The 202650-nt window shown below is 39.8% G+C and overlaps 9 protein-coding genes across 14 annotated transcripts; 6 read left to right on the top strand and 3 right to left on the bottom strand.

The window, feature by feature from the left end:
* Window positions 1–2270: 2270 nt before the first annotated feature.
* On the top strand, window positions 2271–7556 carry LOC119744560. The gene is made up of 5 exons (XM_038220536.1): window positions 2271–2359; window positions 2857–3078; window positions 4035–4401; window positions 5042–5110; window positions 5375–7556. Exons 2-5 carry the CDS (start codon window positions 2913–2915, stop codon window positions 5709–5711), a joined length of 939 nt encoding a protein of 312 aa, XP_038076464.1. The 5' UTR covers window positions 2271–2359; window positions 2857–2912; the 3' UTR covers window positions 5712–7556.
* A 1445-nt stretch (window positions 7557–9001) lies between these two features.
* On the top strand, window positions 9002–12548 carry LOC119744558. Its single transcript, XM_038220533.1, has 3 exons — window positions 9002–9466; window positions 11802–11879; window positions 12126–12548. The coding sequence occupies exons 1-3, from the start codon at window positions 9138–9140 to the stop codon at window positions 12427–12429; spliced, it is 711 nt and encodes a 236-aa protein (XP_038076461.1). The 5' UTR covers window positions 9002–9137; the 3' UTR covers window positions 12430–12548.
* A 7047-nt stretch (window positions 12549–19595) lies between these two features.
* On the top strand, window positions 19596–23304 carry LOC119746407. Its single transcript, XM_038223327.1, has 4 exons — window positions 19596–20172; window positions 21077–21152; window positions 21501–21590; window positions 22024–23304. The coding sequence occupies exons 1-4, from the start codon at window positions 20037–20039 to the stop codon at window positions 22502–22504; spliced, it is 783 nt and encodes a 260-aa protein (XP_038079255.1). The 5' UTR covers window positions 19596–20036; the 3' UTR covers window positions 22505–23304.
* A 6580-nt stretch (window positions 23305–29884) lies between these two features.
* Window positions 29885–48294, bottom strand: LOC119745697 (cyclin-T-like). Of its 2 annotated transcripts, XM_038222235.1 has the most exons (10): window positions 48108–48294; window positions 46121–46202; window positions 45223–45351; window positions 44028–44088; window positions 42435–42497; window positions 40122–40167; window positions 38223–38313; window positions 37462–37534; window positions 35916–35995; window positions 29885–35466 (listed from the first exon to the last, which is right to left on the bottom strand). In XM_038222235.1, exons 1-10 carry the CDS (start codon window positions 48263–48265, stop codon window positions 31795–31797), a joined length of 4455 nt encoding a protein of 1484 aa, XP_038078163.1. In that variant the 5' UTR covers window positions 48266–48294; the 3' UTR covers window positions 29885–31794. The 2 variants fall into 2 exon arrangements, with proteins under 2 accessions (XP_038078163.1, XP_038078164.1); XM_038222236.1 differs by lacking the exons at window positions 40122–40167; window positions 44028–44088; window positions 45223–45351; window positions 46121–46202; window positions 48108–48294.
* A 74-nt stretch (window positions 48295–48368) lies between these two features.
* On the top strand, window positions 48369–55847 carry LOC119745698 (KAT8 regulatory NSL complex subunit 2-like). The gene is made up of 9 exons (XM_038222237.1): window positions 48369–48458; window positions 50029–50255; window positions 50939–51120; window positions 51353–51467; window positions 52207–52370; window positions 52983–53234; window positions 53806–53978; window positions 54608–54805; window positions 55267–55847. Exons 2-9 carry the CDS (start codon window positions 50032–50034, stop codon window positions 55303–55305), a joined length of 1347 nt encoding a protein of 448 aa, XP_038078165.1. The 5' UTR covers window positions 48369–48458; window positions 50029–50031; the 3' UTR covers window positions 55306–55847.
* A 2414-nt stretch (window positions 55848–58261) lies between these two features.
* On the bottom strand, window positions 58262–82694 carry LOC119745354 (V-type proton ATPase 116 kDa subunit a1-like). 2 transcript variants are annotated; one of them, XM_038221650.1, is made up of 21 exons: window positions 82528–82694; window positions 77658–77783; window positions 77245–77323; window positions 76896–76993; window positions 76390–76518; window positions 75975–76084; window positions 75568–75694; window positions 74664–74746; window positions 73979–74072; window positions 72938–73150; window positions 72285–72435; window positions 71281–71420; window positions 70592–70740; window positions 69690–69777; window positions 68730–68848; window positions 68141–68351; window positions 67729–67842; window positions 61764–61940; window positions 61011–61128; window positions 60112–60292; window positions 58262–58953 (listed from the first exon to the last, which is right to left on the bottom strand). In XM_038221650.1, exons 2-21 carry the CDS (start codon window positions 77772–77774, stop codon window positions 58863–58865), a joined length of 2589 nt encoding a protein of 862 aa, XP_038077578.1. In that variant the 5' UTR covers window positions 77775–77783; window positions 82528–82694; the 3' UTR covers window positions 58262–58862. The 2 variants fall into 2 exon arrangements, with proteins under 2 accessions (XP_038077578.1, XP_038077579.1); XM_038221651.1 differs by having other exon boundaries at window positions 61764–61907; window positions 82528–82693.
* A 1589-nt stretch (window positions 82695–84283) lies between these two features.
* LOC119744576 (V-type proton ATPase 116 kDa subunit a1-like) lies at window positions 84284–111542 on the top strand. 4 transcript variants are annotated; one of them, XM_038220570.1, is made up of 21 exons: window positions 84284–84375; window positions 88388–88567; window positions 88902–88980; window positions 89218–89315; window positions 90248–90376; window positions 94532–94596; window positions 95500–95626; window positions 96192–96274; window positions 96682–96775; window positions 97408–97620; window positions 98255–98405; window positions 98577–98716; window positions 100370–100518; window positions 101412–101499; window positions 101819–101937; window positions 104021–104249; window positions 104910–105017; window positions 106121–106258; window positions 106799–106916; window positions 107947–108118; window positions 108560–111542. In XM_038220570.1, exons 2-21 carry the CDS (start codon window positions 88451–88453, stop codon window positions 108648–108650), a joined length of 2508 nt encoding a protein of 835 aa, XP_038076498.1. In that variant the 5' UTR covers window positions 84284–84375; window positions 88388–88450; the 3' UTR covers window positions 108651–111542. The 4 variants fall into 4 exon arrangements, with proteins under 4 accessions (XP_038076498.1, XP_038076497.1, XP_038076496.1 ...); XM_038220569.1 differs by having other exon boundaries at window positions 94514–94596; XM_038220568.1 differs by having other exon boundaries at window positions 94493–94596.
* Window positions 111543–112898: 1356 nt separating this feature from the next.
* On the bottom strand, window positions 112899–154702 carry LOC119718742 (neurexin-4-like). The gene is made up of 23 exons (XM_038188139.1): window positions 154571–154702; window positions 137978–138094; window positions 136308–136501; window positions 134625–134766; window positions 133693–133896; window positions 131317–131501; window positions 130338–130621; window positions 129385–129542; window positions 128671–128820; window positions 127921–128086; window positions 127249–127355; window positions 126271–126369; window positions 125179–125382; window positions 124210–124292; window positions 123474–123675; window positions 122939–123165; window positions 122307–122472; window positions 121518–121751; window positions 120392–120577; window positions 119754–119881; window positions 119442–119529; window positions 118388–118657; window positions 112899–117597 (listed from the first exon to the last, which is right to left on the bottom strand). The coding sequence occupies exons 1-23, from the start codon at window positions 154632–154634 to the stop codon at window positions 117404–117406; spliced, it is 3852 nt and encodes a 1283-aa protein (XP_038044067.1). The 5' UTR covers window positions 154635–154702; the 3' UTR covers window positions 112899–117403.
* Window positions 154703–157311: 2609 nt separating this feature from the next.
* On the top strand, window positions 157312–191066 carry LOC119746156. Its single transcript, XM_038222965.1, has 4 exons — window positions 157312–157716; window positions 185535–185848; window positions 186413–186561; window positions 190920–191066. The coding sequence occupies exons 1-4, from the start codon at window positions 157478–157480 to the stop codon at window positions 191004–191006; spliced, it is 789 nt and encodes a 262-aa protein (XP_038078893.1). The 5' UTR covers window positions 157312–157477; the 3' UTR covers window positions 191007–191066.
* Window positions 191067–202650: the final 11584 nt, after the last annotated feature.

Genomic DNA, 202650 nt, shown 5'->3' with positions numbered 1-202650 from the left:
ATATTCCCGTGGCTATAGTGTTTTAGCTCGCTTTACATTTCCACACTCGCCATGTGCTTTTCTAGTTCCAGTGATAACTATTCTGGTTTCAAAATATGGTACGAAAAATGAGCGGAAAATCATGATTGTACGTGACTTGTGAGCAGCTGAGGACCGGTGCGTTTGAAAGGTGGTAACTGCATGGGCGCTTTCTCTCAGTGTAAGTAATATAAAAGATGCGTAGTAGGCCTAAGTCATTAAATGTTCAGACCTAAAGTTGTCGTCTTGTCAAACTGTTAGGACTGTATGTAAGTTGGGGAAAAAAAGATTGGCATATTCATCTATATTGATTTACAAGCTGATTTGCCCGATCATAGATTGGGTAGGGCGTAGTGTTGGGGATGAAAATGTGGGGAGTTAAATGTAAATGGGGGATATAGTTGAGGAGACATGCAGTTATAGAAAGCAATTTCTGTGGTGTGATCTGGGGCAATTTCTGACCACTAAAACCAATTTCAGCAAAAAATCATCTTTTAAAGTTTTGAGTTTGGAGTAATCAGCTACATGTATTCTGAGCAATAAAATCATTAAAGTAGGCTACAATTTTTATTCGGGGAAGAAAAAGTGTGGGGGGACCAAACAATGTCCCCTGCTTTAAAATGGGGGGGGGTCCCCCTGTCCACCGTCGACTTACGCACATGATAATTGTGCACCATGGCAACTGTCTGTAAATGCTCCCATCTGTCTGTTAAATGGCACAGTCGAAGGCTGATTATACAGTTTTGACAATTACAATAAAATCATAATGCAGTAAAACGTGAAGGCGGACGTGGAGCGATTTTGGCGCCGCGGGAGACCGCGGTCTCGGATCCTTTCAGGAGCAAACATCATCTCGGAGGCCGAGTAAAACGAAACATTAAAGCATGTAGTGAATGATATACATGTAGGGGTAATTATGTTCTATTCTTTGTAGGTAGTTTTGACAGTGAAAAAAATGTGTGTTAGGAAAAAAGCAGTGCTGAGGTCTGCAGAGATAGGCCTGATGGGTGTTTTGACACTGTTGCCGTTTAACAAATGTATCATCTTCCAGTACAATATAGACTATCGTGGCTCCAGTTGGACAACCCGCCCAGATCAAATGTCAGAGTGTACCGTATGTACAAGCACTTTACTGCAACCTCGTTCCCAGTGAGTCGAGCAGTATGCTTTCACCACTTCCTTGGATCGTCTGCATATCCAAAATAATTTGGATACGTATGCAAATTAAGCTCCCTGTGGGCGATGTGTTCTGGGCGCACATAATAGTTTGGTGGTAATACTAAAATCCATAATTCGTCATATTTACAGCATAGTCCCTTTGGTACTAGATTTCAAAATGTGATTGGAAAATCCATGCATTGCAAGTTTATGTCATACAGACATGTACGTGAGTCGATTTTTTTATAGGTTTTTTTACTAGTGTTACAGGGACCCAATTATACGTGACGACGTTATTAAACTATTGAGATCGTATCTGCATACTCATGAGTTAGTATCCTATTAATAATATTAAAGAGACAGGGACCCATTTGTTGAATATGGATGGTTTGCATTGTTAATAAATATCAATACTATGAAACATATACATGTACATGTGTATTGGAGTATCACTGTCCAATCAGAGGAAGATATGTAAGGCGTTCCCATCCCAGGATTTACTCTTGCAAGCAAGGTTAGAAAGAAAGTAAGCACTGGGGACGAGGTTAACCGCGGTCTTAAACGGCTGCAGCTATATGCCTTTATATAGGTCATGATAAGTTACCCAGAATGCCATGCGTACTTCCTTCACAAGATTATGTGAAGCTCATCAGCCCTTCCCAGCACCCTGTTTGCAGGGCGGTTGGTACTGGCTTTCTTCCAGGCCAGAGGGCACATTATAATCAGATAAGTAGAGTGTATTTTAAGTATGTGCACCCTGAACTGTGGTTTGCATTGTGTATTGTGCAAACATGTTTACGAAATGTAATGATAAAACCAGGCTGACAGTTGACCAAAGCACATACAAGCAAGCAAATCAGTCGTGAAATCAGACGGTAGGCTGCAACGGGTCGTAATGGTATCAAGCACGGGCGATATGTCAGTACAAAGTGCCAATTAATACATTTAGTTTGAACTGTTGCCCATACGGCAATCTAAACATGGGCCGCGCCTATACAGCAGTATATTATTAGTGTGTATATAATACCATAGGCCTATGACAATTTCAACATTTGTTTTGCGTGTTTCCAGATGTGTTTATAGCTACAGTACATTCTCCGCATCGAGCTTGCGTGTCAAGTCCTGACTGACGGCGGTTTTCATGTGAGTGCACACGTGAAACTAGGGACTGCCACTGAAAATGGTGCGGGTACTTACGGGATATGCATGCGGCTCAGAAAAAAAACTGGCTGTTTTTAACACCATTTTGTGTGGGAACTTCACCAAACCCACAAAAATTACATCTCAATACACAGAAAACACAAAGTGAGTAATTTGACTCAATATCGTAAAAATTGAGTCATTTTGTCCGTGTAGTGAGACACTTTGAGCCAATGTGTGTCACTATACGGACAAAATGACTCATTTTTTACAATAATGAGTCGAATTACTCACTTTGTGTTTTCTGTGTATTTTGATGTGAAATGCAGATTGCACATAGTGCCCGATGAAATAACCAGGCAAAACTGTGATTAAGCAAGCAACTTTGTCCAAGCCGCATTATGTATCCCGCATATAATTATTATGGTCCCTTGGAGGAGACACGGGTGGGACAAAAACAGAGACAGGTGTGAGTTAAACGGAATGCATGCGCCACGGTATCTGTGTCGTCTAATAAACAACGCACGCTCCTCTTTTCAGAATCCATCAACATTCTTCTAGGAACGCCCGGAGAAGACGAAAAGACCAGGAGAGTTATGGCTGGAAATACTTCGTGCGTTAAGGTGCCAGAGGTGCGTGAGGATTCTTGTGCATGCCGAAACTACAACCTCACAACTACTGAACCATTAGTCGATTTGCCACCCAAGCTACCAGATATTACCAAGTTCGACTTCACGAAATGCATGCCGGGGTGGACCTGTGGTATGTATGTAAAACAGAGAAACTAATCTATGCAGTCCCCTCTCTGCTCTGACTGTCTAAGGTTGAACCCTTTTTGACACCCTCTGTCTGGGTGTCTGGTGGGTTGGTGTTGCATGTCTGTGCATGTGTGAAGAAAGAGTGATATGTGGATACATAGGCCTAATGGATAGACCAAAATGGTCCTAAATTCCTTGTGGTTATCTGTGCTCACTTAATAAACTTTGCGATACCTGCACTTGAGTAACTTTTTGATGTATATAGAGTCTGTAACTTGTAGTAAAAAGTCTGTATTTGTAGTAAAAGCGATTATAGTTGCGTTCCTCGTGCTCTTAACAAATTCAATTTCTTTTCTGTTAATGAAAGTTCAGTTTTTATGTTTTATTCCAACCAAACTTTTATATTTTTATATTTTTGGGTCTGCAACCATTTCAAACACGGTTTTAGTTTTACAAACACATCCGTCTCCGCGAGCAGACTGGCCCCCGATCCATACATTATCAATACTGGTTGTTTGGCGGGAACTAGTCTTGGTCCAAGATTTGATTCCCCCCCCCCCCCCCAGCCCCCCCCCCCCCCCCCCCCCCCCCCCCCATTTTGAAGCCATTACCGTGACAAACGCGGTTAAGTTGCCGTTGCGGTGGGGGGTCTCTATCAGCTAAATGAATCCAATTCATTCGTGGCAATATTGACAGCGCAACCCGGGAAATTCCGAGCATACCCCCACGTGCCTGCATTAGCTTGAATACAGCGCGCGTAAGGTCTGCTAGGAATCTCCTGGGTAGCGCTGCCAATATTGCTAAGACTGGACTTGATTCATCGTGTTGGTAGCGACCGCTTGTCACGGACCGGCTGTATAAGTGGAATAAAAGCCAAATCCAGTCTTGGACGACGACTAGAACCATCCTATATAACTAATGATTATAAGTACTTCTGTGTACGATGTATCTTCATATCAGACCCGGTGATTCCGCATTGCGCACCATGCCCTCCGAATGAAACCACTACCGGAGCGCCACTGACTACTATTGGAACGCAACAGACCGCTACTAGAACGCCACATATTGCTACTGGAACACCACAGACCGCAACTAGAACTCCACATATTGCTACTGGAACACCACAGATTGCTACTGGAACACCACAGACCGCTACTAGAACTCCACATATTGCTACTGGAACGCCACAGATTGCTACTGGATCGACACAGACACCTGTCACCGTAAATGTGACCATCCAGCCACGCTGCACCACAGCGGGCTGTCCTTGGTTATTGCTTCTGCCTCTGTTGCTGATCTTCCTGATCGCAGCCATCGTGTACCGAATGTAAGTATGGAGAAAGTTGTCGGAGTCTTAAAAGGCCTTGGCTGGGAGAAAAGGGAACCTCGGAAGGCAGCCAATTGCCAATGATTTTGCCGCTATAAAATGCTATTTCTTTAGGGAAAGTTGGGGTACACTCAAGATTAACATTAGTTGACTCGTGGTTTTTCTGATAAACCGAACTTAGAGATGGAGGACAATGTCCTGATAATATATCCAGTCAATTCAGCCCAGCTCCAACCCATTCGCCATCCCTGAAATAAATCAAGTAGTCAACTTATTCGTTGATCAATCAATTGATCTAACATCAATTAATTAATTGATCAAATAATCAATAACAAAAGGAACAAATGACAGATAATAATATCTATAATCAAATAATTGAATAGACCTTTTAATAAATGTTTGATGGTTTTCCGCGAAAAGTGTTATTTCTATAAAAGCATGTCTTTAATTTTGGTGTTTTACCTTGTGTATGTGTGACGCTTGTTATTACATATTTGGTGAATATTTTCTGTTTAATATAAAACCTAACAAACAGTGCCACTCCACTGAACAAATAATTCTTCATGTTGTCAGTCCTACTATTTACGACACCACGCATTTAACCGGGTCATATTTTGTGTCTCATATCTGTCAATGTCAGTTGGCAACTTTACCACCACAAGGAAAACAGCATTGCCGAATCTTCCAACGACCCGCCAACTTCACCAATGTGAGTATTGAATTTTATTTGATCTTTTATGAATTCAACTGTGTCTGATTTACGGTGCTAAAAATGCGTTGCTTAATTACAATCATAACGATTGCAACCATTAAGCGCTACTTCGATACATCAATGGCAAGCATTAATCGAACATTTTTTGGCAGTGTATAACCCCCTCAAGTTTAGAGAACTATTTTTGTGACGTCTTGTAACTAAGATTGTGTCTTGATGAAATTCTTGGACTACATCTTTGGTTTATTTACTTTTTGCTAGATGTAATTACAAAATCCGTTTCGATGAAAAGGCCAGTGAACCACACAAAGATCCAGCCGAATTACCTGCACTCGCCCATAATAACCCAGTATACGAAAATGTGAACGAGGCTGAGCTGGCTGATCCTATGGAGGAAGTGCTCCCGACTAGTCGTGAGGGAGTCGGCGCAACCACCAAAGATGAATCTATATGGACTTGGAGCGCGACCAAAGAGGCCTTCAAACTCGAGTTCGAGGTTGACCAAAACGATGAGCCACCTGAGGAAAAGACTAAAGATAAGAGTAGTAAAAGACGCCGTAAAAAGGTCACTAGCACGAAGGGGGATGCTGCAAAATAGGCGGAACCATATTTTTAAAAAGTGACCTTTAAAAAGATACAATGTGAGTTAATCGACTAGGTTCTCATTTACTATTCGTTCAATTAATGTTTGTATACTGTTTGTTTTCCGTTTTTTCTAAACAAAAAATTAATGCATTTGGACCGTTGGAAAGACAACGTCAAAATCGGTTTATTTTAATTTCTTCTTTCACCACAAAAAAAGTTGCCTTTAAAAAGATAACAATATGAGTTAATAATCGATTGTGTTCTCATTTACTGATCCATCCATTATATATACGTCATCATTTACTAATCCTTCAATTATTTACTTTCCATAGGTTTACAGAAAACTTCTGCAGACTACATTTTTGCACTTTAGTGTTGGTACATGTAGGTTTTGATAACACAAATGTTGAAATTATGAAAAACTGGAGGCCGTTTTATGTGGTTTGAGCGATACAATTTCACATTGTCGAAAAGGAGGTGAAAATAAATGTGCAGTAGTGCTATCCTACAAGACACATTTTTATTTTAATTTAACAATAATGTCGCTTACCTTGAGTAAAATTGTACCAACGTTTTGGAGGACTTTGCCCAACGGTGAAGCCATTGATATTTACACCTAAGAAGGGCGAAACCATTAATGAATACTTGTTCATTTTGTAGAAAGTTAGACGAGGTCATAGCCATTCTGTTTCCGGCTCAATAAGCTGCACCTTTCTTGGTATATAAGATCCTTAAAACTGACGAGATTCATATCAATTTATTATGCGTCATTGTATATAGCATGCATGGGGACGCCCATTAATTTCATTTTTTTCAAGTATTTTTCACTTTAATTCTCATTCAATTCGCCAAACCTCTCATGTGCTTTATGCCGCGTGTTCAAACAATCCGAAACTTGGATTTTACTTTATCCTTACGTAGACACTTAACCCATTTAAAGGTAATATTTTAAACCAATCCAATTAGTATTTCAGCTCTTCATGTATACTTTGCTATTTCTTTTCATACACTGTGCTTGACTATATGTTTTTCCATTTTGCATCCGTATTGGTTTTTACAATCATGTAATTCGTTTATTATTCTTTTATAATAAACATAGGCCTACACCCTTACTTGTGTTTTAGCTCTGATCTCCTTCAATCCGGAAAGAGGCTAAAATTGCCCCTTTTCGACCAGATCATTGCTAAATGAATAAATGTTGATTATATTATCTTTAAGAGATTAAAAGTATTGTGCACGTTTTTTTTTTTCTCGGCCAATCTACTTAGCTGAAACTTAAACAGGTTACTTGTTATTCAATCTTCTTATACGCTTTTGAGCAATATTGTTGCTTCAACTCATAACGAGCGTAAGTTTGCACACCACAAGTCGGCAAAAACTGAGATTTAGAACCACCTGTATACAATAAGGAAAGCTGGCTTTCATAAAATTCATTCCTTTGCCGTGTTTGGACCAGAGTTTCTGAGTAACTTGCTTTCTAATTGGCTGTAATTGGCCTTGTGTGACGCGTTATTGCCAGTTAACCTAAAGAAAAGCCCCCCCTACAAACCATTATGCCACAAGCCTACTGCACAAATTTAAGCTTTACATAATGTATTTGCGCACTGCGTCATAGTTTCACATCTCGCTACTTACTGCAATTTTATCCAGGATAGGAGTGGTATCGCGTTCTGCGGAAGTGTAAGAAACAATATGTGTGTATCTTTAATGTTTGTATTATGTACCACACAGACAACGTGTACGCTGCATCGAGTAGACACGACTTGAAATACGTATGTATGGTATTTTTTGTTGGGTCAGTTATTTTCTTATTTCTATGCGTAAAATAAAATCGTGCACTTTTGTTATGAACAAAATAGGTGCATTATCAATGCGAGTGGTTTTATCAAAAGAATACCCTTTAACCTGCTGGTTTTTTTTATGTACCGTTCCACATGGCTGCATTTTACACGTACATACATCCCACAGCTTAACTCTAGCATGATGACGACAGTCGCCTAGTATTTGCCAGCAGACGATCGCGCAGTTTTGTTGGGTATATTGTTGAAGCCTTTTTCAAAGCTTTACGGGGCATCAACACGGAAATAAAAAACTATTCCGTTCGTCAAATCAATCGCTGCTGGTTGTTGTAGGCTGTGGTAGGAGAAGGAAAAGGGTAAATATGACAAAATTTTCTTAATTTTAAAGAAGAAATCGATTCGGCATGTTACTTGGATGTGCTTTAAGCCCTCTATGAAAAAGTGTTGTTCCTTTTATGCCGGTTGTTTGGGGGGTTTTCGGATTAAAGGATAGATTTGTCAGTCTCGTAATTTCTGTGCAGCTTGTCATACTGTACTTCCCTCTTGCACAGCATGACAAATCAAAATGAGGCTGAAACAGCAACTCATGGACTTCCGTGTTGTTAGTTAATTGATATAGCTCTGGAGTAAAGTGCCCGATGCTTGCAATAGCCTCTCTTTAAACCTGCTGTGTCGACGGCATGTCTTTCAGTGTTACATTTCGTACTTGCATGTATACGCTCTAATATGAATTCAAATTACAAATGTTCCATATCCACATTCCAGATCCGCAATGCTTCCCGTATTTTGTTGTCCTGAGGTGGGATTTCCTGAGTTGAATGCGTGCAGGAATATTTCCGGAGGTTTTTGCAACATTCCTCCGCCTCTATTCACCTCTCCTCGACCATGGTTTTGCGCATGTCCATGTACGTATTTATTTACGACTTCGAAATGCTATTAATTTTAGAAGTTAATGCCAACTCATAATAAAATATGTTGGCAGGTCGTCGATGAATATCCTCGTTTTGGTCCGTGTTGATTGCATGAACGAAACTTCTCATTTTCATTAATACTGCCAGAATTCGGACATAAATACACGGAATGAAATGTGGTGAATTTCGAGTGTTCAATTAATTTTGTAGATTTTTGTTAATATCGAGTTGGTGGTTATGAAGCCCCATGTTGCACCCGCCAGTTAAGCAAGCAGAACGTACCACAGAATTGTGTTCATCTATACTTGTGCTCAATGTTTGCTTGCCGTGTCTGGGGATTAGTAAAGTAAACGGTGTGCTTTAATAAGCTTCAAGAAATGAGCCAAATGACCCAATGTCATGGACTCCTTAATTGTCGGTGAAAATCGGTGGGAAATTTGTAGGTTAGTCTGGGAAACCGTTAGCCCATTATATTATCTGCTACATGGGTATATGGATTCCATTACTAATTTAATTTAAATTATTACCGGTACTAATTTTAACCCCCCCCCCCAAAAAAAAACCCCCAAAAAAAGATTCAATTGATGTTACACAGCGTGTTTTTGCTTCTTGTGTTGGTTTTTTGTGTGTAAAAGATAAATAACGGAATGTATTTGGCATATTTTGTTTAAGCTTGGAACTTTGGACATTTCCACTACAAACTTCAAAATTGATACACATGATTTTCTCATGATTCTGTGTGCAGGTAGTCTTCCAACAACCACTTCCGAAACAGCTACCGATACCCCGACAAACGTTTTTACATCCGAATACTCTTCTTTTAACCCATCCACAAATGTCGATACTACACCTCTCCCCACAACCAACCCACTACCTACAACGGCTTTTACAGGGGTCGGTACCGCAACCGTCGCTGGAACTACCACAGACACAACAGCGCTATATACCACAACCGACGCTGTTACTACCACAATTTGTCCTTTATTTCCTGTTATCATTCCTTGCATCACGTTGGTCGTCTTCCTGATACTCGTATGCATCATAAATATCTGCAGAACGTAAGTACTGCAACCTTAAATCATTAATAGCCGGGAAATTACGCTTGTGTTGCCAAGTGGACTGTATAAAAAATGATACATTTTTGTTGCAAATTGAAACACCCATAGTTAGTACATCTTCAAAACTGGTTCGACAATTGGACATAATTGTAATTATCTATGTGTAGAACCGAGAAAGACCATTCCCCCCCCCCTTCCTGTCATCTTTTCACAATTAGATATTCGACCTGAGGCTCGGACTCAAAGACTATTTGTCAATGCTGCTTTAAAAAAAAGGTGAACCATGAACCATTGGACTTGAAATTGCTTCCATCACAACCCGCAGGCTAGCTATTTGTTTTGTTTGTTTTTGTTTGTTTGGAGAACAACAGACAGAGGTCGCGTAGGGAAAAACAGGGGAGTCCCCCATCCATAGATATAGTGACAAGCATCACCGATATCGAGAGGTTTTATTGATTGAACGAAAAATGGAGGTCACTTGAAAGGACAGCGTGTACAAGTGTATTGCGCACGCGTTGGGGACTTCTGATATGTTTAATTCGTTATTCCAGCTCTGCATGCACTAAATAGTATAATTGGGTGATCGGTTACGGCCCGGTCACCATTTTGAAGTCTTTAAATTTGTCTCCTGTTTTATAACCTGGACAGTAAGAATCCGCGGGTTTTATCCTAAACGGCTAATGCTATAAACTTGTAACTATAAACATATATCGACCCTGAGTAACTTTAAACATTTCGACTCTGGTCTTGAGTTCTGCATATTACTCTGACGTCATGATGACGTCATCAGGTTTCGAAATGCAAGCGACTTTTTGTACAAAATCCATCAGCTGTCATTTTAACTCATGAACAAAAGTTCATTTTGTTCATACTTTCTGGTCTGATAGAAAATTGCTTAATAAATATTTCTGATTAGAGCAGGCTTCTGGTCAAAGCCGTCTGAACTTCCTTTCCAGGACCGGACCGCAATTAGGTCAAAGTTAGGCTAATTCAAAATATAGAAATGAGCTCCAAATCAACACAAACCAAGATGTCTTCCAAACGGTTGACGTGGTGATCATAAAACCTGGTACGAACATGTCCCTCGGTCCGAAGATGCTATACATATTTGAACATTTCGACCCTGGTCTTGAGTTCTGCATATTACTTTGACGTCATGATGACGTCATCAGGTTTCGAAATGCAAGCGATTTTTTTTGTACAAAATCCATCAGCTGTCATTTTAAACTCATGACCAAAAGTTCATTTTGTTCATACTTTGTGGTCTGATAGAAAATTGCTTAATAAATATTTCTGATTAGAGCAGGCTTCAGGTCCAAGCCGTCTGAACTTCCTTTCCGGGACCGGACCGTAAGGTCAAAGTTAGGCTAATTCAAAATATAAAAAGGAGCCCAAAATCAACACAAACCAAGATGTTTTCCAAACGGTTGACGTGGTGATCATAAAACCTGGTACGAACATGTCCCTCGGTCCGAAGATGCTATACATTTTGTGACGTCGTTATGACGTCATCAGGTATGAAATTACAAGCGGTTTAAGGGCAAAATTTGACTAAATATTTCGAACTATATCTTTTGAATTAAAATCGGGCGCGTCGCCAAGGGGGGGGGGGGGAGGGGGGGACTGGTGGGGCCGGGCTCCCCTTGGCGAGCCATTGCCCCCCCCCCCCCCCCACGGCAAAAGCCGTATATATGTATTTTTGTAATTTTATTTATGGTAGTGGACCCCCCTAGTTGATACAATAGCCCCTCCTGATGTTCAGGGCTGGCGACGGCGCTGATTAAAAGGAATATCCTGTTCATTTTTCGTGAGGTGGTATATGGTGGTTTAGGCAACATTTCGTATTTCTGGGCACAAAACTGCTTGACCTTCACTCCCGGTGAGAATATAACTTGAAAACGGAAGCAATTTACTACAGACAAATAAATTATTGAAATGCTTAGTTAGGAATGCCAACCACAAAAAACAGCATAATGACGTCATCACTCAAAAGAACGCCCTCTAGCGGCACACCAAAGACAGTCAGACATTTTAATTCAGAAACCATTTGTCACATTTCAAATCGCCCTTATATATTATTTAAAAAACGCAAATGACTTTGCAAGGTTTCAGCATCATGATGTATTCAGAAGTTATCGTAGAGTTCAGGAGAATTCGAATTTCTCCCCTCCCCCCACCACCACAACAAAAATGTGTAACTTTAATGCAATGTAAATATTACTGTGCATGCCTGCAGCGTCATTCACACAATACTAATGACTGCCAATACGCTATTTGGGCCAGTGTCCGCCTGAACATTCAACCATTTTTCTGTCATTTTCCCTTTCCTGAAAAGGCGTCGAAAGCCCAACCCCCAGACAAAGAAGGGCGACGTCGAGTTTCTTCTTTATCCGCCACGTCATTCAACTAAAAAGTAAGAAACTGCAGTAATATAACGGCATAATTTATTTACAGTATATTACCTATAGGAAATAGTTCTTCTGACAATACAGTTATTAATGACAACCTTTTTTCTTCTTTTTTAAACCAACTTGTATCAAAATTTATCGTCATTGACCGCATTGGATTCAATATTTGTGTTTACTTAAACTATCTAATCCTAAAATTTCGTCTGTAATTAGTGGGTTTTTTTCTATATTCATATATTTATTGTCTACAGCCGTTACAAGCTTCGTTTCAACAAGAAAACAGGACCACCGTACAGGGCTCCCGCAGACGACAGACTGCCCGCCCATATCAACCCAGCCTTTGAGAATGAGTACGGGGGTGATCCGGCTGATCCCGTGGGGGAGTCACCCCCAGTATGTCTGGGCGGCATCCTTATCATTAGCGGGGATGAAACCAGGGAGTCAGGGAGCGCGACAGGAGAGGCCAGCCCCAAGGATCAGGAAGCGACCCACGTCATCAAAGGGCAATCGGTTGGAAAGGGTGATGATGCGCGAGAAAAGGATTCTCGAAAATAAGTTTAGTCTGAACGCAAAAAAGCTAAGCCAAATGTGAGCGTGCGAGAGAATATATTAGCAAAGGGTGTTCGTGAGGTCAAAAAAAGACATGACAGTTGGCAAGTTGGTATATATGTGCTTTTAGAAAAGGCAGATCCAGGGGGGCCAAAGGGGGCCATGCCCCCCCCCCCCAAAAAAAAGAAACCAATTTTTTTTTTTTCATGTGACATCGCAATAAAGGCAGGCAATGAGTACACCACCATCTTTTCCTCAAAAAAACATTGGTTAAAGTGGTCACAAATTGCCTCAGATCGCACCACAGAGCATCTAGAATCCAAAAAATTTGGCTTTTAGGGTGTGGCATCTTGAAAATAGATTTTCATTTTGAAGTGATAATTTTCTGGAATTAGTCATGAGCTTACCAATCGACATCGAACACAACAATCGGCCCACTACAAGTTATCAATTAATTACAACTATTGAATTAAGAGCGAGACGCTCCTAATAGGACCTAGTTTGCGCATGCGCTTTTGCGACAGTGTAGTTCATGAATAATAACTTTATAAGCTGGAGCTGTGCAGACTAACTGTACATAATTTGCATGTACGTGCAGTACATGTGCCTACACGGTAAAAGTACCGTAAAACAAGACTTAAAACCACGGGTTTGCGATCCAGTGAGAGGAAAAGACGCAAAAATAGCAGAGATTCTGATAAAACATAGGGTTTAAGCCAGGCCGGCCTGGCACGTAAATAGCCGAGCAGTGTCGCGAACTTGCCAGGCGATCATCGCGTAGCTATATGATCGGTGGACCAGGCGAGTACAAAAACACGTGATTCAAAATTAACATACATAATTTATGACTGAACGTCACTATATAGATATAATATTTAAAGCAGTTCGTTCAAAGCTTTCTGAACTGGAGCGCCCCATTTCAAAACCACTTTTTATATTTGTATAAGGGCCTTTAAAAACAAACAAGCAAATTTATTTGTTACAGGACATTATATTCCTTTAAATTTCGTTTAGAAAAGAATTTTTTTAAGCAAATATATACAACTTATTAAGCAAAGAGAAATGTGATAAGCAAAATTAGGATACCAGCCAAATGCAAAAGGGTGGTGCCTGTAACTGATTCGCTGCTGATATTTGCTAAGCACGTACATTTACTAGGAGCACTATTTTTCTGCTAAGCAGATCATCGACATTTTTTTTCTACCTTCCATTTGTCAATAATGCCTTTTATTGCTTGGGCCAAGACTAAAAGGAGCTATATATAGATTTCAAAAGGAAAACGACCCATAGCTAAGTATAGATTAAAAAAAAATTATTAGGAGCTAAACGACAATAGATACCTTTCTTGATTTGTATTGTTAATATAAAGTTAGAAATAAGTGATATGAGACGTTTTATATCTTGATCACACTAATTTTTAGCAGTGAAAAGACTGCGTAATCTATATTTTCATAAAAAAGCGAGAACTCAGATCTGTATATATATTTTATGCTATAACATTAACAAAAACAAAATATTTCAAACATTCGTACATTCCACAAAACATAGTAAAGGACGGTTAATAGTGGATAAATGTTATGAAATATCGTTTTAGGGGATGTTAAATGGATTGTAGATATTTAGGGGATATTAAATGGATTGTAGATAAAGTTTCTTTGTTGATTTGAGTTACATGAGAGAAAATATTTTGTCATTCAGTAACCCAGATTTTGTTAGCATTTTTCCTTTGATCGTGTCACCGCGATACCAGTAGTAATAGAACTGGGTCATTCCATGTCAGACCAACGCACTTTTTTACCTCATGTCTTCCGATTTTAATAAAAATTACTGTACTTGTAGGTCCTGATGAGCAATGAATACACACCAATTTTTAGCCCGATCCGACCTACCATGTGGTCAGGGCAGAAGCCACAAAAAAATGGCATTTTTAGCGTAAAATACCACCCTTTTGGTATAAATATGTCAAAACTATGGCAATTTTCATCGAATATATGTGAATTTGGTATTAAAATAATGAGGATTGCATGCTTAAAGCACTTCTTTTGTCAAAATTAAATTTTGTGAAAAGTAGGTCACGTGACCTTTAATATGCTATCGTGACCTTTGACCCATTTTTTGTAATAATGTATCATTTCGAAAATCAACGAAATAAAAATAACTTGCTAGAGCATGTCTTCCTCTATCAGAATCTACTAAAAATCAGTTGGGGTCTTCAAAATTTACAACTTTATGACTACTTTTGTACAGTTGGTAGGTTACAAATGAGTCAATTTATAGACTTTACATAAGAAATACACTAACACAACTTACTATTCTGTTTCTTAAGTTACTAAAATTAATCTAGATTTTTATGTATAAAGTACAAAGCCAGGAAAAACAAAATTCTACCTTCTGATTCCAAAGAAACTGTCTAATCAGAATATCTGGACTCAGAAGTGTGCTAACCACTAACAGTAACCAGGCCTTCACCCAGTACAGCGGACTCACGCCCAGGTGAAATTCATCTCAAAGGAACAAAATGCCAAGTCTGTGAGAGTCATTAAAGTTCAAGAAGCACAGTGATGAATGAGTAAGGTAACTTTGATTGCGATATTGAGTATTATCTTCAAGCAAACTTGAATCCTAGACCCTGATTAGTCCATCTATAGCAACAACTGTGTGATTTTATATAATATTGCACAGCTATATTGCACCCCAGATATTAAAAATGTACGTGTACATATGTTGTGTTATTTCCTGCAGAACGGACCAATACACTACATGTATGCACGTACATCTTCACCGCGTGTACGCATTTGATATCAAGTTTGCTTGAAGATAAATTGGTTATAAATCCCACTTGCGCTCGTGGAACACGGAATTATGTAGTGCATTGAGTGGCATATGGGTCACAGCAGCATTGAATTATTTCATATTCCAAGCGCGCTCGTGGGATAACTAATTATCAGTGGCACCAAGGAGGGGGGGGGGAGGGGGGCTTGAACCCACCCCCAACATTGTCAATTTGTTTGTTTGATTTTAGGCTAGTTTTTGTTGGTCCAATCTTTTACAGAAATTTGAACAAAAAACGATTTATGACCCCCCCCCCCCCCCCCCACCAAAAGCCAAATCCTGGGTGCGCCACTGCTGATAATTTACACTATGAGTCTGGTTAGACCTCATCAGCCCTCAGAATGAAAAATTCACAAACCAAGATATATTTTAGTAACTTTAGAAACAGAATAGTAAGTTGTGTTGGTGTATTTCTTATGTAAAGTCTATAAATTGACTCATTTGTAACCTACCAACTGTACAAAAATAGTCATAAAGTTGTAAATTTTGAAGACCCCAACTGATTTTTAGTAGATTCTGATAGAGGAAGACATGCTCTAGCAAGTTATTTTTATTTCGTTGATTTTCGAAATGATACATTATTACAAAAAATGGGTCAAAGGTCACGATAGCATATTAAAGGTCACGTGACCTACTTTTCACAAAATTTAATTTTGACAAAAGAAGTGCTTTAAGCATGCAATCCTCATTATTTTAACAACAAATTCACATATATTCGATGAAAATTGCCATAGTTTTGACATATTTATACCAAAAGGGTGGTATTTTACTCTAAAAATGCCATTTTTTTGTGGATTCTGCCCTGACCACATAATAGGTCGGATCGGGCTAAAAATTGGTGTGTATTCATTGCTCATTAGGACCTACAAGCACAGCAATTTTTATCAAAATCGGAAGACATGAGGTAAAAAAGTGCGTTGGTCTGACATGGAATGACCCAACTGTGTAAAGATCAACTTGCATGCATGGGCTGAATTAAAATTAAAATTTCGGACTTCTCGTTCCATTTCTGTATCAGATCAATCTTTGTGTTTAAAATGGAGAAAACGTTTAATTTTAGTGTTCTGATTGAAATCTCTTGCGCTTAACTAACTCGAGCCTGTTAGCTCATCTTTTCAGTCATTTTGACTGATAATATCTTGGCGTAGTCGCGTTGTTTTTTGGGTTTTTTTTTAAACTTATTAATTACCACCTGCTTATATTATTTAAGTTATAACATAATTTATTCCAAAACTGGTATAGCTAGGCTACGTTTGACGGCAAACATCACGGTCGGTAATTTCCCTCACAACTTTTCAAACTTATTTTGTGACCCTGCAATAGACGCCTCGTGATGTTCAGATTTGTTTCTACGTAATGAAAACAAAGTGAAATCTGCGATGCGCTGCGAGGGAAACAAGTGCGAGTGCACAACTAATTCTGGCCGTATTGCAAGAGGTCTTGCATGAAATCAATCAAAACAATCCCTGCCAGAGCTTAAAAATGCGACGCCAAAAATTGCGACGCTGATGGCAAATGAAGGAACACCATACTTATGGTCAATTTTCGGGATCGAAAGACAGACCGACCGTTCTGACCATACCACCCTTGTGGGGTGATGTTCCTTTCAGGACACATCACCCCACTTTTTTTCACAATAGAAAAACATCACCCCAGAAGGGAATCTTTAGAAAAAGGGATAATGGGAACACAATGCTATCACCCCACAATTCCGTCTGGCTGGAAAGTCCGACCGACCGACCAAGTGACATGTTGAGGCTCCTGCCAGAGCTTAAACATAGGAAGTTGTTAGAAAAACCCCTGAAATCTCCAGTTGAGAAACACCCCCCCCCCAGGCGAATGAAAAATAGGCATCACGAGACCCTTTAGGAAGATAGATCAGAAATAGTTATCAGGAACCCCTAAGATGGTAGAAATAGGTAGTGGCAATTGATACTCCCTAGGAGGATAGAAAAAGTGTGAGTTTACAATAAGGTCAAGGCGTGTTGCAAGAAGTCTTTCATGACAGTCTTGCATGAAATCAATCAAAATGATCCCTGCCAGAATGCGACGCCGATGACAGCAGCATGAATTCGTTCTTTTGCAAGAGACATACCCCTTAGAATTCAACGAAAATCGTGCCTATTGCGAAGGACTGTATTTTTGAGTTTTTAATTTCTGGGTTATTTCTAATGAAACACAAAAATAAAATTTTATTAAAAAAAGGGAAATCTTTGTGATTATACGGCCCAACCACTACAGAAAATACCATGTGACTATAACAACGCTGCATATATCTTGCCTTCGTTTACAAATGAACAACTTTACGAATTGCTGCAAACATTTTTAGAGTGCATTTACGGCATGGCATTTGCTCAAGTTTTGTAAAATATTTTTGGTCAATTTTTTGGCAACCGACCAACCGATGCTAAAGTGACTTGACTTTTGTAGAAGCTCCTACCAGAGCTTAACAATAATAACCAATCAAATTTCACAAAGAGTTCTCATCTGTGATTGGTCCAAAGTAAACAAGCACGTACCCGATTGGCCGTGCAGCATTGGTCAATCTGATTGGTTTATCTGTGACCTCAACCAAGTTCGACCCAGATCACCTGCCGCGCATATGCAACGCGAAAAACCGTAGTACAGTAGTACGAACAATTACAATGAGATTGGTCGGAGCCTCCGAAGAATGCACGAGATAGTCGGCCATGATTGAGAGTGAAGTAAAACTTTATCTTCATTTGTGGAACTTGTGTAGAGAAAGGAAAGCAATGAAGTTACAAATTAATACCAGTATGCTCTCGATCTTTCTGTACAATCGTCTTGGAGGCTTTCCTGTAAGTCATAATTTTTTGTTACACTCTAACTTTTTGGGGGCAGCATTGTAAGAAGGCTGCTCGTCGGAAGTAGCATTAAATTAAATTTAAGATTAAATTTAGATTAGTAAAACTTAATATTATGGTATTAAGCCATTTTGGCGTATTGTATAACCTTGAGGCTTAACTTTACAGAATCGACATTAAGCTGGGAAAACTGTAACAATGGCTAAAGAAAACGTTGCTGAGTGACGGTATCTAATTACACTGAGGGCGTAAAGCGTTAAACCCGTACACGCCATGAAAAAAATATATATTGTTAGGCCAAATAAAAAAATACACCATGTTAAGCGTCCTGCCTTTTTTTAAAAAGGAAGGAGGAGGCCTTTTTTTCCCCAAAATGACAGCCCGACCCGGCTGTTTTTTGAGATGGCAGCCAGTTTTTTTTTAAATGGCCGCCACTTGAACTCAGGAAATGACATACTTACAAGCTTTATATGGGCTAGATGCAACAGACAAAGAGGCCAAAATAATGTCAATATTTAAAATTTATCATTTTGGTTTTTTTTTTTTGGGGGGGGGAGGTTTGCAATAAAAAAAAAGGCGGCCTCGAAAAAGGAAGCAGGGGGAGACGCTAAACAGGTGGTTTTTTGTTTTTTTGGCCTTATAGGCCTAAATAAGCTGCATGTAAGTCTGTGTGAATTTATTGGACTATGACAGTTGTCACCGTACGTCAGATGCTTTTAGTAGGGACAATCTTTGGCATCGCTGAGTTTCATTTAGTTTTCAGATTTTGCTTAGTTTTAATCTTGTAATGTGGAGCAATGATTTAGGCAGAGTAAAAAAGAGAAACAGTTTCTCATCGGTTTTGTCTTATAATATAAGGAGGCAGGCCATCTTCTCTTCTCCTTTTTTCCACAAGGTGGCAGATTTTCCAAGATAGTGGATGGTTTCTACCATTTTCTCGACTCTTTTGGTGATACAAAATTGTGTCCAGAGGAACCAGAACTGTCATCCATTGCTAACATGTTAGAAACAAATATAAAGACAAAAGTGCAAATGTATTGCAAATAGTATTAATTTAAAAAGGAGGAAGCGGTAAAAAAAAAAGGGAAGCGGGCGGGGATGAGAAACTGGTTAATTTTTTTACTTGGCCTATTAAAGAACAGAGCTTTGTTCTTGATAAAAAGCAGAGTCAAGACAGTTTCAACAGCTTTTCCACAAAATGAATTTCCATAAAACCCCCGTTTTCAACTTTACACTCTATGCCACCGCAAAGTGCTGCATTGATGTCCTCTATTTTTGTCACAATTTTGTATGCAGGTAATTTTTAATACTAAACAAATGTATTTCATCTGATAAAACTCACACAAATACACCCGAAATGTGTACCTTTTAGAAAGATTTGGAAAAGGAAGTAAAAGCTATTATAATCAATGCAGCTTCAGATTTGAATCAAATTCAACCCCAGCCCACCTTCAAACTATAGATGTGAATCCAAAACCTCTTCAATTTGTTATTTACGCACATGAAAACCCAGACATGTTTGTATGTAAGGATACACAATACTCTTTTCATAGCAGTGACCAGGAACTTACATTTTGAATAATAAAAGAGCATAGTATGCAGGCGGTAATAAAGCCCTGTGTATAGCTAACCATGGAACAGGTCACAAACATGTACTTGAGTGTACACGGAAATAACACTGCAATTAATGTGCGCACCATGTATAGTGCAGTTCATTCTCGAATTTGCGCTCACTGTTGTCAAATCATTCCACCTCCACATCCGCAATTCAAGACTCTCTGGGACTACACTTCTTTCTCCAATTTAATAAGTGATTCTCGCTGTGATTGTCAGTCATTATAACTTTAACTGTGACGATCGGCAGGTATAAAGTTGGCTGCAGGTGAAATTGCTGAGCCTACTTTAATATTTGGACACCGTTTGTTGGCAGCATAGTGCCAAATTCCAATATCCGGGATGTCGGATGACTGCAGCATTTTACCGATGAGAGACTACTGCCTCATGAACCAAGGAGAGTCGGCAAGGGTGGTATGCAAGGACATTGCCTGTCCACCACCTGAACTGCCAGGGCCACCACCAGAATGTTCCCCATGTAAGTGCAAATTAGTTTATGCTTTGGTATACTGTGATTGTTGGTTCGTTTGTAAGGTAATATACAACTTTTGCAAACATCAAAAAACAAAACGAACACATTTTTATGAAATACCTTCCTTGACTGGAAGTGAATAATAGGTCACAAGCATCTGGTGAAATCATGGACAGTCATTAATTAACAGAAACTGTAATTGACAGCAAGCACAAACACTGCTTAAAACACCAGTCTTTATTGTTGATATCCAATGTATCAATAAGGGAATAAATGTGTGCTCCGGAGGTTTTTATCACTCGTTTAATACCGCTTAGAGTCTGGGTGCTGATAATTACCCGAGCCGGAGGCGAGGGTAATTATCAGCACCCAGACTCTAAGCGGTATTAAACGAGTGATAAATACCGACCGAGCACATATTTATTCCCATTCATAAATACCTTATCCGTAAAAAAATTTCAAATAATTCGTTCAAAAAATCCCGATTTTGTTCAACAAGTTCACTTCATGCTTTTTGAAACACCCCTCTAGCAAAATAATGGAGTGTTCGGCCTGCGAGTAAGATGTAAACAACCCTTTTATGGAGATTGACGCGCGCGTAACATGTTCTGCGCGATGTCACGCAGAACGCACCTGGGGCGTTGCGTTTTGAATTTAGAACTATAAAATTCTGACTCGCTTGTAGTGTTGCGCATGCCTACGTGAGGATTGTGAACGTTCAACCAATGAAACGGTAAGAGGCACTGGATTTTTAGGAGTCCACATTTTATTGTGACACTGGAAAAGTGTTTAAGACCAGCTAGCCATGTCTTTATCATCCGTTTAATACCGGCCACGTGACGGGCTCTCGACCAATAGGAATAGCTAAACTGTCTGAGGTATTTATGAATGTGATTTTAAATATTTCCAGATATATATCCTGACTACTCGCTGTTATTTCTTCTCGGGCTGTTGGGTCCCCTTGTGGTTTGCGTGATTTACAAACTGTAAGTAAACATTTAACAGTGTTATTGCATGGTTTGGATGTGACGTTTACACGTACGTTTTTCGTTTACAAATTTTATGTACTACCAGTAAACAACATTAAATTGCTTTAGCAGATTATCCAGATGAGTCAGAGAGGTCACACATCCCCACCCCCGCCCGGATATTAGAAATAAAAATGAATATTTGGCCACATGGCTTATGGTTGATTAGTTGAACGACCGAGCTACCTTGTTCATCCACTCAAAAGTCATGTCCTCATTGGTCAGTGTGCACTGTTTGATGGATGGACAGGAAGGTTCCATTGGAACCCCCCAGCAAATGACATTGAATCAATGTTTTATTTTCAGTTATTATAGGAGTCGCAAGAGAGGAGCCCCTAAAAATGCTGATATTGACTTGGACAAGGCACACTATCCCCCAACAGTTTCTTCTTCCAGGTGTGAATCTGTCCATAAGTTTAAGGTTGATGATGTCCCCTATTGATACTGATACCATATAATTGCATGGTTTATTGGGTGGTGGAAAAAGGGATCCGCATGTTCAATTATTGATATCGCATCCGGGTAACGGCTTTTAATTGCTGTATATGAATGAATGTATCATCAATTTAATTCTTCTTGTCTTAGAGGGAAGTAACAAATAAATACATTTTAAAATGTAAGTGCTGATAAGGTTCAAATTTCAGGCACCGGTTGTATGAACATAAGGTTTTGATACAATTACATGTAATTATAAACTCATTAATCTGTTTTCAGATTTTGGAATGTGTATAAAAAAGATTAGATTTCAGTGCTGCTTGAATTTGCAGTGAGGTTGATGTGGAGTCCATTTTACAATTATTTAAAAAAAAAAGTTTCTTTTTTTTGTAAGGCATGGGTACAGCTTCGACTTTCAGACAAAATTCAAAAAGTCCAAGGAGATCCCAGAAGAGGAGCTTTCAAAGAAAGCCTCGAGCAACAAGGGCCCGGCCGGGCAAAATCAGAATGATGCCCCAAAGAAGGAAGCAGCAGCTGGTCCAAAGTGTACAAGCACCACAGAGGACGAGAGGAGTGGGTTTGAGAGGCCCAGCGGGGCAGGGAAGGTAGGTCCCAAGAATGAGGCTGGAGTCAGACCACGAAGCATTGCCAATAATGGCAGTGGACCAGAGAAAGAGGCAAAAGTCAGACCTCAAAGCATTGCCAATAATGCCAGAGTCAAGCCACACCCTCGAGAACCAAGTAAGAAAGACAACAGGGGGAGCACTGTCAAAGAGGACAACATGTATACTGAACCCTCAAAGAAAATATCGAACAAAGACAGGCAAAAAACTGACTCTGGCCGAAAGACCCCTACAGATCTAGAAAAGAAATAGAAGAAAAAGGATACAAGTGGGTTTCCCAGTTACATTCAGAGGCTGACTCTTAAATATACGGAGCTGTATCAAATGGTACAGTGTCCAAACTTGGGCAGAAATAGGAGCTGGGAATAAGGGGAGTGGGGTTTCCAGGGATTGCAGACAAAAATTTTAAAAAAAGATTTTACTGACAAGTTTGTCAGTATCTCCAGAATAGGCTGACAGATCTGGACTAAGATTATAGGGGTAAGCTAGACGGGTGCAGCGATATAAGGCCACAAAAATTGGGGGGCACAAAATGTTGTAAATAATGGCTTCAAGAAACTTTAGAAAACGTTGGTAAATTTGCAAAATTTCAACAAGATTTTGGTTTTGGGTTTTGGTGTAAATAAGGCTAGCCTTATTTTGGCTGAGAATATGGGGGAACAATAATGGGTATGTAAGACACACAAAATTATTTTAGGTGAAATTGTATTGATTTTCTTAGAAATCTGGAGTAAGCATCCTTGGACAAGTTACAGAATGAAATCGTGTGTACAAAAGTTGTAAGTGAGTTTAATTTTGTCTGCAGCTTTTTGTTACATATATACAATGTATTTTCTCTTGCTCTGATTTCAAGTGTTATTTTTTAAAGACTTTCCAATATTCAAGATGAGGTAGCTTGATGCATTTTGAAAGGAAAGAGTATTTTTATTTCAAATATAAAGTGTTAAACAACATTTATCATAACGGAGGATGACTTTTTAAAAACGCTTTCTAAATTGTAGAGTTGGATTACATTCTTCTTTTATCGTTAGCTCCAAGCAGTTGAAAAGGATTAAGTAATCAATTATGTATTCAGACAATTATTTAATCAAAAGACATCCATTTTAAACTATGGAGTAAAAAAGAAGAAGAAATAATTCAAAACCAGATTAAGCCCAATTCATAAGGATTATTGTTGTAAATTTGCTTGTAGTAAAATTGCATTGAGATTGCTGGGCGTGTATTACGGTACCTTTAAAATATGCATATTGTAAGACACAGTTACACAGAAGAAGCATAACATTTAAAGAAATATTTTTGTGAGACTTCAATTGTCAATTCACAAGGGGAGCAAATTTATACTGTTCATAAGCTTGACTGGGCTATTTTACCTTTGACTTATTGCCATGTTCATGTAGCTACATGTATGTGTAGTATTTTTTCAAGGACAAATGTTTTTCGCCTTTTAAATATTCAGTATCTTATATCTTAAATGTACATTGTATATATGCATCATGCTTTATATCTCTATATATTATAAAGGGTGAGTAAAAAAAAGCAGAACCCAAAACCCAAAAATAGATTTCATATGTAAAAGAATATGTAGCACCAAACATAATAATGACTGGGAAGCCAATTTCATAACCTACTTTTAGATGAAAAAAATTACTGAAATTTGTCAATCCGTTCAAAGAATATCACCATTTAAACGCAACGACCCTAAAACCTGTCTCGTCCAAAAAAAAATGTTTTGTGTGTTTTGAATGTTAGGAACAACAAAGAAAATGACACAGAATAATTGTTTCAACAACTGTCACCAACTGTAGTACACAATATCTTGATTAACAACCCTGGTTAGGCAAACAATCTACTTTTTTTTTTTTAAAGATGGGCTTTAAAAAGGACTTTGTTGCATATTGTCAATGTTTAAACTGAGAGTTTATCACTGGTGATGCTTGAAGACAACTGTGACGACGATTCTTGAAATCGCACTTTTTTGGACAAGACAGGTTTTAGGGTCATTGTGTTTAAATGGTGATATTCTTTGAACAGATTGAGCATTTACAGTCATTTTTTCATCTAAAAGTAGCTTATGAAATTGGCTTTCTAGTCATTATTATTGTTGGTGCTACATATGTTTTTTAAATATGAAAAATAATTTTGGGCGTTGGGTTCCGCTTTTTTTGACTCACCCTGTACAACTGAAATCTTTTATATGTCTTTCAAGTAAGCTGTAAGCTAAGAAAAATGTACATTTTGGAGCAATGTACATAGTGTTATAAAATGTCTGTCAGTTGATTGGGACTTGCAGAACAATTGTTATTTTTGTGAGAAAGAAAAAGAAAACGTTGAAAGGACAACAAAAGCAATACAACATATAATTGTGGGTTGCTAGGGGTATTCCTAGCCCAGCCTGAGTAATGTTGTGTGTGGGTGATGTAGAGGTTGAGAGTTCATATCACGCTAGCTGAGCTAGCTAGGACAACAGTAGGGCAACATGCATCATGTAGGGAAAAGAAATCATGCTTGTAATGGGTTAAAAAACAAGGTATTCGGTCTCCAATGCCGCAGCGAGATATTCGAACTGTATATTAATTATTGTAAAATGGACATGCATTTGAATAATGAATGATGATATTTAAGAAAGTCTTCTCTTTTTTTTGCTAGCACTTGTATGTTACGCAGAATAATATCCGACACAGGCTGTGTACAATAGGCGTTCATGGCTATTGTGATATTGAACTTCATGCGCAGCATATTATTAACCTTTGTAAATGTTGCTGGTTGGACTTTGTGTGTATTTATAGCATAATAAAGGCGCAGCTGTCGTGCTGTGATTACTAATGCTGGAAATATGCACGCTACTCATGTAAGCAGTCGTGATGAATGTGTTTATTTGTTATGCTAATTTTGTTTCACTGTCATCATAACAAATTTAACCCACCAAAATGGAATCAGGAAACAGTCTTACCAAAAAATAAAGATATTCAGCCCTATATAAGGTATGCAAAATGCAAGCAGTCTTTCCATTATACAATGTACAGTCGACTCTCGTTATAACAAACTCGTTCGGACCTAGCCAAATTGTTTGTTATATCAGAATTTTGTATTAAGAGGAACATCAGTCCCATTCATTGTGCAGATAAATGCACAGTCAGGACCAAGGCTTTATGTTTGTTATAACCAGAATTTTGTATTAACAGAGTTTGTACTAAAGAGAGTCGACTGTAGTACTGAATGGATCAACATGCACCAAATTTGTTGTTTTGTCCAATTTGGGGAAGTCGGGGTTAAAGCACTTAACAAAAAATCCCATAGTATTCCACTATGATTTCTGTTATTGTTTTTTTCGTTTTGCGTAAGAAAAAAAGACTTCAAATGAACTTTTTTTCTTTATTGTAAAAAAATATAGATATTACCTTTACAATGCTGATTGAAATTTTGGAAATGAACTCCCCTTGGCACAATTACACCCATTAAAAGTTTGTGTATCACATAGGTGAAAACAGTCTGTCCAAGTGATTTCGTCCTGTTTCTTGAACTGATAAACCTCTACAAATTGACAAAAAAAGTATGCTCTGAATCTTAAAAAGTATTTTTGAGACATCAAAAGAAACATTATGTCATGGGCTACAAAGTGCGTTTTAAACGAAATGATGTTAATTGGAAAGAACAATAAGTAAACATTGGATATAAACATCCACATAACTATTCTTTACCCAAAAAAATGGATGTTTTTGTGTTATCCTTGCGAGAACCATGCGAAAACAAATTTCGAGGGTAACCATTTTTACTCTCAAAAATTGAGGTGAGTGCTACTTGTGAATCCTGCCACACGCGCACTGTGCTTCGCATTCTGCGGACATGCGCGAAACAACATGTCACACACGTGTGCGGTACATTGAATTGACACGGCTGGAAATGCGTATGTCACAAAATGCATAGCTGCCAACATTTCAAAATCCCAATTAGTAATCAACCCGCGCGGTCATTTTCATCTTCTCGTTTTATCAAAACCTTTACCAACATCGAGTACAGGTACATGGTTTACATGTACACATACATGTGCATACCCTTCTTGTTGTGAATAATAATGTACTGTAGGCCAAAAGATAATTTAAAAAAAAAAAAAAAAAAAAAAAAAAAAAAACTTTTTTTTTTTTTTTAATTAATTTTGTTTTAATTTTTAATGTGTGTATTTGTTTGTTGAAGTCAAATAAATAATAACATCAATAACATGTGCGCATATTTTTTGGAGATGCATGCTATCGATGTTGAGTTTCGAGTTCGTATCATGTTTTTACACACAATGATCTATGGCCACCGTATGCAATAGAAATATCCCGCCAACATACCTTGCAAACGCATGCTGATTTATCTTTTCTGTCCGTTGTGACAAACTCAAACTCTATTACCAATTATTCCAACCATACTCTTATTAAATTCTCGCACTGATGGGTCTCATCCCGGCAATAAGCGACTAAATGTGCTCACGATCGTCACTGAAAAGTACTCACATACAGTACACACAACCACACATCCACGAGATGCACACAAATGACACACCATTGAAAATATTTTTAGTCTGGTCCTCAAGTACTCCACTGCGCACACTGCATTGATGTCTATCAGGTGCTTGACTGCATTCTTATTAGACTTGTCACCAGTCCATCCATTATCGCGACATTTCGCCAGAAGTTTTCGGTCAAAAACGATACTTTTTTTTTTCGTTAGGTAGAAAATGGGAAATTCGTAATGTTTTAGTGGCAAATCGTATTTTCGTAATTTAACAAACAATTCGTAATAATTACGAAAAAATCGTACTAGTTGGCAGCTATGAAAATGTCCGCCGCGTCTGATGTAAACAACTGGTTTTTTTTTTTTTCATAGGACATTAGGGATGAAAACCAGACCTTTGAAATAGGATAAGTAAACAATCCAAAACATGATTTTTAGGGATTTCAGCCTGGAATGCAACTTTGAGGATCACAAATTTGAAAAAAAGACTAATGACAAACTTTTTGGTCCTATCTTCATGTCAAGCCCAACCAAAAAGCATCTGTTGTTTTCAGAACAGATCACAAGTGCAAATGCAAACTTCTAAACGTAACACAATCTGACAACTTCTACATTCAGTTTTTCTTATTAAATTTTATTGAATTTTCTTTCCAACAGAAAAAAAAAATCAGTAAAAAGTAAATAAAAGTTACATGCACTTATTTTTCCTTTTTTTTCTCCATCCATGATTAGGGAACCCAAATTAACATTTATTCTCACACAAAACGTGTCTGTCCAGCATTTACTATAGTGACAAGTGACGAGTGAAAAACAAATAGGACAAACACAGAAGACAATTTTTAAGTGTGGTGTGATGACTTGTCATTGGAAATACATGTACACACCAGGCATGGTTACTGACACAGCCCAAGTGTTTGGAGCCACTTAACAGTAAACTGTGCTGAGCATAATACTACTTGTAACCAAGCAAAAACCTTTGATGAGTACCAGTAACCAATTGTATGCTTAACACCCAAAATTTCGGATGTAGTAAACTGTTTCAGCATAGCAAAACGTTGCTGTGTTAACATTTTTGACAGCTCCGTGTAATTGAGCAAGTGTCAGTTCACATGCAAATGTTCAGTTTTATAAAAAAAAAAATTACTTCAATACGTCATGGGGACTAGTGAAGGGTTAAAACCTAGACAAATACCGCCAAACTCTGTTGGTTTGTACTCCACCTGTGCAAGTTCAAATTTCGAACGAAAAAAAAAAATCATAAGTTAGTTAAAGCACCCTGGCTGAATTGGTCAGGCTGCTTTCGCTCAACAAACCCGTATGCGTGGAAGAAAATATTGATTCTCAAATGTTGAGAAACATTTTCCCACGCTTGACAAATTTGTGTGCTTAGCAGCCCTTGAGCAATCAATGTAAAACTAAGAACACCCAATGTAAATCAACATGTGGAAATTACATGACACAGCAGGATATTGGATAAAATACTACATGTAGATACTATTCAGAGGTTATTTGTTAAACTCCGCATTACAATTATTGCCGTTTAAGGACCTGCAAATTGGTAATCTGCATATTTGAATCTTTCTTTTTTTTTCCCAGCAAATAAACCAGACATAGAAACTGACTTTGTGCATAAATAATCATAACATTGAACAAAGACATTGACACATTGGCAAAACGCCAACCTTGGGCGAGATATAGGTCAGTTGGTACAGCTCTCGTAGGTCGCACGTTCAAACCCAGTTTCAGTCAATATCTTTATTCATTTATATAACTAAATCTCATGAGCGGAGCCAAAGTCCAACTGAAAGAAATAAAACTTGATATTTTCTGTACATACTTCATTTGACTGCAGACATCTGTACACATAAACAACTGCTCAAACATTTTTAAGTATACAAAATTTTCCTTCAATAGTACATGAACATTTTATGCTATATCATTTTAATACACATATGGAATCAGGCCATCTGGTAAGCTTGGATAAATGGATAGTCGGTAAGCCATGCAATGGACTTGTTAATATACATCCATTATTTCTTGATATTTGTCAACAAGGAAAATGTCACAGAGTTTTTCACTGAACCCGACTCAAAGCCGTTTCTGACTCGCAACGACTGAGAGGTGGGAGTCAATGTATTTTTAGCACGGAAAATTCCATGACCTCTGAACTGAAACTCTCTGGTGATTTCTTGTGGTGGGATTGTATACAACATCAAACCAGAGCGGTACTGCTTTATCGTGCTTCATCCTGACATGGTGAAAATTTTGTTCCTACATTTTACATTACTTGAACATTTTTTTTCTCGTTTTTTAAGAATTGAAAAATAAACTTAAAAAGAAAAAAAAAATGTAATGGATAAATTGCTTTTAAGACAACACTTGTAAAACTTTTGTTTTTGGCATTCTTGCACTGTATATCTAGCAAAAATACGAAATATTTTGGGGGAAATTAAATTCAAGTACTACATTTTGACAGTTCTTAAAAGAAATGTTAAGAAAATGGTTTTAACTTTTCAAACTGGTTGAAGTCTTGAGGGTAGGTATCTCATAAAAAAAAAGCATTGGATTTACACTAATCCGCTCATTAAGCAAACACAAGTTCGCATATGAATGGTAAAACAAAAAGGTAACTGTTACAACAAAACTTAGAAGTAATGAATGGTAGGTTTGCTGTGACACTATGCAAATATCTCTGTTGAGTTGTGTGGTTCTGAGAAGAAACTTCACATTATTCACATGGTGTTACCGCAAACCTCCCATTCACTGTTCATTTCCACCACGCAAACCCTTTAAAGCCCGGTTCATACTCGGCGCGAAAGCGGAAGCGAACACGAATTTGTGACGTGATGGCAAGTATTCGTGCTGCGAATTTGTAAAAGTTGAACATATTTCAACTGGGCGAATTTCGCAGCGAATCTTTCATGATGTCAAATTCGCTTCGCATTCGCATGGAGTATGAACTGGGCTTTAGTCTCAATTAACTTGATACCAATAGCAGCAACATAAATATGTAAACAACCTTCAAGGGAAGCGTCTGCATAATGTAATGTCTGCTTTACAGTAAGATTTGAGAGTGCAACAACAGGTAACATTCATTATTAAAAAAAAAAAAAAGACTTGTGCAAGTTGAACCAATTAGAAAAACTTGAGTACAACTGTTATTTTATACAAAGTTTGTCAACATTACTCGGAATAAATTATTTCTCAAAACATCCATTTAATTACCTTAATCTCAACGTCCTTCCATTTATAAGTCCATGCTATCACACACTCAGCCAGTAGGAGACCGTACACGTTTAATTCCATTCAATTTTTTTGTTTTGTTTTTATGTCTATACTTATTTACAGTCAACATAATTACTGAGAAATGTACAAAAAATGTTACCACTTCTATTTGGTTTTACACTGAATCTACCAAATTCACCAACGAAAGAGTTTTACTACATGTATATCTATCAATAATACTTTTTTTTCTTCCTTTATATCAAGATTCAAGAACATAGATAATGATCATTGGATACAAAACTAAGGAACTGTACACATGTTCAAACTACACAGGTATGTATTTAAATTTTAGTAACTTGGTAACTGATGGTAACATTACAATAAATTTTCATCAACTGTCATTTCTCAACTTCAAGCACATACCAAAAAAAAGGCAAATACATAAATGCTTATCAATAGGACTTTAAATTGACAGCTACTTATTTGCTACACTCCAGCAAGCGTCATCAACTATTAAAATCCACACATGTATATTCTGCCTCGATCACTAAACGCGTATATTCCAAGAACTCCTTGAAGCTCAATTGTAGATTGACAGTACAAAAAGTTAAATGGCCAACAGAAGTCTGACCAAGAAAAACATTTGATCCTTCAAACACATCAAAGCAAATGCGCAATGGCTTTGGCAAAACTTAAAGAGTTATTATCCCATATCAGTTTTAACTGCTGAAGGCCTTTCAACAACTACTGAAACTGACCAGTATACAATTTCTTTTGCATTTGAAATCACCATCAATACTGGTCACACAGCTTACCACATGAACCAATTTCCTTGTTTAAAAAAATCCTTCCCAGGAGCCAAATGCATGAAACGCTTTTTAGAAATCATTACAGGAAATACAAATAACAGGGAGTATTCACTGCAGAATAACTTCAGTTATGGTTAACTTCTTGAGTTATGGTTAGCCACTGGAGAAGTGCAGTTTAACCCATTTAACTAGCTTGCGGGGTTTACTTTAAACCCAATTAAAATAATTCTTCATGGCACTGGTTGCAGTAAAGTGCAATTTTTTTATACGGGACTTAAGCCTGATGTACTTTGTAAATTGTAATCAAATTAGACAGCTGGAATTGGAATGTTTGAAGGTAGGATAATTTGTGTAAATTTCACTAAGACCAAACACATCTCATTTGAGTTATCAGGCAAACATGTTACACTCTTTCTCAGCACACTAGTTTTCAAGTAAAAACTTAATAAAAAAAAAATAATTAAAAATTCACCTCTGTTGTATCAAAGTTTCAAATCTACCCAACATGGCATGGAGCGTTTAGCAGCTGAGAAAAGAAGCTGCAATTTTATTTTGTGGAGATACAATGGGTGTTTTTCAAAAAGAATTATGAAAATTATGACATTGAAAAAAAAGGCAAATTAACATGGAAATCTATCATGCTGAAAAAAAAAACGAAAGAAACTTACTTTTTTTTGTACTTCAACCACTTTCCCCTGTATATTAAAAGTCCTTTACAATTTGTGGTGGACACTGTTTTAATGTCCCAATATATGTAAATAATAAGTAAAAAAGTGCTTTGTAAAAGAGACAATGGAAAAAGAAAAAGCCAAAATGCTGTTTCTGCAAAGTACACATAATGAAAGAAGGCCACTCTCATGAAATGTAAAAAAAAAGCGTCGAACAAAAGACTGCACAAAATATGTCAGATTACATGGAAATGTTCATATATTCAGGATCACTTCTTTGTTTCTTTGTTTTGTTTTTTTTACACAAAGAGTGTGAAAATATTAAAATAAGCCAAGAACATTCTCACATGGGAGGAGGTGGCGGCGGTGGTAGGTCCTCCCTCGGAGGGGGTGGAGGAGGGGGAGCATGGCCATCAGATGATTGGTTGTAAGGGTAATACTCAAACCCATCAGACGATGGCAATGCTGTCACAGTTGTCAGGGGTGCGTGATGAGAGAAGTCACGCATGCCATAGGAAAACTGGCCTGTGGAAGCAGAACTGTGAGTGTCATAGCCTGTGTATGCAGATGAAGGATCCGCTGGTGGCATCGGCAGATTCAGTAAGGACTGTTCACTCGGGAGAATAGATTTGGGATGTGAGTGACTTGCCCTACTGTGTGTCCTCTTCTTTGCTGGTGAGGACATAGCCGGGGAAGCATCCCTCCCTCCTGAGGACACAGAGTCAGATCGGCTGTGAGACCTTTTCCTTTTGTGAGACTCTCGGCCGTCATCACCGTGATGGTGACTTTCCGATCTGTGGTGCTTGTGGTGGCCATGCTTATGGCGGTGGTGGTGGCGGTGGCGTCGGTGATGGCCACTGGACTTCTCTGACCCTGCTGATGATTCGGGTTGGTGGTCAGAATTAGTATGGGATGCCTGCATCTTGGACAGGTTGAGCTTCATCACCAACCCTGGCGAGCTAGTCTGCCGGCTGGGCTCAGGTGATGGCTCATGTTTGCCACTCCCGCTGTTCATCGAGTTGGACAGACCTTTTATCTTTAACCTGATGCCACTTGATGTGGTCAGGATGGATGAATGGGGCTGGCTGTCATCAATCCCCTCAGAGGCATTGGCTTGCTTTTCGGCAGAGCTGGGTTGGCCTTCCGCATCTACTCGAGACCCCTTCCTGTGGTCAGACGAATGGCGATGCTTGTGAGGTGATCCCCTAGACTTGTGACCCTCACTTCGCTTCTTTCTGTGGTGGCTTTCTTTTTCCCTGTAACTCTTTGGGAGATTACTTTCATCTCTTTCACGCTTCTGCTCCCTGGATTCAGTGGTATTGGGCAGAGGCAAAGTCGGTTTCAGATCCAAGATTGGAGGAACTTCAAGACCCTGCTTTATAGATTGCTCTGCCATATGTGCATTAATCAGTTTATCAATGTCCGCATCTACTGACTCACTATCAGCCACCTCATCAGATACCGCAGGTTTTAGTACTTCAAGAGGCTTTGCAGGTTCCCAAACAACTTTTGACACTGAGGCTCCACCTGTGTCAGCCTTTGGTAATTTGGGTGTTTCGACTTTCCTTGACGGTTTGGGCACTTGCTCTGCCGCTGCACCAGGTGACACCCGAGACCTAGGTGTAGTAGATCTCTGTGGTTTTGGAGTTGGTGGCTTTGATTGTGTGTCTGTCTTTTGAAGAATTACTGTTTCTGACCTCTGAGACGGGGCTTTGTCAGGATTGCCAGAGGTAGACATCTCTGGTTGCTTCGATTTATTCGCAACAAGTTTCTGAGATGAAACTGTGACGGGTTTTTCTGGCGTGGGGGCTTCTTGTTTTGAAGTAGGGGGAGTCAGGGGTTTCTTACGTGTTGCCAGTTTTGATGGCACAGATACGTCTGGTACTTCTGACTTAATACTGGTTTTTTGTACAACTGGAGTTTGCAACTTCTGGGATTTGTTGGTCAACAACTTTGTTGTAGTTATACCACTGTCCTTTTCCAACAACTTGCCAGGAATAGCCTGAGGAGGTTGTGACTTTGGTGGTGGCGCTTTTTGTGGTTGTCCCTGCTCTTGTTTTACTCTCTGCTTTTTTGGTGTTTCTGGTCTATGGGGTTGAGACTGCACCACCTTCTGTGTTTTTGAAACGTCCAACTTTTCTGTCCTTGTTTGTACTGTTGGATTCCCTGGTTGCTGTGGCTCAGCCTTCACTACCTTTAGCTGCTGAGGCTTCTGTGTCTGAGGTACTTCTGGCTCCTTCCTTCTTGCCATGTCAGTGGTTTGTGGTTTAGGAATCTCCACTCGTTGTGTGTTATGAGTTTCTGCTCGCGGTAATCTTGACTCCTCAGTTTTATGAGGTTTTGATAGCACATCAGATTTAAGCGATTTTGTAGCTTCTGGGTCTTTTTCTTTGGATACCCCAGCGCTCTTCGTACTTGGCACTTCTGTTTTGCTCAATATCACAGTGTCAGATCTATGCAAAACCTGGTCCTCTGTTTTTCGCACCTTTAATGAATCATGTTTATTTGGTGTTTGTGTGACTCTTCTGTCAACCTTTAGAGTCTGTGGCTGTTGTAGTAACACCCGTTCAGGTCTTTGAGGTCTGGGAAGCTCCTGGTAAATTGGTTGTGGCGGCTCTACCCTCTGAGTCTCAACAGTTGGTGCTGATCGTTGTTCTCTTTTGGTATCAACTGCAGGAACAAGTGGTGGAATAGCTGGCTGTGTCCTCTCTTTCTCAGTTGAGGTCCCTTTAGGAATCTCGGATCTGTGTGGCTTAAGTGACTGGGACTTTTGAAGTTTTACTGTCTCTGATGAGGGTGTTCTGTGCTTCTCAGACTTTAAGTTTCCCTGATGCTCCGGCCGATGAGATCTGTACATTTCAGATTTTGATGGTCTTAGTGTCTCTGGATGTGGCTTTCCATGTAATTCTGATGTCGGCATTTTTTCAGAACTGTGTGCGTTTAGAGTTTCTGTATGAGGCCTTTGGGATGCAGTTGCATGTGGTTTGGTTGGTGGAGCTGAACTAAGTAACCTTTGATGAGCTTCTGGCAGTCTGAGGTTAGCACTATGCTCTCTGTTCTCAAAGCCATTTCTCTTGTGCTCCTTTCCTTGCTCACCTGGACCCAAATGTTGCTTCCTGTCTGAGCTGTGTGGAACGGAGTCACGGCTGTGTTTATGATACTGATCCAGGCTTTTGGAGTACCTGGAGTCTGTGACACTAGCTTGGCTTGGCTGACTCCCAGAATCATGAGGTCTATGCTGAGAAAGTGGTCTTTGGTCTCTGGTTGGTCTGAGGTCTGTTGGTCTTCCAGAACTCTTGGACTGAGGGTGGCTACCTGACTGCTCTTGGCGAACCCCAGAAGCCTTTTCTGCTCTTCTGTGTTCTACAGGCAAATGTCTGTCTTCTGGCCTGTGTTTCTGGCCTCCTTGACTGTGGTACCCTTCCCTGTGCCGCTGGTCAGTATGGGATGCATCCACATTCACTTTAGGAGTGTGGAGATTCTGATTTGACACAGCACCTGGCCTTGAGGCAGTGTGACTAGGTCTGGGAGGTGCTTTCTCCCTGCTCTGAGCATTTTTCATCCTTTCGCGTTCCTTCTGCTCCCGATATTCCTTCAGAGACTTCTTGACTGGATGGCCCTGCTGGTCCATCGGCTTCCCTTGATCTGCATCAGACTGTGTGCTAGGTGGACCGTGCTTGATTTCTGCGCCAGGGTTGAAACTCACACCACTCATGTATTCAGACTCTAGGGGAAACATTGAGGCTTCCATCATGGGCAAGCCCATGTTGATCTCATGCAAACCTAGCTTATCTCCCTCTGTGTGGGAGTTGTCCTGAGACAATGAGAGGCTGTCACCCTGACTTGAGGTTGTGGCGATTAGCTCCTGGGTGTTGACCGAGCTTTCCGAGTTTCCACTTCCAGGCAGCCCGCTGTCGACGGAGGAGACAGAGGCAGAGGAGGATGGGACAGACTTGGCAGTGCTGGCTGAGTGAGATTCGGAGAAGCTTTCCTTGGGGCGTTTCCTAGACTGAGACTGCATGGTGAGTGGAAGAAAGACAATATTGCCAAACTTGAAGAATGTATATTTGAATTCAGTGTTATAAAGGGTGGGTCTACATCACAAACAAAAGCATGGTGAACTTCATTGAGCTTAACTTCTTCGGTGTCTTTTCTAGGAATCTTTCTGTCCCCAAAAAGGCACCTCTGTCCATAGTGCATAAAATCACTCATAGAATTTTGTACTTCAATGTCGAAGGTTCATCAAGAGTAGTAAAAATGATAGAGCAGCTGGACTTTACCGTCCTAAATCCATAATCCGAAACATTTCTGAAGATGTTAAAGGATACAAATATAATCTACTGAACCAAAACAAAGAGCAAAACTTTACCAACTTTTTCAACCCTTGCTGCTTGCAATAATTAATATCCGCATTGATTTTGTGCTTACCAAAACAAGAGAAATCTTGAGAGAGTGAGAACTTACCGTTATCTTTTCGTTTGAGATTCTCCTCTTGAGTCGACTGGGGCAGGCATCAAAGATTCTCAGAAACTCCTTTGTAAGCTCTGTGAGCATCAAGAAAAATTGAAAAGAGTGAAAGTTAATTAAAAAAAACTTGCAATCCAACAATTTAGGATTCCTTGCAAGACCAACAGTATGAAGCTAACTAGATAAGTACTATACCAGCTTTCAAGCAGACCTAGGTGAAAAAAAGTAGAACAATATGATCAAAATGTTCAACAACAAAAACGGACGAAAGTAGGACTTGCGAGGACAAAATCAGGATAAAAGTAGGACTTTTGTGGGCTTTCAGAGTAGTTTTCGTTGATACTCACTTACGTCCACAGCATCATAAGCCTCATTTGGCATGTTCTGTATTCACAACACTTGTGCTCCATCCTCAACTAAGCTCTTGGAAGTACAGTTGCAGTACTCCTGCACCCAAGCCCTTCATTGTGTGATTTACATATATGACAGTGTGTAACACTGTTATGAAAAATATTCAATGAGATTTCATTTTTTAGAGTTGTGGGACAAAAGGTCATAAAAAGTAGGCATATCACAAAAAAAAGAGTAGAAAAAAGTAGGAATTTCAAGGAAAAAAGTGGGAAAAGTAGGAGAAAGGTACAAAAACTAGGAAAGAGTAGGAAAAGTAGATATACTTGAAAGCATACACTATAGTGACAAGATGGAGGGATTCATACATAACACACCGGCAGTGCACCACCAAGAATCTGCCTCAAAAAGGCCACTTTCAAAACATCAGGTTCAACTTCCTGCATATGTTGTGCTCAATCCAAATTAGTTCATTTCAAGATACAGTCCATCATTTGTAATTTGTGCATTTTGTTCGTTTGAAGCAACAAAAGTGCTCAAAATCTAAAGAAGGGTACTGAACAACTAACCTGATGAAGTTTCAGCTCAGCTTCAGCTGTATATTCTGAGAAAAACAGCATTCTAGGATCTCAATTTCAAATCAAAAGCTGCTGAATCATGTTTTGAATTGCGCCTGAATTCAGCGTCTGAGACACGTTCTCGCTGAGCCGATTGCAGCTACGCGATGTCGCGCACTGATCCGACGAATTATAGCAACCGGGAGTGCATGTGCGTCGTGCCACTGCTTGTGCACGCTTCGCCGAATAACAAAACGAACTACTAATTTAAATTTTCCTATGGTGCGTCTTAAGAAGCATCATTGGAAAGGCCTTCTTTCGTTGATTACTTCCAAAATGACAGCTTGCCAGAAAGAATAATTACACAGGGAGTTTAGTCCCCTTACTATCTTTCAACCAAGTATGCTTTTCAACAATAATACGCCAGTTACTTTTCGGATAGCTGCAAATGATGGACTATAGCTTTAATCCATTTAATTCTCAATCCAAAGCCTCATACATGTATATGGATATACATGTATGTTGACTTATTTCAAATATGGATTGTGGAGTTAGCGTGATAGCACCTCCAATAACAGCTTTTTGTGTATGTTGTGAATCCCTCCGAAGTGACCTAAACGTGAATCCAGAAGACTCACCATCCAGCAATTCCTTGGTGACAGTCGGGTCGACATATTCCCACCAATCTTTGCCATCGCTGGACTTCATGATCTGAAAAGTCAAAGAATGGCAAGAATCAGACCCCTGAAGTGGAATAACGGTTGGCACTGAAAATACCTTATCCACGTACATTCAGTTCCGAACTGTTCAGCAGATAAAGCTGGTTCGTATTATCAGCTAATTATCAACCAATGTCCTTATGAAAATTTGGCAAATTTCAATTTTTTTAAGTAAGCAATCACTTCTAAGATGATTGCTTCTTCCCATTTGCGTGATTCCTGTGGACTTTTTTAATTTATGGAATGCATGCATACCTGCATGTTAGCAATGTCATTCATCGATATCATATGTTTTCACTGAACCAACAATGTCAACAATCACCCCTTTTTGATGGTCTTCAAAACCACTGTCTTAAAAGTCAAAATAAGGGCCCAGTACTTCACTATCAATAAAGGAACTACAGCAAAAAATATTGTCAAGATTTAGGACAATTCAGCTTATTGAAACCTTCAAAAATCAGTTCTTCAGTATCACTATCACTATCAGTACGTCACTATCAATAAAGGAACTACGGCAAAAAATATTGTCAAGATTTAGGACAATTCAGGTTATTGAAACCTTCAATAATCATTGTCAGATTAACAGTTTTGTTGCAAATGCATATCCCTTCATATTTTCAGTTAGAGGACGTCAGGTATTCTGTGGATCTCTTCAGGAAGTCTGTCTAAGGAACACCTACCTCCCACTGTGACCATTTGGCCACCAGGTAGATGCAGACGCATGCCACGACGGTCGGTCGGTACTGCAGACAGAACGTGGTCAGGTGTAAACTGCAATACAAACACAGCAGATGGGAAAAACTGTTCAAGTAGCTGTCTGTTTACTCACGACACAAAACTTGGATCAACTGGTATACAGGACTGATTTGCAAAAAAAAAAAAAACTGGCTCAAATTCATCAGTGGTGAAATAGAGAGTGGAGTAAGATCAGTCTGAAGCTAAAAACAAATTGGAGACAGACGTTTTGTTCTGGTGGTCTCCACAGTTCTTTTGACACATTTCAACTGGACATTCTGTGATTTTTTTAATGTAATTCACAGCTCAGGCCTCTAAGACAATTTGAGAACACTCAATGCTTTTTACATAATCCAGTTAGCACTGACAAATTTGTACCAGTTTGTGAATAACTTCGTGCAAATAAAGGTGTGATTTCTATTCAAAATATTTTCAATTTCTTACCTATCTGTACACTTTTACACATTTGTTCATAAATATTAAAATTTTAAAAATATTGTTACCCACAACCTTTCTTTGAAAGATTTTTTAATTTCTTAACCTATCTGTACACTTCTGAACATAAGATTAACATTTTACAAATATTGTTACCCACAAACTTACCTTGATTAAGTGTTAAAGTCATATTAAGTTATTTTAATTGTCAAAACTTAAAGACAAGTCAAAGCGAAAACAGGAACACCTGAATTTCTTCCTGTTTCTTGACTTAAAACTATCCTGCAAAAACTTTTTTCTTAAATGTAAAACATTAAGTATACAACTTCCTTTGTTTTGGATTCTAGAATCATTCTTCCGCTGAAACTTAAATGCTAACCCCTTGATAGGTTTTTGTTAAAAGATTTTGTTTAAATAGTAAAATTTTGCTCAGTGCTATTAGTTGTAATAAAATTCATTCCTTTTTCCACCAAGGTACAAAAGCTGATAGGACTTTCTATTCAAAGATAATCACATGCTTCAATGTATGGCGTACATTTACAAAAGGGCATGCCTGTTGGCTTTGAACAAAAAAAATTGGTTAGTTGCTGATGATTTTTCTCGAAGCTTCCAATGTTGATTTTACGTTTAGCACTCGATCATTATCTGGTGAAAAAAGGAATCTCTTTTTCTGATTAGAAATTAACTGGTACAATGAGAAACAATGGTTTTTGGTTTTGCAGCTAAATCGCTTTTATTATTTTGTCACTCGAGCAACCGATCTTCAAGGGGTACAAAGGTTAAAGAAAAGCAGGGCGTAAAATGGGATTTACGTGAAATTTAATGCCGAAGGCATAAGAATAATTCCACTGAAGTACCGTCTACATCTGACCATGCAAACTCGTCAAATTCAATACATATGAACTAATCTGAAGCGATATTTACCTGTTTATAGGCCAGGTTGAGTCCTTGTTCTCGTTTACAAATGAACCTGAAGCCCTTTGTCCATCTAACTGTATTACATTTGTACATGTTGCTCCCCGTATAAATGTGGGAGTGTGTACGTAATGCATATCAACTTCAGTGAGTGTGACACTCGCATCAGTGGACAATCTCCCCAGGGGGCGCTTTACAAGTATTCCGTCAGTGCATGATAAGGCTGGCTCTGAAATCAGCTTATTTTTTTGTCTGTGGCTACAGATATGAACTGTTGCATTTCAATGCCAAAAACAAAGGCCGTGGATGCCTAACAGCCAATTTTGGACAAGACTAACAATCACATGGCTTACGATCAGCCCGGTAAACATTGCACAATTCACTGATCGGAATGTCAGTAAGATGCCCGCTAAGGAGATCTGGCCCACGACACGGGACAGACATTTAAAAACAACACTTTGTTTAAAAAGAGATAGGCAATGGGGGCAGCCAACCTGTTGGTCGCCATGAAATAGGAGGTCTGTGCCAGGTCCTTGCTGGCTGCTCCCCCAGGGGTCGGGGAAACCCAAATCCGAATAGGTGACACAGGCAGGCCGCAGCACAATCCCGACACGGATGGCAGGACATGGGGGGCCAAAACATACGGCAGGCGATGATGAGGGGTGTGAGGAATGGGGGGCAAAAGTGGGGAAACTCATTAGCATGGTTTGCCTGGAAGTGCAAAAAGTCTGTAAACCAACTGAATCCGAGGCTGATGCATTCATTGCAAGCCAACTTCATCTTTGCCACCTTCGACGTCATCTTTCTTCCCCTTAAAATTTCTCATGTCAAATGTTTTCCAGTGGTATACAAACACAGTGTAGGCCACAATTAATGCATCAGCCCGAGATTGGTTTTTAGTGAAAAATGGCTACATAATACAACTAAGATCACTTAAACATATCTCATAACTTGTACAAATTAAATTATTTCAAAAGATGTCAGGTTTCTTCATTAGGGTTAGCACTTGCCACGTCATTTGAAAGCCAATCACTGAAACAGAAATCTTCCTGCAACGTTTGGCGTTAGAAAAATGGATCAAGCGATTCCCGTGAGAAATAATATCTCAAACAGTTTCAACCTAACCCTTTTAGTATCTTTCATTGGAATTATCCAAATTTGAAGGCTTTTAAGTTAACATAGTATCATAAGAAACGTGATTGACACACGCACACACACACACAAAAACAAAATCTCCTTTAAAAAAAAAAAGTATGAGTGAAATAAACTACAAAATAGGTGAGTTCTATAGAAACTTGTACATTTCAGTGATAGGAAAAGCACTGTGGCAAGAAAAGGACCCAAATTCACAAAACTGCACAAGGTGCCCTGTCCAGGGTAAAAACAAACATGTATTTCAACTCACGTGAGCCAAAGGCATTCTTGAATCGACCTGAAATGCATTAACAGAAATAAATTCAGCTTTTTCAAATCATAGCTATGGCTAAATACTCATGATTTTTTTTAAAGCTTTGTTCAGAATAAGAGCGCAATAGATTTTGGGGAGGATGAGTTGTTTTGAATGCTGCAAAACCTAGGAACATGTAGATGCGGGGAGAAGGGATCGTTGGTCAAAATTTGTTGGAAATGTTTTGCTGTCCCCTTAATAATAGCCCAAAAACCCAGATAATTGCAGTGCAACCAGAAAATCAACTCAGAATTAGAAAAAGAGACAAGCAAAAAAAAGCTATTTAATTTGACAAACTAAGTACATGTGATGTGCATTCAATCTAGTAATTTTGGTGTAAACATGGTACATTAACACAGTGTACATGCACAAATGCATGGGATGATATACAACAGACGGTCTAGCATACACATGATTTTTTTGTGTCCTCCAATCTAGAATCAAACTCAAATGTCTAATCTATAACAACAAACAAGCACACACAATTCTTTAAGTTTACTTTAGTGTGACTTTTGTCTGGACCAAGAAAATATACAAGTTTATGCCGAACAAATTGAGAAAATAGGAAATACCCTTATCCAGAGCGAAAAAAAACAAGAGAAACTTGGAAGTGGTTTTTAATTTTAAAAAAAATCCCAGTTTGAACATCCCAGCTTGATCACAAAAAGCAAATGGAAACACTCAGGTCATCTTCAACTAATTTTTAGTGGCAATCATTCAATCACTCAAAAACACTCAAAGCTTTGTTACGTTTATATCCCCTGGACAGAGCATAAAATGGGCAGTTTTGTCAAAAATTGGTCCAAATTTTTTTAACACGTGCCAACTAAATGGGAATCCTATATTTTCTGTCAATACCTCAACACATACATTAATTGAAAACTGATCTATAGGAAGTACATGTAAGCTTGCCTCAGGATTTGTCACAATTATGAGGAATTCTCTAGGACAACTGAAAAGCTTTCTAACAACTTTAATACTTTTGATCAGTTTCAACTTCTAGGATGTCGTTGAGGTTTTGACAAAATGTACTAAATAAGACAGAAATTACATTGTAGGGTTTTCACGCCTGAACGCAATCAGAAACACATTTTCCTGTCATCCAAATGTTTTACTGTGTCAGGAATATTTTGAATTAGTTTTAAAGAATACATGCCCATGATTCATGGAAAGTATTCATGATCACAAGTGGCTCCTCCCAACAGGCGAAAAAAGTGGTTCTGATTGGTTCATGAGCCATGAATTATTCACAACATTTACGCATAATTAAAGGGACTCCTGTACTGGATCTGCAAACAAGAAGCAGAGGGGGTAGTTAATTTGAAAATAATTAAGTATTTGTAAATTGAAGAGCACTCACCTCTAATCATCTGTGTACATTTGACTACGTGGGTGTGTGGGTGGTCTACTGCAACTTCAAATCCTTGAAAATGACACAGAAATGAAAGGCAATGAATTCCATTGAAAATACAATGAAAATAACACAGAAATGAAAGGCAATGAATCTCATAAAAAAATACAGTGGGTACATCTATAATTTCTTTGAAACAATCAAAAGTACAATTCCATAGCTGCCAACCTTTCAAAATCCCAATTAGTAATCAACCCGCGCGGTCATTATCAACTGGTCGTATTATCAAAAGTGTATGTACCAGCTTTACCAACACCGAGTAGAGGTACATGGTTTACATGTACACATACATGTGCATACCCTGCTTGTTGTGGATAATAATGTACTGTGGGCAAAAAGATAATAAAAAAAATTTAAAAAAAAATTAATTAAAAAAATTTAATAATTTTTTTTAAAGTTCATTTTGTTTTACTGTCTGTATTTGTTTGTTGAATTCAAATGAATAATAACAATAATAACGTGCGCACAATTTTTTTTTTGGAGATGCATGCTATCGATGTTGAGTTTCGAGTTCGTATCATGTTTTTACACACAATGAATAGGGCCACCGTATGCAATAGAAATATCCCGCCAACATACCTTGCAAACGCATGCAGATTTATCTTTTCTGGACGTTGTGATAAACTCAAACTACCAATTCTTCCAACCATACTCTTATTAAATTTCATGATTAAAAACTCGCACTGATGGGTCTCATCCCAGCAATAAGCGACCAAATGTGCTCACGATCGTCATTGAAAAGTACTCACATACAGTACACACAACCACACATCCACGAGATGCACACAAATGACACACCATTGAAAAATAGTTTTAGTCTGGTCCTCAAGTACTCCACTGCGCACACTGCATTGATGTCTATCAGGTGCTTGACCGCATTGCTTATTAGACTTGTCACCAGTCCATCCATTATCGCAACATTTCGCCAGAAGTTTTCGGTCAAAAACGATACTTTACAAGTATTTTTTTTTTCGTTAGGTAGAAAATGGAAAATTCGTAATGTTTTAGTGGCAAATCGTATTTTCGTAATTTAACAAACAATTCGTAATAATTACGAACAATTCGTAATAGTTGGCAGCTATGCAATTCTGTGAATTTACAAACAAGTGAATGATTGCCGCATCATGATATCAATCTCAATTACATATTTTTAATATGTCAATTTGGCCCTCGAGCAAGAGGCAATGAGTCTTGCACATGCGGAGTGCAGTGGAGCTTGGCCACGCAAAAGCCTGTGAAAAGATATGAAAGGACCAGCACACTAAACAGTGGACTGCTTTGAAGGATTTTGCTGTGTGTGTGCCAACTCCATGGGCAAATATGTCAGGGCAAATGTGTCGGGGCAAAACTCGAAGGGCTTTGGAGTGTTAAAACAAGTAAGGTTAGAGTGCATACATGTAGCTCCATTCAGTGGCTTATGCTAATTCAGCCGTTACATGTAACCTTCGTCTGAATTCACAACCAATTTTTAACAAAAGCATCGCTCTTAAAACGTACATTCTTTTTTTTATGCCACTGAAAATCACAATCATAAGGACTCACCTAATGTTTGTAAAAGAATGCTCTCATTTATGACTAACTCTTGTGCTTGTTGTAGATAAGCCTGTCACAAGAAAAAAAACAGAATCTGATTCAGATTACTATTGTTATTATTTTTTTCATTATCTTTTTCTGGGAACGAAACCAATGATTCCTCAAAAGCGCACCAGGCACTGTAGCTTGCAAGCCTGAAGAAACCTGTAGAAAGGAGTCAATTGAGAAGAAATTATAGTTGTAGAGGTGGGAGCAAAACCCCAAAAGAGTATTCTGGGGAAAAACCCACGGAATCAGGTAGGGACCGAAAACCCAATCCACATGTTGGCCCAGGGGGATTCGAACCTGGGTTGAGTTGTTTTCGATACTTATCTGTGTATAACTTGACAAAAATGTGCAGCTTCGGCAAAACACTGTAATTTTTTTTTTCAATCACGCTTTCACGCTTTAGAAATTAAAGTTTCCGTTACAACACTGAATACTGTACGATGCACAAAAGGAGAGGAAACGATTCCCAAACATTGTTTACGTTTTCATGCACACCCTGCCGATGTTTGCTGTATAGTGAGGTAATAGTGGAAGTGACATTGTCTGCAAGGCGTTTTACAGCGTGGTCGCAGTAGTTTTACAGCATGGACTAATCAGCGTCCCTGTTAACCCCCTCAACAATCCCCATCCAGTCAAAGTCCATCACCAGGGTTTGTTGGAATCTGTTACAGTGAGTACTGCACTAGTAAACAGTCTATGCTTTACATGGGGTTAGGCATACATTATCACCAATAATCAGAGTCCAACAGTTTTTGTGTGTACAGTTTACCAAATGGTGTTGGAATTTGCCTGCGTGAGAAAGGTTCCTAGTAAATCAATCTAGGGGTTTACTGTTAACCTAAGCAGAAATCGTCCACGACCACTTTCGGCCAGAAAGTTTCACATCAAGGTCGCAGTAAGTTGACAAGGACAGTTGTCCCCTGGCTGTCCCCACTGGACTTAACTTGTAATTCCACAGGAAGTCATGAGTACCTTTACCAAAAAAATCCAATGGGATCACAGCAATTGGTAGGTCCTTCACACACTTGCTTTCATGTGTAGATTCAAAAGCCCTACATGTATCTAATGTTCATGCACAGAGTCCATAGTCATGCGTTCACTTGATTACAGACATAGAAACACACATGAAACTTGTAGCACACGTCATGTCACTCACATCACTCTTCGTGTCCAGGACAGGACTTCCGCGATGCAGGCAGGCATGATGGACTTTGATGACATACTCTAGCTTGTGGGGTTGCTCTTCTACTTTGGCCGCAAGGAACAGTGCCGCTGCTGCTATACTCTGTCAACATTTTTCAAAATATAAAAAAGTTTAATCTAGAATGTAGAATGCCATGGTCCAGTGAGTACGGTGTTTGACTCATGTACCGTACAACGGTGCGTTGGTTCGAACTCTGCCAGAAATTATGTGTTTGTAACCTTGGGCAAGACACTTAACTACAATTGCTTCTCTCCACCCAGGAGTATGAGTGGGTACCTGTGAGGGTAGAGAACCAAATGTGCGCTGATATCGGCTGCCGCGTGGTCTCGTAGCCTGATGAACGGGGGAATAATTGTAAAGCACTTTGAGATTGTCGATACGATGGAAAGTGTTACATATTTTTATTTTGATTTTGGATCTTGGCAATAATTTTCCCGCCCAATAGCCAAAGGCAAAACATGGAGTCCATGAGTCCATTTAACCAACTGTTTAGAATCTGCTGTACATGTAACCGGATTTAGACAATGATGAACACCAATTGTAATGTACAGTGGATATCTTTTCATCGATCAGAAACAGTTCTTTTCCTTTAACCCTCCCCCGATCCACCAATATCTAACACACAGTATTACACCTGGTTTTACATGAATATTCTGGGTTTATTTTAACAGACTGTGGTGCGCAGCCAAACCACTGTTACTTCCTTTGTGGATCGATATATCGCAACTGTCTTCAGGTACAAAGTAGCATTGTGATGGATTCTGGTGAATTCAATTTGGCTCTCAGTGACAACGCGAAAGCGTTGTATTTAAATGGTTATGTAATTCCATGTAGGAGGTCAAAAACTCACATTTCGAGGAAACCGCGAGAAGGAGTGAAACACATAGAATCTGTGCATATATACAATGGCGGTGTTAATGCACAATTGATTTCTGGGTGAAGGGTCAAGTTAAGGTACAATCACATCAATGTCAATCATCTGAAGTTTAATTTGCCTTCAAAGACTAGCATTGAAAACTACAAAGCATGAACATGCAGGCATTCTACTACTTCGTACTATAGAGGAAAGAATTAGAATAGTCAAGAGAAAACATTTGATTAGAAATACCTTTGATAATCACATCAGTGATACAATATGACTATTTAAAGAGATAAAAATATGAATTTAAAACACAAATACATTAACACAAGATAAAACGCTTGACAAAACAGTGATATACTCAGAACAAATAACAAGAGTACGAAGGATTAAAGACCTAGGAGTCTAGGAGTCAGGCATAAATGTAGAACAGGGAAACCCTGAAACTCCGCCAATGGACTGTACTGTGTATGCAGAATGTACAATGTACTACTGACGCGACGGATAATGGATGTCCTAGTCAGCATAAATAATTGAGGGGAATCTGATTGTCTGATCTGCACAAGCACACAATAAACACAACACAGCCATGACAGTACAGCGGCACTGGATGGTTTTTCTAAAGAAGCAACCGAAATCATCAATATTTTTCATATTTTAGTAACTTTGGTTCTGTTTCAAGTCGATTATTACTATAGCTTCGTGAATCACTGAGTGCATGGTATGACGTATGTTTAAGGGATAATTAAGGGAAAAAGGACCATTTTTGTCATGTTTGTGGAGTCCGTTTCTATAGGGACTCTTACAATCTCACATCTACCGTACAACAAAGTTTTGTCTCCAGCATTACATGTAGAATTCCTGATGAGCATGTCAGCTGGAGTTTAAAGCTAATTATAACAATGGGGGTCAGACAAGTCGACCGTTGAGACAACTCGACTCGGGACAAGTCGACCGTTGAGACAAGTCGACCGTTGAGACAACTCGACCGTATGTGCGATAAATGGAAAGACAAGTCGACCGTTGAGACAAGTCGCCTCGCATGTTTTTGGGCCTAGTTTTGGGGATAGTACCGGGGATTTTTGACGGCGGCTGATCGCCGTTTGGGAGTGATGACACATGAGGTTTTTTTGTTGCATATAACAGAGCCGATATAGCGCAGCGTGATTTTTTTTACGGGGCCTGTGCGCCCACTTGCCGCGCCGGTTGACATGCCCGCGTGCCGGGCCGGGTCCGATCCTCGCGGGCAGGGCGCGCCGGCCCAACGCGACGGCCACCGGATCGGATCGCCCTCTGTGCATCGAGTATGCCCGCGCCGCGCCCGGGACCGGTCCTGCCACAGATTTTTGCAACTTTTTCCGCTCCACGTGTATACATTTCCATTAAGTCGAGCTGTCTCAACGGTCGAGTTGTCCCGAGTCGAGTTGTCTCAACGGTCGACTTGTCTCAACGGTCGAGTTGTCTCAACGGTCGACTTGTCCCGAGTCGAGTTGTCTCAACGGTCGACTTGTCTGACATTCATAACAATATAAGCAAGCACTAGCATGACTAGCAAATGTTATTAAAACGTGCAACATCACAATCATTATGCATCATTTCCACAATGTCATGACACAGACATCATTCATTCATGTCATTGTTTCATTGTTCATGACATTACAATGTCAGTTCTTTGGACTTTTGGTGCATGGTGAGACAATACAAAGGCTGAATGGATTCTTAATCACTTTACATGGCTATCATCGAAATCCATTAAAACAGTCAAGACTTTAAGACATATCGATATTTCACAAATAACACACATCTATGAGGAAAAACAATCTTTCAATGTATTCTCTAAATTAAATAAGTGGGGGTTTTAAACATTTAAAAGCCAAATCAATGCCGGTTCCGGCGGCAAACCGACAACGTGATAAGCCATGCTGCCGGTGCCGGACTTGCGATGCCGATGGCCGACAAACTTTGAAAAAAAGGATACACTTGAAGACGCTGTCCCATGTCCTGGATAAGGTTTGCGGCCTGTTGTCGGTAGGACAGTTCCTTCTCTGGCTCTATCTGACATTTTCGAGAAGGACTGTTCATCAGAACATCGCGAGTAAAATACCACCGCCGCTCGCGATCGGGAATAGCCGCCATGGAACCCGTACCGACGACCAGACAGAGGATCTGCGCCTGCGCAGAAGCGATTTTCTCGCGAATTCACGCTGGATCTCGCGTAAAATCCCACACTCTGGTGCATCATGGGATTGAAAAGCTGGATTTTCCACGGATGTCGTCAGACGAATTTCAATGAAACTTCTCTCTACTTTGGTGGTTTGGCCGAATTTCGGTAGGTATTTTTATAATATTATTGTCATACGTAACTAGTAGATATCTTGAGTCGTTGAAAAATTGCATTTTAGAGTCATTGGAAGGGAAAATTTAGTCAACGTATTTTATCGCTGTTAACCGCAAATGAAAAAGGTGGGATCAAGATGGCGTCGGTTTTTTCAAGAATCATGAATATTCATGATTTACAGCTGTGACGTGCGCACGTGAAGGGCTCAACATTGTGCATTTATTAAAAAATTGATGTTTCCTACTCATACTATTACTTACTATTTTTTTTATTTTGTAGTTATTCCAAATTCTAAAATAGTAAAGAATGTCCTGACGCCACTTCTTTCATCTTTGGTTGTGTACAAAGTTATGGAGAGTTGAGTGCATTTTCAGGTATTTTCTAACAAAATTGGAAATGTTTCTCAGTCCTAGACCTAGATGTCTTTTCAACATTTTTTGCAATGACTGACCTTCATTATTGAGAAAATATATGATGAAAAAGTGATGTCAGGATGCAACATTTTTTCCCTAAATTACAGAAAAATGTGTTTATATCAATGGTATTTGATTTAACTTGTTCAAGTATTTTATTTTCATTATACGCCTAACCAAAAAACATATGAGTGTTGCATTGAATAATATTTCAAAAATGATAGCATTTTTTTGCAGTGACTTTCATTTTTATTAAATTTAAAGAACTTCAAGAGAATGGCTCAATTTACTATGAAAGCTTTAATATTTTTTCCTTTTTCAGTGGCTTTCATACACATATTTGTGGAATCAGTTAAATTAATACTCAAGATTTATACCTACTTGACTGAATATATCAAAGAGACCTGGGGAATTTTATTAGTCTGCGCAAATTCCATCGTTTAACAAGATTTAACGCAGTCGCAATGTTGGATTTGGGCTAAGTCAGGAAAATTTCCACTAAAAATAAAGGGGTCATTATTATTCAAAGTAACCCATAAGGTTTTAAAGTACGATAACACTTTACAATAATGTCGTGCAAGATGGCATCTTAAAGGGAAAATACAACATTTGCAAACATCAAAAAATAAAACTACCAAATCATTTTGAAATACCTTGCTGGACTGTTAGTGAATGACAGTGTAAAGCATCCTGTAAAATCATGGCACCTGGTATACTGTCGTTTTCAAGAAAAGTGCTATTTTTGTATCAATCTCCAACGCTGATCGGCCGATCAGCGTTGGAAAAAAACTGGCTTTTTTTCAAATACTGGCCCCAATTGACCATCGCACTTGTTTGCAATCGATTACACACCTATGAACGGGTACAAGCCAGCTAGACTGGTCCCTGACCTTACAATTCCCCAATGTATGTGTAAACTGCTCTGTTTCTTCTTATGTGGCGTCAGGGAACCAGACTAAAGGAAAATGATTGTTTTTCTTGGTTTTATAGCATTTTCGAACCCAAAACCTCAAAAAAGTCAGTGAAACTATATTTGCTATATATTTCCAACCCCCCAATTCCATCCATTTCCGAAAATTACAGCAAAAGCAAATGATGTATATTCCCTTTAACATGTGGAACGTTGTGTAATTTTTTTCTTTGGCAAGGATATGCATAAGTCAAAAACAGGCCACAGCCGGCGTCATCGCTCTGACGGATTGTTCTGCAACTATGCCCACCGTATCTGCATGCAGGATCGTCTGGACGGCTATGAGTACTGCCTCAACCACATCCTAGAGGACAAGAATGCACCGTACAAACACTGCACCTTTGTCTCCAACAAGGGAGGGCGAAGATGCATGCAGCCCGCCCACAAAGCTGACAAGCGAGATGGGTAAGGACAGTACACTTGCTGGATGAATACTTAAACAAAAAATTGTTTCAACAATATGGTAAATGGCTGGTAAGTGTCCGATCCTTACTTCACAATCTGTATCCTGGCTTACGAGCAATTACATAGGTGATATGCTGATGTGCATGTTGCATACATTTAAAACTTAAGCAGTGCACATTTTTGGCATTCCTAATTAACCCTCATGCTGTTTGATCAGTCGCAGGCAGTCAGAAATTCAATCCACTTTCCCTCCAATAACTTACACACAGGCTAGTCACCAACAGTCACATAATATTTGTTGTCATAACTAATAATATGAATAATGGCTTATCAATCTGCAACGGTCAAAGCTTAGCTGTATCAAGTTATGTACATAAACAGTCACAGGTAGTGGATCCTGCTTTACAAGGTAGGGAGCACTCAACAATTAAAACAGTCACTCAGTGGATTCTGACAGCTGGGATGGCATTGGTGAATTTGCCAGCGGGGGGGGGGGGGGGGGGGGGGGGGGGGGGTGCAATTAATGGGCAAATGAGGTTGCATTTACAAGCATGTTACCAAGTAAGTAATGGCTACAAGATTTGCCTTCTTGCAGTTTCATTTACCTCAAACATGTGTGGTACTATTTCTATTTGACAAACGCAACAAGTGTGCATTAAACAATTGAATGATATCTATTACAGGTACTGCCGTGAGCATGCCCAGAAGGTGGCCGTGCTGCGACACAAAGCCAGCCTGAAGCCCTTCCCACGCAACTCGCCCCGTGAGATCTTGGAGAGTTTGGATCGCTACCAGCAGGACACGGATAAAATGGCGCCTGAGGCCCAAGTGGAGGCCCAGCCGTCCATAGCTGCCAAAATCCTAGGTACAGTCTCAGAAGTTCTGGGGAGGGGGATATTTATTTTTTAAATGGCAAAGGTAAAACCCAGCTAATGTCAATTTACATGGGGTTTGATGTCCCCTGAAAGTCTCAGTGTATTTCTTTCCTGAAGATTTTGAAGGGTTCAGAAAGGGTCCGAGCAAAACTGCATTGATGTTAGAATCACAAGGAATTTGTTTGTATGATACGTTTTTCCCTTTGCGTTTATTATGCCCAGATTGCGCCAGTGAAAGCGAGAGTGATGAGGATCCCATGCAAGTTGACCAGGCGTGGCGGGGAACCACAGACAGTGATGCCGAGAGTGTGGACAGCGAACAGGAAGATCTTCTCAAGTATAACTTGCTCCCACTTCCAAATCTAAAAACGCTCCCAGCAACTATTTCACCTTCCCATATGACCCATTGCTTGTGACCACCAAAAGATTATCTGATCATTTAAATGGTTATGGACAGAACCTGAAGATGATGAAGTAATATTCTGTTATAAAAAATAGGTAGGATGTGGACCCCAAAATGATGTCCAAATGAAATTGGCAAAATAAGGCCGGGACTGAAAACCACATATCAACCCAGGTTGCAGAAGTTGAAGGCAAGGAAAATATCGCTCAATCCTGTTGACTGGCTTTCCATTATGTTTGCAGAAATGTGGTGTTATTTACATGGTATTGACCCTAACCCTGTTAGATCCAACACAGTGCAACAGGTGTAAAAGTTTGTGGACCTTGCTGTATTGAGCCATCAACACCAGTGTATAAACTGCCAATTTTGTGACAGTGGGAGTTGGTCCCATGCCACAGTGGTATCCCGCTACAGTTGGCAACCACAGACTCTGAGGCAGTTGGCCTCAAGATTTTGACCTGTTGGATCTTGTTACACCGGATAGGCATCTCATTTTGACAAGTTTTGCACGTTGTTGCGTTTATTAAGGTTCCTCGAGAAAGTACCCAGGAGGGTCGGGGTAAGCTTACCCGTCACACCCTCAACTCAATTTATCAACAGATCCGCCAAGGTTCCAAGATGACAAAGGTTGGCATCTCTGCCCTTTTTTTTCCTTTTTTGTTTTTCGGAACAGGCACGCAGGAGTCTACACCCCAGAGGAGGTTGCCCTCATTACCAGGGAGAAGCTGATTCGTCTGCAGTCTCTCTACATCAACCAGTTCAAGCGTCTCCAGCATCTGATGAAGGAGAAGCGCCGGCAGTTCCTGGTGGCCTCTAAGCAGGAGAAGGAAACCATTGGTGGGTAGCTTGTGGGTTGTGTCCCCACTGGTACTGGTTTCTGACCAGAATCTTTAGTAGGAAAACGCAAGGGATTGTGAGCAAGCACAGGTGAACAGACAAGCATGTACAAAACTCAGCAGTTACCCTTTGCATATGATGAGTTGATAATATCAGGTCAAAAAGGCATATGCCAATCTCCAAACTCAAGAATTATTTACCTTTTTGCAGCGTATCCTGTTGAGGTGCCATCATATCAGTTGGTTGGAGAATTGGTTACTGGATAATAGCACCATGCGATGTTATTGTTTAAAAAATAATAATAATGATAGTATCACAGCTTTCAGTGTTCAAACTTATTACTGAAGTTTGGAGAGAAATTAGGGTGAAGGAATTTTTTTCAATCTCACATCTTATGCCTGGACAAAAGTACGATCAAAGCCTGTTTATTTCACTCAAAATTCTTCTTTGTGGTTCCTGCCTGTTGTACAACTGGGCAAAAAGCACATATTCCATGAAAGAAAGGAACAAGCAGGTTAGCAATCAACAAGCTGCTCGGAGCTGTTAAATAGGAGACAGGCTCAAAGTAAACTTCGCTCAGTAGTCCTACTTGGTTTCTTTCACTCTGTCTAGGTTCGGGTCTAGGCAGCTTCACCACCCCCAAGGAGAAGCGCAAGATCCTGAGGCTGCAGGCCATGCGGTCCTACCATCACCGGCACGGCCGGGAGGCCCTGCTCCACAAGCGCTCCAAGCACCGCCGCATCAAGGCCACGCCAAACTACATGGGGCCTCAGAGGGTCAGCCTCCCCGCCCAGTGCAAGCACAGCAGTGGGGAAAAACAGTGCGGAAACCCCGCCCTGCCCATCACTGGCTTCTGCATGGAACGTATCTTTTTTCAAACTCGTGAGCCCAGGCTCCAAAGAACTGAGGCTCCAAGTTGTGCTTGAAATATCCACTGGACCTCTGGGCTCCAAAAGTGGTCGAAGGCTTTCTAGTAATAAAACTACTTTTTGGTCTAGTTCTCTTTCAATTCCCATTCCCTACTTAGGCCGCGTCCAACTTACTTGGCTATGGCAGGTGTGTTACTGTTGCCAGTAGCCTGGGCCCAATTTCATAGAGCTGCTTAAGCAGAAAATTTGCTTCAGCACGAAAAAACATTGCTTAGTAAAATTAGGTTACCGGCCAAAACTCCATGTAATGTTCATTGCTTGTGTCTGGTATTTAGCTGTTGTTTACTTAGCATAACAATCGCAGGGAGTTTTGGCCGGTAACCTGATTTTATTAAGCAAGACGTTTTTGTGCTTAAGTAAATTTTGTGCTTAAGCAGCTCTGTGAAATTGGCCCATTAAGACGTAGCCTATCACTGCTAATTTTATGGTCAGAGAAGTGGGATCACATAAGCGCTTATGAGGGATGAAGCAGTTACAAAAGGGTTCAACCTTAACGAACCCATCAGATGTGCTGGAGGACACACACCAGGTACTGTACATACCCTGCACCAGGGGTCGCGAGGCCTGCGCCTACGCAGCAGATCCCTTGTCCCTGGAGAGCACCTGCCCACTGCACACGCCCGTTGCTCCCGAGTGCTACCGATTGGCCAATCAGCAACTAGAAGAGGAATACGAGCAGGTTGGTTGCTCATGTGTCTGTAAATTGTGATTCATAGTACATGTATGTGGTACTGACCAGACAGAGGATGGGAGAGAAACGCGTTAATAGGTTTTCTGTATTGGAAATTAAGTGACTGGATTTTGTTTGAAATTGCCTCTGAATTTACAGATATATATATTTTTTATGAAAGGGTTATTTTGATCCCGTACTACGTAAAAATTTGACATAGTACTGTAGACAGACTGTTAAGTCAGAAATGCAATGCGGTAGAGATGAGCACAGATTTACTCCCTGATTTTGAAGAAAAATTGGCAGCTGTCAAGTATCTAAACAGTCCCTAAAGCAGATAACGAATCTGATATTGGAATTTGGGGTCTGTAACAGGCCAAAGAGTAGTGCATTCGTGTAATATTGACTACTTGGCCATTTTTGTCTTTGAACATTCCTGAACCCTCCACAATCCCACACGTGCAGTGTTGGAACCCTGAGGCACATTTACGCTCTCATTTTTATGAGGCATCATACCTTAAATCCTCAGAGCCTCCTGGTGAATTTTGACTGATGTGGGAGATCCCCCTACCCCCCTTTTATCCCCCACTCCCCATCCCAACCCCTAAATTATCTGATATTGTTTTCCATTTCCAAAGGAGAAAAACGCGACAGCAGCCATGGCAGACCACGACTACCTACAGAAGCCCACAGAGGCCACTGAGGTCACCGAGGACGACATCGATGTACTGGGCTTATCAGGTGACCAGATGCACTTACTGGGGACTGAATCAGTTGCACAAGATGCACAAGAGACTTGCGCACCGCCACAGACCAGCACTGCACAGACTCAACAGGTATGTACTTATTTCTTGACAAAACCTTATCTAAACCCTAATCTTGTAACCAAAACCTCCAACTCCTAACTAAGACCTTTGCTGAAACCTTCAAAATCCCCCACTTTGCAGGAAATTATTGGCACCTTCTTTGCACTCAAACTGTCCAAGGGCATCAAGCCACAGTTAAATTAATAATGTCTGGGCTTAATACCTTCCCACATCGTTATTCTCCAAACCCTCTCAGCATAATTTGAAGTTGGGAAAGAAAGCTTATTTGTTGGAGATCTTTTACTCGCCCTTGATTCTGCATTTCTTGTAAATTGGCATAGTATCTAGACAAACATCTACTGGTTTCTGTGGAGTTGTGGTTTGGAAATTAAAATACATATTTAGTCAATTGTTGAGCGGTTACTTTCTTAGCATGGAATTGAGAATCCTAAATCATTCATATAAGTTTGGTGTGTCCTCTTTTATTTCAGGTACCAGAAGAGACACCAGTTTCGTATGCCGGGACGTGATGGCACTTGGTTATCTACTTCTTACATTACGATTATGCGTGTTTAATGTTGCGAGCTCACCAGTGTTTTTTTTTTTATCAATTATCTTGCGTGCCCCGCTGTTTACGCCTTAAACTGTTCCCAACTGCCCTACAGTTTTAACACTACACAGTATGATAAAGCTAAACAAGAATCATTTCTATGGGGGGGATTCTTGACAACTTTGTTTGAAATTCATATATGTTTTAGTGCCGACAGGTTTAAGCTCTGCAGCTTTTTGCCGATGTCCATAAAAACTGCAACTGTTCAGCAAGTTTGGAGCCCACATTTGGTGTCCGAATATGCTTCAAGTTGAATGAAAACATTTCAAATTCGTCTGCTCACAGTGTTTGTCACCTGAGCTAATTGTAAGTGGGTTTAATCAACATTATTATACATGTACATGTACTTTTTATTACCTTCCCAGCATAAAAATTGGCATTTGATTTTTATGTATTCGATGCAACTTGCTAAACATTGTCGTGAGTGTACTTAACATTAAAAGAATACGTTCAAAAAAAAAATGTCAATGTCATCAGTTTCATTATTGCATATTTGTATTGTGTCAATGGTTTCTTTCGTTTCAATAATACAAAGGGAGGGAGTTTTGGTTCTACAACATTGTTTTGGTGTTTCTGAAGGTTTAGGGTTTGAGGATTTCTATTTATACTTGTGATACAATGACTGCAGTACACTATTATCAGTACATGTATTCTTGTCATTGTTCTGAGCACAAGAAAATTCAATGGCACATTAAATTGAAGGGAATTGATAAAAAAAAATGCATACAATGGCCACGAGTTTCGTTATTCTTAAACCAATTTTAATTGCTTGATGCCTTCATCAAAGGAAAAATTACAAAAATACTGGGAAAATAAAGGGAAATAAAACATTGTCAGTCTCTCCAAAACTACCGAAAGACAGGATTTGGTATTAAACCGGGTTGAAGATTTCAAATGATTTCAACAATAAAATTCAAATACTAAAGTGATTAAGGTAAACTCTGACAAATTTCAAAATCAGATCAAAGAAATGAAAATAAATTGAAGCGATTCAATATATTAAAATAAGGCACTTGGAAGAAAAATCAGGAAACAAATTTGAACATAAACATATTTAACTACATGTATTTAATTATTTTAAGACTACACACTTAATGCCAGTGTGTATTGCGGATTTTAAAGACAAACATCTAGAGCTGAAATAAATTCGTCTGTAGAAATGAGAATAAGTTCAAATCCTGACTCCCGAACTAATCGCCTTTTACTCTCAAAATATTCCTACCACACATAAGCGATGGTATCAAGTTTGCAAGTGCGCCATGTGAAAGCAGGTTCCCACAGAAAGCTTAAAATGAAATTCCGTAACTTTTCCAGGACAAAATTTGGGCTTTCCACGACCAAATCCTATGCTATTTTGACATCTTAGGAGCGTATTTCAATATACAAATAGCGAGTCGTCACACTGAGGCAAGGGACACCACTCCCTTTCAGCCTTCCAGTTTGACACGAGACCACTGAGCACCACAAAGGCAGCACAATCATGCATTCAACATGCCACAAGTATACAGTATAATAAGAGGAAGTATCGTGAGTAAACTAGAATGCAAACTGGAAGACTGCCACAGCCAAATATTATGCATCATCACATATTGGTTGTGCAGGATTCCGTGATTTTTCCATGACTTTATCTAGGGATATAAATTTCCCATTTTTTTTTTGTAAAAAAAAGGAAATTCCCTGACTTTTTTATTACTTTCCATGAATTCTTGAAATTCCAGGATTTTTCCATGACTGTGGCAGCCCTTTGAAAGGATTGTTTTTTAGTTTGTGTGGTTCAAGTAGAAACCCAACATTTTTTTGAACAGTATGCTCAGCCTGTTGTCAGGAGACTGGAGGGGACACTGTTCTTATGATCATATCACAGTCTTTTTGTTGTCTTTCACTAAACTCGCCCATTTTGTACTTTCCAATACTATGCAAAAGGGATGTTTATATAAAAAGATTGGCAAATTTTAACAAGTCACATCTGCAAACCACACAATTTCCAATAAATTCCTTGCATTGATTCAAATATTAAAATTACTTTAAACTGACCTCTCTTTTTTGTTTGTTAGCACAGTCTTCAATACAAATTGGAATGTTACATACTGTATTCTTATTCTGATAAGATTTTCAAAATAAACATAATTATTCAAAGTTTAAAGCTTTTCACATCAAAACGAATATATATATTTTGATAGCCGTGATACATATATGTAGCATGAAGCAGAGCAAACAAGTCCTGTTTTGACTTAATCAGAATTTTAATTCATTATCTGCGAAAAAAATTATCTGCTCTCTCGGCACGCATTTTATAACTATTTTAATTTTGGTGCTACAAAGTTTTTAAACTAACAATTTTGAAGTACTGTTATGTTTTGTTTTTTTTTGGTTTTAATTTGGCCCCTTATTTGAAAAAAGTTATAAATCCCGAATGGATAATCTTATACATCTATCAATATTAGACTTTTTTCCTAGAAGTATTCTACGCAATGTTCAATATGCAAAAGCAGACAAGGTGTGCACAAAACCACCCATAAATTAAGATAAAACAGTTCTTGGTGCAATTTCATGGCTCGGCTAACCCCACAATTCCCTGCCGCCAATCGCCATTCTGTGCCGACAAAAAAGTCGGCTTTAAGGCCAAAAAAAAAAAATAAGTCGGTCTCTGGTCAGCGCGCGCGTCGATTTTAATCATGCGCATCAATCTTTTTTTTCCCCCTAAATGTTCCGCGGTAGCTCCAACAGCGGCCTCTATTGCCGCACCTCCTCAATTTTTTTTACCAAAGAGCACCAAGGAATGGGAAATTGCACCACGGCAAATGATCGAGAGCACCAAAGCAAATTATGAAGGACACCAATGTACATGAGGACACCCAAAAAGCAAAATAGTACCCCACCTTGTCTGTACAATCCAAGCTTGAAAAAAAAAAAAAAAGCTGTGTCGCCGCGTCAATTCCGGAACTTTGGTCTGACCAGAGACCAAATTTTTTTTTGGCCTAACTATGAACGCTGAATCCTTAGAGGTGTAAACATACACACCAGCAAACATCTGCTTTACCTAGCTAGTGAAAGTTCTTCATTTACAGTAAGTAGAACCATGAAATTGCAATGTGACCCTTCAGCACAAAACCAGTCACTTGGACCAATTTTCAAAAATCTGGGATTCTGGCCTCATTGGAAAGGACATTGAATAAGCTTTCCAATGATGTATAGAATATGGGAATCAGACAAAATCAGACAGAGTTATAGGTATTTTAGTTGGAAATTTTCGTTCCTAGGAAAAATTTTAAAAATCAAGAAGTTTGTCATTAAGGTTTCCCAAATGAACTCCTTAGCAAATTTACAAATTAAATTAATTGAAAGTAAGGTATATCCATCGTTATCGTTATCCATCATCAATATTTATAAGGAAAATTTGGTTTTATAATTGGTCCTCTGTCTGCATTTGGGCTTAGACTTCAGGTGAAGCTGTGTGCAACCACGGATGAGGACAAACTATTCCTCTTCAGCTTCGAGAATCTTGGCGAAGGAGAACGGGACAAAGAGGTAGCCCTCTCCTTTGTAGAACTTGTTCTGGAACTCCACCCTGTTAGAGACAACAACAAAAATAGATTTGAGGATGGACAAAATATACCAGAACCCAACAGTGAATGTTTCATATTGGACTCTTCCCTTCATCAATGTAAATTTTTATGCTCAAGAAATAAAATCACCACCTTGCTCGGCTGGGACTTCCAACCCATGAAATCCTCCTGAATTGTATGTGGACTCCCTGCGCACATTTTTGTGAGCCCCAGTGAGAGAGATACACTAGGTGCATATACTGGTTTGCACATATGGTGCAAAGTACGCTACAGCCTCGACTCCCTGGTCTGCGTGCGCGTTCCTTCACTAACCCCTAGCTGTGCGTAAACTACGCTGATTGACAATTCAGAACGTGATGTGCACATATCTCGAAGGTTGCACGCCCTATACGCGCTCGTGTTATCCACGGCAGGTGACGTAATGCCACGTTCAAACACTTTTTTCAAGACTGTGCGATGCCTCTAGGGTACAGAAAGTCTGGAAGCCTTGTTTTTTCGCCAAAAAAAAAAAAAAACTGAATCTTGTGTTGTAAAAGGTATGCCAGAGGTACGCACATATATTCTAGTAGCTCGACCCTGAAATCTCATCTTTTAAACAACTACATGTAATTCTAAAATTTTGATTCTTCAAAATTGAAAGCACCGTGTCTCGCGTCACATCAAAATAAGGCCGAATTAAAAAAAAAAACATGTTTCTCGTCCAGGTTTTCGAAAAAAAGGAGGCAGCGGGGCTTTTTATTTTTTATTTTTTATTTGTTTCAAGATGGCCGCCATTTAAAAATTTCCTGCAATTGTTGATGTTTCCACTGTTCAAAGACACTTTTAAAATGAAAGATAAGTTGGACAAGAGAACTGAACATATTTACAGTGTCATTTAGACTTGTATTGTCTACAATTTATTTTCCGATGAATTTGTGGACTTTTTCGGTGTTATTTTACTGCATTTTTCAAAAATAAAAAAATAATAAAAAAATCCAGGCGGCCTCCAAAAAAGAAGTGGGCGGGGACAAGAAACATGTTTTTTTTTTAATTTGCCTAATAACTTTAAATTATAAAAAATACCGCAGTGAAAACTGCGCAGGGCATGGTGGGAACCACCGTGACGCAGCAAGATTGTGATGGAATATTCGTCCACAAATGCTGTAATACAGGCCGCTCACCAGTGGAGTCGGAGAGCGTGGAGGAACGCCGACAGGCCCTCCATGAGCAGCAGGATTGCAGCCGTCATATCGGCGAAGGCCACAAAGACAGGGACGAGGGCGACCCAGCCGAAGGATACCGGTAGTAAAGTCAAAGCCAGGCCGTTGTGCATAACCATGGTCCATAGAACCTCTGATAGCTCTACGATTTTGGGGAAAAGATTTTAAAAAACCAAAAAAACATGTTACAATATCAGAGAAGTGTGAAAGAATATAATCAGTCATTTTATAACTTCCCTTTGCTCCTGTGTTAGTCTAACGAACCTAAACAAGCAACAAATCCAACCAGCAGTATGTATGACTTTATCAAACTATGCCATGCATTGATGTAAAAAAGGAATACTCTCAACTCTAAGTCAAGTACAGTTCGTGCGTACAAGCAGAAGTATGTAAGGCAACATAAAGAACCACAACACACATGCTGATCTTTATACTCAAGTTCAACCAAAGCTAGTTCTTCAATACGAGTATCAAAACGACTGTTTTCCTCATCACTGGATTTTGCATTTGGGCCTTCCAATCTCTGAAATCTGTCAAATCTGTTCAGGGCGAATCTAGCTTAAGGAAAGGGGGGAGTGTTGTGAAGGGCTGGGGATGTTGAGTGAAGGCGTACGGATTTTACTAGCGGCTAAACATTAGTCAGCAGGTGAACGGGGGGAGGGAGGGAGGTGGGGGTTGCAACAACCCCCCACCCCCTTAGATCCACTCCTGCCTATCAGGTTAACCTTACAACCACATAATACATTCACTCAATGGCAAAAACAGGATACCAGCCATACAAAACATACTACTTGGGACTGATTCTTGGCTGATTTTCGCTTTAGCACAATCGTTTGTAATGGTTTTATTCTGGTACATACCTGCGTGTGCCAGGCTGAGCGCCCACAGACGTAGATAGGAGGCAGTGTTGGAGACGCAGCCGAGGCAAAACTCAATGGTGTGGATGGCCTGGCGAATCATCAGTTCACCGAAATCAAACTGGAGACAAGAACAATGAGCAGCACAAACGTCAATGTTGATGTCACCTATAGTGCTATGCTCATTTACACAGATCAACCGGTCAAAACGTTCTTCACCCCAACAATTAAGCAAAATTCCTTGGTGTTTTATTAAATGTTTGTCATTTTTGCCAGCATTAACACCTGCACCCCACCAGGTCTAACACCCGCAGCCCACCAGGTCTAGAACCCACAGCCCACCGGGTCTAGTACCTACATCCCAACAAGTCTAATACCCACAGCCCACTACGTCTTGTACCCACAGCCCACATCTAGTGCCCCACGCAGATCACAGTACGCAGAGCCCAGCAGGTCTAGTACCCGCAACCCACCTGGGTCTAGTACCCGAAGCCCACCAGGTCTAGTGTTCACAGCCTATCAGGGTTCACAGCCTATCAGGGTTCACAGCCTATCAGGGTTAGCACCCACAGCCCATCAGGTCTAGTACCCGGAGACCCACCAAATCTTATACCAGCATCCCTTTAAGTCTAGTACCCTCAATCCACAAAGTCTGGTACCAGCAAACCACAAGGTCTGATACCCACATACCAACCAGGTCGCGTACCTGCAACCAACCAGGTCTAGTACCTGTGAATATCCAGTTCTGGTACTCACCTCCTCCTTAGTCCTAGTGCCCACTCCATCTTCCTCCAAGCTGCCCTCCAGACTGTTACCCTGGCTGGAGCTCTCTGTCTGAAACTGCTCGTCAAGCGAGTCGTTGATCGCGATGCCCATCGAGTCCTCCTGTCTGTTCAGGCGCTGCATTAGAAGCGTCGAGAACCGCATTTTGGGCTGATGAGTAGGAGTTCGGGTGGGGTTGTGTGGTGATGGGTGGTTGGTGGGTTTTGAGGGCAGGAGGGGGGATGATGAAGTGCGCGGGCCCAGGCAGGGGAACCAGGTGCCGGTTGCAAAAACACAGCAGGATGAAGAGAACAGAACAGGAAAAACAAAATGCCAACTTGCAATGCTAGGTTTCTGTTTTTAGCGATACAATTAAGACATGCAGAACTTCAGAAATACCGCGTCCAATTGCTTCCCCCGTGCTTACTCATTCAAGCGCGACTGCATTCAATTTGCATGTAACTAGTGACTTCCTGCGCGTACTCGAGCCTAGCCCAACTAACCAACCTGCTGAGCCGGTTACTTGGGTTAGTATCCCACAATAAAATGCAAAAACATGGCAGCTAAGTCTAATGCTGCGGCAGCGGAGGATTAAACTGCCAGTAAACCGCAGGGCGCTGAAATTTGGTAATTTGTTTCAGCACTTACAGCTCAAAACCAAACATACCCATCATCATGGCTCGCTTTTGACGGCTCAAATCCACTTTGTAAAGGGGATCTAATCCCCACATGACCTCTGACCTGGTCCAGTTGCCATGGCTCGACCTCAAGTAACCCAAGATCGTTCGATTATTGCTACAGATTGCGCAAGAGCATTTATACCCGAGACGAAAGTACAAGTAAGCGCAAGGGAAGTAATCGAACGCACTGAAAGATTGACAGCTTGTTGTCATAGCAACCTGCACCAAGAAGCATCATGGAATGGTCTGCCTGGGCGGGAAATGGCAAGAACTGACAGACTTGAGCTGTTCAAAGTCTGCAAGCTGCAGTGCGAATTACAAAGGGGCTGTATAATGCAAACCAGTGAGTTTGCATACGGTAAATTCTTTCCAATGTTCTTGTCAATGATCAGTTTGATTTGGTTTCTGTATTATGAGATTCGTTTTGTTAAAATGTGTCAAGATGACGCAAACTGTCATTGTGTTATTATCAAACAGACTCCAGGGGATGATTAATTTTATGTGAAAGGGTTATTTGCCTTCTCACCCAGATTGAACAGTTTTCACGTTGAACATGCCCAGAAGTTTCACAACGAATATGTCTTCTTTTTCAATCAGTCAAAAAAGTAAAGTCTGTCACGAGCCAATGTGGCCCATCAGGCCAGTGTTTATCTCCGATTTCAGTAGCATGAAACGACTGAGAATATTTCGACTCCCCCTGGATGGGATGCTCGTCCATCGCAGGTTACTCCCCAGCTAGTGCCAGTACCCATTTAAACTTAAAGTGGAGAGAGGCAAGTGTGGGTGAAATGGCTTGCCCAAGGACACAACATATGGTCAGCAGCTGGATTCGAACCCCTGACACTCTGATCAGGAGTCACGAACCCTAACCACTAAGCCACACTCCCCACCTTTTTTAAGTTCTTTGTACTAAATAAAATAGTTTACTCGCAATATGAATAAAGTATATCGCAATCGTGTTTCGATATATGAGCATGTTGGTGTGAAAATACATGTATGTGAATGTATCTGATTTCGTCTGATGTATGAAAACAAACGCTGAATGTACATGTGAACAAGACTAATATGAGAAGTTTTTGGCAGGAACATCCGTTCAGGTGAAACGCATTTACATGTAAACCCCAAAATTCCTAAATCCTTCAAAATCTGACGGAAAGGTTGGGATTCTAATTGCTGGTCCATGAGTGATTGTCACTTATGATGTAGACTTGTGAAGAAAGCCGGGCAGTACTATCGTATAGGAGAGTTCATTTTTCCCAGTGCATTGTGGGACAAATTCGCAGCACGGGACATTTGAAATTGTTCGTTTTTTCCAGTCAGTAGTTTTGTAAGCGTATGATTAGAGTATATGTTTGCCCTTTTATATTCTTTGTATCAATATGGTGATTTTTGTAAGGTGGCAGAACGCTATGCCCCTATCTATAACATAATAGCTCAAGTTGTCTACTGACACTCATTCAAATGGGCCATATTTTGTCGACCGTAAACTTCAAAAGTTGACTCTCCATGGCAAACTCTTGGTGGCGCACTGCATTGTGAATCGCCTGAATTGAATAGAATGTTGTGTGCTCTGGGACCAGCTTTACTAGACTTGCCTAGTCTTGTTTTGTCAGAAACAAGGAAAGTACCTCCACAGCGAGGGATTTTGAAGAATTCGGGAAAGATCCTGGCAAATAGATGTCAGTATGACTTTCTAGTGTATAAAGGAACATATAATATGGGCGTACACCAAATACACCCCGAGGACCGACAGACAAACAGAGAACAACAGATTCTTGGTTGACCTCGATCATTCATCTTTCATTGAAAAAGGTCCTCGATCACGCGTTTATAAGTGCTTAGTCTTTGGGAGAGCGTTATATTACAGGGATATTAAGGTAAAAGACAACGGCTTGTCCTCGGGAGTTATGGACAAAATGGACAATATGTTTGGATTTGGAGCTTCTTGTGCACGCTGCTATGACAACCATTTTAAAAGACACTCTGAGCAAAGAAAAGGAGCTACAGTTTTAATACGTAACATTAAAAGTTTAACTCACCAGCACTGCAGTTACAACTTGCCCAAAAAAAATGACTTAAATACAGTGGACAATCAGCTTGTTTAGTAAAAACAAAAATGCAATTGAGTATTACTCTGAACCTCTACGGGCAGCAGCAGCTAACTAAAAGCAAACTACTTTTCTTTTTTCTTTTTTTTAAGACCTTGGATAAAAACGAGAACGCAAAACAAATACGCTTGTGAATAAAAAAAAATCCAGCAAACAAAATATGCCTTATGTACAGTTAAAAGAAATGCAACAATAATATGTCAAGTTAACGTAACCGATGACAAAATTAATCATGGAGAAAACAAAACAAAACAAAGGACAGATAGAGTCGGCTCGTGACAAATGAACTCTTGGTCAAACGAAAAACTACGTAATCACCAACATGCACTCCTACTACTTTGCACATAGCACATGCACCCTCACGACCTGTGAAAGCTTTTTGAAGACAAATGTATCAGTTCATGGCAAATGTGACCTGTTCCCATAAAACATGACAGTTGGACGTTTTCGGAACCATTTACCATATGAGAAGTGCTCATTCAAAACCCTAACTGATATTTTTATATTTTTTTGGGGGGTGGAGATTTTCAAATTCGGTGCCAATCAAGACCTTTAAAAAAAAGTACTCCAAAATCATTTTTCTTTTGGCAGACTCAACTCACACATGACATGTACAATTTACATGCATGAGAATTCCACATATTTTTATACTTTTTTTTTTAATTTGCATTTTTTAAATTATTTTTTTTTTACTAATTTTATGGTGGATGATTGATAGTTAAATAAAATGAATATGATATCATCACTGACTGAAGAAACGTTAACATTTTTTCCCTGGTTTTGTGGGGACAGGTCAATGCCACAAGACACACCGAAATCTTGAAAGAGTTGAAGAGGGACAACACAATGTGTATCAGGCACAGTTTTCACCGGGTCCAGGTGAGGGTGGGGGTGAGGGTGGGGGTGGGGATGGGGGTGACACGACCCCCGACGATTTCCCTCATAAATCCAACATTTCATTGCCAAGACGACTTCACTCAGTCAACTTCAAATTCTCAACAACAACACAAAAATGTTGACTTCAGTTTCAATAATAAAACAAACAAGAAATTTGGTTGAATATACATGTACAAACTAAATGTTATTAAAAACATATTCGCACATGGTGTTTCCGCAAACCTTTCATTATTTAAACTTAATGTGGATTTCGTCAATTTTAAGTTGGCATCAAAAAATGAGTTGCTAAAAATCACCCGCACCAATTCAAATTTGTTACTTGTGATTGTATGTGAGGTAATTCCTGCAGTTTTGGTGCCAGAAGTACAAAAAAAGGAAAAAAACTAGCAAAAATATCATGAAAATGTTCAATGCTGAATGGACAACCTGTGGTGTCTTGGTTCTGTTGAGAGAAAAAACTCAGAAGACAGTCCTTCTAATGAAACCATGATGGCGTTAGATGATCAAGCTCTACTCTGCATGAACCTTATTGTCAAAAACCCATGAACCCAAGGGATGTACAGTAAATTCGCTTGTTAGTTCCTCCAACCAGCAGCAAAATGAAAATCCCTACAATTGTTCCTACCTTGTGAAATGAAACAATCCCTACATCTGTTTTATCTCGTCAATGACAGGCACAATAACTTTCTTCATACCGTAGGGCTGTGTCATTTTTCAAATAATTTAGTGTTCGATTGTTCCGACTTGGACTTGATCAAATATTTCAGTGTTTCATTTTTAAAACACACTGATCAAGTTAAACATGCGCCGACCTAAACCGGCCGCTGATTGGGTTTTGCATGCGCCTGCACTTGTTGAAAATTGATAAGAGCGCTTTAATAAACAGAACAGGTAGCAGAATGGCTGATATTTGACAGCTTGTAAAGAAGAAACTTGAGCTAATATTACCCATGGAAGCTCTCAAATCATGCGTGATAATGGCTTTCATCAAAAGTGTGGCATCTGACAAACAATAAAACCATTCTATTTGGATATTCAGTTGATATTCGAATATTCGAATATGTGTTATATTCGGCACAGCCCTATCAATTCAGCCAACTTTTTTTTCTATTATTACCAAAAAATGAGTATCTAGAATTTCCAACGTATTCTCCTTTTTTGTGGTTCCCTGCTCCTTATCTATAAAGACGTCTTCTCAATTTCTTACACAAGAAGTATTTTGGGGATCTCACACTTTTAGCCCGACTGTTTTGCCTTTGATACCTTATGACATTTTATAATATGTTTCTTTTACAACAATACAGAGCAAATCAAATTCCATCAACGACTGTGGGATGATTCTGTGACTTACCTTTTTTGTGTGCCAAGATTAAAGGTACCGGTGGAATGGACCATTTACCATTTGTTAATTTTTTTCGTTTGAAGCAAAGAAAGTGCTCAAAATCTTAAGAGGGACGCTTAACAACTAACCTGACAAACTTTAAGCTCTGTGAATGCTGTATATTTTGAGAAAACACATTATTCTGGATCTTGATATCAGTTCAAAAGTTGCCAAGTCACATTTTGAACTGCGCCCTCTTGTGACACAATCCCAAAATCAGAGATTGGGACGTGGTTCTCGTTCAGCCGATTGCACCCATTCATGGATTTGCCCAATTACAGTCCAACTACAAACGGAAATTTTCCAAAAATGTGTCACTTGACACATCTTTGGAAAACTTTTTTTTTTTACTGTTATCTTAAAAAAATGACAGCATACCAGAAGGAATAATTTCACAGGGAGTTTAGTGTCATTTCTATCTTTAAACCAGGTAAGTTTTTAACAATAATTTGGTTGGTTACTTTTTGGATAGCTGCAAGTGGTCCACTCTACCTCTAAAACACAAACATCTCTAGTCATCGCTAAACCTTGTAGTCCTGGCTCCCTGCTGTACATTGCTATACAGGCGGCTATTGGTAACCAGCTAAGTGACCAATGTCAGCAAGCTAGTCCCAACTAGCTGACTTGACTAGTCCAACCGACATCAGGGATGATATTGCCAATTTTTTAAAAAGTCGTCAAATTTGATGAAAGGTCCTAAAGATGCATTTCTTTCTGCACTGATGTCTTTCTCTCAGATTACAAAACCTCTGATTTCAGACTAAATTCTGAAAAAAATATGTCTGCATCACTGACTAGACTATGTTTGATGACGGTTAATCAAACCAATGGAAGGTTACTGTGCTCCTAAATGAGTTTGGTAAGTTGTTGGTTTGGGGGTTTTTTTGGCCTACCTGGAAGGTGTTCTTCTTCAGGCTGTGTTTGATGAGCAGGTAGATGGGGTTGCCAAAGAGCATGATGGGAACGCACAGCACCGCAACGACAAGCAAAACCACCTGAACGTAGAACTGTGTATGGAGACAAACAGAGGTCAGGGTTACACATTCATTTGACACCTTCACAAAAACGGGTATCTCTCGGCCCACAGAGTAGGTCCCCACAACGTCACAGGTAGTCCGTCTCTTATTTTGACAATGCAAAACTTTGCAAATATCCGAGGCAAGTCCTCACAATTCATCCAGTCACAAGTCAAGTAAACAGCTATTCAAGTTCCCTCTGACAAGGGTAATCCCTGTAGGCCTTTCCGCACTATCAAGTCGGAAGGGGAAGGGATACAAAAAAGAAAGGGGGAGTTCAACTGCTCACCTGGCCGGAATACATGTACAGCTCGGGTTTGTTGGAGACCATGAACATGAAGATGAATATGTTGATGATGCTTGGCGCAGACTTGGATGTGCTGGCGTCGTAGGCCAACCACTTGAAGAAGATCAGAGAGACCAGGTAGCCGAAGATCAGCCCCAGGAACAGGACCTGCGGAATGAATTCCAGGAAGATGCGGCTATACTCACGACGGCTCCTGTTAAGAGAAGATAAAACAAATTTAATACAAATCCAGATTTGAGTCTCTCATTGACATAATTTTTTTTACCCTGATGAGGATGTCTTTGATCTTCAGATTTTTTACAAGATGCTACTAAATAATTTGGGACGGGGGTGTAATCTGATGGTGCTTGAAGTATTAATAACAGCGTACTGCTGGGTACGAAGCTGATTAATCATGTTATGCTGGCTAACACGTTGCATTCAATACAATTTCCCCCTCAACAAATGACTGACAAAAACTGTATTATTGTTTGATCAATCATGGACAGTCCAAAATCTCGTCCACTTTCCTTGCCATGCATCCAAAACAAATGCCGCCCATCCCAGGACCAGTAAATCACCCAAAACGTACATGTAATTGAAGAAGCTGAGGAAGATGCCAAACATCATGTGGGTCACGCCAAAGATGATGGAGATCCTCATCTTGAAGGGGTTCAGGAAATTCAGCTTGTTCTCCGACAACTGCCATATCTGTTGTGGAAAGGTGAAATTTTTCATTATTTTATAAATGCATTTAAAAAAAAATCATAATACATGTACCAAGGCACATAGGATCATTTGATTTTTGTACATTTTTTTTGGTTTTGTTTCAAGCAATACAATTGCTCAAAATCATAACAACCTGTTAAATTTTTAGTTCAGTGGTTATCATACATTTTGAGAAAACAGAGAAAACTTTTGCACAATTTTGGGGTCTCATAACTGGATTCCGTTGCTAACGCATGTACAAAAAAAAATGAGCCTCCTGGCAACCAATTTTGAAAGCACCAGTAACATTTTCTTCCAAACGATACCACTTCAGGCCGAGTAATTTCACAGGGTATTTGATACCAGTCCTATCTTCACTTTGAGCAAGAATTCCGTCGTTACTTTGAGCAAGAATTCCGTCGTTAAATAATTAGGTACTTTCCAGGCACATTGTAATTGCAAATGTAATTGCAATTATAATCCAGGTTATCAAATGTAATGTTTTATTCAAACATTACTTACGTCAAAGTACATTTTTTTATTCAGTCTTCAATTTGTTATTGAGGCTTGTAATGTTTTTGTCAATTTACATGCAAGTGGGTCTTTTAATACACCATCATTAAATGTGGTAAATAAAAAATGTCTGATGTCCAAATTGGAAAAAAAATCTTGAGCTAAGAGTATATCGTTTCATTACATTTGTTTTTCAAATCTAGCATACACAATTGCATAAGAACACTACAGGAAATCTAAAGAAAATAATTGGCCTTGAAGCGAATTAAATTACCCTTTTGCCTGCCAAATCTAAAAAGCAGAGGGCACTTAGTCAACACTCAATACTCACAGGATCAAAACCGTAGGGATAAGGATCTCCAGAGTACGTTTGAACTGGGTCTAGCTGCAGTTTGATGTTCTGATCCAACAGATCCTCACTAAAAGATACGCAACATCAAAATCCAGTTAATATATGGCAGGCAGGATAGTCAAGCTTTGTCAAAAAATGTACCAAGGTTTTCCCAAATCTGGCTTTTGCCGATAGCTTAGGCTATACATGTTTTTAAGCCCCACTTTGGGGACGCAAGCTAGTTAAGGAGCATCAAGTTCTGTAAAACGTATTGGCCAGTGGCCTTGGGTAGGCTAATTCCAATTGAAAATGAAAAGGATTATAGATGACTTTGGAGCCAGGGATGATGCTGAATCTGGAGACGGCCCGGGATTTGAAAAAAGTGCCGAGTATAGATGTTAACTTCTTGGATATGAATTGTGGTCACCTGTCAAATGAATTCACATGGAAGACTGCTCAGGTGACAGAATTGTTTCACATTATGCACCATGGAGGGAATGGACTCCGTGCACAAGTACCCCCTCAACGGTTACAAACGGAGAGTTGGAAGAGACCGCTGGGAGAGACATTTGAACACATTGACGATGACGTCCGACACTCACGAAAAGACGCTATGGCTTTGAACACATTCAGAACACATTAGTTGTATGAACCAGTACGCGCAAGCAGTGTGTCTAATGGACTCGCATATGTGGTAAAAATATTCCATCTTCTGTCGTGCCCTTAGTCCATCGGTGTGGGTTTTTTCTATGGACTCCGTAACATAGGTTACCTCAATAGTTACAAAGAGAAAGTTGGGAGGGACACAAAGTACAATCTTCTCTTCATGCACATATTCCATATTAGATGGGGCACTGGGCTCAATCCACTTCTGAACACCAAACTGTTGCTTCAATACGTACGTGAAGTTGACCATTCCGGATACGTTCCAGCTGGACCCAAAGACGTTAACCGACTTGGAGAAGAAGTCGTTGTACAGGAATCCGGTGTAGATGGAGAACAGACCCATGAAGAAGATGATGTAGCGCCCGCCGAAGATCACGGTCCACATCTGACAGAGTAGAAAGAGAAATACTATGGTATTCTTGATGGCATGATCAGCTGTTCAGAGTTCCTTAGCTCTTCTTAAAAAAAAATCTAACTGACTACCTTCGTGAAATCCTAGGGCCTTCTTGCGGCTCAAAGTATGCAAGAGTATGATTTCATCTGTGAAAAATGATACCAATGACTGATGACAATATTGACAGGCAAGGCTCTACAGCATTATTACCTGCTCATAGGGCAAATAAAACATTCACAGACCATTTTGGCTCTCTGGAAGGTATACAGCTCCATGATGCATTTTCTGCCACCAACAGGTGATTCAAAAACAGTAACATTTCCTACCCATAACTAGTGCTCATTCTTAACCTATGAAATAAGACAAAGTATCTTGCCTAAGGACACACTCACTGCTACTCCATAGGTTGGACTTGAACACACAACCTGCAGAATTACCCTATACATCCTTAGAGTGCTACACTCCAGGCCTTGAGGCCGGGGCACTCCAATAATAACAGAACTTTGCCAATGCCTTGTTGGTTTTTTTTACCTCGTTGGTGGACTTGGCAGCAATCAGCTTAGCCTCCTTGAGGATCATCCAGAGGCCAAATAAGGCCATGAGGGTGCCGTGGCCGGCATCGCCAAACATCACCGCGAACAAGAACGGGAAAGTGATGATAGTATACGGCGCTGTTACAAGGGGGAACAAAAAAAACATTTGAAATTTACTAAAGGTTTAATACATTAGTTGCTGTTCCGTCCCTAACCACCCTTTATGTTACTCCCTGTAATGCTCGAAACTGCCCCAGCTCTCTATTTGGTTTTAAGGATTCATCAAGAAATACATACAATTTTATACAATGTAGTTTGGATCCACATGGGTTAAAGGGAAAATACAACATTTGCAAACATCAAAAAATAAAACTACTAAATCATTTTGAAATACCTTGCTGGACTGTTAGTGAATGACAGTTAGTGTAAAAGCATCCTGTAAAATCATGGCACCTGGTATACTGTCATTTTCAAGAAAAGTGCTATTTTTGTATCAATTTCCAACGCTGGTCGGCCGACCAGCGTTGGAAAAAAACTGGCTTTTTTCAAATACTGGCCCCAATTAACCATCGCACTTGTTTGCAATCGATTACACACCTATGAACGGGTACAAGCCAGCTAGACTGGTTCCCTGACCTTACAATTCCCCAATGTATGTAAACTGCTCTGTTTCTTCTTAAATGGAGTCAGGGAACCAGACTACAGGAAAATGATTGTTTTTCTTGGTTTTTATAGCATTTTCGAACACAAAACCTCAAAAAAAGTCAGTGTAACTATATTTGCTATATATTTCCAACCCCCCAATTCCATCCATTTCTGAAAATTACAGCAAAAGCAAATGATGTATATTCCCTTTAAACTACACAAACCCACAGTGTTGCCTCCAATAACAAACTTGGATTAACTTTCTATAATCTGACCTCCCGAGCTAACCAGCACTCTCTAACCAGCACTCTCTAACCAACACTTACTAAGGTAATAAATCCGAGTTAGTTCACTAACCTGGATTGATCTCCCGGTAGTTAGCCACCCCGTAGGCATCCACGATGGCCTGGAAGGCACTGGTGAACTTGTTGGTGTTGTTGTACGTTGGCGGGTCTTCGTTTGTCGTCACAATATTCAGAATGGATGGCACAGTTGACCCGCTTCTCTCCTATAAAGAAGAAAAATTATGTTGCTATAAAGTTGCTAACATTATGACTTTGGACGTGATCCCTGGCCCCATGGCATATGCGGGTTTATGGCCTTCAACTAGCACCCCTTGAACAAGGACACTGAACATGGGGAACTGCTAACATAGGGCTTGATAGTTAGTTGTCACAGCGCTTGAATGGTAATCCGGAGGTTGCAGGTTCAAACCCCGCTCTAGTCTATTTCTTTGTTCAACTTTTAAGTTATACCGTAGTTGACTTGCTGATACTTAAAACAGGCACACGTAATTAAACTAACATCACAGACTTTTTCTCAACTTCTCATAACCACTTACTATTTTCAAATATTCAATTCAGAAAAATGCTCTTCGGATATTTTGTGGGTGATCGAATATTCATATATATTCAGAATACTTGGCAGAGCTCCAACAAGAAGCTCTCAAAAGTCAAAAGGGTCACAATGCACCATCATCTACTGTTCATGCACGGAGTGCACAGACTCACGTTTCCATGCTGCAGGGCCAGGCGTATGCGCCCCAGCTCGTTCTCGGGGCACCAGCACTCAGCGATCAGACACTTGTGGGTGACGTCCACGTTGCAGAGGTTCAGGGTGTGGTAGATGGCCTTCAGCTTGCGCACCTTGACAAACCAGACCCAGAGGTTGCTGGCCGCCGAGGCCAGGACGCGCTGCCGGTGGTCCTCAGTCTGGACCAGGACCTAGAGGAAAAGAAAAGGGAAGAAAATAATTTAGTGGTTGGGTTTAATGTGTCCAGAATGGTATGGAATTAGTGCGAATGTAACCTCCCACCCATTCCCCCCCCCCCACCCCCATGGTGCAAAAGAGAGTTCGAATGACAATTGAACACCACTGCCGCCATACAACCATTTAGGATTAAGACCTCAACAAGTAACATTTGTAGATCCAATAATATTCTTTAAGATGGCATTCTACAGTATGATTAACACTTTTTAACTAGGTCACTATACCACCCAAAACTGCCCTGCCTCACTTTATGGTTTTACTGATTCTTCGGTGAATAACCACAGTGTAATACAATGTAGTACATTTGTAGTTATCACTGCAAACTCACAAACCAAATAAAAAGTCGGGCGAGAAGTAACAGAGAGATGAACTCTGACAAGGGAACGCCTTTGTCACAGTCTTGTCCACTGAGTTGAGAGTAGACTACTTGAGATGATACTTTAACAATTGTGCCAAAGTCACTTCCGAGTCAATCAACCACACTGACATCACATTTTGCCCCATACACATACAATTTTTCAACAAAATGAAAGACACACTTTTTGTCATTGCAGTGTCAGATCCTAGGCCTCACACTGTGGAACTCTCTGCCACAATCATGCTTCCAACCATCCTACAGCCTCCAGTCTTTCAAGAGCTTCATCATCAAGCTGGATCTCACATCACTCCCCTAGTTTACCTCATTTCTCAGGAGACCTTTTGGACTATATCTGCTTTCTGTCTTTTCTCTGTATAATCTACTACAAAAAAATGTCTCATTTTTATTATAAAAACAATCTTACTCGTTTCAGGTCTTCCAGTCTCTTGGCAACCCCTGTGCACATCTCGCTTCTCTCCATGGCGTTCTCCGGGCACGGATACAGAGTTGCGTGAAATCTATCGAGAGACAGAAGAAAACATGACAATTTTTTACTTCAACACTCTACATCCTTCAAAATTATCCAAGAAGTTTGGAAGAATTGTTTCACAGGTTTAAGAAAGGTATACAGCCCAAATAGGTTTTACTTTAAATGCCGTTACTAAACACCCCGTGAAGTTGTTCCATCTGGCTTGCTGTCATTGAGAAATGAAGGTGATTTCCCACGGTCAATCGATTGAATGATCATTCGAAATGAAGGTTGTGCATGCTTTTTCACTGTTTTCTCGAAAAAGTGTAATATCCACCGAGCTGAAACTTCCACAGGTTAGGTTTCGAACTTTCTCTTCTGGATTTTGAGTAGTGCTATTATTGGAAATAAACAAAATCACGAAAAGCAAAATGATCCTATATGCCTTTAAAGTAAAAAGAATGTTCTTTTGTTTAGCAGCACAGTGGATATCACAACTTGGGACAATCTGTAAAATTCCTCACAAATGCGCCTCGAGTGTAACAGAAAAAACAAATGGTGGTCCGCTTATAAGCGATTGCTTTGTTAACTGTTGATCGTCAACAATGACTCACAAAATGAAGTGGAAACTTTTGCCTACCCTTCACAGACTTTCTTAACGCGGCCTCCCAGCTGGTCTCCTTGGAAGAAAGCAATGAAGACATGTTTGAAGACTTCATCTCCCTGTAGGGGAAACAAAAACCTTTTTTATCTTCTTGCTGAATTTGAATTTCCTTCAAGGAGTCACTTCTTATCTACTTTCATATTTATGGATACACAATACAAAAAAATAGCTTTCTTTTTTTAATTTCAAATGCTTGGCGCCAACAAACCAAAAAAATTCTCTTTTCTTTTCATTTCTCAACAAGACAAAAACAGAGAGATCGGAAAAACACCAAGAGTGCCATTTTTGTTCTGTCACTGAGTCCACACATTGTTATGACTCTTTCTTTTAACCCCAACATTCTCCATCCAGTCAAAATCCAACCTGTTAGAATCTGTTAGAGTAAGTACTTGCACTAGTAAACCGATTATGCTTTACATGGGGTTAGGCATACCACCAATAAACAAAGTCCAGCAATTTTTGTGTACAGTTTACCATATGGTGCTGGAATTTGCAAGAATGGGGAAGGTTCCTAGTAGATCATTCTAGGGGGTTAGGGTTAATATGCTTCCTAGTCATAATGAAGTGTCTCAATTCATATCCAAGAATAATATCTGGTATGAGTGCAGGGTTCTCAATAACTTCCCTGCAATCTTCCCGCAATGAAGTTATCAGTATTGGTGAGTCAAGCAGTTGCTAACGAAAATGTTCTCGGAAGATGCCGGGGACAAATGCAGAGCTTCTTCCAGACAAAGTGAATGATTCTACCCGCAACTTGTCCGGAATTCGTCCTGTATATCAATGGAGACGGGCCCTAAGCTTCGTTATATCAAATACTGATGTCCACGATGGAGAGTTGGTTGTCTGCCACCATTTTGTAAACTGAACCTTGTTTACGTACCGTGCTGGGGTCCTCAAGCTGTTCATCGATGCTCATGTGTCGCAGGAAGACGTTCCCGCGGCAGACGCGCCACAGAGTCTGCTCAAACGACGGCACGCGCTCCCGACCGATCACTCCAGCAACAAAGCTACGAAACAAGGTAAAAAATTAATAAATAAATAAAATGAAATTACTTTCAAATTTATGACTTTGGGTCGTTCACTTTATCAAACCAATTAAATAGACTAATCCAGTAACTTCTATTAGAAGCCATAACAGACTTCCTTCATACAACTCAAAAATCTACTGCAATAAATAAGGCATGGACTTGGATTGTGGGGGGAAACAATGCAGTAAAATATGTTGCTGAGGGACATATAATGCAACAATAATTTTAGGGTAAACTGAATCCATGGAAGAGAACTCACCCGAATTTGATCTGGGAGCGCACCTGACGAACGCCCTCCTCCACGTCAAAGCGGCTGTATCCGGACGCGCGGGCTTCTTCCACCTCCCGATCCTGATGGAACAACTCTGCCTACGAAAGGGGGAAGGAGCAGACATTCCCCTTAATTTATATAGAATCACAGGAAGGTCAATCAATTTAAAACTAAAAAGCAGACACTGGGGTTCTGTCACAAGTCAAATCACAAGTCCAGTCACAAGTAACAGGGGATGGATGGATGGACGACAACAAAGACATGGGACGGACGACAACAAAGAGAAACCCCCATCACAGGTCACTGGAATAGCTCGTCACTCCACTAGAGACTGGGAGGCTTGTGATTGACTTGTGGTGACATGTGACTGACTTGATTACAACTCTTGAATCAGCCGCTTTACCTCGGCAAAGAACTCAGTGGTGTTCCTCAGGACGTGCCGATGTTCCGTCAGCTCCAGGTAGTTGCGCTGCAACGTCTCGTGATTGCTGTTGACTTCCTTCATGTCCACCTCTATCTTCTCAAAGTTGGCCTGGATGGAAGAGACGATGGAATAAAAATAATCGACGAGATCAAGAAAGTAGCAGAGCTATGATTGAGTCTTGCTATCATAAAATTGGCAACGTTCAAAATATGACTACAAGAACAGAATTTGTTGGGGGGGGGGGGTTTCCAGCATCCATGAACACAAAACTTTAACCAGGTCAGTGTACCAATATTAGCTATAAAATACTAAATCCATCCATTTCTGAAAATTACAGAAAAAACAAATGTTGTATATCTCCTTTAAGTATGGCTATGCCTATTGTCTCCACATACATGTAGTTGAATTTATCAAAGACCTCCTCGATAACACTATCCAAGAGATTCAGACCTAGCTCCCGAGGGCCTACAAGACCATTATCTTACCTCCAGATCAATCATCTCCCTTGGGTGCGGGGCTGGGACCTCCGTGTCAGAGTCGTTGACGGTGAGCTTTGCCCCTTTCACCTCTTTCTCCACATAACCTGGGACATAGAAAGATGATTGCTGAGATTTGATTTTAAAGATTTGTATTATCTTCCTAAGTTCCAAGTTCCTTGATGCTGATTCTGTCAAAACCTTTATCATTTCATAAACAAAAGATTCCCTCTCCTCCGCAAAACAAGTCACATCTCATGCTTTTGGGAGGGGATTTTTTGTACTTTGATTAAAAGATAACGGAGTACATGTACGTTACAGGAAATTCTTTTAAACTGCATCTTCCTCAAATACTTACGCAATTTTCTCTCCATTTCATCACAGCGTCGTACCTCATTGACGTACTTTCGTTGAAAAGCATTCAGATGTGGACTCAACTGTAACAGAACAAGGTATTGAGTTAAGCGACGCTCAAATTTCCAGAAAGCTTTGAGGTTTCCAACTAAGAAGTAATTTTGGAAAGATTTCCATATACGAAGTTCACTCAACACCCTGTGTACAAACCCTATGAGATTGAACTGAAAAATTCTAAGTGTTTTCTAAGAAAATGCATGTATTTTCTCACTGCCCAAATTGACTTTGATGACATGAAATTGCTATCTGGGGGCTTGTTAGTCAATACAGAGGAAAATTAGTGAACTTCTTATGTGGAAATCTTTCCGTAATTTGTTTTTATCTTCAATGATTTGTTTATCTTCCTATTTGACTCACATCAATGAACTGGACCAGCCCAAGTTCCCCCAGCTCAGCCACACAGTTGTAGGCAGCCTCGGACTGAAGGAACACCTGGCTAAGGACCATTCTCTCGCTGCGGAAAAGTTGCCCCATCCTGACGCTCTGAAGAACACCAAAAAAATTGTAATCTGATGAACAATCTCAAGTTATATTGTATGATTTGTATGAAATATTATATGAAATATAAAAATGAGTTTGCAGATGGCACTTATTCATTATTTTCATTTAATTTGGGTTAAATTATATGTCATGCAGTGAAAACATCAGCCATACGTATTAATAAAAGTGGCATTAGTGGCCCCAGAACGAGAATAAACATTTTTGGCCAACTGCACTCACTTTTTGTGAATGATCATATGGAGGCATCTGCATGTAGTCAAGGGTAAAAAGGTAAAAATTATGGCTTTGGGGTTTTTTCTCTTTTCCTGTTTCACTTTTCCTGTTTCTATCACAGCCAAATGTTTAGGTATTTGTGGCCTAAGTCCCAAAACATAGAAAAGTATTTTCAATCTCTAAATGTTGGAACGGGGTAAACACGATTACCAATTAGAACTTCTCATACACATAAACATTAGGCATTAGGCCAGACTGGGACCGTGAGTGCATAAAAACGTGCAAAATTACTACTGACGTTTTTTTTACTCACCATTCAGCTAATTAATGCCCACACAACACATACATCAAAATGCTTAAGTTGCAAGCATGTCACCTGCAAAATTTGAGACCTTAAATCCAATTTTAAAGCAAGTTTTTGACAGTTCAAAAGCCATCCACGTCATTCTCCATGCTTTAGAAATGGTGGTGTGATTCCCAAGGTATTCTGGGTAGGTGTAGGAAGAGCCTTGCAGCTTACTTGTTTTTTAATCGATGGCCAAATGAACATAGCGCCCTCTGTTAAAAAATGAAACATTCTGCATTCACTCAGATCAACAGAGGGCGCTGCTTTATCTACACGATGAAAATGTTTTAGCTGAGGAGTCTTTTTGCACAATGCATTGCAGTACACATCAACGTGATGTTTCGCGTTTGGATTTCGATAACTCCCTGCAAAATTAGAATTAAACGCTGAATTTTTGGTGATGCAATGCTCACAACAGCAACTTTGCAGGGCAGAAGTTTCGGGGATTATTGAAGAAACTGTAGTGAGTAAGAAGCTTGCACATTTGATTCACACTGGTTTTATTATGCAGCACAAACTTTTGCACGATATGGATACCTTAAGTTTTGGGACTCTCATACACAGTATTGAGAGTCCCAAATTTTCGGACTAGCATTAGGCTACTATACTAAATTGTTTTCTAACAATAGTTACACTGTCTTCTTTTTTTTCCATTCCAATACTAAAGATAAATTATTAATTAAGAATGTATTTCATTTCATGAAAATCTAAATAAACAATGAACATGATGAATGATTTATCTTCTCCACACATGTGAATTTAATCTAGTCCGACATGTCCGAGTAACTAGGACTCTATGGATCGCTTTTTTAACATTTGGACATGGTCTGGTGAGTGGTGACTGTCGCCCGACCATGTCCAAATTTTAAAAAGCCATCCGTAGAGTCCTACACTCGGACTAAACTAGTCCGAAAATTTGGGACTCTCAATACTGTGTATGAGAGTCCCAAAACTTAAGGTATCCATATCGTGCAAAAGTTTGTGCTGCATAACAAAACCAGTGTGAATCAAATTTGCAAGCTTCTTACTCACTACAGCACAGTGGTTTAAAACCATATGTGACCCAGACATCGGTATATTCCAGGACTTTAAACAGTCAAATGTCCTATAAAATACATCAAGCATGTTTAAATACCATCTCTGGGTACAGAAAACTAGGTTGGCTATTATCTAAAAACATAACCCACCGAAATTGTCAAAAATTGGAGCTTAATTTCAAAAGAGGGCGCTAATTATCAATGGCGCCCTCTTGTGACGATTTTTGCATTAACGTTTATTACACGTCGATCGATTCTCATCACCGTGCGATAGATTTACTATGTTAAATAAAGATTAAACCAGCTTGCAAATGCAAGTTTTCAAGGTGATTACTTTGTTATTATTTTTAAATATATATTCCCTGTGATAAGGCTATTTATTTGCAAAATGTTATCATTAATCTAATTACTATTATTTTCTGTTGTGTTTTACCATGGAAATCCGAAAATGGTGCTCTTAAGTGGTGCAGCCTTTATTTGTTCCTTCTAGCTAAGAGAAAACCTGTAATTATTGAGACTTATTTGTGAAAACAGATAAAATCATATATTGGGCCACTGCTCTCACAAAAAAATGGCTTTCCTCAATTCATCTAATATCCGGCGCCCGTTCTTCTGCTGCTGGCGCGGTCCCACTTCATCTAGAGGATTAATTCTTGGGCGATCAAGCCAGCTTTGGTAACATCAGCTTCATCCCCTTCTGACATATATGTAATTGTGAAATCCATCGCCTCCGCAACAGTAATTGATAAAGTGTCGAGCATTTGTTTTTAAGACGGCTCTTTTTAAAAACTTATAAAATGTTCATAAAAGAAAATGTGGTTGGTTTTTGAGAGAGTAGCTGCGGTGGTGATCTATTAAATTCGGCTCATATCTAATTCTCACTAAGTTTTCTTAATCGCTTAGAAATGTTTAGTTTGTAACCTTCTCCTGTGTCGGTTGAAGTCTATTATAAGTTCTTATATAATCCGGCCTCTTGTTCCGGCCAACCTTTCTCTTTAGAAATTTATTCCACGTCTCATTTAGAGGGTGGCGTATTTGTTTGTCCTATCTTCTTGTCCATTGCCTAATTAATGGAACTGAAAAAAATTTGTGACCATGCACAATGGAGTGAAGGAGTCCTTATCATAAGAAGAAAACGGGGGACGTAAGGGCTTGGTTTCAGAAAAGTCATACAGAAAAATAAGAATAAAATTATCAGAAAATATTATGATCTCAGTGTTTACATTTAAGTCATTGTCGATACTTTACATCACAATGACAGCTCTGGTCAGGAATTGTGGCTGGACATTATTATCAACAAATTAGTGCTTGCAAGTATCTGGCTTCCGTGGGGAAAACACGTTTGGATGGCTGAAATCACTAACACCAGGAACATGATGTTGTCGTTTGGCTGACCGCGCCCAGTGTGGGCCTACACCAAAACATTGTGCAAAAAATAAGATCTTTTCATCTCTAATTCTATCTACATTTTCCATGAAAAGAAAACCATTAACAGCTCAATTTCTTCAATAATGGTTAACTGTAAATCCCACACGAGCCCCGAGATTTGAACCTCCTTACACAAATTTCCGAAGTGCCATCGACGACACCGAGCCCAACACAGCGATCACGCTAGACAAGTCTCAACAATAGAGGGCGCTGTTCACTTTGTCGCCAGCGACAGCGTTTTACGTTAAATCTCAGCTGAGGACTGCTTACAAAGTTGATTTTCTTCGGCACAACGATGCATTGCGCGACTTTTCCGGTTGATTATATTTGTAGCCAAATAATCAGAGTACCAATTTATGAAGAAAATAGACAATTTTACCCAGGCCGTTTATGGCCGATTGTAAAAATGTATCAGCAAACATAACTTGAGATTGTTTTGCTTTTTTTGGTTACTTCTCAATAATTTACCGTAAGTTGTCCCCGCAAATTTCTGCACTTTCTGAAACACTTTTCATAACAAGTGTTATATTAGCTTAAAGGGTACTAAACAAGCTACAGGATGATGCACAGTTTTCTGTCTGAAGATATAATTTCGGTATAGAAAAACAGGGTTTTTTTAGTGTTGCACTAATGTGCCTACTGTAATAAGTCTAACCCTCTTAGTTTTGTGAAGTTTTGTACTTGAGTGATATAAACGGTAAAGATGTTGGAAACAATATTTTTTCTGCTATAAATTAACTCATTAGATACAACTAAACTAAATTAAGGCATAATATTAGGGGAATTTTTTTTTTGAAATGTCTGGGTCTTAAACCACTGTGTACAGATTCTTCAATAATCCCCGAAACTTTTGCCTCGCAAAGTTGCTGTTGTGAGCATTGCATCACCAAAAATTCAGCTTTTAATTCTAATTTTGCAGAGAGATATCGAAATCCAAACGTGAGACATCACGTTGATGTGTACTGCAATGCATTGTGCAAAAAGACTCCTCAGCTATAACATTTTCATCGTGTAGATAAAACAGCGCCCTCTTGTTGATCTGAGTGAATGCAAAATGTTTCATTTTTTAACAGAGGGCGCTATGTTCATTTGGCCATCGATTAAAAAACAAGTAAGCTGCAAGGCTCTTCCTGCACCTACCCAGAATACCTTGGGAATCAGACATACATTTTTACAGCATGGAGAATGACGTGGATGGTTTTTGAACTGCCAAAAACTTGCCTTAAAATTGGATTTAAGGTCTCAAATTTCGCAGGTGACATGCTTGCAACTATACTATTTTAATGTATGTGTTGTGTGGGCATTAATTAGCCAAATGGTGAGTAAAAAAACGTCAGTTGTAATTTTGCACGTTTTTATGCACTCACGGTCCCAGTCTGGGACTAAACATGCTAAATTTAATCCTGCGCCAAAAAAATAAAACCATTATGTGTTTCTTTATTCATATATTAAAAGGCTCAGCTTGCGCTCGAGCCTGAACTTAATTCAATAAATTATAAAACGAATTTTACAGTTAATGCAAACTTTCAAAAGTCCGGAAATCGACCAACTGACAATTCAATCATGCCCACATACTATAGGCCTACGGCCATGAGATTTGAGTTCCGGAAATTTTCAATGCGGAAATTCGTGGTTGAACTTGAAGCTCACTTTAGTTTCAGGGCTAGTCATTAACACCAAAAATGGTTTAGAAACTACTCACCTCCTGTCAGAGCAGTTTCGAGCGTTTAAACTTAAACAAACAAGATTTTTTCCTCAATTTTTTGAAGTCTCCTTAGATCGAAACAACGTCAAGAAACACCCCTATTAATTTAACCTCCGTCACTTCGTGGGATTCGTGCATGTCACAACTTTCAATCAGTATTTTCCAACATGTAGTTGAGAATGAATCGCACAGCGCCCTCTAGCACTGTTACAAAACACGAGATTTTTATGGGAGGGTGGACTTGGAGAGGCGGGGCCCGGATAGGGGTGGTGGTGGGTAAGGGCGGCCCCCTCGATTGTTGGCCCAGCCCTCTATTCTCCACAGCCGTAAAACGGATCTTAATTAAGTTAACGGGGTCCGCATATGAACGGAAAAAATGTCCTTCAATCGTTGAAGCTTATGCTTATCCCGGCCTAAAGACGGGCCCCTCAAGTTATTAAGAGGGCAACATGGTCCCAACTTCAGCTGTGACTCCGTCTCTTTTCGATGCTCAAGTTTAATTTGAGCTAGGCCTAATTATAACACTCACTGGCTTTCAAAAAGATAGGGGATTTTTCTTCTTGGTTAATTTGTTTTAGTGGGGACTACTTTAAACCTCGAATGTCCGAAAGCCGCGAAAGAAAATAAAGTTGCTTATAACTTGTGCTTTTCGTCACCACAGCAGCAGAGATCATGCGAAATGATGGCCGAAAAAGTTGGTAGTGTGACAAGTAAATAAGATAGTGGTTCGTGGAGATTTGGTTTGAGTTTCTTTCGGCCATGCTTAGGTGTGGATGGTCCATCTCGATGATAGGCTCCAAAACTACTTGCCTTGCCATACTTCGGAGAAGGTAGGCACGCATGGACATGGGGATGTTAGTTTTGGACACAAGCATTTCCCCTCGATCTTTGGCCAATATGCATGACGGCGGGTTAGACCGGGCACTTCGGGATGGATTTCCGTCCGAGTCCAAGATCCATGGATCAAGAGTGGAATTATCAGTTTGCTGTTCGGCAGTCATGAAAAAAAAAGATACAAAAGGCAACTTGCCACGGTTGCCACCCATGGGCGGATCAGAGGGGTGGGGCAAACGGGCGCCATGGCCCTCCCCCCCCCCCCCCCAAAAAAAAAAAAAACTTTTTTTTTAGTGACGTCGCTTTAACGGCAGGTACTGCGTACACCATCATCTTTTCCTCCAAAAAAATTGGTCAAAGTTGTCAGAAATTGCCTCAGACCCTGCCACAGAGCATTTAAAATTAAAAAAAAACTGTGTTCTGGATCCGCCCTTGTTGCCACCATCTCATTACTTTCCCGTAGGCTCCTCATGACCCATCCCACAGTCGCACGCGAAACTCAAAAATAATCTTTGGGTGACTTTTAACAGGAAACTTAATCCACTCTGCATGTGACGCACATCAGTTCTTATGCCTCTTACACCAGTCTCTAAGAAACTGAGGGTGCGCCCCGCCCCTCCACACACCAAGTATCCCGCTACATTCATAAAAAAAATCAGTTCCGTCACTAGTCTTAATGTGAAGGCAATAATTAAAGATGTTATCCGATAAATGCAAGCTTTATGTGGGGAAAGCTATTAAATTAAATCGCATTTTTTCGGCCATTAAGATTCTGCTAAGACCTAGCTAGGTTTCTGCATTGCTGTCACCAACTGCACGCTCAAAAATCATTTCGCACAGGCTCGCTTTCACGTGACTCACGTGATGGTGAACTAGTCTCCTGTGTCATTTCTACGTGATAGCAATGATTTACCTTTCCGAAGACCTGACTGTCATATGATTTCCAGCAGAATGACGTAATTAATTTATTCTGAAAAAAAAATTGTCCCAGCGAATGCTGGCGGCGCAACGGTGGGTATACATTTTGCTCATAATTTCACTTTTTCTATTCATAGTTGATTAAAAAATAATGATTTTGAATAAACCGTATTTCTATTATGAATGAGGAATGCTGTATTTGTTAATCAATATAAAAAGATGACATTTAAAGATAGTTTTAGGCTGAAATATGGAAGAACTATTTTCACGCATTCATTTGTGTGAATCGATCCGGGGCGGGGCGGGGTTTAGTTACCCCCCCCCCCTTCCAAATTTTGGAAAGATCGCCATATCAAATCCTTTGTGGTCAAAAGGACCCCATGTAAACTGGCCAAAGCGCACAGCCAGATGACCTTGGACACACAGAGATAAGAGCTCCCGGGCTCTGTGTATATACAGTAGCGCTGCCTAGCACGTGTACAATAAACAGACCCTACGCGCTGAGCCATTGAGCAACGGCAAATTTTATTGGAGTTTAGATGTACAATTCTTTAGTAAGTGAATACACGCGAGCCTAAACCTTAACCAATCACAATAAGGGTTATATTGTTGGAAAGCTGATGAGACGAAGAAAAATGACTCGAGAGATCTAAGCTCCCAGGTGGCGCTATTTAACGTTATGATGATGTTAATGGACCAGTTCTTGGCTGAACGCGTGGTTTACCCACAAAACAGGGAGATTTTTGACTAAAAATGCAATGTTTAACATCAATACGCGAGTAAAACTCAGTGTTTTATTCAGTTTTTCTTTCATTTTCTGAAAGAGTATATTGTTAGGGTCACACTGTAGTGAGATCTAAGGTATACCCTGTAGAATAATGAAGTGGTGGCGACAGATGTGAAAAAAAGGCCCGTTTTTAATGATTTTTCGCCGCGTTCTCTCATAGAGGTTGCACATAAAAAGCGGCCCGGTGGGTTAGTTCCCCAAAGGAATTCATATGATTTAGGCTGAGCCTAAATATTGCAAACAATGATAATCAGATGATGTGTTACATGTTGCATGGGTTAGCTGGCCTGTTACCAAAGTCTGTGCTGTGGTTAGGGGAGTTGTGGATTTTTTTAGGGGGGGGGGGAGACGGTGAGCTGAGGGAGTGATGGGTTGTGTGTTACTGTTTGATCTGCAGACTGTTGTAACCCAACCTCGTCCCCAGTGCTTACTTTATTTCCAACGTTGTTTCCAATAGTATTAAACCCTGGATAGGAAACTTCCTTCCTGCATCCTGATTCGATACCGCAATTGGCTAGAAATGGATTTATATCGTGTACTTGGTGGTGTTAATTATTCACAACGTGTAGTACGTGTTTTCGCCATCATTCGTCCACGCCTTCTCGAAAATATTCATTTCCTTTCCAGTTTGTTAATATTAATATGAAATGTGCATGTTGTCTCGTTAAGATCGTAACAGTTTAATTAATATTAAATCATGTTATCGTAACTCACGCCATGCTCGCTCTGCGACAAATTGATTCTGTTTTTACCCCAGACACCGCATACAAAAACAAACGCAAATGTAATGTACAGGCAGGCACCAGACTACTCCTAATTTGCATACGTGTTCAAAAATCTTGCACATGCAAATGATCCAATACCAGGGTGAGAGAGCAGGTAGTGGTGGGCGCGTACTGCTCGACACCCTGGGGACGAGGTTGGTTCTAACCTAATTTGCTACTGCTCGATCACAATGCATTTGCAGGGTCAGTAAATCACATATTGCTATTGGTTGATTGTGCCCCCATCAGACAATTGCGCGCTTTGCCATCGGTCGATCACCTTTCCTAATTCACAGCTATGGAGGATTGTTCTGAAAATGGGAAGTAACTAATGATATAAGGTAGTAAGGCCTCGTGGTTGGCCCATCTGACGCTGCCTGCTATATGCACTATAAGACAGTGTGGCAAGATTACCATATGCGAAGTTCACTAATTTTCCTCTGTATTGACTAACAAGCCCCCAGATAGCAATTTCATGTCATCAAAGTCAATTTGAGCAGTGAGAAAATACAAGCATTTTCTTAGAAAACACTTAGAATTTTTCAGTCCACTCTCATAGGGTTTGTACACAGGGTGTTGAGTGAACTTCATATATGGAAATCTTTCCAGTTAAAATGTTGAAACTCAAACTGTAGCTTCGGTACAGACATGGGCCGTTTTCATCATTTTTTGCGCCATCAGGATCAATTCAACCCTTATATTTTAAGCAAACAGGACGCGAGTATGTCAAGAAGTGCTGGGCATAGTCTTGGGGTAAAATATACAGCGGCCGCTCCAAAACTCAACTCTACTTTTTTTCGGTCGTTGATTGTATAATATTCGTAGAGTATACGGCATGTTCGCGTTGATATGCCTAGCTATGGGTATAGTTCTAGGGGTAGCTGTCACGAGTGTAGTTATAGGCCCCTATCACAGGAGGCTGATCAAGTACTACACTTGTGGTCTACATGCAGTGCAGATTTATTCATTTGGAGACAGAATAGGTGCTGTGCATCCATGGAGATGGTGTAACATGTCAGTGGATGCTCTGTTGAAAATGACATTAACCCTAACTCCCTAGCATGATTTACTAGGAACCATACCCATCCTGGCAAATTCCAACACCATATGGGAAACAGCACACACATATTTCTGACTTTGATTCTGGAGGTGTGCCAACCCAATGTAAAAGACTGTCAGTTTAGGGGTACTGTACCCATCCTGACAGATTCCAACAAAACATGTCATTGGAGTTTGATGGGTTGAGTTCTGTTAGGGTTAAATTTGCGTCCCCTTTCTCACGGAATGCTTTAAACGCTGCACCAAGTTTGTTTTTCATTTTTGTGGTACGTGCAATCATAAAACTGCTAAAATCAGCTTGCCTTGCGTAAATTCTGAAAATCGTCAAAAATGATTATCAATGTCATGGGCTGTTTAGAAATTTGTGTTGCTTGGCACGCCTTGGTCTCTTACAATCAATAACTCATACAGGTTTGGAATACAGGTTTGGAATGAATAATAAGTTTTTAAGTTTGATTCTTGAAGCACAATTTGACATTGCAATCTAATTGTTCCATTTTCGATATGTACTGACAAACATCTTGGCTGAAAACCACTTTTTTCTGTTCTGCACCCAACCCAGCCCACATCAAAGATTTCATGGGTCATGGCATGACCTCGCACTCACTTTTTTTTTTTTTGTAAGGATTTTTTTTTTCAAGTGACCTCTTCCATGTCATTTGTGTACTTTTGTTATGAACAAATGCCGGTCTGTAGATATGACTTGGATTTCCTGCAAGGGGAAGTGATAAATTACTCAGATGTAGTTTTCGTCTGGATTTGAATGCCACAAGTTAAATATTTGTACACTCGGCCCAGTCGCACTCCCAGTTGATAATGCTGGTAGGTTGTTTGTGTCTGTACGTGTAGAAGCATTTAATCTTATGTTGGATGTGTGTGGACTTTAGTCAGTAGCTGATCGTTGTGAGTGTAGATACTTAAATGCATTATGCAAAGTTATGTACAGTTCTCATGTATGGTATGTGTGCTATCGGCATCAACGATATAACTGTGCTGCATTTTAGCGATAGCGCTTAGCGAAGCCTGTTACTGCAGGGTTTTTTTCACAGCCAGTTTTCTATCGCTTGTTTGCGCAGGTTTTTTTTCGCCCTTTTTGTCCGTGAAAGGCTGTTTTGACCTACATGTATAGTTTGCCATTCACGTGTTATTCGTAATCACTGAACCATAATTTGAATTTGTAGGCCTATCAGTTTATCTGTATCTGGCAAGGGCATACGTGTACATGTGTTCACATGTACAACTGTTACATGTCTGCAAAATTTTACATGACTTCACTTGCTGCAAATTGATGGTCGATCATGTGTTAAAAAAAAAAAAAAATTGGCACCGTAAAGCTGAACTCTCAGACTGAATGAAGTTACATACAACAGCAGTCAAGATGAACACTTGTGTTCTCATTTGGGTATAACTGCACTGTAAACTGCTGTTTCATGTTTGTTCTTTGTATGGCTGGTATTTTTAACCAATTTAATTTTCTCCCTTTTTGTCCCAACAGAAATATCTGATTTAAGAAACACCAACCTGTCCTTCGTGGAGCGCCCTCGACTAACTGATCGTCATGGGGTCGCTGTTTCGCAGCGAGGAGATGTGCCTGGCGCAGGTTTTCCTCCAATCAGAAGCAGCGTACAATTGTGTGGCAGAGCTAGGAGAGCTGGGATTGGTCCAGTTCAGAGATGTATGCTTTTTGTCCTCACTCAATCCCATTGATCAAAATGTAGTTTAAAAAAACACCTAGGCCTATAGATTTTAAATTTGTGACAGGGATTTTTGGTTCACTGTTTGAAAATGCAAAAATGAGTTTTGTTTTTATTTTAATTCCCTATACAGTCAAGCAGACAGCGCAAGGTGTAAATTTACCTGTGAACTGATGTTTACACTGTTTATATAATTGTCTTCTAGAGCTTATAAAATTGTCTTCTAGAGCTTAAAGGAAAAGCTGAATCTGCCTATAATATTTGTTTTGACTTTCATTAGATAATTAGATAAATGCTTTTTGTTTTCACTTTCAGCTCAATCCAGATGTCAATGCCTTTCAGCGCAAGTTTGTCAACGAAGTTCGCCGCTGTGACGAAATGGAACGGAAACTACGTATGTTTTTTTTTTCTCTCTCCAAAAATGAAAAGTTTATTTTTGGTTGGTCAGATCAAAGCACATTCTTAGTGCATTGAACCTGAAGCCCTAACTTTGAAATGACTGCGGATCTTATGGTTAGAATCCATCAAACTCTTGAAAAAAAAAAAAAGTTTGCATTCTTCGTATAGATTTTTAATTCTCTGTCTCTTTTCCTTTTTTTCTTCCTTTTGGGTTATTATTTCCAATCAACAGGATTTTTGGAGACAGAAATCCACAAGGCAGACATCCCCATCCTGGACACGGGTGAGAACCCTGAAGCACCAGCCCCACGAGAAATGATCGACTTGGAGGTAAGGACAAAAACCGAAGTCATTAACAGCTTGAAATCACAACTGACATGACAGCGTTTGATGGCAATGATGTGTTTAGGGTCAAATTTCACGGCTCTGCAATACCATAGACTTTGCTAGCAATAGAAGAAACTTTTGTGTTAGCACAAACATTACTATTTTGTGGAATATGCAACAAGCAATTTTAGGTTGTGGATATGTGTACACTGGCATGACTAAGGATTCTGTGCTTATTTGATAAGCAGGGTTACAGGGTTACCGCATAATTTTTATGCTAGCTCTGTAAGCACGGAATGGTCATCGTGAGTGCAGAATTCCGTGGTTAGCAGAGCCGTGAAATGGTATCTGTGCCTTGCCTGGAATATGGACAATTTTTGTTGGATTTTTGTTGACTTTAACCCTAACCACCCCAACCCTTCAAAATCAAACTGCACTTTTTGTTGGAATCTGTTTGAGTGAGTACTGCACTAGTAAACTGATTATGCTTTACATGGGGTTTAGGCGTACCACCATAATCAGAGTCCAACAGTTTGGGTGTTGAGTTAACATATGGTGTTGGATTTTGCAGGAGTGAGGAAGGTTCCAAGTAGATCACTCAAGGGGATTAGGGTTAATGATGACAAAAAATGTACCTCTAGCTTTAAGAAAACCATTTAGACTTTTTCCAAAATTTGCTCCGAATCGACTTCAAAGGTGCTTTTATGTAATCTATTGTCTTTAACGCACAGCTCTACTTTTCTTGAGACAAGAAGAAGAAATGACACTACCTGACATTTATTATTTAAAATAACATCCCAAAACACACCTCTTCATTTAGCTTATAATTAGAGCACAGTGAAGTTTTAGATACTATAAATCTCATTTATAATTATCAAAATTATTTAACTATTCCATCGATTTCCCCACCCTTTATTTCTGTTTTGCCGTTTCAGGCCTGCTTTGAGAAACTAGAAGTGGAGATGAAGGAGGTGAACACCAACCAAGAGGCCCTGAAGAGAAACTTCCTGGAGCTGACGGAGCTGAAGCACATCCTGCGCAAGACCCAGAGCTTCTTTGACGAGGTAACGTGTCGTCGAAAATCAGTCTTATACCTTCTCTCTGTTTCCAGGGTTATGAGCATTAGAAATAACAGCAGCATTTGTTGTGATGTTTGTTGCATTCTTTTTTTATTAGTCGGGGAGTTTGTCAGGGGTTAGAGGTAAAAAATACAACATTTGCAAACATCAAAAAACAAAACTAACAAATTATTATGAAATACCTTACTTGACTGCAAGTGAATAATAGTCTCAAGCATCCTGTGAAATCACGGCACCTGGTGTACTGTCATTTTAAGAAAAGTAAAATTTTTGTATCAATTTCCAGGGATGGTCGGCTGACCATCGTTGAAAAAAAAACTCTGAAGGTTTCAGAGATCCAATCTTTGGATTTTCCAGAAATCCTCCAATTAAATTTGCGTACTTTTGCTCCGAGCTCGAAAATTTCTTAAAAAGTCAAAACATCACAACAAATGAGGCTTCTAGAGGGTAGGCCACAAGACTATTGACTTTTTGTTTTTTACACGAATGATGAATGATACCTGGTGAATATAAAACCAATTTGAAAAATGTCTTCCAGTTTATTTGATAGTACAGGTCAAGATAAAAATCCAACCATTTTTTTAATGGGTTGAGGAAATAAATTGTTCTTGATGCATGTTTGGTAGACTAGTCGACTCTCAGTTCATGAACATTTTTATCATAGTTGTGCTTTATTTTTCCCCCTGTCGTTTCAAACGAATAAAACACATTTGATGTTGCCGCTGCCTGCACTGCGCTTTGTGTGACTGTGTTTCAATACACTGTAAGTTTCTGTGGCTCGTCGGGCCATCCATATGTGACGTACATGTACCTGTGACATTTGAGGCATTGTAAATTAACACCCCAACACCCCCGGGTGCTCTTGCATGGGTATATTAAGTGACACGCCCACCCCCTCTTCCAACCCTCCCTCTTTCCCGAAACCACCCCGCCCACTTTCCCCCAAATTGTTGTCATTTTGTTGCATTTGAGTGAATGGTATGGTATGGTATGTATTCGAGCTGTAACACCCGTGGTAAAAGAAAAAACCACCAATGACAGAAAATCTGGGGACGAAAAATGTATTTAAAAAGCTTGAAAAATGCCGTAAAGTTTAGATGGGAAACCATATGACGTTCAGGAAATCAGATGAAAAATTTCTGCAATGTCCACAAACATCTATGAAGCACCCGGAAAACAGAATTATTACAATTCAAATAAATTATAAAATTCACGGCAGTCCTTGAAAAAAACTTTTGGAAGTCCTGTAAAAAAAAAATCCCTCAACTCCTGGACAAAGCATGGATATTCCAGATTAAGTCAAGAAGAATCTACATTTCCAATCAACTTTTCATGATTTGTGAGATGTTTTTTTCAGATTCAACTCGGATTTTAGCAGATTATATTGTTTCATGAAATTGTAGTAATTTGTATGTCGCTGGGTAAAGACAAACCATGGAAGAACATGAAATTTTCCAATAACCAATTTATTAGGAGATTCATATATTCATATTTATATCATCCATCTTTGGAGCATGTACACAAACATGAACATAGCAATCAAATTTCAATATTTTTGACGCAGTGCACACACACTGTACATGTACATACTCTTGTCAAACGAAAAACCACCATGAAATAAAAAAATAACGAAAAACCACCATGAAATCAAAAAATAATGTTTGGGTAATTAGCACATAACAATAGAATTAACTTGTTACTTCATACACCGCACTACATAAAAACGCTGATTCTGTTTCTAAATCTTAAGTACCTCCAAAAGTCTCTATGAACTAGAGAAAAAAAACAGGAAAAGTACGACATTTTTTTCTTCTTGGGGTTTCCATGGGAAACATTCTGTGTTCTCCCATACACCCATGCACAAGCATTAACCAGGGAGATTAACCAGTGTGTATGTTCATGTATGGATGGCACCCTTTGCACAACATGTCTGCTTGTCTGCTTCTGGGACACATACCAGTACATGTTCACGTATTGGCATTGTTTTGTACATTGTCGTGGGCAAACAGATCTGTAGATGTGGGTTGTATTCTATATTAGGTTAACCGAGTTCACGCAAGAATTATTTTAGCAAGAATAGAACGAGGCGCTGGATTACTTTTCATTCGGCCTCAAGCCAGGCGGGTTGGTGCCATCACCCTTGGGCAGCACACTCATATTTCCCGCCTCGCTCGCTGACAGATATTTTCCGGCCTCGCTCCCTGCGTGTTTATCCGTCGTCTGTTCCGAATACCACAAAACCTTTGCAGGTATACACGTCATCCGGTGCGAACTGGTTAAGACACACAGGCCTACCTTGTATAAACCTAGTGTGGACATTCCATTGTCTTTGTGAAGTTAAGAAAAACCGGAGGAAAAATTATCATACTCTGTCAATAATTTTGTTATCATGAGTGTTCCTCTTCAGTTTGCGACAGATAAACCTAACCCAAAAATGCCTCTAAACCTGTTTTCCAGAGAGCGGGAAACCTCATGTGGACCTGGCTTAGTCCACAGAAGGTTCACACCACCTGCATCGTGTGGACCTGTTTTGTTTTCATGTCCACACAAAGATGACAAAGTTGGCACATGTATACATACACATATTTATTGAGTTCTGTGGAAACTCTGCCTCAGTGACATTTTTGCAAGGTCTGTTTTTTCCCCCGGTGGCTACAGTCACCGATATAGTTATTCCAGTCTTTTTCCTGTACTGAAAACAAATTTTCAGACTCTCTCCCTGTCACTGATCAGCATGAGGAATCTTGTACTAATAATTGGATAACATAGTGTTTTATTTTATTTTATTTTTTTCTATTTTTATATTACGTTTTTATAATTGACCGTTTCTTGACTGTGCACATTAACAATAAAACAAACAACATCAAACACTTGCACCCTTTCTGCAGAATTTTTGCTACTTTTCACTAAACTGCCAGTCTCTATTGGACGTGAATTTTGTACTTCATTATCAATAAAACTCAAAGTTTTAAATGAAATTTACAAAAAATAATATGAACAGAATGCAGTACCACAGTCGCTCAAACGTACAGAAATGTTGAAAAAAAATTCAACAAAGATTTTGCCCACATCGTCAGATAATAGTTTGTTGCTGTGTATTTTTATAGGTCATGCAATATTGAGGCCCAACTTGTGTATGCAGTGTTTTTTACATGTCCAAAGTGTGTTAGTGATATGTAAGTTTATCTGCATAAATTTACATATCATTAGTATCCAAACTAGTGTGTACACGTGGGGTAACTCTGGATTATCCACATGGGGCGAATAATTTAATGGTAAAACTTTAAAGAGTTTGATATTTAGTAATATTTCTGGTACTTTCTCAATTTAAAATCTTCTGTACAAAGCCTTTCACGTGATGTACATAGCTACAATATTCCTTGATTCGCATGTTAATAACAGGATAGGAGCTACCCCATGTGCACACCGAATTGTACATGTACACGTCGCAGTTAACCTTAGATGTGTTTGAGTTTAGTTTCACTGTTAACCTCCTAGTTGTAGTGCCACATTCCCTTCCCCAAAAATGTAGACTCTTCTCTGTCAGTGGAGAATTGGCCAAGTCTAGTAATTAAGCTACACTTTTTGGCATGTACATGTATATTTTTAGGGGGGGGGAGCAGTTAATAAAAAAAACCCCTGAAATACTGTTAATTAACTTGGGCTGAATTTGATGCCAATATTTCAGACGTCATCAATAGTTGAGGCAAACAAATACATTGTAAACCAACTAAAAACGAACAGACTTAAAAAATAGTTTGTTTTATGCTATGTCCAGCTTGGACTTGAGAAGGGTCTGCTCGCATAGTTCCTTTTTAGTTTAGTACCAGTACTCATCTGCATATTTATTTATTTATTTTTGTTTTTTTGATTTATTTATTTTGGCATTGTGCATCCGTGCCATGCATGTGTGGGCCTTGATGGCGTCTTGTGTTTCAACTTGTGCTACCTACCCCTCCTTTCCTCCTTTCCTTTCCCTCATCCCATCCATTCTACCCCCTTCCCTCTGCTATCCTTTCCCTTTTCTGCCCACTCCTTCCCTCTTTCCTTCCCTCCCTTTCACCCCCTGCTCCATCGACACCCCTGCCATCATATAAACAGGCTGAATTGCATCACCAGCAGATGCACGATGCGGACAAGGAAGAGGAAGCCCACACGCTGCTGGGAGACGAGGGGCCGCGCATGGGAATGCCCATGAGACTCGGGTGAGCATCTTGTCTTTTTAGATTCTGTGCCTCACAGTTACCAAAACAAGCTCAATTGGATCTCGGAAGCTGCAGGCCAACAAATTCGTGTTCGTGCTTGAGTCATGTGATTGTGCCATGTAATTGCTGGAAGGAGCAATGTTTTGAGTAAAAAAAAATAGGTTGTTTACCCCAGTGACCCCATGATGACCTTTGACTGCAGTTTGGTCATGTGACTTGTTGGGGCTGGGCCACTGATACTTTTGACAAAGTTTGGTTGAAATCGGTCAAAATATGTAGGAGTAATAGACAATGTCAACATTAATTTTGTTACCAACTAACGGAGAGACATGATTATTTGTTGAGCTGTTATCCTGCTTACATGTAGTTGCTGGAGCCACAATGTGTCCTGCACATTGAGCACTCACAGGTGGTCTTGAAGCACCATCGACAGCTCATGCACACCCTCCATTCCCCTCACTACCTACTTGACAAGACCAATACCTGAAAACAAGTTCAAAAAAATTAGCCCTCTTTTCTTTAGCATGCCATCTTCAAAACTTCGCATGACCAAGAATCACAAGGGAAGGTGTACTGTGTAGACCATCCTCCATAGAACTAAACTGTTAAATAAATAGGCCATTCTAAAATTTGGGGTCCACTCTTTCGTTCCTTGTCACTGTTACTTCTGACATCTGTGATTTTATAATTCTGATGCACTCCTTATATGCAATTGTCCCCTGAGAGTGATTGTGAATTTCAAACTACCAACCCAACAAATAAAACTTTGTTTGAAGTCATTCTTAATGATACTTTAATGGAAAAGTAACTGGGACATGAACAATTTCACACTCTGTACCCTAAATTTGTAAAATATTGTTTTGGATGATAAAATGTGATTTTTCCTATGTACAATCTGTACAGATTTGTGGCTGGCGTCATTCAGCGTGAACGCATCCCGGCGTTTGAGCAGATGCTGTGGCGCGTCTGCCGTGGCAACGTGTTCCTTCGTCAGGCGGAGATTGACACGCCCTTGGAGGACCCCACCACGGTGAGAAAAATGAAACTTACTTTGTTTGTGTCTGCTCTTAGGTCAAAGGTCGCCAAAGATTGATTATAATATGAACACTCAGACACAAATACATATCTGACTAGTCAAACGTAATTACATGAACATAAGCATGACAGCATCTACTTAGCAAAGCAACTACTTAGCAAAGTTGATAACAAGCAGGACAAGTTCTTTTCAGAACTAATATCTTCTAAGCAGTAGTTATTACCACATGGTGTTACCGCAAACCGAAACGATACCGATACCCCACCATGCAAAGCCTCAAATCTTACATGACAGCATTAGTTCAACTACTTTAAGAAAAATTCATTCAGTTTCGAACTTGACAAAAATTGTTAGAATGAGACATGCTCACCTTACTTGAGGAATGTGGCCTAGTGATTAGGATTTGTTACCCATGATCAGAGGGTCAGGGGTTCGAATCCAGCTTCTGGTCATATGCTGTGTCCAAACCACTTCATCCCTTCTGTGAGACTATTTCATCCTGGCAGGTTTTGCCTCTAGTTTCAATCTCTCCCTTTCTTTTTTCTCTTCTTGGGTGCAGGGGGACCAGGTGCACAAATCGGTATTTATCATCTTCTTTCAAGGGGACCAACTGAAGACTAGGGTGAAGAAAATCTGTGAAGGGTAAGAGAAAGCTTGGTTTTCAGTTGACGAGATGTTTTCGTTTTTTAATTTTCAAAATCAGTTGGCAATCATGCTCTTATTGGAATGTGAAAGTCAATACATTTTGTTAATACATAGTTGCAGTAAATTTAATTGTGTTTTAATTGTGTAACTTTATTTAATTTGTTTCAATTTGAAGGTGATTCTGACAGCCCGAGTTGGAAATTCTTTTCACATTTCAAAGAAATATAAATATAGGGATTATTTCCTAATGATTGTCATTAAAATAACCAGTATGTTTATTATACTATTATTTGTTTTGCAATTTTCCTTTTATGAAAAGGTTAGCTTTCTGAAATGGCAACAGTATCTGATATGACAAAAGCAACTAATTCTTTCCTAACCAAATTGCCCATTTTGATTGGTAGGTTTCGCGCCACTCTGTACCCCTGCCCCGAGACCCAGCCTGAACGACGTGAGATGGCCATTGGCGTCATGACACGGATTGAAGATCTCCAGGCTGTGAGTAGTTCACTGAAAAGCTTTTTTTTTTTCTCTCTGAAAAATTGGGTGACCCAGGTTCATATCGGAACTAGGGTTTTCGGAATCTGCCCGATTATGCAGGTTTTCCATGAAATAGTCTTCTGGTGGTATTCCCCAATCCCCCAAACCCCAATCCCCAACCCCCCAAACCCCCAATCCCCAACCCCCAAAACCCCAAATCCCCAACCCCCCCAATCCGCAACCCACCAACCCCAAAACCACCAACCCCCAACCCCACCAACCCCCAACCCCCATTCCCCAACCCCCATTCTCCCAACCCCATTCTCCCAACCCCCCATTCCACCATGCCCCCCATTCCACCCCCCCCATGCCACCCCCCCCCCCCCCATGCCACCCCCCCCATTCCCCAACCCCCATTCCCCCACCCCCATTTCCCAACCCCCTCTCCCATTCTCCCAACTCCCACCCCCTCCCCAATTCCCAAGCTCTCAACATCTCCACCCTCCCCCCCCCCCCCACCTAACCCCCATCCTCTGATGCCCCACCCCATTCCCTCATGTTTTGGAGATGAGTGCGGTAGAAGCCAAAAAGTCAAATTGCTAATTTAAGGAGTAATCATGTTTTCATATTTTCTCACCCCCAACTGACAGGTCCTGAGTCAGACCGAAGAGCATCGGCAGCGCGTGCTCTCCTCAGCGGCCAAGAACGTCCGGGTCTGGTTCATCAAGGTGCGCAAGCTGAAGGCCGTCTACCACACCCTGAACCTCTTCAACCTGGACGTCACCCAGAAGTGTCTGATCGCTGAGTGCTGGTGCCCCGTGTCTGACCTGGACAAGATTCAGATGGGGCTGCGCAGGGGGACGGTGAGCTTTCGTTGTCATTCTCTCTAAGTTTTCATCTTCATTCCTAAAATTGTTTCCGTCAAAATTGGACTTTTCACAGCACACAATTTTTACTCCCAGGAACAAGTAAAGAGACAGGTTCTCTGGTGATTCGTGCTGAGGATATGGGCTCCATGCACGAACAAGAGAGGGCACTTTCTGACAATTTTTGGGAGCCCAGTTCGCGTGCGTTTGGCAAGAAGTACACATGACTAATTACATTGTGTGCACAAACTAGTTGCGTCTTTGCGTGAGCGTAAGGCGCCGACGGTAATGCGTTCAATATCCACTCCAGTGGTCTCCCCCAAGTCTCTCCTTGTAACCATTGAGGGGGTACTGAGCCCACATGGTTTAATACTACTGTTGATTCTTGAGATTTTTTTTCCCGTTTTTTATAACAGTGAAAAGTCTGACAGAATTTGAGAAATATGACCGATATATGTTAGTTCTCCTTTGCGTTATCAATGCACTGCTTAACTCAATGCTTGCGTCTACACTGTGCATAAATTTGAATTCATTAGAAAAACTTGGTTATTACTTCATTTTTCTTTCCTTTCCACCTTAACCTACACAATCCTCCCTCCCCCTCCCCCTCCCCTACCCCTTTTGACCACAGGAGCGTAGTGGCTCCACCGTTCCCTCCATCCTGAACCGCATGGACACCCACGAGAACCCGCCCACCTACAACAAGACCAACAAGTTCACCGCGGTCTTCCAAACCATCGTGGACTCCTACGGAGTGAGCAACTATCGCGAGGTCAACCCAGGTGAGAAATGGAAACAGTTATTCTCATCTCACGTAATGTCATTAAGGGCTTTGCATTTTTGAATAACACAGCTGTTATGTTTTGCAGCATCAGAGTTATGATGAATAGATTGGGAAGAGTAAGCGTCAATCCGTTAACTTTTCCTTATTTTCCCCCCCTTTTTTTCACCAGCCCCTTACGCCATCATCACTTTCCCCTTCTTGTTCTCCGTGATGTTTGGCGACACCGGCCACGGTTTCATCATGTTCCTCTTTGCCCTTTATATGGTGTGGAATGAGAAGAAGCTTACAGCGATGGTAGCAGATAACGAGGTACATGAAGCATATCTGATTTTTGTATGCATGTTTCTTTGAGGTAGCTGACCAGCTGACACTTGACATCACAATAGTCATATTTGTGATCTTTGATATGTCTATTGCACATGTGTTAAAGAGATTAGTATAAAATATGCGCAATACAAGTGTTTGTAAGAAAAACATAATTGGCATCTTTCATGTTCACGTATACAAAACTTGAAACATTAATTGCCTTTTTTTTTCAGTATTTTATCTTTTCGCTCTCGATAAGTGCAAACTTTAAAGGGGCACTAGGTCCTGAAATCGTCGAAAATTTCATGTTTTGGATTGTTTACTTATCCAATTATTAATATCTAGTTGAAAGGAAACCAACCTAATGTCTTACCGTTCCCAAGAAAAGACGAAAAAAACCCATACATTTGTTTACATCGGACATGACGGAGTACGAATACGTTTTTCCTGTCGTTCTCATGTACGATATACACGTTGTGTGTGTCTATACAGCCGTGCTCGATGATTTTAGCCTCATTCCTAATACCTGCAAACCCTTATTTTGACATCTGCCAAGTTCTGCCTCATTTTGCCCGAATGCCTCACATTTGGTATATTCAGCACAGTGCTATCTGGCACGTTAAAGGAATCCCAATTGAGTCTCTGCTATTGTGTATTTTTGGCAGATTCCAGAAGATTACTAATAAATATGCTTTGGGAGATAAGGTTTTATTCAAATTTTTATGCCCCGCGGCGAAGCCGAAGGGGCATACTGTTTCCGCCTTGTCCTTCTGTGGTGGGTGGGTGTGTGGGTGTGTGTGTGGGTGGGTGAGCTTGTCTTACATACGCAGTGTGGACTTCCGAACAAAAGACGTCCACATAATGTAGGTAGCACCGACGAAGTGTGGACTTGCCCACGTCCACACAGTGTTTCCCCATTTCTGGAAAACAGGTTTAGAGGCATTTTTGGGTTAGGTTTATCTGTTGCAGAATGAAGAGAAACACTAAAGGGAATCATTGAAAAAAAATTGGGTTGTAAGAGTTTTCACAGTTTGAGAAAAATGAGTTTTTCCACTGGTGTTCCTTAACTACACGAAAAGAAAGGAAAGTCCACACTACGTATGTGAAACAAGTCTGGGTGGGTGCGTGTGCGTGTATGTGCGTGTATGTGTGTGTCCGGACAAATTTTGTCAGCACGATAACTTGAAAAATACTTAACATATGAACTTCAAATTTGGTTTGTGTATTGTTCTTGGTAATCTTAAGAACCCATTTGCATTTGGGGCCGAAGGGTCAAGGTCACAGTGACTAAAACAAAAGAAATTTTGTCAGCGCGATAACTTGAGAAATACTTTACATATGAAATTCAAATTTGGTTTGTGTATTGTTCTTGGTAATCCTAAGAAGCCTATTGCATTTGGGGCCGAAAGGTCAAGGGTCAAGGTCACAGTGGCTGAAACAATAGAAATCTTCTATTTATTCTGAGAGCAAAGGGATTAGGGATTAATTCATATAAAACCTACAGAAGACACTTATGCTGTCAATGAACGTTCCATGTGACCAAGGTACATAAGTCGATGTTAAAAGAGTGGTGTTATGTCGTGGGAACAGTCACGGTTGCGGGGCATGTGTGTTTGTAAACACACCTGACTTGTTTTTTCCTGATTTCTGTTTCAGATCCTGGGGATGTTCTTTTCCGGTCGTTACATCATCTTGCTCATGGGCCTCTTCTCCGTATACGCGGGCTTCTTGTACAACGACATCTTCTCCAAATCCATAAATTTGTTTGGGTCCTCTTGGCAGGTTTCCCGCATGACCAACTTCACGTAAGTGGCTTCGTTCACAAACACGGGTTCAAAAAGAAGTGTTTTGCCTGAGGTCACATGACCCAATCATGGCCCGCATAATATCGCAGTTGATTTGAAGAAAGACAATTGAGGCATCAGTAGTTGTGCCTGTTACATCTTTTTATTTGTAAACATCAAATTTATTTTTCAAACCCTTTCCAAATCTGTATTCCATCATACAAAATAAAACTTGCTTATCCAAAGAAATATAATAGTAATTCACATCATTTCTACTCTCTGGATGCTTTTGTTTATCTGTATCTCTCAAAATTGCCAAGAATGCATGCGTTTTGCATGCTCCACGGTCTTCAATTGAATAATTTTAATTATGTAGACGGGTTACTCTATATAATAAATTTGGGGTCCGCTTTTTCCTGTCCCTGTTACATGTGACATCTATGATTTTAGAATTCTGAGTGCACTCTTTAATTATTAGTATTCGTGTTATTTAGTTCTGGTAATGAAACCAAAAGCGCCCTTGGCACTGTAGCTCACAAGCCTGAATAAACCTGTAGAGAGGAGACAATGAGAAGAAATTACAGTTTTAGAGGTGGGAGGAAAATCTCAGATGAATATTCTGGGGGCAACCCACAACTTAGGCAGGGACTGAAAACCCAATCCACACGTTGGCCCAGGCGGGATTCGAACCCGGGTCACAGCGGTGGACGGCGAGAAAAGTGCCGCTACGCCAACCTTGTTCCCCAAGAGTGATTATGAATAGCAAAGTATGATGTTCCAAGGTAACAGGGACAGGAGAAAATGTCTCGCTCTCGACCCTGAATTTACAGAATGACCGAAATATGAGTTTTGAAAATGAGAAAGGTTAGCCCAGCATTTCTTCATTTGTCAGTTTTCTTTGTGTTCTCCCGCAGCGAGAGTTTGTTGGAGGAAGGCTTCAACTTACAACTAGACCCTAAGGAAGCTTATGTCGGGACGCCCTATCCCTACGGTCTAGACCCGGTAAGTCAGTATTAGAGATTTCCCTCATTTTGCAATTTAATTTGAAAACTATTGTTTCAGAATATTACGGAATGAAACCAATTGAAAAATCTTCCTGATGCAAGTTATTGTGTGTGTCATTGGTTAATTAAGCACTTAAACAGGTTAATTGAACAGACTACCATGGAAGGTACCCCAGTGTAAACAAAGTAAGGGTACAAGACAGACACACGTCAACAACAAAAAAAGAAATTTGCACAATAAAGTTGTTTTCTTGACTGGATAATATATAGTGCATAACCACAAGACTTATTATCGCCATTTTCATTTTTCCCTCCAGATTTGGCAAATTGCTGAGAATAAGCTATCCTTCTTGAACTCCTTCAAGATGAAGATGTCGGTCATTCTCGGCATCGCACAGATGACATTCGGTATTTGCCTCAGCGCTTTCAACCACAGGTACCCCAGCACTCAACCCCCCCCCCCAAAAAAAAAACCCCTAAAAATTATTTCATTTAATTAAAATTCTCTTTACCAACAGATTGAGTCCCTGTAGTCTAAAGATTGCCTTGATACCAATCTAAGGCCTGTTCTAGATGCCGTGAGACTACAGTGCTGAACTCAATTAATTTGATTTTCTTAATTCGGCACGGCGATAGCACGGCGTTTAGAACCATTACACTCGGCAAGTTGAGTTCAGCACGGCACCATCCTTTGGCTGGACAGGGCTGCTGCGCTATCGTCCTTCCGAACGGCCGTGGCACAGCACTGTTCTTATCGCTGTGCCGTTGCTGTGCCAAACTCAATCCAATTCGAAGTTGGGGCTAACATTTCAGGAATGTGCATGCTCACAATACCCTCTCTCGCGTCCGCATCACGGGGAGTGAAATTGGCGCGAATAATTTGATCATGCTGCAAGTTCCTTGAACTGCTTTAACCTGGCCAGTTACTCCAGATGCATTAAGGTTCGACTATTAAGTTCGGCATTTAGAGCAGCTGCCGTGCTGTAGACGAGTTATTGCCGCACTCATTTCTAATAAGTTTGGCGCAGCAGTAGCAAGGCGTCTGGAACGCTCCTCAGATATAGAGTCAGAGAATGGCCAGCACATTGTTGTCTGCATGACCCCTGACCTGCAGTCAAATTTGAATATTTAGGCTGTGTTTGTGTGGGTCACTCTTTATACACTCAAGTGGAACATATTGCGTACGCATTGCAATCGGGTCACATTGCTCGAACAATTTATGTTTATATGAGGCTCACACAAAAAGCTGCAGCAAAAGCCGATGGCAGTTCTTTGTGAAAAATAAAAGTTTGAATGCGAAAATACGTGAATTTAGTCTCAGAATTTTCCTTATTTTCCCCAACCTCACTTAAAGGGAATATACATCATTTGCTTTTGCTGTAATTTTCAGAAATGGATGGAATTGGGGGGTTGGAAATATAAAGCAAATATAGTTACACTGACTTTTTGGAGGTTTTGGGTTCGAAAATGCTATAAAAACCAAGAAAAATGATCATATTCCTGTAGTCTGGTTCCCTGACTCCATATAAGAAGAAACACAGCAGTTTACATACATTGGGGAATTGTAAGGTCAGGGAACCAGTCTAGCTGGCTCGTACCCGTTCATAGGTTTGTAATCGATTGCAAACAAGTGCAATGGTCAATTGGGGCCAGTATTTGAAAAAAAGCCAGTTGTTTCCAACGCTGATCGGCCGATCAGCGTTGGAAATTGATACAAAAATACCACTTTTCTTGAAAATGACAGTATACCAGGTGCCATAATTTTACAGGATGCTTTAGACTGTCATTTACCAACATCCTATTAAGGTATTTCGCAAAAACTTGGTAGTTTTATTTTTCGATGTTTGCAAATGTTGTATATTCCCTTTAAAGCTACAAAATACTACTGAATAGTGACCTGTAGTATGCATTTCTTTCCATACAAGTGTGCACAACACATGTAGTATTCTGTGATATTTGGTGCTTGACCCCCAGAGAGCCCTTAGGGGGTTAGAATTACACTAGAATCCATGAGAAATCCTATTAACTTTGACAATGTTTACCCTTCCGCCAACTTGAAATCATGTGATTTCGTCGGGTGCAAGACTATATACTCCCACTCTGAGCGAGAGCATACAGTCTTGATCTACTATACTCTAGGGGACAATGCTTTGTGTTTCCCTTTGTCCCTACAATGTAGCACTCTCCCATAGACTAAGGGCACACATTCACGATCGATGACCGTTTTCAACAAAAGATGAATGCTCAAGGACAACAAAGAATCTGTTGTTCTCCCTTTGTCTGTCTGTCCTCAGGGTGTATGTAGTACATGTACATACTCTCCCGTTCCCAAGGGTCATACTCGTGCCGTTCATGCGCTCAGGACTGTTAACATGAGCGACTCGCTCCAACGCAACGTAACTGTTTAAATGGCTGCACGTACAGGTGACCCTTACATACAAGGGTTAGAGAAGTACATGCAACTGGTGCAACGGAGAAATAATCATGGCCTTTGTTTTATAACGATTTGATTTTTTCAGGTATTTCAAGAGTCGCATCAACCTCTGGTGTGAGTTTGTGCCCCAGCTGATCTTCCTGGAGTTCATCTTCGGCTACCTGGTCGTGATCATCTTCTCCAAGTGGCTCCTCTTTGGCCCCCAGAATTCCAAGGACGCCCCGAGCTTGATCATCACCCTCATCAACATGTTCCTGTTCAGCAAGCCCCCAGGGGCAGAGTGCAAAAACTGCGTGTCCCTTTACAGTGGACAGGTCAGTTTGAAGGGAAGTAAACCCCTCTCTCTTAAAGGGAATATACATCATTTGCTTTTGCTGTAATTTTCAGAAATGGATGGAATTGGGGGGTTAGAAATATATAGCAAATATAGTTACACTGACTTTTTTGAGGTTTTGTGTTCGAAAATGCTATAAAAACCAAGAAAAACAATCATTTTCCTGTAGTCTGGTTCCCTGACTCCATATAAGAAGAAACAGCAGTTTACATACATTGGGGAATTGTAAGGTCAGGGAACCAGTCTAGCTGGCTTGTACCCGTTCATAGGTGTGTAATCGATTGCAAACAAGTGTGATGGTCAATTTGGGCCAGTATTTAAAAAAAAGCCAGTTTTTTCCAACGCTGGTCGGCCGACCAGCGTTGGAAATTGATACAAAAATACCACTTTTCTTGAAAATGACAGTATACCAGGTGCCATGATTTTACAGGATGCTTTACACTATCATTCACTAACAGTCCAGCAAGGTATTTCAAAATGATTTGGTAGTTTTATTTTTTGATGTTTGCAAATGTTGTATTTTCCCTTCAATGATTTAAAAACAAATGTAAGCGCTTTTTTAAGTAGAGTCTGTCGTTATTGCAAATGTTTACCCCCAAACCATTGAAATTGGTCAATGTTTGTCTTTTTCCGTCTTCAGTACCAAACTCAGATGCTGTTGGTGGTCATTGCCATTATCTGTGTGCCCTGGATGCTGCTGGTCAAACCCATACTGCTCCGAGTTCAGCACAACAAGAATCTCTACAAAGTGAGTCGGATTTCTGGTTTGGGTTCTTTGTTGTGTGTCGCCTACATACAGTTTTGGGGGCACTTGCCAGTCCTAAATTGGCCGTATGTCCGTACGACCGTATCCCGGCATGATAAAGTTTAGGTTTAGTTTTTTAAACAAGTGCTTAACTTCTACATGCTTTTTATGGATTTTGATGAAACTTGGATCAGTGACCCTTGGCTGGGAAGACTATTCATTATTGAGGTTAAAGTGATCACGTAGGGGTCATTAGAGGTCATTGTTCAAATATGCTTCAAATGTTTCTTTGTCTACAAAATTTACATGGATTTCAGTGTAACTTGGATGGAGTGATCCTTGGGTGGGGGTTCATGACAGTGCTTCAGAAAGTGGAGGTCAAAGGTCATCTAGGGGTCAATTGAGGTCATGGTTTAAAAATGCACAAAATTTGAGTTTTTTAAATACACAAAAGATATATCTGTTGTCTTTTGTGACAGGGCCTTCAAACATTTGAGTTTTTTCGAAGGGTTGTAGTCACCCAAAACATAACCAGAGTAGTTTGAAAATTAGTTAGGAGAAAAAAATTTAAGTTGTTAAGAGCACGGACAGTGTGTCTTTAAATACAATCAAATCGGAATTCAGAATATTATGTATTCACGTTACACTTCAAAACCCTTCAATGTAAAGGCAGGTTTATTCATACTTGGCGCAAAAGCAAACGCGAATGCCAATTAGTGGCGTCAAGGTGTGTATTCGCGCTGCATAATCACCAACAAAAAAAATTGACATTACCACCTCGCAAATTGCGAAGTGATTTTCTAAACTTGAACCTTTTCTTAACTTCTTTTGAACCGGTGTCATATGAAAATCTGACTCGTATGAATATCGGACTCTTTTTCCCTTTTATTGGTTAAACCCTCTCACGTGACCGGTCCCTCTCCTAATTATCTATGCATGAGCATGCGCAATACCACCAATGAGTCCATGTTTCATAAAACCTAAATTCATGCTACACCTGCCTTAAACATATGATCCTTATAGTAAAGCAAACTTTGAAGGGTTTTGAAGTGTTCAAGTGTCATATGGTGATATCATCATTATACCTTTGTTTTTTTGTGGCCAAGGCCGTTCGTTACCGGGAGGTGCGCATGCTCAAGAACGGCGGCGTGGGTGACGAGACGGCCGAGGTGGTTCACCATGACGCGCTGGAGGCTTCCGCATCAGAGTCTGGCAGCTCAGAGGAAACTGACCAAACTGAACAGGTAACCAGCTTGTTTACACTCCTCATCTATAATATTTTATTTGGGAGTTATAAATATTTACATAATGGCCAAAAAACAAACTACACTTTTCCTACAGTTAATGAAAATTACTCAGAACATTAACATGATTAAAGGGAATTAAAAGTTGCCTGACATTTGCTTTTTTGGAAAACAAGTTGCTTCTGAATGGGTATTGCCCATCAACAAATTTTGTCCCCTTTTTTTTCTTACAGTATTCATTTTTATCCTCAGTTCTGTCTAAGAGCTTCTGAACAAAAAAAAAAGATCTTTCCAAGAATAACTGCAAACAGGCCCTTTAAAATGTGTTTTCAAAGTCTGAAATTTATAACTGCTTTAACATACGCTTATCTCAAGTATTAAAAATGTACATATCCCTGACACTCACAAAATCCATCAAAAGAGTGACTACATGTACTGTGTTTACCACCAAAACCATTCAGATTTCTGCTGTAAATCTATATAGAAAACCTCAGATGTCAGTAGTAACCTTAAAGCCATAATTTGTGTTGACTGTTTTAGTTTGACTTTGGCGAGACGATGGTCTTCCAGGGCATTCACACCATTGAGTTCTGCCTGGGCTGTATCTCCCACACGGCCTCCTATCTCCGACTCTGGGCCCTGTCCCTGGCCCATGCTGGTAAGAATTCTGTAAAAAAATGTACCCCGTGCACAAATATCCCCGCAACGGTTACAAAGGGAGATTCAAGGGAGACCACTGGGAGGGATATTCGAACGCATTTACGACGGCGCCTGACACTCGCGCAAAGACGCCACAGAGTTGGCCACATTCAGAGTAAAATAAGTCGTGCGTAGTTTGCGTCATATGAATGTGAACCAGAAGGTGCATGTAATGTGTCTATCTCACTGGGGCTTTTCGAATGTGGTCACAAAGGCCGTCCGCTGTTCATGCACGGAGTCACTACCAGAAATGCGGAGGTATCCCTCTGGCAAATCCAATGTACTTGACTATGGCTGGATATACCACACGGGTCTATGGGAGGTGGTTGTAGCCGCTTCCATAAGCAAATGCAATTTTCACCCATAGCCAAGTAATTCGGACACGGCTTTACAGTGTCTGTGGAGAGTCATTAAAAAAAAAGGTTTTCTCAAGTCATTTCTAACAAAACTGAAAATAGTGTCTCAGTCCTAAGTTCGTATTTATTGTTGAAATTATTTGACTGACCATCTTTAAAAGTAGGTTAGGTGAAGAAAAACTAGGGTTATGTACTGTATTTATCATTTGTTGGCAGCCATCTTGAATTCCAAAATGGCCGCCAGTCAAAACACTGACTGCATCCGGAATTGACCTATCGCGGCAGAATCGCGTTAGAATCCCGTCAACGCAGCTTGTGAAATAATGTCCAATTACATGATATACAAATGGACGCGGAACGTGCAAAATCTGAGACAAACAAAACTTAGTGTGCAAAAACTCCATAGGGTTGTCTAAGGGGCGTGGCTAACTTGCAAACGGTGATCGGTCAGTTGCTTTTCTACAACCGGCAGTAAAGCATACTTTTATGGAAATTGTATTTGGCTGCTTCCATACGCACATACATCATTGCCAGATGTACACAAGTAAAATAAAAGAAAGTCGTCTTTTTTGGGTTGCTTACTTACATGACTTATGGAGTATTGCACAAACTTTTTTTATCTTTTTCTTGCAGAGCTGTCAGAGGTGCTGTGGAACATGTTGTTCAGCATTGGCTTTAAGATGAACGGGATAGTGGGCTTCATCGTCATTTGGGCGCTGTTTGCCGCTTGGGCGGTGCTAACCATCTTCATCCTGCTTCTAATGGAGGGCCTGTCAGCGTTCCTGCATACCTTACGTCTCCACTGGTGAGTTCGACCTTTAACCCTTCTTTGTCAAAATTATGGATAAAACTCCATATTGATAATGATAATGTGGTGCTTATATAGTGTTTTATACCAAAGGTATCAAAGCGCTTCACAATTATTACCCCTGTTCATCAGGCCATGAGACCATTTCAGCACAAGATCAGCACAAGTTGTTCTCTACCTTCACATGTACCCATATGCACTCCTGGGTGGAGAGAGGCAATTGGAGTAAAGTGTCTAGCCCAAGAACACAAAGCACTATGTTCCCCATCAGGGTTCGTACCCACATACCACGGCACATGAGTCGAACACCGTAACCATTGGACTACAGCTTTGAGAGGATCTGAACTTTTGAATTTCTAATTTTGAGCAACGATTTGCATTATTGAAAACGCAAAGGTTAATCAACGACTTCTATAATTATTTTTTTCTTGCTAATAGGGTGGAATTCCAGAGCAAGTTCTACAAGGGAGAAGGCTACGCTTTCCGGCCGTTTGCTTTTGACACTCTGATGGATGAGAAGGATGAATAATGTTACCCTTGGTGTTAACTAACATAAACTGTATTTTTCACACCAAGGTATGGTAGGGTGGTTCGAAATAATTCGCTTATAACTTCAAAATTGGACACTGTATACAAAGTCAGTTTAATTGTGGTAAACTAAATATATAACAAGTTGTCTTCAATGTCTTGTAGTTGTAAACAGCGATGTGTGTTCAGCTCACACAAACATTGCAAACATTGTACAAAATTCACAATGATTTCTTGTCGGATATGGCACACAAAAAGATCAGGAATGATACAAAGTTTGCATTGGTCATGTGAGTGGAGTGCACCATAGTTAGTGCATTATAGGTACCCCAATCATGATCAGTATTTTCAACCAATAGGCACAGGGTTTAGATTTGACTGAATGGGCATGTTACTCTTAGACCTGTTTTGATTGGTGGATAGATTTGTCTGTTTCATTAAATATTAAAATCCTTCAGTATTGGTTGGTTAATATATGTTAGTTACAAAGTAAAATTGTACACAGTGAACATTCTTAGTATACTCGGTAAATATAATAAGAAAGAAAAAGTATGGGTTGTCTATAATCAAACAATTATTTCAAGTGGAATGTATGTTGTTGCATTATATTTATGTGTATTACTCGGAAATTGTAAGCACAAATCAGCAAAATCTAACCTCTTACTTTTGTGTTTTGAAAAGAAGAAGAGTATATGTGGAAAGGCTGTTGGCTTTCATGAAAAAAACTTGAGGACCTAGCTAAAAAAAAATTAACTACTTGACGGCGGGATTATTTTTGGTCGAAAACACCATTTTTGAAAAAAGACAAAATATATCAGCCTCAATTTACAATCATTTCAAACACCACAGATACTGACTCGTGAGAGTCTTTTCTACAATATCTGTACGAATCGATACTTCTCACTTTTGCAACACTCCAAGGCCCCGCGCCCCCGCCACAGAGCGATGTTTGCTAGAACGACAGACCGTGTACAGTGCCAAGTTCAATTTCAACACTAACACGGTGTGTACAAAACCAATGGGAACCAATGACGTGTATACTACATATCCACTGCCGGAGACTCGTACAGTGCCAGATCGTGTTTACACGTCTTCCTGCATTAATTGGTTAGAGACTCTTGAGTTCAGATCATTGAAGTAGAAGACTTTATTGTGGATATTCCTGAAGTTAAACAGGGACTTGTGGAATAAGTGTTGTGCAAATGTATGTGGGTTTTTTTTAACCACAGTAAATGCAAGTTAAAATTATAGAAATCTTGTTTTAGGTGATGTTTTTTTGCCAGAAAAATTTACAGAGGTTCGTAAACTGGCCAAATGTAAGACAGTATATGTTTAGGGTTTTTTTGACGTTGGGAAAAATAGAAAGTGCAAAAGTGTTTAGTGAGTTGCTATAGTTAACCCAAACCCTCCAGGGTATTTTGGCTAGAAACCCTGCCAAATGCAGCAACATGCAACACTTGTCTAAATGACAAGCCTGCCCAGTGTGGCAAGATCTATCAGGTCAAAAGTCTTAATGCCAAACTGGGTCAGAGTCCGTGGTCACCAAATGCAGCAGGATACAACTGTGGTATTATTGTTCATTGGGATTAGCTTTCATTGTCTCAGAAGCAGCTGTTTATGCACTGGTGTTGGTAGCTGAACGCATCAAAGTGCACCAAACTTTTCCACCTGATGCACTAGTGTTGTGTCTGGCAGGGTTAGGGTTGAGTAAAAATATTCAGTCAAGGTACTAGGTATAATTTGTGTAATCTTAATATAGATTTTAGTTTGTGGCCTGTGTGTATAATAATGATCATTATGTGAATTAAAACAAAGTTACTTTGTGTACATGTACATGAGTTGTACATATTAAAACCAAATGTAAAAGTTTTGTCCGTTTTTATTTTTGTGGGATGTATGTGGTAAACATAATGTATATTTAGCAAATTGTGCAAATGGTGCTCTGTGAGCTTGTGGTATTTAAGTTGAACTTGTACAATTGTAAGTTTGTAAAAGTGTAAACTTGGTCTAATGGGTAAAAATCAAATTAATATTAGCCTGTAATCTAAGTCATCTCAAGTATTTGAGATATGAAAATTAAAAAGAAAAAGAAATAATCAAATAACCCTACATCCCCTAAACGAAGCTTATGTTGACCAAAAAGCTTCTATTAATTTAATTTATTAATAATAGTTTCCAGCTGTTTCTGGTGCACAGGCAGTGCAAATTTTACAAACTCTAACTGTCCGTAAGGGCCCGTCTCACTTCATATCCGGGACGAGTTCCAGACAAGTTGCGGACAAGTTGCATGAGTCTGAACAACTTTCCCGCAATCTTCCCGCACTGAAGTTATCAGTATTGGTGAGGCAAGCAGTTGTTAAGGAAAGTTTTCCGGGTCATGTCCGGGATAAATGCAGAGCTTCTCCTGGGTAAAGTGAATGATTCTACCTGCAGCTTGTCCGGAACTTGGCCCGGATATGAATTGAAACAGTTTCTAACTGTTACAAATTTGTGCAAACAAAAATTATGCTTTTGATCAGTAATAGTAAAATAACAAAGTTTGTGAGTGAACAAACAGCAGCAAAACATGTATTTCCATAGAACAGCTTTGACTGAAGCCGTCTGGTGTGTGTCAAAGGTTATTTGTTTTTAAGAGAAGACAATTATTAATCCACGGCAGCTTTTTTTTGGACTCGCCTTGTACATGTAGTTTGGTTGAGATACTGGGCATAACTTGTTGATATGAAAGTGTATCAAATTCAACACACTGTGAATTGTTCTGTAGCCTTTGTATTGCAAAACAATTATACTTGGGCATTATGGAATATTAAAATGAAAATGATATTTACTCTATACTGATTTCCGATATTGTTTTTGTTGATGTAGATGAAAATAAACATCTGAAGCAAATTAACAATGTTGTGTGTCATGTGTGTGCACTTGTTTGGTTTAGATGCAATAACCCCAATATTAATCCAAGGCTTGCATTCTATCACTGATCAAACTCGTAGATGTACTGTGTAATGCCCTTCAAAAATTGGACTTTCTCATGGTAATTTTTGATTTTCAAGTTTTATTTGAATGAAAAAAACCCATTTTTATTCTGTTTTTGGCGCCCTTAACCCTCCGAATAAAAGGTTTTTTTTTAGTTTGCTTCAACACACAGACAGATCTGCCCTGTGAATAGACTGGTTCGGGTCCCAACATTATTAGACTGAGAGGCAGGCTGGAACCAGTCTACCCTGCAAGAATTGAGTTATTGAGGCCCGACTGCAAATAATTCAAAATTTGCCAACATTTTTCAATTTCAATGTGGGGTAATTTTTTTTTCTTCTGCTGTCTCATTTTCATGTGGCATGGACTCTGACATTTTTGCCTAAAACTGGGATATACGTTAATCGTACACATACGTAAGCAACTACAGGCGGATTTAAATCATTCTAGCCTCACTTTCAATTTTTTTTTAAATGTCGGGCTTAAAACATTTGGGTATGTTTAATCACAAATTTTAAATTATTTATAAGAGCAGATTGATATTAATGTGTAATTAACTTTGGATTTCTCTTCGAAGGTCCAAAAATGAAGATATTACCTTGCATTTAATTTAAAGGGAATATACATTTGCAAACATCGAAAAACAAAACTACCAAATTTTTACGAAATACCTTACCACAAGGATGTTGGTAAATGACAGTCTAAAGCATCCTGTAAAATTATGGCACCTGGTGTGAAATCAATTTCAAGAAAAGTGGTATTTTTGTATAAATTTCCAACGGTGGTCGGCCGACCACCGTTGTAACCTAACTATTTTTCAACTACTGCTCCAAATTTACCATTTTTTTCAGTCCAATTTTTGTTTGCTATTGGTTACATGTTCATGAACGGGTGCAGGCCAGCTAGACAGGTTCCCTTATCTTACAATTTTTCCGGCATCTATAAATTGATCCATTTCATCTTTAGTGGAGTCAGGGAACCAGACTACTTGAACATTTTTGTTTTTCTTGGTTTTTCCAGCATTTTCGAACACAAAACTTCAAACATGTCAGTGTAACAATATTTGATCTATTATACTAACCTCTCAAATAGTTCATTTCTGAAAATTACAGCAAAAGCCAATGATCATTGTACATTCCCTTTAATGTGGCTGACTAGTGAATAAAGCTTATTAGGGGTAGAGGTTCTAGTAGGACTGACAGTTCATCTATAAGAAACTCCCCTTGATGTTTTCCAGTAGAAAAAGAAAAACAACCTTTAAGCACTCAAACGAAAGGAAATTTCAGCGCCTTTTGTAAACAAAGGACCATTTTTATTAGTGAAATATACAGAAACAGTAGCCATCTCAAAAAAGTACCAAATGACAAGAAATATCTACAAAGAACCCCTTCACCAATGTAGTATCTTAATACTGAATTAATAACAATAAATAGATTAATCCACAATAAAAAAAAACTTCAAAAAAAAAAAACACACTACTTATGATTAATAAAAAAGTACTGTCACCAAGTACTGGTTAAATTCAACAACTTGGTTAAATCGTACACACGCCAGTGAATACACAAAAATGAAAACGTCAAAACCATTTTTGATTTATCTTCGATCAAATCTCGTAGTTCTTGTTAAGAAAACATACAGTTCAAAATTACACCCGACGCTGTACAAGAAAGTTACATTAATATTCAAATTCTGCAAACAATTTAAAAAAAAAATTGGCCTTTTAATGTTGTACTTTACAGTTCAAAAGGTACTGCTTTTAGTTTATAAGTTCATCTTTACAGTACTACCGTGTCCAATGTAGGAATGTGCAAGCTTTGTAGCAGTAAGGGATTTACAGTATAAAATCAACCAACATTTATCTAAAAACGAAATAATAATCCCCGAACAAGGGACTTTTTAGCATTTTTTTAAATACACTACATGCAAAGTTGTAAAAGTTTAACAGAAAATGACCAGTACAAAATGTTTATTCCATTATATTTTTTTAAGAAACTCTGATTGAGCCCTTAGAATTTGACCCGTCTAGATTAAGATGAAAGTAATGGGAACAAATTCCTCCTATCAATGAAAGACTAAACACCACACTAAAACCCAAAGCCCTGAGGTCTTTTTCAACTGCATTTCGCGAATCAAATGTTTAACTCAAATCCCTCCCAAATTCCATAACAACACAAGTGTGATGCTTCTTGCTACAAGCACAACGTCAAATGGGTGTTGATAATGGAGTGATACGTAAACCCAAATGTATGGAAATATTGTCCACGTCCAACAACATGGCTACGGCTGCCAGTACAGCCGCTTCCATTGGCACATGTGTAACTTCCAAGTCGTAGCCATGCTAGCAGACGTGGCCTATCAGTGACTAAAACACTGGCATCCTCCGAGAATTTTGTTCACAAGTTACTTTCTGCAACACCAGACTTGGATGTTATAAAAAAAATTTAAGAGAACATGCATCAGGCAGATGATTTAAGTCTTCTGAGGCGTTGCAAATTTAGGAATTAGATCATGAATACAATTATGCATATATGTGTGAGGCACAGTGATTAAGACTAAACCAAAGCAAAAGTTAAAAATTCAAATGGTTGTATTAAACATGCACTGCAAAATGAATCCACATTGTTGGAACAATATTACTTTCACCAAGACTACAATGTAATTGTGCACAAATGTTTACAACAGTGCATACGAATGAAAATGGAGATCCACATTGCACTTTGGAAGCTGGTTAAACATGAAATAAATACACAATGAAGTTATGAAGTCAAAACAAAATATGCCATATCATGCAATTAAAGCAGGCAACTGAATGCTTTCAACCTGCAGGATCCCCCGACTCTGTGAAGTCCAAAATCCACATTATGGGTAGCAATGCATCTGACCAATTTGCCAAGTGACAGCCCCAAAGAAAGACATGGCTGCTATGGCCACACAAGTTACATTAACTCCTCTCACTGGAACTCATGTACTTGATGCAAATGTTCAAAAACTTGAAGGATAAATCAACTACACAAATGTTTGACTAATCAGCACAGCCCTAACAAAGTCACATGGCCCGTAGCTGGTATCAGCTCCGATACCATTGGATGAGGGTTATTTTTTGAATGGCCAATCACAGACATTTCTCACATAGCTTGGAACCCATACCGGAATCAGCCGCACAGTTTTTTTAAAAGTTGTGCACTATCCCAGACACAAAAAAAATGACATGACCATTTTAAAATGTTACTCAAGACTTGACACACACAAAATATTGACACTTAAGTTCATTGACCTTTGTACATTGGTGGGATCTGATGCATTTTTTTTTTCAGACAAGGAATTTAAGCCAAGTCTGGTGCCTAAACGCCTTCAAACAAGAAACATGTGAAAAACTGAAATCATGACCAGACTAACAGCTTTAAAACATAAGTAATACAGACACAGTAATGTAAAACATTAGCACTGCTCGCCAACTTCCATAAGTTCTAAAACTAGCTAGACCTCGCCCAGAACAGCTAGCCCATTTTGCGTTTTAACCCAATTGACAAAAGCTTAATCATAGTGTATCGTTTGACCTTTTGCGACTTCAATGCGACTTAACCGTTAACCTTAACTATCATATATTCGGCATACATTATTTAGTGTGTTGAAAGCACTACTGGTCAAATTTAGCCACAACCTTGAAACACATTGACTGCCGACGAAATTTGTACAGGGTGCCCCTTTGCCAAGCGATGTACGCATGCACGCATATGTATTTGATACTTAATAAAAAACAATTTGATATGAACATAACCAGTGGATAGATTTTTGTTCTTGAACTGCCAACAGCTAATTTGTTGCGTTTTCAGCGCCGCTAGTGTATTCCGTATACAATAAGAAAGTCTTTACTTATACTCCAGTATGTCAGCCACTACGATTATATTCACAGTTGGCAGTCAACGTGTTAAGTTCATTCAAATATCAGAGCCAGTTTCGCAGTATTAACAAAAACTCCCTGTTACCGTTGTAAACTAACGCTTAAAAATGAAATTAAATGTAGACAAAATAAAATATCCTTGATGAACTTCGGGCTTTAAATACAATAAAAACCAAAAAAGAAAGGTGGATTTTAAATACACTGTTTTTAAAATGTGCATAGCCTCTGAGGAATAGACAATGGTAATAATAATGCTGTGCAAAATGTAAGGAGCCTCGTTCAACAGAACGAGGATACAATTGTAAAACTTAAAAAATGTTTTCCAAAAGTTCACGTCAGCCATAAAAAGTTTTGGTCTTTATAAAACATCTTGAAAATTTCTCAACGGTCCAATTTTGCTTACATACATTTTTTTGTATAATTTGTTGGAAGTCATTCAGGGAAGATTTCATATTTTTTAATTTTCAAAAAGCTTGGTCGTGGATTTAATTAAAAAGATACTATGTAGGAAAAACGGTTAGAAATATTGTTTGGCACAGTATGATCCATAACCATAGCTTTAACCATGGCAACCAATAATGCATTTTAGCATTTTGTTTGAAAAGCTGGCAGCTACTTAATAAAGAAAATAAATGAGAAAAAAAAAGTGATTAAAAAAACGTAAACCTTGCATTCGAGATTCTTCTGTAATTTACCAGTCAGAAGAAAAGGGAAAATTATAAAGCCCTAAATCTATGTCTGTGAATTAGGAATTTAAAAAGATTAAAATCTAAACTTGTTGGTAAAAGTGCCAAATGCTTCCAGCATGGAAAATATTAATAAAAAGGTCATGATTAAATAGTACTTTTCAATACAGATCTAAAAGAACATTTCTTTCATTTTTAATTAACATGGCCTGATATTGGCTTTTACATGAAAACCAAAGAAATCAATTATCTGCTTGAAAATCAATATCTAGCCAATTATAATTTCGCTCAAACACAAGTAAGAAGTGGTTTTTACCAGATTGACCAGACATTTACAACCGGTTCCATCTGAAGAGCTAGACCTGACCGGTCCTAACCAGTTCTGACCACTTTATGTATCAGCACAGATAATATTAAGCCACTGACCACACTGCTGGATCCAACCGGCCTGAGTTAGTTCTGACTGGTCCTAACCAGTTCTGAGCCAGTTTAATAGACAAGCACAGATAATAAGCAATTGTCTCACAACCAGAGCAACTTGGCCTTGGCTGGTTCTGACCAGTTCTGACCAGTCCTAACTCGTTCCCACCAGTTTACATATCGCAAGATAATTAGCCACTGACTGTACCAATAGATAAAACTGGCCTTGTCTGGTGCTGACTGGTCCTATCCAGTTCTGACCAGTTCATAACATCAGTACATACACTGTATTCCAATATCTATAAGCTGACCAAAGCCACAGATTTGTACATAGAAAATCCACTGTCAAAACTATTTTTTAAAACAAAACTGACCCTGAATATACAAAAATAAGGCCACATTGGACCACAGATTAGGTTTACAAAAACCAAAATAAGGATGAGGCTGGCCACTTTCATAGCAATCTTTGAAAGAGAAATTGTGCACCGGAAAAGTAGAAAACTTTCCGCTTGAAACTCCAATTCTCTGCACTAGTTTACGCATCATGGACAAAAGATATGCCTTACAGGCTATGATAAGTTCTGCTATGAAAATGTCCCTTCCTTAAAAAAAAATCTCAAGTAAAAATATGCTTACGACCAAACCAGATTTTCCATTTAGCACAAATACATACAAAAATTGTAGTCTCTATTGAAAAACATAACTACTGCTCCATTAAAAACATGAATAACTTCGATTGCATGTTAAAATAACAAAGACTGTCGACTTTAAAGGTTAAATGTACCATTCCTTCTTCTTTTCCGGTTTTAATTGCTTGGCGCCGGTCATCATGACTGCTGTGTCGGCGTCGCCGGCCGCTTCCGCCCCTTTCGCTTCGTTGGTGTGGTACATGCCCTTGTGTTGGAACTTGTAGCGCAGGATCAGGAGTACGAGAATTATCAGGGCTAGGAGGAGGATGATCACCACAACTGCATTGTGGGAAGAAATCAAACGAAAGAAGGTCAAGGGTCATTGTCAATCTATGCTACTTTGGCTTATCTGGTTCTTTAGGCTCTCACTGGATAGATTTTGCTGAACTGTTTACCCTGGGTCAACACTTCCGTGTTCCGTGTTCGCAAAACGGGTGAACATGACCCTGGGTCAACATTTCCGTGTTCGCAAGGCGTGTGAACATGACCCTTGGTCACCACTTCTGTGTTCACAAAACACGTGAACATGACCCGGGGTCAACATTTCTGTGTTCGCACGACAGGGGAACATGACCCTGGATCAACACTTCCATGTCCTCACGACGGGTTAATATGACCCCGGGTCAACACTTCCATTTTCACATGACGGGTGAACATGGGATGAACATGCACGGATCATAATATTAACTTACCCACAATGCACTGCAACACCTGCATTTACTTTTTAAGGGTTAACATGGTGAACAGATTAAATATGAAACTAAGTTCTGTCATTCAATTTTGTGCCATTTTTAAAGTTTTCTTTCAAAGAATTTCTCTAAACCATGACATATGGGGCCCAATTTGTCCCGCCCGCCCCCCCCCCCACCCCCCCCAAAAAAATTAATAAACTGTAGGTTGAAATCCCAAATCCAGTCAATTTCATGATTCAACCTTATCTTAAATTCTTAAAATATCAGTCTGTGTACTGCTGAATCTCATTAAAGGTTATAACATGGTGTTTCATGGTACGGTACTTTTTCATACAATGCCTTAAATATTTTCTTTTTTTACAAAGATTGGCACTTACAAGCTATAGCAGCCTTATCTCCGCCGGACAGATTCTGCCCCGCAGGTGGGAGTGGCTCGGCTGGCTCGGTGGGAGTGACTTCAGTGGGCTGTGGGAGGGGCTTCGGAATGGCCGCGGCCGGCACGGCTTCCTCCACGTTGCAGCGCGACTTCTGCAGGTTACCCGCGCTGGTCACGCTGTCCGGGCGAGGCTCCATGAAGTAGTTCTTCAGCGGGTAGATGTCGTTGAACTTCACCCGGGAAATACAGCCTTGGAAGGTATTGGCCTCCTCTGTTTAAGCAAAACAAAAAACAAAACGGCAATCAATAAGATAAGGAACGAAGAACAGGACAGGTCTGAATTTCCTGGTTTACTCATTTCGATTTAATTGTTAAGTCTTTCCCGCTTTGAGACCCTTGTAAGATAACAACGCCGGGGCAGAATCACAAAAGTTGGGCACATCTTTTCTGAAATTCTAGAAATCCATGATTTGTCTATGAACTCAACGGTAAAAGTGTAACCCCTCCTCTTCAAACAGAACCAAATTTTTGACACATGTATTCCCCATTCAGAGAATGGGTCTGTAGCGTTCTTCTTGTGCACTCAATACAAATACTGGATGTTTTCCAAAGAAACAAGCTTTTATTTTTGTCACCAAGTTGTTTAAATATAAATCAGTGAAAACATGATTCTTCAAAGTTCCTCACTCTTCAACAAATTCAATATTTTTTCTCTTAATAAATTTTCAAGCAGACTGGCTCCGATACTGATTGTTGGGGTGGGGTGGGGGGGGGGGGGGGGAGACAAGCCTACCCCACGAGAATGGGAATTATTGTCTCGCAGCTAAATTGTTAAGTAATAAGTCAAAAACTAAACATGGGCAAAGTTTTATTTTGTAGATTGATGTCTCATTAACAAGTGAATAACTTTTAAATACCTAGAAAACCAGCACTTTAGCAAAGGAATATATTTTCGGGATGAAATTTGAAAGTAGGAAAAAGTATCTCTCAGTGAATCTTTTTGGTCTCTCCCCCCCCCCCCCCCTTCCAAAAAAAGAATTCATACAAATTCTTACCCGTGCTTCCAACATAAACTCTGTCCACCCCAGCAAATGTTGTATCCACTCCTGGTGTCATTAACGTCACTGGTTCGTAGCCGTCCACCTGGGCAAAAAATGATAAAGGAACAACAAAATTCAAAAACATCTCATCAGAAATACACCGGTAATTCTTTTCAAACCAACAAAATAAACAAAAACAATGAACAATAATTTAACGAGGGAATGCCCTTGTATTAAAATCCAAGAAGAAATTAAAATAAAAGTCTTAAATCTAACTTTTGCAGTTTGGAAAGGCGACAAACAAGTTCTGAGGGAGATAGAACTTACCTTGAGTTTTGCCTCATTTCCGTCACGTTCCATCTTCACGTAGTGGTGCTTTCCGTCAGTGAAGTTATGTTCGCTCGTCAGGACGATTGGCTCCCCGGAGCCCAACTTGTACGTAAACGTAAGGTAGCCTTTAAGAAAAAAAAATCAGAGAGACTTTTTTTTAAAAGACAAAATGAAAAGAAAAAAAAATGAATTGATTTTTTCCTACACTACAAATTTAACTTTGTTCTGGTGAAGTGTGACAAATGGATCAATGAAAAATATATTTCATATTAGGCACATACAATAGTCAAAAATAAGAGCACAAATTCGGCCAAATTTGAGCACACATGAGCCTTCTTGATTTGTAAAAAGTAACGGCTGTATTTGAGACTGGATTTTCATCCGATCTTTGGGGGATTGGTTAATATATGGGCTGTTTTGACTTGTGTAGTCTTCCTCTCCAGCAGCTCTATTGCAATTGTTTACACAGGCCTTGAGGTGGAAGACTAGCACAGCAAACTACTGTCGCTTATCTCCGAATACATCAAAGAGTATGAACAAGTCCAAAATTTGATAGACCAAAATGTTTGGTAACTTTCACCAAACGATTGGTAACTTATTATTTTCTTTTTAAAAACCCTTGTATCCCAACTCACCCTCTGGGTTTTGAATGGCAATCTCCTCAAAGGATTCCGACTGGCTGTTCTCGACCCTGAGCAGCCTCCCTCTTGCATTGTCAGTGGTGAAGGCTAGTGTGATGACGTCCATCTCAGAATCTTGGACGTCTGCAATGGGGACTTTGTAGGTCACCTCACTACCGCTTTCCATGCGACCACCAATTTCTGAAAAGATTTATAAAAAAAAAAATCAAATTCATTTCAGAAGGGGTATTTTTGGCGCCACTATCAGGATGAATGTACCAATAGTACGTGAACCAGAGCATGACAGTCGTGTGTTCCACACAGTGGAGTTCTTGTGAGTGGCCACACAGTGTCACCTTCTGTTATTGTACAAAATCTACAGTTTTTGGCAAAAAAAATAAAAAAATTTCAATCCCTCAAAATGTGGGTTGACAAAAAAATTGTCATTTTTTTGACACACCACTTGAGGACACATCTTTCAATTTTAAATCTGATGTCCACCTCAAATGAAAATGAGAAACAAACTGCAAAGATTCCTAGTCTAATGTAACTTTGGTAATGACCACATTTACTGTAAAACAAACTCTTGTTTAATATGGTAGTCTTAATTACACTGGGTTGTACACGGCAGGCATGCAACTGGGAAGTCGTACAAAAAAGAGGAAATTCAAATTTTTCTAAGACTTTGTACAGTGTTTATCCGTTTTCAATGGCACACATGTGAAGTACAAAAAGAGGAAATCAGCTGATCCGAGGAAAAGTTGCATGCCTGAGTCACGGGTTGGCTGAAGATTTAGGATCTTCTACCCCGGTAGAGCTTCTCAACCCTAGTCCTGACCAGGGCTTCACAACCCCGTTCCCAACCAGGGATTGATTTTTCCTGTGTAGAGCACCAGACCCTTGTAGTAACCGTGTTGGATTCTTGTTAGCGTGACAGGGTTTCCTGAAATCTCTGTATTGAAACACAGAGATTTTTAACATTGCGAAAGGCCCTTCTAAGTATACTGCAACAGTAGTTAAAATAAATCAATTTGATCAACATTCAGCTGACCAAAGAAATGGACCCTGGCAGGATATGAGCTGCAACATATGTAACACAGTAACCATTTTTGCTGACAATTCGGTTAAGAATGCAACTCACCCCTGGAGCAGTATGGTCCCTCAAATGCCGTCAAGTCACACTGGCATTCGATCTCGTCGTACGTCTCGATGCATTTGCCCTCGTTCAGGCACGGCTCCTCATCGCACTTGCCCGAGCAGCCGGTCTCCACCTGCCTTGCCGACTTGCTGGCGGCAACCATGTCCACAAAACGACCGTTGATCTGGAGATTACGCATGCAGCCCACGAAACCCTCCGACTGTAAGGTGGAGGTACCTAAAAAGAATTAAAAACCAGATGCACAAATAAAAAATAATCATAAATAATAAATAAATTGGGGGGGGGGGGGGGGGCTAATCATCCTAACTCGCAGCAGAAGCTGAATTGCGAAAGACGCAGTTACAACGTGGTTGAGCCGGAGGCATGTCAAGGCGCCTTAGACAGCAGCCATACGACCCATGTCGGACCACGGAGCACAGCCAGAGATCGAAAGTGTTCATTTTTGCGGAAGGAGGAAAACCAGAGAACCCGGAGAAAAATGCCAGTGGCACAGGAGAGAATCGACGAACAACTCTATTCACATGTTACCCGAGACGGGAATCGAACCCAGGCCACAGCGATGAGGCCACCCATAACAAAACACAAGGAAATTTGGTGTGCAATGTGAACTCTATTTCTTCCTTTAATAAATATTCGGTCAACCAAATTGACTGCAGTGGAATTGGATTTTTCACAAAGCGGTCTCTAATTAACTGCACCTAACAAATGTGACCAAATAAGCGACACGGCCGTCAATTAATCCAATAATAGAATAGTCGTGGGTCTACTCACCGATGAAGTAATTGTCGGTCAGTCGGAGCCGGAGCTTGCCCATGTTGAATTCGGTGGTCGCCGTCTGTCCCCGGTCGATGGCAAGCGTGGCTGCTTTCGTATCAAGGGTAAGCATCACATGATGCCATTCGTTGTCGTTGATTGGTGAAGACATGCCGACCCTGACCTGTAGTAGGTGGAAACAAACAAATGTAGCTCTTTTAGTGATTTTGTAACCATATGGAGGAATGCACGTTGAGTCTGCTTGTGCTTTATGAGCATGTCAGCATGTCCACATTAGGTAAAGGTCCACATTGTAAATATATTAAATCTATATAATTTTTTTGCTAAAGTACCCTGTCACACAACCCAGTGCTGCGATTGGTCTACAGCGGTGAGATTTGGGAAAAATGAAAAATCTACCACAAAAATCGGCAGAGGGTTTGCGAGTTGCCACGGGCCACAGCGTAACATAGGGTCTATGGTAAATGTTTGCTTTTGACTAAAGACACGCCTCAAAATACCAATTTCTTTCTTTCTATACAAACATTTATAGGTAAAAACACCTTTACTGTACAACGTCAGGAATTCCAGATTTCAAAAGAAATTCTGGAAAAATCCCGACCAATCTGACCCCTCCGTTTATAACATACCTCCTTCCTACCAGCTCCGTAGTCAAAACTGAAGTGGACCATCTGGGTCTCGTACAGCTCCAGTTGGACAAAAGTGTCGTCGGGGCCGTCGGCGGCGGCCAGGACCGCCGAAGCCTGGGTGGTCTTGAACTCTAGGGAGACAATCAAGGCCTTGGCATCGACCGAGAGGATGGGGAAGAGGAGGTGGGCCTCACGGGAGCGGAACGTCACCACGTTGGCGAGGTATGCTGCCGATGGAGAGTTCAGACAATCATTATTAATTTGGATTTATGAATGACAAAATGTTCTTTTACTTGAGGCTTTGGCAACTTGACCATTTTTTAAATGGAGTCCATCCGGGAGTCTTCATTTTGTTAGAATTGATCTCCCAATTTCAAAAAGTGACATTTTTAAGTAATCCAGTAATGAATTCAAGTAGTGGATCAATAATACAAGGTCCCATTTGCCAGGGGGTGTGAGTGTGAGATGGGAGGTGCCGGGGTGTGGGGCGGGGCAGGGAGAGGGAGAGAAGGGGGGAAGAGAGAATTTTACTGACCACTGCCTCGACATTTCAGGGGTCCCAGTGTGTGCTTAGCCGACGAGCCCGTGGCTTTGACGTCACCGAACCGCAGCTGCTTGACGGGCAGGAACTGCTTGTGCCGCAGCAGGCCCTGGTCCATTTTGTTGGGGGCGTCGTTGGCGTCGCAGTTGCACCACTTAGTGTTGTCGTAGCAGGTTTCAAACAGGCCGCAGGCGCACTGTCGGTGTGATACCAAAAAAATATCAAAAGTGAAAATAGAGATCCAGTTTCCTGGACTTTATACACAGTTGACCTGAAGGTCCCACACACTGCCAAGGCAGTGCGAAAAAATAATTTGTCCAAATTAAGATTTCCATGTTTTCTCATGTTTCGCCAAAGGATTCTTAACGGGAATGTACAACATTTGCTTTGCTGCAATTTTCAGAAATAAATGGATTTGGATGATTAGTATGTTCTAGCAAATATTGTTAACATGACTTGTTTCACGTTTTTGGGTTGTAGATGCTGGAAAAACCAAGAAAACCAATCATGTGCTTGTAGTCTGGTTCCCTGACCCCACTTAAGATGAAACGGAGCAATTCATAGACTTTGGGAAATTGTTAAGTCAGAAAATCAGTCCTAATTCTTTTGACTGGAAAAATTAAAACCCACTTTCAAGGTTTTACATGCTGTGTTGGATTTGAAATGTTATCCTAGATTTTTAGGGGGCTGTAAAGATTCACTGATGATGTTATCACAATTTTCAACTGACCTTGCCAGTTCCAGGGGCTGCCCCGCCCCAGTAATTCATTTTCTGGCCATTGCGATTGACCCACCAGCCGTACGGTTCACCATCTGAAGGACCAAAACAAAAACAGATTAGAATGCTTTTTTTCAAAAGGAAAACTGTTACTTGCTTCGTGTGCATTTTTTTTCACTTGAAGACACCAAATTCCTCATAATGTTAAGTAGGGTGCGTAAAAACAAAGCTGATGACGGTTCATCTACACTTTTTTGAGAAATCAGCGAAAACATAATCAGCGAAAACACAATTTTTTGGGTCTCGTATAGGGGTGTGCATTTATGGGTAAATACGGGAATTTGATACCAAGGTACCCGTTAAAGAAACCAAAACCCAAAATTTTAATCTCGGAATTTGCTGTTCAGATTGTTCATAAAGGTCTGCACGATAGTGCTTCCACATCGGTGCTTCAATATGCCAAGATACAAGTGTGTACAGAGAGCTCAAGATGTAGCTTTACGGTGTAAATTGTGTTTTCGCATGCGTAATAATCGTGAGTCTGTTGTGTTTTTCCATGTAGCCTGGTTTTCAGTTTGAAAATTCTCGTCAAATGCTATTTCAAACCTTTCTTTTTCAATGTCTGAGAAGTTACTAAGTAATATGTAAAGCTGGTTACGGGTACTCCATTCTATAATCTAGAACTGGTTCCTGGCATAAGGGGTCGGGAACTCGGGTACCCTGTTCCGATGCACAGCACCCTTTCTGAAACCATCTTCGATGATTGTTCACTTCCAAACGATACCATTTCATGTGGAACAATTTCACAGGGTTTTTGATACCAGTCCTATCTTCACTTTGAGAAGGATTTCTGTCATTGAATTTAAAGGTGCTTTTCCGGGTAGAAATTGCAAATGATACTACGCGGCCAATTCCAAACTAAGTTGTTGATCAAAATTTCTTGAGTTCTCAGTAGTCCCAAAGCGTCACTCGTTCACTTACTCGGTGAGTTGAGCAGCTTGGCCTTGTTGCACTCATACTTGATGTGCTGCTCGCAGTACTCGGACATATCGAGGAGGGCTTTGACCTGATCATTACTGGCCTGATAGACCACATCCCGCGAGTAGGAGCCGGGCTCTAGGCTGCCCGGGGGAACGTCTTCTGTTGTCTCTGCATCGTGGTGGATCACGGTGAATACCACATCATCTGGGAAGTAAACACAACAAAGTACATGTAACCGATTCGCACTTGTATTACATTGTATTACAGTGCACATTACCTGCTGTATTACAATGTATCTACTCCTTGTTGAATCCACAAAACCATATAGTGTTGGGGCGGTTTAAAGGTAGAGTATATCATTTGTCATTTGTGCATTGTTTTCGTTCGAAGCAACAAAAGCGCTCAAAATCTAAAGAAGGGTGCTTAACAACTAACCTGAGGAACTTTTAGCTCAGTGAATGCTGTACATTCCGAGAAAACAATATCCTAGGATCTCGATTTCAATTCAAAAGGTGCCGAGTCATGTTTTGAATTGCGCTCGAAATCAGCATCCGGGACACGATCTCATTCCGCCGATTGCAGCTACGCGATGTCACACATTGAACCGACGAATAATAGCAACTGCGCGCCGTGTGCATTGTGTCAATGCTTGCGCGCACCCATTCACGGCTTCACTGATTTAAAAACAAACTACTAATGACAATTTTCAAAAATGCGTCTTCAGACGCTTTTTGAAAACGACCTTCTCTTGTTTTCTTCAAAATGAAAGCATGCCAGAAAGAATAATTACACAGCGAGTTTAGTCCCATTACTATCTTTTAACCAAGTAAGCTTTTCAACAATAATCTCGTCATTTACTTTTTGGATAGCTGCAAATGATGTACTCTAACTTTAATGTACTACAATTAGTATCAGGCAATTTGCTTTTCTAACTAAATTGGCACTTTTACTTTTTCCCAACTCATTAACAATCACCATGACTAAGACACACACAAAAATGTTACCTATGACTTTTGTCATTCCACAAATTTCAGTTATTTCGTAGTTATTAACTTGTAGTGCTCCTATAATAGGATAGAGTATTGCACTTACCTTGTCGTTCACACTCAACCTCAACCGGGGGTAAGGGACCGCTACCATCGGGGTCGATAGTATGGGTTCCTGCAAACTCACACATACTGCTATGCTGGGCTGTGGACAGAACAAGATATGAATGAAAAAGTCTCACTTTCAACGTGCATAAATATGTAATAACACCCTCAGTGGTACGCTGGGGAACACCCAAAACAAATAAATTGTTCAAAGTGGATGAGAATGACAGCCAGTTACTCAAATGTGAGTAACCAGTTACTCAGATACGAGTACTATACATTTTGAGAAAACAGAGAAAACGTATGCACAATGTTTGGGGTCTCGTAATTGGATTCTGTTGCTAATGCACATGCAAAACTAAAACCACCTTCAATGATCGTTTTCTTCCGGATGATACCATTTCACGCGGAATAATGGATATTTGGTACCAGTCCTATCTTCACTTTGAGCAAGGATTTTCTCATTAAATTGGTAGGTGCATTTCTGTGTAATTGCAAATGTTCCTGCATGTGCCTTTAATCATGTATTTTTTGGCTTAAAAGAGCATGAATTGTCGAACCATTTGTCTGTGTTTCAAAGCAGGATTAGCTGCAGATACGAGGCTTTCATCACAGGCTGCCATTTTGGTTTACTGCTTTTATTGGTGATGGTTTCAACTTATGCCTACATGATGCAAAACAACGAAATGGTCAATTACGGCTACGGATAGCTAAATATATGCATACACCTATCCATTTGGATGCAAAACCCCTCAATATTTAGAGGTTTAGATAGCATATTAGGAAAGACAAACACTGTAAGCACAGAGTAAGAGCCTCGTCTTGAGGATTGGCTCCAACAAGTCATGACAGCCAAGTCACCAATGCATGTTTGAGTTAATAATCCAAAACTGATTGGGCCCCGTCAAAAAAATTCTGGAAAGTTTTCTCTCCTTTAAGGATAGAAACCTAAACAATTTTTGTCATGATTCTGACTTACAGATGGAGCAAGTAGTCCCAGTGTAGCCTGTGTTGGTGCAACTACATGTAAATGTGTCCCAGTCCGACACACACTTCCCGTTGTTGGCGCAGGGGCTCGGGGTGCACCTGAAGAAAGAAAACGCCAAAAAAATTAAATTAAATTCTCCAATTTCTCCACAATTTTTTGTGTCACACCTGTATTTGTAATATTTTGTTATCCATTCAATGGCATGAACTGCGGTGTCAGCGGTTCAAATTCTGGTTCAAAACTGCTGGTTGTATCTTGTGTCCATCAGCAAGCCACTTTACTAGTATTAAGGGTACCGTTTTAAGCTAGAGAGGGGTGATGTAAAGTAAAGTTACAAATCCGGTAAGAAAGGGGCAATTAACAACAAAAAAAGGAATGCCTTTTTCACAGTCCATTTGAACAGCTTCCGACTTGATTTGGGACTGGGTAACTTGTGAAAAACTTGTGAGGACTTGTGATTACTTGGAATGGACTTGTGAGGACTTGTGATTTGCTCAATTGCAACAAGGCCAGAAAGTAACCTATGATGGACTACCATCCAATCCAGGGGAAAACAGAAAATATTCTGTCATTTTCCACCAAGGAAACTGTAGATAAACATCCGGTCTGCTGAGCCAAATTAAAACAAGACTTGATTTTAGTACAACACTTGAGACTGTTTACCAATCTTCTAGGCTGCAGGTATCGATGTCCACGTCTTCACTGCTCGCTCCCTGAGGCATGTTCCCGTCCAAGATGGTGCGAAAGTCTATCCTGGTGTCACCCAGAATGACGTCCATCATGCAACCCAGGAAACCCAGGAGGGGTCCCGTCTTGGAACTGTCCTCGGCTTGAATAAGAGGGGGAAAATAAGTTACGATGTGGGCAACGATATTAACCCGAAAACGGTGATGTTACTTTTTGGGTTTTTTTTTTTTGTGACCAAGAATAGGCACTGTCAAAATGGGTATGAATCAATACTTTACTGAATTGAACTTCGACGTAACTTCTCATATAAATCCTTTGGAGATGCAATTCACAGAAGAGATGTAAGTTAATCTGTATCATTTAAAATTAGGATTTGATTACGCTCAATACAAATAACATAATTCAAATGTAGGGCGACAAAATCACTGCGGACATTGTATCGGGTATAAGTTGCAGGATTCTGAACAACTTCCTGGCAATCTTCCCACAATCAAGTTATCAGTATTGGTGAGTCAAGCAGTTACTGATGAAAATTTCCCCAGAACATGCCCGGGACAAATGCAGAGCTTCTTCTGGACAAAGTGAATTAGTCTACCCGCAACTTGTCCGGAACTCGTTCCGGATGTGAATTGAGATGGGCCCTTACTATGCCACAAAATCTCTTCAATTTTACCTACACATGTACTCCGACCTTTTTCTGTACAATGTCCATATTTGTCTACTTACTTGAGCCTCCCACATAGAACTTCTCGTTTGTAGTGATGGAGAAGCTCCGTTGTATGACGTCGCTCTCGCCATCCACCGTCCATCGGATGACGTTGTTGGCCATCTCCAAGTGTACACTGTGCCATCTGCCATCGTTCAAATCTGAACCAACTGTGGAAAAGCAACAGAAAAATGTATGTACATGTAGAGCCGTGAAAATTGGCACAATTAAAGATATACTGTCAGTGCTCTTCACCAAACTCATTTTTTTTAACAACAAATTTTGACCTATGAGCATTTTATTTCAACAACAAAAAAATTGCTGTTTTAGTTTGGTGACTGCAACCATCTGAAAAATAGGATTTTATTATGGGTTGCCTGTGTGCATAAACAGAACCGCACTCCATGGCAAACTCTTTCCCGTCCTCACATTATCAATTCTAAAAAAGAGGCAGGACCCAGTCTATCCAGCAAGATCTTAACTATTTCTGGCCCGAGACTTATTTGAGATTTGTAAAATTAATTATTCCATAACTAAAGATGGGCCGATTTTGTTTTGGCCGATAGATGTCTCATTCAAAAGCGAATAACTGTTGTACCGCTAAGAGAACAGAGAATTACAACCATAATCTATGTTTTTAAGGGTAAAGCTCAAAACTAATTCGGACTACATCTGAACACACATGATTTGTGTTTTTGTTTTTAGTTTGGCGGGGTGGTTCTTCCAAGGCTAACCTCCAGGTATCTCAATGGCGGCGCTGCTGCCCGTCTTCAGTATAACAACTGGCGTTCCTTCGTTCAGGCCTACAGTGATGTAACCCCCAGTGCTGGACACCAGCTGGTTGTTGACTAGCAGACCGCTTGCACTGAACGTCCGGAACTTGAGAGATATGCTGTCAGAGGGAGGAAGGTTTAAGATGTGAAAAGAATTGTTTTAACCGCATGTTCAACATTATCCAAAAAGGAAAGGCGTCATTATTCGTTAATAATGCTGTTAACTTCATTGGGGAAAATGTCCAGGGATGTTAACAATTCTGAAACTAATGCCCTTTACAATGAGCCTATTGTTGATAAGGCTTTCCGCTACTTATCCAAGATATTTAATGAGATTTCGGGAAGAGTCCCATATACAGACGCCACTTATGTGCTGCCAAACACATCAATTTTCACCTCATCCTGTGATTTCATTTGAAGACAAATCAATTAGGCTTGGCAAAACGGAAAACATCTCAGAAAAAAAATGTGTTTTTAGAGTTCATCTTGGGTGCACACATCGTTTGGACAGCCGACTTTGTATGCAGCCATATTGAGGTCTGGACATTTGCAGTGCGCATGACAACGCACTAGCCAATAACACTGCAATACGTCATCATGAATATTTATTTTAGAATATTTAATTTATTAAATATTCATTAGTCTTACTTTAATGGTTACCCTAAATACATTAATGGATACCTTAACGCCAACAAGCGCTCGTGGTCGAGTGGGTAAGGCTGGTATGTATAAAACAGTTTCTCTCCCCTCCAACGTTCGATTTCCATGGATGTCCGTGAAGTAAGTAACTGATTAATACAGTGGAGGAGAGACTGGGAGAGGGTGAGAGTCGACGAGGGAAAGTGGAGGAAATAACCATTTAGGATGTAACTTTATGGCACTTGAAAAAAAATTGGTCCCAGGTCCACACTCACGTGAAGTTCTGTGACAGGCTGGGCCCTGGCCACTGTATGTGTGAACTCTTGCTGGGGAACGTGGCCGGCACTGTGGTCTCCCCTCTGCAGTCATACTCCAGGTTACCGATCAAGCTCAGGGTAGAGTAGGCCTTCTCCCGCAGGCCCTTGATGAAGTTGAGGGCTGTACCCAGGCTGGACGGCTCCACGCTGTTGCTCAGGAGGACGTTCTGTAGGCAACCGACGAAGAACTGTGTGGAGCTTAGCCCCCGATGCTGCGACACGGACGTCCCGCCGATGGTCATCTGTGATTCAAATAGTCAGTAAAATTATATTTAAAGGATCCAAAAAAATGAATTGTACACTGGAGCATATTTGCAGCAAATATCCATTCCTCTGGAATGTATCAGGTTACCATTGTAATATTTAAAGGATCCAAAAAAATGAATTGTACACTGGAGCATATTTGTAGCAAATATCCATTCCTGTGGAATGTATAAAGACTACGAGACATTCTTTTTGGTAAAAATGTTTGCAAAGTGCACTTGTTTTAACATTAATGAATATTTTTGAAGCAAAACAAGTTTGGAGAATCTCTGAATGATTTCTTTTCAAGAAAAGTGTACTTTACATGTTGTGTCTGTAAATGTCTACCCAAGTCGACTTGTTTGTGAGTTGTGATTGACTCAAATGAAATTTCTGCAAATGTAATCATAAGATGGAATTTGCATCGGTGATGTAAATTCAATATTGTGTTTTGCCCTTCACTGATGTATTTTATAGACACTGTATAGTCAGTTTTGCCCCAAAGTGATTGTGACGCAAATTCCATCTTATGATTAATTTGAGTGCGGTCTGAGTGCCGCGTGCTGGGCCTAGCGGTGGTTTTTCCATTTAATTTTCCGTTATTATATCCTCGTCATTGTTGTATTTTTGTATTTTCTTGGTCAATTTCAGTGTTCCTCATCTTGAACACAAACATTTGGTGTCCAAAACACACCTCTTTGTCTAAGTCCAGCCGCGTAAAGTGACCGTTCGTCCTGACTGCCACGGTCACTCCGTCCACCACAAGCTCGACTGTCTGGCGTTGACGTTTGTACTGCACCAGATGCCACTGGTTGTCGTCCAATAGGCTTCCGCCTTCCAGCAGCGTCGCGCCGGATGGCGTCCCGCCAGATGCGTCCCCTGTTTAATGAGTATTTCAGAAAGGGAATTAGATATTGTGTCAAATTCAATCCAGCATGAGTTTCCAGCCAGTATTAAACAGGCCACAATTTGCCAACAACAGCCACATTTTTTTGCATTGTCAATGTCTCTTTTCAAGGCATATACTGGTAGAATCAGTTGTATTTACCCCAAAAGTAATTATTATCAAAAACTGAATTATCATCAAAAAGCCTACTTGAATGAAAGATTGTACTGGTACTAAACACCCTGTGAAATTATTCCGTCTGGCTTGCTGCCATTTAAAAGGGAAAAAATCAGTCCATTATAGTCTGGAAATTGTGTTTCATGATCAAATGGTTGTGCATTGTTTTCTACTGTTTTCTCAGCAAGTGTAATATCCACTGAGCTGAAAGTTCAACGGGTTAGTGTTGGAACGTTCTTCTTCGAATTTTGCGTGGTATTATTATTGGAAACAAACAAAATGCATGAAAAGCAAATGATCCTGATATGCCTTTAACCCTAACCACCCACAAAATCCAACAAAAATCCAACTGCATGTTTTGGTGGAATCTGTTGGAATGAGTACTGCACTAGTCAACTGATTATGCTTTACAGCTGGGGTCAGGCATACCACCGTAATCAGAGTCCAACAGTTTGGGTGTTGAGCTACCATACATGTATGTTGTTGGATTTTGCAAGAGTAAGGAAGGCTCCTAGTAAATCACTCAAGGGGTTTAGGGTTAACAGGGGGTTTGTTGCCCGAGCACTTGAAGGTTTGTTAAAAATGAAGGGTACCAGTTTTGAACAGGAATGTACATGTATGCTTGCGTAGATACCTAAAAAAAAATTCCCCAAAAATGACGATCGGCTTCAGGAGAACTATTAGGGGTGATTGCCTTTGGAACAAAATACACGAAGGAAATCAATGTAAAAGAGCTAATCACAAAGTAAAAAGAATAATCACTATGGACTGTGCCATGGAATTTTGGAATATTTTTTCTTGACTATATTTTAAAATATCACACTTGATTTCATGCAGAAATTGTATCCCAGAAAAACCATCTGTACTTCATTAATTATGCACAGCATCACACATACAGCCTACTGCAAAGTGACACACCATTCGGGTAACGCCTTCACACAAACATCCCATGATGCACAATACAACACAAAAGCACTGTGCTTAAAAATGGATGTAGCGCTTAAGGTCAATTGTAAAACAGAATGGATACAAGTTGTTAGACTTGTCACAGCCACTTTTGTGACAACTGCATGAGGTAACATGTACATCAATGCTTTCAATACCTTCAAGCTAACAAAAAAAAGACCCTTGCGGCAAAATAGAATTGTCTTAAGTGATGAAATTAGCCTTGGCATCAGCAAGTCATCTAATCCACAAAGTAACAGGCGAGCTAATGCCCCGCAGAGAGAATCCAGCCTGCCGCTGGCTGCCAAGCTGCCGCCCCAAACTGGGAGGAATCTGGCCTGGTGGGACACTCGCTCCGGGTCTGTATTTGTTTTAAATCGCTGGGACCGACCAAGTCGAGGTGTGAATGACCTTGGGGTATGCGGTGGGATGTTTGGCCGTTTTCTAATTATGGAAAAAACCTAGCGTTTTTTTTAATGCATTTTAACTTATCGTACATGCTATGATAAATTGGCTGTATTGCTCAAGATCAGCTGTTTCATTTGCATGTACATTAATTTTTTTAACAGGATTTTGTTGGTAATTCTGTTTAATATTTAACAACTTTTTTCTTATTTTGATACTCCTCAAACTCTCTCTTTTAAATCTAAATTATTGAAAAAATCCTGCCTTTAGCTAGCCATGTTACAATTTTTGTTTTTATAACTGATTTATTTGTAAATCATAACTTGAAATAACCTGTTCCATATAATAAAAAGGGGTATTTAAAAAATTTAAAATAAATTACCAGAAATTTGTGATGAAACAACTTTGATAATCTTAAGATCCTAAATATCACAAAATCACACATGTATGTCAATAAGGATTTTTTTTGGGGGGGGGGGGCTGGAGAATTTTGTTGGCAAAGTGATTTTTGTTGGCAAAAACTCAGCTCATTTTTTGCTCAGCGCACAAATCTGCTAAGCAGTAATGTCTGCTCAGCAACTCTCCACAATTTTACCTGGGACTATACAATACGAAAATCACTGTAAGCAAAAATCAACAAAAACGGTGATTGCTTACCAAGATTGACGCTAAGGAGGACTTTCCCGCCGCGCAGCTGGAGGAAGACGTAGTCGGAATGCCTTCCGATCCCAGCCACCAGCAGACCGTCGGGCTGAGAGGTACGGAATCGCATCTGGATCAGATCCTCGAAGGACTGGATGTGGTTAGGGGCCTGGCTGGTGTCGTACTTGATGTACGACGTGCCGTCAAAATAGGCCGTTTCTGTGGGGCGTAAAAAGGCAGGTTTAAGGATACGTAGGTTAGCAATAAGTCTTAAAATTGGGGCCTCTTAAAGGCTTATCGTTTGCAGTTTGTGCATTTTGTTCATTTCCCATAATACCACAACTCAAACCCGACCTGTTAAAAGTTTCAGCATGGGGGCTATCACACTTTTCGAGAAAACTGTGAAAAACCATGCACAACCTTTTGATCACGAAACACAATCTGTCAATACAAGTTTTATAAATTTCCAAATATCAGACAACTGACTGATTGTTGGCAATCACCTACATTTCTTGATTTCCTCTAAATGACAGCAAGCCAGATGGAAAACTTTCATGGGGTGATCAGTATCAGTACGATCTTGAACCCAAGTAAGTTTTTTAATAATATTTTCGTAACTAACTTTTGGGATTAAAATAAAACTCAAATAGAAATTTTTGAATTGTTTTAAAGTGATGAAATAAAAACGTTTAGAAATTTTCGGGAATAAAGGCTAAAGCTTGTGAGGGAAAAGTGTTTTGGAAATACCGGCCAGTAATTGGGAATACTTTACTGCATGTAAACATCACTAAAACTGTCAAATTGGTGGTCCCCCCTCCTGTAGAACTGCACCTGTATTGTAGTCGAATATTTTTGGCAGTATGAGAACAGAAATTAAATGTGCCTGAGAACAGAAATTAAATGTGCCTGAGTATAAGAATGAGAAATACAGCATTGATCACACAAACCTTTAAGGCAGCCGTAGACCTCAACGCGCATTGAGAGGCGGTCGTTGAATTGCGTCGGGTTGAAGCGGACATAGCGGGCCTCGATGCTACTTGGCAGCACGTTCTTGTGGGCCAGATTGCCATTACTGTTGCCTTGGAATGCCTGAAATCAAAAGTAGAAATGTTAGCAAGAAAACTGGCCCAATACCTTAATTTGATAGAGAGTCTGATGAAGGGCCCACTTGTTTTAAAGCCACATCCATATAGGATCATTTGCAATTACCCAGAAAAGTAGCAATCAGGTTGACTCGAAAGCCAGGCGAGCGTTTCCAATGTAGTCGCACGGCCACCACAAAGAGCCAGTGATCGGACCGCCGGCGTGCTGGCTGCAATTGGGCCAGTGGTAGTGATCAGGCTATTAACTGGAAAGCGCAATTTGTTGGGGTTACGGGCTGGAGTACGCTGCATCACAACGTGAACAGACACAGTACAGTCGGCAATAATTACTCAACAAAAAAGTTTCGCGACCTTTTTACATTTCTTTGTGACTGTTTAGGATGCAGTTTCTTCTGAACTGGCCAGAAGAATTTCAAGTTAAACAGAGGTACCGTTGCAGGCATTATGAGTTACGGGGGTATTCTTGGACATCATATCCTATTCTCTTGATGGAATTGACTTCAATATAAACGGAGTTTTGAGTTCATCGAGTTTTACTAATCGCGATTTCACTGTATGTGAGGAGCAAGTTCAAACCAACAACAGGAAATGTAGAATCAGTACAGCACATAACCTCTGAAACAATTTCAGATATTTTGAGGGCACCGCCTATCCTCATAGTCATAAGCATGTTTCAAGTCTAATAATATGCACAGTGGTACAGCAAAGTATTTTATAAGCAAATTACCACAGGTGTGATGAGGCAGGCTATTGCATATCAATCCACACAGTGAAACCTAATGTCAATGAAAGTGAGCCCAAAATTTCAAGGGGCATGCACTGTGTTAGCACTTGTCACCAGAGTTCCAGGGCCACTATGTAGGTGCTAGATGCATCAGTTAGCACACCCCCTTAATCAGGGTCTCCTCAGGACCTTATCATTTGTTTTGACTGGGCCTGACATGCTGGTAATGTGTCTGCAGTTTGCCCTGAGGAGTTAAGGAATGGTAGACACCTTGGTCTTATCGTGGTCTTACCACAGCTAAGTTATCTATTATTAATGACCCTTCCCAATATAGGCAGGTAGCTAGGGAAAGAGAGCTAAAAAAAAGTTTTGCACTATAACCCCCCCCCCCAAAAAAAAAATTATGAGCATTTACAGTACCAACATTTTTTCCTATTGAAGTGAAATCATCATTCTTAAATCTGTTTTACTACAATATGGGCTCCCGTGCACAGGTCCTTCAACGGGTACGAAATGAAGAACCGGGGAGATCACTAGGGACATTCGAACACATTGCCGATGATGCGTGGCAGTCACGCAAAGGGATTTGAGTGTGTGCACATTCAGAATTAACTTAGTTGAACATACTTCGCGCCATATGCGGGCAACCAGTATGCACACCCAATGTGTTCCGTCCATGGGACTCTCGAAGGTGGAGTACATGTAAAAGCGCCATCTATTGTTGGTGCACGGAGTCCATTTACATCTTTTAACTAAATTGTGCAGAGGGATGGTAATATTTCATGACACGTAGTTGACGTCACCTTATCGGCATCACCGTCGCTGTATGTCGTCCACTTGCTGCCGTCCACACTGTACATGAGCTTGTACTCGGTGACGTAGTCGTTGGTGCCAAACCGCCCCTGAGTAGCCACCGCAGTGACCGTGGCCACGCCCCCCAAGTCAATGGTCAGGTATTGAGAGAGGTCCTGCGTGCCTGCTGTCCAACCCCCTCCGCCTGAGAAACAAATAAATAAACAAAATAAACAAACAAATAATTCAAGAGAGCTAGACAAAACCTTGCTTTCACTAAATTCACTTGTAATTAAAATGCAAAAAATGCATGTAAAATGTACATAATTTAATAGCTAAAATAAATTATGCTCCATCCTCAACTGTAAGCTCTCGGAAGTACACTTGCAGCACTCCTGCGCCCAAGCCCTTCATTGTGTGATCTGCATGACAGTGTAAACACTGCCATGAAAAATATTCAATGAGATTTCATTTTTCCAAGTTGTGGGACAAACAAGTAGGACAAAGTAGGAATTTCAAGAAAAAAATAGGAAAAGTACCGTAGGAGCAAGATAAAAAAAAAAATAGGAAAAAGTAGGAAAAGTAAGAATACTTGAAACTAGCCTGCATTATCGTAGCACCAGGAAATAATAACCTTTAAAATTATTTACTCGTAGCATCTCTAGGACATCTCTTTTTTTCAAGTGATTTTGTAAGATGAGGTCTCCGCTCTCCATTGTTCACCCTAAAGTTGAAAGGGTGGACATTTTGTAATAGATCCATTGTACATAATAATGTAGTCTTCCAGAAAGGCTAACTCAGCACCACCTGTGACAAATGCTTCACATGCACAAACAACGACCTTGGAGTTTGAATTATTGTCCTGTGGACATGGTGGAATGCCTGTTTATTGCGCTGCAGTCGCTGTGTTGCGTAACACGTTGGGCCTCTTGCAGTCAATAAGAAGTAGATATTACTTCAGCTACTGATCTGTGCTTTCAGTATTAAACTGTGCACACAGGTGGTCAATTTTCTTCTTTTTGTTTAACTCTGAGACACAAGCTTATTATCACAAGCAGAATCTTTGCATTTCTGCACAAATTTCTCTACTATCATAAAACAAGTGACCAACTGAGTTTATCACAAAACAAACAACATATGCTCAAAATAGTGGAAAAGATTTTTTTTTTTTTTTTTTTGGGGGGGGCTGTTTTTGTGGTACATGTAGACACTTCAAGGGTTCAAAACAGCATAGCCCAGTCACTAAGTTTATTTTGGCACTTTATTGCAACATTTACTGCACAATGTTGGACAAGTTGTAACGATTTGGGATGCTCGTCTTACAAAAAGTGCTGAAGAGTTGGGGACCTGCACACTTGCATTAGGTTAATATGCACTCTTAATCTCATCCCCGCCTGCATGCAATTTCATGGTTCTGCTTTTTGTCAGTGTCAGCAAGAATCCTTCTTGATGATTTTGGTCTTTCTGAGGTCAGCAAGGAATTCTAATTTGTGCCCAAGCAGGTAAATGGTCCATGGCCCAAGTAAGATCTTAAACACATACATACACTTATGCAGACAGTGCTAACACAGAAAGCCCTACATTAGCGATATCAGCACTTGGCAGGGAAATAAAAAATTGGACCCGAGTGTTATCGCAACCAAGCAGTAGTTTTGGTTTGATGTTTGTCTTTTTAACTCACCGTCTCTCTTGTGTAGTCTGGCGTATCGGGGCCCTTCGAGGATATTTACTGTGGATGTGGCTGTGATTTGACTGTCAAGGATTGCACCTGACTCCATGCCCAAGGGAAGCTGACATCCTGTCATAGGAAAAAAAAAAAAAAACACCCAAAATTATTTTGGGAACAAGCACACGTAATCCTAATTTCCCAAATTACAGAAAAAAGGCTACATACAATATGTATACATTTTACAATTTGAAATCAACAGCTGCAGTAAACTGCATACTACGAGAGTGCCTTGGATCTCAGTGCCAGGGGAATCTTTCCAAAATATGAGAATCAAAATTGTACGGTAACTTTCATTTTTAACGAAAATTCAAATTATGATATTGAAGCAACAAAACAGTGAATCAATCTGTGAAAAGTTTGGAAGATGTAACAGGAATTGTAATTTACCGGTATGTTTTCAATACACTGTAGTGCATGTACAAAACATATTTTGACATTGCCAGCTGAACCAGTTCGTTGAAATGAGTTTGGTCCACATGTACCCATAATAAGTCAATGTTTTAGCTGGCATGTGGCCAGCGACCGACATTTAAAACCCCCAAAATCGAAAAACGAGATGTTTGAAGTGCCTTAGGGGCAAGTGAAAAAAAGTTGTCAAACACACCTCAAAGACAAGAACTGAATAGAAATAAAGCATCCAGACTCTTTTCAGCTTCAACTTTATTCACAAAACGTGCACCTCCTCTTATAACATGCCTCTTTTTTGCAGACATGTTTAATGAAAACAAGACAATGCACAAATGCAGGCCTTCAATATTACTGCATAGACACTAAAAACATGGAAGTGTGAAGACACGTACATGTACATCAGCGACAGCCTTATTACATAAGGTGGCTCCTTATTGACCATGTAATAATGTCAGCAAACAGGGGAAGCATCCTTGCTTTGTTAGCAGCGCACAATGACGTCTGCCCTAATGGCCTCCAAATGTGAAAGCATGCCTATTGTAATGGTAAAAAAAAATGAGCAAACATTTGAACATGTGTACATGTACTGGTTGGTACTATGAAAAATGCATGCACATAGTGCAAGTGTGCAAACTGTACTGGTACATTAATTAATGTAGGCCATGTCACATATTCACAAAATTGCATGTGGTGGTCGCATGTTGTGGTCACGCGCATGGGCCTTATTCACGAGTTGGCCATTTTTGTCGAGTTCCCTGAACACATGTCATTAAGTGCTCACTGTTCAATGGGATGGCGCCACACTATTTATGCAGGCACAATGCAGCCTTTTTTACTGTTTTTAAATACACTGAATTAAATAGGAATTAACTTGTTTTCATTTCTCTTCGCAAGTTCCAAAAATTTTACCTCGCTTTCAATTCAATATGGCCAACTCGTGAATAAGGCCCATAGTGGACAAATTCAGCACATGTATAGCGAAAACAGAAAAGAGCTACATGTATGTATTTATTCCAGGGTACCGATATGCACAAACACTTTAAAACTGGTTTCCATGTATTACAAATTACAAGGAAAAGTGCACTAGTGAAACAGACTACAAACACTAATACATACTTACAAACACAAGTACGGTACTATACAAATATTTACACAAACAAAGCCACATGAATAAAAGTTAATTTTACACATTCCAGTAGTGTGAAATGTTATTGTAATAAAGGGCAGGGCAGTTAAGCCTATCATCAGCACAAGCAAACAAACACTGACAAATGCAAAGGAAATCAAAACAAATTAAATTCCTGGGATGTCATAAGCCTACAATGAATTTTATAAGTACACATCATAATTAACCCTAACTCCCTAGCATGATTTACTAGGAACCACCCATCCTGGCGAATTCCAACACCATATGGAAACTGCACACACATACATGTATTTCTGACTTTGATTCTGGAGGTGTGCCCACCCAATGTACCGGGTAAAAGACTGTCAGTTTAGGGGTACTGTACCCATCCTGACAGATTCCAACAAAACATGCAGTTGGGGTTTGAAGGGTTGAGTTCTGTTAAGGTTTTAAAGAGGAATTTTGTCTAATGAAGAATTTTAAAGGTAATTAATATACAGGTACATTTGATTTTGCTGTAATTTTCATAAATGGATGGGGTTACTACAGTGTACGTGTACGTGTATTTTATAGCAAATACTGTTACACTGACCTGTTTAAGGTTTTGTGTTCATACATGTAGATGCTGGAAAAACCAAGACAAAATAGGCTGTTCTTGTTGTCTGGTACCCTGACCCTACCGGTACTTTGAACAGAGGAAACAGAAATTTATAGACGCCGTGGAATTGTCAGGTCAGGGAACCAGACTAGCTGGCTTGCACTCATTTATGGATGTGTAACCGATTGCAAACAAATTGTCAACTTTTGGTCAACTGGTATAATTTGAAAGTCATTTTTTTTTCCAACGATGTTCAGCCGACCATCATTGGAAATTGATAAAACAATTCCACTTTACTTGAAAATGACAGCACACCAGGTGCTACGACTATTATTCCAAGTAAGATATTTCATACTACATTTGTATTTTGGTAGTTTTGTTTGTTGGTTTGCAAATGTTGCACATTACCTTTAAATGTTATTCAAAATTACACATGTACCGTACATATATGTTGTACATGTACATGTACACATGTACATGGATGTAGTTTTGAGAGAAAAAAACCCAAAATATGTACCAGTACATGTGCGCACTTAGTACTTACAAATAATCTGGGTACATGTACATGCTGTGTCAACAGCAAACAAATGACAAATGTATTTTGTATACCGGTACATGTTTGTAGGCCCCTCACCTGGGTGCATGTGTGTTTCTATAATAAATGTACTGGTACAATGTATTTATAAACCGTGTACCGGTATCTATAGCGCTTCTTCCTAGATCCATGGACATTCCTTCACCCTTTCCAGGTCCATAGTTATGACTCATACATAAAGCATGTAATCACCTAAATCTCAGATTCGTCCAATTACACCTGTAATCGAAACTTGTACATAATTCTTTACACAAAACCTGTTATAGTAAACAAAAATGGCACAGGGCTGCAAGCTACATGTACATGTCCAGACGTGTGCACTGCACTATTATTCAGGTTACCCATGGTATTGCAGTCGATCTAGACATCCATGATCTAGAGGACAACGTACAGTGCCCAATATGCATGTATACATGTGCTAAGGCCAACCAAAAAAAACTTCTGCTTCCGATTACGTGGGATTTGAAAATAGGGTAGGTAGGTAGGGAAATCATTTTTTTTTTTGCCAATTTTTTTTGTGTATGATCATATGGAGGCGTCTGCATGTAGTCAAAGGTAAAAGGTAGAAATTGATGGTTTTGGGTGTTTTTTCCCTCATTTTTCCCATAAAAAAAATTGGGTAGGGGCTGTCAAAATAGGGTAGGTAGGGAAACCTGGAAGCAGAAATTTTTTTTGGCCTAAGGGGCCTGTTCATTCTTGGTGCAAATTTAAATGCAATTGTTCTACAGTATGTACTGTCATTATGTTCAGTACCGGTACATATCCCCGCATAAATATGTGCAGTTGCATTTTTTCTACATTGTACCATGGAGGTAAAATTGTAGGAAACATTCTTCATAATATGCAGTACATGAACATATACATGTACACATAGCCGTCAGGCTCTCAGCATACATGTACATGGACACATTGTAAATAAATGTTGTACACACATGTATGACTTACGCCTACCATACACTTTATTTTTGAAAATTTTACTGACATTTACTAACAGGAAAGAAATACCAGTTACTGAAATTTCAGAAGGCCAAACAATATCTGCACAGAGTAGAGCTAATTAGTTCAGTCCAGTCTGCATTCCAATGTCGACAGTGATACAACAGTGCTGACAATCAGTAAGTTAGCGTGATGTCCATGAATGTACAGATGTACGTAAGATTAATTTCCCTCGTTAGGACTTGTTTGTTTCTTTGCAAGCAGAGATTGATTGAGCTGACATATGAAAAAAAAAAACCTCCATTTTCCCAAAAATTTAAATAAAGAATATTTTGAAAAGTAAATACGTCTTCCCTACTTAATTTTGTGTGTGTCTGTGTTATTGGTTAATTCAACAATAAAACAGGCTAATTCCCTACTGTTTTTTACTTAGTACTGGACCAAGTCTGCCAAAATCCATCAATCACACTGCTTCCAACGCATGCTTTGCTATATACATGTATAGGCCTCCAGGCACAAGCCCATCGTGCTCCATCAATAATCAAACCAGGCCTGCAGGACCAAGTCCCCCTAAATCCACCAAAATGGGGGGGAAAGATTTTGATGGAGTTAGGGAGGTTACGATTAAACAGAATCCTGTTACGGTTAAAGGTACTGGTCACACGGTACACAAAATTTAAGTGTAAAAGGCAAAAATTTAAGCGCAAAAGACTGACAGACAAACATAAAAAAAAGGTTTCAAAATTAAATTATTTGCCTATAATGGGACACAAGATGTTTCTCGAAATGGTTTTGAATGATTCATTGTTCACAGATGAAAACATGACGCACAACTTTAGATTAAAGTGCAGCACTATGTACATACATTCATTCATAGCTCTACACAGTTCAAACAAAAACTGATTTTTTTTACTTTCTCTTCACTAACTAACACTTACGATTCGACCCTGCCTAGCCAAAGTGCCTTACCCCTTCTCAAATTTCCCTGGCGCTTTCACAAGCCTACAAAATATAATCCCTCAGATATTGCACAAGTCTCCCCCCATGACCCCCCATGAACCCTCCCCCCCCCCACCTTCCCAATGAACATACAAGCGAACATGATCTGTGAGCACTAAAGATCCACAAATCAGGACAGCCGAGCAACCAAAGAACTGCAGTAATGCCTGTTGTAATCAGAGATTTGTCCCTTCATTCATTTTTTTTTTTAAATACAGTGTAGCAGACAAATGGTGGGCAGGAAAAGGGAACCTAATACAGGAACCTATTGTGATGAGCGCCGGCGGTGAATTACCCTACTACAGGAAATTGCCTTCAATACTAGTTCTCCTTTGATGCGGACAAAATATAATAACTACACCGTGGTACACATGTATACATACATGTGTACACATGTAAACGATTAGAATTTTTTAAAATGGATTCTATTTCTACACGTAAACAATAAATTTAGTTATACTTGTCTGTCGTTATACAATGACAATGTTGTTCCATTCCCTAGACCGAAGCTACTTTTTGTGTTGTACATGTACGTGTCTGTTTTGAAGGAAGTCATTGCTGTCTGTGGTGGGTCCATCCATTCATGAGATCAGAATGGTCATGTGACACATTAACAGGGTCACATTAATGTGTTTGATTTGCTTGAGCAAACATGGTACATACATGTACACGTAAATGTTTGGTAACTGTCTTATGCGTAAATTACATGTACATATTGTCACCATTGCATTACTTTAATTAATTTCTTGTTTACATGTACTTGCATTCCCTTGTGTACATGTACATGTGCACATGTATGTTCATCTTCATAACCGTTACAAACAGTTGTTACAGGAAATTTCCACGTACAGTGTACCAATACATGTACACGTATGCACATGTACTACAGCCATTCAATTGACATACATATACAATGTACATGTATGTACATGTACTTACATGTACACATACACGCAATGTGTATTATAATTAATTTAAACAAATGATGCTCTCACATGTACATGTACATACATGTACACGCTCTCAAAATGTCAAGCCTTGGCTCATGTGTACACTACACACATATCAGATGTGCATGAAAAAAATACTGTACAATACGGCATGGTGGCATGCATGCCAACCATTTCCTAATTAAAGAGTTTTCGCCAGCCTGCCTCCATGAAGGATAGCACATTCAACATAAGTTTACATGAGCCTGTAATGAGAAATCAATCTGTGTTTTATTCCACTGCTTCTCTTATTCCTTTTATGAGTAACAAATGTTCATACACGAAATTCCCAAATTAGATGAAGAACATTTTCAATTATTCAAGATAACAACATTTGATTTATACACATGTGTGTGTATACGCATGCATTCATGTTTTCCACTCACACATACTTTTTTCTGGACGTTTCACATTATCACTGAAATCATAAAGACCCTGGATTTCAAACACTGATATATGATTCCACATATGCCAAATGGCCTCCGTTGAAATTGAATACCATTTATCACGGTTCATTTCAGCAGGCACTTACACACTTCACGTGTTACATTCACACCAGTACATTGCATGTATTCTTCCTTTAACTTAACTGCTGCACTGGTTTTTTTTTTACCATTAATGTATGTACATTTGTACATACTATGCACACTTCATAAGCCCTGCATTTTTCAAAAGATCAAATAAAGACTGTGCCATCAATGGATTAGAGTGCATTAAAAGCCTCTCAAACGACTCAACTGTAAGCCAGCTTTTGTATAAATTAAGCTTGATGGAAAAAATAATGGAAAAATCTTTTCTCAATCCCATACAAGATCCAAGTCAATATGACTTTTTGCACAATGAAAGCTAATGTGCTTCTAAAGTAAATATGAACAAAAGGAGAGATTCGCATTAATTACAATGTTCCACAAAGACTTTTAATACCGATGGACAGCGCATGATCCTGGTAAAAAAGTCAACATCCATTTTCAGATGTTGCCAAATTGGTATTTTCAGCAGAATTTATTTTGTCAATATATTTTGCAAAGGGCAATACGACTTGGCATTTCTTAAACCTTTATCAGGCATGCAACGGGGAAGTCGTACAAAAAAGAGGAAATTCAAATTTTTCCAAGACTTTGTACAGTGTTTTTCTATTTTCAATGGCACACATGTGAAGTACAAAAAGAGGAAATCAGCTGATCCGAGGAAAAGTTGCATGCCTGCTTTATTTGTATTCAAGCAATTATACCGAATTCACATGACCTTTTTTGGCAAATAACCTTGCTTTTCATTTGTAAACAAGATTTTGCATTTGTTGTTATGCACTACTGCATGTACATGTACTTGGTAAAATATGACTGCAGGATTTAAAACAGTCCATTCGTATGTTGAATGCCATGAACAAAATGCTTGGTAGCACGTTGTAGATATTATGAACCTTTCTTTCGGAACAGATTAGGCCCTCAAAATAAAGCTGTTTTCAGTACCGACTGACCCTAAATTTTGGAATCCTCATAAAAATGGCAATTGACTATTTATTTATTTTTTAGGTTTTTTTTTTTTTGGAGGGGGGGGGGGGCAATGTTACTTGAAACACGACCTTTTTATTGGGGGGGGGGGATTACAATAAGCCTAACCTTCCAAAATCCTCCCAAATCCTCTTTGCAAAAACGGTGGATTTTGCAGGATTGAAGTTACATATGTACATGTATGTATGTATATGGCAAAAAATTACAGTTGATTCTGGACCTTGTGTTGTTTATGCTCAGCCGTGCATAAATTTGGGCCTAGATTGTACTTGAAATCCTCCGCACTACTCCAGGATGTCACTGGCTCTGCCTCAACATGTAGTGACAGTGATTGCTGGTGGATTTTCAGGATTGAGGCAGTGATCACCCCTCCAAGGACCACATTCAAGAAATAACGGATGATTTTGCAGGACTGAGGCTGTACATGTATGCAATTTTTACATAGAGGCAATTGGAGGATTTTGCAGGATTAAGGTTGCATCCTAGCAAAAACGCCTAGGGAGTTAGGTTTAAAACAGCTCTCCTTCATTTCAAAATAGGCAGTTGAAGCACACATTAGTGCGAGTACTTCAAACGCAGCGTAAACTCCCCTGACGATTGACAGGCAGATGATTTGATTAGGATCACACAGTCGAATTGGGAAATCAGTCGCGATGACTTTCGGCTTTATCGACCGGACCGTAAGAGACAGAGAAACAAACCTGTTAGTGGGTCTGATCGAATAGCACACAACTGATATCGTCGCGCAAGGACAAACGGCTTGGTTGCGGCAAGTCTGTGCGAGCAATGCTGTCTGTCCGCAGTCGCGATCATTTGCGCGTGAAGCTGTTGACACAGTTCAGGAAATTATTCTGAGCAAACTGCACACAACCTGGCTACTTTTAGCCCGCATTTATATGCATATAAACCCTAAGAGACTTTCTCTAAGCACCCTGCTACAAAATGCAACAAAAACCAGAACAGCTGAAATGAGACTGCTTTAATAAAGGGAATGTACATCATTGGCTTATGCTTTAATTTTCAGAAATGAACTATTTGAGGGGTTAGTATATTAGATCAAATTATTGTTACACTGACATGTTTGAAGTTTTGTTTTCGAAAATGCTGGAAAAACCAAGAAAAACAAAAATGTTCAAGTAGTCTGGTTCCCTGACTCCACTGAAGATGAAATGGATCAATTTACAGTTGCCGGAAAATTGTACGCTAAGGGAACCAGTCTAGCTGACCTGCACCCATTCATGACCATAAAACCAATTAGCAAACAAAATTGGACTGAAAAAATGGTAAATTTGGAGCAGTAGTGAAAAATAGTTAGGTTTTTCCTACAGAATGCACAGAGAGAATAAACCTTTTGCATTGCCGCAATTTTTTTTTGAGGGGGGCAGGTTTTTTAGTTCTTCGTATTCAGAAACAACAAATACACACACATGTATGCAGTGTAAAATATATTCATGCCTTGCTCTATCAAAATAACAGCACTGCATTAACTCTGAGATGGTTGTTCTGCATACAGTCCATACATGTACGGTAGGCTGATGATACTTACATTTTGTACAAAGCCATGGGTACTGGGCGAAAAAAATTCAACCCCAACTACATGTTGGGGAAAAAAAACAAGGCAGGTGCACAGAAACAAGGCAGGTGGACAGGTCCCTTGGGAATCTACATGAAGGACTACATGGAAAGGTTTAGTGCAGTGCACCTAATTAATATTCAGATTGAGTATATTTTTCCAGCCATGGAAAAGTTGTTCAATTTTTGAAATTGAGCGAAACGATCCACCCAGTATACATGTACCGGTAGTTATGGAATTATCACTTTACACATTCCAAATCGTATTGGCCTAGCTTAATAATTCATGCGTATCTTTTGTGTGTATCATTATTGATGTTGTTTTTGAAAATTAACATGTACATGTATTATTAATTTCCTTTTAACCATGTTTGGATATTGTATCTATTAAAGACAGTATCCACACAATTTTCAAGCTTGTCACAGAGACTACAGTTTTACGATTTATAATATTTTTGTCTGTGTTGTGATGACTGGCAGAATTTGTAATGGGCTCAGTAATGTGCATGTAACTTAACACGCAACGATAATGAGTGAAAACGTTTTGCATTTTGCCTGGCCATTAAGATCAATTTACAAGCAGGACTCAGGTGCGTTCTGGTGACGTTTTTGCTATGAGCGTTGCTTTGAGGGGTAAAAATGGAGACGAGCAGCAAATGATGAAAAACACTGCCGTTCAATAATTGACTGTGTATCACATGTGCCATTCGATGCGAGAAAGTTTAAGAAACATTCACCCAAACAGCCCTGAATCCTTCAATTTTAATATGATATTTTTTTTCATACACCCCAAGGAGTTAGAGCTAGAATAAAAAAACAATGTGGTTGTTTGCTTATATTTTTTAAATTGTTTTGGGGTTTTTTTTCATGTGTGTAAACAATACTGTTTTACTCATCATTACATGTACAAAGTCTAAGAAGTTTGTGGAGGCGGACCCTTGAACTGGGCCACTGTGCACGGCCTATTGTTCTACATCCCAGAGGTTTCGGCAAGAAATAGGCCCCCTATCATACAAATACTGTTGGAACGACTCTTGCGAATCAGTATTTGTGGTGTTTGGCTGTATATCAGAAGTTGACTGCTATATTTTGCCTTTTTCGAAAATCCATTTGAAATCATCAGTATTTCAATATTTGAGAAATTTGTTAAAATTTTCAACGTCCGGACAAACTTAAATAGCAGAAGGAAATTCTCCATATTTTCTTATACTTTTTTAATTTAAATGTCCCCTCTAATTCGCTGCATGTAATTTGTTAAACCATGTACATGCACATGAGGTCTATAGAAAATTACACGTAACCTTAATGTACATGTACCGATACATGTACAGGTACGATGTAGAGAGAAAAGAAAATATTTTGTCACAACCTTCCCAGGAATTGATTTCATTTTCGGAACCAGAAAATTTGAATACACAGCGAACCCTCCCAAACCAAGGACAAAATTACTTGAACAAAATAAATCCAGAGTTCTAGACTCTTTCAAACCACACATAAATTATTCCTCATCTTTAGTGGGTAAAAAAACACAGATTCACGCTTTCACAGCCAAAACCGCACAATGCTGGGCAATCCTTAAGTGCCCCCCGTGGACACAATAAAAACGTGAGATGCGATTTCCTAAATTGATAAATCAGCACAGTGTGCTGGCTAAAGCTGGATTTTTTTGTCCTAATACTGAACGCTCTTTACAGTAAACGGCAGCCTAATGCAGTGTCTTCTAGCTGCCCCTTAGGAATTTTCCCCCATAAAATATCCAAGGGAGACCATACATGTCTGTACGTGAGGGTCCGTGTGCTGAGGTAAGGAATAGCCCCTGTGCGACATCCAGTAAATACATGTATGTATTTATTAGCACTGTCAATGGATTCCGTTTGGGTTTTCAGGAATTTACAGTGATTACTAGCAATCAGTATAACAGCTGTTAAGCCTTCGGACAATTGTTTTAGGCTTTTCTTTTAAGACAAGACAAGCGGTCAGCAAATTTCAAACAGCTTTATTTTCCAGATTTCTTTTAACTGACAGAAACTCATTTATTTTTGTTATTTTAAAGCAGACTTAACAAAGTACTATTAGAATCATTTCTGGTATAAACCAAGGATTCCTCAAAAGTGCCCTAGGCACTGTTGCTCGCAAGCCTGTAGAGAGCGACGACAATGAGAAGAAATTACAGGGTAGAGGTGGGAGGAAAACCCCAGAATGATATATTCTACGGCAGACCCATGGAATCAGGCAGGGACTGAAAACTAAATCCACATTCAAGCCCAGGTGGGATTCGAACCCGGGTCACAGAGGTGGAAGGTGAGTAAAGTACCGCTACGCCAACCTGACTCCCCTGCCATATGCCTTGCTTACTAACAAACTGAAAATGATAAATGTTTTGTCGGTCCACTACAAGTCGTGTTCCTACGGACGAAGATAAACTTCCCCCGCTTTTTTTATTACTGAGAAAGAAAACCAATCAATAGGAACATCAGAGAATGACCAAATGAAGTATCCTGCCTGCTTGAGACATGATTAATGTTCACTGTTCAGTTAGGATAAAATTACACATTTCTTTCATCACAATCCGAAATTGATCTCTAGATGCATTCAGATGTGCACATACATGTATTAAAATCTGTGCAGGTCTGCATTGCACACATGTTGAACATACATGTACAGGTAGGCAATATGAAAAAGTATCCCATGACATACAATGGGTCTACATATGTACGTGTGTAAATTTTTAGTTGGCCTGGCCCTGATTTGAAACCATGTGTACAAATCATGTACATGACCCGAATACTGTAGTTTGCAGTGGGAGACATTCCGCGTAATGGTGGACAAGATGGCAATAAATTACCCGGCATCGCCACGAATATGATGTCTGTCTAAAAGCAACAAAATCGCCTAAGTTTAAAAAAAAAAGAAGCAAGATATAGGCAAAATAATTTTATAAAATCGGCGATTTTTCTCAACATGCATTTTCCGGGAAAAAATACTGGTAGGCCATTCAATTAACCGAAATCATAATGGAAAAGGGAATGATTAATCAATCGAAAAAATATTCGTACAGTTGAGGCCCTAATGTCTAAGCGGTCTAAACGCACTTACTTCTTTCATTTCTTCTTCTTTTTTTTAACTTGGAATGTGCTTTCAAATTGCAGTGCATGAGCTGTGCACCAAAAATATGCTTCTGAACACAAGGAATCTTGCTGCAATGCAACTGTCCACGCAGAAGAATTAATTGTGTCTTGCACGATGCTACCCTGCGACATTCAGTTCAATGCACGTCACTCCTCACAACCTTCGAAGACCCTTCATTATTTGCATAATATTCCGATTAGCCTAGATCTGCCAGTGGAAATGGGCCGATGATCAAATACAACTTCATCAGAGCCAGAAGAATTAGGTCAGTAGAGAGCCAGAATGGTGGCCAGACCAACACCGCTTGAAATCAGACGCCACATTTGTCTCAATCTCGGATCATTTCAACGGGTAATTTAGCATCCACTCAACCAAAGCGCAGCAGTACATAATTGCACACAGTTACTCGTTTATGTTCATAATATACAATTGCTGTCTGCTGTAGCCCGTGGTGTTTTGCCCCCCCCCCATTTACCCCCGAGGCGTGCAAAACCCATGGACTGTATCACAACACACAACAGTTGTTTTGATTAAATACAACAATTACCAAAGCCTAAACAAACTGTAACCCCCCCCAAAAAAATGATATTCAAATGATATTACTTTTGCTCTTGAATATGGAAATTTGCATTAACATACAAACCATAAAGGCACCAAACTACTCTTGAAAATGGCCAAATGAAAATTGAAACTAATGTTAAAAGAGACATTTTTCAAGGACCGCATTAAAACAAATAAAGGAATGCAACCTGACGCCACTTTTTTCTTTACATATCATCTCAATGAAGGTCAGTCATTACAAAAATGATAAGCATGAATTTGGGACTAAGAAACATTTCCAATTTTGTTAGGAAATACTTGAAAAATGTTCTTGACTCTCCACAGACTTTGTACACAACCGCTGAAGTGGTGTCATGTTGCAACATTTTTTTCCCAAATTAAATATTACATTTGCCCTCTAATGAACACTCATGTTGAAGACGGCCTCGCTCTAATTTACATACACGTACACAAGCGTGTTTTGCTAGACGGCAAGAACAATCAAGCCCAGAGTAACAGTACCTGTGTCTCACGCAATAATCATTTTCTGATTAATTAAACATCAAGGTTCTCCTGCCCTAAAGTCACTGGGCTATAATTAACACACGCACAAATAATTAGAAAATATATCCAATATGATGAAAGACCCCTCCCAATTTGAAGGAGCTGCTATTAATAATACACACGTATACATGTACGGTAGCTATCCCGGTAGCAGAAAATGTTGCGTCGTGTCAACACTTGTGCCCATTCACGGATCTGCCCAATACAAACCAACTACATTGTACAACGGAAATTTCCAAAAATGTATCACTGGACACATCTTTGGAGATGACCTTCTCTTATTGTTTTCTTCAAAATGACAGCTTGTCAAAAGGAGTAATTTGACAGGGAGTGTAGTGTCATTACTATCTTTAAACCAAGTAAACTTTTTAACAATAACTTAGTCTGTTTCATACATGTGCAAACGGTCCACTCTGACTCTACCTTTAAACAAAATTACTTGCCGAGAGAAAAAAAAGAGCTGCCAACCAGACCCAAGCAATTGAAAACACCAACATTTTGGATGGGAACTCGCTAATGTGATGTACATCACAACACATCTGCCAACAATGAGTTTTCATTTACAAATTTACATGTGTTTTTGTTTGGAGGGGAGGGGGGGGGGGGGTAAACATTCATATAGGCCTACGTGTAACTCATTCATTTTCTAAATTTTCTTCAGTTTTGTTTTTGACACTTACCATTGATCACACCAGGCTTGAATACTTTTCTTAAGTGAAAATTGTCAATGTTAGGTATTGATCAGTAAAAGTGGAATTTTATTTCTGAGTTTTAAACACCCGGGGTGACCAGGTGCAAAATAAATGAACTGTCAGTCACACCCTTGTGTACAGTGCACAGTGCGGAATTTGACAGCATTGATTATTTACTCAGTCAGGCATTATTCATCAATCGTTCACTGTAAAAAGGTCAGATCGCAGTCAAATCATGAAAACCAAAAAAAAACACTCCAAAATCTAGGTCGCAAGGCATCAATTGTTATTTAAGGGCTTGTTTGTCTCTGTGTACACGGTGTGCGTGTACAGATAAGTGTACAAGTATGCCTGCAAGTGTACAACATGTACATACCCTATATTGTAACATATAAACTTTGAATCAGCCACAAAATATGACAAACACGTAGATAATCATTTGTGATGTTGGGTGGGTTGCAAAGTGACATACCTGTCGTATTGGGCCTACACACAATGTGTGGTGCACCAAACAACAAAGCTCATTTAACCAAAACCGAGAGTCAGTTAACCTAAAAGCCGGACCAAGCACTGCGATTCTAAGTGCAGATCTTGTGGTCATTGTTTTTTCTTAGAATTATTGACTGAACCAACGATCAGTAGTTATTGACACCACTGATAAATTTATATTAACAATGTAAAATGTTCCATTCGACCTTAACTAATTAAAGTCACATTTTGCTATCGAGCTAAATGAGTCATTTGTTGGGAATTTTCATTTGGATTTTCAGGCAAAAATAGGGCCACTTCATCACATCTCTTGGTGTTCCGACTTCCATAATTGTTGAACTAAAGATGGTATCAGCATTCAATTTTCACAGCAGTAATGCTGAGATTGTGCTCTTTTCAAATCTGCAAAAACAAATTTGACCTGGGTCGACAAACGACTCATGAATTCAGCTTGATCGCATCACATTTGTGGGTTTTCATATTCCTAAACGTTTGTGATATCTATCTCATGGCACTGGCTAGAATAGACCCGTGAACGTGGCGTTGTATACAACGCCACGTTCTTGTTTCATTTCGAACCTGGCGAAATCGATCCGACATACATAATTCCGTATGGGTGTTGAGTACTCACCTAGAAATCTAAATTTGCCCGTCCGATTGTTTCGGCCGTGTAATTTCGACGAAATTTGCCCATCAGTAAAGACCCATACGAACGTGTAGAAATTAGATTTTAACCTGACCCTGACAAATAACCCCGGACGCGTCTGAGTCGCTTGGACAGATTGACGGCTGTTTCATGTCGCAACCCCGAAAAAAAACCCCCGCAGACGATTGGCTGCTCGGCTCATCTCGTGTACAGCATGCAGTACGTGTGTGCACACACACGCGGGCGCACGTGCGACCGCGTGCGGTGCGGTGAGAGAGGAAAGGACTTGAAACTTGTCTAAAACGATGTCTGTTTTAGCTGCGACAGTAAACAGCCGTCGAATCATACGAAAATAAAACGCAATGCGCATGCGTCAGTTGGGAGAAAATGGCAGCTAGCAGTAGCGGACGGACTTCATGAACCGGGGCCAGAATTTTCCTCAATTTTCGTCAAATGCAAGTTTTGACGTACAAATAGAATTCAAGACAGCTTCATATGTGAGTACTTATTACATGGGCAAAATAACGTCCAGTGTGTGTAACGGAGGGAGTCAGAGGGACACGTTCGCCAGGTTCGAAATGACATAAGAACGTGGCGTAGTTTACAACAAGCCACGTTCACGGGTCTATGGCTAGAACTACCTTGTAACCAAAATAAATAAATAAAATATATTTGAAATACATGTACATTTTGTACAATGTAGTTTGCAACGTATTTATTTACTTTGCGGCTATTATTACGGTATAACCAGGTCGCTAACGCATTTTTTTAACAACAGCTATCATTACACTTACAGCATTGTAAAAAACACTGCAAATCTATCGCATTCATAACTGCACTTCCACCCTGAATGGTTTTCTTTACTTTTATGTTATATCCTCGCTTACATTGGGAATCAGACCTAAAGCAATTTCGGATTTTATTTCCCTTACAAAAAAAATCTTCGAGCCAAGAATCAGGAAAAAAGACGATATTTACTGCAATCAACTGTAGAATTTGACTTAAAAACAATAAAGGAATAAAACTTGTACTTTAGGGAAAAAAGTAAAAATAAAAATGCCATGCCCGGCTGCATCTCGAGTCTCGACTCGGGTCACCCTGCTCACAATCCAATGTCTTAACCATCGGGCCACACGTGTTCTAGTCCAATGGGGTAAATTATTATCTTACAACATGTATGTATGCGTACGCGTAGAGAAGTGCCCGCACAAGAGCAGAAAAAATGTGGGACTGGTTCATAGTAATGATAACACTTTCATTATTCATCATTCATTGTTCATCATTAAAAATGCAAAAATCAACCTGTCCACTACTTGTCAAGATCATGATCACAATGCGTTGTCTACGACAGATTCCAACTCACCAAACACACTAAAAAAAAAGTTCAAAGGGTCTATAGGCCTACCCAGGTTTCAAGCCATACTGTGTGTTTTGAAAGACTTAGTGATACTACTGTACTATACATGCTATATAACTTATAAGTACAGTTTAAACGTTAGAGTAGAGACTACTACTATTACTAAGTCATGATGTGATTTTGTGAATGATTAGCGCACCAACCACAGATTGCATTGCGTGCCGTGGTTTCTACGTAGACTAAACTAGTGCACGTTGAGCTATCACTAGTATCAGAATTCAGATGATCATGACATGAGGTATAAAAAAACAGCTGCAAAAGATGCAAGGGACGTCAAATCTCCACCAGCAATCATCATCATCTTAAATAAAAAACGACCGGACCTCTAACTTACCTGACTGTGCAACACACGATGAGGCTAGAAAAAGGAGCAAACCGAGTGAAGATAACGTTCCCATTTTGATCCAAACGGAAGAGCGATCGACCCGTTAATAGGCTGGTTTACGTACGCCACGCACATTGGTACGTACGTTCACGTTGAAATTCGCAATTGTGTCAACAACGCGGCGGCAGTCAGACGTGTGTGCTCGGCTGGGTCACGTGATTCTAATTTTGGAGGCACAATCAAAAATGCTGAAGTTTTAACATTACAAACATCACTGTCAACTCATCTTTGCCTGTATTTTTTTCACGTTTTTTTTCCCCAGATGACTCAAGCTGAAACGTGTTTCTGAAAACAATCCGTCAAAAAAATCCGTCAGAAAAATGACATGGTATTGTGTTCCTTGGGCTTGACTTCCTTCCTCCATGGAACGTAATCAACGGATATGGATGCGGAGCAACTTCTGGTGGGAATAAAATGGTGAGGGAGAGTCCCCCCCCCCCCCCAAGAAAAACTATTTTATTTAACATGACATGTTTCTGTACGTTTCCACAGATTTTTAGCGCATATTGTCGTGTTTTTCCCCGAAACATAATATTTTAAAGTGCATCTCATTCGTAAAACAAAGAAAGGGAAAATAGGAAGGAGACACCTCACTTTTTATTGTTTCGTTGAGAACATTTTTATATAAAGGGAGGATGCTGAAGGGGGTGGCAATGCCAATGTCTTCGCCTCTTTGTTTTTAAAACCGCATCCCGAAAAATTTGGAGGTCTTATTAAAATTAAGTGGACACTTTCAACAGCGCCCTCTTTCGATAGGCGAAGATGCAATCGATTTGTCTTTCATAACGAGTAGATGAGGCAGTAGCAACTTAAAGGGGTGCACCGTTGTTCGATTTAAGTTCAGTGGCCATGCATGTGAGGGTATGAAGATCGATACAAAAAACAAGGCCAAGTAGATTGGAAGGGTCCTGGTTTGAGAACGCTGAAAATGAGAACACAACTCGGCAAATTTTGAATTGAAATCGAGATGTATAGAGTGTTGTTACATCATCAGGTTAGTTGTTTAAAAAGTACCCTGGCCCTTTTATTGCTTTAAAGGGAAAGAATGACTTAATGACCAATGATATACTCTACCTTTAAGGGAAAATTGCCAGTATTTTACTTATTAAATGAATATAAAGTGTGGGAGATAGGAGACTCTACTTCTTAATTAACGGAACTTGGCAGGATATTTTTTATTTTTATTTTTTATTTTTATATTGTTCTTGATGTAAAATCAAAACCCAAGTCCAAACCGTGGTCTATGATTAGCGAAACGTTGGTATAAAAGTTTAACCTGAATATACTTTTTAAGTCCCACTCATAGAGCTGTACATGGTCCCACTTGATACTTAAAAACGACATTCACAAAATGTAGTCGAAGAGATAATCCACATCGAGAAAGAAACATTTGCCTATAATAGTCCTCTGCAATTTGTGCCTACATACTCTCCTAATTTACCATAGTTAAAAATAATTTATTATTAAAAATTTACACCATTTATTATTAGTCTAAATACTACTCAACAAACGACACAGCTGAAATTAATGCTCAAAGCATGGCTTAAAATAAGTCAAAACAGCTCTGAAAAGTTGTCAAAACATGTCTGAAAATTAGTATGACACTCGAAACTAGCGCTAATGATAATAAAAATGCCTAACTACTAAGTGCCCATAATGTGGTCTATTGAATTCTGCCTAATTAGTATGCCACTCGATACTGCCTAACTGTTAAGTGCCGATACTGGTCTATTGAATTCTGCCTAACTATTAAATGCCGATATCAGAGGCCTATTGAATTCTGCCTAACTATTAATTGCCGATATAAGTGGTCTATTGAATTCTGCCTAACTATTAATCGCCGATATTAGTGGTCTATTGAAATCTGCCTAACTATTAAGTGCCGATATTAGCAGTCTATTGAAATCTGCCTAACTATTAAGTGCCGATATTAGTGGTCTATTGAAATCTGCTTAACTATTAAGTGCCGATATTAAGGGTCTATTGAAATCTGCCTAACTTTTAAAGTGCTTTTGAATCGTGGTCCACTGAATTCTACCTAACTATTCTGCCCCAGTATCCGCACTTATTTGTTAGATAGATTTCAAAAGACCTACTGTCTGCATTTTTATCATGAGTTGGATCGATAATCCAGTAGATAAATTCAGTAGACCACTATCGGCACTTAAAAGTCAGACAGAATTCATTGGACCACTTCTGCGTCCGAAACGTATCAGTAAGTCAATAGTTCGGCAGAATTCAATAGACCACTATCGACACTACAATTATTAGGCAGAAGTAAAGAGACCACTATCCGTACTTAATAGTATAGTTAGGTAGATTTCAAAAGACCACTACATCGGCACTTAATAGTTCTAGTTAGGCAGAATCAAAATACTACATCTGCACTTACAGTTGGGCACCACAGCTGCCCGCACTTTATAGTTAGGCAGGATTCAATAGACCACTAGCACCAAAAATGCGTCGACGCATCGATGGAAATTGACCTTCTTTTATTTTTATTTTTTTTTCAAAATGACAGCAGACTGGGAAAACATAATTTCACAGGGAGTTTTGTACCATTACCATCTTTAAACAAAGTGTGTTTTTAACAGTAATTTCGTCACTTACTTTATGGATAGCTATAGCTGCAAATGATGTACTGACCTTTAAAATTGGAAGCGCGTGACATGAACTACATGCTCGTTTTGCAATTTTTGTCCAAACAGCGATTAAATGGCAGATGAAACAAACGTGTGGTATTGAGATTTGAGTTCTGGTGGTCGCAATGGAGTTTAATTTCCCTTGTTCTTTAGCTTTAAATTGCTCCTTTTCATGGGACAACATAATAGGTTAGGTGCACCCCGCCGGCGGTAAATGGACATGGAGAGAAATTCGGTGGAAAACAGAGCCGACTTCGACGAGAAATTTCATATCAGCAACTCGGAATCCAGCAGCAGTTCGGAGCGGGGAGACGGCGGGAGCTCCACGGGTAGTTCGTCGTCGGCCGACGGGGATGACCACACGCACTGCGACTCCAACAGCACGAGTGAAGAGGGTCGCCTGAGGAGACTTTTCCACACGTGTGACAGCGACGGGGATGGCTTCATAGACGGGTATGTTTTTGACATTTCCAGAGCTTTGTGGATTCGTCTTAGGTGAAATCACAAGGTGGAGTGAACATTGATGTGTATACTGGCAGATAATTGTACCCTAGGCCTTATTTATTTCGTGGCCAACATAAACAAGAATGAATCGATCATCTAAACTAAAAAAAAATATTTCGGAAAGAATGTTGCAACCTGACGCTGCTTTTTTCTTCATATATCATCTCAATGAATTCTTTCCCTTTTTTTTGTACTTGTAAATGTAATTATGGCCAACGATTTTTCTGGATTGAGGAAGAAAAAGGAACGGAATTAACAGAAGTCCTTCTTTGAAACATAGGCCCCTACCGGCATGACCGGTAGTCATGCTAGGGTAAACCCATGCTAGTACTAGTTAGCTTGGAAAAAATGTTGCAACCTGACACCACTTCAGCGGTTGTGTACAAAGTCTATGGAGTGTCAAGACATTTTTTTAAGTATTTCCTTACAAAATTGGAAATGTTTCTCAGTCCCAGATTCATGTCTTATCATCATTTTTGCAATGACAGACCTTCATTGAGATGATATACATGTACCGGTGTGAAGAAAAAAGTGGCGTCAGGTTGCAACATTGTTTCTGTTAGCTTTTGTGGAGAAGATTCTGTTTTGGGCCTAAATGTATGACAGCAAACTTTGTTCAGTCATTTCTCAGTTGGTCCAATGGAGGAATTCCTTCCTCCAAAGCACTTTTGAGGTAATATGGCAAAAAGAACATGTGTTGCTGAGTACGCATGCCAATCGAAAACTTTTGTGCTTCCTAGTCTGCGTTCATATGCGCTCGCGTCTAGCAATGCGTATTCCTTTTGTCCCGTGAACGAGATGGCCCTTAACCGTGAAAGTACATGTAATTCATTGAACATGATGAATCGGGAAACGGAACACAAGTTACATGTACACATTACAATCGTAACCAAGAAACTATGTACATTTGTGGCTCATGAAAATATTTGGTTATGTCAATTTTTACACTTTGTGTGAATCTAGGTATTTATTTGTGATTTTTTTTTTGGGGGGGGGGTGGTTAATTTTTTATGCTAAATGTGTAGACCTATGTATTTCAAAACCTACGTACACACTGTTCACTGCACACCACACTATTGAACAGCAACAGTTGCATTATTGCTGAACCAGTGCACGGTCTGAATAGAGAATCCCCACTCCAGATTATCTGTCTGCTCCTTTCACTGATTCACGTTCCCCAAGAATCCTTTTGTGTTGGGAACCCTGAAAGTATACAGTTTGGGCTTAAGGAGGATGCCTATCACTTGTGTGCTAATCGCAGAGATTACCTCAGTAATACAGGCACTAAATATCAACTTGGCAGCGCTTAATTAAAGGATCGTGTACATTGTGATTTAAAGTGACATTATTGTGTCAGTTGTCAAGGCATTTTGTCAAGATATTTAATTGAAAAGGGAAGACATCAGGCGTGCATGGCTGTTACTACTACTTTATGTACTAAAAATAATAATGAAAATGTAGGCCTACGCTATAGTGCCGATATCAGCCAATTAAAATGCGCTTGGCGCAACATTTGCTTTTGCTGTAATCTACAGAAATTAATGGATTTTGGGGGTTAGTATTTTAGTGAATGTTGTTATGTCCTGACTTGTTTTGAAGTTTTGTGTTTGTAGATGCTGGAAAAAAACAAGGAAAAAAATACTGTTCTTGTCTGGTTCCCTGACTCTTACTTTAGACGAAACGGAGCATTGTCTGGGAATTGTCAGGTCAGGGAACCAGACTAGCTGGCTTGCACCCGTTCACAGAAGTGTAACCAATTGCAAACAGAATGTGGACTAACTACATGTATACTTGGTGTAAATTGGGTACAATGTTTGAAAAAAAAGTCAATTTTTTTAAACGATGGTCAGCCGACCATCGTTGGAAATTGATACAAAAATTCAACTTTCCTTAAAAAATGACAGCACACTAGGTGCCATGTTTTCACAGGATGCTTGAGACTACATGTATTATTCACTTGCAGTCAAGGAAGGTATATATTTCATAATAATTTGATAGTTTTGTTTTTGATGTTTGCAAATGTTGTGTGTTACCTTAAAATTGGTGATGGTTTGATTCCCATTTGAAAAGTGACTGTATAGATGACACACAGTTACTTTTTATATTTTTTTTATAATTATGTACGGTAGCTGTCTCTGGTATAGTAGGGCCTACTGACATTATTTAGTCTGGAGGAGGATTTGCCTCAGGATTCTGGGTGGGCTTGCAGGAGACATTTGCAGGATTTGTTGGTTCAGCACCATGACACCTTTGAATTGTGCAACACCAAATAGGCGTGAACGACCGTCAATAGAGGGCTTATGGTAGAGAAACCATCACCGCCTTAAAAAAAACTTTACTTGTTAGCCTCAAGCCAAAAAGGTTCTTAGGCCGTAAAAAAAAAACATGGTAGGGCCTATATTTACGTTAACGCACTAAAAATTAGGCCTGTATGAAGGTAGGAAAATAATTTTATTTTGTAACTTCTTTTAACGTTTGTCTGTCAGTGTTTTATGCTTTCTTTTGTTTAATTTAGGATACCTTTAACGGTATTCTGTTTAATTAACCTGTTTGTTAATTAACCAATAATACACACACAAACTCACAGATAGGGAAGACTTTTTTTTCAACATTTTTATATTTTTGACCAAAAAATCTGGCAAAAGTTTTAAGGTCAGCAATACATGTATGGTGATAAAACAATTCAGGTAAGTTGGGTTACCATAAAAAAAAAAATTGTTTTCGGCCTTAGAAAACTTCTAGGTTACTGCCACTGAGTAAGTGATAATTTAATGTAAAATTGTGTATTTAATGTTACATTGCCTTGGAATCTGAACAGCATGCACCTTATTGATTGATGCTAAAGATAAAAAGGTTTTCACTACATTTTTAAAAATTATTCGAATACATTTTGTACACGTGTGTATGTTATGATACAAATCGTAACAGTCACATCAAATAATAATACTTGATGATGCAACTTCACAAATGCAAATTTGAGCCGATTCATCAATGCCATTGTGTCGTAGCCTTCGGCCGTTCAGTTATATTCATGACTGCCGCGCATTGCCCACCCCAGAAATTATGATCAAACCAAAAAACGATCCCCCTCGTACTTATAAAAACAGGCCAAGCCATGCAACATCCACGCTCAAATTGCCAGGGCACAGGTGAACAAAATAGTCTGGCGCCCCCGGGGCAACACAGTCGCAATATTACGCCACACGCTTCTATACACTTGCTATGGAAATCGGAGACGTGGAAACCTTGTAGATTTTGACAACGCTTGCCGACATGCGATACAATGATTAGATCCGCCTTTGGGGGGAAGTTCATATTTTTGGGTATGACATGTGCTATTCGATAAGAAAAAATTGCATTTTTCAAACTCTGATTATGAAGATGTACTTGCTAGAGGATGGCAACATGATAAATTTATAATGTACAAGATATGTTTATCAGAATATCTTGATGTATGCGTACATGTTTGTATAAACAAGAACACCATTGCATTTTATATTGATAATTTGAAGACAATATACCAATTTATTATGAATTACTTATTATTCAAAACTGAAACCAACTCTGTCAAATGAAATACCGTAAACTTACAACACTGTTAAGCGATAAGTTTGCTAAATTCCTAACCCCCTAGTACTAGTAGTTCCCCAGGACTACCCTGCTAAATCCAACAGAGTCCAACGGCTACTCATATGACTTTCCTGCTCAATCCAACACAGTCCCTCACAACCCAACTTGCCAAGTTGTGGGGTACCTGCAAATATACAATGACAGGCATGCTCAATCCAACAGAATCCAACAGTGCCTTATTTTTCTGTTTGCTGAGACACTGGATCCAACCACATAGTCCAACTTGATGTTATTTACCAGCACCCAACAGAATCCGACTCTGAATGTTTTCAGTTGCCTGTTGAATCCAACAGATTTCAACAGGAATATACCGGTACAAGGGGTTTACTGCTCAATCCAACAGGACCCCACGGAAATGTAAAATAGTTGGATCCTGTTGGATTGAGCAGGGTTGGGGTTTTAACTTAAATTAATGAATGTACAATTTATGTAAACTTATGTACCCATTTTTATTGCACGCTGTCAAGCACTCATTTAAAGCCATTTTTTTATTAATTTCCTTCAGAAAAAATAACGATTTAAATGCTGACGTGTGGATGACGGATATTAAAATCTTTTTTTTTCATTCTTAAAAAGAACATTTGAAAACCAGGGTAACAAGTGCCACCTGTATGTAGTTGGCAAAGGTGTTCAAAGGCTCAACCACTGTTGAAACTTCTTTGAATTTTCATTGTTAGCACCCTATCATGTATACTTGTTCGTTTATAAGCACACAATGGATGCCCATTTATTTTGGAATGGCTCTAAATCTGTCAGCCAAACCATCCACCATTCCAACCAATCACCTAAAACACTTATCAGTCAATCAGTTGGTCAATCAATCAATTACAGGCAGACATTAATCCTTTAATCAATCAGTGAACCTAATCCATCAAGTCAGTTGTTAGCTTTCAGAGTCCCGAGTTAATTCATAGAGCTAGGACCTAGCTCTATAGTTAATTTAAGCATGAAGGTAGGAAGGCAGCTTCTCAGTTGTGTAGAAAAAAAGGTTATCTGAGACATGTACATGTAGATATGTATCTTTGAGCTAAGGGAATTACCAGTACAGCTAGTGGGCCTGGGACTAAAGCTCTCATATTGCACCCAACATTTAGGTTTAAAGGTATACAACATTTGCTTTTGCTGTAATTTTCAGAAATGGATGGATTTGGGATTGGTATTTTATAGCAAAAATTGTTACACTGACCTGTTTAAACTAAGTTTTGTGTTCATAGATCTATGCTGGAAAAACCAAGAAAAAAAATGCTGTTCTTGTAGTCTGGTTCCCTGACCTTACTTCAATTGAAACAGAGCAATAGGCGTCTGGGATTATTGTGTCAGGGAACCAGACTAGCTGGCTAGCACCCGTTCACGGATGTTTAACCAATTGCAAACAAACCGTGGACTATTTATAACTAAATTTGGTAAAGTGGGGGCAGTATTTGAAAAAAGTTTTTTTCCAACGATGGTCGGCCGACCATAGAACCATGTAAACAGAGACCACATTAAATTTGTTTTCAAGAGTCTGGAATCACGTCTTAAGGAAATGAAACGTCTAGGGAGTCGATTCCTCAGGATTCTAAAGGAAACATCATAATTCTTTCATTCATTCATTCATTCATATTGGTTTATTTCAATCCATTATCGCAGTTAAAAACTGAATTGCAATGGATTTAACAAAATAATAAAAAAAATTGATACTGCTACAGAAGTCCCAAGCCTATAGTCTACGTGCATTTTATCCAAAACTTGTCTGTCAAAGCTGTCTGTCCTCACTTGTTGACATAGAGCTCTCATTAAACCTGACCCCATACAGACCTCCTAGGTATTCCACTTGGAAATAAACAGACCAAGAGAACCTACGTATACAAACATGCAATGGTTTTTTGATGGCTTACCATAGCACTTGTACTGATGGGCAAACGAGTATCCAGCTTATTTTTGGAATGAAGCTCTGCAAGCCAGAGTATCACTGTAGATGATTGCTGTGCTATAAATGATCAGTCTCAATATAGTGTCATAACTGGAGGTACCCTGGTACATGCCAACCAAAATACATGTACATGTAGCTTGAAATTTTCATTTGGAAGTACATGTAAGTGTGGTTCTAGTGGTAAACAAGTTCGGGCAAAGACCATAAGTCAGCTTGTGGTTGATTCCTTTTAACTTGCACATGCGCCCTAATAGGATGCGTTCGAGCATGCTACTCATGTTAACATGAGTATACTCCTGAGCGCACGAACGGCAGGAGTACGACCCGCGGGTCAGCAAGAGTATGCTCTCTGTCATACCGGGAGTATGTATACTCCTGCACGGAGAGTGATACGCACGCAACATTTTCCTGCACTTGGGAGTAGCAAAAGAAACACGCTCGAGCGCACCCATAGTGTCTGTAGTCAAATGCTTGTAAAAACATCATAGCTGTACAAAACTTCTTGATCCTGGCTCCCTGCTGTGCATTATGATGCCTGTGTCCATTGGTAGCCAGTGATTGAACCGTGCCTGGTCATGGGTTCCAAATAGTTGACTATCTAGAGTAGTGCCTATTTCAAATAAAGTTAACAGTTGAACTACAAGGTATGGTCAACAGTAGTCCTCGCTCAAACAAGTTTGCTCATATTTATGTAAAAAATGAAGCTTCCGGTACTGTTAGGGTTTCGGGCTTCGCACTGGCATTACTTCTGATCAAGGTATGTCCCCCCTCCCCCCCCCCCCCCCCACTTTTGAGAAGCGATTGACACCCTTGGTAACTGCGTACTATGTAGAAGTACATGTTCCCCCTCAATGGTGAAGAGATTGACCGAGGAATGAAAGTTCAAATGACACAAAAATTGCTGTTGTGTGCCATGCACGGAGGCGTATGAACTTGACGCTTCAGGTGTGTATGCACATTCAGTTGAAAATTGGTTGTGCATTCCACATCATGCACAGTTGTTATCCAGTGCGTGCCTACAGGTACATGTACCTGTGTAGCGTGTCCTTAACACAATGGCTGTCGTGAGTACGTAGTTCAAACAGTGCCAACTACATGATAATGTGTCCTCCCCCCCCCCCAAAAAAAAACACCTAAAGAAAAACCTAAAAGAAAAAGATCTTATTCTTAGCCCATGAAGTGTTCATATTTCTTGAACCCTAACCCCCCTGAATCCTTCAAAATTTTCTTTGCCAAAGTGGAGGAATTTGGAGGATTGAGGTTACATAGCAAAAGTGCATAACTGATTTTGTAGGATGCAATTTGTCAAGGTCTTGGGCCGGACCTTGTGTTGTTTTTGCTCAGTCATGCATACATTTGTAAATATAGGTCTGGATTATGCTTGAAATCATATACATGTATGCACTGCTCCAGGATGTCAATGGCCAAGTCTAAATATATTGACAGTCACTGCCGCAGGATTTTGCAGGATTCAGGCAGTGGTCACCCCTCCATGGACCATAGTCAAGAAGTAATGGAAGATTTTGCAGGATTGAGGCTACATCCTAGTTAGAGTTAAACAAAAGATATTTTCCATTAATGATACCGAAGAAAATTCAGTCTTCGAACAGGAATTGTTTTGCAAGTCTACTTCAGACAATTCCCTACGGACAATCGAACTGGAGAAAAAATGTTGTGCCATGTTCTGACTTTGTTTTTATTTTATGTACATCAGTCCAATTGGTCACACAGTAGGCCTACATGTATGATCTCATCACTGAACTGGAAGTAATTTTGAAACATGTAAGCCCATGGAAGTTTTCGCCATCAAAATTTTATCAGTAGCGTGCCAAATGGGGACTGTCAGTACGTCTCCTTGAGCATTATCTTTTTGAGGTAGAGTGAACACTGATGGAAAAATAACATGCTGTGTCTCGTTGCAAATCATAGTAAACAGATTTTAAATGAAATTTCCTGTTGCAGCTTGTGATGCATTTTCCCTGAACAGGTTTGACACAGAAGCAATTTACGTTTTTAAGTTCAAGGGTTCATACGATGAATTTTTCTTGGGAACACATTTTGTGCAACTTTCTACTCCTCTTAAATGTATGAAAACTATTTGACATCCCCTTTTTGGTTAATTTGATTGAAAAGTGCACTTTTTTAAACATAATTTTAAAAATGTCCGTGCTTTTCCAGACAAATGAAGGTGCTGTTGCTATGATGTCATTTCAGGAAGACACTGTTCAGTTAAGGGGTTTTCTGTTCAAATTTTGAACCCAAAATTTGCTCATTGAAAACATTTGTCAGAAAGGTTTGCTCATTGGCTTACAGCCATGTACTGACACAACAACAGATCACCAAAGAAAAGAACATTTATAAAAGCAAAATATCAAAAATTCTAGCAACTATTTTGAGCTGAAATAGTTGTAATATTGAGGTTTCTGACCGGAATGACATCACAGTTTTGCTCATGAATATGAAAATTGGCATTAGCATAAAAAACAAAACAGGCACCAAAATACCCTTCGTTTTCAACGTTTTCAGTGAAGTTAAATGGGACACACAGGTGCAATTTCAAGGATTAAATAAATTACATTGCATGGGCCCTTTAAAGTTTGTTTTAATGGTTTACTAAAGTCCTACGAAAAATGCAGACTTTGTTAACCAAATCTGAGGCTGCAGACGCTCATTAAACTTCATTTACAATTTGTTTGAAATGGTGACGTAGTTTCCATTCTTTGAAGAAGGATCGCGACGTTTACGAACTGAAGAATAAATGGAATGGAATGTGTTTACTATAAAAATGTGGGCAAAGATTCAACAACGGACCCAAGCTGAAAGTGCAAGACATCAGCACCAGACGGAACATGCACATGAATGTGAAATTCCTCCGGGTAGCCGTTTATTTGCACAACGTCAGCTCGAGCTGTTTTTCACCCGTGCAATCAAAGTTGTCCCATTATTGCCGGGGAAAAAAAGATAAATGAGAGCAACTTTGATATCACAGCACATACAATGTGTGTATGTATCCAGCACATTCTGGTAGGCAAAGCATGGGCAGGACATCAATCAAACAGCTGCCCAGGAAGAACTGGCTATTGAGTGCAATTAGTGAGCAATTCTCACTGGAGGTGGAAATTTGTAGCCATGCTTTCAATTAAAAGTGTAAATTATCACAAGGGGAGGGGACTGGTGCAGTGTACTGTACTTTTGCTTTCATAAAAGCCTTTTCACACTTCTTCGCCTCGCCTTCCGTGTTGAAATCAACAAAGGACCCACTGTAAGTGGAACTGGGTCCCATCATAGAGGAAGGAATAGACTTCCTCCATGGTCCCATCGATCAAGGGTGGGAAAGGCATGTTTACATGTCAACTGTAGATTTTAGATTTTCTGTCTGGGTAATGGTGCTATGTCGCCATCTTCCCCCCCCCCCCCCCCCTTTTGGAGAGTTTACAAAAAATGATAGAAATAATACCATTTGAACTAGTCGCTCGTATGTGTTTCACAGCTTTGTTTAGTTGCTGTCTGCTAGATTGTGGGCTACATCCCCTGTTGCCATGCCCGCGTGCACGCCACATGCGTTCTTAAAGACGAGGCACGCGCATACATGTATCTTAGTAACACTATTGGTAGAGGGAGCCCAGAGTGCGTGCGTACTACCTGAGCGCGACTCGCGCGTGCCTGGTGCCACCGCAGTGCCACCTGTCAGAAAGTCGCCGAATTAGTCTAGACAATATATCACGTACAAATTTGTACAAGTTTCACATGTACCGGTACAGTGTACATACACAAATTTATATGGTCCTTACACATTTGACAATGACGTTTTACATTAACATTTGAACTGCTTGGAGCTACTTGTGCTCAGAACTCATACAATACATTTATGTATGTATGGTAGTCTAGGCAGGTTCCGTTGTATGATGTACATGTATGTGTACCTAAACCTGATTAGGACGATATGATCTTACACATTTCAATATGGGGTAAGTTCTCAGTTTGCACTATAAGCATTATAATGCAAGGAATGTAGCTTCATGGCCGATACATTACAATGTACCCTTAGGCTAGCGCCCCTAATTTCACTGGGGTTAAGCCAAGCCTGAGGAAGCCAGTTGGTGTGGAACTCAATCCAAGCATACGGTTATAATGACACAATTTACATGTACACAGCACGGATCACATTGTATGCACAAATTGATGTCATTATATCATTGTGGTGAGGATTGCTTCTCCAGATGCAGTTTCTGCAGACAAAACATACTCTTTGTGATGTGCTGCTTGCCATTTCAAAGCCGATTCTGGCCAATTTCAAGATTGGAATACCGTTTTTTACGCTATCGGAACCGGGTACGTACCAACCGCTGATGTTGGGAACTGGTTCCAGATTATGGGATCGTGTACCCGTAACCAACTTCACAAGCTGATACTTGACTTCTCAGACAATGAAAAAGGAAGGTTTTGAATGCCATTTGTGGGGAATTTCAAAATGAAAACCAGGCTACATGGAAAACCAAAACAGATTTCACATTTATACAGTTAACGCACGACAGATGACGCTCGGAAAGTTACAGTTTACACCATAAATCTAGTATGAAACCCTCCCTAGACAACTTCCAGAATGTGAATTTTGGGGTTGGATTTCTTTTACCGGTACCATGGGTACCTCTGTTTGTAAGTAGGGTAACTGGTTCCTGTGGTACCCATAAATGTACATGTACACAGCACTAGCCAAAGCCGACACAGATTTCCAGATAACCTTTCCTCAGAACTTCATACCATGGAATCAATCTGTTATTTTCATTTTTTGGAAGTTGATCAGTTTGTTGATCAGTCTGTTTTCCGCTCGACCTTGATGCCCAGTGCCGCCAACATCTCCCCCCTCCCCCAACTTTCCATCTGGTCTAAAGTACACATAGTCTGAAGCTCGCTGATTTTAGATTCGCTCCCGAGTCAAGAACAAGAAAAGGCTTATTATTGATCAGCGGAACTGCTCATCGACAAAACCCACAATAGACAGTGACAAACGAGAGAGAGATGGGCCGGGAATTGATCCTTGTCACCCCGTCTCGCCATTAGTCTGGCCTAATAGGCTCATTAGCACAGTGAACATGTGCCAACAAGATGTTGGAGGGGGGGATGAAAGGGAATGTGTGTTACATTTTTATAAAGGCATGCATGCCAATGATCATTTGTCTTGAGGCAAAGTTATGTGAATAGAGATATCAAGATAATTGGTCCTTGAAAGTGTTGTTTTCTTTTTCGAGATGAAGAATGTTTGCCTTTGACCGAATTTCTGATAGCTTCTGGGATTCTGTTATTTGGGGCATGTATACTGAATCACTGAATTTAGATTAATTTGCCCCTTACATGTACACATGTACAGGTTGAGTGTTTACCATTCAATTCAATTCAATTAACATTTATTACCATAATGCCATGATTTTTGTAAAACAATGTAACAAATGTAATTAACTAATAACATATGTTTAAAATAGATTTAGTAATTTACATCGAAAGGCAGTTGAAGAGGTGTGTTCTGAAGACCGGGGCGTATGTGGATTTGCCTTGACAAAAATACATGTACATGTACAATAAATCAGGCAACTAGTCAATTACAAATCAATACAAAACCTGTCTGGCTGGCAATTTTAACAAGGCCAGCCCAGCAGTCAAAATAAATAAATTGACTGTTTTTTAACAGTTGAGTGCTCCCTGCCTTCATGAAGCAGGATTGACTGGCTGTGATTGTTATAAAATCTGATATAGCTACATGTACGGTATGCTTTGACTGTATAGGAGTTTGATAAGCCAGCTGTGCCTACCAGTCACCTGCTTTTGTCTGTTGATGGAATTTGACTGTCACAGTGGCAGTGCCTGCAAGAAATATGATCTGACTGTTGGTGACCAGCCTGTGTAAAAGGCATGGCAGGGGAGCAGGTTTGAATTTTTGACTGTCTGTCACTGGTCAAACAAAAGGAATGTTATATTTTAATGTATTTAATCAAATTAAAATATAAGCAACAAATAAGTAAATAAATAAATGAATTAGCAGATCAATGCATAAGGAATAAATTAATCTAACAAAATGTTGACTTTTTTTCTGAAATTGCCAAATCCCACTCTGGTCAAGTTTTACTTCAACAGTTTCCTTTCTTTATGGTCCATGTACATGTACCTGTACGAAAGACCAGTGGCCACAGCCCTGTCAGAGCAAACATTGTTGGGAACTTGAGCCCAACAGGTTCGGTGTGAACTATGCGGTAGCTTGCAGCCTGCCAATTATGCCAGCAGTGACAGACTGGAATGATAGGCAGAGCTGATAATCTGGGTCATTGGAAATGTTGACACTCTTGACCACGAAATGGTTAACTGGGTCATGGAGTACCCCTTTGTGGAAACTCCTAGAGCTATTTTGTCATTGGTGGGTCAGTTGTATTAGTGGCTTCTGTGGAAATTTAAATTTTATGTAAAAATGGACATGTACATGTACATGTACCGGTATGTTTAATGTACCTAGCCAATGCATTAATACCGTATAGTGGATATTTATAAAGCGCACGTATCCACCAAGACTGGTGCTCAAGGCGCTACATCATTATTACCCCTGCTCATTGGGCACATGAAACATGCCAAATACCATCTCAGCTCCCTGGGGAGTATACAGCTCGATGCAGCCTGTTAGGCGCAAGGAAGCTAATTCAATCACAATAACCATCGCTGCCCTCACAGGTACCCATTTACTCCTGGGTGGAGAGAAGCAATGAGTTACAAAGTGCCTTGCCCAAGGGCACACGCACCATGACCCCGCCAGGACTCGAACCCACAACCTGCAGCTTTACCCGCAGACCACAAATTGCCCTTAACCACGAGGCCACAGTACTCCACATGTATGCACTTACAATGCAAAAATTGTTACCAAGATTTGTCAATGAAAACAAAATAAGTACTGAATTCATGCCCTCTTTTGTGGAGTAATGGAAATGTGCATATATACCTACATGCACAATACCACAGTAAACCACAGTAAAACACAAAATGTAAATTTATCATTTTCTTACTACATTGTACATTGTACATGCATTTCAATATATTTTAGTTTTTTTGCATCAATTTAGGTTTGATTTACTGTCAAATAACGTTGATGCCACTGTTACAGCTGAAAGATCAATAATTTTGATCCTCATAAAAATGTTCAATCCACACAGACCACAAAAAAATTTCATAATGCCAAGTGACTGATGAATGACAGCCCAAAAATTTCTGAGCGGGAGATCAATAATTTTGATCCTCGCACAAACTTTTCAATCCACACAGACCACAACAAATTTCAAAATGCCAAGTGACTGATGAATGCCTGCCCACAAATTTCTGAGCGAGATCCTTCTAATTTGGCCGCCCAGTAACTTGATTATTCCTAACACCCTGACAGATTTGCATAATGCGCTCCGACGGCGTGCCTCTAATCCTCCTTAATAAGAAATAATAATTACACGAACAGTATAATGCCTTATCGATCGGTGAAATCACGCCAAGTTTGCCTGCAGGGGAACTGGAAACAATTGAGGTGTTTTTTTTCCCCTTCTCCCTACCGGTACAAATCCATGAAAACCTATCCCGTATAATCGCCGTTAAGCCCACCCTTGCTCACTGCCCGGCCCTTTTCTTGTTTAATTTCATAATCAATAATCTCCTGCAGACGATTCACGAACATCGGAGGGACGCGACCGTTCAATTCAAAGATCATCATCTATTCAGCCACGCTCCATTGTGCGGCTAATGTACCGAAACCCGGGAGTATTTTTTTTAATCTCTGTAGATCTCTCTCTCTCTCTCGATTCTTACGAGCACGATTGGAATGTGAAAACAAGCGGAAAAATTGTCTGGATGTGAGATCTTGAGATGATGACGAAGACGAAGATGAAGATGATGAGGATTTTAAGATGATGCAGTGGTATTCTGATGAGGAATGGCAAAATTGCTTTAATGCCTCATCCGATGAGAATTTTTTTTTATAGCGTCTAGGCCCAATCCATCAAGTCGGGTCATTGCGTTTCTTGAAGTGTTTTCAGTCAAAGCATCGTCGGCATCGTGATCTTTCGCCTCGGTCAACTCTACTCCAGGCTACTATTTTTTCCAACTCAGACTTGGTGCAGTTGAGGTTAGTAAAAAAAATACTGTGTGATTTATGGTGATTCATGCCTTTTTGTTGTAGTTATTATCAAAGAATTAATCGTGTTAAGTATGATTAGTGGCAATGAAGGTTGCTTCTATCTTCATAACTTACATTGTAGTTCAGTTGTTTTTTTTCCCATAAGATGGCAAGTTTTACTCAAATATGTTCATTGTACACATTCAACGTCGTCGTGTAGTATTTTTATTCACAAGCAAATATCATCCTCATTGTTCGACTGCTCCACAGTCGACCGACCGCAGATTTCTTCCAACAACTATGGTCACTGGCAAGGTTGACAAATTGTCCCTGTTGGAGCACATGTTCTCATCCCCAAGGAAAATCTAATTAATAACATTGTACCTGTTGATGACTGTTTTAAGATGCAGACTTAATAGAAATTGGCTTAAGAAGTCTGAATTGAGAAAATCTCTTTGTTTGTAGGGAGCCTTGTAGCCCACAGTCTTAGGAAATCTGAGTTGGACATTTCTCGTACATCATCTTGACTCTTGAACAGAATACAGCCGTCATCCCATATTCCCGTCTCTATGGTGATACACATACCAATATAGCTCGCAGAATGGTAAACAAAAATTAACGATGGTGACTCAAAAACAAAGATCTTTATGGCCTAATCTGACAACCAAAATGCAAGCTGGAATTAATTATTGGTGAATTTAGAAGGTTTCTAGAATTACAATTGCGACACTCATAAATTATTTTGACATGTACTGTACACGTGTAATACTATCACAAAAATTTGTTGTGTAACTGCTTAAAAAAGGGAATTTATGTACAATTTATTTTCAATTTCATAGAATAGTGCATGTAAAAAACAAAATTTGAGAAGTATTTATTTTAGAAAAATGTCAATGTTCATTACAAAACAAGATTAATTGAACAGCTAGTGTACAGTTAGTGAACATTTTGTCATGATGATCATTATCTTTTCATCAAAAAAAATGTGCCAATAAATAAGAAGTGTAAGATTGAAATGACTACCGAAAAATGAGTTGGAAAAAATTTGGTAAGGAAATACACTGTTCAAATCCGTACACTTGTACAGTATGTGCATGGTATTTAAAAGTACATGCACATGCGTTTAATTTAGACCATCTCAATGAACCTTTCAACTCTTATCCGAAAATCTATCAATCAATTTACATAAATTTTCCCCAACCCTAAAAAAAAAGCCGGGAACTTCAAAGATATACTCATCATTTCTGGAGACCAGTACCCTTTGCCGGGACAATTAGCCTATGACTCAACCCCCCTCAGGGCTTCAAATTTAGGGGGGACAGAATCCGAAGACAAAGGGGTTCATCTCTAATGAATAGAAACCCCTCGAAAGAAAAAAAAAATATGTTTATAGGAAAATCAAAATTTAATAAGATAGTGTGATTCATGGCGGGAGCAAATCCGCGAGTGCATTAGATGGAAGTGGTGCCTCTCTCCCCATCCCCCCCTCCCCTTCCACCATCGTAATGAAATTGCCCGAAGAGGTTGTTGCACCGCAGAAAAGGGTCTTGCAAATATTGGTATTAGTAGGAGGAGACCTAATTACAGGATTTTTTTTTGGGGGGGGGGTGTCTGGGAATTGGCTTTCAGAGCTCTGACGCAAAGTGGACGCTAGCCAGCGCAGTGTGAAAGTTCACAGAAATTGTGTTTTTGACTGTACGCGATTTGGGATGGGGAAGGAAATTCAGCAGGGTTGGTACATTAGTGCTGTGCATTTTCGAATAATTTAGTATTCGAATTATTTTAACTTGAATTCAATCAAATATTCAAATATTCAAAACAACCAAATTGCATGTGCTGGTCAGAAATCAAATGGGCTGCCAATTGGAATTAAACATGTGCCTGTCAAAAATCGACATTGAGCGTGATAAAATATATATTAGGAACATCATAATTTTTTCGATGTACAAACATGTAGCTGACTACCCATAGCTAATATTTGGAAGATTTTGTAGATGCAAATTAGAAGTGATATTCCTCAACGTCATGCTTGTCAACAAAAATGCAGCATTTGACAAACAATAAAACCATGCAACTTACATAACATCATGGGCCTTTTTTTTCTTCATCTTGTCGAGACCACTGACATTTTTAAGTATTCAAATCGGGAAAATGCTTTTTGGATATTCGGTGGACGACCGAATATTTGGCGTATTTGGCACAGCCCTAGATGGTAAATAAAAAAAGTCTTCAAAACCAAAAAACCAGTCAAGAAAATATTAAAATGGGAAAAAACAAACAAGAATGCTATACATGTATAAGGAATGTCTTTGTCCTCAACTTTTTATCAATGTTTACAAATTCCTTTCCACAAGATTTCCAAAAATATTTGAACTTTTGTTTTTACCCCTTACGTTTTTAGCCACCATCCCTGAATATTCTGCCCCACAGTGGGGACAAATACAATACATGTTTTTACAACATGTACAATCTAGAGTATGTACGGTACATCTTATTGTTAGCATTATCTTGTCCTCAATTTGTACATGAACAATTAGACTTTTGATTTTGTATTGCTTATGCTATAGGCACATTACGCTTACACAAACCTGGTACATCATACGTGTATGTATGCAAATAATCTTTCATCGCTTGAGGTGAAATGAATTACCGCTGAGTGTAATACATAAGTGGTTTCCGTAATGTGCTGTGGCATACTTCACAACTTTTCAATCTACCTATAATTTGCCAAACGACTTCAAACCCAGGGGCTAAGTACCATTGAATTGCATGGAAGAACTGATGAGCTCATTTAAACTGACCTTGTTCACAGTGTGGATGGGATATTGTCTAGATTGATTTCTGACGGCCACTGAACCGACCTTAATTAGTGGTGAAATCAGAAGATTTAAAGGGGCTGTTGTCTAGACATAATCATTTATTTTTACTTCTATTGTCCACCAAACAATATTGTATATTGAACAGCTAGAATCAATTTGAATGCATCAGCTGAAACTAACCACAACTCTTAAAAGAGGTTGTGGAATGCTGAAAGTCGTTTTGTGTTTTATATTTTTTTATTGTAGAGTAGACCCATATATATCATAATGACGAACTCGCATTCTTTTGTAATGTGCGTTTATATGTTTATAAAACTGAAATTCATCGAGTAATTTGTTGGTCGGCGAGCGCATAATTATATATCAACAGTCGTCGGGTTCTTCGTAAAATCAGAAAAATCGTGACGTAATAAACAGGACTCGTTAATATACTACGCTGCATAGGGAGTCCTGTTTATTACATCACCATTTACTATGTTTTGTTTGCTTTTACACAAATTGCACCGTCGGGTCGAAACAGGACCTGAAAAACAGCTCTCAAAAGTACCTTTTGTATTCATTTCATGACAGAAACAATAGTCGTTTTTATTTCATCACACCTTAGGCTACATACAATGTATACCCGAAAAATGACGGAAATGTCTTCGAGCATTCCACAACCTCTTTAAATTTCCCTGTTCAAAGCAGTTCTTTCTTTTGTATATTTTTTGTTGTTTATTATAAGAGTGTTTTTCTAGGGGAAATTCCACCCGGTGATGTCAGTGACAGAGCTTTTATTTAAGAGCTCAGTGAATAACCGGTAAACCTGAAAAAATATTTTTCAAATCTTATACACCCATCATCTAGTAATGGTCAATGAGATTACAGACTAAGAGTTTTGGATCATTTCTCTGAATCATTAATAAGATATATCATGCTTCGTTAACTCTGGCCCAGATAATTAGGTGTTCCCCAGAATCCTTCCCGTTAATACGAGACAGCAGTCAAGGGAGCATTTCATTTTTTTTTCGGGGGGGGGGGGGTGATAAATAACATGTTCATTGTGGATTACAAATTTATACAAAGAATTGAAAAGCAGTCTTTGTTGATTTTTGCCAGTTGATTTGTTTCTTTGTGAGACTGTTAATCCTTTCCACGTTTTCCAACTCATTTGTGGTTGTGCAGTTGAGTAGAACACATGAGTGCCCTCCCTTGGCGGGAGGCATTCCGATCAGTTAGGCCGTCACGTCCCAAACAAAGGGGATTACAATACACATCATTCATGATCCCCTGGTCATGTGTGCCCAATTTCCTCTGTGTGATCCAGCGCCGAACCGTAGACAAAGCTTGAACCCTGGAGGTCTTGGGCGACCAAAAAGAAAAAAATTGCACCGCACCCCAAAGATCAGACTGTACCCCCTCTGCGTGCCTACACGTACATGAGAAAAAAAATTAACTAAAGAAAACGTGCAAAACCGATCAGCCAGAACCATTGATTTGCACCAGATGAAAGTAATTTCCTTGGTTGATTTTCAGGCGTGCGTTGAAATTTCCCCGGTCGAGCCTGGTTCACTAGATTTTTTTAGTGCGTGTAAGTTTTTTCGTGTTGCCGCTTAACCCAATTGTAAGACATGTGATTGTCTATCTGTATAGTGACCAACTTTCCTCAAATTATACCATGATCAGGCGGAACCCTCTTTGTTGAAATTAGAAAAGCTTGTTTGTTGAAATTAGAACATATTTAAATGCAGTGCGAATTCATTCGCAAGTCAATTACAAGTCTTCCAGTCTCTGGTCAATACTTAAATAAAACGTTAACAAAGGCAATTTTAAGGGAATTTAACTTGTGATTGACTTGTGATTGGCTCTGAAGTACATCATGTGCGTTAAACTAAACTTGGTACCAACGAAAAAAACTCAAAACCAAGAAGTTTACTTAGATTTTTTCTTTTTTGTATGGCTGTCATACAAGTGCTGTTCATTTGCAACTGTGTACATTCTGAATTTATTGTAAAGGCTAAATTTACATATAAGTTGAGGATTGGGGAAATGCCACCAATGAAAAAGGCAGATATATTTTTCGGCTGTGCAAATTCTTTTTCGGTTTCCAACTGAGCATTTCTCCATAGCTTAGGGTTTAGTTCACGACACATGATGCATGGGTTGGATTAGGACAGTGCAGCTGCTGGCGGGTGGTGGGGGGGGGGGGGGGGGGGGGTGCGCCGTCTGAGGTAAGGACCCAGGCAATTTTTGAAACTATGGCTTTGGCTTTGCGCGGCTTTACCTCTGATTCCTAAAAAAAATGAACTCTCAGCTTAGCTTCTGCGTACATGTACATGTATGTATCTCCATAGTCAAAGAGTTGCATGTTAATATCACAAAATAACAAAAGGTTCTGATACTAGCACTGTGGTGTGTCAATGTTGATACTGAATACATGCATATTGACACATCAAGAAATGTAGAGCATTTCTATTCACATGTAAATCATCTTCGGAATGCCTGTCCAGACTGGTTTCTTAACGGGGACAAAAAGAAACCCACTGAGAGTTGATTTATTTTATTTTTTATGAATCAGAAAGGTCCAAGGGGTATCAGCTTCCCTTCCGCATGAAATGTTGACAGATGGTCCCCGGTACTCGGTCCTGGCCGGTAGCCGTGCAGAGTCTACACTAGATAAACACCAGCAATTGAGCGGCGTGCAGCGACTCTATTTGTCTTCTTTGTCAGTCTAGTGTCACGCTCAAGGGCTGCCAAAGATTATGGCCTATTTAATAAAGTAAATACAGAGCGAAGGCTCTAAATATATAATAGACACGGCTGAATTTTTTTCTCTCTCTTTGTCATATTTGCAGCTGCTATTTGTTAGAAATTTATGGGCGGTTAATATTGCATTCAGTCTGCGAATTTTAAGTGTGAATAAATTTTAGATTGATTGCGAATTGATACTTCTACTGTAGATTTTAAAGTATTCAGTGTATTAGATTTTTTTTCTCCTAAAATTGTTTCAATTAGTTTGTTTTATTTGAATGAGAAAAACAAAAACACTTTATTATTTTGAATGTTTGTGACCCTCTGAAAATAACTTTTACTTTGGGTTGCTTTGCGCCCATAACGTACAAAATTGTATGCCTCAATTATTGTCTGGCCGCAAATGGTTTGAAATGTGTAATTATTCCATAACTAAACGGTTACAAAGGGAGAGTTTGGGGAGACGGAGAGAGACATTTGAACCTGCTCTCGACGACGCCTGATGCTCACGCGAAGATGCCATGGTTTACACTGTAACTTGTGTACATTCAGAATAAACTTAGTTATGGGTACTTTGCGCCATACATGTACGCGCGCAAATCAGTACGCGTACACAATGTAGACAGTGTGTCCCTTCGAAAAGTATGGTGCTTCGAAAAGCACCATACTCTGTTTGTGCACAGAGTCAATTGGTAAACGTCTTTGCTTGGGTATACCTGTACATGTACATGTACATGTAAAGACGAGGACCGAATTTCTGTAAGCTGCTTACATGTAGCTGACAAAATTTGCTTAGCAGCCTGTGAGCTTATGTATGTAATATGCTTTAAAATACTATGAGGTTGCATGTACGTGTACTCGATTGGTTCTCAGTGCATTCCTGTGTGGTATAAAAATGTGCTAAACAGTTTTTTTTTCTGGGTTTTTAAAAAATTAATAAAAAGAAAATTGAAAAAAAAAAAATTGGGCTTTGCAGCTGCATGAGGTTGTGTCAGTGTGTTTTTCTTATTTATTTTTTTAAAGCTTTTTTTCACTTTTTTGCTGTTCATTCATTATGTATTACGAATGGAGATTTTTAAATTTTTTCCACACCGCGAACGAACGAAGAGCCAACGTTGGGCACCAGTACCTGAACAGGTGGCATTTCTGCCTTGGAGCCCCGAGACTTGTCAGGGACAATCCCTGGTAACACTACACTGATCGCAGATGGATATTTAGCAGGAGGCGAGGAGAATTGTAGATTTGTAAGCTAGCTGCGGGGTGATTGTATCCCGACTCACATTAGAGCAACCTTAGCGCTCTGTGTGTCAGTCTCTCTTTGTCTGGCATGAGCTCGGTAGGTTGTCGCTGCTCATCACTTGTTGTAACTGGATCGGGCCGGTCGTCATTGGGGGATGGATGGTGCGAGGCTTGACGACCAACCCAACGGATATGAGGTCTTTAAAGGAATACATGTAGCTGACGATGCTGACAGCTCCCTGCCACATTTTCTGTGCCCAACCAACAGAGGTGGGGCAGTTCACTTCAAATTCTTAGGTCATTTCACACACTATCGTCGTCGTGCCTACCGGTTAAAATCAACACGGGGCCACCAAGACCACAACCAGGTTCAATCAAACCCAGGTACATGTGTACATGTAACACTGCATACCATGTACACTTCAGGCCTTTTTCACACTAGACAAATCCCGGGGTTGACGCGGGGTTGACGCAGGGTTCAAAACATGCAGGGTTTCACACTTGAAAATGTTCAATTAACCCTGCAGCATACCCTGCGTCAACCCCGAGATTGATTTTGCCCCTGGTTGAACTCAACCCTGCTCCAGACCGTGGTTGAGATTTTCAATCTGGGTTGAATGTCTCGCTAGGGTTCAAAACAATAGTAACCGAGCAAATAAGCCCAGTTTGTGCGAGACAAGTGTGGGGCGGCACGGGGTTCGCCCAGGGTTGAGTTCAACACGGGTTGAAAGGCTCTAGTGTGAATTGGTCATAGATTTTGGATTTTCTGCCCTGGCTACAGCCTCTCAACCTTGGTCCTGTTCAGATCTTAATTTTACTGGTGTGGAGCACTGGACACACGTAAAAGCCATGTTGGATTCTTGCTGGTGTGAAAGGGGTTCCTGAAATCTCCAACATGGAGATTTCAAGGTCTTACAGACCTTTTTTTTTTTCCAACCATGGCCAAGGTCACAAAAATAATGAATAATGTTTCCAAACATATCATGGGATTGTTAAACATAACCAACAAACACAACAGCAAAAAAATGCCTCTTTCTTACATGATCAGGCTGTTAATACATGTGCAGTTTTTTGGCAAAATTTGTTGCCAACCACGGCTTAAATTTATGCCCTTTTGGCAGGCCATACAAAATGGGGTTCAATGTTTACAAACAAAAGAAACATCAGTAGACCCTCAAATTATCATCTGATACCCAGTGGCTGACGACTGTGGTGTTATTTTATCCATAACTTGCAACGCTTTATTGTCAGGTGCCACTTCTTGGTCTACAGTAATGTTTTGTAGACGACGGTTCATTGTTCACATCCTTTTAGCAGGGCCCAATTTCATAGCACTGCTTAACAGTAAGCAGAAAAGTTGTGCTTACTATAGCAGAAAATCATGCTGCTGCTTAAGCACTATTTCATGCTTACGGTTGCGCGCGCATGGAGATTTCTATTGCAAAGTTTCCTTCTGGGGTTAAGCGTACTTTTGCTGTGCTTACTGCTTAACGGTCCCTATGAAATACATGTAGATGGAGGCTCGGTAAGCACAAAGTGGGCTGTTAAGCAGCGCTATGAAATTGGGCCCAGGTTAAAGCCTGTTTACAGTTATAAAACACTTCAGCGCCCCATATCGATTGCCACACGCAAAATTTGAACTGGCACACTCTCAGTGCAAATTTTTACTGGTGCAGCACGCAGTTGCAGCTGGCAGTTCCGAATATCCGAATATTCAGTCAGACGCAGTTTCAAGTAATCAAATCCTAAATTATTTGGAAACTGGCAGCCCTACTCGGGTCTCGGGAATCAGCCAAGACAACACTGGGAATGTAATTCAAACAAAATTGAGGAATATCAAAGCCCTGTGTGCCATTAATAGTGGATGTGAGTACATTGTAGTTTGCAGGATGTCTGGAATACCAATTATATTTTCCCCAAATCAGTGTATAAAGCAAGAATCGGGCTTCACTGCACACATGTGTACATATCGTTTGTTAACGCTCTAGTTATTCTGTATTCGCATACATGTAGCCATTTTCATCTTGTTTTTTTTTACTCAAACTGGCTAGGACACGAAGTCAATGTTAGCGCACCCTGTCAGTCTCCTCATTACTTTGTAACCAAACCGGACCGATCGTCAAGGAAGAGTGGACGGTGATCACAGTGCCTGGCAAATGAGATCTTTAAAGGGACAGTGGCAGTTTCAGTTTACATTTTTTTCTTGTGAATATGTACATGTTGTATCCTTGCAAAAACATTAAGCAAGCCTTTCCTTTAATTAGGCCTACTGATCAGAGGTTGTGGCCTTCTCTGCTGCTACTGAAGTGAGGTGAGGACAGTTTGTCCTCTGACGTCAAAGTTTAACATCAGTTTATCTTAAAAAAAGAAGGATACCCCTTCTTCAATTTCCTTGATATTGGGCAATCTACATGTAGTGTGAGACATGACGCACCTTCGTCAAGGATGGATGCATACTAGCCAAGCACATTATTACATTTCCAACGACACTAATTTAAGTTGTCAGTAGTACTGAAAACACACTCAAGAATACATCAATGACACGTGTTCTGTTACCCCTGCCCCCCCCCCCTTGTTCAAAATTAATTATAACCGTGAATGTGTTTATTGAAAATCGCTTGTGTAGAGCTTTTGCCTTGTTTCTTCTCCTGTCTAGAGCTACCGGTATTTGATACAAAGGGAGATTTGTGGGAGACCTCGTGGGGGGGGGGGGGGGATGTTTGAACACATTGCTGACAGTGCCTAATGTTCATGCAAAGACACACAGGATTGTGAATAAAATTTGTCGAGCGTACTTCATGCCATATGCACACAAACCAATAGGTCACTCGCAAAGACGGCCATCTCTGTAGGAAAACTGCAACTGCGTATTTTACGCAATCAAGCTGGCATTGTGCAGTGTTAAAAATGTTCCAAACACGCGCGCTTGTTGCTGGAAATGTGTTTGAAATACGATGCAGCCGATGTGCGTAACGCGAGTGCCGATGCCGATGCCGCTCAAAAAGCCGATGGACTTGGCTGGACTGTACTAGGAAATGACATCATTTGAGAGAGACGTATAGGCACATGCGGTGTGTCCTCAGTGGGGCTCTCCAAAGTGGTCTAAATTTAAAACACCATCTACTGTTCATGCACGGTGTCCATGGAGGTAGGCATAGCTGTGGATGCTGCTTCGGCCACTGCCCTTATTTCCAAGAACTTGATTTTCCAGGATATTAGGGTAGGAGGAAGTTTTAGATATGGCTGTTACATACATGTAAAACCATAGGAGGTTTCTTGAAAAGGTCACCTACATGTATGGTACATTGTACAACACATGTACATTTGTAAATTTGGAAAACCATCCTTTTAGTTGGGATGGGCCGAAAGGTTGTGCTTCATACGTTTACATAAAACATACTAAAGCTACATGCGGTACGCACCCAGCCTCGGGTTGAAGTGTCCCACCTTTGTTCAACCCAATAAGTATGTATGTTGTTGAAAATGGAACCTAATCATGTGTCCATTGTGATTTTTTCCCCTTGTTTTAAACTTTTAATGGCAGTTTTGGTCTGTTCCTTGCTCTATGGTCTGTCAAAGCAGCTTCGGGTGTCATTACTCAGTTCCTGGCTGAACCATACACAGCTCTAACAAATGCCTGATGAAACATGACACATAAAATGTGTTTGACATGAGATACTCACATCCATCATTGTTATGAATAATTGATGAACCTCACAAAATGGAACCATGACATGGGGACCCAGATACATTAATTGACAGCCCCGAAGAGAAACACGATCCTTGTCATACCGTCTCCGGGAACATTAATTCATCTTACGCACATTTGCACAATAGGCACTCATCACTCATTCTCGCAGCATCCGTATTTTCACATTGTCCTTTTAACCCCCCCACCCTCTACCCCTTTCCCCTCCCATGAAATTTATAACACCCCAAGTGTTTACCGGTCAGTGTAAATAATCTAGTCATCCCCGCTTAATCTCAAAACCCACGCTCTCCATCACGAACACTCGGCCAAACATGATGCTCATTTTGCCCCCTGGATCATATTTTTGCCTCAAGTTCAGCCCTGGAGTGAACTGCACTTTCTCCTCCCCGGCGATTTGCAGACGATACTCCATTCCTTCAACCCCATTTCCCCCCCCCCCCCTCACCCGCGACATCCACCTACCGGTACCCATTAGTAACACGATTACTCCCCTTATATAAATGTCTGCATGAGTAAACAACGGAGCGTGCCCGTTTTGTGTGGGTTTTTTTTTGCGTGGGGAACGTGTTGGAGCATTAATTTGTTTCGACCGATGTCCACAATTTCTGTCTCATGATACATGTACTACAGGGAGGGTTGGATCATGGTTTGGAACAGTAATGCTGAAGGTACATTTTGTACCACATGTGGTTTAAAAAGTCTTTCTTTAAGCTGTTGTTAATGTACATTTTTAGATTTCTTGAATAATAAACAGTGAATACGTAAACTTATCGTACGTTAGGGTACAGTGGCTTGCTGAGGGACACAATGTATTGCCAGCAGCTGGATTCGAAACCTCTTGACCCTCTGAGTCACATACTCCTTGCTGCCAGAGGCAGTGTTGAATCATGAATGTGATGAGCAATCTGAATGGATACATTGTGCGCTCTGAAATGGATTAACTGTTTCTTGTACATAGTTTTGCAAAATTATGCAGACTGACTGTAGGATATGTGTAGAACAATGGATAATGCATACCATTTATCAACTGTAAAAAACAAAAACAAAACTTAACTATCCGTCTGCCATAAAAAGGTAGAAAAAATTGTGGCTTCAAGTCAGAGCTAACAGACAGAAATGTGAAATTCTCAGATGATGATATTCATCTACAGAACATCACTACACTACAGTGTGGAATTTGGTGTTTTTTATCTCCAGTTTATTCTCCATCATCCCATAACACTGAAATTGTTGCCAACAGCCTTAAAGGGAATATACATGTACAACATTTGTTTTTGCTGTTATTTCCAGAAATACCGGTAGGATGGATTTAGGGGTTAGTATATTGTAACAAATATTGTTACAATGACTTGTTTAAAGTTTTGTGTTCATACCGGTAGATGCTGGAAAAATCAAGGAAAAAAAGCCGTTCGTGTAGTCTGGTTCCCTAACCCTACTTCAGACATCGGGAATTGTCAGGTCAGGAAACCAGACTAGCTGGCTTGCACCCGTTCATGGATGTACCGGTATACCAATTGCAAACAAAATTTGGTAAATTTGGGGCAGTTGGAAAAGTCAGTTTTTTCCAACGATGGTCAGCTGACAATCATTGGAAATTGATATAAAAATTCCACTTTTCTTGAAAATGACAGCACACCAGGTGCCATGATTTCACAGGATGCTTGAGACTTTTATACACTTGCAGTCAAGTGAGGTATTTCATAATTGTTTAGTGGTTTTGTTTCAGATGTTTGCAGATGTTGTATATTGCCTTTAATAAAGACATTGTAAGCGTGTTGGATTACACATTGTAAAAATGTTCACTTGCTTGTGTCTGAGTGTGCACACATGTGCACATAAATAAAATATTGCGGTGGATTCTTTACTAAGTAAGGTGCATGCACGCTTAATCTTTTTCATCTTTGAACTGTCCACCACGCATCATACATTTTTCAGCATTATGCACCCAACAACGCACAAATACCCATTTGAACCCTGGGATCGACAGTCTGTTAAAATATTCACCCGTTCTTAACACTTCCCTATCATCGCTGTACGCCAGCCGCGAAATCTGTCACTACAAGGGAGCGCGAAAGCATCTGTCAGGCCGTTGCTTGGTGTTTTTTCTACCTCAACGATTGCTCGGTCGCCCTTGCTTATTAAGAGATCGCCCGTTTAATAAATTAGGATACGAGGGGACGAATTGATGTTTACACCTGCACAGTGCGGGTAGGTCGAAGCTTACGATTTCGCTCGACCCCCATTACCTCGGGGCAAATTTGACGTGCTGATTCATACCTGTATTCGTATGAGCACAAATTTTGCGGAGAACAGCAGGGATGTGCCGGTATTCAAGTCCATCAAAAAAAACCTGCAAATCCCTGCAAGTCCATCAAAAGTCCTTAGGTCCTGTTTCAACTCACAAGCTATTCAAATGAGTTTTTATAATTCCTTTGTCATTGTTCATGCACTGTCACTTTTATTTGGACTTGTGACTGGACTTCTGATGGACTTGTGATGGACTCGACTACGTCCCTGGAGCACAGACTGGTTCTGAGGCCCCCCCCCAAAAAAAAAATGATGTTATTTTATCAAAGGTTGCGGCGCTTTATTGTCAGATGCCACCTTTTTGTCAACAGCAACGTTTTGGGGTTGATGGCAGCTCATTGGTCACATCCTCTTGGGAGGTTAAAGCCCTTTATAGTTATAAAATACTTACTGCAAAACACTCATACAACCCATATCGATTGCCGCAGGCAAATTTTAACTGGCGCGCTCTTTGTACAACTTTTTTACAGGGGCAGCATGCAGTTGCAGCTGGCAGCTTCGAATATCCGAATATTCGGTCAAACACAGTTTCGATTAATCAAATACTATATAATTAAAAAATGGACAGCCAATCCTACAAAATATCAAACCACAGAAAAAAATAGTTCCTTTTGCGCAGATCTGATCAACAGAAGCTGACAGATATTCCCTGCTTTCGAATCTTCAATATCAGCTTTTTGCCCTTCAACGTGTAGACCCTTTCAATGATGTGAATTGGATCTTGTTTGATTTTAGTCTGATTTGGGAGGTTTTTAACTTTCCAATTTATATCTTCTGCTTATCAGCTTCAGGGAGCCACAAAATTCATCCCTGACTTCTACATGTACATGTATTTCCCAGGTTTGCAGCATTGCTTATGTTTTGGCATGTTCCCTGGCTACATGGCATAAATGGGTTCTGACTATAGCACCCCGTCAAAAACATTGACTAAATGAGGGCTGTCAACATAGGACTGGATAAAAAAAAAGCTCAGTTGGTAGAGCATCGGAATGGTGTTCCAGAGGTACATGTAGCTGGTTCAAACCCCGCTTCGATCAATTTCTTTGTTCAATTTCATAATTACTTCAAATAAGAGATTGACAAGAATGTAGTGTAATGTATTAACCACAAGCACCAGTATTACATTGTATTACATTGTATATTCCCCTGTAAATCCTTAAAACCTTAAACTGCTTGGGCAGTTTCGTGTGACACAGGGAGAAACAGCCAGGGCAGTTTGGTGCAGTAGAGGGACTAATTAGTTAAATTGCTAACATAAATTTTTCTGAATCATCAAATTTTCAGACACGATCTGCTAGCGTTCTGCCGGGAACTGAACATGGAGGACGCGGTGCAGGACATCATGGAGCAGCTCGGGGCCGGGGAAACGGGCCGCATCTCCTGCGAGGAGTTCATCAGCTGCCAGCGGAAACTGAAAGGGGAAATCACCACCTGCCTGGCCAAGCAAGACAGCGGGCTGTCGTCCCACCCGGGGAGCCTCGGGGAGCTGGACGCCAAGCTGGAGGGTCAGGGGTCGGTGGGCATGGGCAGTGACCCCAACCTGCCCCAGGGGGTGCTGAACAAGTACGGCTCCTGGCCCAACAGCGATAACAGTCTCGGTGAGGATTGAGCACAGGGTGTGCTATTATTAATTGGCTAAACAATACATGTACATCCATCTGTGTAGGATGAAGCGGTTTGTGTCTGAACTATTGAGTGTGAATGGCGCCCTCTGTTGATGGTGAAACATGGAATCCAAAAGGAAGTGCACTAGTGATGGTTCTAGTCTGGGCAATCTGATTTTTGCTTTTTTTGGGAGGGGGGGGGGGGCACGGAAGGGGGAGTGTGTTAATGGGGGTTGTGCAAGCGCCAAGTCGCTATACATGTACATGCACGGTGGCCCTCAGTGATGGCGGAAGTATTGTACCAGCTTTGTACAAAAGAAAGACATTGTACAAAACAACTAAAGCTAATATCCTTTTTGAAAACTGTAAGTCCACAACAACATTTTTCCCCCCAAAAAAATCAAAAAACAAAAATACCAAAAATACCAAAAATCAGTTACATTTGCCCGTCCAAAAGACAGGTACATGTATGAAAAATGAAACCAGACTTGTGTAACAAACGCATTAATACAAAATATTGATGACAATTTTCCATTTTGTGGCTATGATTCTCGACAGCTTCCTCAGCTGCCAGAGAAAGCTGGGAGCGAGATTCTGGAGCCAGGGACATGAGCCCGGAACCAGGAGCCTTCCTGCAGAAACTCATGGAGAGCGCCAACTCATCATCTACTTCCGGAGGCGGAAACTTCCTGGAACTCGCTAACACAGTAAGTCATCTTTTTTTTTAATGAGCAGGAGCCAGTTTTTCATGTACCGGTAGCTGTTGAGCACAAAAGTATGCTAAGCTAAAAAAGCAAACATAGGTTACCGGCCAAGATGTCATGCAATTGACATTGCTTGTGACTGGTTCTCAGCTCTTTTCCGCTTAGCACATAGGTTTGCTTAGCAATATTCTCTGCTTCAAGGTAATTCGGGGGATACACAATGCAGTGCGCCACCAAGGGTTTGCCATGGAGAGTTCATTTTTCCCAGTGCATTGTGGGAGATGGTTGACAAATTCGCAGCGCGGGACATTTGGTTAGTTTTTCCGGTCAGTAGTTTCGTAAGCGTTTGATTCGAGTATCTGTTTGCCCTTTTCTTTTCTTTTTATCAATATGGTGTAAGGCGGCAGAACGCCATGCCCCAACCTATAACAAATTAGCTCAAGTTGTCTACTGACACTTGTTCAAATTGTTCATGTTTTGTCGACTGTAAACGTGAAAAATTGGCTCTCTACGGCAAACTCTTGGTGGCGCACTGCATTGTGAATCGCCCGAATTATACAACATTTACATTGGCTAAAATTTTCAGAAATAAATGGATTTGGGGGTTAGTATTTTGTAGCCAGTATTGTTACACTGACCTGTATAAAGTTTGTGGTCAAAGATGTTGGAAAAACCAAGAAAAAATGGTGTTCTTGTAGTCTGGTTCCCTGACCTAACTTCAGATGAAACGGAGCAAATATATATACGTCAGGGAATTGTCAGGTCGGGGAACCAGACTAGCGGGGCTTGTGTCCCATTCATGGGTGCGTAACCGATTACAAACAAAATGCGGACTAATTAAATTTTGGAAATTGGGGACAGTATTTGGAGAAAAAAAAAGTCCTTTTTTTTATATATCAGTCAGTCGCATATCTGGAGACTGTGATTGTGATAACATTTTATTTCTTCAATAAATTTCCTGAGACTTCAATGTGTGTACCCTATCTTTTCCCAATGCTGCCCTCTAGTGGTACACTCATATCAGTAACCATTACAATTTCCAGGATAAAGAGTCCATTTTGTGACAGCAGAGGGCAGTATACAGTTTCCCAGTTATTTTGGGGAATCTATCTTGTCTTTGTTCACGTTGTATCATTTTCCTCACTAAATTCAGTACAGTGTACTTGTTTTCCAATTCATACACAAGTTTGTGCTTTCCACCTTAACTTTTCATGTATTTACCGGTTACAATGTACATGTACATGTACATGTACACATTTTTGTTAAAATGTATTTGGCTGAAAGTAATGTTTAAATAAAGAAACTCTCAATTTGTGAGACACTTGAATTTGAAACTAACTCATCATCGATCATTGATAGAATTTGATCAATTTTTTTAGTGAACAAAGAAGATTGACAAGAATAAAATTTGAATCTGTGACCTCTGGATCACAGGACCAGTGCTCCACCTAAAGCTACAATGTGTGTTTTGGCAGTGTTCCACTATTTAAATCAATATTTTTGATTAACTTGTAGAGCTTTCAAGTTTTAAACTTAATTGAAGTAATCTTAATAATAGGTCAGATTTTGTTTTCTGTGTGAGAAGAGAAGATACAATTCGGGTGATTCACAATGCAGTGCGCCACCAAGAGTTTGCCCTGGAGAGTCCATATTTCAAGTTTTACGGTCGACAAAACATGGCCCATTTGAACGAGTGTCAGTAGACAACTTGAGCTAATTTGTTATAAATTGAGGCATAGCGTTCAGCCGCCTTACAAAAAACACCATATTGATAAAAAGCAAAGAAAAAGGGCAAACATATACTCGAATCATACATTTTCGAAACTGCTGACTGGAAAAAAAATAACAATTTCAAATGTCCTGCGGTGCGAATTTGTCGACCATCTCCCACAATGCACTGGGAAAAATGAACTCTCCGTGGCAAACTCTTGGTATCGCACTGCATTGTGAATCGCCCAAATTCAAAGTGTGTATCATTTTTGCTTGTGCAAGGGGGCCAGCCTACATTGTATGTAGCGTCCTGTTAATCTCACCAACTGACTCACTGACTGACTTAATAACTGAATGGCCGACTTTCATGTACTAACTGACTGACTGACTGACACTTGTGAGCAAGGGAATGCTACAGGATTAACCTGCCAATAAATGATTAGAGTTTTCGTGCACTCTGGGACCAGCTTTACGAGGCATGCCTAGTCTTGTTTCAAATGAACTTAAAAACAATGGACAAGAATAAATAAAATATCGATCTCTTTGTTGTGTGCACCAGTTTCCCACCACACCAGTGCTCACAATGGACGTAAATCAGTCAAAACGATATTTGCCGTGCGCATTAAACCCGCTTAATGGTTAACCAGCTGTCCCCCCTAAATATTTACCATAAAGATGCCACAGGACCGGGACTGTATTCCTGTCTCAGGCGCGCTGGGCCTCGAATCATCCCGGCCAAACCACACTCCATCACGTCCCGCTCGTCCGGTAATTTGCGGCTTACCAAAACTTCCCTCCCGGGTAATGAAGACGTATGCGTCGACTGACTGTCTTTTAACCCTGACCCATGCGGCAGTTACGCAGTGAATACCGAAATGCAGAGATAGACAGAGGATCTATAGAAAGGTTGAGTGGAAAAAAAAAAAAAAACGCATTCCCCTTGGCATATGGCTTCAATAAATTTTAGTCAAGCATAATCTGCTGTGATATGTTGGAAGGGGAATGTTGATGGAGCTGGCTAAGCAGCAAATTTGTGTATTATGAAAGAACCGCAGTTAATATGTGAACTAGTCACACACTGTATAATCTACATGCTTATGGACTGCCCACAAGAATTAAGTAAAATTGATTCGGAATCCGAAATCGGAATCATGCATGACTCAAGTTTTCAGAAGAATAAACTGTATAGTACCCGTTTGATTCAATTTCCAGACACTTCAGTGTTTAGACTACGTACATCCGCATCCGTGTTTCGGCAAGCGGCAAAGATTATTTTTGTGCAGCACTTTCCCTTCGACTGTGTGCCAAGGGTCCCTCCATGCGTTGACATGGCTTGGTACATGTACATGAATGTATCTCGTCTTTTAGGGTTCTTGTCATGAGAAATTTTAATATTTTTACATGGTTAGAGAGGAGGATAATATGAGGCTACAATGTGCAAATAATTTGGAGTCTGCAGACCAAATACAGAGGGAGAACACTTGAAATACGAATCCTTATCTTGCTATATTTCAAATTTAATAGGCCTCTTGTCATAACCTTTTTTTTTGGGGGGGGGGTGTTTCTCTACTTCTTGTCTGCTAAATCTTGAAGTCAATTATATAGAGGTATTCTTATTGGATGTAATTAAAACCAAATGCATTACCCAAGTCCAATAACCTACGGAATTTCGGCTGGTTAAATTCTTCTTGGGTTATATTTTTTTGCAAAGTATCTCTCTGGAAAATGTGACCTAAAGTTTGATAAAAAAATTATTTTTGAATACCTGAAGCATCAATCATCCTCCTGTGTAAATAATCTTTCAAGATTCAGGTTACCTGTACCCTTTGTGTTCTTCACAACAAACTTGCGGCAACTTGACGCTGGAACAGGATGCATCTGTACACATTGGCTAGCTCATGTGCTTTGTGGCATGAGATACCTGTCATATCATGTTGCTCAGGAGACCAATGCATTGATATAGGTTATTGATTTGATGGTCTCCATTTCAGTTGATTGACCAGGAGTTGGGGACTTTCTTGCATGGAAAATATTTCTGCTTATGTGATAGACACGTACACTTATTTATTTGGTAAGGAATTGACAGTGAAGGTTCAGTGCGATCCATTAATGTTGTAACCGAATCCACCCATGATAGTTGAAGTGAAATTATGACATGCTCCTGTGCAGACCAAAAGTGCCTCCTGCAAAGAACTAAAATAAATTTTTATCAAATTTTCAACATGAGTATAATGAAGGCTTTGTTCAGTTCACCTGTTGATTAAAGAATATTTACGAGATGTCTGTAGATTTGGCACAGAAAGGTGAGAAACAAGACCTTTTTTTCACTGAGACCAAAACTTGACCTGCCAGTCATACTTAAAAGGGCCCATGTAATGTCATTTCGTTTAATGCAAACCTTGAAACTGCACTTTTGTGTCCCATTTAACCTTAATTGTTTTCAATTTTCAATTTGCCATTTCCAAGGGTATTTTGGTGCCTTTTTGGTTTTATGTGCTGCAGCGAGTTTCCATATTCGTGAGCAAAAACTGTGATGTCAATTTACGCAGAGACCTCAATGTTACAACTGTTTCAGCACCAAAAGTTGCCACAATTTTGGATACTTTGCTGTTGTAAATTTTCTTTTCGTTGGTGATTCGTTGTTGTTTCAGGACTGTAAGCCCATGAGCAAACCTTTCTCAAAAATGTTTTCAACGAGCACAATTTTGAGTTCACAATTTGAAGAGAAAACCTCCTAACTGACCGCAGTGTCTTCATGAATGACTTCACAGCAACAGCGCCCTCACTTGTCAGGAAAAGCACGGACATTTTTTAATGCTTAAAGAAATGTACTTTTCAAATAAATGAACCAAAAAGGAATGTCAAATAGTTTTCATACATTTAAGAGGAGGATAGAAAGTTGCAAAAATATGTTCTTAAGTAAAATTCATGTCATGGTCCCTTAAAAAAATTGTCCCTCCCTTGTTGTGAATGTAAATTGTTGTCACGGGTGACAAAATGACTCCCAGGAAGTGAGAAATGATAAGTTGGAACGGAATCGTCAGAAATCTCGTTTGAACAGACCTTTTGCCTTTGCTCAAAGGAAACACTAAATCTTTGCACTCGTAGTCACAGGAAGTGGGCATTATGTACCTAACAAAGAGATTAAAGTTGCATGCCTGAGTCAGTTTTGACTTTCATCTTGAAAAATAGATTCCTTTTGCAAATTGATGTTTTTCTAGCAATACAAAGTTATTCACTCTGGAATGAAACAACGACCGGAAAAAAAAACGGCCCTTATTTAGTTAGAACTGATTTATTACTTTACAAATCTCCGAATTACTTCCCTCCCAGCTATAATTCAGTTCTCGTTGGGTAGGCTGGTTCCCGGCCCACAGTCGGTATCGATAATGTACAGACCAGGAACCAGTCTGCTTGTAAGGCACATCCATTTGTATCCAAAATGAAAACCTTTATTCAGGGGGTTGCAGAACACCTCCTTCCCCCCCCCCCCCAAAAAAAAGGTTTGGGGTTGGAATAAAACATACAATTTGGAAATTTAAAAGTGAAAATAAAATTTGTTGAAGAGTACAGGGAAAGTAACTTTAAGTCCAAACCGAAAGCCAAGAAAAAAAATGTAAAAAGGTCAAACAAAGCAAGAACAACTCTCATAAAAAGATTGAAACATCCTTGAAATCTTCAGTCTCAAAGTGACAAAAATATTGTCAGTCTGGGACCTACATGTACATGTGTATGTTTTAATGCTGAAAATAGACAAGCGAGTGAGTTTGTGAATGAATTGTTTCGGTCTCATTAAAATTAAGTAAATATGATAGGCTGGACTGTCACTGACATACAAATCCCACCGGATTGAAGTTGGCAATGCAGCCTCCCATTAAAGGTCCTGATTGTGTGGGTATTTTGTTTAGCCAGCGCTGCGGAGAATGCAGTGATTGCATTGGCCTTTGGGGAAAGAAAGGAAGGGGGGAAACGGGAGGAGGTGAAGTGGAAGGTTGGTTGACACAGTGAGGCATGCGGGCCGGTGGTGGTGGGAGGGTCGACAGTCAGCGTGCTACAGTGCAAGATGATCAGTGAATGAGGGAAAACATCCAGAAGATTAATATTCACAGCTCAGCGAGTTATGGCACCGTTGCGGTCCTGTCCGGTGCCAGTGTGTGAAGTTATTCGATTCATGGGATGAGGCAGTATCCAGTATCAAGACCTGCATTGGGACTTGGTGTTCGCCTCTGAAATAGCGAGGCATCTGTGTCGAATTACATTACTTTGAAAGGGCATGCAGACAACAGAATCCTGTTCAAAAAGGTGCATTGAATTATGGACCTGGACTAGACTGTATTCTGTGATTTTATGCCCCGTCAGCAAAACCGAAGGGGAATATTGACTTTGGAGAAGAAGTTACACCGATTTGGAATTGGGAATCACAATGCATGTCGTGTTTGGATGGGACGGCAGATAAGTCAACATTTACCGTAATTTGCAGCGACGAGTATTTTGTTAGAAAATTCCAACTGCATGGCCATCCGATACGTGGCTGTGTGCCAAAATAATTTGGTGTGTACACAGAGACAGAGCCAGTTTTAATGGGCTAAGCACACCCTAACCTCCTTCACCCGCTGCAGACGATATCGTGACAGACAGCATCCCGTGGATCACTTAAAATATCTTCAGCTCATCCGGGGTCGCTACGTCATTGCTCCAAGAGGAGCCCTGGTGGGAATGTGTCTTAAGGCCTGCGATGAACAGTCGTCAAGTCCCTCCTGCTGCATGGGGAGACCACATATCAGTCTTCTCTCCGCTAATGGGAGGTCAGGGCAGCTCTGCCAGACAAGACAACGAAGAGTGTGAAAGACTGCGAGGGAGGCGCCACAGTCGCGACAAAGGCAGGGGAGCTGATGCGAAGACACTCGCACTCAGAACCATCTTCACGGGAGTTAAACGCCAGATTAAGCGGATTTAGAAAAGAGATCTGTAATCGATGAGGGATTTTTTTTTTTTTCATTTTGAGTTCACCGCGGCAAGAATTTTCGATGGTGAAGTCTGATGAGCAGTTGCCATGGTAACAGAGCAGCTTTTTCTCCGAGGAATTCTCTTCACTCCCAGGTGCAGTTTTTTGGAGGAGACGGACGCGCCGGCTGATGGAATACTGATGAGAGGAGAGTGCAACTGCAGAATACATCTGTTGCCGGAGGACCACTTTTCAGGATGGCTTATTCCGGATGACAGAAACATCTTAATTGATATGTACTTTGCATTAAAAGCACCTGGAGACTGATGCATACATGTACATACCAGTAAATTTTCCTGCACATGTGCAGTGCAAGTATTTCATCAAGCTACCTGCACTTTGTGGAGTTGCCAATACATGTACATTATCAACTTGTTGGAACTTAGCTAATGTTGCAGTGTGTAATGAGTGAATAAACACGGATTGGAAGAAATAATTGATTTCTCTTTTGAGACAAGCTGCTCTGACTGCCTGCTGAAGCTGGTGATCTGTGCTGATGCGCCGCTGTCAACATTCTGCATCATCAGGCAAAAGTCGTAGCTAATTTGAGAGTCCCGGAAGCTTATGACTAAGTCATTATTCGTTATCGCATTTCTAATCACAAGCCACTTAGCAGAGAGAGAAAAGCACTTGGCTGTACTGTAGCGTTTGGATCTGTTGATTGGGTTATCATCAGACTGAGTCGTCTTGATGTCTCTTGTCTCGCTGTGGAGTTAATGAAAGGGCCAAACTGTTATTTTGAGGAGATCTTGCACAGTCATCCCAGGCGCATATTTGAATGGATTAATCAGCAAAAGGAAACAACACGGCGAATATCTTAATGCTTCTATACATTGCACTTGGGATTTTTTTAGAATCCGCTGTCTCGCCGCCGGTCTCGGTATCACAACCTCTCAAAACTTCCCCAAAGGAGCCTCGGCCCGCAATCATAATAATGATGATACCTTAGACCACGAGACCACATACACGCATGGATGTGTCTCATCCAGTCAGTGTTTATCGGCATTGACTGGCGAGGACGTGTTGTGTGAAGGCTTGCATGCGAGCACTCAACAAAAAAAAAGAATGTTGCTGCATTAATTGCCGGCACAGCGGTTAACCCGTATTAATTTGCAGGCGGGACGCCTCACACAGGAGCATATTGACACCTGCTTGACATAGATTGAAAAAAAAAACATAATAATTTGATATCGTTGGAATGTTCATCAGCTATTCTCTGGCTATGGCAGATGTACTGTAGCAGCTGAATTTTTTTTGTGGCATCAAGGTCTTGGAACATTCGGAGCTATCGATCTTTTGTTCGTGCTGCTGTCACCGTTTCACATGCAGTTTTGGGGATTAGTTACTCAGAATGGCGAATTTCAACAATGGTAACATGTGCCCTCCAGGGCAGAGGACGACTCGAACCAATGCGGACATGGTAAGAAAACCATTTATTTTTGTGCTGATTATTCTTCATCTTGTTCTTGTTCTTCCATCTGGAATCTTTCAACTTAAATAAATATGTGGTTTTTCTTAGTTATTTAGAATTTGTGTATGATTCTAGTTTGTCCATCAAAATGTTTGCATTCACTATAGTTTACCTATGTGTACTGTACATGTATTTGTTATTTGGTTTTTTAAAATTATGTTTTAAAAACTTTTTCAATGATTTAGTATTAATTTTGTTTCCTACTGGTAATGACTTGGTGGTTTGCGTTTCAAAAAGTTTGTCATGCACAGCAGATGTTTATGAAAAGAAAAAAAAACATGCATTTAATTATTAAAAAAAAAAATACTCAATTAAATCAAATTATAAACAGGCAAAATATAATATTGGTACTTTACTGAAACATGTGGCATCTAGTCAAATTTGGTTTGTGACGTGAAGCGATGCTCGTAGTAGCTTTTGTCGAAAACAAATTCCTGTACTCAGCGTAAATCAATAACTTTTCCATGGGTCGATCTCCATATTTGATCGTGCCTAATTGGCCGGCTGCGATAAACATCGTGAGTGTGTACGCGATGACCTAAAAAAATTCTCTCACCCTCCCCCACCCCCCTCATTCACGTCAGAAATTTTGACAGACGTCTCCCTCGTTAAACACGATTGTGAGGCTCGGTAAACACAAGCTGACTGACGAAGCAACTGAACAAAAAAAAAACGTACCCGGTACTCTGCGCCTGTGTCCATAATTCAACTTACCAAGCCAATTTGAGAAGGGGAACCAGTTGTTGGAAATTCCACGCATATGTGTCAGTCGAGGTTTTACGGCATTGCCCGAGGAATTTACTATTGCTCTCCCTTGTCTGTCAATTAGAAAATTCTAAACTTTTGTATATATTTTTTTTTCCAAAGCTGAAATTCTTTTCTGTCTTTCTTTGGGCTATAAGGTCAACGCTTGTGTTTATTTTTGTTCAAAGTTCAAGCATGTTGATGATTGGAAGTTGTAAAGTTTTATTCATTTTATTCATAATAATATAAATCAGAAGCAATCTTATTTTTTAAGTGAATAGTAATTGCAAATGAAGGCCCCATCAAAGTTGTTTTTATCATACTTAAGTACTATACAAACATGTACTAACAGTGGCAAAAAAGTAACTTAACGTGAGTACATTAAATTCTTAATCTTCAATTTACAGGAGTGAAACCCATTCAAAGTAAATTCTTACCGCAGTTTGTGTGTGGACATCATTAAAATCGAGCATCCTGGTGATTTAAACAAGGATTACGGCCTTTTTTTTCATTAATAAGCACTGAAAGTGCTGTGTACTTTCCGTGGCGCCTTGGGGAATATATATATTCACATGAAGACTAAATGTCACATAGATGATTACTACCATGTAGACTGTTTTCCATGTGGAAATTATTAGTACCTGCAGCTTATTTCAGCCATAGAATGTCATTCAAGAATGAACTTCCAAATGCACCAAGGCCATTACAATGTTAATTTTCTTTTTTTTTGGGAGGGGTGGTGTTTTGTTGCTTAAAGGGTACATTTTTCTTCATGTACATGTTTGTTCACACGTACATGTACCTACTATGTACAATGTATGTAAAGTGTATAGATGGTCTTCAAATTAGGTGGGTTTTTTTTGGCAAAGTGACCCAAAAAAATGCAAACAGCAAATGAAGAGTTTTATTTCCAACACCCAGTATGCGCCATTTTGTTACTTTTAGAATCCCGCTCTTTTCTGGCTGCCCAAAGTCAATTTGGGCAGTTGTTATACATGTACACGTTTACATTGTAAACATAAAGTAAGAATGCAATAAAACGAAAAATAAGAAGTTTAGACACAGCAGTTAGTTGCAGATTTTGCACTTTTTTTTCAAATGGATATATCGTGTTTTTGAAATAAACTCTTCAAATTCTCATCGAAACAAAAACCAACTACTAATGGCCATGTAGCAGTCGTTAAAATTTATCCAGCTGAAATTTGACTGGTGAAAAGTGATGCATTACTCCGTCAATAAAAACTCAACACTGGAAATCATACATGCAAGCACCACAAGAATAAATCTAGTGTAGATTGATCCAGATAATGCTAGAAAAAGACCTTTTCACACCATCGCCTCCCCTACCCGAGTTGAAATTAACACAGGTCCCACCGTAAGAGGAAGCGGGTCCCATCCAACACAGGTAGGCAAGGCATTTTGTTGACACTTACCCCGGGTGTACATGGGTTGGCCGTACGTTTTGGATTTTCTACCCGGGTAGAGCCTCACAAACCCTGGTCCTGACTAGGGTAGGATTTTAGCCTGTGTAGGTACCGAACCCTGGTAGAAGCTGTGTAGGATAATTGCTAGGGTGAAAGTAAAAGTAAGGTAAAGTCTGTCACGAGCCAATATGGCCCATCAGGCCAGCGTTTATCTCCAGTTTCCTTGGCATGAAAACGACTGAGAATATACTCCTGGGTAGAGACAGTCAAGTGGGGGTGAAGTGGCTTGCCCAAGGACACAATATATCGCCAGCAGCTGGATTTGAACCCCGGACCCTCTGGATTATGAGTCACGAACCCAAACTACTCGACTCCCCTAGTGTGAAAGGGGTTGCCAAAATCCATCTCTGATTTTTTAAGGGGAAAAAAAGCTGTTGGGCTCTCTAACTTTTATGATTTCATGTATGTTTCAGGTCAATCCAGTAGGTAAGCAGCTATATATTTCCCAAAAGAAAAAACAATATTATTTAAAATACGTATACATTACAGTGCGTGCTTAATCAAAAAAGGACCTTTACATTAAGACGTTGTTTCTAAGCAACTTCCCTCCTCCCCATTTGAAAAATAGTCAGTACAGTCCCTGAAGTTTCGCCAGCGTTCCTAATCCTTAATACCTCATAATTCCTGATCTGCAAATGTCACACCATTAAACTGCACCAGAGTGTTGTCACACGCACACACTGTTGCTTGAGTGTACGTGTACCTTAGGTTGTGTACACTTACAACACACTCACATGTCATTTGCTTTTTTAGAAGCCCACTTCAACAAAAAGACAAATTTATTGCCTCGCGCAGTCTCTCTCAGACGCATTCGAGAGGACAGACACAATTCACAACGGGTAAAATGTGGACAGAATAATTCCGATACGAGAGCAGATGCCTCTTGCGAGTTCCATGATTTTTTTTTTCTGCTTCAAAAAAAAAAAGTACCGCACATGTCTGGATGACTCATCCGGAGTGAAGTTGCCATTAAAATGTACATATTTTCATTCCGTTATTATTATCATCACTTTGTTCAATCTGAGTCACAGCTGAAACGCAAGCATAATCCCTGCCAATGGGGATGTCATTTTGTTAGAGGGATACATGGATTTGGCAGAATTGCCAACACTGTTGCCCTGTGGAATTCCAATGGGAGAGCGGCAGGCTAAATATTAAATGCTCTGTTTGCAGACCTCAATTTATTTTTTAAAAGCTTCATGTTAAATATTTTATTGAGAATCAATTTTGAGCAACAGATTGCTTGTTGCTTTAGTGTACATGTAAACTGAGAAGCCATTTTGAGGTGGTGCCATGCTCGCGCGCTGACCACACGTGTTCTTAAAGACGAGGCGGCAGTGGGTAACTAGGGGTGGGCACCAATTTTTCAAGGGGGCCACTGAAGGCAACTCGTTGTGCTATTCAAGATTTCAAATGGGGGGATGGACCTCCGCTGGGGGGCACGTGCATCCTGTGCCCTCCCCCCTGTAGTTACGCCACTGTTACCATTTTGGTAACACTATTGGTGGAAGGAGCTCGGAGTGCGTGTGTGCGTGTACTACCTGAGCGCGACTTGCGCGAGCCTGGTGCCACTGCAGTGCCACCTCCAAAAAAAGAAGAAAAAAACAAAAAAGTAAAAAGTTAGTTTACATTGTAATATTACAGGTACAATTTCACAAGAAGGGGTTTGAACATGTATGTATGTTAAAATTTGAAATCAAGCCTTTGTATACGTGTGCTTTGAAAACTTCTTAGCACTAACAGTTGTTCAAAAGTGAAATTCAAACAAAAGAAAGCAATCTTAGTGATTTTAAAATTCAAATAATGGTCCTGAGGTTTAATAGGTTGAGGGGCATGGGGAAAAAATATGATAAGGATGATTCTATACAAATGAAATGATTTACATCACACGCTATGTTTGTATAAATGTTGCCAATTTTCGTGTCTTTGTACAAAATATAAAACTAACAGTACCGAATTCAGTCCAATAAGTGTGTGTTTTTTGCTGTCTTTAACCGGTTTTTCAATCCGGTTTTTCAATCTTGAGAAGTCATTGCTATAGTACATTCCTTATAATTTTGTCACTTTAGAGACACACTGCCGATGAATATGACTTCACATAATATACATAACAGCGGTCGAGAACGAAACCCAACGCTGCCACTGCAGGTAAAACAAACAACAAGGGGAGAAACAGTGGGGCGACCCCCCTTAAGAAAATTATTTTTGTGGTTAGATGAAGTTGGAAAGCTGGTCAGGTTTCAGCGGCTGACGTTGCATGGAGATTCCAGAGATCAGTTACCGCAAATTATTGAGCGGGCTCTTCTATTAAATTGCAGCTCAGATTCGGTTGGCATGGTCTGGCTGTCCATTTATTCACAAAGGTTATACATTATTTATCAATCCACGCATTTGTTGCATCATTTTATATTAAGGAGTAACATTTACACATTCTTATCTGCCTGTTTGATGACTTGTAACCCTGAGTTGATCTGAAAGGGTAGCTAAGTTTCCCCCCCCCCCCCATGAACAACTGGCCCCCAATCGGCAAAAAAACATAGCCTACCGGTAAGAGTAAAAAAATATCTACAAGTGTGATTTTTTTTCTTGTGGTGTTCTCCCCTAGTTTGTACTGTGGCCCCCCTAATACCCGGAGGTGGCGACGGTGCTGCACATATGTACATGTACGTTCTGCTTTTGAAAAGTTGGATTTGATTATTAATAAAAAAAAAACCTAGTATAAATGACAATAATATAACAATATTGTCGTTGATCAATAGGCTAAACTTTTACGGTGTAGTCTGATCTAATTTAAAAGTGAGGAGTAAAAGTACTAAGGATTTACATTATGGGTCATGCAATAAATTAAAAGTCCAAAGTGTGACATTTTCCCAGTCCCTGTTACCTCGGCGTACGTTGTATTAAGAATAACCTAAAACATTTTTTATTTCTTGGTACTGGGTAGGTTGTTTGCTATTCTTAATCACTCTTGAAGGATGACTGCATTTAGGAGTGCATCAGAATAATAAAATGTGTCAGATGTAACAGACACGGGGGGAAAAGTGGACCCCGAATTTATAGAATATATCCAATATATCAGAAATGTTGAAAATTGTTGAAATAGGTCTAAAACTTTACATGCGTATTTGCTGATTGTCTCTTTTTTTAATGGAAGTGAGGTTTATCCTTAATTGTAGGCTGGTCTAAATTTTACCTGAACTACTGGTATGGTGTAAAAAGTACCTCTACTAGTACATATTCGTAAGGCACGTAGTTGAGCCTCTTAAAATCTGTCAGATTTTACAACGTGGCAAACTATTGAGCGAAAACAATCCCATTGAAATATAAAAATTTAGGTAGATTTTGTGCATGTTACCGTAGGATTTCAACAATGGGGATAAACATCTGTTCCTTATAATGATATAGAACTGGATGACCTAGGCATTCACACATCTTTTCCCTTAAGGCATTCCCTCAAAACGAAAATTGCACGACCCCTGGTTTACCCCGATAGTAATCCTGTGTTAAATCCACTGGAAAAGCGCAGCAGCAAAAGTAAACAAGAATTTTCATGAAAATGCCAAATGAAAACAAACATCCCCTTCAGCCTATGTTTTCCTTTTCATTCAGAGTCTCTGTAATTGCACTAGGGGAATATACGGTTCACCGGACAACTATTATAGCGGTTATAATCAGCCGGAGCCCTAATTCTCCACACGCTTGCTGGAGCGTGTTTTTATTTTTTTTAAACTGTTTTCTTTGCAGGTCTAGTTTTAACCCCAGTGAAAAAGTAGATTTTTGAATAGTGGTGCAGGTGGAGGGGGGCAGCGAAGTTGCCAAATTTGGTTAGCTAGTGTGTTTTTCTAAAGATTTCTGTTTTACAATTGAATACCAGAACACAGGATTTTCAGTTTTTCGTACGTTTTCCCCTCTGTTTTCGGTGGGAAAGTGAATTTCCAGTGGGGTTTGAATAAAAGGGTAACCAAGTTTAACAAGCAAGTCTGTTTGTGGGTTTACTAAATAGATTTCTTTCTTTGCATTGGGCTACAGATAGATAGGACTTGCATCTTTTCTGTGGCTTTTCCCAGCACCTTTGTAAATGCGTATATATACATGTATGTATGTACGGTACCAGTATGTCAATGCTGTTACTGGCCATGCTGTTGATAAGCGTTATGGAACTTCATGAATTTTCTGGCATAATTTCGGTATTTAAAGGCACATAGGAACATAAGTAAAAATGTGGAAATGGACCTAACAATTGAATGAAAAATATCTGTCTCAAAGTGAAGATAAGGATGGCACGTAATAACCTTTGAAATTATTCCATCCAAAGTGGAATAAAACAATTACGGAAGGCAATTTAAAGTACCTACAGACAAATTCTATCTCTTCTATACGCAAAGGAGTATGGCTCAAATGCAATCTCTTGGATGAATTTGTTTGGCTCAAAAGACATCTTGTCATTCATTCATATACATTTCTTGTCATTCATGTACATTTCAGCACATGTATGAAACTTGAAAGGCCCAGTTTTTCGAAATAATTCTGTCAGCGGGCCCACTACACTGTACCTGCATATCAGGCCACGGTTCTTATTTACCGATGCTCAAGAAATGATCCATATGTATCATAGAACCTAAAGTAGGTCATACGAGTCATCTTGCAACATTTAATAAAAGTGTCCGCAGGGCGTTCCTGACACTTGCCATTCATTCCGGCCGCCCACATCCTAATTGATGCACGTAGAGCAAGCGGGAAGTTCCATAAAAGTAAACCATTTTTTTTTTTTAGGGTTTGGTGGTTTATCTTACTAGCAGCCGCTCTCGGTGGGTCGGTCGGTCGCCGACGCACCAAATTACTCACCCACTGGGTTCTGTACGGGCAACTCTTGATGGATATGTGAATAATGCATGGCGAGATGGATTCGGAATGGCAGGAGTTTTTGCTCCCATTGCGATCACGCTCGGCTTTGCGGCATTGGGCAAGGTGGTTGACCTCCCATTAACTACATAGCAAGTTTCTGTTTAATGGTGATAAAAGCATGGCAGCCTCTTCTTTTTTCTTTTCTTTTTTAAAGTGTTATTAACTTACATGTATTCTTAGGTATATGTAGATTCAATACAGTTCATTTTTTACCCTTAACCAATTACATCCTCCGAAGATACCTAATGGACCATAATAACTGTGCAATAAATATTAGAAGGGTTCTTAAGATCTTTAATGATCAGCTGAATTAGGGCAGTTCCAGCATAATGGAAGAAAATGTAATGTCCGTGACGGAGCCAGTTAACCATGATATCTAATTAATGATTCAGAGAAATGATCCAAAACTCCTTGACCATCCCCCCCCCCAAGCAGGCAAAGTGAAGCCTTGTCTGTGTAAATATCAAAGAAAATTATGGGTATCAGAAAGTGTTCCCATCATAATAGCCACTGCTTAACACATTAGGACAAAGATAATTGCCTCCAAGATCTACAGTCATAGTCCTTAGAGCATTCTTCACACTCCTAATTGGTCCTGACAGTTTATATCCTGTCCAAATGACTATCTGTAGCTGTAAGCTCACTCAACACTTACTCCTACCCTGATGAGTAGCCAGTCCAAAAAGACCTGGCCACTCAGTGTGTTGTTGTACACACTTAAGTCCAGTATATGGACTTGTATTGGAAGTAAAGGGATAAAAGGGGAAAAATTT

This window comes from Patiria miniata, unplaced genomic scaffold, assembly GCF_015706575.1.
Source record: "Patiria miniata isolate m_02_andy unplaced genomic scaffold, ASM1570657v1 HiC_scaffold_7, whole genome shotgun sequence".
Lineage (NCBI taxonomy): Eukaryota > Metazoa > Echinodermata > Asteroidea > Valvatida > Asterinidae > Patiria > Patiria miniata.
Note: the sequence above shows the minus strand (reverse complement) of the source record. Positions and strands in the feature narration are given on the sequence as shown.

What these genes read in the sequence shown, in the direction of transcription:
- LOC119746156 (XM_038222965.1), top strand. Translation starts at nt 157,478, where the DNA reads ATGGACATGGAGAGAAATTCGGTGGAAAACAGAGCCGACTTCGACGAG. An exon ending in GGGGATGGCTTCATAGACGG is followed by an intron (nt 157,717 to 185,534) that starts GTATGTTTTTGA and finishes TCAAATTTTCAG; the next exon opens with ACACGATCTGCTAGCGTTCT. An exon ending in CAACAGCGATAACAGTCTCG is followed by an intron (nt 185,849 to 186,412) that starts GTGAGGATTGAG and finishes GATTCTCGACAG; the next exon opens with CTTCCTCAGCTGCCAGAGAA.
- LOC119744576 (XM_038220568.1), top strand. Translation starts at nt 88,451, where the DNA reads ATGGGGTCGCTGTTTCGCAGCGAGGAGATGTGCCTGGCGCAGGTTTTC. An exon ending in CGAAATGGAACGGAAACTAC is followed by an intron (nt 88,981 to 89,217) that starts GTATGTTTTTTT and finishes TCCAATCAACAG; the next exon opens with GATTTTTGGAGACAGAAATC. An exon ending in CCCAGAGCTTCTTTGACGAG is followed by an intron (nt 90,377 to 94,492) that starts GTAACGTGTCGT and finishes TCATATAAACAG; the next exon opens with GCTGAATTGCATCACCAGCA.
- LOC119745697 (XM_038222235.1), bottom strand. Translation starts at nt 48,265, where the DNA reads ATGGCGGCTATTCCCGATCGCGAGCGGCGGTGGTATTTTACTCGCGAT. An exon ending in CATTCTTTTACAAACATTAG is followed by an intron (nt 42,498 to 44,027) that starts GTGAGTCCTTAT and finishes GTCATTTTCAAG; the next exon opens with GATTTGAAGTTGCAGTAGAC. An exon ending in CACCAAGGAATTGCTGGATG is followed by an intron (nt 35,996 to 37,461) that starts GTGAGTCTTCTG and finishes TGATGCTCACAG; the next exon opens with AGCTTACAAAGGAGTTTCTG.
- LOC119718742 (XM_038188139.1), bottom strand. Translation starts at nt 154,634, where the DNA reads ATGGGAACGTTATCTTCACTCGGTTTGCTCCTTTTTCTAGCCTCATCG. An exon ending in CCTCCTTAGCGTCAATCTTG is followed by an intron (nt 131,502 to 133,692) that starts GTAAGCAATCAC and finishes CTCATTAAACAG; the next exon opens with GGGACGCATCTGGCGGGACG. An exon ending in GGTTGAGTGTGAACGACAAG is followed by an intron (nt 125,383 to 126,270) that starts GTAAGTGCAATA and finishes TTTACTTCCCAG; the next exon opens with ATGATGTGGTATTCACCGTG.
- LOC119746407 (XM_038223327.1), top strand. Translation starts at nt 20,037, where the DNA reads ATGTCGGATGACTGCAGCATTTTACCGATGAGAGACTACTGCCTCATG. An exon ending in ACCACCAGAATGTTCCCCAT is followed by an intron (nt 20,173 to 21,076) that starts GTAAGTGCAAAT and finishes AAATATTTCCAG; the next exon opens with ATATATATCCTGACTACTCG. An exon ending in GTTTGCGTGATTTACAAACT is followed by an intron (nt 21,153 to 21,500) that starts GTAAGTAAACAT and finishes TTTTATTTTCAG; the next exon opens with TTATTATAGGAGTCGCAAGA.
- LOC119744558 (XM_038220533.1), top strand. Translation starts at nt 9,138, where the DNA reads ATGATTCTGTGTGCAGGTAGTCTTCCAACAACCACTTCCGAAACAGCT. An exon ending in ATCATAAATATCTGCAGAAC is followed by an intron (nt 9,467 to 11,801) that starts GTAAGTACTGCA and finishes TTTCCTGAAAAG; the next exon opens with GCGTCGAAAGCCCAACCCCC. An exon ending in CCACGTCATTCAACTAAAAA is followed by an intron (nt 11,880 to 12,125) that starts GTAAGAAACTGC and finishes TATTGTCTACAG; the next exon opens with CCGTTACAAGCTTCGTTTCA.
- LOC119745698 (XM_038222237.1), top strand. Translation starts at nt 50,032, where the DNA reads ATGCATAAGTCAAAAACAGGCCACAGCCGGCGTCATCGCTCTGACGGA. An exon ending in CATAGCTGCCAAAATCCTAG is followed by an intron (nt 51,121 to 51,352) that starts GTACAGTCTCAG and finishes TATTATGCCCAG; the next exon opens with ATTGCGCCAGTGAAAGCGAG. An exon ending in TAGAAGAGGAATACGAGCAG is followed by an intron (nt 53,979 to 54,607) that starts GTTGGTTGCTCA and finishes CCATTTCCAAAG; the next exon opens with GAGAAAAACGCGACAGCAGC.
- LOC119744560 (XM_038220536.1), top strand. Translation starts at nt 2,913, where the DNA reads ATGGCTGGAAATACTTCGTGCGTTAAGGTGCCAGAGGTGCGTGAGGAT. An exon ending in CATGCCGGGGTGGACCTGTG is followed by an intron (nt 3,079 to 4,034) that starts GTATGTATGTAA and finishes TCTTCATATCAG; the next exon opens with ACCCGGTGATTCCGCATTGC. An exon ending in GACCCGCCAACTTCACCAAT is followed by an intron (nt 5,111 to 5,374) that starts GTGAGTATTGAA and finishes ACTTTTTGCTAG; the next exon opens with ATGTAATTACAAAATCCGTT.
- LOC119745354 (XM_038221650.1), bottom strand. Translation starts at nt 77,774, where the DNA reads ATGGGGCAACTTTTCCGCAGCGAGAGAATGGTCCTTAGCCAGGTGTTC. An exon ending in CGCTCCCAGATCAAATTCGG is followed by an intron (nt 75,695 to 75,974) that starts GTGAGTTCTCTT and finishes CTTGTTTCGTAG; the next exon opens with CTTTGTTGCTGGAGTGATCG. An exon ending in AGCTTGAGGACCCCAGCACG is followed by an intron (nt 74,747 to 75,567) that starts GTACGTAAACAA and finishes TTTCCCCTACAG; the next exon opens with GGAGATGAAGTCTTCAAACA.